This window comes from Cricetulus griseus, chromosome 4 (genome assembly GCF_003668045.3).
Source record: "Cricetulus griseus strain 17A/GY chromosome 4, alternate assembly CriGri-PICRH-1.0, whole genome shotgun sequence".
NCBI lineage: Eukaryota > Metazoa > Chordata > Mammalia > Rodentia > Cricetidae > Cricetulus > Cricetulus griseus.
In genome coordinates, this window is record NC_048597.1 from 157,415,155 (window position 1) to 157,658,947 (window position 243,793).

A 243,793-nucleotide genomic window follows, 5' to 3' on the forward strand; every position below is an offset into this window, starting at 1 on the left:
CAGGGCATCACCCCCATTCACTTTCTCTCACCCCCTCACCATGAATGAACAAGTCCCATAGAGACCCAGGTAGGGTTTCTGATCCTGCCTTTCAGAAACCATAGCCTGGATGTTTCAGGGAGGGAGGGAAAAATAAGATATCTCTCAACCAACAAAATGTAGGACAGCTAACTGACCTCATGAGACCAATAGGGTCATTGGAACAGGAGCGATCTATGTTACATCCCCAGACCTAGCCCCCTAGGGGACCTGGTGGAAAGAACAGCTTCTGTCCCAGCCCCACTCCTTTGTCACCTTAGGAAGCCAGGTCCTTGCAGACTGGGGAGGTTTTACTGAAAGAGGAGAAATGTGGTTCAGCTCATTCAATCTCCACTCCCTGTTTATCTCCAGGTGCCTCACCTGTGCTACTCACTCCTCAGAGGTGGGGACAGGTGACATATTTTCCCTCCCCTGACCCCGAAGTTCCTGTGACCACACTGAAGAGTTTCCAAATGGTTCCCAGCTCCAAGGGGTCACTCTGGACAGTCAGATGAGAGTCAAGATCCAGGCATCCTGCACACAGGGCTCTATGTGGTAGATAAGGAGATGCAGAAAGGTAGGCAGCGAACCGAGAAGCACCTCCAACCTTTGTCCCAGGTAGGGAGCCTCTCTGAGTGAATGCACTGTTAAATCAGGCAAGCCACAGGCATGTACTCACTGAGCAACCCATCACCCAACATGGTGTCAAGGTCTATGTGTCTACCTGCTTTCTGTTGCTAACAATGTAATACACAGGCTGGCTAACTCTTGAAGAAAATGAGTTTATTTGGGCTCATGAACCTAGAGGCCCAAGACAGGGTGTGGTATATAAGAAAAAGAGAGCTTGTGCAAATGTATGCATGTGTGTGTATCCCTTCATCTGCTTAAAACTCCATCCGAATTTAATCAGTGACCCTACTCACTCTGGTGATCTATTCAGGATCACCTCAGGGTCCACCTATAAATGTCACTGTCAACATCAAGTTCCCACCCTCCTGGCACTCACCATGGGAATTAAGTTTCAACACATGAACCCCAGAGAGACACTCTGACTGTACCCAAATCTCAGCAGTCTTCAAGATGAAAAGGCGAGGCTGTCTCCATCCCAGACTGTAGACATTACAGACTGGTTAGAAAACAACAGCAAGGGGCTGGAGAAACGGCTCATTGGTTAAGAACAATGGCTGCTTTTCCAAAGAGCCCAAGTTCAATTCCAGCAGCCACATGGCAGCTCACACCTGTCTGTAGCTCCAGTTCTTGGGGACCTGACACCCTCACACAGACATACATGCAGGGAATATGTACATAAAATAAAAATAAACAAATAAATAAAAATAAGACAGCAGTAAGCCTTTAGGAGAAGAGGCAAAGGTGTGGACTACAAAGTGGCCAGGCCATCAATCAGGTCGAAGATGGAAAGCCTGGAATGCATCAGCAGAACTAGTCAGAGCTTCCAGCAGAGGTGGTGCTGGGGTACAGCCTTGAGGAGCAAGCAAAGGGAGAAAGGAGGCATCAGGGAGACTGGCAGCCAGGCAAAGGCACTGGGATACAAGTCTGTATGGTGAGGAGAGCACCTGAGCAGAATGTGGCAGCTAGGGCCTGAGCGTTGGAAAGTAACGCTAAAGTGTGGGCATGATATCCTAGAGGGGAGGAATGGCATTAGGACCCTGAGCATGGACTGGAGAGGAAGGAGGATTTCACTTTGAAGAAACAGTGCCAAGCCTTTGTGAATTAAGTCAAGAGCCTGAGGCTAAAGAGAAGGGGTGGCAGTGTCACCCACAAAGATGATCTGGATGGAGAGACAGCATGGATGCTATGGCAAAGTAGAGGTGACTGGTTAGCCTGGGGCACCCACTGAGTGAGATGTCTATATAGAGCTGGGGGGTTGCTTTTGTGACCTCAGAGACTCAATTCTCTATGACAAGTTATCTTCTTGACCCAGAAAACAAAACTTATGGACCTAGTACAGAATCCCCTGTTTGCTGTTTCCAAAACCCTGTCTGTTTCCCCTGTCTGCTACAACAAAGTACCACCAACTAAGTTCCTCAAAACATCACAGACTTACTCTTTCACAGTCCACAGAGTCTGACCCAGGGTGTGGCTAGGCCTGTGCTTGCTTTCCTGAGGCTACCTGAGGAAGCATCCTTGCTTATTTGGGGAGGGCAGCAAATTTTGAGGCCCTTGAGTTACAGGAACATCACTCCAGCTTCTGCCCCTATTACCACATGGCTTTTCCCTTTTCGTCTCATCTTCTCTGTGTGTCCTTCCCTAGCACCAACTCCAGTATGATCATCTCATACTTTGGTCAGAAACGACATCACCCATGGCTAGTAGACTTCAGGAACCTTCTTGGAATACCACAATCAACCATCTTGGCCTAAACATGAGCTGTCTCCTAGCCAACTCACCCTCATAGTCAAGGGCCTCAAGTTCACAACTCCACAGCAGGGTCAGTAAGCTAGGCCTCACATCTAGCTAGGATCAAATCTTGCCAGCATCTGCATAGCCAGTCCCAGGCCATACCCCTTATTCATTCCCTAATTGTTGTCTGTGGCTTCTTTGACACTGCAATGACCCACAAAGCCTAGAATACTAGCCACTTGGACCTTTCCAGGAAAAGCTTGCAACCCCAGTTCTGGGGTGTTCTCAGCAATGACCCAGAACACCTTCTCTTAGTAGCCAAAGAAAAATGTTCATGTTTCTAAAAGGATTCTGTTGGTTCCAAGCCATCTTTAACCATCCACTGCCACCGGCCTCAAGCCTCCTAGGCTGGGGGTGGGGGGGGTGGGCTAATGAGCTAATTCGTGGAAAGCATTAACCACGCTGCATGCACATAATAACCATTCAATAAATGTTAGCTATTACTACTACTATCTCTTTCCCAGCACACTCAGTGGGGAAAATGGGTCCCCTTCCCCCACCCCACTTCTGCTCTTGCACACCTTGGCCCACAGCCAAGGGAAAACGTGACTGCCCCATTTTATAGCTGGACAGAGAAAGGTCTGATGGAACTGAGGGCAACAGCTGCACCCTCCATGCATCAGAGACAGGTCCCACCCTTCTCAGTGACCCAGAGTTCAGCATCCTTTGCTTGTACACACACTCTTCCTGCCTGAGTCCTAATGCCTGCATCCTTAGGTGGTGGGCAGCTAGAGTCTTGGGAGGCTGCAGCTCCCCAGACTCCTCCCTGCCTGTTCACCAAGGCTAGGCTAGTTGCTGCCACACAATTTGAACTAATCTCACACTTCAGGTGGAGCTTGCCTAATCAGGGGTGACAAGAAGCGGGAACTGGTGCAATCAAATTAACAATGCCATGGCCTGGCTCTTTAAGAACGGGAAACAAAGCAGGCACCAGAAGGCACCCCCTCCCAAGCTGTCCCAGGGGAAGCTTGCAGAGCTGGGCTGCCACTGAGGCTGAGCTGAGTAGCTGAGTGGAAACTGCTCCCACCTCCCAGCGTGCCAACGATGCCCCTTTGTGGTGGCTTATCTCAGACTGCCAAGCAGGTCCTGTTCTTGTCAGGGAGCTTGTTAACATGGAGGGAGACATGGGCTTTGCAGTGAGGGAGGAGAAAAGACTGGGTTTGAGGGGAAGGAGTCTCCCTCACGTCTCTGCTGCTTGTAATCCTTTTGAAAATAAAGACTCTGAGAGCCCCCAGAGAAAGAGGAGCACTTTCTCCCCTGACAGGGTGGGTGTACAGAGCTCTGCTCCAGGGCACCTGCTGTCTCTGAGAGCTGAGTCTACCTGAGGGAAAAGAGGAGGACTTCTGGAAGCCCATTTCATCCCCTTAAGATGTCCTTTTCCACGAAAGACCTGGGAGACTGCTGGAGAGATTGCAGTTGTGTTATCAGAAAGACTTGCTGAAAAAGCCAAGTTCCCCTGGTGAACACTGACTTTGTTGTCACTCTTCTAATTTTGGTGGCTTTGGGAGCTTCCTGCCTGAGGAAAGGGAAGAAACAAGTATCCAGCCCTATTGTTCATTACTTTGGCCATCTAAGGCCCACCAGGCTGAAAGTGACCTCACTCAGACCCATCAAGTCACAACCTCTAAGGGCTGGGTCTACACCATGGTGGGCTTATTGGTCTTGCTTTCTGGGATTTGTGGTTGAGACAATGTCTCATATAGCTCAGAGTCACTATACAGCTGAAGATGGCCTTCCTGCCTCCTGTGCCACTATGCCCAGTCTATATAGTGCTGGGGATTGAACCCAGTGCTTTAGCCAAGCTAGGCTCAACCAACTGAGCTACATGGCCCACATTGAGTTATTAAGCTTCGTAATAGTTCTCAAGTATCAACAGGCATGAAAACATGCTGGGCCTTCCCTACAACACCCATCTGGGAGAGCAGACTTGTCATCCTTGGTCCCCAATTTCAAGACCAATCCGTTCCCCAAGTCAGCCTTCACTGTCACAGCCCTGGCATACTAGTGTCAGGCACATATTCTGCCTGTCCCCAACCCCCCTCCCTCCTCTTCCTCTGCCCAATGTCACAGGGCTAGCAAAATGCCCTGAGCTGGACTCTGACTGCCAGTTACTGGCTGTGTGACTGACTGTAGCCTATTTGCTTCCCCACATCTCAGTTTTCTCATCTGTAAGAATTCAATATCTTCATTCCTGGTGCATAGTAAACCCTCAGTCAAGTCACACTTTCTCTCTGACCAGCACCAAAGAGCCTCACTGTCAGCCCCTCAGCCTCCAACAACTGAACCATTGTCATCAGTTTCTTCCCATTCTTCCCACAGGGCATTGGGTATTCATAGCAGACACATCCCTCCCCAGTGGCTTGAGGACTGTCAGAAACAGCAGCTGAGCTCCCATCACCAAAGAGGCGGGGGGGGGGGGGGAGCCAGAGAGCCAGATACAGAGGGAGCCTGCCTCATTGTCCCTGCTCCTGCCCCAGCCCATAAGGACTGGCCCCTGCCCTCCACCCCACATACCTCATGTACCTACTGTTTTCTGCCTTATTCTGGACTCTTCCCAAAACTCATCCAGGAGTGTGTGTGGATGCAACCAGGAGGAAGATGTCTAGCCTAACGCTAAACCAAGGGGCATGGTGAACTATCAGAGGCTTGATTTCCTCCTTTCAGATCAGCATGGTGTGACTTCGAGCAGTCACTTAACCTCTCCGAATTCCCATGCTAGTAGGGGAGATAGATCCTGATCTATCTTCCTCTGAAGCAAGGAATGAGGTGCTCATCCAAACATAATGCCATGTTTTGTAAATTCGAGGAATGGGTCCATCCTTGCTCAGGAAGTGAGACCTGGGAAAGGCAGGGAGCTGGGAAATGAGACAAAGTTCAATCCATAATGCAAAGTCTGAGGACTCAAGACCCTTCTTCCCAGCATCTGGGAGGCAGAAATGGGCAGATCTCTGGATGTTTGAGGCCAGCTTTACATATATAGTAAGTTCCAGACAAACAGAGCTACAAAATAGAGAGACCCTGTCTTCCAAAAAAAAAAAATCTACCTCTAAGCCTGAGGCTGGTGGCAAAGTGTGTGGGTGCTGAGGTGAGCGCTGTCTCGTGGTGTTTTAAGAGTCTACCGGCCTCTCAAATCAAATCAGAGTATAAATAGCAGCCAATCTGGGCAGAACCTTGGGGGCGACAGGAACCAGCCTGAGAGTAATTCCACACATGGAACCGGTAACATTGAATTCTGACAACTGTCCTGTTTCTGGAATTGATTTCCTCTCTCCTGAGCTTGCAGCCCCAGGAGGGCCATGTATCCCAGGGAGGGATGGCCACTCTCTGCAATCAGTGCCTCTCTATCCTAGACCCCTCTCTTCTCTTTGCTGCACCTGCCATTAAGACCCCATGGGACCAGGAGGAGGAGGCCCAGGATTTAGATTTATAGTCCTAACTGGAAGTGGCTGGAGCTCCATGGCCCATCAAGGCTGCTGTCACAGAGTACCACAGAAGTTCCTTTTTATAGATATGTGCCACGCTGGTGCCAACAGGGACTTCTGCACAGGAGGCTCCCCGTCAGACCAAGGAGACACACACAGGAGAACATGTCCAGTTGGGATGCCTTGCAGGAGAAGTGTTCCCATATGATAGACGTGGAGTCAGGGAAGAACCTGGAGTCCACCAGGCTGCTGTTCTGCCCCTCCCACACTTTGTCCCATGTTAGACACTTGAGTGTCACTTGACAGCACAGGCATGGAAATCTTTAAGTGGATGGGTCTGCTGCCCACCAGAAGTCTCTCAGGGTCACCTCCCACCTAAAGGGAACAGCGTGGAAGCCCCATGCTGTCACGTCCTGTGCTTAACCGTCACTGCCACTCCTGTCTGGGCCCCTAACATTGGGACCCCTCCCTCGATCCTCAGGGTCACATGCTAAGGTGGCACCAGCAAGCACATAGAGTTCACACCATTTAGTGACAACCCAATCCCATTTCTGAAAACCAGAGACCGTGTGCAAGGAGGGCAGGCAAGCAGATGGTAAGAGGCAGCCAGCCCCTGTCACCACAGCTCAGAGGGTGAATAGCCCCTGCTGGAAGCCTCGGGTTCCTGTCTGAAGAATGGGGCTAACGAGACTCATTTCCTGTGGTTGACATCTGGAGAAGTGCCTGAAAATGAAGCAATCACTTACTGCATCCAGAGCACTATAGGTACCCAGGAGGCCATGGAGCTAGTGAAGAAGCAAGTGGGATGATAGCACAGAGTCCCTCTGAGGAGGTCACTCATGAAGAGCATACAGAATATGCTGCTACATAGCAAGCTTACCACCATGGAGCACCAGAGGAGTGTGTGTGTGTGTGTGTGTGTGTGTGTGTGTGTGTGTGTGTGTGCGCGCGCGTGTGTGTGTGTATGTGTCCAGATCCATGCTCCTGTAGATGTCTTCATGTGCAGGCCATTTTTAACCTAGGAAGTCTCCTACTGGAGGATGCATTTGATAAAGCAGGAAGACTTTGTGGTCCAGCCCAAGAGGCAAAATGGGAGGAAGCCAGGCAAGGAGATCAGACAGGGCCAACATTTGCTGACCTGATGTCCTCTATGGTGGGTTTGAGGATCTTGTTGCTTCGTTAAGTTAATCAGTCTCATTTGGGAACAGGAGGGCAACCTGACCTTTAAAAGATGAGACAGAGCCCAAGGGAGAGAACAGAGATATAGTTCTCTATTATGGCTTGCTGGCTGGCAAGTAGACTGCCAGCAACGACCCAAGAGGAGCTGGAGACTCCTATATGCCAGGAGACAATGCCTCAAGTCCCTTCTCCAAACAGTGAGCTATTTTTCCAGGCTGTCTTCCCCTTTCTCCTGAGCAAAAGACTTCCCCAGAGCCCAGAGATGTGCCTCAGTTCAGTTTCACCAACCCTTCTCTCTAATGACCTCAGCGCAGGGCGCTCACTACTGCCACAGCAGCCAAGCTACTAGGAAGTTCCTCTCTGGTCAAGCAGGTATCTGGCTGCCTTTCTGCCCTTTCGGGTGGGGGGGGAGGGTCTCCTCACTGCTGTGGGTTGCAAATTCCGTTTCCAGTGTGGGTGAAGTTGGCCTCAGCCCTGCCCCACTCCCCAACCCAGTCAATTGCTCTCTGCCTAGTGAGAACTCAGAAGAAGACAGAGTTTCATGGGGAACTTGGCATCGTGGTACTCTCTCTCTCTCTCTCTCTCTCTCTCTCTCTCTCTTTCTCTCTGTCTCTCTCTATCTCTGTCTATCTCTTTCTGTCTCTCTCTCTGTCTCTCTCTCTGTGTCTCTCTCTGTCTCTCTATCTCTCTCTCTTTCTCTCTGTCTCTCTCTATCTCTCTGTCTCTCTCTCTGTCTCTCTCTATCTCTCTCTGTCTCTCTCTCTCGATCTCTCTGTCTCTCTCTCTGTCTGTCTCTCTCTTTCTCTCTGTCTCTCTCTCTCTATCTCAATCTCCCTCCTTCCCTCCCTTCCTCCCATCTGTCTTCTTTGCTCCTCTTCCTCTTCCACCTTCTTGTCCATATCCTCCTCCTTCATGGCCCTCATTATGCTGTTACTCAAGCTGTCTCAAACAATCCTCCTGCCTCAGCACCCACTATAGCTGGGGTTCAAGTCGCTGTTCGGGCATATTCAGAATAACTGATACGAAAACTGTAAGGTTAAGATAACTTTTAATAGATAAACGCCAGCCAACAGCAAGACAGAGCGTGCCAAAAGCAGCAAGGCAAGAGAGCACCCATATGCCTTGTCTGTCCCTTTAAAACCTCTCCGAGTCACCCTGACATCACCTTGACCACACCCTGACCTATAGTCCCTGTCAGGCCCACCTGTAGCCACACCTTAGGAGGCATGGTTACAGTGTCTCCCTGCAGGGACTATAGGTATACCCCACTGTGTTCAGTTTTCCCCCTCTTTTCAGGTGCACTTACGCTAGCAGAGTGGCCTTGGGCAAATCGCTTCCCTTAACAGCCTAAATTCCTCTCCTTGTACAGAGTATTATGGGTTGTAATCCTATCATTCATTTAACTCAGTCTATCTAGAGTATCTACATACATCATCAATATAAAAATGTAAGTGAGATATTTTACATTTCTCTTCTTTTTACATTTCTGAAGCCTGGTGTCTGTTTTACATTTATAGTGCCTCTCAATCAGCCCCAGCGTGTTTCATATGCTCAGCAACGCCTGTGGCTGGTGGATACAGACTTAGCGGAGCGGGTCTTTATCTGGGCACTCTGATTCTGTGGATAGTGTGCCAGGAACATTTTAGGGGAGGAATTTGGTGCACATGGGTCTAGCTAATATTTCCTTAGAGAAGGAGTAGGACATGGATGTCTGTGGGGAGGTGGAGTATAGAGCCTGGTAGGACAGGTACTGTATCAATACATAAACTCTCATTGTGTCCCCACAGCCATTCTGTGGGACACAGAGAAGTTAACTTAAATGTGTTGAAACCCTAAAAAGCTTGTAGTGACAAGATGAGAGCCAGGTCTCAGGGCTCCCAAACCATTCAAGCTCCCCTCCTCCTTGCCTTCAGTGACTTCCCTGGATCGGAAGTAAGGAGAGCTTAGGTGTATCTTGCCTGGCACTTGTTACTATAAACACATTTAGCCAACGGGAGGATAGGGAGCCAGCCCCCAATGTTGTTGCTATGCAGGGCTGAGAAGTCAAAGATCTCTGGAGACTCCACTGTCTCTGACTGCCCATATGTCTGCCTCTGGGTAGCCCTGATTGGAAAGACAAGTGCCCTGAATTGGATGCACAGGTTCTGCACTGCTCACAGGTATGCCACCTCCAGGGTGAATGGAATCCACTTGGCAAGACTCAGGTCATAGCATGAAGCTGCATTTGGATAGATGGTGTCTTTACACAGGGTGCTGTAGGCCTGCATGCAAGGCAGAGCGTAGATGAGCAAGCTTCTCAGGGTAGCTCAGAGCTGGGAAGTTTTCCCAAAGAATCTTCCTCCCCACCTCCCCACCTCCTGCCCTTCCCAGGCTTTGACCTGTGCTAAGCCCCATCCTCCTTTATACACACACACACACACACACACACACACACACACGAACAGGATCACCTCTTTCACAACTGCCTCGGGCCCTAGACCCACCCAGTGGCTCAGATTCAGGCCTTGCTAATTCCCTGTGTGTATTCCAGAAGCAGCTGGGTCTCCCCCACCCTAGCCTTCCCACCCTCCCGTAAAACATGGAGGCATCTGCAGTGCAAGGCTCGACTTGTCGATGTAAAATCTCACTCTATATTCCACCCAGGTTTATACGAGTGAATTATGCAAATCTTTGATGGAAAAATATTCCTGCGCACATCCTTGAGAGTATAAAACCTTAGTCAATAATTCATACTTGGATGTCTCTGACTGCAGGCTTTTTCTTCATTATAACTTACACCTCGTTATTTGTCTTTCGCATTTTATTGTATATTCTGGTGTAATGCCGTGCATTATAAAGTTTATCTGCTTCATTATTTGATGAGCCGGGACTGGGGAATGTACTGAGACATTGTTACAGGGGGCCTGGGGCTAGGGCTGCCTCCACCCCCACCTCAGATCCTGCACATGGAGGCCTCAGTGGGACCAGCTGGCTATGAGGTGTGACCTTAGGGAGCCTAAGGGAGCAGCTGCTGCCCGCCACCTTCTTGCACCTGTTCAGATTATCCCTTCACCCTCAGTTGGTATCTGAGGTTGCACCTCTCCAGGCCCACCCTTCCTTTCTCCAAAAGCTTCTTTGGTCATAAAATCCAGCTGTCCCTGGAGAGTTGCTTGGGGCCATCACTGTCTGGGCTAGTCATTAAAACTGGAAGAGAGGCCATGGCTGGGGAGATAACTTGGTTGGTAAAGTGCTTGCTGCACAAGCATGAGGACCCAGAACCCTTGTAAAAAGCTGAGCATGGTAGTATGCCTGTAATCCCAGCACTGGGGAAGCAGAGACAGGAGGATCACTAAGATCAACTGGCCAGACTGGCTGGTGGAATCAATGAGCTCCAGGTTCAACAACTGACATCAGTTCCTGGCCTCTGCATGGACGGGGACACACACACACACACACACACACACACACACACACACACACACACACACACACAACATGAAAATAAAACAAGGATGACAACAGTCCAGAAGGACACTGGAGGGAGCAGGGGAGCAACTGGAAAGAAGCAGACTTTGTGCCAGCAGATCAAGTTTTGAAACAAGAGAAACCAGGGTCTCTTTATGCACCATTGCAGACAAAGCAATGGTAGTCAAAGGTGAGCTCCTCTCTGACCTACAGAACCCAGTGTGAGCAGACTCCACATACTAGGTCTTAGTGAATGTTTGTGGTGAGTGTGGGTCATGCCTTCCTGTACGTCCCTAGACACACTCCTCAGATGTCTCCCATGTTCCTGTCATCCACAAATGCATCTGTCTTCCCAGTCCCTCCATCTAGGATGGAACCTGATGTGTTACAACATGTATACCCAAGGCCTGGCACGGTGCTGCGTAATATGAAAGCCCTGCGCATGGTGGTTTTAGTTTCACAGAGGGCAGGGGCCAAGACTTCAGAGACTCTGCTCACCTCCCTCCCTGTTTCTGGTCAAGATACACAAGTCCAGAGGAAGCTCTGGTGTTGGTAAGGCTCCTTGCCCAGGCGAGTGGAAGAGGCCTCTGGAGAACCATCTAGGGTCATGGCTCTGCCTTAGTGAAACCATAGGGTCAGCAGGTGGGGCAGGAACTGGAAAGCCCTAATAGCATCACTGGAAGGTCTTTTATAATGTCCCTACCCAGACCTCTTGTGGAACAAAGCCAGAGCTAAACACACCTCAGCTACTCTGACAAGCAGAGACCCCAGCCTTAGAGTATGATCCTGAACCTGAGGTTCACCAAGACCCCAGACATCTACAGAGCTGACTCAATGGGGCCATGTGTTTGAGTGTGGAAAAATCACACTTTTTTATGTTAGCCTCTAGCTGAGATCTAGTCATTCCCTGTGAACAGAAGCCACAAGCCACAGCAGTAACGGTGTGTGTGACTGTCACCCATAGAAATGCACAGATATTTTCATGTCATGTCATATTTATTGTAGATCTCTCAAAATAGCATTTGTGCTCATCACTGCTACAAAAGCATGGTAATATAAGACAGTAATTATAAGGCCTGCTGCCAGATCTTATCTCATAAAGAATAAGAGCAGAACATATTGATGTGTGATAAACAATATCCAAAGTTTGCTTGTTAGTGTTTTTAATATTTGCATAACCATATTTCAATATAACTGGGGTTTTTTTTAACTATGTTGTGCATGTAAAACCTGGTATTGCGGGCTGGAGAGATAGCTCAGTAGTTAAAGGCTAGGCTCACAACCAAAAACCTGGTATTGCTAGCAACGTCCGGGAAGTGTTGAGGGAAAGGGGGAAGGTGCCAGGCATGGTAGCAGGGATAGGCAAACAGGGTGCCCCTTCTTGGGAGGAAGCCTTCTGAAGCTGGGCAGCAAAGAGCATAGCTTGGGTGGGGGTGACATGCAGGGCAGGATTTATGGATGGTGATGGGGCATTGGGGTTTGAGACAGCCAGGCATGGATGGGACAGAGTGAGGAGCAGGGCTTCCGTCTCACAGGTGCCTCCCCAAGGCGAGTCTTGAGGTATTCACAGCCCCTTGCCTCCTCTTCCCCAGTCCCAGCCATGATCACGTCCCACCCCAACACCACCATCGCCATCAAGGGCCATTCCAAGGAGCTGAACTGCACTGCGCGGGGAGAGCGGCCCATCATCATCCGCTGGGAGAAGGGGGACACTGTCATCGACCCAGACCGAGTCATGCGGTATGCCATTGCCACCAAGGACAATGGCGATGAGGTGGTCTCCACACTAAAGGTGGGTACCCAGGCCTAGGGGCCCTCATTACATTAGGTAAATGGGGAGACTGGGAGCCCTCCCCTGTACCTCACAAAGTACCTACCATTCCCACACCTTGCTCCTCTCCACCCAGGAATTTCTACATCAGAACCTCAACCTGTCTCCCTTCTGATCCCCACAGCCAGAGTTGTGCCGGTTTCTCGGCCCCTCTTTCTTGTCTGGAACCCCTGAGTCTCCACTCTCCTTCTTGGGAATACCCCCCACCCAGAGCCTCTTTCATGACCCTTTCTCCTTGCTTGAGTTCCTCTATATGCAGATCTCAAACCTTCTGGGAAGATAAACCCTTGACAGAGGCCTTCTGAATCTCCCTCTCAGTCCCCCCAGAGTGTCCCCCTCTGAAAGACTCTCCCTGTTTCCTCCCTTTTCTGCTCCTACTGGTCATATCTCAGCTCAAGCCAGCTGACCGTGGGGACTCCGTGTTCTTCAGCTGCCATGCTATCAATTCATACGGGGAGGACCGGGGTTTGATCCAGCTCACTGTGCAAGGTACATTCTCCTGCCCACCTGACCATCCACCTTCCCTAGGGTCCAGAGGCCTACAGCCAAACTGCCTGCTATTGTCTCACCTTTGATCCCCTTTCATCACTACCCAGAACCCCCTGACCCCCCAGAGTTGGAGATCCGGGAGGTGAAGGCCCGGAGCATGAACCTGCGCTGGACTCAGAGATTTGATGGAAACAGCATCATCACTGGCTTTGATATTGAGTACAAGAATAAATCAGGTAGGTGCTGGGACAGATGGTGAGGGTTTGCCTACTATGGCCCCTTGGGGTACACAGCCTACCTGTGCCCCTCTGATGGGGCAGCACTAACCTAAGACAGACTCACCAGCCCCCTCCGGTAACTAGCCTAAGAAGCTAAGGTACAGGCTGAGACATCCTGCTGGTAGGAAGGGATCGAACCCTTGGACCAAGGTTCTCTCCAGTGTAGTCTGATTTACAGATGCTGAGTGCAGGGCTGTGGGCTGCCTATGTGAGAATGTTGTGGCTTTGCAGGATCACAAATGGGATGGTCTTGGTTTGGGATGGTGAATGTGTTAGAGATCAGTAAGACTGGGCCACTGAGTCTCTGCTCCCAAAGCCCTTCCAGAACCTTCCTCTACAGCCCCAGAGGCTCCATGCTACTCCCACATTACTGTGAAGCACTGAGGGGCAGAGAAAATACCAGGTACCCAGGAGGTGCAAAATCCAGGATGAGTCCCATGGTCAAGCAGTGGGAATGGTACAGGGGAGGAGGAAGCAAAAAGGAGCAAGAGGATAATAACCAACTCTATGGCAGGAGTCAGAAGAAAACAGACTTCTCTGGTCCTTTGTGCACCTTTGGAATCGAGTACCAAGGGCCAATCCTAGTTTCTCTAAATTACTAAAATTAAAAGGCAGGAACAGCCTGCAGAACTCAGCCTTTCTCTGCCCTTTTCTGGCCTTCTCCTACCAGCCCCCATTCACCTACTGAATTCTAGCTCAACTCTCAGGCTGTACCACCTAGATCCTGTTTATAGCACAGTACCTGGCCAGCCTTGCCTCCTGGCTGGTCAGTCCTTTTCCTCACAGTACTTGAAACACCCATCACAGGCTGTGGTGATGAAGGAGATGAGAAGGCAGACACTGGAGAGCTGCATACCCAAGATGTGGTATATCATCTCTGATACAAGCTGCTACCCAATGGAGTCCTGCCCTTGGAAACTTCCAGGCCAGCTTCAGATAGACACCCAGGGATCACACTGAATGCAAAGGAGGGGGTGCAAAGGATGATCCTCTGCCAAGGATCATCAAGAAAGGCCCCCACCAGATCCTCTGTGGATGATTCTCTAAGCTAGGTCTAGTGGACTAAGATAGAACACACTACCTGCAGAGAAAAACAGAAAGGCAGAGCCAGAAAGGCACAGCCAGGGCTTCACAGACCCCAACCATGGGCACTGCACTATGGCTGTGGGTGTGCATTGGAGCAGGGAAGGGAGGAAAGCCTCCAAGTTGAGCTTCCACTTGGTAGAACCACTATGTCTATGACTGAGCTCCCAAGAAGCTTGAACAGCCCAGCCCCACCACAAGGATGGATGCCTGCTAAAAACTGGCATCTAGTAGCAGAGCAAAGAGGTACTTGCAGACCTTCAGGTGGTTTTAGTAAAGAGACAGAAGGTCTAGCAAGCTGAGTGTGTCCACCTCACATCTAGGCCTCCCCTGAAGCTGAGGATAAGCCTCCCAGAGGCACACGTCACCTCCATGCAGTGATGCCCACTCCATCCCTCATCTGGGCTCACGTCTTGGTGGGTAGTAGGTGCCTGGGAGATCTTGTCTTCCTTCTCCTATGTTCCTCATAACTTCTACTCTGCCCTTCTTCCTGACTGCACTATTGTTGTGCCCTACTCCTCAGACAAACTTCTTTAATGTGTGGAAATCCTTCCTAGGGCACTGCTCAGTTGAGGGCCACCGAGATCATCACCCATCTGGGAGGGGAAGCAGAAGAGAGGCAGACAGGGAAAACATTATTCTTAAAACATGTCCACATCCCACATCCCTACCCCATCCTTCTGTGACCCTCTTACAGGGTATGGGATTGCATAGGCCCTCCCAGGGCAGAAGTACCATCAGTAGTAGGCTAGACATGGGAGGGAAATCTGGAGCTTAGTTGCACAGAAGCCTTCCCATGGGGCTTTGCACACTTAGAAATCCAGAGGCCTGGGAAAGTGGCCCTCAGTAGAACAAAAAGCCCACCCAAATAGACATCTGGCACATCCTGGCATTTGGGGGCAATGAGAACTTCAGCTTGTCCTTGAGACAAAGGGTGTGAGCATGGCACAGTTTCTGTGGGTGCAGAATGAAGAATGTCTAATGGGGGAAGATTGTGGAGAATTCTAGAAGCAGCTGGCATAAGGCTAGAGGGAACCCTTGACAAATATAAGTTCCCCTCCCCCTATAACTCAAACACTTTATGTGGCAGTTTAGAACCCTATAGGACTTACATGCTGAAATATATGTCAGTCAGTGGGCCACATGGACCAAGTGCCAGTCTTTCCCCTGCCCTCAGAATCATGCAAAAGCCATGTAGTAGAAAGAGAGAATGAATTAGGAAGCAGAATGTTGCCCTTGGAGTGGAAACACAAACCCGAATGCACGTACACACTCACTCACACACACACTTCCAGAATCACTAACCAATCAAATGCAATTTACTGTTAACTGTATTACATGAGAGTGGAGGACTGTATCCAAGGGAACAGAAGGATGACTCAAAGGAAGAAGGAAGTGGGCATGTGTGTGTGTGTGTGTGTGTGTGTGTGTGTGTGTGTGTGTGTGTTGTATCTAATCTCACCTCTTTTCACATGTGGAATATGGAGATGACAACTAAAACTACAGACTTGGGGTGATCAAATATCAGAACTGTGTGGCATTTAGTATTTTTGAGCAACTTTGTGCATCTCCCTTCATTTTTCTTAAAAGGTAGAGTGACTTTTGAGACAAGCTCTTTCCCTAAAGCCAGGTTGGCCTGGAACTCTCTGTATAACTCAGGCTGTCCTCAAACTTGCTATCATCCTGTCTTGGCCTCCCAAATGCTAAGATTATGAGTGTTCACCACCACACACCACAAACAGATTTCTTGCTTCTGTTTTGTTTTGTGGTGTTGGGGACTGAGTAACCTGGGGTCTCGTGGATGCTAGGTAAGCTCACAAGTGTCTCTTTGCAAAGTGGGGACAGGAATCCTTCATTCTCAGGGAAGTCATGAGGATGAAGGGAGAATGGTGACATGTGTAGAAATGCCTTGTTCCCTCTCCCTCCCTTATACCCCAGACCACACCCAAGCTGGGTCTCCACCATCTGCTCACAATGCCCTGCCCCTTGGCCAGGTTTTCTGCCATGTTGCTCATCATGCTAATTTTCCAAGGAAAATTACCAAGCCTACCCTTTCTAAGCCATCGTGTTCATGCTGTCTTTTCCCGGCCCCAGGCAGTAGAGTAATAATACATGAATGCTGAATGATAAATAGCACCGTCCACACAAATCTATCAGATGGTACTGCACACACTGAGAAATGCAGATGCCACGTTTACCTCTGTTCACCAAGCACAGAGCAGGGAGGGGCTTGTCTGTGGACAGTCTTCAAAGCCCAGAAGACTGCCTGGTGGGCCAACCAGCTTGGGTGCTGTACTGGCCCCACAGGGGAAGCTTTAGTGTGTCATACTGTAGAGACTGGAGTGCAGCTGGTACTGAGACATTGTCAGTTGCTGCTGTGACCCAGGGAGTCTCTGTGTTACTGGGGGAGTACCATGCAGGGGGTGGGCTTCAGGGCTATGATGCAAGGGGGGATCAGACCAGATCTGCATTCCCCTTGAGTCATTTTCCTCCCCTGAACCCTCTGCAGAGAAGTGGCTCCTAAAATGGTCAAAGCCCAGGCTCCTTTTAGCAAACAGCATTCAGAGCAGAAGGCACGGCCATCTCCCCAGCCACTTTCTTAGCTTTTAAGAAGAATATTTTGCATCATAAATCCTTTGATGAAGAAAGGAAGAGAGAGCCCTTAATGAAATATGTTAATCTGGGCAAGGCAGGCGCATATGAAAGGGAATATTAAAAGAGACAATATTCACCAAATCCAGTGCAATGTTCCCAGAGAGCAGAGGAGGGAACAGAAGAAAATAGGCCCCTGAGTTCAACTGTTCAGCATCAGGGGGATGGCCGTGATAAATCAATCCTGGGAACTCAGGAGACCCCTCCAGGCCTGACTCAGGTCCACTAGTTATGAAGGGAGAAAAGAGAGAGAGAGAGAGAGAGAGAGAGAGAGAGAGAGAGAGAGAGAGAGAGAGGTGTTTTAAACCAGAATCAGAAATGATGTGGAACACAAGGGCAAATCTACCTCTGAGCAACTGACGAAAGAAGAGAAGGAGATGCCATCTGGGACAGCCCCTCCCCTGCTTTCCTGTGACTAGCAACTGAGGAAGGCAGAGGAGGAAAAGGCAAAATCCAGAGGGACTCTAAATTCAAAGTCCAAAAGGGTGGGCTCTGATCTAAAAGCCAGCAACAGGTTTTGAGAATTCAATACTGCAAAGTGGGGTGAGGACCAAAGCTTTAGACATGGCTCCTGTCTTCAGGGACAGGGCACCTTCTTGGTCAATGCCCCTAGAACAGTGAGCCTCAAAAGTGAGATACTGTGGTGTGGCTATGATGAGGACTCTACATGAGGCTGGGGAGAGATGGACATGAGCTGGGGCCACAGGGTCTTAGTCCAACTGTAGAACTTCTTCACCCAGTAGCAAGGGAAAGATATTGAAGAGTTTCATGAGAGGAGGTGGCAGGATCAGATCTGCATCTTACAAGGAGCAATTGCAATGCCATAGTATAGTACATGCCCTTGAGAGAGGGTCTCAGCCATGTGTGCTGAATGAATGACAGTCATGGGGTCCAGAACAGGTAGAAGTTGGCAAGAGACTCCCAGTTGCCTGGAGAGAGGGCTAAGAGAGAAAAAGGAGAGATGACAATAGTTTAACCTGGATTAGGGATATAGGTGGAAAGATCCTGTATATGGTCAAGAGCTACCTGGGACATAAAAGCTATCAGACTTGATAGCAAAGGAGACAGAGGGGCAAGTCTGAAATAACACCTAGGAAGCCTGGGTGTGAGGAGTGTATGGTGTGAGAGGAGGGCATGGATGGAACCCAAAAGAAAGGTGCTCATTGGCGGTAGGCTAAGGAGGCTGCAGTTGCAGAAAGACAGCAAAACAGGCCCAAGAGAGAAGCAGAATTCAAGAGCTTTCTTAGAAAGCCAAGGGAGGAGCATTTCAGAAAAAAAGGGGGGAGGGGAGACTGACAAGTGAAACTCATTGGCGGGCCCAGTGGGTGATGGGATCGGTGATGTTGGAGACACAGCACTGACATCAGAGGAAGGCGCAAGGAGTCGAGACCACATATTTAAGTCATCCACTGCTGCCCCTGGCACCACACAGGTGCCTGGTAGATGTCAGTGCCTCTTTGTGGCCCCTGTTTTCAGACACATCCCACGCGGCACTTCCCTCTGCCTGCACTCATCAAAAATGAATGCACTGACTTCTGATCACTCTCCCGCTCCTGTAAACACGGGCAAACCCGATGTGATTTGTGAGCTGGCACCAGCTCCCAGGACCCCACATTCAGAGCCAGGAGCACCTGCCTCCACATGGCCAGTCTGTTCCATCCCAAATCAAAGAGGTGTCCACGGCAGGTACAGCCAGCTATTTGCAATTCTGGCTTCACCTGTCAGCTACAGAGTGACTCTCTGTGTGGCTCGGGTGTTTCTAAAGACAAGAAGAAAATAATGTGTTTCAGAGCATCCACAGCCTGCCATGTTGTTGGTTTGGCTCCAGCAACCGATGAATTAAATGCAAAACTACAGATGGGAGTTGGGCCGATGCCCTTCACAGATGCTAAGCCTGTGCAGCTGAGAGCTGTGTTTTAAAGGCATCAAGATCTCATTTGACCAGAATTGAAAGTATAGGATTCTGTTGTATTCAGGCTATGTATGTATGTATGTATGTATGTATGTGCATATGCATGTGTGTCCATGTGTGTTTTGGACTGGCAAGCTGGCTCAGTGAGTAAAGACACTGCCAACAAGCCTAATGATCTTTTGATTCCTAGAACCTACATGGTGGAGAAAACTGACTCCTGCAAGTTGACCTCTAGCCTTCATATGCACATAATGGCCTGTATGCACACACACACACACACACACACACACACACACACACACACACACACACACTTTATTTATTTATTTGCTTATTTAAATAAATGTAATAAAAGTTTTAAGTGTCTTCTTAAAAGCTTGGAGATCACTCACTTAGTAACATGCAAGCATGAGGACCAGAGTTCAAACCTCAGACACCACATAAAAATATTAGGCAACAAAAAAAAGCCACAGAGAGCCTCCTGGGGCTTGCAAGACAGCCAGTCTAACTTAGGTCCAAAGAACTCCTGTCTCAAAAATCCTATGGTGGAAAGTGATTGAGAGACACTGAGGTTGTCCTCTGGCCTCCACATGCATGCTAACTTGTGTAGGTGCACACATACACACATGCAAAAAAAATCCTCTTAAAAAACCTGCCTACAATTGTAACATCCTTTCCTGCCCTTTGAGTTAAACTGTATAGCTGTGGCTTGATCTTTTCCCCTGAGGTTTCTTTCAAGACATTGTGTGCCACAGTAGATTTCTAAGCACAGAATATTAAGAGTGAGCAGGGGTACACTTTTAAGCCCTACTATTAGCTTGCTTCCTTGGTCTTTACCATTTTTCCCAGAAGTGTTCAAAAAAGGGGGCACCTGGTCAAGCCCTCTGGGTTGAGTACAGGTCCTGGCTCAGCCATCACTGTAACTGCAGCTCCTCTCCATCTCACTCTAGAGTCCCCTAGTAGGGACACAGCAAGCATGGATGAATAGCTGAGTTCCTCTGGAGATGAATAAAGTTTGCAGTCACTGGATCCCTGGGATGCATTTAACTGGCATTTCCATGTTTTACAATTTTGCTAAACATTAGCTCTGGAATGGACTGCCAGTCTCCTTAGATGAATTGAATTGTGAACATGTTAATCCTTTTGTTGGTCCCTCTTTCTGAAGACTCTGACACCTTACATTTTTGTTGCTGGTATAGGAAAGAGGGTGGGGTTGGGCTGTGCATTCTGGCACTTGGTCTGCTCACACCCTCCCCAACCTCACACAGAACTCTCAGATCACCTCGCAGATGTACAAGGAAGGGAGATACAGAAGCAGAGAGCAGAGAGAGAGGGAAGGGTTCTCACTTCCTCTTCCCCATAGGGACATTCACCATAGGGTGAACAGGGTATCTCACAGTAGCCATGGATAAGTCATGGATTTCCAAACGATGCCATAAGAAAAGCACTGTCCATTGGACCCCAGGGTTAGCAAACAAGTGTTGGCCTTAGCGGACAATAGAAAGTGTCCTGTCTTTTCTGGCTGCAGTTTAGCTCACACACTGATAGGAACAAAGGAAAGTCTGGCTTCTCCGAAGCTGAAGCTTCTTCTAATGGCCCCTTCGTAATCCCTGTGAAGTTACTAAGGCTCTCTCTGCTGTCGGTGTGAACTGGACATCTCCAGTGTCCAAGTTAGAACTGGGATAGGCTGATACTTGAGGCTGGGGAAGGGACAGGCACCAGAATATGCAAGGCTGCGCTTTGAAATGGCCATCTCCTTTCTAGATTCCTGGGATTTTAAACAGTCCACTCGAAACATCTCCCCAACCATCAACCAGGCCAACATCGTGGACTTGCACCCGGCATCTGTGTACAGCATCCGCATGTACTCCTTCAACAAGATTGGACGCAGTGAGCCAAGCAAGGAGCTTACCATCAGCACAGAAGAGGCTGGTGAGCACCTATCCTGTCCTCTGCCTCCACTGCCCAGGGTCTTGAGACTCACAGACATCAGGAGCCTCCACCAACCCTATTCACTCCAAAAATACATTTTATGAATCATAAGAGGCCAGAGATTTTTGAGAAGGCAGGGGTTGTTTTTGTTTTATTGTTTTTGTTTTGTTTGCCTGGTGGCTTTGGGGAGCTGTCCGTGGTCCTGCCCTGCTTCCCAGGGCGCTAGCCTATATGGGAAAGAAAAGATTCACTGACTCTACAAAGCATGGAGTCTGGGTTCCCTGGGCCATTGACCTTAGTCATGGGGGCAGGGTGCACATGCCCTTGTATGTGGGTGTATGTAGGGGTCAGAGGACAGACTTCAGTGTTGTTCCTCTAGTACTATCCACCTTTTCTTTTTCAAAAGTCTCTCATTGTCGAGAAATCTACCAAGCAGACTAAGCTTGCTGGCCAGCAAGCCCCAGGGATCTGCTTCTGCCTGCCTAGTGTTGGAATTACAAGTGCATGTGCTACTCAGATTTTCTTACATGGGTTCCGGGGATGGAACTCAGGTCCTCAGAGTTGCAAACCAAACACCTGACTGGGCTATTCACCTAGCCCCAGATTTTGGTTTGGTTTGATTTGGATTGGTTTTTTGAGACAGGGTTTCTCTGTGTACCTGGCTGTCCTGGAACTCACTATGTAGATCACACTGGCCTTGAAGTCACAGAGATCCACCTGCCTCTGTCTCTCAAGTGCTGGAATTAAAGGCGTGCGCCACCACTATCTGGCCTAGACCCAGATTTTAATAAATATTTAAACACGATTTCTTTTGATGTTTTTTTTCTTATATGTGCTATTGTGAAACAAAATGATGTTGAAACATTCCTAAGACATATGTGTGCAATGTTACAAATGATCACAGAGTAATAACTGCCATGTCCCACTCTGAAGATCAGCTGCTTCTCCCTCCTCAGCAGTCCTCCAGGTTGACATGAGGACACAGGGTTGTTTCCTCTACCAGGATGTGACTCAGTGTTACTTCTTCTGTGTACCCAGCTCCTGATGGGCCCCCTATGGATGTCACCCTGCAACCGGTGACTTCACAGAGCATCCAAGTGACCTGGAAGGTAAGTGAGATCCCATCTTGCCTGGCCCTCCAGGATACACCGGTGAATCCGTCAGGCTCACTAATATCTTCTCATGATACCCATGCCTATTTTCTCACTAGGTCCAGTGGCGTTTGAAGGGTGGGAGGACAAAAAGGTAAAGGGAACATCCCTTCTCAAGCCTTGTTCCCTTTCACCCTAGCAAGAAATGAGATGAAGAACTTGACAGTGCCAATGTGGTTCTGCCCACTTATCATTCCATCCTTAAACCCAATGTGGTATAAAAGAGTAGGAATTGGGTTTGATTTTGTGCAAAGTTCTCCTACTAAAACATCAGGGTAAAATTTGAGGGTGTGTGTGTGTGTGTGTCTGTGTGTGTGTGTGTCTGTGTGTGTGTGTGTCTCTGTGTGTGTGTGTGTGTGTGTATTTCTGTGTATTTGCCTATGTGTTTGTGTGTGTATGTACTCATACACACAAATGCATGCACACTCATGTGTCAAACAACACACATGCAGAGGGCAGGGGTCAGTTCTCTTCTTCTACCACATGGGTCCTTGGGATACAATTCAGACCATCAAACTTAGCAGTAGGTACCTTCATCCACTGAGCCATCTCTCCATCCCAGGATTATTTTGGAAACACTGAAAACCACTAGCTGTCCTTCTAGGCCTTGGGAATCTTTAGAGAAAAGAGGTCAATGATCAGTGTTCACTGCAGCCAGTGCTAAGGGACTGAGAACTCAGGCAGCAGAGGCAGCTGCCACTTAAGGATGTCTTAAAGGAGACTCCACTGATGAGCCAAGAGATGAGCAGAACTAAGAGTCAGGGTGCTCCTAGGGAACTGTGTTCTCTGTCCCTCACAAGAAGAGATGAGTCAGTGTCTCCATCCATGCCTTCCCACAATTCTGCAGCATCCAGTTCCCAGGGCCCACTCCTACACAAACTCATCTGACCCTCTCCCTATGAATAATAAAATGAAACGATAAAATGACAGTACCCAGAAAGGTATTTTCACCGACATCCAGCTGAAGAAGGCAAGGATGAAGAGACTCAAGCTGATTTGCCTATAATTGCTCAGGTAAAAGACAGAGACCAAGGCATACAGATGGGACTCCCAGACCCATCTCCCCACTGCAGCATACTGAACAGAGTTCTTGACAAAGAACTTCTTTGGACCTGGCCTTGGAACTCTAGGTACATTCCAGTCTTGACAGTAGACCTTAGGGTGACTTCATTGTCATGGGCAATCAGTTTTCTAGTGTTGTGTTCTCACTCTCACTCCTAACCAGAAAATTAAAGTGTCATTCGTCCTCCATCTGGGCTCTTTAAGAGGGTCGACTTGAACATGGAAGAATGTGAGAAGGGCCTAGACATTTTTCCTACAATGGCCATGGTCACATGTGTGTGCATACACTCACACCGCAGCAGCAGCCTAGACTCTTGCCTCCCCAGAGAAATGGCAGAAGATATGGTCCCACCTGATGCCTTGTACCAGCTGCTTTCCCTTGTTGTTGTGATAAAATATCTGATATCAGCAACTAAGGATGGAAGGGTGGATTTGGGATCACTCTGTGAGGGTTCAGTTCGTCGTGGTGGGGAAGTCACAAGGGGTCACATGCATGACCAGCAAGCAGAGTGAGGCAGAGTGAGCTCAGCTCTCTGTCTCCTTTTCATTCAGTAGGGAATCCATGAATGGAGTCGCTCACATTTAGGTTGAGTCTTCACGTCTCTATTAGTCTGGTCTTAGAAACCCCTTAGACATGCCCCTTGAAAAAGCCCTCTAGATTCAGATCTGGGCTCCGGAGCTTTCTCCAGAAGCCGAAAGTAAAGCCCAGTCCCACCCCATCTTGTCAGCATCTTAGTTCTGAACTCATTTCTTGGGACTATGGAGGGTGCCCAGAGGTGGAGCCAGAGAACCATGTTAAACACCCAGGTGTTTGCTACAAAGCTCTGACCCAGAGGTCGATAAAAATTTAGAATCAAATTTATTTCTCCAAAGTCTCATAATGAAAAATAAAATTGATTAGAAAGTTAGAACTTCAGAATGAGCCAGCAAGTCAATAAATTTAGGGACTGACTTCTCGTGGGGATTTTTTTTTAACGCTGAGAACAGATTAATGAAAAATAAAAATTCACTTGAAAGATAAGTCACTCTGCTTTAAGACTCTGTGGGATGGATCACCCCTGCTTTATGATATAAATTTGCAATCAGCCCTATTGATTCCTTAATGTTTCAGGGAAATATTGTTAAGATTGATTTAAATCCCAAGTGTATACATTTGGGAGGGAGGGAGATGTGGAATGAAAGAGAGAAAGAGGGAAAGAGAAAAAAAGGTGAGTGACAGAGGGGAGGCAGTTATGTCAAGATTTGTATAAATTTGTGAAATATATACGTACATCAGGAGTACCTGAGTGTTTGCCCAGGTCTTCTGCTAGGATATGTGGCTGTGGCCTTGTGTGCAGGCATATATCATGACATAGATGGCCCTGGGTCATGTGCATAGGTGTCTGTTGTGGTATACATAGCCCAAGGTTATATGCACAGAGATAAATACCTAGACATAAATGCCCTGAGTCAAATATACATGCATATAACATGATGCAGATAGCACTAGGTGATATGTACAGAGGCAAGTCATGGCAAACATAGTCCTGGATAGGTAAAGTAGTGTGACATTGTGCAATGATGTGACTGTGTGTTTAGTAATAGCAGAGTGTATGTAGTGCACCAATGAGTGTATTGTGCTCTTGAAGATGAGTGTGTGCCTCTGGTAGGCATCTAAGTGTGTGTATGAGTATGCACAAGCCCCAGCTGCAGAGATTTGCCCACTTGCAGGCTACTGGCACAGAACTGCCCAAGTGCAGAGATGATTCAGGCAATAGCAAAAAGTCAAGTCAATTACAGGCACGCACACACCTATTTAGTGAGTTCAAAACAATTACGTTAAATTAAAAACTTAATTTTATTGAGTTAACAGTGAGCTTAAAATGCAATTCATTTAAAACATTCATTGAATTAAAAGAAACAGTGGGGCTGTTTTACGAACTTAATTGTTTTTTATCTCACTATTTTTTAGCACAATAGAAGGTGGGCTTTTAAGTTAACTTCATTGTCTTCAAAACTCTGGTTCTAACTGGTTTTATATGCACAGAGGTGACTTTCTATCTTAATTTAAAGATGGGCAGGCCCAGTCCCTAAAGAAGCCAGTTTCTATTTGTGGATCTAACTGTGTCTGGCCGTGGGTAGGTGTGGGGATTAGGATGCATATTCGGAAGGATCTGAACATGTGTTTATAGTTCTTCACATACTTGGCCGGGAGGGCAGGGGTCCTATAAGAACCTGCCATGTACCGGTGTTCATGTTTCAATGTTTTCTCTCAAGACACCTGTATATGTGCATGATTATGTATGGCAAAGTTTGTATCAGGACTCGAGCCTGGGGTTAGAACATTTTCCATGCTGGCAGAGCATTCTCTGCTCCGTTCTCCTGTCCTCTGGGATTGGTCCTTCACTCCCACCAGCATCCTCTTGACATCTCTGGCCTTCCATCTACGGGCTGCCTTTGGGTCTCCTCCCTCATCACACCTCCACCCTTGGCCACTGTGTCTGGGGACAACCCAGCCTGCTCCCAGAGGATCTGGGCCTGGTAGAAGTCAAGCATTCTTTGTTTACATTTTGTTTTTATCTTCAGGAGGATTTTTTTAGCATAAAACTTATATCTTATAGCCATGTTTAATAAGAGTGTTGCTTGGGAGGCTGGAGAGATGGCTTACAGGGTACAGTGCTTGCTGGGTTAGCATAATGACCCAGACTCAGATCCCCAAAATCAATTAGAAGCCTGATGTTCCAATGCATCTGCAACCCCAGTATTGGAGAGCAGAGACAAGCGGGTTCTGGGTTTAGTCAAAACAGCAAGTGCCAGAACAACCAGTGAGAGGCCCTATCTCAAAAGTAAGATAGAGTGATGGAGGAGGACACCTGATGGCAATCTGAGGTCTCTACATATGCACGTACACACACACACACACACACACACACACACACACACACACACACACACCACAACTTTTGTTAATTTAAAAGAGCATACAGTTCCATGCCAATTAGTGCATTCACGGAGGTGTGTAGCCATCACCTTGAACCATTTTCAATACTTGCCCATCACCTAAACTGAACTCTATGTCCCCTCATCCCATCCCCTAGAAACTTCCATTTTCTATTTCTGTGACTTCACCTAGTGCACAGCCCTCTGTAATGGGGACTTTATGGTGCCTGTCTTTCGTGACTGGCTTATTTCACCCAGTGCAATGTCTGAGCCCATCAATTCAATAACCTATGTCAGCTTTTCACTCCTTTCCTGGATGCATCATATTCCACTGTGTGGACATGTCACATCTCACTGATCCATTCTTGTGAATAATGCTGTTGTGGCCATGGATCTCAAGTAACAGAGTCCCTTCTTTCAGTCCTTTGAGTTTTATACCCAGAAGTCGGATTGTACGATCACATGAATTATATATGGTATGATTGAGAAATAGCCAGATTGCTGGCACTGTCATTGTAGTACTTGACATTCCTGCCAGCAGTGTAACAGAGTTCTGATTTTTTCACATCATTTTTATCAGTAATGTTCATCCCAGTGTGTGTGAACAGGAATCAGGAATCACAGGACACTTCCCTTCATTTAAATTCATTGTTCACGTCTCTCTCCTTCAGATCACTTTTGTCTGATGTTCCAATTCTTCTAGGCCCCTGAGCATACAAGTAATGTCCCTGTTTATTGTTGCATACATGCATACTTACACTAAGTATGTACTCAGGGTCCACTGTATGCCAGGCACCATTTTAGGTGCAGAGATCCAACAGTAAAAAGAGTCAATGCACCTCACCTTTGTGACATTAGGTTCTGTTGCGGCAGACTTTCAAACACATAGGCAAACTCTATAGACTGTCAGAAGCCATGGGAGAAAAAACAGGCCTCTGGCCAGAGGCCAGAACAACCCCCCAACAGCTAAGGGTTGTCTCATTAGAAGGGGACCACTCCTCAAGGACATGACAGAGGAGAAGGACCACAGTGGAGACAGTCATGAGCCTGGAAAGAACAGCATAAAGGGTTAAGTGAGAAGATGGGTCAGCATCTGAGTGTCATGGTCATATAGGGCCACATAGCCATGACAAGGACCTCTGGGTTCAATCCAAGTGGAATAGGAACCCAAAGGGCTAGGAGAAGACTAATAATGCATCCTTGACTTTAAGAACAAAGTCATCTCAGCGTGTCACTGTCTTCATCCTCCCTTCCCCTGGCCTACAGGCACCAAAGAAGGAGCTACAGAATGGAGTCATCCGGGGATACCAGATTGGCTACAGGGAGAACAGCCCTGGCAGCAATGGGCAGTACAGCATTGTGGAGATGAAGGCCACTGGGGACAGTGAGGTCTACACCCTGGATAACCTCAAGAAGTTTGCTCAGTATGGTGTGGTGGTTCAGGCCTTCAACCGGGCAGGCACAGGACCCTCGTCCAGTGAGATCAATGCCACCACCTTGGAAGATGGTAAGGGCAGACACAGGGTTGGAAGCATGGGGTCAGATTTCGGTTCAGACAGACCCAGGGCCTGGGTCTACATGGATCCTGTGGGCAACTTAAGCTTCATGGGTGCTCTAGTTTGCTCTCTGTGGCTGTGATAAAACGCTGACCAAAAGCAACTTGAGGGAGAAAGGGTTTATTCATCTTACACTTCAGGGACACACTGCATCACTGAGGAAAGTCAGACCAGGAACTCAAGGCAGGATCCCAGGGGCATGAACTGAAGCTGAGACCACGGCGGAGTCGGGGGGTGCTGCTTCCTGGCTGTATCTCCATGACTAACTCAGCCTACTTTCTAGTGCAGCCCAGGACCACATGCCCAGAGGTGTCATTGCTTACCGTGGGCTGGGCCCTCCCTCATCAGCCACTAATTAAGAAAATGCTCCAGGTGGATCTCTATGAGTTCGAGGCCAGCTTGGTCTCCAGAGCAAGTGCCAGGAAAGGTTCCAAAGCTACACAGAGAAACCCTGTCTCAAAAAAAAAAAAAATTCTCCAAAGACTTGATTACAGGCCAAACTGGTGAAAACAGTTTCTCAACTGAGGTTCTCCCTTTCCAGATGATTCTAGTTTGTATCAAGATGACAAAAAAATAACCAACACATTTTCCAAACCATCTCCTCTTGCCCATTGCTCTCAAGGGGCCCGGTCCACTCAACAAATACAGCATCAACCCCTGTGGCCACTCTCTATCCCTCACTTGCTGATGCTCTGCCTCTTAACCTGTCTGTAGGACATCAGTCTGTCTACCATGTCTCTCCATCCCTGTATCTCTCTCCTTTTTTCTGATCCCCTAGCCTCTGACCATTCCCCTCATTCTGGGCCCAGTTTCTCCTTTGAAAATTAAAGAAAGGGCCAGGCAAGGGTGGTGCACACCTTTAATCCCAGCACTCAGGAAGCAGAGGCAGGTGGATCTCTGTGAGTTCCAGGACAGCCTTGTCTACAAGTGAGTTCCAGGACAGCCTCCAAACATATACAGAGAAACCCTGTCTCGAACCCCCCCCCAAAAAAAGGAGAGAAAGAAAAGCCAGGCTAGAATACATCCCCGATCTGTTTTAAGGGCAGGAAAAGAGACTATGGATCTAACAGTCAAATGACAGAAGAATTTAGAGCCTGGTTCTTTAAAACTCTCTGCTGGAGGTGGCACACATCTTCAGTCCCAGCACTCGGGAGGCAGTGGCAGGCAGATCTCTGTGAGATCAAAGCCATCCTGATCTACACAGTGATTTCCAGGTCAGCTGGCAATACACAGTGAGGACCTGTCGATAGATAGATAGATAGATAGATAGATAGATAGATAGATAGATAGATAGATTAGATAGATAGATTGTAACACCCTGATAACTTGAAATGCCCTACAGTCTGATGGTAAATAAAGGGGGCCATATTCTCCAGAGTTAGGGGAGAACAGGAACATGTATCCTGTCCACACACAGGAAAGACAACAACTGGGGCCTGACCATGCATCAGGTTGAGATAGGAGATAGGGCCTGGATGCCTCCAGAGGAGGAGGCAAGCAGACACACACACACACACACACACACACACACACACACACACACACACACACACACACACCAAGAAGGCTGAATAAACAAGATGCAGAAGAGTCTTCCAAATCTCTTCCTGACACCCCAGTTGAAAGTGGGAGGGGGGCTGAGAGTGGAAACTGTCTGGATCTTGAGTCTACTTCACCCAGAGGGAGGGTGAGATGCCCTTTTGCACCATACTACAAAACCCAAGCATCCCAGCTCTGGTGAGCCAGGCCCTAAGCTTAGGTGTGCCCTCTCCTCCATCTTCCTCTCTTCAAGTTCACCCCCCACCCCGAGAGGGAGAGTCAGGCCAGGAACACTGGAGAAGCTTGTTCTTCCCACTGCTCTGAACCTTGGCTAAAGGTAGAAGCTGACTGGGGCTTTCAAATCTTTATTTCTAGGCTTCATCCCCAGAACCTTCTCACTGGTCTAGGACACAGCTGAGTTTTGGCATGTAGACCCCAGATCTGAGTAGGGAAAAGGAAAAGGAGAACCTGAAGGAGCACAGCCACTCTACCCCAGCCCCCCAAGTTTCTCCCTCACCTGAAGACACTGACCACAAGCCTGGCTGGGGTCAGGAGCACCAGGAGTTCCCACAGCACGCCCTGGAAGCCTTCAGTGTTTGTTGGACCCTAGAGCTTTGTGTAGCAGGGACTCCAGGATGATGATGATGGGGGTTGGGATGCTGCTTGTGTTTCATGGAGTACCCATGTGAGCCACAGCTGGGTCAAATTCAAAAAGCGCGACCATGACTGGCAGCAATAAAGTTCCCTACCTAGCACTATAACAGCTATGATTAATATCCAAGCCTGATCCTGAGGCTGTACTCTTTCTGTCCCACCTTCTTCCCCTGTGCTTAGGAGCAAGACTGGATACAACATGCCCCAGGAAGGTCTGCTGAACCAGCTGTCTAAACCCAGAGCCCCAGGCCAACCACCCAACCCTAAAACCCCATCCTTCATTCCTCATCTCTCAAGCAGTCCAGGCCAGGACCTCAGAGGAAGACAGCCTCCCTCCCATAGACAGGGCCCTTGGAGTTTCCACAGGGAGGGCTCAGCATGGGCTGTGGAGCCCTTTTCAAAACAAAGGAAGAGCCGGGGAAGAAAGTTTCCACGTGCATTTGCTCTGCAGTTTTTCATACTTAATTAAGGCCCTCGTTAGCCTGTCAGATCCTGATCGTTTTCTGGCAATATTAGCACTCCTCCTGGGGTATTCAAGGGCCCCTGCCTTAGCAAGAGTGTCTTTTCCATAATTGTATTACCTTCATTTTGTTCGAACGGGCGATCTGTATTAGTTTATTACACTGGGTCCCTAATTACATGGTGCTTATATTTTTACACCTAAGTAATATGAAACAATAATCACTCTCAAAGAGGATCGTTAGGATGATGTATTATCATTTAAATGCTCATAAAAATTAGAGTTGCCTCTTGTGGGGCAACGGGATCTAATTACCTTCCCTCCAGCCTCTGCCTCCTTTCTCCCATTCATGGCAGAGCAGGCTCGCTCTTTCCTTCTGTCCTGGGCTCCTCGGAAGCGAGCACAAAGTGCCCCTGAAGCTCTTAGCAGAGCTAACCCCAATGCTTTGCTCCCACTGTAAGAAAGGGTAAGCAGCATGCAGTTAACCCAAGACAGGGGATTCAGGAACCAAAGAAGTTCCTATCAGAGTCAAGGACACACAGGTCACTCAAGTTGGCCTCACACTGTGGTTTCGGGACATCCAGGTGTTTGGGCATGCTCCTAGTCAGAGATGAGACAAGGAGTAATGGGCCCAGAAGTCCTGGAGATCTCTGTGGGAACTTTCTAGTCATGTGCCAGGGGCCACTGAGATCCCCTTTCTTCTTCTCTTTCCCTTTGGCTTAGCCCCAGAATTCAGGAATCCCCAGGCCAGGCCTGGCTTCAGATCCTCTATGGTCAGTGAGCACCAAGGGAGGGGCTGGCAGCCCTCCGCTAGATACTGAGTTACAACCACCCTGGGACTTGATTGGCCTCCCAAGCCACCACACTCATCTTGTGAGCTCACTGACTGTCATGGCCTACTGAGGAGATGCTGGGACTATGCCCAAGTTCATCCCCTTCTCGGGAATCTAACAGAACCTGGACCACCTTGCCCCCAAAGAGCCAGGGTAGGGTGAGACTGGAGAGATATCTAGCTGCTTCAGACTGAAGCAGAGGAGACTTGAATGGCAGCCCAACTCCCAGACCTCTGATTCAGACAGTTCCTCTGCTTGTCTAACTCTACATCCCTATGATCAAGCAACTAGGACCCAGTATGAAACACACACATTATATTGTCACTCATACCCTAACTGACTAGCTCTTGATTCCTGCCATCCTCTGCAGTGCCCAGCCAACCCCCAGAGAATGTCCGAGCCCTGTCCATCACTTCTGATGTGGCTGTCATCTCTTGGTCGGAGCCCCCACGAAGCACCCTCAATGGTGTCCTCAAAGGCTACCGGGTCATCTTCTGGTCACTCTACGTTGATGGGGGTGAGTCTTCTGGGCTTAATGGCTGGGTCCAGGCTGACAGACTCACATTATTGGGATCTGTCCCAGGCTTTGTTAGAGTTGAACAGCTTCCAGCAGTGTGTCAAGTACAAGCACAGCCCCCTCTGCACACATATGGAGGCCACAAGGGTGTGGTGTGACAGTGAGGGTCCACTTGCATGTGTTCTTGTTAGCCTAGGACCAGAGCCAGAGGTCACACACATGGCCACCTCCCTGGTGAGGGACAGTGGGGGACAAGTAGAAGAGATGCCTAGCCACACCTAGACCATAGCATGCATAGGAGTCATCAGGCACTGGAGCACACTTGCTGCTCTGACATGTTAATAGTAGGACTTTATGGCCATATCAGGCAGGGAGCAGGTGACACACACATGTGTGTTGAGGGGTTACTTTCAGTGGAAGGAGGGGAGAGAGAGTAGCCAGGATTGGTACCTTCAGGAAGCTGTCATCACCTAGGCTTGGAGGGGTGAGAGAGGAAACAGGCTTATCCAAACCTAGAGGAGCTATCCCTTGACCAAACCCTGATGGAGCCACGTGGGCAGTAAGATGTGAGTTTTTGCAGCAGCAACCCAAGTCCTATGAGGGGAGGGGCAGAGCTCACAGTAGAGTGAGGATAGTGAGAGACAAGTAGAAGAGATGCCTTGAGGATGCCTTCTCTGCCTCAGATGCAGACAGGTCTATAGATCCCCGACAAATGTGTTACTCTCATGTCCAGTGGTGTACACAAAGGCCTTCCAGTGTCCGGGAAGTCTGTAGGATGCAGAGCTGGAGGCCTGCATCCCCAGCTGTGCACACAAAAAGCTTTCCTCACCTCAGTGAAGCCCAGGAGCCTGCAATGAGTTTGTAGCCCAGTCCCAAACATTCTGCCTCCCAGGCTCCTGCACCCTCCCTTCCGAAGGACCTGGGAGTGCAGCTCACAGCCACCTATCCAGGTCACAGCTGCCTCCCTCCCAACCTGAAATCTGCTGGAAGGACATCCCTGATCCATTTTCTCCTACCAAAGCTTAGGGCTCAACCTTCAAAAGTTTCTCATGTCCTTTTGATATGAGATCCCGGGTCACCCTGCCAGCCAAGTATGGTGGTGCATGCCTTTAATTCCTGCACTCTGGAGGCAGAGGCAGCCAGAGCTACACTGTGAGATCCTGTCTCAAAAAAAAAGTGACCCTTACACAGTGTCAGTATAATGCTCCTTCCAGAACTTGCTTGCTCTTTTCCAATGCAACATGCTTTCCTATCCAGCCCTCAGAGAAAACATTGGCCTCTTTACTCTCCAAAGACTTCTGGTCAGGCTGTTAGTCAATCTGCCCTCTTACTAGGTTTTGCTATGTGCCCCAGAGAGGTCTGCCCTGCTTCCTGTCCTCAGGCCTCTACATCCCATCTGGGCATGGTGTTATCACACTCTGGACCCTACACACTGCACTGCCACCTAGCCAGTGCTATGAGACCTTTGCCTGCACCTGGTTACCAGTGTGATGCTGAGAGCTGATCTGCAGTCACTCATCTCTACAAAGCCCGTCCACAGCATCTGTGTCTAGGCCAGTCTTGCACATAGTTGCCACAAAGGCTCAGAAGCCTTCCCCTCTCTTTTTCCTTTTTGCTTCTGTGGCCTCCTCCATGGGACCCTTGTCATAAACTATTCTTTTTAGACAGGGTCTTACTATGTAGCCCTGGCTAGTGTAGCCCAGGCTAGCCTCAAAGTCCCAGAGATCCTTCTACCTCAGCCTCCTGAAGGCTGAGATTAAAGGCATGTACCACCATACCACCTTCCCTACATACTTCTTTAGGATCTACAAGAAGTTCTTAGTGGAGACAGAATGACAGGTCCCCAGTGGACTAAGGAAGGGGGGAGTTGGAGAGCAGGAGGGTGCATACTTCAGAGAGATAAAAAGATGAATTTTTCTTTAAGAGAGAGCATCAAGTAGACGTTGGTATAAGGTCAACTGGGGTTCAAGACCAGCACATGCTTAGGCACTTAGGGAGAGACATGGCTTAGGGACAATCTGCTGCCTTGCAGAAGACCATCTAGTCCTCACCCCTATAGAATAGAAGTCTGAACCCAGGTTGGGAGGGAGGCAGGGAGCATGGCGGGGCCAGCCTCATGACTAGAGGCCTGTCTCTACAGAGTGGGGCGAGATGCAGAATGTCACCACCACGAGAGAGCGAGTGGAGCTGCGGGGTATGGAGAAATTCACCAACTACAGCGTCCAGGTGCTAGCCTACACGCAGGCTGGGGATGGTGTGCGCAGCAGTGTGCTCTATATCCAGACCAAGGAAGATGGTGAGTCCAGGACTGACCTCCCACTCTGCCCTAGGAACCAACTTCCTGGGAGCACACCCCACATACAGGCTTCTTGCTTCCAGCTCCTATCCCAGGGTCAAGACAAGAGCAGATCACCATTCTTTCTCCTGTCCCTTTGAGCCCTTGGAGGTTGGTTTGGAGGGTGTGGCTATCCTCCAAACATTCTGACCCTGGAGCTTGTTGACATGCTCTGGGACGGATGTGGGAACAGCTAAGCAACTGTCTCCTCCCTTACCACTCTGCTCTCTGAAGCACCGAGTCACCAGCCTGGCATTTCTCTTCCCAGCCCTGCCCACAAGGCATCCTTTTGAAGCATCTGCTCTCCTGCTGGACACAGCCCAGTTTCCTCTAGGCATGGATGTTGGGGTTGGTATGGGAATGGGAATGCCACCTAGCACAACAAGGGTTAAGGACTTAGTTGTCATCCCACCAAGGCCCCAGTGTGGTCCAGGCCTTGAACTCACTGGAAGAAAAGTGGGATAGGCCTCCATACAGAGCTGAGATCACTAGACCCTTCCTCCTTGAGCAGAATTCAGGTCAAACTCAAGAATATAGTGTGAGCAAATGCAGGCTGGAGGCTGAGTCAACCCTGGAAGGGATGAATAGGGAAGGGGTTAAACTTCAAACTGAGGCCCAGAACTACACAAGTCTGGGCCCAGAACTGCACAAGTCTGGGAGACCACTGAAGCAGAAGTTGGCCTGGCCCATAACTCCCTGGCACACAGCTGAGCAATTAAGAGTACATGCTCTCTTGTAGAGGTACCGTCCAGTTCCCAGCATCTACATGGCATCACAACTGTACTCCAGTTCCAGGAGATCCAATGATCTCTTCTGACTTCTGCAGGCACTGCACATACATGGTGTACATGCATACACACACAGGTAAAACATTCATATGTATAAAACAAAAAGCAAATGTAAAGTAATTATTACAAAGAAAGAAGACTAAAGTATAAACATAGAAGTTGCATTTGCTTACCAAGTACAGAACTCAGTCTGTGCTTAGTTTCAGGCTGTCTTGGTTGGACTCAGTTTTTGAACTACAAAGCATTTTGTCCACTCCTCACCTTCCCTGTGGAAACCAAAGCAAAGTCAAGCTACATACAAGACCATTTTAAAGGCCTTTTAGCTAAGGATGGAGCAGGACTAGAGCCATTCTGAGATGATAACCCTTGTTGGTTGCAGTGAAGTAACAACAGTGGGAAATCCTTAGCAAAGCTTCTCAGCTAGGGCAGCAGCTGATGGGGAGGAGGGGTGAGTTGAGAGGAGCTGTGGGCCAGGAGACTCATACCTACCTTCCCTGCTGAAGGCAACTAGAAACTACTAGTGATTTTTTTTTAATGTGTGGGTAAAGATTATCATACTGTTGACAGGAGAGTGAATTGCTGGGTCAGGACCCCAGGGAAAATCAGGACTCTGGAAGGAAGCTGGTGTGAAGCAGCTCTTTCCCTAAATGACATTTTCTGAATATTGAGACAGTGACCGAGACACTGAATAGTCCTAGAAGAATACAAACTAGAGACCAGAGCCTGCTGAGGAGTTGAAATGGGAATGATGAATCCCATTCTCCTTAAATCAAAACCTTGAAGTACAATCAACCCTTTGAGTCCAGGAGTAAACATGAGCCAAGTGCACACAGCTCAACTTTGCATTCTCTCAGGCCTATAATCTGGATTGAAGTGACCCCACATTGCTAGTGTCCAGGATGAATCTTCTCTTTGGGGAGATGGTTAGCACCTGAGGTTTCACATTATTGGTACAGTTTCACAAGTATGATGTCTGGTATACAATAAAAATTAATGGGACAGGATCAACAAATAAACAAAAGCCATCAAGAAAAGCATACAAAAGAATCATATAGTTTTCACAATTGAAATGACCAAACATGGACTTTATGATAATTATGCTTGAAAAGGCTGAAAAATTACAATGAAACTATCAAATGAAAAAAATTAAACTAATACCAAAATTAAGAACTCAGTCACTGAGTTTAAAAGTACATTAGACACAGCTAAAGAGATAAATTTTGAATTGGAAGATAAGGCAAAAGAAAATAAACAGATGAAACACAGATAGACCATGACTCCAAAGACCATAGAAAACACATAACAGTAGCAAAGTAACAACAAAAATAACTTTACGGCTGTGGGTCACCACAACATGAGGAACTGTATTGAAGGGTCACAGCACTAGGAAGGTTGAGAACCACTGGACTAGAAAGTAAAAATGAACAAGAAAGACATATGGAGAAATTATCTCTAATTAGTCACCTTTAAGCTTTAGTATGCAAACATATCAATTAGGAATCATGTTAAAATCCAGGTTCAATAAGTCAAGGGTAGAACCTGAGGTTTTCCAGTGTCTAACATGTTCCCAACTGCTAGTTGATGGACTATTCTGAGTATCAAGGGTATAGAAATGCAGAAGACATCCCAGAAGAAAAGAGAAAGAGAACTGAGCAGAAGAAAATATTCTGAAAATCTCTAAAGATGATAAACTCTATCAAGCCACAAAGTCAAGATGTTCTAACTCTGTAGATGGTAAGTAAATACACATCTAAGCACGGTATTACAAAGCAGGAGACGGAAGTAAGGAGGGAGGGAGAGAGAATGAGTGAATCTTAGAAGCAACCAGAAGGGAGGAAAATCTGGAAAGAAGAAATGATAAGATTGTCAGCCAACTTGTCAGAAATGATGGAAGCTGAAAACAAGCTTTTAAAAAAGTATTGGTTATATGTAAGAAAATCGCTATGACCTGTGATGTTTCACACAGGCTATGCCTCAAGAGTAAAATGAAATGAAGACATGTTCATTCGGACTACTGGATACAGGGCTCAACAGTTAGGAGTACTTTTGCTCTAGCAGAGGACCTGGATTTGGGTCTCGACACCCACATCATGGTTCACAATCATCGGTATCTCCGGATCCTATGCCCTCTTCTGACTTCTACAGGCAACAGGCATACACATGGTACACATACACAGGCAGGCAAAACACTCATACACATAAAATGGAAGAAAGAAATCTAAAAAAACATAACAAATTTTAAAAAAGACATCGTCATTCAAACAATGGCTGGAAGAATTTATCACCAACATACCTGCCCTAGAGAAGTATTCAAAGGTATTATCGTTTGCCCAGAAGGAAAATGATCCCAGATGGAAGCTCAGTGATGCAGCTAGGAAAACAAAGCAATTAAATGGTGAACATATGGGTCATCCTAAATTAATACTGACTGTATAAAATGATCATAATGATGATGTATATACAGAACTGAAATACTCGACAATGACATACAAATTGGAAGAGAGTCTGTGAAATCTCTGATGCCTTTTCATCGTCTGAGAAGAAAAGTGCCAACCGATTCTGAACTTGGATAATTAAAGACTCACTCAGTGGTCAGGTGTACTAACCCTGTAAACCACTTAGGAGACTGAAGGAGGAGGAACCTGAGTTTGAGGCCAGTATGGGTTAAAGAAATGAAACCTTATCTTTTAAAAAAGAAAATCATGTTGGGGTCTATTTGAATAACCACTGAAAATAATGCAATGCTATGTAATTACCTGGTTAGTAGGAAATGCAATTTTCTTCTTAAAATTTGTTTTATTTTATGTGTATGAATATTTTGCCTATGTGTATATATGTGCACCATGTACATAACTGATGCTTACAGAGGTCTGAAGAGGGCATTGGATCACCTGGAACTGGAGTTACAGATGGTTGTGAAACACCGTGCGGTGCTAGAAATTGAACCTTTGTCCTCTATAAGAGCAACAAGTGTTTGAACCATTGAGCCATCTCTTCAGTTCAAGCAGTGTAATTTTCAGAATGCTTAATTCAAAAAGAAGTCACAAAAGCAAAGAAAAAGAAAAACACAGGAAGCAAAACAAGCAGGAAGTGTTTATAAGTTTAAACACAAATATACCAGCTGTTGCATTAAAGATAAACTGAGTAAATTCCCCAATTACAAGATAAAGCCTTTCTAATAACAAAATCTAACTTCATACTGTGCAGAAGGCATCCAAAGCATAAGGGTGTATAAAAGGGGATGGAAAGATGGCTTGCTGGGTAAAATACTTGCCGAGTACCAGTGAAGACTTAAGTTTGAATCCCCACAACCCATGTAAAATAGTTCACCCACAATCCCAGAGCTCCTGCAATAAGATGGGAGGCAAACAGAGGAGAAGCCCAGAAGTTGGTGGGCCTGTTATCCTGGCATATGAGGCAGTGAAATACAGGAGAAAGATCCTGTTTCAAACAAGGTTAAGGGTGATGATGGACACCTGACCTCTCCACATGAACCGTGGCATATGTATGTGTATACTCGAGCACACAAGATAAAAAAAATACATAGATAAGTTCAAAATAAAATGATAGAGAAACAAAAATTACAGCATGCCACTTGTCTGAAACTGGAATTTTAATATTAGACCTAGGAGACAAAAGAAGAAGGGCACATGGTTACAAGACTCTATCTACTAAGCAGAGAAAACTCTGAATTTATATGGCCAAATGTAACTTCGAAACACATTCAAACAAACCAAACATGATGGCACACACTTGTAGTCCTAGCACCTGGAAGGCAGAGACAGGAGGATCATGAATTCAAGGCCAACTAATGAGAACCTTCTCAAAAAAACAGATAGATAAGTAGGTGATAAATAGATAGATAGATAGATAGATAGATAGATGAATGACAGGTAGATAGATAGACAGACAGATGAATGACAGATAGATAGATAGATAGATAGATAGATAGATAGATAGATAGATAGATAAATAGATAGTTGTCATAGATACATAGGGAAGAAGAGACTGTAGATGAATAGATGACAGGTAGACATATACATGCATGCATACATACATACATGATGGTAGATAAGTGGCAGCTAGTCAATCAAATAATAAAAACAGATGACAGAAAGACAGATGGAAAAATAGAAAAATGCACAATTGTGAATTTAACACACCTTTCTCAGGAACAGGCAGAAAATGTACAAAGACCACCTTACCCCACAGTCATCCATACACCCTTGCACCTCACAACCACAGGAGATCCTGACACAAGATACTGCAGCTCAGCAGGGTGAAGCCAAGGATGCCTCTCGGCCTCTGGGCTCCACCCTGGATGCATGCTGCTGCTGAAAAGTATCGCTTTAGTAGGTCCCAAACCACTGACGTAGGGAGAGGAAATCACCATGGCTCACAAACTGATTTGACAGAGAGAAGACAAAAAACAGTGACTCTTGCTTTTCTGCCGACCGACCCAGGAAGGAGAGCCCTCATCCAGTGGCTGATGGAAACAGAGACAGACACCCACAGATATACACTGAGCTGAAATCGGGAATTTAGTTGAAGAGAGGGAGAAATGTAGAGCGAAGGGGTCTGTACCAGGTTGGAGAAACCCACAGGAACAGTTGGCTTGAACAAGGGAGAGCACATCGACCCCAGATGCTGTCTGGGAGGCCAGTACAAGACTGATCCAGACCCCTGAACATGGATGTCAATAAGGAGGCCTCTGCACTCCAGGGAGCCTCTGGTGGTGGGTTAGTATTTTTCCCTGGCGCAAGAAGGGACTTTGAGAGCCCAACCCATGTGAAAGGTTACACTCTGGCCCTGGACACATGGGGAAGGGCCCAGGACCAGCACAGGAAGACTTAGTGGACTTTGCAGAGCCCCCGTTGAGGGCCCTACCCTGCGCTGGGAGTGGTGGGTGGATGGGGTGGGGGGTAGGTTGAGGGGAGGGAGAGGGAGAAGGGACTTACATGTGAAACAAGCTGGTTCCCTAACTAGAACTAATAAATAAATTAAAAAAAAAAAAACAGTGACTCTTGACATCTATTTCGGGTCTTCCGTGCACTACCACTGTTCTGGGTGCTTCATTTTACTTAACATTAATTCTCACCATAACCCTTTAGTGGGATTCTTATCTCCACATGGATGGCGTCACTGAGGCCGGGGGAGGGAAGGTAAAAAATTGGATAGGATACAATTGCTGACTCTAAAGGAACGTAAAAAATGGTGGGCTGGGGAAAGAACAGAGAAGTAGGAGAGAGAGAGAGAGAGAGAGAGAGAGAGAGAGAGAGAGAGAGAGAGAGAGCATAAAAAAAGAGGCAGGGCCATGTCATGCTGAGCCTATATGAACCTCTAGAGTGGATTTCTGAGTTCACTTTCCAGATAGACTTCCCTGAATACAGAAAGGACCTCACCAGTACACAAGACAATACCCTGGGCCCACAGCAAAAAGCAGTTTGCAGTCACAAACTAGAGGAACTCACAGGCCTAAAAGAGCAAGGTAACCAGTGTCAGTGGGATGGAGTCCTAAGCACAGGTCTGTCATTAGTAATGGCATTGGGGTACAAGGATTAAGGCCAAAGGGAACAGACGATTCTTCCTGTGTTCCATTTCTCTGTGGTCTACCTATGTCTCACCTGGCCAAACACTCATGAGGCTGCCCCTTTGTCAGCCTCCATCTCAGAGCCTGCCATACCACCTCATGATCAGCCTACCCTCCTGCCTGTAGGCCATGCTGGGCCCTCCTACTCTAACCTACAGCTCTGGGGTCTCCCCCAACCATAAGGAGCTCTTCCAGACTCACCCACTCTCCTCCTCCACCACTGTTTCCCAAGCCTGAGCTCTGTCTTCTCTAGACTGACCAGGTCTTCTCCCTGCTCAGTTCCAGGTCCCCCTGCTGGCATCAAAGCTGTCCCTTCATCAGCTAGCAGTGTGGTCGTGTCCTGGCTGCCCCCAACCAAGCCCAATGGGGTGATTCGCAAGTACACCATCTTCTGTTCCAGCCCCGGGTCCGGCCAGCCGGTAAGTGGTGAGGGCAGCAGGGAGCAGATCTTGTTGGGATGACACATCAGTCAGCTTTCGGGTCAAACCATGTGTGCTTTTTCTGTCTATGCTTCCCTGTGAATCATAGTCCAGAATGGACGCTGGACAAGATGGCTCACTGGGTAAAGATGTCCACTGTTAAACTTGAGGACCTGAATCTAATCAGGCCCAGGGATCCACACATTAGAAGATAACCCATTAAGCCGGGCAGTGGTGACACACCTTTAATCTCAGCACTTGGGAGGCAGAGGCAAGTGAATCTCTGTGAGTTTAAGGCCAGCCTGGTCTACAGAGCAAGTTCCAGGACAGGCTCTAAAGCTACCCAGAGAAACCCTGTCTCAAAAAACCAGAGAGAGACAGAGACACAGAGACACACAGAGAGAGAAAGAGAACCTACTTCTGCAAGTTGCTTTTTTGACACTACACACACACACACACACACACACACACACACACACACACACACACACCATGGCATGTATACACCTCTCCCAAATAAACAAATATAAATATATTTAATAAAAAGGTTTTCTTTTCAAGTCTGGGTACTAGTTATCCCAAAATGGCTGAAACCGTGCATGCTATCCATTGTGGACCAGGTATCTACCGAAAGGCTGCAAGCTTATCACAGCTTTGGAGCCCCTCCTGAATCATGTGAGCCACAGCCAAGCAGACAGAAAGAGGGGGGACACACAGCTTTGCTCTTCTGACCTGCTGACCCCAGGCACTCCTAGGGACTCTGGGAATGCATGGCCTTTCACCAGGGTCCTCTAGGTTTGGAGACACTGCTGAGGACCTGCTGCAGATGACTGCCATAGTGTGGAGCAAGGTGGGAACAGTACAGGAGGAAGGGCATCGGCAGGGACAAGAGCCTAACAGTGTACAGTGTCTTCCCTGATCCTGGGAGATGGGGGTCCCGGGCTGAGGTGCATCACAGAGGTCAGCCTTGACTTACACCTAGAGTTCAGGGGTCCCCAGAGAAGGAAGAGAGGATGGGGAAAGCATCGCATATGGCCATATCCCATAATATCCTTCCTCCCCTTCTCTTTTCTGATCCCCAGCCATCTGGACATGGAGTCCAGCTATGTGGCCTCTCTCCACCTCACCTATTCCTTGGATGGGAAGAAAACCTCTGCCCTCAGAAGCCTCAGGGTTTGGGGAAGCCTGTGAGAACACTTTGGGAACCATCAGGGAGAGAGGCTTAGGGCTGGGCAAGGGGCGGGAGGAAGCTCTAGCCTCTCTAATGGCAGGTCACCATCAGCTCCAAATCTGCACAAGCTCTGGGCCACGAATGCTGCCTGTAGCTGCTGGGTCGCTGTCACCCTTCCCCAATTCTGATTTTCTGTGGGCTTTTTGAACTACCATTCTGGAGTGGGCACCAAAGCTCTTCACCAGGGAGGCCAGGAGTCTCTTCCCAGAGAAGAAGCTCAAGGGCACTGCCACATACAACATAATTCCTGCACCACACCCATATGGTGACACTCAGAGCAGGACACAGGACATCACAGCACCTCTACAGACCCTCTCATGCTTCTCCGTTACCTTGTTTCCCTCCACTCTCCCGGCTCAATGGCTTGGATGAGCACTGCTTCTTGCAGCCCTCAGCGTAGGTCGAGACCTGCTATTTATCTGACTCCTGTGGCTCTGCCCTGCTTTGGGTCTGTGGTTTTCGTCCATGCTGTGGTATGCAGGTAGAGATTCTTCTCATTGCTTTGGCTTTAGAGTATACATGTGTGTGTATTCCCGAGTTTCTGTGTCATGCTGCCCACTGACATCCTAGGTGGAGGCTTGGAGGTGTGCTCTTCTCTTTGAGCTCATCACATGGTGCTTCTGGGCAGGCACTTTTTGTAGAGTGTGTGTCTGGGAGAGGAGTTGCTGGAACATGGCCTGCAGATGCTACCTGAGAACACTGCCCTCCTGCTGGGTCACTGTCACCCAGCAGGTACACACACACACACACACACACACACACACACACACACACACACCAGGTGGCACACTCTAGTTGCTCTAAGTTAGCACAGACCCTTGGGATTGACCAATCAATGCTTTCAGTACAGAGTATCCTCTGTCCCCTTTCTCTCCCCTCCCCTTCCCCCCCCCCATTCTCACAATACCAATCTGTTCAGCTTCCTTTTCATACCACTCCTTTGCCTTTGTTGAGTCCTCCCGGGGCCTATTTCTCCATCACCCAACTGCCTTATGGACATTAACTGTTGGCATAGCTCCTGCATTGGTCTCTAAGGCTCCAAGGACCACAGGACCAGTGTCTTTTCATCTCTGGATCCCCAGCTGTGGAGCATTTATCAAGACTGGATATCAGAGTCACTGAGACATGTTTGATGACTCAATATCAAGCAGCCTGAACACCCCAAAGCCTGACACAAGTGACATGTTCCCTTTCATGACTGATGGGAGGAAGTAGCATGTTCTGGCTGGGCCTTTATAGTCACTTCCTCTTCTGATAACAAACTCTTTCAAAGGGGCCGGTCTGTGGAGACCTCCTGACTAACTCAGGCTTAGAAGTGGCCAGTGACTGGTTGGGGTTCTCTTCCAGGCCTCAGCACAGAGCTTCTGGCCCCCATCCCTCGCCTACTACTGAGGACTCTGGGACTATGTCAGTCAGCTTTCTATTACTATGACAGATAACTGAGATAATCGACTTATAAAGAGGAGAGGCTTGTTTTGGCTCACAGCTTCGGAGGTTTCAATCACGGTCAGTTCGCTCCATGGCCTCTATGTCTGTAGTGAGGCAGCTCATCGCGGCAGGGAGTAAGTGTGTGATAGAGAAAGGGGCTGTCTTGGTTAGGGTTTCTATTGCTGTGAAGAGACACCATGACAGTGGCAACTCTCAAAAGGAAAACATTTAATTGGGTGGCTCACTTACAGTTTCAGAGGTTCATTCCATTATCATGATGACAGCAGGCAGGCAGACATGGTGCTGGAGGAATAGCTGAGAGTCCTACACTTTGCAGGCAGCAGGAAGTCAACTGACTCATTGGAGAGTATTCCAAGCATAGGAAACCTCAAAGCCCTCTTCCACAGTGACACACTTCCTCCAACAAGGCCGTACCCACTCCAACAAAGCCACACCACTAATAGTGCCACTCCCTACGAGATTATGGCAGCCAATCACATTCAAACTACCATGGGTGCTCATGGCTGGGAGGCAAAGGAGAGACATTTATCCCAGCCTATATAGCAAAACCTGTCTCAAAGACGAGAGAGAAAGAAAGGACATGCTCCCAATGACTTAACTCCCTCCAACTAGGCAACACCTCTTAAAAGTCACTCTGCACAGACAGTCCACACTCCAAATGACTGTGTTACCTACCACTCGTGTGTGTGTGTGTGTGTGTGTGTGTGTGTGTGTGTGTGTGTGTGTATAAAGAAATTCCACAAAGTTCAGAAAAAGATTTTAAAAAAACATATGTTATTGTATTCACTGCCTAAACATGAGCACTGATGGTATTTTAATAACAGCCCTCCAGTTTTTGGAAGGAGGTTTTGAGACAGGGCCTCATGGAGTCCTCGGCTGACCTCACACTCCCTATGTCACCCTGGTCTCCCTGCCCCCACCTCCCAAGTGCTAACCAGCAGGCATGCTACACAGCAGTGAGCCTAGCCTTCTAGTCTTTGATCTGCACATTAATTGGAGTTTTTTATATAATATTAAAATAAAATTTTTACATATTACATAATCATTTAAATATAAATTGGGAAGGTTCTTTTCTGTATATTTTGTGGTGGTTGTGGGATTTCTTCTTGACTTTTTAGGGGGAACGGATGACAAGATTTTATGTATCCCAGGCTCTAAAGATGATCTTAAACTTTTGATGCCACCATGTCTTTAGTCCCATCACTCAGGAGGCAGAGGCAGGTGGGTCTCTAAGTTCGAAGCCAGACTGGTCTACAGAGTGAGTTATAGAACAGCCACGACTACACAGAGAAACCCTGTCTCAAAACAAAAAACAAAAACGTTGGATCTCTCCACACCTCCCAAGTACTGGGATGGCATGCATGTGACACACAGAGAGAGAGAGAGAGAGAGAGAGAGAGAGAGAGAGAGAGAGAGAGAGAGAGAGAGAGAGAGAAATTTACACATTGCACAGTGCTAGGGATTGAACCAAGGCTTTGTGTACACTACACAAGCAGCCTACCAAACGAGCTAAGCTTTGTCTCCAGCCTATCAGATGTTCAAAAGACAGTCTTGAGTGGTCATTTTTGCATGACCACTATTTCGCAAGGCCTCCCTCCTGCCTATAAGTATTGCTCCACTTCACCCTTATAAATAATTCTTCTACGAACTTTCTTCATGAAGTATTCAGGGACATATGTTGCTCCCAGGCCACAAAGTCTCTATATTCCATGCTTACAAGTTCCTTCCCAGCAACATGAAGGCATATGCACGTGCCATGGAGCACCCAGGTTTTTTAATCTATAGTGATTTCAAAGTTTCTGTGGGGTTTGTTTTCATTTTTGCCACTTGGATTTTATTTTTAATAGTTGTCTGATTTTAAATTTTCTTTCTTTGATTACTTGTTAGGTTGTTTATTTGCAAATGCCTATTGATTGTCCTTTTATTTGAGTCACTTTCAATTCAAAGTCTATGTCCATTCTTGCTATTTGGGTTGCTTGCCCTTTTCTTAATTATTTGTAAGTGCTCTTTCCATATTAGCGACAATAACCATTTTCTATTACAAGTAGCCATCAATCCATGCCTTTTGAATTTGTTTTGATGTGTGATAATATTTTTTAGAGAATTTGAATTTATCAATCATTTCCACTTTTGACTTTTGCCTCTATGATTAGAAAGTCTTATAATTGTTTGCCTACTGTTCTTTTTTTTTTTTTTTTTTTTTGCTGTCTCGGTTTCCTTTTTTCTATAATTTCTTATCCACCAAGTCTTATTTAGGAGATATAACAGTAAGGTTTTAAAATAATTTCCAGGGATTTGTAGGGAGTCCAAATTAAAAAGAAGGTACTGGAATCTTGGTGGCATACTGATATTTCTCTGGTATGGAGGTTCAGTACCTATATTCTTAGATCAGGGGAAGCTGAGGCAGGAAGTTCATCACCAATTCGTGGCCTACTTTGACTACATCATGGCTCCAGGACTGTCTGTACTGTAGAGTGAAACCCTGTCTCTAAAAACAAAAGTGAGGGCTTGAGGAGATGGCTCTGAGTATAAAATAGTTCTTGCTGTTCACATAAGAAACATGAGTTTAATTCCCAGAACCCACCTAAAAAGCCAGCCATCATGGTGCCTACAATTCTAGCACTGAGGAGGTGAAGGCAGGCAGAATCTTGGGTTCCAGAACAAGCCACCTGAGGCTAATGGTGAAGCACAGGTTCCATTGGGAGATTCTACCGAAGAGAAGAAAACAAAACACAAGCAAACAAAAATGTGAACAGTTTCTGAGAAAAAAAGAAATAGCCAAATAGTGGCCTCTGACCTCCACACACCCACATACTCCCACACAAATGCACAAATACACAGACATGTAGGTGCACATACTCAAACACGCACAAATAAACACAAAAGATCTCCAAGGGAACGACAAACTTTCCTGCCCTGTGTAAACACAAATGTATTCTCAAGAACACACAAGCACATGCACCCACAAGCAGGAACGTACACACACACACACACACACACACACACACACACACACACACACACACACCTCTACATCCACAGAAAGTGAGCCCAGGGAACTGTATTCTGATTTTCAAATAATTGTGCACTCTTTGCCTGAGGGTGATTCACAGCCCAGAGTAGGCAAGATTGTATGATTCCTAATTTGCAAAAGAATTAAGTCTCTGAGTGAACTGGCCACATGGTTACATGTTTGGTAAGGACACCAAGCATAGAAGCCATCGCACCATCCTAGAGTCATGCACTGGCATGAACCCCACCAGTCCCCAGATACCCAAGCTTACAAGGGTTCAGAGTGTCTCTGCACTTGTTCCCAACAGGAATTGTGTTCAAGGTTAGACAGAGCATCACACCCAGCCCCCAGGAAGGCAGGAGGGATACTGCCAAGAGATCTCTGCCTGTCATGAGGGTACACATTTCCCTTCAGAGGACCTGAGTCCAAAAAAAAGAGGAGGTTTCTTTTTTCCTGTCACAAGTCATTGGGCTCCTCAGCTCTCTCACTGGCTATGGAGAATGTCCCTCGGTGACATCCATCTCTCGGCACATGTGTGCATCCACACAGCCATGTGCAAGAGAGCCTGTGTGCAAGATCTCACGACTGCAGAGATAACTAATTACTAGCTCCCTCTGGCCTCAGGGCCCCCATCTGTTCCAGGGACTGTTTCCCCTCCTTGGACTTGTGCCCTGATCTCAGAGGGGCCCTAGTGCTATCGTCTCCCCCATTCCCTGCAGCTGGTCAAAAAACATAAAATAAAATAAAATGAAAGTCAGCCCCATCCGGCCGATGCCAGGGAAGAGGCTGACAGGAGGTCTACAAACTAGCGCTTATCAAAAGCGCCTTCTCAAATTCATTTCAATATCTGAGCCTCTGGTTTCCAAGGCAACATAATCTTTTCATCAAAGCAACTGGTAAAACCACTGGGATCTGATATTGTTTTGTTGGCAACTTGTCAAAACTGTCATTTGGTTAAAAATATGTTATAGATTTATGTAACCTACAAATATATATGGTGATCTATACCACTAATAATCGTTAATAAAGTGTGCCCAGTAAAATTGCCTCTCTACCCCTTCCTGGGAAGGAAAGAGTGTAATTAGGTGGCAGGACTGGGAGGTGGCTGAGCAGGGGTCAGGCTGCGGGCTGACTGCAGCCCTAACAAGGCAAAGGCGGTCATTTGGCTTCACAGAACTCCTTCCTTTGCACGTGCTTTTCTTGGGACCCCATTCTCCTTTCTCTGACTGCCCCTCATCATTCACTCAAAATACCTATACCTGTTGGCCTGTAGCCGATGATGCTAAAGCCTATAGAACTCAGAGAGGTAAACCGGGGTTGACCCAGAAATACTGCAGGACTGGCACTATCGGCTCCCAGGGTCGAGCCCAGCACAGATGCTGGCCACTGCCGTGCTCAGACCAGGAAAAAACATGCTGCACAGAGTCCTGGCTCCAGCCCAAGGCTCCGAGGACAATGGCAGGCTGGGGGCCAAGGCCTGGCTTCTGTTTCACAGTGTGGCTTCCCACCTCCCAACAGGCTCCCAGTGAGTACGAGACGAGTCCTGAACAGCTCTTCTACAGGATTGCCCACCTGAACCGGGGACAGCAGTACCTGCTGTGGGTGGCCGCGGTCACCTCCGCAGGCAGGGGGAACAGCAGTGAGAAGGTCACCATTGAGCCTGCTGGCAAGGGTAAGAGACCTGGGCCTGGGGCAGGGGTTGGGAGAAAACTTCCAGAAGCTTGTTTGCAGAATTCTGGTTCTTCCCAAACAGGGTCTGTTTGGGAAGAACAGGTAGCACTATGACTGCAGCTTGTGAGGAGCTGGCCTCTGGTCTCCCTTCTGCATCCACCAAAGAATAGACCTCTGCTGCCCCCTGACTCTGGAAAAGTCACACAACAGGCTACAGTCAGGCCCACTCTCACAGAGGCACCTTGGCTTACGAAGCAAACTACCCCCATTTGAGAGAGTCCTCTTCATCCCCCATCCAAAGCAGAACATTGGTCTTAGTACTCAGCTCCTGGAAGAGGGGCTTCTCTGGGTATGTGGTACACTGATGCTTCCACAGGGCTTTTGGGACTCCAGAGAAAGCCTCATTATGCAACCAGAAACACTCCTTTATCCACCAGCAGGCTCTGGGCTAGAACAAGGCCTTCTCAGGGCAGGCCTCTCCCATCTCTGATCTGGACATAAGAGTGGTCTGTAGGAACTCACAGTGGAACTGTGGGCTGTTCTCGTCTTGGCCCAAGGGCAGAAGAACTAGCATCAGTGAGCTTCAAGTCTATCAGTGTCTCCGGCCCTTTCTCCTGCCACATCCCCTCCCCAGTCAACCCCAAGCTCACCTGACTCTCCAGGCCAGGGTCCCAGGACTGGCCTGCCTTGGCCGAGCCCCACTCCCTGAGATGAGAGAAGCCTCCCTGCTGGCCACAGAAGCAGAGCCAGCAAGCATCCAACTGAGGTGTGGTAAGCCAAGGACTCACACTTGCAGCCATCAGGCTCTATCAGCCTTCTATCCAGCTGTGTGGCCTGGCCATCCAAGACAGTTGAGGTGTGCTGTGCTGCTCTGTCCCTTGTAGCTCTGAGTCAGAGCTCCTTGCACAGAGCTGTCTCAGCAGCCTCACCTTCCTTCCTCCTTTTCCTCGGGATACCATCAACCCTTTCTCCAGATTTCACCTTCTTCAGAAGGGAAGGAGCTTAGAGCCTGCCATCTTCTCAGGACAAGGTCCTAGGACCTGAGCTCTTGGCAGAAGTCTGACCCCACCCCTGTAGGCATCAAATACAGTACATTCCTATACATACACAACTATCTCATGAGGTAGAACAGCTGAACACCACTACACCTCCACCACACTTATATAAAAAAAAACTCACAAAAATACATACTTACACACATGTACACGCGGCCTCTCCTACCCAACTTGCCCTTCTCCTTGTATGCCTTGCCCCTGCTACAAGACCATCAATACCTAGATGGCCCAGAATTCTGGGAGGCCTTGTCACCCTCTATCTCCTCCAAAACCAGCAGACCCCAGGTCCTGTCAGTTCTTGTCCTGTGCTCTGGCACACTGGCCTCACTTTGTCACAGGACCACCTCAACCAAAGCAGCCGGTTTATCCAAAACTCTCCCTTGACTTGCATTGAAAATGTGGGGAGCCCTGGGGAAGGCACTATGGAAATGTGAAGGGTAAAAACCAGAGAGGTCCTTATGTCCCCCTTCCTACAGCCCCAGCAAAGATCATCTCATTTGGAGGCACTGTAACAACACCCTGGATGAAGGATGTCCGGCTGCCTTGCAATTCAGTGGGAGATCCAGCCCCAGCTGTCAAGTGGACCAAGGACAGGTATGTGACAGGCCCTGGAGGAGTGGTATGGCTCCTGAGAAATGCAATGCTGTTTGGTCATCACTCTGCCTCATGGCAGTCCTACAGGGCACATGACACTATTCATATGAGTTTACCTCTCCCCACCTCTGGCCAATAACCTTCCTGGGTGGATGAAGAGACAGGGCTCACTGGAAATTCTTGAGAAGTGCTGACCAAAGGCCCAAGAACCCAAGATCCCCTGCAAGCTTCCTCCTGTCCCTCTTCCATTTTCCCCCACACTGGGGGGAGGGCCCCAGCACTAGGGAGTTTGTGCCATAACCCATGCCACCTCCCTGTCTGGCAGTGAAGACTCGGCAATCCCCGTGTCCATGGATGGACACCGGCTCATCCACACAAATGGCACACTGCTGCTTCGCGCTGTGAAGGCTGAGGACTCGGGCTATTACACCTGCACAGCCACCAACACTGGTGGCTTCGATACCATCATCGTCAACCTTCTGGTGCAAGGTGAGACTCTGCTGCAAAGCAGGTGATTTAAGTGGCGACAGGGACAGGAAGTCCATCCTGTTAAAGAGACTGAATGACCGAGAAAGCTAACGCTGGGTGTTGGGGAGGCAGAGCTTGGTGGAACCAAGGTAGAAAAGGAGAGGAGGCAGGAGGGATGGAAAGCCGTGTGGAAGGGCCAGTACCATCCCATCATCACCCTCTGTACCTCCATCGTTGCCATGCACGGGATTAACCTTTTCCACTGACAGCTGGTGGCTTTCCCTCACAGTTCCCCCGGACCAGCCCCGCCTCACTGTCTCCAAAACCTCTGCCTCTTCCATCACTCTGACCTGGATTCCAGGGGACAATGGGGGCAGCTCTATCAGAGGTAAGGAGGGGTCTGGATCAGGAGGAGGGGAAATTCCAGAGTCCCAGGGTGAGAGAAGGGCTTCACTTGTTTCTAATACTTGGTCCCATAATCCCCAGGAAAGATCTGGAGGGTGAGTCAGAACATGAGGTACCCAGGTGCATAGAGAGTCCTCCCGTCCCATCCATCTGGGAACGGAGCACATCTAAAGAGCTTTCCTCTCCAGGCCTAGGTTCCCAGTCTTTCAAAGCAGACAAACATGACATCAGTGCCTCTCAAACAAGAGTATGTGTGACTCAGCAGAGATCTTGTAAGAAGGAGCTCAGGGTTCAATAGTCTAAGGTGGGGCTAAGAGTATACTTCCAGACAGCTCTTCCCAAATGGGGTACTGCTGGTTACACTCCCTGCCCCTCATAGAACAGTCAGTGTCTTAGGCCTGCCAGCTCTCTAAACGTAATGCTAGAACTATGGAGGGACCCAGACTCACACAGCACTAGAATGGAATGTCTCGGGCTTTGCATCTCGTTTGTATATGCCCAGCCCTATGACCTCTGCTGGAGCCAAGGCTGGGTTTCTGCTGCCCTGCCCTTCTCTGCTTTGCCCACTTGAGCCAACCCCTCCTGCAGGCTTTGTGCTGCAATACTCAGTGGATAACAGCGAAGAGTGGAAGGATGTGTTCATCAGCTCCAGCGAGCGCTCCTTCAAGCTAGACAGCCTCAAGTGTGGCACATGGTACAAGGTGAAGCTGGCAGCCAAGAACAGTGTGGGCTCTGGGCGCATCAGCGAGATCATCGAAGCCAAGACCCATGGGCGGGGTGAGGCCGGGTCGGGGGTGGTGATGAAGAGCAGGGCCCAAGAGGGAGGTGGGTGGGGTGGTGAGCCCACATCAGGGGGCAGAGGACGGCTATCATGGGGAAAGAGGAGCCAAATGCTTAGGGGGCTAAAATGAGGAGACTCAACCTTGTTCCTGTCACTAGAGCATCTCGGTATACTATTATCACCAGAAGAAACGGATATGGACTAGGGGTGGGGGATGTAGCTAGCATGCCTGACCACCTAGTTCAGCCCCTAGCACCACATAAACTATAATCCCAGCACTTGGAGGTGGAAGCAAGAGAATCAGAAAATTCAAGATTATCTTTGTCTACATAGAGAGCTAGAGGCCAGTCTGGGCTGCCTAAGACCTTGTCAAATCAATTTATTGATTCATTGATTAAGATTGACTGATTGAAAGATCCTACTTCCTTACCAGGAGGGCTAGAGGGCTGGCACTCTTCCTTCTTCCCACCTCCCGCCATCACTGCTGGGACCTCACCCTAGGGTCTTTCTTCCTCTCACTTCTCCACTCCTGGGCCACCCCTGTTGCAAGTCTCAGCTGCCCCAGGAAAAGCCTTTCCAGACAGATGAAGGATCTCTTCTTTCTAGGGTTCCCTAACCTCTCTTTCCCCTTCCGGTCCCCCAGAACCCTCCTTCAGTAAAGACCAACACCTCTTCACCCACATCAACTCCACACATGCTCGGCTTAACCTGCAGGGCTGGAACAATGGGGGCTGCCCCATCACAGCCATTGTCCTGGAGTACCGGCCCAAGGGGACCTGGGCCTGGCAGGGTGTCCGGGCCAACAGCTCCACAGAGGTGTTTCTGACAGAACTTCGAGAGGCCACCTGGTATGAGCTCCGCATGAGGGCTTGCAACAGCGCTGGCTGTGGCAATGAGACCGCCCAGTTTGCCACCCTGGACTACGACGGCAGTGAGTTGGAAAGGATGGGATGGGACAGCCCCGAGGCTTCTAAAGAGATGGACAAATAGAAACAGACAGGAATAAACCCAGGGTAGAGAGCTAAGGAGAAGGACAGAGGGACCAGCCATTGGTAGCAGGTGGCTATGTGGGCACATCTACTGGTGGCCAGTCCTAACAGGCAGATCAAAGTATTTGATGACAGAGTTCCTGCCACCCATTGCTTCAGGGAGATGGTGAGGGAGAGTTAAGCCAAGATTGAACTGAGGCCCTGCCCTCTCAGGACTCTGCTAGCAGAGTGCTCTGGTCAAGATGGACAGCCTGTTTGTTCCACAGTAACAAATACCAAGAGCCTGGTGGCTCCACCCAATGAAAATTTTCTTATTCTGATAAAGTCCTGAGAGTTTATTGTCTACCACCTTTTAGCTAGACCATCTTGAATGTGGCCCCTTCCCCAAGAAAAAAAGGCACATTAGTTCTTAATTGCCTTGAAGGGGCATGTATGTGTTCATGTGTATTGGGGACCAAATCCAGGGTTTTGCTCTAGCTAAGGAAAAAAATCATCACTTCTTTTTTACAGTCTGTTGTTCCAACTAGTCATGTGACCATAAGCTAGCTGCAAGAAAGTCTGGATAATATAGACAAGAGCATGGTATTTGGTGAGCACCTAACTGGTGTCTCTACCTCACAGGGATACTACACACACACACACACACACACACACACACACACACACACACACACACACACACCAAAAACAAACAAACAAACAAACAAACATAACCAAAAAAATGCAGGCACGCATTGGAAGGCAGGAGATCAGAGACCAAGAACAACAGATCTCATCAGCAGGCTTTCCCACACATGGGACTCTGAGCTCATAGCATCCCTTGATTCTCTTCTCTGCCCCACTCAGGCACCATCCCACCCATCAAGTCTGCTCAAGGAGAAGGGGACGATGTGAAGAAGTTGTTCACCATCGGCTGCCCTGTCATCCTGGCCACCCTGGGGGTGGCCCTGCTCTTTGTTGTACGCAAGAAGAGGAAGGAGAAACGGTTGAAGAGGCTCCGAGGTGAGGGTCTTTTCTATTAGGTTTCAGGGAAAGAGGGTGGTGACTCCCAGCCACACTGGCCACCCTTCAGTGAACCACAGAACAACCTGGGCAAGAAACCAGATCCTGTGTCCCCCTAAAAGGAAGACCTACCACTCAAACCTTCTTAAGTCTCCTTAGACATATCTTTCTCCTTTTATGGCCCCAGGATTTTGTGCCTGCACCAACTAGGGCTGACATTCGTGCAGGTCCACTCTGGTAAAGCCATATTGGTTATTAACATGTGCCAATAGCTCCGTATCATTGGCAAATACCTCTCTCTAGGACTCTGTTCAATTCCTGGCCAGACAGTTTCCATGCTGTGTCAAATGTGAAAACATTTTGAATATTGTCCCTTTCAATACTTAACACCATAGTCTTGAATAAATGAATGTTGTGTTTCTTGATTGTCCCAGTACCTGGTACAGTATCTAGCACCTACTAGTTTCCTCATATGTTTGCTCAGTCCCTTGAAAAATATTTGAATATGATGCAAAGTAGATACTGTTGAAGGGTAGAGATGCAGAGGTTAAGAAGGGGCAAGCCATCCATATACTTATAGAGTTCACTATTTAATGAGAGAAGTCAGGGGACAACAGCAGCACAGAAGAGAGAATTACTAACCTATCCATGGTATTTGGAACCAGAGGGAATGGAAGAACAGATAGTTCAGTGAATATCTGGGTGAATGAGTGCTTAGATAGTTGGATAAATGATTTAATGTTTAAATGGATGGTTGATATATGGTTGGTAGATGAATAAATACAAGAATGGATAGACAAATGGTTTGATGATGGTTTGGATACGTAAATGGTTGATTGGGTTAGTGGTGGGAGAATGAGTATTTTGATGGATAACAGGTAGCGATTTGACCCATGATATAGTCATCCATATAGTTGGATAAAAGTATAGCTGGGTGGCGGGGATAATTATATAAATGGTTGAATGGGTGGTTACATAATGGTGTGGCTAGTTGGGCATATAAATGGAAAGATGGTTGAATGTTGAATGCATTGCTTTATAGATGAGTCAATAGCTGGTGTTGGTTGGTAGATGATTAAATAGTTAGATGGGGGCTGGGGATATAGATCAGTGTTTACCTGGCATGCATGCACTCTGGGGTTTGATCTTCAGCACTACAGAATCTAGGTATGATAGTATACAGCAGTAAACCTAGCACTTGGGCTGTTAGAGCAGGAGAATCAGAAATTTGAGATTATCCTCAACTACAAAGGGAGTTCAAATTTGAGGACAGCTTAGAATTCGTGAGTGTCTCAAAAAACAAAAATAGTTGGATGCATTGATAGTTGGATCAGTGGATGGGTGGATGGATAGATGGATGGATGGATGGATGGATGAATATTTTTATGGCTGGGTGAACGAACAGCTAGATGGGCAGTTAGGTACATGGATGGTTGGATGCAGGCATACCACTATCTCCATTTTGACAGGTCATTTTCAGCTTCTGGGCTCTAATACATTAGATAGACCCTTTGGCTCCCCTCTCCTCCAGTATCATCACCTAAGAGTCCCAGTGAGATTCAAGGCCCCTTTGAGATACAGTGTGGACTCTCAAATCCATTCGTGGACTTTGGGGCACAGATGCCCTAGAGCAGCAATCTCAACCTGTGAATCACAACCCCTTTGGGATCACATATCAGATATCCTGCATATCAGATATTTACATTATAATTAATAACAGTAGCAAAATTACAGTTATAAAGTAACAATGAAATAATTTTAAGGTTGGGAAGTCACCACACATGAAGAACTTTATTAAAGGCTCCCAGCATTAGGAAGGTTGAGAACTACTGGCCTAGAGGAAGAAGTAAAGTCTCTTGGCTGGTGTGAGAGTTTAGTCATCTAGGGCTTCTCACTGGCCACCTCTACCTCATCCGACACTCTCCCCTTCCCCCAAGAGATAGCTGAGGATCCTTTACTAATGTCTGTTTCTAGCATTTCATGGAATCTTCTTAAATTACAGCAGGTTCATGAAGTAGACAGAGCACCGAAGATGCCTCATCTCTTTTAGGAAGAGCTCTCTATTAGGTTGGAGCGGGGGAGTCTAAGAAAAGGGAGCCAGAGCTAAGCCAACACCAAATTGGGAGCAATGGAATCTTATCATTGCTGTCTTGTGGGTCTTTATCCTGCTACTTCCACTCCTCAGACCATAGTCATTTTAGACACTGTCCCCACTTCATCCACATGGCTCTTTTACTTCTCCTGCTCAAACTCCATTCTCAACCAGCTATCTCTCTACTGTTTTGCAGATGCAAAGAGTTTGGCAGAAATGCTGATAAGGTAGGTGTCACTTAGCTGCTTTCTCTTTGCTCCCCTCCCGCTGATACTCCCATCCCCATCCCCTTCCCCATCCCCATGCTCCCCTATATTAGAGCCACCCAAAGAGGTATCTAACATCCCTTTGGTCTGAAAAGTCCCTTACCCCAGGCTTCTTCAGCTCCTGAGACACTCACTTCCTTTCACTCTTCCACAGCAAGAACAATCGAAGCTTTGACACCCCTGTTAAAGGGCCGCCCCAGGGTCCACGGCTCCACATTGACATCCCCAGGGTTCAGCTGCTCATCGAGGACAAGGAGGGCATCAAGCAGCTGGGTAAGTGACCTGCTCTAGGTGTGCTTCTCCAGGCCACAACCCATGGAGGACAACTGCAAGCCCCATGGCCATACCCAGGTTTCTAGCTGTAACCCCATCCATTCAGCAGCTTTGGAATTCACTGCAGTTCCTCTCAAGGGCCAACTTTCTTCTCCTTCCAATGCAGAGAGCTGCTGGTCTCTCTGGATCTGGCATTCAGCATTGGGATAAAGACAAAAAAAAAAATTGGGGAGGACTTCAGGTGATTTCTTTCTCCCTCTAGGAGATGACAAGGCCACCATCCCTGTAACAGATGCAGAGTTCAGCCAAGCAGTCAACCCACAGAGCTTCTGTACTGGTGTCTCTTTGCACCATCCAGCCCTCATCCAGAGCACAGGACCCCTCATCGACATGTCAGACATCCGGCCAGGAACCAGTATGCATTAACTGCAAAGAGGCAGTCCTATGGGAGTTGGTGGGAGGAGGGTCACTCGGCATGGGGTAGAGTTGATTTTTTAAAAAGAAAGAAAGAAAAAGAGGGCTGGGGAGCTGGCTTAGTTAATAAAGAGCCTCTGCAAAAGCCTATCTCCCATATAAAAAAAAACCAGGGACACATCTGTAGTGCCAGCCCTTGGGATGCAGAAGCAAGTGCATCCCTAGAGCTCACTGCCCAGCCAGCCTAGCCAAATTGGTGAGCTCCAATTTCAGCAAGGGACCCTATCTCAAAAGACCAGGCAGGTGGATGACAATAAACATCAATCTCTGAAACACACATATGAACACATACATACACATACATTTTTAGAGCGAGAAAGAGAATGCATACAATGGAATGGGATGGAAGAGTAGACAAGACTCTGGAGTTAAGAGTCTAGAGGCTTTGCCTGCAGACATCCTAGTTATAAATGACCTTGGGTATTACTAGCCTTATCTTTATGGCTCTCAATTTCCTTACTTAGAAATTTGGAGCAAGGGTTGGGTCTTCATGCTCTCCAAGGGCTTTCTGTCACAAGCAGTGACTCCAGACACAAGGAAGGGCTACATCAAGGATGTAGGGATGACAGTTAGAAGAAACAGAACAGAGCATCCCATTCATCCCATGTATAAGGACATGCTGGGGAGGAGTGGGGGTCAGGATGCATGGCCAGCATTCCCAGGTGAACCTCTGTGACTGCTTCTGCCACTACCTTTGCTCCCCACTGCTCTTTGTGCTAAGTGCCAGCTGCCTGTGTCTGAGTGCCCTCAGTTGGAGGATGCTATGTCTTGCCTCCCTCTGTGTAGACCCAGTGTCCAGGAAGAATGTGAAATCAGCCCACAGCACTCGGAACCGGTACTCAAGCCAGTGGACCTTAACCAAGTGCCAGGCCTCCACCCCTGCCCGAACCCTCACCTCTGACTGGCGCACCGTGGGTTCCCAGCATGGTGTTACTGTCACTGAGAGTGACAGCTACAGTGCCAGTCTATCCCAAGACACAGGTGGGTCTGAGGACCTCCATCTTCAGGGTCCTGCCTACATCCCATCCATTCTCCCCCAGTTCCCCTCATTTGTTGCTCATTTTCTTTTCCCAGTTCCTTTCTAAGCAGCCTGTTGTCTAACATTCACATCACTTGCCTTCCCAGCTATCCACCGATTCCCTGTATGGTGAGGGTTCGGGCCCAGGGGACACTTGACCTTGCTTGGTCCATGATTTTATTTTGATCTTCCCAAAAAATTATTAAGAAAAAAAATGATGCACTGAACATTTGTTAAAGAAAGAGCTGATATTACAGGGGTTGGTTGGGTTTTTGTTGTCGTTGTTGTTGTTGTTGTTGCTGTTGTTTTTCCTTAGACTGAAAAATGTTCTTCATTAGCCAATGATCTCACTTATGCCTCCACTATCACTTTCCCTGGGGAGAACGGGGTCTTTAGCTGGTGCCCTCATGGCCAGGCTTTCAAATGGCTGCTTGAATTAGGGGTGGTGCCATCCCCACCCCATAGCCTGCTCCTCTCCTCCCAACTCCACCCCTTCCCTGTCTCCAGACAAAGGACGGAACAGCATGGTGTCTACTGAGAGTGCTTCTTCCACCTATGAGGAGCTGGCCCGGGCCTACGAGCATGCCAAGCTGGAGGAGCAGCTGCAGCATGCCAAGTTTGAGATCACAGAGTGCTTCATCTCGGACAGCTCCTCGGACCAGATGACCACAGGCACCAACGAAAATGCTGACAGCATGACATCCATGAGCACACCCTCAGAGCCTGGCATCTGCCGCTTCACCGCCTCTCCACCCAAGCCCCAAGACGCTGACCGGGGCAAGAACGTGGCTGTGCCCATCCCTCACCGAGCCAACAAGAGTGAGTGCTCAGCCCACATCCCCTGCTCTGGCCCCTGCTGCCCAGCACCACAAACCTATCTAGATCTTATCCTGCCAGCCTTCCCTGGTTCCCTGACAATAACGTAAGAGCAAGGACTTGAGAACAGCTCAGGACCATGTTCTCACTCAACTTCATATTTCTGTGGTTTTTAAACAAGTCACTTAACGTCTCTGATCTTAATTTTATATCTGTGTAATAACTCCTTTGCATTAAGAAAAAAATCACAGAAGCTGGAGACATGGCTCTTCAAGAGGTCCTGAGTTCAATTCCCAGCATCCACATGATGGCTCACAACCATCTGTAATGAGATCTGGTGCCCTCTTCTGGCCTGCAGGCATACATGCAGACAGAACATTTTATACCTAAATAATCCTTAAAAAAAAAAAAAAAAAAAAAATTAAGGGGCTGGAAGAGATGGTTCAGAGGTTAAGAGCACTGGCTGCTCTTCCAGAAGACCTGAGTTCAATTCCCAGCACCCACATGGCAGCTCACAACCACCTTTAATTCAAGTTCCAGTGTATATAACAATTTCATTCAGATATAGATAAAGGCAAAACACTAATGCAAATAGATAAAAATAATTTTAAAAAATTTTAAAAATCACATACGTGACTGACACATGGGAGAAGCTCGTTACGGAGTGATCATCCCCTTAATCTGGTGAGGGTAGAGAGGGACTGAATGTGTCCCCAGGCTTCTGATTCTGATATCATCTGCCTCTGTGATTCCAGGCGACTACTGCAACCTGCCACTGTACACCAAGTCAGAGGCCTTCTTCCGAAAGGCAGATGGGCGGGAGCCCTGCCCTGTGGTCCCACCCCGAGAGGCCTCCATGAGGAACCTGACTCGAGCCTACCACACCCAGGCACGGCACCTCACTCTGGACCCTGCCAGCAAGCCCTTGGGCCTCCCCCATCCAGGGGCCCCTGCTGCCACCGCCACGGCCACCTTACCTCAGAGGACTCTGGCCATGCCGGCACCCCCAGCTGGCACGGCACCCCCAGCACCTGGTCCTACCCCCAGTGAGCCTCCTGCTGCCCCTAGTGCTGCCCCTCCGGCCCCCAGCACTGAACCTCCAAGGGCCGGAGGCCCACACACCAAAATGGGGGGCTCCAGGGACTCACTACTCGAGATGAGCACCCCAGGGGTAGGGCGATCTCAGAAACAGGGGGCCGGAGCCTATTCCAAATCCTACACCCTGGTGTAGGATTGCGGACATCAAGAGAAGGGCTCCACACTGGGACCTCTGCACCTCCAGCCCTGACACACCAACGTGGCTGTTTCCTGAATTATTTATATTAAACTCACAGACAAAAGAAAAAAGAAAAAAAAAAAGACGTGAAAAGAAACCCCCAAGTCATGAACACTGTACATAGGACTCTTTTGTACAAATGAAACTATTTTCTTCTTCTCCATGAAGCCAGGGCACAAAATAAGTCAAATCCTCCACCCCATGAAATACGTGTGGAGAGATATATACATATATAGGCAGAATGGGACACAGCGACAATCTATATATCTATATATTTCTCTCACCTTCTTTTGAGTCAGAGGCACAAAGACAGCAATTTTTTTTTTTGCCCTCCTATTGACCCCCTCCCAAACTAGGTGGTTTTGACAAAGACCAAAATCCCAACTCAGAGACACTGCATGCGATTTTACTGTTCCAAGAAAACCAGGAGTTGCTTCAATTTGCAGATGCTTATGTGTTAATACCTTTTTCTATGAAAAAAGACCCAGCGCCGTGTGCAATAAAGGTTATGTTTCTACGTGGTGGCTTTTTTCCCAACTGGCAAGGGCCAGTGGGGAGGGCGGAGGGGCCTCTGTCCCAGGCCTGGGCTTTGACTCTGTGCTGGAAGCTTTTCTAAAAGACTTTCAGTTAGCCAGGGTGTATCCATTGAGTATGCCTTTTGTTCTCAGATCCATGCTGGGTTCTAAGAGGCGACCAGCTCCATGCCTTTGAGCAAGTGCCTAAACCCTTCTGAGCCAGTTTTCTTGTCTGCAGATGGAAAAGTGAGTGTAGCCCATGCAATGAGTCAGTCAGGGAATGTGTGCTGGGAAGCCTGGAGCAGGAGGTGAGAGTCCCCTGGATTCTCTTCCACAAGACCCAGAGTAGCTAGGGAAGCGTAGCTGCATGAACCACTGGTACACAATTACATGGGACATACAAAAGGGAATACATATACTACTTGGGGATCCAGTCAGTACCCAAAGCTCTGGGCTGACATAGGGCAAGGTGTGGCCACAGGGAGGAGAGATATCACTGGAGATCAGGGGGCAAAAGGGCTCAGAGACAGGGGAAACAGAGCATACCCAGTAGACTCAGACTAGCACCTTGCCTGGTTTGGAAGGAATCAGCAACTCAGATACCAGAGAGAAAGACAAGTGTCATGTAGAGGATTTGGATGTACAGCAACCGATTTCTGGTGACACGTCCATCCTGGGAGGCTGCCTGTGACCTCCCTCTACAAAGGGAGCAGCAGAGGAAGGGAAATGTCTTGAGCTAGAGGCTAGCCGCAGATGAGAACATGTACTGTTCCTGCACTGTGACCAGCCCTGGGGAGACGGGGCTATGGATCTGGAAGGAGGGTGGGTCTGAGACCTGCTGTGTCTGAAGATAACAGAGAACTGAGAAGGGACCAACAGGAGGCATAAAGAGAGGAGAGTAGTGCAGCATGCAGGCAGGTCACACCAAGCCTGGGCCACAGTGAGCCCTACTAAGATATGTGGGAAGTCCAGGAATTAATATGAACAACCTATATTAACAGGTAAGGGGAGGAGTAAAGGCTTTGAAATGAGTTCTAAGTTCATGAGAAATGTCCACTTCAACCCTTTCACCCAAACAGATGCTGGAGAACTGGTTAACAAGGCCCTTGTGCTAGCTCAGAACCTGACACCTCCATGGCTATGTGCACCATCTTCAGGTCATTTCTGGAACTGCAGAGACAATAATCAAACCTTGAAGCTCTGCCTAGAATTAACTAAGTACACACACACACACACACACACACACACACACACACACACACACACTCACACACACACACACTGCTTTCTGAACACTGGGAAACAAATACGAATCAGACCTAGCTCCAGCCAGAACACAGGCACGAATGACTAACTCTTCAGAGCCCAGAGTAGTTAGGAAATGGAGCCACCTTCCTAGGGGCTACAAAGGGGACATTGCCATCACAAGGTATGGCGTGTGGGGCAGGAGCTAAGTAGAGTGCATCCATCACATTGCCTACTAACCTGACTGCTGGCTGATTTACAGGACAGTGTCAGGATTTCCATTCGATGGACAAGAAAGCCAGGGCTCTCAGGGATTAGCAAACTCTCCCAAGTTTAGAAGATCAGGAAGAGATCACAATGAGGCTTTAGTTCTTAAGAGTCTGCTTCCTTGGCCACTGAGTCACACTACCCAGTGTCCCACTATTCAAAGTCTGAGTTCAGCTCTGCCATGAGGGTGCTGCCATTAGGAGACTCCAGCCTGTGAGTAAGCTGGACTCAAGCAAGTAAGCAGTGGATACTGAGCTGTCCAGTCAATGAGCCTTGATGCAAGCTGGATGAGATGGAGAGCACTGCACACTCCTCTCTGGAGAGACACAGTCAGTGGTAGAAGACAATGGGTCAGCCTGGGAGACTGCTGGAGGAGGCCTGGGGCCCAAGGAGGACTGTATAGGATGGGGAAGAATAAGAGAGGCAATGAAAAGCCAAACAGGAGCCGGTTAAATGCCTATGCAACTGAGCTGGCACCTTACAAAGACACACAGGTCTGGAAATTCAGACAGGCCAGTCTGGAGTGTAACTCAGTCATTAGCATTCATGCCTAGTATATGTGGAGCCGGCAGGCTCAGTCTGCAGCACAGCATAAACCAAATGCGATGGTGCATGCTGTGATCCCAGTGCTCAGGAGGTGGAGCTGGAAGTTTAAGATCACCTTTGACTTCATAGTGAGTTTGAGGCCAGCCTGGGATATGTGAGGCCCTGTCACAAATGGGAAGGTGGAGGGGGAAGTGGGGGAGGAAGAGAAAAAGGAGGAAGAAAAATGGAGAGGAAGAGGAGAAGAAAGAGGAAGAGGAGGAAGAAGAAATTGGGAGGACCAGGAGAAAGAAAGCAAAGAGAAAGAAGAAAAGGAGGAATCAGTCTTGTACAAAACCCAGACCATTCTGCTTGCTAATAATGCTGACCCAGTTAGAAGCACACCAGATCCCCCAAAGCCCTACTCTTTGTCATTCATCTTCAACAAGATGGATGAGATGGATCGATGGCCTTACATGTCTGTCCATTCTTTCCAGATAACTCCTTTGTCCCCAGCAGACAAAGCTACCTTGAGGGCCTTGATCTTCAAAATGGAGCCCAAAGACCAACAGCATCATCAACACCAGAAGCTTGCAAATAGTGTAACTCCTCAGGCCTCACCCTGCATGGAGCCACTGACTGACTCAGAAGCTGTATCTTAGCAGCATGCTGGGGTACATATACACATGGAAGTTTGGGAAGCCCCCTCTAAAAGGCTGTCAGAGTGACCACCCCTTGACTCTCTGTGTTCCCACAACCAGAGCTAGACTGGTGGGTATCAAACTTAGCTGCACAACAGATTCTCTAGAAGACCTGGCTAAAAACCACAGAAGCCAGAAATAATCTCACCAATCCAGACATGTCACTACTTGTTGGTATTAGGACAGGAATTTGTATTGTTTATTATGGTAAAAATACATACAACAACATTTTCCATTTTTAGTACTTTAAACATTCAATTGAACAGTATTAGTACATTCACTTAACTATGCAACTGTCCCTCTCCATTTCTAGAACTTTCTATAGGTTTGGCTATTTGGGGGACCTCATATGAGTACAATCATTCAATAGCTGTTATTTAATAACTAATTTATTTCGCATAGAATAATATCTCCAAGTTTTATCCATGCTGTATTTTTACTTGTTTGTTGTGACTGGTTGGTTGGTTGGTTGGTTGGTTGGTTGGTTGGTTTGTTTTTTGAGCTGGGGAATTTCTGTGTAGCACTGACTGGCTTAAACAGGCTGACCTAGAACTGTGGCAGTCCTTCTGTCTCCACCTGCCAAGTGCATGAAATTCAGGTATGCACCCACCACACTTGGCCCATGTTGCATCTTTTGTTGTTGTATTTTGCTTTTTGGCTTGAAAAAAAGTTCTCTCTATATGTAGCCCAGACTCACCTTGAAGCCTCAAGGCTCCTTGCCTTAGCCTCCCAACTGCTGAGGTGGGAGCCACTATATCTGTCTTTTGGAGAGAGGAGAGGAAAAATTCATGACAACATGACATTTTTTACATTTATTGAGTGTGTGTGTGTGTGTGTGTGTGTGTGTGTGTGTGTGTGTGTGTGTGTGTACATGTGTACCCGTGTGTGCATGCACATATGTGCCAGGTGTGCAAATGGAGGTCTCTCTACCATGTGAATCCCAAAGGTTGAATTTAGTTTTTCGGGCTTAGGGGCAGGTGGTTTTACCCACTGAGAAATCTCACCATCCCTGTTGTATCCTATATCAGAAATGTATTCCTATTTAAGGCTGCAGAGTATTCCACTGTATGTATTCACCGTGCTTCATTCATCTTTTATCTGTGGGTGCTCACACCTTCCAAGCATTATGAATAACACTGCTAGGGACATGGGTGTGTAGGTATCTGGACTCTTGAGCTTATGAACAGATGATTTTTCTGAGTTACATAACAATTGTACATTTCACTTTTTGAGAAACTGCCGAACTGTTTTCCACCCGGCATCTATATGCTGTTGTTTCATTGCTTGATTGATTGGGAGCTGTTTGTTTTAGACTGGATCTCATTTTGTAACTTAGGCTAGCCTGGACCTCATAGGTAGTCCAAACTGGCCTTCAACTCATGGTGTTTCTTCACTCAGCATTCTGAGTGCTAGGATTACAGACATGAGCCACCAACACCTGGATAAATGAGGACCATTGGTGGAATCCGTTGTGACTTGTCTTGTTCTTGTCACAGTGCTGGGCAAGTATTCTACTATGGAGACATACCTCCAGGAACATCGATATTTTAAAGATTTTTTTTAGTGTATATGAGTGTTTGCATGCATGTCTGTATGCATATCACATGCATGCTTTGTGCCCACAGAGGCCAAAAGATGGCATCAAATTTCCTGAGACTAGTTATATATGTGTGAGCTACTCTACAGGTGCTGAAACTGTGCCAGGGTCTTCTGCAAGTGCAGCAATTGATCTTAACCATTGAGTAATATTTCTAGTCCTCAACATCTGTGTTTTAACAGACAAAATGATATCCAAGGTTTTTTTTACAGGTTTTTAAATATGTGAGCATGTAAAGGTCAAAGGACAGCTTGTAGGAATTGATTATCTCTTTCCATCACATGGGTTCTGGGGATTGAACTCAGATGGTCAGGCTTGGCAGTCAGTGTCTTTACCCACTGAGCCATCTTGCCATCCCCCAATCATTTATTCAAAACCAAATACCCTGAACACTTCAAGTGATATTGAGCTGGACATCAGAAACACAAAGGCCCTGTGCTTCTCCCCCTGCCCTCAAGGGCACAAACTGACAGGAGCAGCTGGGCATGGTGGAACACACCCATAATCCTAGAACTTTGGAGAAGGCAATGGGAGACTCAGTTTAGGGTCATCTTCAACTATATAGGGAGTTCAAGGCTAGCATATGCTACATAGACCTTGACTCAAGAAAAATGAGGAAGAGGAAGAGGGGGAGGAGGAGGAGGAAGAAGAGGAGGAAGAAGAAGAAGAAGAAGAAGAAGAAGAAGAAGAAGAAGAAGAAGAAGAAGAAGAAGAAGAAGAAGAAGAAGTAGCAAAGTTGAGTGAGAGATGACTGGTCTGCACATGCTGTAGTTCCAGGCCCCTCTATTTCTAGATGGGGCCACAAGACTGTGCTGACAGGTAGAATGAGGCAGTAGTGAGACACACTGACTTCATGCCTAGCCCGTAGACATATTCCTAGTTACCCCTGCTCTCCCCGACTGGATGCCAATGCCCAAAGAAAGTTTAAGGGCCACTTAGTGAAGATGGCAAAGCCTCTGGCAGCTTGGGCACTGTCTTAGAGTTTCTATTGCTATGAAGAGACACCATGACCACAGCAACTCTTGTAAAGAAAAACATTTCACTGGAGCTGGCTTACAGGTTCATCAGTTAGGTCCATTATCATAATGGCAGGAAGCATGGCAGCACACAGGCAGACATGGTGCTGGAGGACTAACTGAGAGTTCTACAGTTCTACATCTGGATCAGCAGGCAGCAGGAAGAGAGACACTGGGCCTGTTTGAAACCTCAAAACCCAACCTCAGTGACACACTTCCTCCAGTGAGGTCACACCTACACCAATAAGGCCACAACTCCTAATAGTGTTACTCCCTGAGCCCATGGGGGCCTTTTTCATTCAACCCACCACAGGCTCCTACATATATGCTCAGGGCAGAGGCCCTTCTAACACATCAACACCAGGTGGACTTCATGTGAGCAAGAAGGAAACATTTAATGTGTTAAATTACTGGGGTGTGGGAGTTTATCTTTACAATAGCTAGTATCATCCTAATCTATGACAACGATTAGGATGAGGAACTTGAGTCTCATCCATCAGAAACGCAGGTACAGGCCTCTATCCCCTGGATAGAAGATTTTAGGCCAAGGGAAGGTTGAGCTGAGAGGAGAGCATGTGTGGCCAGTAGGACAGCAGAATGGGGGGACCAAGTAGGGTCCAGTCCTGAGGATGGACCCTATCCTCCCTCCCAGAATCCACTTCTGCTGGGCAGTGGCAGCAATGAGGGGAAGGGAACACCTGCTATGTGATGCTCTCAAGACGACCCACATTTGGTTTTAGTGTCTTACAACTAAAAGATCTCAGGATTCAAAGAGGCCTCCAAGGGCACCTAATCCAAGCCTCCATTCAAATCTTAAAGTCCTTCTGCAACCAGCAAGGGCTGACCTTCCCATGCACACCTCCTTTTATAGCATCCATGTGTCCCCCAAAGGTTGTTGTGTCAAAAACTTCACAGTCCCCAAAGCTGTGTGTTGATAGTATTTGTGTTTTTTTGAGGGAGATTAGGATTAGGTGGGGTCATGGTCATGCTGTGACTAAATAGTCTGACCAAGAGCAATGGAAGGGAGGAAAGGCTTTATTTAGTTTACACTTCCAGGTCACAGTCCATCATCGAAGGACATCAAGAAAGGAACTCAAAGCAGGAACCATGGAGGAATGCTGCTTGTTGGCCCTCTAGCTTTCTTATACCACCCAGGACCACCTGCCTAGGGCTAATCCTGCCCACAGTGAACTGAGCCCTCATTCATCAGTTAATTAGAAAGATCCTCCCCAAACATCCCACAGGCAAATCTGATCTAATCAATTCTTCAGTTGAAGCTTCTCTCTGATGACTCTTAGCTGTGTCACATGAACAAGCAAACCAGGAGAGATGGGGTCATGAGGATGGGGCACACCACGACATTAGCATCTGTATAAGACAAGAAACCTGAGCTAATATACTTCTCTGTCTCTCCATGGTGCCCTCCATCATGTTATGATACAGTATCTCAGGGTTTCTATTGCTGTGAAGAGATTCCATGACCATGGCCACTTTTACAAAGCAGCTTCCAGTTCAGAGGTTCAGTCCATTATCATCTGGCGGGACATGACATGGCGCTGGAGAGGAAGCTGCTACAAGTTGATATGCAGGCAACGGGAAGTAGATTGTCTCACTGGGCATGGCTTTAGCATACATGAGACCTCAAAGCCCGCCTCCACAGTGACACACTTCCTCCAACAAGCCCATACCTACTTCAACAAAGCCACACCTCCCAGTAGTACCATTCCCTTTGGGTTCACTTTCTCTCAAACCACCACATACAGCAAGAAGGTCTCACCAGGCTCTGAGCAGATGCTTCCGCCATGCTCTTTTAGACTTTTCAGCCTTCATAGCTATGAAGAAATAAAGGCCTACTTACAAATTACCCAGTCTTGGGCATTTTGTTATACAGAACAGGAAGCAGACTGAGTCCAGTGAAGGAGGCACAGCCACCTGTGGATGGCTCTGCCAATAAAGTCTCCCCTTATACCTGACCTATATTGTCTCCTCACAACAAGTCTCATTTCACCCTCAGGTGGCAGCATTCCACATATAGGCTGATGGTGGTTAGCCAGCCTAACAGGTGCCTAGGGAATTGTAGAGTGTATCTGTTGTCAGAAATAACTGGATCATGAGGGCTCTGACCTCATGGTTTGACCCATTAGTGGCTGATGGCAGAACTGTGGAAGGTAGAGTCTGGTCAGAGGAAGCAGGTCACTGGGGATGTGTCACTGGAAGCTGTGCCTTTGGCTAAGCTATGATCTGGGCTCAGCATCAGGCACTTGTGTGACTGCCACACTGCTCCCACCCACCCCCGGTCCCAATGCCTCTCGTGCTCTGACACCCTCCAAGAGAAAACTAGAGAAGACCCTGATCTCCCCTTGCTCCCCAAAGCCCATGGTTTTGGAGACTGGCAAGGGGGGAACCATCATCAAACCAATCCTGCTGAATCTGGTTACCGTGAGGCAGAATGGAGAGTGACCTACCTAGCCCAGAATGGATGTGTTGCAGATAAGTGTGGTAGGGCTACACTGGATCCCTGCCCAGTTCCAGGTAGCAGGAGCCTAAGCAGCAGGATCTGTGAAGGCAGAGAGCCAGCAGGGAGTTAGACACGGGCCTCAGACTGGAGACACACCTACTGACTTCTGCTGTTAACTGTGGGAAGCTGTGCAAGGCACTGAATCTCCCAGTTCCTGACTTTCTTGCAAGGGCAGTGACGATCCTAGCATTCATTGAGGCCTTAGGATTTGCTGAGTGCTCTTCTGAGGGCTCCTTGACTCCGGCAGACCTTTGCAGGACAGGTAGAGCTATAAAAGCTAGTCTCACAAGGGGAAGAGGGTGGAATGGAGCCAGTGACACATACTCCCGTATCTTTCTTTTTCTGTAGTGGGGATGAGGGTTCATTTCATGATGCATGTATGGAGGTCAGAAGACAGTTTGTCAAGTCGGTTCTCTCATTCCACCTTCACACCAGTTCCAGGGACTGAACTCAGGCCGCCAGGTTTGAACAGCAAGTACTTTTACTCTCTGAGCTCTCTTGCAGCCCCTCCCTCTAAACTAACTTACTGCTCCCTGAAAGAAGACACATGTGTCCTCAGTGGAGACACTCAAGTGTCTCCAGTGTCCTCCTCTCTGTGCCAGACAAGAGCCATGAAGCAGGCTGACCATTCCTATAGTTTAATCTAAACTGGGTCAAAGAACTGGGCAGCTCCAAACACAGCCTCAGGCACACTATCTACCCCAACCCACTTCTTGACAGACAGGTGTCCTTCAGTGGATAGGCTGGGACTCTGTGACTTCAATAGCACTGTCCCAGCTTAAGTACCCAGATGGTTCAGGCAGACCCCCATCCGACTAGAGACCAGTGCCTGGGGAAGCCACTGGAGTGTAGAGTGAATGGAAGTGAAACGGTCCATCAAGAAAGAAAGTTGCCCAACAAAGATAGTGTTGACCCTTGCCTCCAGGCCACCTTGAGCTCGGCCTTATCTCCAATCCTGTAGCCAGTGGTCCAACTGGAGCCAGTGTGGAGCCTCTTCTGTTTGTCTCACACTTGCATCAGTATCTTCTCCCCTAGACTCCCCTGGTTCTCACACAGGAACAACCTGAGGCAGAGGGTAGGAGAGCACTCACTGTTGGAGGGCACTAGGAAACTATAACATCTGGTATTAGGAATGACCCATTCCCTACCAGTAAAGGTGGGGGGGGGGTGAAGGGGGTGTCAGGAGTGGATGGAGTTCAGGAGTGGAGGGGGTCAGGAGTGGAGGGGGATCAGGAGTGGAGGGGGGTCAGGAGTGGGGGGTCAGAAGCAGCCCTCTCATGCTTGCATGTTCTCCAGAAGGAATCAGAAGCATCTGCTATTTTCACAGAGCACCACAGAGGATGTGGACAGAGTGACTTTGAAGGCTTTTGAATACTGATCTATGTGATTACAGGACCAATTCTAATTGTCATTTAAAGTTTCCTCCAGGAACAAGATAGCTCAACCAGTAAAGACACTTCTTGCCAAGCCTGACGACCTGACTTTAATCTCCAGGTACCACATGATGGGAGAGAATTAACTCCCACAATTTGTCCTCTGGCCTTCACAGACATGCAAAACAAATAAATGTAACTTTTTAAAGAATGTAAGTTTCCTCCCAAAGCCTCTGGTAGCCTCCCTAGGCTGTTTCCTCTCCTGTAAGCCAAGAACAGGCTGAATGAGGCCTCAGCTCAAAGCAACTTATGCCTATTCCTCCACATGTGTGCTCACGTGGCATTGAGATGTGGGACCTTTGGGAAATGATCAGACATGAAGACAGAGTCCTCGTGAATGGGACCAGGGCCTTAGGAGAGCAAAAGGAGCCACCTTTCACCCTCCCACTAGGAAAGCATAGCTAGAAAGCACCATATGTGAACCACAGAGGCTCTCACCAGAAACTGAATCTGCTGGAATCTTGACCTTGGATTTCCAGTCTCCAGAGCTGTGAGGATAACTTGTGCTGTTTGCAGACCTAGTTTATAGTATTTGGAAGGTGTGATGGCTATTCTTGGTTGTCAACTTGACTACATCTGGAACTAAATGGAATCCAAAACTGGAGAGCACACCTGTGAGGGATTTTTTTTTTTTTTTTTGCTTGTTTTGAAGTGGGTGGATTCACTTCTAGTCCAGACTTCTGAGGTAGGAAGACATACACCTTTGATATGGTTCTTGAGGCAGGAAGACACACCCTTAATCTGGGCCACACCTTCTGCTGGAAGGCTATATAGAGGCATGGAAGCCGGAAGCTTTTGCCCTTTGCCTGCTTGCTCTCACCTTGCTAGCATTAGGGCCTACTTCTTTGGGATTCCAGTGTCTACTGGAGACCAGCTGAGACACCCAGGTCTAATTCATGGACTTTTTGTTCACAGTCATTGTACGAATAGCAGGATCACAGCCTGTAGGTCATTCTAATAAATCCCCTTTCTATATACAGAGATTCAGTCTATAAGTTCTGCTCCTCTAGAGAACCCCAACTAACACAGAAGGCAAGGTGCAAGGATTGAACCTATCATTACACACACCCTATGCCACTAAACAGCAACCCCAACTTTTTCGTGTTTTCTACAGCAGCCCAGACTCAAACCCTTTCAGCTGGCTTTAGAAGCCCATTATTTGAGCTTCCTAGCTAGATTCTAAAGTCCATGAGAGGAAAGGAAAGGACAATTGGGTTTTTTAATTTAAAATATTTATTTATTTAGAGGCAGATTCTCACTATGTAGCTCTGGCTGGTCTTGAAGGGGCCAGCTCCCCTTTTTGGCAGCCATAACAGCTGAATATGTACTTGCCATAACCTTGCCTTGGTCACTTAGAGGTCAGATGCCTGCCTCATGACAAGGAACCAATCAGAAGTTAGCTGGTGGTGCTATGCTTTACGGCTCTGGGTGTGCTTTATGGACAAGCGCACAGCAATGACGCAGAGAGCATAGCAACCACCCTGGGAGGGCCTACGGGCCAACCAGTTGACCAATCAACACAGGGCAAACCCTCCAAGCCTGGAGGCACACCAATCCTGAACCTGTGCGTACCCCTAGACACTCCCCTTACGCTGCCCTATAAAGATCTGTACACAGCGACTTTGAACTGTGTTTGCTAGCCATCCAACATGGCAGGTAGATCAAAGACCCGAGCTAACATGGGGTTAGCTCGTTAAACTACAATAAAGCCTCATGCAATTTGCATCAAGCTTTCGCCTCCATTCTGTGATTGGGGTGGCCGAGGTCCTGGGCTAAGATTCTGGAAGCCTGAGCTTTCCGAGGGTCTTACAGTCTGATCCTCACTTTGTAAACCAGGCTGGTCTCAAACTCAAGAGATTGACCTGCCTCTGCCTCCTGGGTACTAAGGTTAAATAGGCATGCCACCATGCCTGGCCAAATACCATTCATTTTGTCGCTTTGTTTTGTTTTTGCCTATATTGGGCACTAGTCCCAGGGCGACATCCCTGCTAAACAAGTAAATTCTATGGCACCATATCCCCAGGCCCATAAATTCCCCTTTTAAACTCTAGCCCAGGAAGATTTTACTACCCCAGTTAGAACCACAAGTTGCAGGATTCCAGGTGTTCAAACCAAGCTGCCAGGGACTGTGCTGTAAGCCTGTAAGAAACAGGAGCTGTTGACACTGGGGTGGTTGTGGGCAACGAAATCTGACCTTCAGGGAACAGATGGGTCTAGTTCAAATCCTAGTTATTAACTCTGTGACTTTGACCTAGTCATTTAACCTCTTTGAGCTTAAACTTCCTCATCTCTAAAATATCAATTTCCTAAGGTTAAGATTACAAACAAGATTGTAAGAAAACCACAATACGTGAAGTGTTCAATGGCTGTCAGTGTGATGCCTTCCTCATTTCCTTCTTCCTTCCTAGGACGTGGCTAGGACTGGGCTAAGTTCTTTTGTTTCCAGTTGGTTTTCTATACAGCTTCATGAAGGAAGGTTGTGTGGTTTGTTTTCCTAGCTACTCCCATGCTACAAACCCAAAAATGTACATAGACTGTTCACCCAGAGGAGTGGGGGGGGGCACTTAACACTGCCAGCTTAAGGCTGGGTGCAGGGCACAGCTTTGTCTACATGGGAAAAGAAACCCAGTCTTTGGGGAAACAGCCCCGTGGGTCTCCAGCCTAGAGAGTGAGAAATAGGGAAGGGGTAGAGGGTAAATGTGAGCAAGAACTCCTTGGAGACTAGTGGCAAGTGTAGGGCTAAGAGTGCTCCAGGGGACAGGGATGGTGTGCAGGGTCCCCAAAAGTCTTGCTTTTGTCACCCATAAAAACAGAGCAGACCACACCTGCACCAAACTCTATACTGCTGGATAATTAAATCAGATACCCAGGGAAATAGTCCATGAACAGCCATTGTCCCCACTTCCCTATCCCCCGGGAGGAAGGACACAAATGCCTCCGAAGAGACCAACACAGACACAGGACTGGCTTGTAGAAAACAGACTTGTTTTCTAAACAGAGATTTAATAGATGCAAAAAAAAAAAAAAAAAAAAAAAAAAAACACAGGATTGTCACCAAGGTTGGTCGTATCACACAAGCTGTTCTCAAGGCACACAGAGTGGAACAAATAACAAAACAGACTTTTTTCTGTGTGTGGTTGGCTGATGACTAAAAAATATCTATAAGAGGGTTAAAATCCAGCTGGTTCTTCGTGTCTTATCCCATGGCCAAGAAATGAGCGGTAAAGCGTGAGAATGGGTTTCTGTGGGTTGCGGGGGTAAAGGCAGCCCGCAGCTTCTCAAGACAAGAAAAATGAGGGTGTTTTGTTTAAACAATTCGACAGATGCTGCAAACATCGCCTGCAGAGCCCACTGGGAGATATGGGGCTGTAGAGGCTGTGCCAGAAGCAGCAAAAGGCCAAAACAGTCCCTGCCACTCCCAAGTACTAGTCAGCCCTTCCATTGAGCTCTGGGAGGAGTTGATAGTTGGATTGGGGCAGGGGTGGCTCAGGGAGAAGAACAGATGGAAACAGGGCTCACAGATATGCGAGGGATGTTGTAGGAAGAGAAACATCAAGACAGAACAGAAGCCAACCCCGTCTTTCTAGATGGCTTTCTTTTTGGCTTCCTGGAGAGATAGGTGTTTGAGACCTGAGAGCAAGGGAGAGTTCCAGAGGGCACCTTAAGGGAGGGAAGGCTGCTCACCCTGAGGAGAGCCCAGTGCTGGCTGAGGGAAAGAGGCAGAACATCTGGGGCCTCTAACAGCTCCAGCAGCACTCAGGCAGCTGTGCCCAAACCTGAGATAGTCAAAAGAAGACATTAAAAAAGAAAAAAACACAAGAAGAAAGGAATGGATGTGATCCTTACAGGGCTGAGGTATCAGAAAGACAGCTATAGGCCCAGCACTGCCAAGTTCCAGGGCATAGCCATGCTACAGGGCTGTCTTCAACAAAGGACCACACTCTCCACCTCCACAAGAGCCCTCGGCAGGGCTTGAAGGCCAGGAATCCAACCTCCAAGGAGGCCTCCTAGGCCTCGCAAGGCAGTTGTTTTAATTGCAGGTAACCACATCCCTGAAGTCCTCCACAGCCACTTGGACGCAGAAGTTTGCACATGTTCGCATATTACTGCTCAGGACAGTCCATGGGCAAAGCGTGTGTAGTTAGTTGTTTACAGTCATGCCGTGCTTTCCACCTATCTACCCAGGGGTTCCTCCAAGTGCTGGGTGGAGCACATAGTGGAGGACATGCTTGATCAGAGGGAAATAAAGTGTGGGCGGCTCCTCAGGCACTTGGTATCAAGGAGGAGGCTGCTGCCCTGGCCCCCCACAGAGTTCAATAGTGAAACACATTCAGTCTGTTGTACTCATCCAGGCCCAGCTGCAGTAAGTTCGAAGTGGTTGTTGGTTTGGGCACCGAGGAGAAGAGCTGTCTGGCCACAAAGTGAAGGAAAACTGGATAGCTGAGCATGTCCAGGTGAGTGCTAAGAAAGGGTCAAAGGCCCAACAGAACGTTCCTCAGACATCAGAAACCTGTGGCGGAGCACAGCCAGTCAGCTGCTACAACAGGAAGGGAGAAGGGTTTGGGGACCAGTTAAAAGGATACACCTTGGGGTCATTCCTGAAATGTTCTAGCCACTTTCGGTTAGACTCGATCATGCTCTGAATGCTGACACTGTCCATCTTGGGGACTCGAGAATGGGAGTGCTGCAGGAGGCGGAGCTGCTCACTGGGGAAGAGAAGGAGAGTTGAGAGTGTTAGAAGAGGAAGAAAGCAGGCAGGATGCAGATGGTGTATGTGGCAGAGCTAAGCACCTCCTCCTCCTCTCTCTCACTGGTCCACCAGCATGCCTGTACGGCCTCCAGCAATTCAAAGGTCCTCCTCTGGTGAGGCAAGCATCAGTTCCCCAAAAGGAAGGTAGTGGCTGCCCTCCACCCTTTTTCTGGGAACCTGATGCAGAATCTACTCAGGACCTTTACATCTGTCCGTCATCAGCCAGTCTCAGCAAGAAACTTCCTTCTGTCAGCTCAGACACTTACGCAGCACCAGCTCTCAGACTGGCCCAGAGAGCAGACATGACTGCAGGGTTTACAGTTAGGGTGGGGGTGAGGAGAAGAGGATATTTGGCAGGGAATAAGATGAATAGGAATAACAGGACTAAATAATTGCCTGTCTATCTCCCCATGGGATGTCCCTCTTACTCCAGATGTTGCTCAGCAGGCACTGGAGAAGACGAGGCCATAGGAACCAGACAGAAAGCTGGCAAAGACAGGCCGGACTCCAGGGCTTGTGGGGCCACAGGAAGAGCAGAGTCTCACCCGAGGCTCATGGACAGCAGTGCACAACATCTGTACAGCTAGTCAGACACGCCCTTCCCCACAGCCACCGAACCTCAGCAGCAGGGATTTGACTGTTCACTTGCTCTGACTAAAGCCAGATGTATGTAACTCTGGACTGGTGATCAGCCTGGGCTCCTGGGGTCACCACGAGGTCTATCCCCACCTGTCCCTGGTGTCATCTGTCCAGGGAGGTACAGTGGGGCTCTGGACTGTGAGGCTTACCTTACAGACACATAGCCCAGCTTGTTCTCCAGTGGAGGAGGGCAGCCGCTGAGCAACGGGATGCCAGCTGGAACAGCAAGGAGTTCAAAGGCAGCAGTCAGTCAGCTGAGCCAGCCCCAGCCCCAGCCCAGCCCCAGCCCCAGCCCCAGCCCCAGCCCAGCCCCCCCAGCCCCAGCCCCAGCCCCAGCCCCAGCCCCAGCCTGCCACTTCCATGTTCGCTACTCACACCTCCCACATTCCCAGAAAGAACAAACAATGACAGGGAAAGTTTCCTGCTAAAGGTGAGAGACAGGTGACAGACAAGGGCTGTCCTATTTACTTTGATTCTAAAAATCTAATTTTCAATTTGGGCTGGGCAAAAAATGTTTTTTACATTTTTCCTCAAATGGTTGCCTTTATGACTGTGTTCCTCAACAAGGAACGAACTAGAGGAGGAGCCTGGGTCCCAAAGCAGAAGCCAGGGCCAAGGGGTCATAGGTAGAGTCCACATCTGGTCTGGGACTCACTCACTCACTCACTCACAGAGCCCTCTGGAGCATGTTACTAAACCTCTCTGAGCCTCAACTTATTCATCTATAAGATGGGAAAAATAATTATTACCTCAGAAAACTACAATATGGACTAAAGCGTGCGTGCGTGCGTGCGTGCGTGCATTTGTGTGTGTGTGTGTGTGTGTATGTGTGTAAATGTCACGGTGTACTGTATTAATGACAGACTTCAGGGTGACAACAATGACTTTTTTTAGATTCTGCCTAGCTCTAGCATTGATAATAGAAGCTCCACACAGTACAGGCTCGGTGTAAAACATCCCAGCACAGAGCCTCAGGCTGTAAGGCCACAGCAGGGTCTTCCTTCACCAGGGCCCCACTGACAGAATCAATGGACCAAAGACGGAGAGGGAACTAAGGGGTAGGCAAAGGAAAAGGAAAGGGTGGTTATAAGAGAGGACATAGAGCAAAAGACAGAGATAGGAAGGCTCCACCCAGAAACCAGGTGTCCATGGGAGTGGGGACCTACAAGGAAAGTACTTGTGCCACTTCTCCAGCAGAAAATCATCCACAGTTTGGGAGGAGGAAGAGACCTTGGTGCCCTGTCCTGGGTCCCAGGCCCACTGAGTGGACGTGGGTGTGACAGACGGTGAGGCTGAGGGCTTGGTCAGGAGGGAGTAGGCAGGGGAAGGGACGTTCTTGGAGGACCGAAGTGAGGAGGTGAGGAGTGGAGGCGGTGGCTGGCTGCTGAGGACCTGCGGTGGTAGCTGGGAGTTGAGGCTGCCCAGAACGTTCAGCACACCGTTTAGCTCACTGCTGATGCGATGAAGGGAACTGCTCAGGTAATGGATCTTGTTGGTATCAGCAGAACTTGGGGTCGGGGTGACTGAAAGAGGCAGATGGTGGGAAAGGATTCAGGATTGAGCTGGCACTTGTATCCTACTGCTGCAGATAACAGGCTAAGGACCTTATGGGAGGACAGATGATGGGTATGGGGCTTCTGTGTCCCAGACAAGAGGCCCAAGGACACAGACAAAAGGAAAAACCAGGTCCTTGACCCAACCACAGGCCAGAGCAGCTGAGAGTGGGTGACAGCAGGAGGCCTGGAGAGAAGAGACCGCAGGGATCCTTGGTTCTTTCATCCTTCCATGGTGCAGAGCCACCACAGAGGACGGACCTCATCCAGACACAGGCTCAACGCAGGGCTTGGAGGATGGGACTGGAATGGCCCCCGCTTTTCTCAGTCTCCACAACACTGGGCTTCATTCCACCTCACCCTCCCTGGCTCCCTTGCATGCCACCACTCACTATGAGGCAGGGGGCAGGACTCAGAACTCTCGCTGCTCAAGTCTTCCATGTCACTGAGATCAAAGGTCACCTTCTTGATGGAGGATCCTTTCAGAGTGTCCTCATCAGAGACCTGACAGGTAGAAGTGGCCATTAGCACTGTCCTTTCCCTGTGTTTTCACTCTGCCTGCCTTGTGGTGAGGACTGAGGCCTGATAAAGTAGCTCTTCTGGGGTCTAAGGTTCTATAGGCACCCCAAGAGAGGCACACCACAAGTCTGCCTAAGTTGAGAGGCTAAGCTAAGAGAACCCAACTGCCTGTGAAGCAGTCCATAGGGTCCCCCAGGACCAGAGCCACCCCATCATCCACCCCTGAAACTAGCCTTGCGGTCTCTCCATTTGAGCACCCCTGCTCCCAAGCTGAAACCTGGGTCATGGAGGAGATTTCGAGCAGTCTCAGGGAAGGAAGAGACACCCCTGATGCTACACTTGGTCACCCCTCTCCTGGAACCATGTAGGAAGAACAGGGCTAGTCCCCAGTTCTGTGACATTCATCAAGAATGCTGTGACTAAGCAGCAGAAGCTCCAAGGATACCCTGAACTGTCAGCACAGACATCAACCACTGAGATGCTTCCACAGGGCCATTGTCTCTGCTATCTCAACTAAGGCCCTGAGCGCTAGAGATCCCATTCTCCCTAATCCAGGCCTGAAGAAATCAAGGCTCCCAGGAGTAGAGGAGGGAGAGACAGAGGGGACGCAATGGGCTATGTGGCCACAGGATGACACCTCTTCCTGTAGAGAAGATTCCAGTTGGTTCAGCTTCTCTTCTTTCTTCTTCAGCAGGTCATGGCCTTTCCGCATGGCTGACTTCATCTCATCCAGGTGCCTGGTCTCCTGTGGCCGGGGAGGAAAAGGAGGAAAAATGGTGCTAGGGTCCAGTTCTGGTATTTGCTGGCTGGGTGGTTGTAAACACATCCCTAGTCCTTAGTCCGGCTGCTCATCTGAGAGAACGGCTACTTTCTCTCAGACCCTGAGAACTAACAGGACAGTGTACTACCTGAGGAACACATGTCCATAGATGCCAAGTTCTCAAGCTGTGAACCAAGTGGTTACCATCACTCTGCTAGCCATTACTATCACCCTTGCCACCAACGAAAGGAATAAACCACAGCAGTGAAAGTGCCCAGGGATAGAATAGACACACCCTGGAGAGCCCATCCTTGTGTCTACAAGCCTCTTGCTATCCGCTGCCCACAAGCTAGGCACTCAGGCCTCAGAGCATGTGTCCCTCACCAGTTCTGGCACCATCAGAATTATAAGGGTTCAGACATGATTCAAGGGAACCCCTGCTACTGAGGCCTCAACTGGAACAAAAATCTGTAACATCATGTAATGATGGCATCTCTGCCTTTTTCATTGCAAATCAGACTGTCAGAGAAGCCAGCCAGGAGAGCTACTCGACCTTACACTGAGTGTATCCAAAGATCTTCTGTCTCCAGTGCACCAGAGCAGCAGAGAAGAGCACTGGACTTGATATACTTTAGACATTGGTCTAAAATATTTCACCTAGGCCATGGCAATGGCAATACAGGTTGAATATCTCATTTCCAAACTGCTTGGCCTCAGAAATACATGAGATTTTGTAGTTTTCAGATTTGGGAATATCTGCATAGATTTACTGCCTGAATTGACGTGGGGGTTAGGGACCCTCAACCTATATACCTTCCTCATTAAAGATGAGTACTACGAAGATAAAGCAATTTACTATTGGAGAAGGTGTTTACACATGATGTATGGCCATGATGAGGCAGGTGACCCCAGGGCCCATGTGGCTCATCTCAAGAGTTCCCAGAATGCTCAGCTGAGGAAAGTTAGCACCCTCAGACCTCCCAATACAGGCTGGCAGGCTCTCCTCTAGGCTCCTAACCTCATCCAAGTTCTTGCGCACGTTTTCGAGGATCTTGGTGCCTGGGAGGTCTTCATCCACCTCCTGGGCACTAGCCAGCTCATGGCGCCAATGCTGCTGGGCAGCTTTCAGTGCTGTCTGTCGCCTCCGCATGGAACGTGTCTGGCGCACCAGGAACTCCTTCGCACTCTGGACAGCTACACCCTCAGCAGAGAGGAAGTGCCGGACACTGTGGGATAGCAGGGAGCAGGGAAGGAAAACTGAAAACTACACTGAGTTCCTGGGCTACTTCTCCAGCACATGTCCACCTGAACATACAGAAGCTGCTGGACTGGGGCTGAGATATCACTGTTAAATACCCAGAGAGTGTGGCACATGGGACCAATAGTTCACACACTTCCGATTGTGCCTGGGCCTGTACTCGGATAACTAAGCACTCCTAACAGCCTGACCTTCAACTAGAGGCCAGGAGGTGCTGACATGCTGTGTTAAAGGTCACAAATTGTAGGATATTAACTTAGTAGAGACGATTCTTTCATCCTTGGGTCATGCCTTGAACCAAGCCCCACTGGTGGTCATTGTCATCTCAGCTCTAATATAAGTACTCTCTCGTGGCCCAAGATGGGCTAGGGAAACTCACCTGTCCATGGACAGGTCCATCTCCTGCTTGCTCTGGGAGAGAGAAGAGGACACCTCTTGGGTCTCATTCTGCAAACATATAATGGAAAATGCCAGCTGAGTGCAGCAAAAGTAAACATCTCACAGGCTAGAGGAATCCTAAAGCCCTTCCTGGTGTCCTACCAAAGAAACAGCTCTGCCAGCCTCCAGGCACTCTTTACATATAGTTACCATCTGAGTGACGGAGAGGGTGGAGAGGAGGACAAGACAAGGAGGCTAGATCCTAAATAAAGCAGAGCCAAGTTCCTCTCCAAATGTCCCACCTTTCCACCTCCCACCCACAGCCCCATCACTCCCGGGCCTCAGCCCAAGCTCACTGTGCCAAGGGATTTCCTCAGGTCCTCAATGTGGAGATCTGGCTCCAAATGTGGGGATGCATTATTCTCAGCGGCCAGCTCTTTCAACATGTCTTGCTTCCTTTGTACTTCAGCTTCTAGGCTACTGTGTTGAGGAAGAGAGCAGGAGGCATGGCTGTGAGGCCGTGACACTCACTCTCACTCCCACAGGGCAGGGCTGGGGTGTGGACACCAGAACCCAGAATCGTCTCTTTCTTATAGCCTCGGCACTCCATTCCCTACAAAGTGCCACAGAAATGTGCTAGCTGCTTCTCCCTGTGGATGTCCATGATGAGATGGGTCCGAAAGCAGCAGAGGGGGCCACTGGCAGGAGCAGAGTGCTCACACTACCTCACGTGCTCTGCAGCTGGAGCAGAGTGCTCACACTACCTCACGTGCTCTACAGCTGGAGCAGAGTGCTCACACTACCTCACGTGCTCTGCAGCTGGAGCAGAGTGCTCACACTACCTCACGTGCTCTACAGCTGGAGCAGAGTGCTCACACTACCTCACGTGCTCTGCAGCTGGAGCAGAGTGATCACACTACCTCACGTGCTCTACAGCTAGAGCACAGTGATCACACTACCTCACGTGCTCTGCAGCTGGAGCAGAGTGCTCACACTACCTCACGTGCTCTGCAGCTGGAGCAGAGTGCTCACACTACCTCACGTGAGTCTGCAGCTGGAGCACAGTGATCACACTACCTCACGTGCTCTGCAGCTGGAGCAGAGTGCTCACACTACCTCACGTGAGTCTGCAGCTGGAGCACAGTGATCACACTACCTCACGTGCTCTGCAGCTGGAGCAGAGTGCTCACACTACCTCACGTGCTCTGCAGCTGGAGCAGAGTGCTCACACTACCTCACGTGAGTCTGCAGCTGGAGCACAGTGATCACACTACCTCACGTGCTCTGCAGCTGGAGCAGAGTGCTCACACTACCTCACGTGCTCTGCAGCTGGAGCAGAGTGCTCACACTACCTCACGTGCTCTGCAGCTGGAGCAGAGTGCTCACACTACCTCACGTGAGTCTGCAGCTGGAGCACAGTGATCACACTACCTCACGTGCTCTGCAGCTGGAGCAGAGTGCTCACACTACCTCACGTGAGTCTGCAGCTGGAGCACAGTGATCACACTACCTCACGTGCTTCTGCAGCCTCTGACTTTGTGCCTGCAGCAGATCCACCTGGGACTCCAGTTCCACCCGCCGGACACGCAGGTCATCGATGACCCTCCGCAGCTGCCGCTTTGACTCCATCAGGTGAGTGTGCTCTTTCTTTGCTTCTTCCAGATGCTGATGGGTGGCAGTGGCTTCCTGGGGCAGAGGAAGAGATAAGAATGTTCACAGACCCAGTAGGGAGAAGGCGAGGTGCAAGCAGCGTCAGAAGTGTGGGAGATGGAAAACCACAAAACAGGAGTTGGAAGCCAGAGCCACCGAAGCCACTGTCTCTAGGATCTGGGGTCTGTAGGTTCCTGGTCTCCTAGCAGAGCCCCCCACTGCCCGAGGCTTGCAAGTCAGGTCCACTGGGTTACATGATAATGGCCAGCACAGTCTTAGAACCCCAGGGCCCTGGACAGGACAGGAGAACAGATGGTGGGGGACAAATAAGAGAGAAAGGGTGGGCAAATAGACCTCTTTTTCCAGCGCAGCCTGCCTCTGCACATCCAGGAGCAGTTGCTTCTCTTTCCGCATGTTCTCCTCCTGAAGGGAGAAAAGCCCCAGGCTGACTGTAGACCCCAAGACTGAAGTGGAGCCTGCCCTCTGTGTTCAAACCCACTCACCAAGGCAAGATTGATCTAGCCACTGCCCTCCCTCACCTGGACATTCAGCTGAGCCAGTCTCGCCTTGACATCTTTGGTTCTGGTTGTAAGTTCCACCTCTAAATCTTGTAATTTCCTTTCCTGGAAGAAGCATGATAGAGAGAAAGCCATGGGTGTAGGCAGGGTGAAAGGCATTAGCTGAGGGAGAGGAGAAAGATCCAGAACCCAGTATGCCAAACTCCAGACTCTAAGCTGGATTCAAACTTGCTTCCTCTTTCCCTGTCCTTGCAGCCTTCTGGCATACAGCATGCCCCATCCTGCTGATTCCCAGTGGGGCCAGGAGACATGAACCTGACCACCCCAAAGTTGTAAATGGGCTGACCTCTCCTTTCCAATACTGGGTCTACTTCCAGGCTCAGAAAACAAAGATACCCTGAAGCATAGACATGGCCAGGGGGAGATCCCATTCCTGAAGGTGCCAGACTCTGCCCCACAACTCTTGGATCAGCACCCAAGACTTCCTAAGTGTCACCCCATCCCCCCCAGGACCTCACTTGATCCCGGTGCCGACGCCTTAGGTCCTCAAGCTGCTGGTCCTGCTCCTGCCTCGTGTTCTCTAACTCTCGTTCATGGGCCCTTCGCAGGCGCTCCAGCTCTCCAGTCAAGTGCCCCAGGAGGTCAGCCCGCTGCTTTCTTTCCTGCAAAGATGGTGGGGCCACTGGTGGGAACCTACAATGGGCTCCTAACACCCCCAAAAACAGTCTCCCCAAACTCCTGCTGTGTTAGGTCAGTTAGATCGATGAAGGTCACCATCAGCTCCCCAGATTTTGTCATGAGGCTGCTGTTTCTGCCCTGAAAAGATTGTCTGGATTCCAGTCACCAGAGCAGGAGCCCAAAGGTCCCCCATAGGGGCTGAGCTGTACTACAGTCACACTGCCGCCTGCCCACCATTCATCCCCCAACAGGAGCAAGCCAGCTTGAGTTGGGGTCCACTCAAGTCATGGAACATTCCCACCTCTAGGCTGAAGATGGGTAATGAGACGGTTGCTATTGCTGCCTGTCACGTTGACAGAGCCTACAGTCGTGTAAGAGCCAGGCTCTGGGCATGTCTGTGAGAGAGCTTCTAGACTGGGGTAGCTGAGGTGGGAAGACCCACCCTAAATGTGAGCAGCACCATTCCATGGGCTGAGGTCTCAGACCACCTGAAACAAAACTGGAGCCGAGTATCAGCTCTCATCTCTCTGTTCCCGACTGTGGACACAATGTGGCTGGCTGCATCGAGCTTCTGCCGCCATGCCTTCCCCACCGTAAAGAAAGTATAATTTTACACTGGGCCAAAAGAAACCCTTCCTTCCTTGAGTTGCCTTTATCAGGGAGTCTGTCACAACAACAATATAAAAAAATAACTAATACAGACAGACAATATCCAGCAATTGTTTGGCTATTGTTTCTTTCTTGTTGTCCTGAAATCCCATGCACCCTGGGGACATGGTTTTAAAGTGACTAAAACTGAAAGTTATGGAGTCAGACTGCTTGGGAAGGTAGCCTAAATTCCCCAGGTCTCAGTGCCCTGCTCTCCAAAATGAAGATGATGATGCGTACATTTTTCACGGCTACCCTGCAAACTGAATACAGGAGGATGTAAGGCACTCAGAATAGCGCCTGGTACCTAGTCAAAGCTTGGTATCCATCAGCAATTATTACCATTTAAAGAAAGTGCAGCTACTGTGAGGGAACAAGCACCCCTCATTGGGGAATGGGGGTTTCTCATGCTTCAAAAGAAAAATAGAACAATGTCCTTGTTATTGAGGGATGCCAGAGAAGTAAGTCTCTTCTAACCCTTTTCCAGATCTCACCCTCTCCCCAACTCTGCAGCCAGCTGGGAAGGACAACAGTTGGTGTGCCTATGTTTACATGTGCTGGAAAGGGAGGTGACTGAGCTACCTCAGCTTCATATTGTTCTCTGGCTTCAGCCATCACTTGCCGGTGCTCCTCCTTCATCTTGTCCATCTTCCTCTCATGTTCTCTCTCTACCTCCTGGCGCTTGTCTCGAAAAAGGCTGCTGAGCTGGAAGAGGGTAGGACAGAAGGAACACAGCTTACAGGACTGAGAGCAGACAGGCCTGACGACCTGAAGGTCTCACATATAAAGTGTCCCCAACACACACAGAGCACCCAAGCATGCGTGCATCTGAACTATTAACACTACCCCTCCCTACAAACACACAGGGGCCTAGCAGCACCACAGGTCCTGGCTTTGAGAGAGTGGAGGCCATTCCGGCTAGGCGGCCCAGCAGACCTTAGCAGAGTGACAGACCAGCACTCACCTCTTGCTCATACTCAATCACCTGATGAACCTTCTGATGAGCTCTCTGCTCTGCCCACCCAAGGCTCTCCTGTAACTGGGCCTCCTCTTTCTGCTGAGCTCCCTCTATCTTCTTCTGGAGGCTGGAGACCACCTAAGGACATGCCAGCACACACAATGGAATTAGGCCCTCAGAAGTGGAGCCACCATGCAGGGAGTCACTACCAAGGATTTGGCACCCATCCCAGCAACCTGTCGGGGAAGGAAACTCATTCCCTACTGGCCAAGTGTAGGGCTGAACTCCTGTGCCACCCAGCATGAAGGGGTCTGAGAGCCCAGGCTCTGCCCCCTCAGACCAGGCCACACTCTTCTCACCTCCCGGTGCTTGGCTTCCAGTGAGGAACAGAGCTGCTGCAGCTCAGCACTGTGTTCCTTCTCTAGGCCTGCCACTGCCTGAGAAGAAAAAGCAGAGGGTCTGTGAGAGAAGCAGGGAAGGGTGCTAGCCAGGTACTGAAGCCAGGGTTCTGGAGACCACCTTTTTCTTTGTTAATAAGGGACCAAGTAGAATCACAGGGACACTTTTGTTTTAAAATAATTCAGCCCCTAAAGTCTGCAGCTGGCAGAGGGGTAGAACAAGGCCAGTGTAGAGGGGCCTGCCAGTAAACCTCAGGTCAGTGCTTCCATCCCAACTCTGAACAAGCCCACCGGAGCACACACAAACCTACAGCTGGGAATAAGAACGGCCAGGCCAGGCCAGATGGAGGTCAAAGAAGACCCTCTGGGAACCTGATCTAGATCACTGGGTGTCTAACAACCAAAGCTCTCTCAATGGCCTGTGACTTTGGATGTAATCTGGAGGCTGATGTGACGCTAGAAGGAGAAAGCGTGACGCTAGAAGGAGAAAGCGAAAAGGAGAGAACCTGTGCAAAGGGCTAGTCTCTTATTCCAGATAAGAAGTCAGGGAAAGGAGCCACTGTAGCCGCCTACAGGGTCAGCACCTTGTGTCAAGTCCTCTGGCTCCTCAATAGCAAAAGCTCCCCAAATCCATGGGACACTGACTTATACATCTGCTTCAGAGACCAGGGCCAGCACCTGCCCTGAGTCGAGAAGGTCCACATGATGGGCTCGGGGAGTCTGCTCCCCTCCCTGCACCCCAACCTGGAGCTAGCCCCTCTGCATGCTGAGTCAAGGGGGCAGGCTTGACGTAGCTCACTCACCTCTCTCCTCTCCCCTTCCAGCTGCTCCCTCAGCTGCTGCAAAGACACCTCCTTCTCGGCCTCCTTCTCTGCCCGCAAGGTGGCCTGGGCACTCCTCTCCTCAGCCTCCAGCTGCTCCCTTAGCTGCTCCAGCACCCTCTGGCTTTTCTGTTCCAAACTGGCTCTTTCGGCCTTCTGGAGGGTCTCTGCTTCTTCTCGAAGCCTCTGCAGGGCAGCCTCTTGCTCGGCTCTGGGCAGACAGAATAGAATAGGGATAAGCCCATGCACCCAGGTCATCTCCTCAGGCCAGGCAGCTCCCTGTGTGGACTCACCTAATTTGGTTCTCAAATGCTTCAGTACTAGCCTGCACCTGGGCCCGGAGGCGGGCCAGCCGTTGGCTTTCTTCCTCTCTTATCCGAGCCTCCTCTTCTTCCTCCTCCTCCTCAGCAGCTTTCTGCAGCTGTGCCTTCAGGAGGCTGAGGGAAAAGGAAAGGTCGGCTGCTGAGAGTGACCACAGAGGTCTTTCTTGTATTCAGGACCCATGCCACTCGGCCTCCCTACAAACCACCCTCAGTATTAGAGACCAGTCAACCTGTCACCCATGCTGGTTCCTCACGGACCTAAACTCATCTAGCCTTGTCAAAGGAAGCAAATGCCAGGCTGTTTGGTCCCAAGGCTCCCTTCCACCTACAGGTTATGCTCCTAGACAAGGTATTCACTCAGGAAAGTCACAACCACCCTGAGAGCCAACCTCTAGCCCCACTGCTCCATCATTAGACTCTATCCTAACAAATGTACCGTCATCTCCAGATCTCACTACCCTTTTCTTTGCCCCCTGACTATTGCTCATGCTGGTTCTTCAGCCAAGAATTCCATTTTTCTATCTGACAAAATCACATTCCTTGCCCCACATGCAAGTTCATCAATTCACCTTTCCCCTTACAATCTGCATGAGGGGTGTTGGTGGCGCACGCCTTTAATCCCAGCACTCGGGAGGCAGAGGCAGGTGGATCTCTGTGAGTTCGAGGCCAGCCTGGTCTCCAGAGCGAGTGCCAGGATAGGCTCCAAAGAGAGAGAAACCCTGTCTCAAAAAGCCAAAAAAAAAAAAAAAATCTGCATGAGGGCCTTTCTTGGCACAAGCTGCCCTGTGCCATGCATCAAGGTACCTCATAATTACTCTGTTCTGTCAGCTTTCCTTACAAGACAGGAAATTTCTTCAGAGCAAGAATACTGCCTCTTGCCAGGCAGTAGTTGCACACATCTTTAATCCCAGTACTCAGAAGGCAGAGGCAGGTGGATCTGTGAGTTTGAGGCCATCCTGGTCTAGAGTGAGTACCAGGACATTCAGGGCTATATAGAAAGACCCTGTCTCAAAAAAAAAACTGGAAAAAAAAAAGAATCCTGCCTCCTTTTGGGGAAGGGGACAGGGTCTCCCGTAGCCTAGGCTGGCTTCAGATTCCCTATGTAGCCTTAACTCCTGATCCTCTTGCCTTCGGCTCCCAAGTGCTTGGGATTACAGGTTTATACTAGCAGACCTGGCTAATGATACTGCCTTTAAGTCTTTTATATCAAGAACAGAATATAGTAACAGACATAAAAAAATGGAGCTCAATCAGTGTGTTGGGTTTGCACAGTATCACCTGGTCCCAAACTATGAGCAAGTCTTAAATGTCCATGAGAGGCGCCTTATCTGACCTATGATATCCATCATTTCTCCCGAAGCAAATACACCTCTGCTTTTACAAACAACATCTTTTGGGGTGGGGATAACTCCTCACATAGACTTCACAAGACTAGCGGATGTGTGCAGTGCACCCAGGAAGTTCAACCCTAAGAAAAACATGATGCAGAAGACTGGAAGACAACCTCTTTGAAAAGGTCTACAGCAAATTCCAGAACCAAAACAAATATAGGATTTCCTACTTCAAGTTATTGATACCACTGCTTTCCTGTGTAATGAGAAAAAAAAATCTGAGCAAAGTACAAATCCTTCCTTTTGGACTCCCCAAAAACACTGTCATTCATATATATATATGACAAAATTTACACAGAGAACATGAATGTAGGGCTGATGGGGGAGGGAATTTAGAGCAATCCAAGCTCTCCATTTTACACCTAACAAAAGTACAAGAGCCTGTCTGTCCTCTCATTCAGCTGTGAGGAGGAAGACCCACACCCAGAAATGTCTGTGTGGAAAGAGAAACCACAGTCCCTTGAAGAACTGCTTCAAGAGAGCCAGACAGGCTCTGACCCACAGAGAAATCACTTGGTCATCACTGGCTGAAACTATTCATTTCAACCCAAAACCAAAACCAGAAATGCCATTTAGGGAGCAGCTAGCATGTTCTAGGCCCTGAGATAGTATTTCCAGCACCCTGGTCTCCACAAAAAGCTTAGAGCTCTGAGGAGCTGCCTTGGATGCAAGAGAAGCTGTATCCTAAGGTAAGCCGTTGACTGCACCCTGACCCTTAGTTGGCCCAAAAAGAGGTGACAGAGAGTGAACCCTGGTATAGAGTGCCTGTGTTGGGCTAATGAGAGGTTGAACCTGACCGCCCACTATTCAAATGTTGGTTATCTGTTTTGTTTCCTCAAAATTAAGCACAGATTAGCTATCTATGGTCTAAAAATAGTAACTTTCAATTGCTCTTGAATGTTCTGTCTAAAAGGACAAGCTTTGGCATTAAACTGTCAACGGAGCACATCCACATGTTTCTGAAGCATCTTTGCTGGCCGAGGGCCATGACATGCTGCTTGTTCCCTTCTTGGTAGCCATTCACCCTCCTCTTCTGAGCAGAAGCCTGCTTTTATTCTAGTGCAGAAAAGCTAGCTGAAGGACCACCAATCCAGACTCCCTGGTCACCAAAGCAGCCAGGCCAGAGATGTTTTTCCTGGGTACTCAATATGATACCAGCAGAAGTTTCTGAGAAAGGGTTCTAGGAGCTACTTTGGTGAGGCTGTGGGCATCCCAGATGGGTCAGCACAGAAAAAGGATGCCCCTCCCTTCCTAAACCCCTCCGCGGGAGGAAGAAGACCTGAGGGATTTCTCCTTCTGCTGGTAAAGCCGTTGCACCTCCTCCTCCTCCTCTCGCCACAGCCTCTCTTCCAGCTGCTTCTGCCTCTCTTTCTGCAACTCCAGAAGCCGCCTCTGGTCTTCCTCCAGTTCCTGGTTCACTGTCTCTTCCATGGCCTTCAGTATAGACTCTGAGAACTGCTTTTGGGGAGCTGTAGCCTCTGTGGTTTGCCTGCATGGGGGAGCGGCAGCTTACCACTACAATGTTAGTGCCCACCAAGGTCCCACAGCTACAGAACATCACACAAAAACTCTAATGGGAAGCCCCCAAATAGGTCTCACAGGGGCTGGCAGTAACACACAGTGAGCATCTGTCCTACGGGACAAGCCCCACAGACTGGATAAGGTTCAGGATCCTAGGAGGGGGGACAGCCCATAACAGCACTGGGAGGCTGTGGCCTGAGGGGTGGCTCGGGAACTGGCAGGGCAGAGAAGAATGAAGTTCTGTTCCTCATGGGTTCTCCCCTGGAACAGCTCACAATCCTGTCTCCATGTCCCCACTATAGCTCTGCCTGCTACTTAAGGCTCATTTCAGAAACAGGTCCCAGTCTGTTCTCTGCCTCCCAAACCAAGCAGAGGCCAAGGTAATGTAGAAGAACCTCAGATGAAGCCACCAAGTTCCCTGCCTTGTTACCAAAGGATCCAGGTGCTTCCCTGAGCCAAACATGGCTGAGGGGCTTTCATCAGCTCGTGGTTATGTTCATGTCTGGAAATGGTGAGAAACTCTGCACTAACTCAAGTGCACAGAGACAACAATGGCATCAGTTTACTGATTTGTCTAGAGAGTTATGAACAGTAGCATGATAAAGTATTTGACTTCCTTCAAAGCCAGGAGGCATGTACACTCCCGGGTCCCTAAGGCTCACATTCCAGTAGGTCTCAGCACAGAAATAACACACTTTTTACACAGTGCTCAGGCACTACAGACTGGCCATGGCTCAGTCCAGCAGGAGCATGTGTGCAGGACCTGAATCCAAGAACCACTTGAGAGTCAAAACAGGGGAGCCAGCCAGCCCTACTGAGAGCCCTGAAACCCCCTCCCCTCCAGCTCAGCAGTATGGCAGATGGAAGGCAGCAGGTGGGGACAGATCAGAATGACAGAAGAGAAGAGGGTGAAGAATCCCACTGCAGCCCACAGAGACTAGCGAGAAAAAGACAGAAAAGGTTAGTGACATCTCTGAAACACCGTCAAGACCTGTCCTTCCCTATTCCTAAAATCAGAACCCAGATAATAACCCTAAGCCATGCTATCAATTCTCTGCTCCCAACTCCGTCCCCTCCCTCCTTCCATATCCTGGCTTCCAGCTGATGGCAGATATAGCAACATGGCTGCTACCTCCTCTGAGAATATTGCCCTCCACAAGGGCCTCCCCTCCCAGCTCTCTGCCTCATCAACCCTCCAACTCATTTCCAACCTTGGCAGAAAGCATCTTTTTCTCCCAGCGACAGTACCTTTTAATGTCTATCTCCCTTGTGGGCTGCATATCTGTGTGTAGCCCTAGGGACAGATGCTGCAGGAAGATGGGACAGCAGAGCACACTTGCCCAGGCTATATACACCAGTGAGCCTGCCTACACACCTGACACGTAGGCAAATGAGCCTGTTTCCTGCCCCCACCCCGCCCCAGTTTAAAGACTTGGTTATCCTGAACACCTTGGTAGGTCTAAAGCATTGAATGATGCCTAAAGGAGCTAACAGGAAGCTGAGGGCTCTGGAAGAAGAGGTGGGTCTGGTTTCTAGGCCAGCCGCTCAGATATCAGCCTCTGTGAGACCCAGTTTCCAGTCATGGGAGGCAAAGGGGAGGCACCAGGGGAACCTAATCATTTCAAGTTGGCCACCAAAAGCTCAGAGATACACAGGGGTAAGCAGGGTGGGATGGCAGGGAGGAAGGGGTGGTCCCCTGGAGCATTCTGAAGTGGGGGTACTACTGCTAAGCTAGAGAGCCAGATACCCTGACTCTCTGCAGATATACTAGGGACTGAATTTGGTAGGACCTTGCATGTTAGGCAAATAAGTGCTCTACCTCTGAGCTACACAGACAGCCAGCAACTTGGATACATTTACTATTCCATAAATGCTAACAAAAGATGCAGACAATGATGCCTAGTGCCTAATCCTTCAGAATTGGCTACCAGATGCAGAACTCCTGCACCACTCTGGAAAACAACCGATTCCCATTGGAAAAGACTCAAGAAAAGCAAATCCAGCACCTCCTAAGGGTGGGACACCATGAGCCTAGAGGGTCTGGAAACCCCAGAAGGGATAGCATCACTGTGACAGGAAGAAACATGAAGTCAGGGTGCTTGCAGCCAAGGTGTCTGGAGAGGAGCTAAGCTGAGCCTCTGGCCTCCCTATAGAGGTCCTGGGACCACCTCCTGACCTCTACCTAGCTTCCTCTCTCTGAGCCCACTCAGCTCCTCTCCCCATGAACAGCACCCTGATCCATTGGGCCACAGTCTCCCAGGAGACCTGAGAAAGCCACATTCGTCACTGTAAGATAGCTCAGTGTCTAAAAAAAAAGTGGTTGCTGCATGCCCACGTGACACCAGCAGGGTTAGGGTGATGAGATGAAGACATGAGATAATGAGCTCATTGGCCTGGGCAGCTCTCAGTGAATCACCAGCAAAAGGACTGTCTGCTCAACAGCCCTGCGTCCTTTGTACCCCTCATTCACTGGGGAAGCCTGGCACAGCTACCTCAGGCCTACAGTCAAAAGTCAGGACTCTAGTGGGCAAGTCTGCTCTCTCTGTGACTCACCAACAAGCTCCCCTCCCCTCCACCCCCCTCCCCCCGCCACCTCAGATCCCATTTCCTTTCTAAAACATTCCATATTTGTTTTAAGAGAAAACTAGTGCTTGGTGGAAGAGAACATACTTCTCCTGGTTCCTGGTAATGAGCCACCAGGTTCCTCTCACCCACCCTCAGATCTGGCCAGGGTTAGTGATGGCTGGTGGAGCTCTCAGAGCTGCACAGAGAGCACCGAGGATGCATTCACCCTTCACTCCATTGCTTGCCACCACTCAAGGGGAATGGGCACTCAGGCAGTCCACACACTGGGAGACAGGACAGACACATAAAACTGGCCCTTACACCTCTGGAGAGACAGGTGAGGTGGGACTGACTGCCACCTTCTCCTCAGGCTCCTCAGCCTCTTGCTGCCCAAGGCCCAGCTCTTCGGCCTGGGAGTGCTTTTCCTCAGCCCTCTCAGGGAAAGCAGGTGGGCTCAGGACCTGCTCCCTTGCAAGCAATAAAGAAGCAACTGTGTTAGAGCTGGTAGGAAGTGAAGGGCTCAGCTTAAAGAACTGTGGTGGAGACAAGGAGGGCAGCCCCAGGGAAACTTCCCTACCTTATTCCCTAATCCCCCTCCCTCCCAGCCTCTTCTATTGTCATTTGAAGTGAAGACCAGATATTCCCACCCACATGGAAAGAGAGGGTCCTACCACCCCCCCCCCAAAAAAAAAAAACACTGCACACAGCAGGTGTTCAATGGATGCTGTTGACTGAACATTCCTACAGTTCAGCTTCCCCTGTGGCTCATTCCAACTGTTTGAATCTTAAGACCAACAGCATCTTCTTGCCAGGAGAACAGCGGCACTGGCAAATACACCCCGGGCTCTGGACCAGGCTGGGGCAGAAAGGTCCTTCCAATGTGGCTTAAGGAGGTCCAGCCCCCACCCCTGACCCCACACTGCCCTCTGGCTGGGCTTGGAACAAAACACTGCTCTAGCTCAGTTTGTGTGAGACTAGAGGTGGGCTGATGCCTGGTAAGAAAACGCTGATGAGAAAGGAGCTGAAAGGGGTCCCCTAGCAGGAATGTAGTTCCCAGAGCAATAGCAGTCTGCCCTGGCAGGAGACACACTCTTAGTCAAGACTTCCTATGGCTCCCCCGATCAGGCTGACTACCCTAATTTCAGCTGTAGAGTGACAACTATGAAGAAGCAGATCTCCACTTCCCCACCCCCACTCCCACCCAAACCCCAGTATCTGCTGCCCTGCTACTGCTACTTTGGCTGCAGTGTCTACAACAGCCCTCATCCCCATCTCCAGGCCCACTGTTCCTCACTACCACAATGACACATGGAGAGGCCACCACCCTCAGGGACCCTTCTTCCTCATCCTTACCTCTGGAGAGGGGGCAGTGGGGTGGGGCTGGCTACAGAGTCCTTCCCAGGCTCCTCCTCTGCATCCTTCCACTCGGGCTGCCCTGCCAGGGGCTGCAGAGGCCCTTCCTCAGTGGCCTGGCTGTGAAGGGTACCCTGGAGCTGCTCCCTGGACAGAAATGGAGAATGATAACCCTGGTCAGGGCAGCCAGAGGCACAGGGTCTGGCCTTCACTTGAAAAGCGAGACGGGAGCATTCAGTGCGCGGGTACAGTGTGCACCAGCCCTCCTCAGCTGCACAGGAGTCGCCGCACCCCACACCTACAGCAGCTTCAGACATGGCAGCCACACATGCAGACAAATGCCTTCCCCTCCCCCTCCTCCTCGGCTCCCTCCTGCAGGGTTACAGCTGTGCTCTAGGTCCAGCAGCTGCACACCTTCACATGTATGTCCATTCCCAGAATTCACCATCACTGAGGCCAGGGAGAGATGAAAGAATTAAGGGGAAATGGAGAAAGGAAGGCCTGGAGAGATGGCTCAGTGGTTAAAGAGCAGGTACTGCCCTTCCAAGGACCTTAATTGGATTCCCAGCACCTATGTCGGATGGCTCATATCTGCCTATAATGCCAGCTCTAGGGCATCCGACACCTCTGGCCTCTGAGGGCACTCACATTCATGAGTGAATGCATGCACATACAGAGACACACACATACACACACTTAAAAATCAAATAAAAAATTTTAATGGGTATGTGATAGGTAGGTTTTTAGTTGGGGGAGAGTGTTAGGGGAGGACGGAAGGGAGAAGGGAACTGGGATTGTCATGCAAAACAATCTTGTTTCTAATTCAAATAAAAAAATGATAAGACAAAAAAAAATTTTAATGGGCAAGGACAGGTTGGAGAGATGACTCAGTGAAAAAGAACACCTATTCTCACTCGGGTTCAATCCCCATCACCCACATGGACGCTCACAACCATCTGTAACTCGAGTTCCAGAGGATCCAACAATCTCTTTTGACCTCCTCAGGCACCAGGCACACACGTGGTGCACAGTCATACATGCAGGCAAAACATCACACACATAAAATAAATCTAAAAAATAAAAAAATAAAAAAAAAATGGAGAAGGGGATGCCACACTCAAGTGGTCAGACGGTAGCCAGTGCAGAGAGCATCATTGAACACAGCAAAGAAGGAGTGCATACAACTTTCTCAGATCCCAGAAGAGATGACTACTAACCTTCGTTTTCTTGGATGGCAGCCCTCCTCCTTTTATGGGGTGAGGCCAGAGGAGTATACACACATAGGTGGGGGGGTGGTGTCAGAGAAAGAGAATCTGCACAGCCACCTCTACCATCACAGGATCTCTCCTGCTCTCGCTCTCTCTCTCTCTCTCTCTCTCTCTCTCTCTCTCTCTCTCTCTCTCTCTCTCTCTCTCTCTCTCTCCACTGCCACCTGTACCATCACAGGAAGAACCCTGGCTCAGAACACTGAGCTTCAGTACCTAAGAGCATGGTGCTACAGACATCCAACAGGCCACTTCAGCCCTGGCTCACATCCAGATACACACAGCTTAATGCAGCTTAATCAGCCCAAACTAATAAAGAGGACAGAGCCCTGGACTCACCAAAGAGCCATGTGCAAAGTCCTGCCAAGCGACACTTCACACCCCGTCATGTTACACCACCACAGGCAGGGTTCCTCCCACCCTGCCCCCACACCACATACACACACCTTGTACTGCCATCCAGCCAGGTCACCATCTGTCTTCCAGCAATGGCAACCATAAGGACCAGGAATTCTACCCCAACCCACACCACCCTGAAGACACAGAATGCCTTGGATCCCCAAGGCAGCCTCCCATTGTACCTCTCAGAGACTTGGGAACGCTTGCTCTGTGGCTCAGCTCTGCTGGACTGGCTGTCATCTCTCTCTTCCTGGCCTAACCCCTGGGCCTGCAAGCAAGAGACCAGGGGAGAAATGCATTAGAGGGAGATACACTGCAAGGGTCTCTTATCCTGATGAGTCAAAGGCTCAGCAGGCATACTATGGCATGTCTTAAGGGGACAGGAGCCACTGAGACACAGAACATGTCTGCCGACTGTAGAATGCAGCTTCCTAAGCTCTAGCTAAGTCCCTGGCCCACATATGGAACAGGAGATAAACAAATACGCTCATTACAAACATAGATAGGAGCCAGAGGCTGGGGGAGAGCAGGGGACCTGAAAGCCTGGCCTGCTGCCTGGAGCCCATACTGCTAGCTGCAAAGAGAAGGCAACGATCTCCATGGACACCCTAAATTTACTGAGGCCTGGACCAGTGGTACAGGGGTGCTAAAATAAAATGGGCAGACAAAAGGCAGTAGGTAAGCACACCAGAAAGAAAGAATCCTGAAGCACGAGGATCTAGGTGGAACAAATGAGGCTATTGCCCCAAAATGGAGGGTGCCGTCTGACTTTGGAGGAGGGCAGCGCATCCCTTCCACTGTTCCATTCTAGGACATAAACCCCATCAGCAGACAATGAGCCCCCCTTCACCTCACAGTCTGGTATTACAGCATCTGTTTGAAAATAAACCCCCAAATCTTATTTTACATCTTGGGTAGCTAGGCAAATTTAGCAAGCTGGTTTAAAAAAAAAAAAAAAAAACAATTTCTGATGATTTCAAATATTTCCTAAAGAACTGTAGTGATGATGTCAGCCTGGGTTCATTCTTTGTTCCAGAACATCCTTTCTCAAGTGCCTCCTCCCTGAACTATGGCATAGTAAAGCTCAGCACCCAAGGCTTTGGTAAGGGTACAACGACCTACACATAAGCATAACTTCTGCCAAGGAAGGCAGGCCATAACACCAGCCTCTCCTCTCCCATCTTCTCCCTCAGCCTAAGACAGAGAGAAACAAAAAGCTCTGACAGCACCAGGCCCCACTCTAAGACTAGCCCTCCTGACAGGAGAACTGTCTGCTCTGGGACTCGGAGGTCACCGGGAGAGGTGGGGCAGGAGACAGATCACTGTCTTCCCCAGTCGGGTCCCAGTCCTCTGCCCCCTCATACACACAGTTCTCCTCTAGCAGCCCCATTTGATCTGACTCTGCCATCTGGGTAGATAAGAAAGAGCAAAACTTACACGAAAACCCAGCTCCCAAAATTACATCAAAACTAGCAACGCGGCCTGTGAGTACCTCTCAGAGCCTAAAGCAGAGGGCTCCCTGCCAGGGCTGCCACTCCTCGTTGCATCAGGCTGGGCAGAGCCTACACACCAATGATGGGCAAGCACACCCTCCCCACCCCCCATCTCACTCTCCTTTCTAGTGCTCAGCTCACCACGAATCTTCCCTGCAAACCACCAGCCATCATCCTCTTATTCCCACGTTTTCAAAGACAGAGAGAGCACACAGACCAACTGCACTTCACAAACTAAAATGTAAGTAACAAAACATGGTTCCTGCAATAAAAACTCAAAATGAGCTCAAAGCCACAAAGGACTCTGGGACCATGAGGATACAGAGGCAGACTGGAGCCGACCACAGACCACATCATTCTGTCTTCCCCCTTCTTGCTTCATGTCCTGTACTTTTGCAACAAACTGAAGCAGCATCCTGGTAGAGAAGGGATAACATGGGGAAAGCCAGACAGCAGGTCTTCAACAGGGTTTACTTCTCCCTAGAACTTTTGTCCCAGAAAAGAAAAAGGGAAGCCTGAGAAAGGATGGGTGTGATGGCACTCTTTAGAAAAGAGAGCAAAACAAGCACTTAGCAATGCTAACCCTCTGACCCAGCATTTCTCAGGACCCCAGCCTTACCTCAGCTCCCGAGTTTTGTTTTTAAGATCTAGTCCCCAGGTGGGAGCAGGAGGGTTGCAAGTCTGAGACAAGCCTGAGCAACTTAGATGGCTATTTTTTTTTAAGGGCAGGGACCAGGGTGCTGTGGTAGCTAAGTGGTAGAGAACTCACCTAGCATATACAAAGCCCTATATTCATTGTTCAACAATGGAAGAGGGGATTATTATCTTGACTGCAATGATAGTTTCAAAGAAATACATAGGGCAAAATGTATCAAACTTTTCTCTTTAAAAATGCAGTTTATTATATGTCACTTACATGTGAAACTGTATCATTTTCTTCCAGTGTTGGGGATGGAATCCAGGGTTTTACATGTGCCAGGCAGGTGCTCTATCACTAAGCTACATCTCTAGTCCTCAAGATAATTCATTCTAAGGCTCTCCCTGTTCCTAGCCTTGGGATCGATCATCAGAAAGGAAATGAGGCTACAGCCCCAGAGGACAACAAAGAAGACTGCACCTATGCTTCTGTCCATGCTGTGAAGCGGCTGCTGCTCCCTCCTGCGGCCCCACCCTCCCACAACCTGGGAACAAGAGACAGCTGCAGGCTGGGCCCTGTCAGAGGTGGGCACTGCTGGTCCATCAGTCAGATCATCTAGTACCACCCATACTCCAACACGATGGCTAAGGTACAAATTAGACCTTCCTTTGTTGGGTTAGCTGCCAGTAGGTGGTGGCTGCTAAGAACTAAACCCAAGCCGATCCCTGACCCTGCTCTATGCCAGATGGTAGCAGCCAGACGGGACTACTGGCCTCATTAGGGCTCAGGTAGTCCCTGAAATCTACCTTCTATAAAGCTCCCCAGTAAGTCAGGTAGCAGTGAGGTTTTGGAGGCACAGCCCTTGAACCCACCCTAGTGGCTTTCCTACACGCTTGTTACCAAAGGGGCCTAACAGCTTCTCGCTCCAAGCCCTTCCTGCCTAACCCTATCTGCCCTTCTCCATGCCTTTGTATCCTCAGTACTGCAAATGGGTTATCCAAAGTCTAGCAGAGACCTGGTAACTGGGTAGCCATCCAGGAAGCAACCAGCCAGACCCGAGAGGAACTTATGGGGCTCAAATGAAGTCTGAAAACATGGGCTCCCTGTATGCACCAGCACATACCATGATGGGTTCATATTAAACATCCTGTTGTTTCACCCAACTGATTCCCATCCACTCAAACCTTAAACTCTGCAGAGACCATATGCCAGAATCCCTCCTCTAGCAGCACACGAAGAAGAAAAACAACTGCCCTGACTTAAGCCCCTTTTAGGGCAGCATCTGTGTTTCAGGAACCTTTGTACCTTCCTGCGTGGAGGGAGGCCAGCTTACATCTAGCAGAGGAGACAGACAAAACACTGTGAGAGAAAAGTAAGAATCCTGGGAGCAGAGAGGGGACAAGTCACCTCCTCCAAGCCGGCACCAGAACTGGGTCTTAAAGCCTAAAGAAGAGAATACAGGGGTCAGAGGGGAAGCAACAAGGCTGGCAGAGCAGTCACAAGGCGCAGCAGGTACAGACCACTGGCAGAGCTGGAAGGGACAGGTGGACAGGTGGTCAACCCTCAGTCACTGTATGAATAAACCGACATGAGACAGGGCAGGAATGTTTCGGACGAGACTGGGTGCATTCAGGGTGGTATGGTGGTAGACAGGCAGGAATGTTTCAATGCATAGCAGCAACAAAGCAGTCACGGCCAGAAGCTCCATCAGAGGCAAGTGTCTGGAGCAAGAGAATGTCTGGAGCAAGAGAATGTCCAGAAGTCCACACTGATGAACAGGAGTCATCTAAAAGTAGCTGCCAGAGAAAGTGAGGCCCTAGCCTAGCCCACCCAGACTCACCTCCCAGTGGGCTCCACCCAAGACTGGAGAAAACATGTCACCATCCAGCAAGTGCTCTGAGATCCGGCTGCGAAATCCAAAGTCCTGGAGATGGTAGAGATGAGAAAATCAGCTCTGCCCTTGTCACGGTCAGTGCTTACCAACCTTTCAAAAAGGTGTGCAGTGTCCTAGGCACTGAGCTCAACACTGTGACATCTAATTAAGTTCTCAAAGCAGGCAAGATGATGAGGGAAACAGAGCCAAGCATTCCCTGTAGACACTAAGTGGAGAGCGTGAAGATTCACTACAAAATTCTTCTGATCTGCTGGGTGCTGGTGGCGCACGCCTTTAATCCCAGCACTCGGGAGGCAAAACTGGCAGATCTCTGTGAGTTCGAGACCAGCCTAGTCTGGTTCCAGGTCAGCCTCCAAAGCCACAGAGAAACCCTGCCTTGAAAAAAAAAAAAAAAAAAGAAAAGAAAAGAAAAGAAAAAATATATATATATATGATTTTTTTCTATATATTTAGCATTTTTCATAATAAAATTATACACAAAAATAAACCTGTAAGACTGAAATGCTTATACCCTCGTGGATGCAGCTGCAGGCTGTAGAGGACACGAAATTTGGCCAGAACAAAAACTGGTAACAAGGGGGCTGCAGATCAGATGAGCCCCAGGCCTGATTCTTCCTAAGACACATGCTATACAGCATGGCTCCTCCCAGCTGTCTCCTACTCCCCACCCATCCCATACCCAAGCAGGGCAGAAGTGCCAGCAAACCCAAACCCATGGGAGGCTTGGAAATGATGCTTGATGGGCTCCTTCCATTTCATTCCTTCCATCTTCCCATAGAGGTGGCCCCCTCTCTCTCTAGACAATGGGAATCATTAGCAGCGATTTGTCCACAGAGTCCTCCTGGAGACACGCAGCAGGTGTCCACACCAAATCCAATTCCTCATTGCCCTTTGCCTGCCACAGGACCACACCACACCCCTTCTGAGCCTAAGATCCTGCTGGGTTAAGTGAAGGATTGCTATCTGACAGTATTCTAATGGGGACAGTTCTGCCATCCCTGATGGATGGCGGGATGCCCAGAAAAGGTCTGATCCTGCTGTCTCCAGCTTCCTCTCTTCCACTCCCAGAGGGAAGAATGCTGATGGGCACAGCAGCACACAGTGGCAGCTTTGGAAGGAACAGACCACTTGTTTCCAAGAGTTCAATGAAACACAGTTATTCATCATTTTCAAGTGTTTAGTTGGCTAAATGGGTTTTTTGTTGTTTTGTTTGGGGTTTGGATGAGTTTTGTTTTGTTTTGTTTTTTTACCAATAATGGGTTTTGTTTTTGTGGGGTTTTGTTTATTTTAGGGGTTTTTTTGTTTGTTTGTTTGGTTGGTTGGTTGGTTGGTTGGTTTTTTTTCTTTGCTTACCTTTTTTAGCCTTTCTAGTTTCTGGGGGTTTGCTGGATTTTGATATTTTCCCTTCAGTTTGATTTCTGCTCCACCTAATGCAGCTGCCATCTGCTTCCAAAGCCCACAGCTCAGTGTGGGGCCAGAGCACTCAGCTATCTAACTCCTCTGCAGCCCTCCTGTCGTCTCTGTTCATCCCTGACCCTCTCCCACTAATCCCTTCCCTTATAACTGCCTCCTCTGAGCAGATGGAGGGAGACATGCAGAGGCAACAGAGGGCCAAAAGTAACCCAATTTCTCCTTTCAGACTCAGACTTGGCAAATGGACTTGAGATCCTGCAGGCTGGATGGAGGTCCAGGACACAGAAATCATGGATGACCTGGCAGTGCAGGACAAAAGCCTTAACTTTCAAATTAAATCCTGGCCAAAGCCTAGCAACCATCCTCAGCATGGCCCAGTGCCCCAAGAACACCTGGAGCCTCCTGGATATAACTGTCCTGCTAGGTTATAAGCTGCTCAGGTGGCCTCGTAGAAAAGTCACACAAAGTAAGGTCACTGACACTAGACCTCAGTTCATTCCTACAGCAAACTGATGAAGTGGGCAGTGCTACCCCTGGTTACTGAGTTTAGAAAATGGAACTAACAAGACCTAATTTTGAGGGTTAACTGTCCCACTTCCCATATGTGTGACCATTGGTAAAGTACTTCTCTGGGGGAAAGAAATGCCAAGCTCCTTCATACTGCCCTGTTGTGGCTCACTGCAACTCACCAGGTCAAGGAAAGTCTTGGGGACAGAAGCTTCAGATTCTGAGAACTGTGGCTCCTTCAAGTGTTCAATGATCTCTGACTCCTGCAGGGACACATGACAGAGAAATACCCCCCAAATGTTCAGGGGTGCCATCAATGGAATTCCCAATAGGCCACGGGGCCAACATAGGACTGAGCCCAATCCAAAAGTCTACCAATTTTGAAAACTAACAGATATAAACACCTACACAAGAATGGGGCTATGTACTTATGCTGATAGTGGACAACCACCCCCCAAATCAGACCAGCAGGATTTAAACAGGAAAGGAGAGCTTAGAATAGTAGAGACAGGAAGCCAGCATTATAAACATTTGATGCTATCTGAAAAAATAAAGTATATCTTACTGTGTGTGCATACTCATGTGCATGCAGTGTGTGTGTGTGTGTGTGTGTGCGCACGTGTCTTAGGTCAGGTGTTGCTCTTCATCATGTTCATCCACTTTGCTCTTTGCTTTGGGGGACAGAACCTTTCACTGGCCCAAAGCCCATCTGATCTGGCTAAGCTGGCTGGCCAGTGAGTTCAAGGGATCCATCTATCTCCCTCTCCCCAGAGCTGGAATTATACAATCCTCATCAGTACACCTGGCTTTTAAGATGGATTCTGGAGCTGGGCGGTGGTGGCACACGCCTTTAATCCCAGCACTCGGGAGGCAGAGGCTGGTGGATCTCTGAGTTTGAGACCAGCCTGGTCTACCAAGAGTTCTAGGACAGGCACCAAAGCTACACAGAGAAACCCTGTCTTGAAAAACCAGAAGAAGAAGAAGAAGAAGAAGAAGAAGAAGAAGAAGAAGAAGAAGAAGAAGAAGAAGAAGAAGAAGAAGAAGAAGAAGAAGAAGAAGAGCGATGGATTCTGGGGTCAAAGTCAGACCTTCATGTTGTTCAACAAGCACTTTCTGGACTAGGCCATCTTACCAGCTCTGGAAGTATCTATTCCAGGATAAAAGCTCTCTAAATGAATTTCCTCACTGGCTATATGGAGAAAGACTAAATGGTAGGAAAAGCTATCATGCCAAAGGTGCACTCTCTCTCTCTCCACACACACACACACACACACACACACACACACAGAGAGAGAGAGAGAGAGAGAGAGAGAGAGAGAGAGAGAGAGAGAGACCTACTTCTGATCACTTTGGTTATTGAAGAATCTATGAATGCAACCACTTGTATGTTTGGGGTTGGTACAATTGTCATAGAAATAGATGAGAAGAGTCATTCTGTAATCTGACCTACCTGTGTTGGTGCAGAACACTCAACTCCGGTAGTCTTTACCTCACCCCCATCCCAACACACACACACACACACACACACACACACACACACACACACACACACACACACACTTCTTTATAGGAACTCAGACTGCAGCAAACCAAGACAACATATAGGTGGGGAGAAGTAATGAGGAGAAATGAAGAGCATGAATGTCCCAGGAGGTGTCAATGGAAAAGCACATTTCTGCTCTGAATTCCCAGTGCCAGCAGGTTTGCAGTTTCATTCAGGACTTTACTTCCCGCTGAGTCTGGGCATAGTTGTCACAATTAAGGGCTCTGGCTGATGTTGACAGCTGAATGCAGCTTCTGACTCAGTAATACAGACATGGAGGCAGGAAGTTGTAAGGAGCTGGAGACAGCAGCAGCGGGTTCCAGCTGACAACTGCCTTGGGACCAAGGGAATTACCTCACTGGCGTCCGATGTGCTCTCCTCCAGGGCAGAAGCTTCCTTGGGCTCCTTGGCTACACTCTCCCTCCTGGAACCCTCCTCTCCGGCCTCCACTGCATCCTCTGCCTCCTCCTTTTTAGAGGCCTTAGCAGAATGATCATCCCCAGGGTCCAACACAGGAGCCACTTCACTCATGGAATCCTTGGGATTGTTGTTCTCATTTTCTTTCTGTGGGTCCCAGGGACTTGCCCCCTTTCCCTGGGATCCACTGCCACCAGCACCAGCCAGACTACTGTCGCCACCCTGGCTGAATAGCTTGCCAGGAGTCGGGGGCCGATCGACATCTGAGTGGAGAGAAACATCTTTCTTGTCAACTGGCTGGCTGGATCTTGGAGACTCCTGAGAAACAAAGATAATGTCAGAGAGGAGTCAAAAAGTTTAGAGACTGACACAAGATGGGAGTGGCCATTCCTTGACTCTCAGGTGGACTTTGTGAGCTCTGACCCTGTTATCCTACACAGCTCTGTGTGTGTGTGTGTGTGTGTGTGTGTGTGTGTGTGTGTGTGTGTATGCGTGCGCGCCTTATACGTCTGTCTGCCTGTGCGTGTGTGTACACTTGCATATGGAAACCAAAGGTCAATGTCAGTTGTCTTCTTCGGTTGCTCTGAGGCATGGCCTCTCACTGAATCTGGAGCTCACTAACTTGGTCAGACTAACTGGCCACCATGTTCTAGGAAGTTACCTGTCTCTTTGCTACCAGCATTGGGGTTACAAATGTATACTGCCATACCTGGATTTTAAAAAGGGTGCTAGGGACCAGAACTCGTCCTCATGCTTGCACAGCGAGCACCTTACCCACTGAGCCATCTCCCTAGCCCTCCAAACAGCCTTTTTTTTTTTTTTTTAAAGCTTTAATTACATATGTATGTGTGGGCATGCACATGTGAGTACAGATGTCTGTAGAAGCCAGAAGCATTGGATTCTACTGGGACTGGAATTATGGGCAGTTGTCAACTACCTAATATAGGCAGGCACAAGGAACCAAACTCCAGTCTTCTGCAAAAGTAGAAGTATGTTTCTTTTTTGTTTGTTTTTTGTTTTTTGGTTTTTGAGACAGGGTTTCTCTGTGTAGCTTTGGAGCCTATCCTGACACTCACTCTGTAGACCAGGCTGGCCTCGAACTCACAGAGATCCGCCTGCCTCTACCTCCCGAGTGCTGGGATTAAAGGCGTGTGCCACCAACGCCCAGCCTGAAGTATGTGTTCTTAACCACTGTGAGCTCTCTCTTCAGTTGCCCAGAAGCTTTGCAAAACACAGATTGCTGGCCCTTGACCCACATCCAGATAAACTGAATGGCAGTTTCTGGAATGGTATGGACACATTAAACTGGACTTAAAAATTAGTGCAACTCTGCCATCATCTGCCACATTCCCCAGCCCTGTCAGCTAAACTCTCAACCCTCAAGAGCCAATATTCACTCAAAACGATGACAGACACCCTGCAGGAGAAGAATAGCAAAGATCAGAACTTTTATTTTTCATTTTTCAAAGAAAGAAAGGGGGAAATACAACAAGGGTACTCCTCCCCGAGTTTCCCTACATAAGCTGATCACCAGCAACCCCAAAGACAGCATCTTCTATCCAGGATACTCAACCTAGGGTCTCTGAGAAGCAGATGTCCAGATGGGATTAGCTGGGTAAGAGATGGGGCAGAGGCAGCAAAGGAGGAAAAACCTTCAGAAAAGACACAGGTCATCACCTGTGACAGAGAAAGAGGAGCACAGGACAGTTCTGAGCACACCTGAGCCAAGCAGAGTGCTCAAGCAGGCTGCTATCAGAGAAGTTCCACATCAGGCAGGAAGGAAGGGTCCTGTTCCCAAACTCCTAGTGAGATCTGTCATACTAGAAGGAAGTAGAATCTTAACATGAACTAGGAAAAACAAAAGGGCCAGTAGCTGGCAGCTGGCAATTTTCTAAACTCTGCTTTGGCTGGGTCTCCTGAAAGGAGAGCTGAGCTGCACACTTAACACGGTGACCACACCCTGTTTTCACATACAAACTCACTCGTAAAAACCCAGGGCTGCTTCTGCTAAATTCTTCATAGAGCTGACCAAAATAGAAACAGAAAGCACTCCCTCAGAAATACAGCCAGTGATCTCTCCTGGGCTCAGACTCAGAGCCTCCTTCCAGAAAAACATCTGTATTGGCACTTAGACTGTCAGGCTGAACAACTCCTGATGAGGGATTTTTAAGATTCCCAATTCCCTACCCTGAAGATTAAAACAAGGAGCGTATTAAGTGCTATAGTTTGGGTCTAAGTGTCCTCCGAACATGCTCCCGCCATGATGGGCTGCCTCACCACAGACCTAAAAGAAGGGGCTAATCAGTCACAGCTTCACTTTCAAAACTGCTGGTAGATAGAAGCCTTTTCTTAATATGGCATAAGGTTTAGTTCACATATTTCATTATGGTAGTGGAAAGCCGAGCATCACAAGGCAAGTCAGCAGCTCGAAGGAGAAGGCCTCTACATGCTGCTGTCCTAGCGCAAGGTCTGTTGAAGCCAGTCTGGCAACTGACTGGAAGGAAGGAAGGCTCTCCTGTCCTCCTCCTTCAATATGGGGTTGCAACCTAGTCCTAAGAGGGTTACCTAGCAACAAACTGTGGACTGGGAGACAGACAGAGGAAGTATCAGACATCAGACAGCCCTTCCTGTCTTTTCTCACAGTTCATCCCCTCCTGCCTATGCTTGAACACTGCTATTTCTCTACTCTGCTATGCACACTCTCTTTAGTTTTTAGAGATGTCACATTTGACACATGCTAAGCCTGTGCTCTACTACCAAGCCACATATTCCTGACACAAACATTCCCCATTCCCTGACAAACAACCACTGGTCTTCACAGCATCACCTCTCCCAGGAAGCCTTCCTTGGTCTTTGGTCCCTGGACTCTGGGTCTCTGCCACAACAGCTATAATAGCTGTGGGCTTCTTTGTTTATTTTCCTTACTAGTTTCTGTTATATAGGATGTTCAAAGTCTTTTTGTTTTTTTGGATTTTCGAGACAGGGTTTCTCTGTGTAGCTTTGGAGCCTATCCTGGCACTCGCTCTGGAGACCAGGCTGGCCTCAAACTCACAGAGATCCGCCTGCCTCTGCCTCCCAAGTGCTGGGATTAAAAGCATGCGCCACCAACGCCCGGCTTCAAAGTCTTAACTAAGGTTGTTTTGGTTTTGGTTTTGAAGAATGCATGAATTGCTGGGCAATCCCTGCACACCAGAGGCAGAAATAGGTGGATCTCTGAGTTCAAAGCCAGCCTACTCTACAGAGAAAGTTCCAGGACAGCCAGAACTACTACACAGAGAACTCTTGGTCAGGTTGGGGCGAGGGGGGGGGGGCGCGGCACATGTTTGGGGCAGTGGTAAGAGTTGAGGCTTTCCTTCTTCCAATCCCAAATGGAGATGTAATATTTATTTGCCAAAGTCACATGTGGATTAGACTATTTCATTACAGTGCTTATGAAATGAAATGTTAACTCTTAACTATTCAAAATGATGAAAAAGCAAGTAAGCCATAAAACTCAGAGGGTGGCCAGGTATGGTGGTACACATCTTTAATCCCAGCTCTCCAGAAACAGAAGCAGGCAAATCTCTGAATTCAAGGTCAATCTGGTCCATAACAAGCTCCAACCAGTCAAACCAACACTGTGAGACACTGCCTCAAAAAATAATTATTATTATTATTAAAAATGTTTAAACTCAAAGATATCAGTGGCTGGGGATGTAGCTCAGTAGTACAACAAGTGCCTAGTATACCTGAGACTGGGCTCTGTTCCCAATACAGAGGAGGCAAAAGGAGAGAATACCAGATATAGGTAGATTCTCATCCTTTTTTCTTTCTTAAAAAAAAAAAAAAAAATAGGGTGGTGGTGATGCATGCCTTTAATCCCAGTACTTGGGAGGCAGAGGCAGGTGGATCTCTGTGAGTTCGAGACCAGCCTGGTCTACAGGACAGTTCCAGGACAGACTCCAAAGCTACAGAAAAACCCTGTCTTGAAAAAACAAACAAAAATAGCTGGGCTGGAGAGATGGCTCAGAGGTTAAGAGTACTAACTGCTCTTCCAAAGGATCCAGATTTAACTCCCAGCACATACATGATGGCTCACAACCATCTATAATAATGAGATCTGGTGCCCTCTTCTGGCATGCAGGCAGAACACTGTATATATAATAAATAAACCTTTTTTAAAAATTAGTTGTAGGTCTTATTTTTTATTTATTTTTATTATTAACAGATTTTGATTTATTCATGTGTGCATCTGTCTGTCTATCTGTGTGTCTCTGTGTGTATGACGTGTGTATGATTTGCCCATGGAAGCCAGAAGAGGACATAAGACTGACTGGAATTACAAACAGTTGTGAGCCACCTGATGTGGGTGATGGGAAGAATAGCAAGTACTCTTAACCAGTGAGCCAGCTCTCTGAGCCCCGAGATTCCCATAATTATACTGGAGAGAACACAACCTGACTACAAGATTCTTCAGCTTCATCTAGGCAACTCTCAAGCTTAAACCCTTCAAAAAATGAATTTCATTGTGGGACACAGCTCACTGGTAGAGTGTGCACCTAATAAGGCCCTAGCTTCCACCTTCAGCACCCCCCTCTTTCCCCAAAAAGGAAGATTTCCATGTGACTGGATGATCTCAATTTGCCTATCTAAACATAAAATTGATAAAATAAGGCAACCATTAGAATAAATGGCCTTAAAAATACAACAAATGACCTTGGTCTGCATCCACATCTACTGACTACATCCATAGGACAGCCAGAAATGCATGGAGAAAGCAGGGGAAATCAAACCCTGGCTGTCTATCATCTACAAAAAGATGCAGGAATCTAAGAATCTCATCTGACTCTACATTGTCCCTGTTCACTCAGCCCATCCTTGACTGTCCCCAGGCCTAGGTTCTGAAGCTCCCAGCCAGTATGCACACCCCAGACATCTCTGTACAGTCTCCTGCTCCAGGCTCTGTGGGTGCACAGCTCTGCTCTGGGCCTCTCCATGCTCAAACTCCCCAACCTCCTCCTGCCACAGTCTCAAGTCCTGCATTTCAAGGCATATTTCAAGATTTTGCCATCTGCACAAGGAGGGAGTGAAGAGGAGTGTCTGTCAGAACCAGTTCTTGAATATTTAACACTTTTCAAAAGTCATGAGGCTCCCCAGGTTGCAGTCCCACCCCCTCACCTGCCCCAGCACAAAGGCACTTGGGCTCCCATGATCCACACAGGATGGGGGTAGGGGAATCACAGGGCCTGAGGGGAGGTTATCCCGACAGCATGCCCATGCATTCATACTGTTCTGGGGAGACTCCTGCTAAGCCAACCATCGGTCAGAGTTGTTTTCCAGGTCTGGTGCCCATTCAGTTGGTCTCAGTTCTTTGCACAGCTCCCCGGGTGCAGTGAGCACTTTCCAATCACACTGACATCATCCTGTGATTTCTAAGCTGTCCCTCCCCTCCCTCCTCCTCCCCCCCCCCCTCCCTCCTCTCTTTTGATAGCTGATGGCTTTTCATCAGCACCACATGACCACATAATGCCTACTCACCACCCTCTGCCTCCCCCTCTCCCTCAGAAGACTTCTTGGTGTGGGCTCCATGAACCTTTCCCTTTAGTCTGTATTAGTCCAGCAATGGGTTTAGGTTAGAAAGCAGAAATGGGAGTAGACGCTGACAGGGATGCATTCTTGCCATCCTGCTGCCCTCTTGTGGAAGGAAGAGCAAAGTGACTGCTTAGTGACACAGGGCAGAATGAACCCAGGAAGAAGGGCTTCAGCTACAAAGGAAGCTAACTGCAAGACCTAGGTGTGTGGGGGGGGGGGGGGGGGAGACCAGGACAAAAGCCATTTCAAAGATCAGTGCCCAAGTGGAGGCAGCTTTGCCTGCCTAGAAGCCTTCACTGATCTCCACCACTAACATCTCACCCAAGGAAAAAAAAAAAAAAAACCCTAATACCTACTGAGGTTAGGACATAGGACTACAACACCCCATGTGGCAGACAACTGAAGACAGGTAAGTGAGGTGTCTAAGCAGCGCCTATTCCAGATGTTTCCCTACCTCACTGTGGTGCCAAGCAAGCTATTAAAATGTTTTAAAAGCTCCTGCTCCCCAAACCAGCAAGGGGAAAACTTCACAAGTCCATAACATGTCAAAGAAGAAAAATACCTTTCTTGGTTGACATCTGTAATCCATTAAGAAGTAATCATGATCAAGCTACAGTGGAATTTCAATCCACCAGCTGACTGCAAGGAACAAATACCTACTGTACCCAGAAATCGAGAAAGCCAAGGGAAGGAAAAAAACACCACCCAGACTGTCTGGATACCCTCCTCCATTCCATTCTCTCAGCTGTTAAACAAAAACACACCCAAGCACTTCCTGTGTCCTAGGGAGTGGGCTAGGTGCTGGGTGTAAAGACATAAATTTTGCAGCATCTACACCCTCACTGTGCTTGATCCCCTGGAAATCCCCCTCTTTCTCCAAACATACAAGCCTTCATGACCCCCCTTCTCCTAGGCACTGACATCCACCCAGGTGCAAACTGAGGACCTCCTGTGAGTCCACCAGTCAGCCAGCACTGGTTAACTAACGGTGGTTGAGAAGAAAGCAAAGTCCTCCTATAGAGAATCAAACAGACCTCTTTCCTCAGCAGACCCGCTCCACTCAGAAGGAACAGTTTCAAAGCAGACATGTATCAGATTGGAGATACAGATGGGGCAGTCGGGGAAAGTGCTACATTTGGCAGAAAGTGTTAAAGGCACAATCAAAACATAGCTGACTGTAAAGAACCAAAAGGCTGAACAGATCCTGGGATAATAAGCAAAGCTTTACTATATCAAATGGGTCCTCCCCCAAAGATAGAGTTTGATCCCCTTAAGAGATGCACCCACAGTGAGGTCTCAAGTACCATCCAGAACCTGTCAGCCAGCGTGTGGACTGAGACAGTACCCTGGCCTCCAAGCAGTGGTGAGTACCAAGAAATATGAGTCAGAAATAATAAGAGATTGGGCCAGTAAGACAGTTCATGGGTAAAGGCACTTGCTGCCAAGTTTGACAACCTGAATTTGATCCCCAGGAACCTCATGGAAGGAGAAAACTGATTCCTGAAAGTTGTCCTGCACCCTCCACATGTACTCTGTGACACACACACACACACACGCACGCACGCACGCACGCACGCACGCACGCGCGCGCGCGCGCGCACTAACAAGCAAATAAATAAGTTAAAATGGAATTTAAAAAAAAATAATAAGGGAGATGTCTCAGAGGGTAAAAGTGCTTGCTGTGCAAGCATGAGCACCCATGGAAAAGTCAGGTGTGGCCACAGGAGGATCACTGGGACATGCTGCCTGTCAGTCTAGTGCCAGGCTCAGTGAGAGACCCTATGTTGAGGGAATGATTAGGCAGTAGGTGATAGAGCAGAATACCCAATGTCCATCTCTGGCCTCCATGTGCACTTGAGCATATGATCCAGAAAATATACATGTGCAACACACACACACACACACACACACACACACACACAAAGAATAGGGATAATTAAGAAACCAACTACAATTTGTGATGGGAGCACCTTTCCTCTTCTTGCCAGGTTTATGGTCATACTAATGATATAAAAGTGATTATGTCTTTAAGGTGTAGAAGGCACTAATGACAGCATAGTATATAAGGCCTGTATGAGGCTCAGTATTTAAATGTCTTCATGATTCTAATTTGCAACTTCATGATTCATTGCTTATAACAAATATTTGAGGAAAATTTAGAGAACTATTAATTGCTTAAAAATTAATAAATCAGGGGGTGAGAAGTAAAAAAAATTTTAAAAATTAATAAATCAGACACTAGACAGAGAATATACAATGGGAGGCATTCCTATAATTTCTACATCCAGGCTCCAAAACATGCACGAAAGGTTTGCGTATGATGACACAGTGACTTGTACTGCCTGTGTGCTCTCCATGAAAAACATGCTGGAGGCAACACAGGCCAGACTTCAGAGACAGGCGAGACTTTGGAAGCATGCTTCAAAAGCTGTTCCCACCCATATGCTTTTTTCCACCCTTAAATCTTTGCTCAGGCTCTTCATTTATCTAGACTATCCCCATCTAAAATTTAGCTTCTCTTCAAAACCCAGGGCAAATGTCATCTCTTCCACTGAGTCTGCCTGGTGTCTAGGCACGAAATCTCTTCCCCATGTAGTGTACAAGGAGGGGGGCCTTATGCATACACACCTCATTATGTTCAAAGCACCTGCTGGTGCAGGCACTTCACCAAGAACTAGTCTTGTGACAGCTGAGAGAATGGATTCCCTGAACCCAAGAAATCCTGGACAGACCCATGTGGCAGAATTATTTTCAGGTGTGTGACTTTTGTTTATGCTGCATTTGTTTAACTCTGTGAGGTTGCATTACTGTGCCTGTCTAAAACACCTGATGGTCCTAATGAAGAGCTGAATGGCCAATATGGAGGCAGGAACAAGGACAGGCAGGCTGGCCAGCAGAGAAGATAAACAGAAGGAGAAAGGTGGAAGAGAGGAATAGAGAGAGAATAAGGAGAGGAGGACGTCAGGGATGGACTAGCTGACCCATCAATCAGCCAGCCAGCCAGCCAGCCAGCCAGCCAGCCAGCCAGCCACGAAGAAAGAAGGAAAGTAAGAAATACAGAAGTAAGAAAGATAAAAGTCCAGAGGAAAAAGGTAGATGGGTTAATTTAAGATAAGAAAAGCTGGCTAGAAACAAGTCAAGCTAAGGTTGAGCATTTATAAGTAAGAATAAGATTCTGTGTGTGATTTATTTGGGAGCTGGGTGGGTGGTGGACCCCCTCAAAAAGACCAAAAAGCCAAAAGAGTAAAAAACATTTCAAACAACTGACCCAAATGGACCAGTTCTTTTTCCAAATATGCTCTGCAGACTGCAAAGTTTCACAAGGAACAAAGGTAAGCTCCAGTAGAAGCATTTACCATCAGGGTCCTCAGGCACTTACCTCATATTCAAAGTGACCTCCCAGGGCACCAAGGTCCAGATGCAGGTTCTTGAGAAGTTCACCGGAGCTTCGGACACTCTGAAAGCAAAGACAACTATGAGTGTTGTCTTAGCTGGGGTTTCTGTTGCTATGTTCTTGACCAAAAGCAAAGTTGGGAGGGAAGGATTTAGTCAGTTACTGAAGGAACTCAGGAAAGGGACTAGAAGCAAGAACCAATACAGAGGCCATGGAGGAGTGCTACTTACTAGCTTGCTCTTCCTGGCTCACTAAGCCTGCATTATTTATTTATTTATTTATTTATTTGTGGTTTTCGAGACAAGGTTGCTCTGTGTCGCCCTGGCTATCCTGGCACTCGCTCTGGAGACCAGGCTGGCCTCGAACTCACAGAGATCCACCTGCCTCTGCCTCCCGAGTGCTGAGATTAAAGGCGTGTGCTACGACCCAACCATTCAACCTGTATTCATATACAGCCCAGAACCAGAGATAGCACTACCCACAACATGCTGGGCACACATTAATCACTAATTAATAAAGTGCTTCACAGACTTGCTTACAGGCCAATCTTATGGAAGCATTTTCTCAATCAGGGTTCCCTCTTTTCAGATAACTCTAGCTTGTGTCAAGTTAAAAAAAAAAAAAAGTGGTAAATCTAAATAAATTGGCCAGCCCAACATGAAGGGCATGCAGAGGAGAGTGGGGATGCCCTGGCAAGGCTTTAGAAGACTCCAGGGCAGGCCCTCCACTAAGGCCACTCTAAGTAGTCCTTTATCCAGAGAGCACAGGGCCAAGCAAGTATGTTGTGTTCTCCAGCTCAGACCTAAGAGGCATACACTGGTCAAGAAAGGAAGTTATGGGGGGGGGGAACGCTTTTATTTATTTTTAAAATGGCTGGGAGGTTAGCCAAAGATAGAACTAATCCATGTATCCACCAACAGATGAGTGCATAAACAGAACATGGTGCATATACACAACAGGCTTCAAAATGAGTGTTTACATACTCGCTGCAACATACTGAGTGAAAAGGTGCCAGACATCAAAGAAAAACACTGTGTGATTTTACTCATATAAAACATCTAGAACTGGCAAACTCATGAGCCAAAAAAAAAAAAAAAAAAAAAAAAAAAAAAAAAAATAGATTTAGAGGTTACCGGGGCTGGAAGGAAAAGGAATGATTTACTGTTTGGCGACTAGACTCTGAAAATGGACAGTAGTGATGGTAACATACATTATTGAAAAAAAAAAAAAAAATAACTAATATCCCTGAATTACTATATAGTTAAAATAAGTTTAAGTTTTACCTGTGTGTATGAGAGAAAGCTTCATGACAATTTAAATATATGTACACCCAGAGGGTTTCCAGGCCAGTAAGGGGACCTCACCATTACCTTGTTGTCACTCTCCTCCTCATCCTCCTCGTTGGTTTCTTCCCCTAAAGCCAAGAGGCTGAGAGCACGCCTGCCCTCGTGGGCAGAACCCAAGAAACCCTTTGCACAAGTAGCAGTCTTGAGTCCCTGTGGAGGCTCCAAAACACAAAGAGAACAAGAGACTTACCAAAAAGACCTTCAGAATGAGCCTGGCATGCTCCCTCAATTCATACCTAGATGGGCCCCCAATCAAGTCCCACTATGTTCATAAATCTGGAGTCTAATTCACACTGCTTACTCCCTTCCAACCCCCACTGCCCCAGCCCCACAGATGGGGAGATCAGCACAGGTGGCCTACAGCCCAGTCCACCCCCAGAAGAGTCACCAGAGTGACTCTTCTCAGACTAGCTGGAGAACTCTGAAGACACAGCTTGTGTCTCAGGGACAAGCCATGGTTCCCAGTATGACACCCAAAAGGTCCCACAGTAACAAAGTATATGCACAGCAGAAGCAAGACTCACCAGCATGGGTTCCCCAATCTGCACAGAATCTGCTGAGCTCCCCAGGCTCTGAGTGCCACGAAGAACAGAGGGTGGAGCATCCCCAAGGCCTCGTAAGGGAGCCAGGCTCCAAAGAGGGGCCTGGACTGGGGCTAAGGGGGAACCCAGGACCTGGGCAACAGAACACATCTTGTTACAAACCCCAGAAGCCACTTGGCTCTCAGGGTGTTGGAGGCAGATATAAAAATAAAGCATCTAAATCCTGCCTGTTCAAATTTAAACCGCCTCCGCTTGGAGGCTGCTGATGAAACACAACATCCAGAAATACCATGTGCCAACTGGGTGAGACTCGCAGACCAGTTTCCTGATTCTGGTAACTTGTGTGCTAGCTCACATCTGGCAGATGCTAACACTGGGGGCTCTGTTCTCCTTTTAGGAGCCACATAACAAGTGAACAGGATGGGGGAAGGGCAAAGATAAACCCCAGCTACTAGAAGTCCCCTACAGTTGATGCTTAAAACTGATGAGTCAAGAAAAAGCAGTCTCAGCTGGGCATTGGTGGCACACGCCTTTAATCCCAGCACTCGGGAGGCAGAGGCAGGTGGATCTCTGTGAGTTCGAGGCTAGCCTGGTCTCTAGAGCTACACAAAGAAACCCTGTCTTGAAAAACCAAAAAAAAAAAAAGAAAAAGAAAAAGAAAAAGAAAAAGAAAAAGAAAAAGAAAAAGAAAAGGCAGTCTCAGCATGTTACTGACAAAGATGGACATACACACCAGAAGAAAGTGTAGGCCTCCTTATAGGGCTATACACACTGAAGGCTGCTGTACATAAACAAGTGCCTCTCAGGAGATCCAAGTGAAGGCTACCTTCATGCCAGTGAGGACTGGACTGAAAATCCAGGCTGGGTCCAAATGTGGGAACCCTCAGGCTTCTCACAGTCTCCCACATCCCCGGTTCCTTCATCTGTAAGATGAAGTGGGTCCATGCTTGACCCTACGGGGTCTGCTAAGAAACTCAAATGACATGATAGACACAGGGGCCTCTGTAAAGAGGCTAGGGTTATAGTAATATTATAGAATCGATCATCTGACCTTGCTCACTGGTTAAGATGGTCGGAAGCTCTTCAGAGGATCTGAGTTCATTCAAGTCCCCATAACCTACTTCAGGCAGCTCACACACAACTGCCTGCAACTCCAGTTCTGGACAATCTCTGACATCCTCTTCTGGCTTCCACAAACACTTGCACTCACACGACCACAAACACTGACACACTCACATGCACACAGTTAAAAAAAATAAAATCAGGGGGCCGGGCATTGGTAGCACATGCCTTTAATCCCAGGACTCGGGAGGCAGAGGCAGGTGGATCTCTGTGAGTTCGAAGCCAGCCTAGTCTCCAGAGCAAGTGCCAGGATAGGCTCCAAAGCTACAAGACAAAACCTGTCTCGAAAAACAAAAAGAGAGAAAGAGAGAGAGAGAGAGAGAGAGAGACAGAGAGAGAGAGATCAGGGGCTGGAGAGGTGGCTCAGTGGTTAAGAGCACTGGCTTCTCTTCCAAAGAACTGGGTTCAGTTCTCAGCATCCACATGGCAGCTCACCACTGTCTCTAACTCCAGTTCCAACACCCTCATACAAACATACATGCAAGCAAACACCAATGCACATGGAATAAAGTGTAAAAAAAAAAAACAAAAAAACAGATCAGCATAGCATAGCATACTGAGGACACATTACAATACTCTTCAAAACTTTTCTCAAATTTACCATACATATAAAACAGGTAGTGGTGGAGCACACCTTTAGTCCCAGCACTCAGGAAGCAGAGGCAGACGTATCTCTGTGAGTTTGAGGCCAGCCTGGTCTACAGAGTGAGTTTCAGGACACTCGGGTCTACACAGAGAAACATGAGAGAGAGAGAGAGAGAGAGAGAGAGAGAGAGAGAGAGAGAGAGAGAGAGAGAGAGAGAGAGACTCCACACTAACCCCCAAGAAAGGGGGATCCAAAGGTTACAGTCACCACCCTCTTGGCCAGTCTTGCCCATGCAAGTCTCAGCAGGGCCTATCTCTGCATGGAGAGGATGCCTGAGTCTTGGCTGAGAAATGAGATAAGATACTCCTTACCCCTGCAGATGACCAATCACCTGACCTATGCAGAACATCTTTGTCAGGGAGAAGAGATTCCGATACATAAAACTGGCCAGCAATGCTGAATACTAGGCCATGCTCATTCTCACATATCACCTAAGATGGGCTCTACCATTATGCAGAGACCCCAAATGAAGGTGAGTGTGGTCAAGAATCCTGTCCAAAGTCACAGGCTTAGTGGGTCAGAGTAGGGATTGAGTTCGGGCTTCTCTCAGGGAAAGAGTATTTCATATGGTCTTATGACTATGGTAGGAAGAAGTACAGGACGCTGAGTCTGCCCCACCTGCTTATCCCTTCCACCAGTCCAAGCATATCAGCAAGCAAAAGCCTTCACTCACTGTATTTATAGAAAATTACAGACTCCTAAACATGGCTAATTTGCTAACGTGCTGGGGGCTTGAGGGAGGGAGACAGGCAATGCTGAGGCCTTTGTTCTCTTGGGCCTTTACTGAATCAGTGGTTAGCAGGGAAATTATACATCCCTGGCTCCTAGCTGATCATCATCTATAGATGGCCATTAACTCTGAGCATGGGGCTGTGCATGCCATTGTCCTTCAGAGCAGATAAACTTGATGCCATTGAGCTAATTAAAACTTTCAGGATAATCTGTGGCTTATCAGATATTTATAGTACTACACTAGTTATTAGAACTAACGGAGAACCAGTGTGTGTCGGCAATTAGGGACTAGAGGAAACGATTGGGTAAAGTCACAGTTGGGCCACAGAGGAACACCTAGGGAATTCAGATTGAGCCCTGTGGTCCATCCAACATGATTTCTGAATGAAAAATGGGGTTACTCTTGAAAGGGACAAAGTGAAAGAATGACAAGGCAAGCCCCGCCCTTTGGAAAACCCTGATAGGGGAAGTGAAGTCACAAACAGGGTCCACACAACCTGACACAGGTTAGTCATGTTATTTTTCGGGGACCTGGAGGGCAAGGAGCAGAAGCAGCTGGCTGCATGGCAGCGGCAAGCTAAGGGCTTGGTCCTTCCAGAGAGCGCTAGTGTTGAGAACTCTGGTGCTGTGTGCCTCCAAGAAGGGAAAGTGCGAAGCTTTGGGGAAGAGTATCTATTCTGAAGGCTCTTCTCCAGAACCAGCTGGTAGGAAAGACTTCCCAAATCCCAGAAAGTTCCTGGATTCTAGATAAGGGCCTGCAATAGTACCACCTTGCCCACCCTCAGAAGAAATCACTTCAAAGCATGTGAACAACCCATGAGCATGGCTACACCTAGGGAAGAGAACCCACAGATACCCCCAGCTCTAGCCTGCAGGTGATGAAGTAGGACAAACTTGACATCCAGGTCATCTCATCAGGTGGCCACTTGGGAAGTTAAGGGATCCTCAGTTACTGAAGGTGGGTCAGCATCAAGAAAACAGACCTGAGAGCTTCGGGGCAACAGCAGTTCTATCTATTCCCTCCCTGATGAGCTCAGGAGCCCCAGACCTTAGGCCCCACTTTCTAAAAAGCCTACCTGGTTGAGAAGCTGCATCTTGCTCGGCTCTGCAGCAAGCCTGGTGTCGGAACTCTGCTGGACCAGCCCCTGTCTGAGGCCACTGCTTAGCTGGCACTGCGCTGGCTGAGAGGCCTCCTGCCCGGCAGAGGCAGAGACCACTTCTGGAGAATGTTCCAGCAGCTCTGGCCCCCAAGCCAGTAACCCCGAGTCCCTCTCCTGAGGTCTGATGGCCTTGTGTTCACCCTCACTAGACATCCTGGAAGACTCAACGGCCATGCAGCAGGCCATGCTGGCGATATCTTTGCATGGCATTTCCTGCATGTTCTCAGGCAGCTCTAGGCCCTCCGGCCGCCTGGAGATCTTGACCATCTGCAGGATGTGCTGGTAGAACCTCTGATCCTCAGAGTAGTCCTCACTCTCTGACTGCTCCTCAGCAGAGCTCTGTACCTGGGACAATTGGGGCACCAGGAAAGGGCAGAAATGCACATCTCTAGGCTCTGAGCCTGACTGACCCATGACAGGAACACACCCCTGGGAGCTCTGCACATCCCAGGGGAAGTTGTTTACCTCACCTAGGACCTGTGAGCCAAGGGGCGAGGCCAGACTGCTGCCCCCTCCACTACTGCTATCTGAGTCAGCCCCGGGCACACTAGGCTTCCTGTCTTCATTGAGGAACTCTGGAGATGCAGGTGGATGGCACTTCCCTTTACTGGCAGGATCCTCTGGAGGGGGCTCGGGAACTGCTTCTGATGCCAAGGTATCAGGTGGCATCAGGGAGAGACCCTGTGGTGAATCTTCAGCTGAGGCCTCTGGAACCTTGGAAGTAGCAGGCTCCATTTCCTTGCAGCTCTCTGTGATGTCCTTGTTGACAAGCTTGGAGACCTGTCCTATCCATAGTCCTGGAGGCTCTCTCCTCCACCTCCCCCTGCCCAGGTCTCCACCTTCCCCAGGAACTCCCTGCCAGCTCAAGTCCTCTGCTGGGCTGCTCTCTAGTAAAAACAGCTTGCCTTTCCTGGCAGGCAGCGTGTGATCAGATGAACAAAGGGACAGGGAGGGTTCCTCCTCAGATGATCTCAAGGGAATGGGGCTCTGACCTTTGTCCCCTCCAGGGCCAGTGCAGCTCAGAGTGGCTATGCTGTGACTGTGCTGCTCCCCTTTCAACTGCAGGCCTTTGGAGGCTTCGGAAAGCTTAGAGTGGACAGGAGTCTGGCCCCTACATTCTAACACCTCCTGCCCATTCTGGAGAGGCTCAATCGTATGAGCACCCCCAGGACCAGGTTTCTGCTGCCTGGTCCTCAATCCCAGCTTTTCTATTTCAGGGTCTGAAAATCCCAGGTAGAACTTCTCTGTTGCTTTATGGGCTGACTCCAGACCCAGTGGGTCTCCTAACTCTGTCTTGCATTGAACCGGAGGCCTGCCTAAGATTTTCTCCACATCAGCAAAGATCTGGTGGGTCCGAGGAGCTTGGCCTTTGGAGAGTGGCTGCAGCTTGCCGGGAAGGGCACCCATGAGAGGCCATGGGGTGTCGCCCACCATGCACAGGCTCCTCCCTTTCTTAAAGGAGGCCTCACTTCTAGCCTGCACCTCTTGGTCTAGGTCCAGATCAGCAAGCCCAGGTGCTGGGAGAGGGGACAGGCCTCGGAGAAAGCAGGAAGAAGGCAGAAGTCCCTGCTCAGGCTGTGTTTCCTAGATGGGCATATAAACATGCAAAGAAAACAAGGACTGACCTTCTCATGGATTCTTGCTACCTCAGCCCAAGACCCAGAGCAGAAAACCACCCTCTTTAAGATAAAGCAGAAATAAGACAGAGAAGAAAGGCCAAAACTCCCTTAGACTAAACATATGCCCCTTTCTAGGTTCTAGCTCCCCCTATAGAGGAAAAACAACCATATTAACAGCCTATAAACCTTGCTCCATAGAGCCCTGGGAACTCTGTTCCTAGGGTGCTACCATAGTGTGAAGGCTACAATATGAGTGGCAGAAAAGAGAACCACAGCCCCTGGGAAACCAGAGTAGCCCTGTTTGTTTTGAAGCTAGCCTCTACAGAGCAGCTATATGAAGTCAGCACTTTACCTCTAGTCAAAGCCTGGAGACCACAGCCATGTGATTGGTCCCTAAGCTTCCTCTAGCACTCAGGTTCATGACTGGTTCATTTTATAAAGCCGATCAAGGACTCCCAGAAATGTCCCGAGAGTAAGAGAAGAGAGGAAGCCTGGGAAACTCAGCCGGTCCCTTCTACCACCAGCATAGGTTTGCACTGCATAAAAGACACCCAGTCTCAGAATCTTGGGGCTACCAGAAGGCCTTAAGATAATCAACTATCCTCTACAAATATACTAACCAGCCAGCTGGGAGCACACATCTCCAGAGGTGCCAGACCACCTGAGCCTAGGAAGCCCATGAGCCACAGACCTGACCACTGGACAAACTCAGGCTTGAGGTGCCTGGCCTGAGCCCTAAGAATCCCACTGAAGGATCCTTCCCTGAAACACAGAGGGGCCCTTTCTAACAAGGAGCTTCTGGGACTCAAACATACATACAGAGCCAAGTCTGTCATCCAAGCCTACCTTAAGCCAGGCTGGAGCCTGCCAGAAGCCAAAATATCATTTCAGATTATCCTGGGGGTGTCCACCTTCTGCTTTTCAAATACATGATGGTATTAGAAAATTCTACAGTTCTATTTAGAAAGCACCTGTCTTCATTATTCTGTAGGAACAAGCTTCTCACCCTCTTTCTCAGAACTGTGCATAAAGCTGGGAGGAGGCAAGGGGATACAGAGCAGCAACAGAACCTGAACGTGATGAAGGACTGAATGACTTAACAACTGTTCAAAGCCAGAACTGACACTTTAGGGAAGAAGAAAATGGGGCTGGAGATGTGGCTCACTGGTAAAACACCTGCCTAGTATGTGTGTGGCCCTAGAAATCCTCAACACTGGGGGCAGGAGGATCACAAAATCAAAAGCACAAAACAACTAGACCATGGACAGTTGAAAGAGTCTTCCCCACCATACTCCCCACAATCCTCCCTCAGTGCTCCTCACAGGGTTGAACCAAGCTGTTTCCTCAGGCTGCCAGCCCCACGCCTGCATGAAGGGGATAAAGTCTGTCCTGAAACACAGGCTCTCACTCAACTCCTCCTGAAGCTAGGATGATAACCTCCACCTCCTATGTCCCATGCTGAGCTACAAATAAATACTGGGTGTGCACGCCTTTAATCCCAGCACTTGGGAGGCAGAGGCAGAGGTAGGAGGAGCTCTGTGAGTTTGAGGCCAGCCTGGTCTGCAAAGCGAGTGCCAGGATAGGCTCCAAAGCTACACAGAGAAACCCTGTCTCGAAAAAAAAAAAAAAAAAAATACTGGGCAGAGCCCTCTGAACTCAGCACAAAAGCTACTGGAGACCACACTGAGTATGATGTGGTTTAACTGCTGCTACCCTCCGATAGCCAAGGATGCTGGCCACAAAGACCACTGATGATGTCAGTAAAGCCGATGGCATGTATGGATCAGTTACAGACTGACCTCAAAATCATGACCCTCCAGCCTCACTCAGCCTTCCAAGTACTAGGATTGCAGGCATGCATCACCAAGCTCAATTTTTCTTTTAAAACCTGAAGGCACTGACAGAAAATTCCACTGTTTCTACCTCCCTGTTTCCAGAGTGGGGAACAACACTACTCCTTCGTCAAATGAAAACACAGTCCTTGCTCTGGCTGAGCTCATACTGTCACTAACCCTGCCATGTAACATGTGCTCCCCAAGGAGACAGAAGAAATTACTTAAAGACATAACATCTGATAGAAGCTGAAAGAAAAAATCCACCAGGTAATATTAGACAATGTCCTGTCAAGAATTCACTATTGTTTTAACTCCTGGAGGGTCCCCACACCCTTTGGGCTACAGCCCTGTGTAGGAGCTGGCCTCAAGACTGACTCACCAGAGGACTCTTGGAGATCTCTTTGTCCTTCTTGTTTTTCTTTTCCTTTTTCTTTTTCTTGTCTTTCTTCTTAATGGCCCCTGGAGCCAACCACTTCTCCCGCTCTTGGATCACCAGCTTCCGATAATGTTCATCACATGGATGGTCCCAAATGGACTGCCCAGTGTCAAAGTTGAAATAGTAAAGATCACCCGTGATGTTCTGGCTAGGAGTGAGCAGAGCTCAGAGGTTAGTCCCTTCTAAGGTCCAACAAAAACAATTCTTTAAAAAAGAACAAATACTGAAATATATAAAATCACTTATAGCAATGGATAGTTTTTTCTTTCTTTCTTTCTTTTTTTTTTTTTTTTTTTTTTGGTTTTTTGAGACAGGGTTTCTCTGTGGCTTTGGAGGCTGTCCTGGAACTAGCTCTTGTAGACCAGGCTGGTCTCAAACTCATAGTGATCCATCTGCCTCTGCCTCTGCCTCCTGAGGACTGGGACTAAAGGCATGTGCCACCACTGCCTGGCTGGATAGGTTTTTTGGTTTTTTTTTTAAGATTTATTTATTTATTTATCATGTATACAGTGCACACCAGAAGAGGGAGCCAGATCACATTACAGATGGTTGTGAGCCACCATGTGGTTGCTGGGAATTGAACTCAGAACCTCTGGAAGAACAGTCAGTGCTCTTAACCCCTGAGCCATCTCTCCAGCCCCCGGATAGTTATTTCTTAAAGTGTGCTAAACATCAAGTTTGACACTGAAAAATAAACAAATAAGGAACTGAAAAATAAGTCTAGGAAATTATCCAGAACACAACATGGGAGATAAGATGGTATTTGTAAATATGAGAAATAAGCTAGACATGGAAGATAAAATATGAACATTCAATGCTGCAATAGCAGCTTTTTCTTTTCTTTCTCAAGCAACAAACTTCTGAAAGATTACTCAAGGAAAAGAGATACCTAAAAAATAAACTAATTGATTTTTTTTTTCTTAATGGGGCTGGAGAGATGGCTGAGCAACAGCACTGGCTGCTCTTCCAAAGGACCAGGTTTGATTCCCAGCACCTACCTGGTAGCTCACAATAGTTTGTAACTCTAGTTTCAAAGGATCTAACACCCTATTCTGACCTCTATATGCAATAAATAAATAAATAAATAAACTACCAAAACTCATTCACAAAGAATTAACCAGGGATGAGGATATAGCTCAGTTGGTAGAATGCTTGCCTAGAATGCAGGAAGCCTGGGGTTCAAACCCCCACACTGCATAACCATCAACATAGTGTAAAGTCATTAAACTGGGGCTGGAGAGGTAAATCAGTGATTAAGAGCACTTGCCACCCTTACAGAAGATCAGAGCTCAATTCCCAGCACCCACACAGCAGCTCATAACTGCTTGTAACTCCAGTTCCAGACTCTTAACACCCTCTTCTGACCTTCTCAGGTACCTGCATTCATGCTGTACATAGAGACAAGCGGGCACACACATATGCATGCAAATAATTTTGAATTATGTTTCTGTCTATGCACAGTATTTGAATGGGAACTTCCTGCTCTGAGACAGCAGAGGTGGCCCACCCCTCTAATCTCGGCACTCAGGTTGTGGAACTTGGAGGACCTAAAGTTCAAGGTGATCATCTCTTTCAATTTGAGGCCCGCCTAGTTTACAAAGTCAGTCATGGGCTACATGGAGGGGGCTCTGACTCAAAGGACAAAGCAAAGAACTGAACGTTCTATATCTCATGGGGGCAAGGATGAGAGAGGGTTTCATTAAGGAGTCCTGGCTAGACTAGAACCACCTATGCAGACCAGCCTGGGTTGGCCTTGAACTTACAGCAATCCTCCCACCTTTCCTTTGGCTTTTGTGTACTTATTCACATACAGCTTTCTCTTTTTAGAACTGGATTTGAAGTTAAAACTTTTCCCGCAAAGAAAATTCTAGGCCCACATGCTTGCAGTGTAAATTCTATCAAATATTTAAAGCAGAAATGACAGCAATGCTACACAAACTTGTCCACAAACCTGAAGAGGAAGAAATTCTCATTCTATGAGGACAATAACATGGTGCAAAACAAGATAAAGACATTAGGAGGAAATGGTACTATAGATCAGTTTCCCCCATGGACACAGATGCAATAACACTTCATGCAATTTTAGAAGATCAAATCCCATAAAATATAAAGAGGATCATACATCATGACCAAGTGGAGTTACCCCAGGAATATGTAATTTGGTTTAACGTTTGAAAATCGGGGTCAGACAGATGGCTCAGCTGGTGAAGGTGCTTATGGCCAATCCTTAGGACCTGAGTTCCCTTCCAGGATCCCACATCGTAGAAAGATAGGATCAACTCCCATAAGCTGTCCTCTGACACCCATACTTACAAGTGCTGTGGCATGCCCACACCCCCCCCACACACACACACATACAAATAATAAATAAATAAATGCAATTGAAATTAATTGATAAAAAATATCTGAAAATCAATCAATAAATTTGGCTATAAGACTAAAGAGAATACCACCTAATCTAATCAACAGATGTAGAAAAGCACTGGGTAAAATCCATCCATCTTTCTTTAAAGTCCCAGCAACAGCACAAACTCTCCTGACAAAGGTCATCCCCAGGAAGCCCACAGCCAGCAGCTACCAAAAGTTTTCACCCTAAGATGAGGAACAAAGCAAAGACATCCTCCAGCATTGCCTCTACTTAAAGATGCTGAAGGCTCTGGTCACCGAGGTACAAAATAGAAAGAAAAGGCAATCAGATTAGAACTGTCCTAGGAGACACAATCACTTCTGTAGAAAATCCTATGGAATCTTAAAAAAATAAATAAATAAGGCTACTAGGCCTGACATAATTGATTTTAGCAAGGTTGTACAGTGCAAGATCAATATACAGAAACCAATTTTACTTCTCTATAAAAGCAGCCAACAATTGGAAACTAAAAATACAGCACTTACAGAAGCATCAAATATGAGCTACTTAGAGGTAAATCTGATAAAGAGAGGCAACACATGTACACAAAAGCTATTAAACATTTCTTAGAGATATTAAAGGAAACCTAAATAAATGGAAACAGACCATGTTCATGGGCTGGAAGGTTCAATATCATTTAAGATGCCTATTATCCCCAAATTGATTTATGTGCAGTCAAAATCAAAACAGTAAAGTGACAGGATAATGTTCAAATTCACATGGCGATGCAAAGAACTGAGAGACTTTGAACATAGGGACAAGGAGCTGGAGAGGTGGCTCAGCATTAAGAGCCCTGGTGCTCTTGCAGAGGACCCAGGTTCAATTCCCAACATCCACATGGCAATTCACAGCCATCTGTAACTCTAGTTACAAGGGATCCAAATCCCTCTTCTAGCTTCTCAGGCACCAAGCATGCATGTGGTACACAGACATATATGCATGCAAAATGCCCGCAGACATTAAAATAATTAATAATAACACCAAAAAGAAAATAGGAACAAGGTTGGAATACCTACCCTAAAAGATTTCAAGACTCATTATACAGCCGTGTGATCAAGAGAGAACAGCACAAAACATGAGTACATCAATGGCAGACAGCAGGGAATACAGAAACTGATTTTTTTCTTAGTGTCTATGGGTATGTTTGTCTGTGCACCACATTTGTGACTGGCCCTTGGAGACCAGAGGGAACATGTAACTAGAGTTAAAGACTGTTGTGAGTCACCATGTGGGTGCTGGGAATTAAACCTGAGTCTTCTGAAAGAGCAGCCAGTGCACTTAACCACCCTGACAAATCTCTAGCCCCAGAAAGACTCTCTTATGCATGGTTAGTCTCAAAAACATCTAAATGTTCTTCAGTATAAGAGTTAATTTTTTGTTTTTTGGGTTTTTTGTTTTTGTTTTTCTGGGTTTGTTTTGTTTTTGTTTTAGAATATGGTACACCTAAAGTGGGGACATAGTTCAGTTGGCGAGTGCTTTGGTAGCATACACGAGGTTCTGTGTTCCAGACTCATTAACACATACACACATAAAATGTGTTATGTCTAATATGGGAAAGTATACACTTGAAGAAGATAAAAAGGTAATGATTAGTTAGTAAACATCAATTTGCCACAACCTAAAATCACCCAGGAATGGTCTCAATTGAGGTATTTTCTCTATCTGGTTGGGCTATAGGCATGTCTGTGGGGGACTGTCTTATTAACGGACTCAGCCCATTGTGAGTATCAGTCCCTGATTTGGGGCTGTGGATTGTGTAGAGAAGAGTACAACATGGTAAGGCATGCCTTTAATCCCAGCACTCCAGAGACAGAGGCTGGGAGTTCATGGCCAGTCTGGTGTGCACAGTGAGTTCTAGACCTGCCAGGATTACACACTGAGACCCTGTCTCAAAGCAAACAACAGCAGAGAAAATGGCCGGTTAGTGAGCCATACAGGCACAACCCTTTCTCTCTGTGCTTGACCACAGATTTGATGTGACCAGCTGCCTCAAGCTCTTGCCACTGAACTTCTCAACACGATGGACTGTGAGCTAGAACTGTAAACTAAAGTAAAACTCTCCCTCCCCTAAGCTGCTTAAGGTGTTGTATAGCAACGACAAAAATGAAATTATAATAATCAGGCAAACCAAGTGTGATGGCCCATGCCTGTCATCCCAACATTCAGAAGGCTGAGGAAGGAGGATTACAAGTTCACAGCCATCTTAGGCTACATAGTAAAACCTTGTCTTAAAAAGCCACCAGTTATAGTGGTGCACACCTGTAATCCCAGCACATGCAAGAGGATCAGGAGTTCTGGGTCATCCTTGGCTACAGTATAAGGTGAAGACCAACCTGAGACCCATGACACCTTATCTCAGAAGGAAAAAAAATGAGACACGGTAGTACATACCTGTAATCCAAGCACTCGGAGGACTGAGGCAGAAGGATCACAAGTTTAAGGCCATCCTGAGCTACATAATAAGACTGTCTCAAAAGGAAAGAAAAAAAAGAAAAAAGAAATGAGATAGACCTACACATTACACTGACAGAATAACAGTGCACACAATGTAACAGTTATGATTAAAACAATAAAACCACAAGTGGCATGTGTGTATGTGTGCTAAAAATTCTAGAAGGAATTATCAATTGACAGTAATTAGGCTTGGGAAAGAGAATGGGGTAAAAGATGACATGTACAAATAACTTTTAATGACTTATGTTATTTTAGAAAATGAAAAATAGTACATGTTCTCCCTGTAGGAAAAGAGAGTGTCAACCACACTAGCAGGTACATGAAGGCAGCTGGCACAAGGCCTTGTCCGCAGCTGGCCCTAAACCAGACAGTCCCCCACCCTCCATCAGAAAGGCACTGGGACAGAACAGAAAGCACTAGCTTTCCAACACAAGCCTGGGTTCTCAGCACCCAAATACTGCGGAAGCGCTAACAGATTTCCCAGAAGAAAGATGTGAACCTGGAGATGGTCCAAGGAGAGGCTGCTAAAAGATCAACAGAATAAGAAGCCTGCTGAGTGAGGGAAGCTGAGAAGAGTCTGTGCCTTCAGATGAGGAGAGTAAGGTGGGTAAGCACAGCATTTTGAAGTTCAGTCAACCAGTTAAACAGCTTGGGTAAGAAAGGACCAATTACCTACCACACCAAATGCACCTTCCTTCCCAGCTGAGAGAGGATACCTAGGATGCCTCAGGACTAGTTTAGAATAAAGTGGAAACCCTACTCAGGGTGAGATTTGGGAAGACAACTTGGACAGAGCTCTGCACGTGAGGTCAGAGAGGAAGTGAAGAGAGGGCAGAGCAGACACACAGCACTGAACAGTGTGGCTGTGAGTGGAGATGATGCTGCCCGTGGGAGGAGGGGGCTGGCAGCACTGGCCCTGGCTTTTTCAGCTTCCCCTCCGGGGACACTGTCGTCTTACTGTAAACCTCTGCTTCTCAGAGATAACCTGAATGAGTTCTTTCATAATCCACAGTTTTAAAGGAATTTAAAATGAACCCATGAACATGAAGCCAAGAAGAGGTTATATAAGAGATGGCTCAGTGGTGCAGTGGCTTGAAAGAAAATGGCCCCCATAGGCTCACAGGGAGTGGCACTATTAGGAGGTGTGGCCTTGCTGGAGTAGGTGTGGCCTTGCTGGAGTAGGTGTGGCCTTGCTGGAGGAGGTGTGGCATTGTTGGAGGAGGTGTGTCACTGGGGGCAGGATTTGAGGTCTCAGATGCTCAAGCCACACCCAGTGTGGCATTCTCTCCCTATATCTACATCTGCAGATCCAAACGTAGAACTCTCAGGTCCTTCTCCAGCACCATGTATGCCTGTAGCCACCATGCTTCCCACTCTGATGGTAATGGACTAAAGCTCTGAAACTGTAAGCCAACCCCGATTAAATGTTTCCCTTATAAGAGTTGCCATGGTCATAGTGTCTCTCCACAGCAATAGAAACTAACTAAGACAGAAGTTGGTACTAAGGACTGGGGTATTGCTGTGACAGGCCTGACCAACAGCCTGTGACAGGCTGTTGTTTGAAGGAATGTGAACTTTTGGACTTTGGATTAGAAAAGAGGTTGAATGCTTCAAATGGGGCTTAATGGGTCATACTAGTAGGAACATGGAAGACAGTGGTATTGAGGATGAATTGAACTGTGAGGGCCTGGCTCAAGAGGTTTCAGAGGAGAAGAATATTTGTATGTGGCCTAGAGACCATTCTTGTGATATTTCGGCTAAGAATGTGGCTGCTCCCTGCCTGGGGAGTGGAGTGGGGATGGCTAGGGGCAGGTGGGATGTTGGGGGGTGGGGAGGGAAAGGGAGAAGGGATTGACATCTGAAGCAAGCTTGTTCCTAATTTGAAATAATAAAATAAAAATAATTAATAAAAAAGAACACATTTGTAAATGCATAGGAAGTACTGAAGTTAAATTGAGAAGATATACATTATTTAAATAAACATATAACAAGCAAAAAAAAAAAGAGAAAGCATCATTTAAGGTTAGTTAGCTTTGAATGCTTCCTTTCCTTTGATCAAAAATAATGTCAAAACAACAATGAGAATGATAGTCATAATTTACCCAAGATTTTGCCCTCTATGTTCTCAGTTTCCTGAGGTCAACTATGGTATAAAAAAATGTCAAAGGGAGAATTCCATATTGTGATAAAAAGAGAAACCAGTTTCATACAAAAAAAAAAAAAAAAAAAAAAAAAAGAATGTGGCTGCTTTTTACCCCTGTTCAAAAAGAATGCCTGAGCTACACTGAAGAGTTTCTGGATTAATCGCATTAGCAGAGGAAGTCTCAAAACAGTCCAGTATTGACTCTGTTCCATGATTATTAGCATTCACTCATAGATTTATAATGAAAAGGAGCAAGCTATGAAAAGAAAAATACAAAATGTACAATTTGAGGAGTAAAGGGATACCAGGAAGTATAACCAGATTAAAGAAAAGCCTGATGCTAAGTGGAATAAAGGGAGTGGTGACCTCAGAGCAAGACCCTATCCAGCTAAGCTTTCAATTTGTGAGAAGGGATTAAAGAAAAACTTAGAACCCAACATGGTGTGGTGATGCATGCCTTTAATCCAGTACTCAGAAGGCAGAGGCTGGTGAATCCCCTAAATTCAAGGCCAGCCTGTTCTACAGAACAAGATGAAGGAAACCATCAAAAACAGAAAGTTGAAGATGTAATTAAACAAAGGACCATGTTCCAGCCCCAACAAGCAGCAGAACTTCGAAGCTTCAGCTATGCAGTTCTGAGTATAGAGTCAAGGGTAGAAGAAAGGGGTTACGGAATCTCCCTCCATGACTAAGGAAAGCTCCTGAGGCCGTGAGTGTGTCAAGGGTGTCCCTGCATGGAGGCCTAGAAAAGCCATTTCATGAAGCTTATGAAACTGAGCCTGGATTGTCTTGGAGTACACAAAATGTTGAAGATGCCAGAGCCGTGGGTTACACGCCAAGGAGAGCTGCTAAGAGGGAGTAGAGCCAGCCCAAGAGAGAGAAGTGTGTTACAGTCAACGAAGCTGAAAGGAGTTGGAGATATGCCATCAGACATGGAAATGCAGAATTTAGAGTTTGCCCAGCTAGTTTTTGGTCCTGCTTTGGTCCAGTATTTCCTCATTATGACCCTTTCCTCCCTTTTGGAAAGGTAGTGTATATCCTGTGCCATTACATGTTGAAAGTATGTGATCTGCTTTTTTTATTTTGATTTTATAAGGGATTATAGTAAAGAGATTGCATGAGGGGCTGGAGAGATGGCTCAGCAGTTGCCTGTTCTTCCAGAAGTCCTGAGCTCAATTTCCAGCAACCAAATGGTGGCTCACAACCATCTATAATGAGATCTGGTGCCCTCTTCTGGCCTGAAGGGATACATGCAGGCAGAATACTAGAGAGAAAGAGAGAGAAAGAGAGAGAGAGAGAGAGAGAGAGAGAGAGAGAGAGAGAGAGAGAGAGAGAGAGAGAGATTGTATGAACCTCAGAAAAGACTTTGTACTTTTATAGACTATGGGGACTTTTAAAGTTGGACTTAATACACTTCTGCATTATGATATGGCTACAAGCCTATGAGGACCAGGGAGTGAAAACCCTGGTGGTTTCAAAGAAAATGCCCCCCATAGGCTCACAGGGAGTGGCACTATTAGGAGGTGTGGCCTTGCTGGAGTAGGTGTGGCATTGTTGGAGGAGGTGTGTCACTGGGGGCAGGATTTGAGGTCTCAGATGCTCAGGCCACATCCAGGGTGGCATTTTCCTCCTATATCTACATCTGCAGATCCAAATGTAGAACTCTCAGCTCCTTCTCCAGCACCATGTCTGCCTGTATACTGCCATGCTTCCCACTCTGATGGTAATGGACTAAAGCTCTGAAACTGTAAGCCAACCCCGATTAAATGTTTTCCTTTGTAAGAGTTGCCATGGTCATGGCGTCTCTTCACAGCAATAGAAACCCTAACTATGACACCTGGTAGCCTTGGTACAATCTTGGAACCCATGTAAACATGAAAGGGAAGTACCAAATCCATAAAGTTAGACACAAGCACACACATATACACATATATGGTTTACACAATGATAACTTAAAGAAAAAAGAATATGCTACACAAATTCTAGGATGGCTAAGGGAGACAGAAATCTTTGGCCAAACCTGTGTGGCCTCACTACAAACCCTTTGGCCTCAGCATCTATTTTAGACATATTGAGGAGGAGATAGGCCATCACTTTTTCTGTGTAAGTGCATTCTCATATATGTACTCATATTTATGCATATGCATAAATGCCAAAGGACAAACTCAGGCATTGTTGCTCAAGAACCATCCACCTTGTTTTTGAGACAGAGTCTCTTACTGGCCCAGAGCTCATCAGGTAGACTAGACTAGCTAGCCCCAGGATGAGCCTGTTGATGCTTCCTTATGCTGAGATTACAAGCAGGTACCACTGTGCTTAGCTTTTTGCACACAAGTTCTGGGGACCAAACTCAGAACCTCATGATTGCAAAGCAAGCACTTTACAGACTGTGCTGCTGTGGAATAATCCTCTTGTACATGGTAGATTTGTCACTCGAATTGGTTTAATAAAATGCTGATTGGCCAGTAGCTACAGGCAGGACGATCAAACTAAGGATGCTGGGAAAAAGAAAGGCGGAATCAGGAGTTGCCAGCAGATGCAGGGAGAAATGAGATGAGCATACTGTACTGAGAAAAGGTGCCAAGCCACATGGTAGAGCATAGATAAGAACTATGGGTTAATTTAAATGTGAGAGTTAGCTAGTAATAAGTCTGAGCTATTGGCCAAGTATTTATAAGTAATATTAAGTCTCAGTGTTGGTTATTTGGGAAACAGCTGCTAGGACAGGAAACTTTGCCTACACAGAGCAGTCTCCCCAAATCCCACAGCTTTCACCTTTAACATTCTATCAGCGTGTAAGGACCAACAAAGACTACTCCTAAGTGCAACCAACCCAGACACCAGTGAGAGGACCGAGCCAGGGTGGCAGCTCTGTGGTCTAGAGGGACATTCTGATCCTATCCCAGGGACCCTCAAGTTAGCCTACTCAGTCCTGAAACAAGAGGCAACCTGCAGAGAAATGGCAGTCTTGCCCTGATCATTAAAATTCATCTCCAGGGCTTGGGTAAATGGCTCAGGTAAAGTGTCTGTCATAAAAACAAAGCCAAGGAGCTGGAGAGATGGCTCATTAGTTAAAATTGTGTACTGCTTTTTCAGAGGATCAGATTTCATTTCCCAGCTGCCCATCAGGCAGCTCACAACCTTTTCTATAACTCCAGCTCCAGAGGCTCCAATGCCCTCTTCTGTCCTGGTCTCTATGGGCAACTGCACTAACATGCATATACCCACACACATACACATAATGTCTTAGGGTTACTATTGCTGTGATGAAACACCAAACCAAAAGCAACTTGGGGAGGAAAGGGTTTATCTGGGTTACATATCCCAAGTCACAATCTACTGAAGAAAGCCAAGGTAGGCACTCAAACAGGGCAGGAACCTGGAGGCAGGAGCTGATGCAGAGGCATTTAGAGGATGCTGACTTCCTCCATATGGCCTACTCAACCTGCTATTAGAAATTACAACACATGGCCAGGAGGTGGTGACGTTGCCTTTAATCCCATCACTCAGGAGGCAGAGCCATGTGAATCTGTGAGTTTGAGGTCATCCTGGTCTACAGAGCAAATTACAGGACAGCCAAAGCTGTTACACAGAGAAACCCTATCTAGAAAAAAACAAAAGGAAGGAAGGAAGGAAGGAAGGAAGGAAGGAAGGAAGGAAGGAAGGAAGGAAAGGAAAAAGAAAGAAAAGAAAGAGAAAATAGAACCCAGGATCACCAGTCCCACAATGGGCTGGACCCTCTCACACAAATGCCCTACAGGCTTGCCTACAGCCCTATTTTATGAAGGCATTTTCTCCATTGAGGTCCCTTCCTCTCAGATGACTCTAGCTTGTGTCAAGTTGATATAAAATTAGCCAGCACAATTAAAAATAAATATTAAAAAAACAAATAAAAACAAAAGGGGGGGCTAGAGAGATGGCTCAGCAGTTAAGAGCTCTTGCTGCTCTTGCAGAGGACCAGAGTTTAATTCCCAACATCCATATGGTAGCTCACAACCATTTATAACTACAATTCCAAGGAATCTGATGTCCTCTTCAGGCTTCTGCAGGAACCAAGCCCATACATGGCGCACACACATATATGCAGATAAAACATTTATACACATAAGACAGGCATGGCAGTACACATCAGATGCACACACATATACATGTATAAACACACACACACACACACACACACACACACACACACACACCACTGAATTCCAGAGTCAGGTCCCTCTGTCTCTGACAGGCCAAGTTAGTGAGCTACTGCAATGACTTACCATGGTTTCCAGCCCTTGGGCAATGGAGCCTCAATACCCTCCCTTGCCAGCCACATCAGTTCTGGTTCCTTGATGGGGTCAATTCCAATCACTCTGGCAAAGTCAAGGATTTCTGCAAAATAAGGAGGAGGACCAAGGAGGAGGGTGGGAGGGTAAGAGAGAGAAGAGGAGGGAAGGCACAGAAAGAAACAAAATTGAGTCAGTTCTTTTCTGGGTTTTCCTTTACTCTCCAAGTTTTCTTCAATGGTAAAATATGGTTTCTCTAAATATAAATAATAAATGTATAGAATAAAGCTGGATGTGGCTGGACATAACCATAACCCCAGCACTTGGGAAGTAGAAGCAGGAGGAGCAAGAGTTCAAGGTCATCCTCAGCTCCAGAGACCATCTCAAAAAGCTTTAATAAACAAACATTCAGAATGGTTTCCTTGCATCACTATTTATAAATGGCATCTGAATCAAGTCATGCTACCACCAAACTCCCATAAATATAATCTGAAGCCACAGTTCACAAAAGGAAAGAGTAATGAAACCAAGACTGCACAGTGAGGAGGCCCTCAGGAAGGACCCAGGCCACAGCCGGAACCTCACAATGGGGAAGCCTCAGGAAGGACCCAGGCCACAGCCGGAACCATTCAGGACAAGGGCAGCCTTACTAGAAGATAAGCTCACAGAAGATTTACAGGAGCTGGCCTGAAGTACTTGGCCCTCAAGCCCCAAGTGAGTTCCATCAAGTACAGAAGACTGAGATCTTCAAGGACCTTCCAAACACAGATCATGAAATAGATAGTGTGTGTTGTGACAGTGGCATGTACCATGTGCCACGGCAGCAGACAGAAGGCAGTGAGTGCCTGGTTCTCTGAGGGACAGGAAGGTCCCCAGATGACAAAGTAGATAATACTCAGGTGGCCTCTTCCCCATCTAGCGAACCCCTTTTCTAAAAGAGGATTGCTTCTTACTCAATTGTGTTATATATTTCAGACTCCATTTCTACTCTCCTCTCAGAATCAGACGGTTAGGAGGGCCCTTTGCCAGAGATTTGGGGGACAGAAGAGACAAGGCACTATGCTAACAGCAATCTGATCTTTGGGGAAAAAAATAGGTGATGTGTCCACTGGAAAATGTCACTAGGGGCCACCGGAATGATAAAGTAAATACCCAGGCTTGAGTTTAGTCCAGGACAGCCAGATATCACCAATACAAGTCATCTTTGTGGAGAAATAGAGGGTGACATACCTGAGGACTAGGAAATAACACTTTTTCTAAAGGGCCAGCTGGCACTTAACTGACCAGGGAATGACTTACTGAACACCTTCACCTTTTTTAGTTCTACACAAAGGTGCCAGCACAACAGACCAGGATACTGAATATGTGGAAGGGCACTGAATCCAGCCCGGAAACAATCCGTTTCTCCCTGTAAGATTACTGCTAGTAGGTGGGACACAGACCAGACAATGCAGAAACGAGAACAGAGAGCTGAGCAGGAAGTCACAGAGACAGAGACAGAGACAGAGACGATGGTGTGGCTCGGGCTAGTGTATCAGAAGCTAGACCTTAGCAGAAGAGTTTTTATAAAAAAGAAGAAAATCCCTAGAAAAACCTTTAGGAAAACCAGGCGAGATAGCACATGCCTGTACCCCTGATGCTCCGCTCCAGAGGTGGAGGTGATGGGATCACTGCCCATCTCAGGCCAGCCTGACCTACACAGCCAGACCCTGTCTAAAAAAATAAAAATTTGCAGCCAAGCCTAATGATCAGAGTTGGATCCTGGAACCTACATGGTAGAAGGAAAGAACTGACTCTTTTTTTAAGTTGTCCTCTGACTATGCCATATGTAGCACACACACATATGATAAATAAATGTAAAAAACAAAGCAAATTTGAAGTCATTGAAGAATAGCATAAAAAAGACCCACAGACAGGAATATGACATTTACAGTTTATAAAGATGACAGTCCCCTCTGAATCAATCCAATACTCATCACCACACCCCCTGGGTACCAACAATCCTCCCATATACTGCCCTACCCAGAACTTGACAAGATAATACAAGTCATGGGGCAGTAAAACAAACTAAAAAATGGCCAAGAAAATTGGAAAAATTACAAGGGTGTTTTAGCCCTACTCAGTATTAGAATCAAATAGAGCCTCAAAAATTCAGAGTGGGACACTGACAGGTGACTAAATAGCCCAATAGGAGAAGAGACAGACCCAAATGCACATAGCAAAGGCAAGGACAGTAGGGAGAGGAGCTATCCCATTAATGGTGTAGAAACAGGAAAGAAATCAGTTCTCCTTTTGGTGGGGAAGGCTTTTCTAAATAAATACATAACTCAGAGGCAATTCACCATCAGACTGAGAGAAAACATAAAAATTGCAAAATCTAAGCTGGAGAGATGGCTCAGTGGTTAAGAACACTGGCTGTCCTTCCAGAGTACCTGGGTTCCATTGCCAGCACCCACACAATGGATCACAATTGTCTAACTCCAGCTGAAGGGGATCCAGCACCCTCTTCTGGCCTCTGTGGGCACCAGATACACTCATGGTACAGAGACATATATGCAGACAAAACATACACATAAAAATAAACAAATCTACAAAGAATTGCTTTTTTAATTCAGAGTCTGGGGCTGAGAATATAATATAGTCCCACAGTAGAGGGTGTCCTTTGTGTCTGGGTTTGCTCTCTGGTACCAGAGAATGAACAATAAAAGTACAGCTAGGTGGTGGCTCATACCTGTAATCCCAGCACTTGGGAGTCTGAACCAGGAGGACTGTTATAAACTGGATCTCAAAAACAAGAAGTGGAGTGGGGGTGCATTAAGATAGCTCAGCAAGTAAAGATGCTTGCCACCAATCCTGAAGACCCGAGTCTAACTCCTGCAATCCACACGGTGGACAAAGAATCACCCTCACAAAACTGTCCTCCAGCCTCCACGTTTACTATGATGTGCACACCATGCCACCCTCCAGTACATAAATGTTTAAAAAACGAATTAACAGCCGGGCATTGGTGGCGCGCATCTTTAACCTCAGCACTCGGGAGGCTGAGGCAGGCGAGAAGCCAGCCTGGATAGTGCCAGGATAGGCTCCAAAGCTACACAGAGAAATCCTGTCTCGAAAAACCAAAAACAAAAAAACAAAACAAAACAAAAAAAATGAATTAACAAATAAAAATAATGAATATATTCAATTTTAGAACTTTTACATGGCAATCAGCAAACACACTAGGCTGGAAGCAAATCAAAGATAAGTGGGATCCTAGACTGGGAGGCACACATTCTTACCTTTCTCTACCGTCCACGAACAGCATAACTTGTATCTAGGGCCAAAATTCTTCAGTATGTCAAAGCAAATTTCAATCCATGAGCAGCAAAGCACTTCAAGGGCTGGAGTGGCCCAGCTCTACCATTCAGCAGTGCAGAGCTACAGGAACCTCCCCAAACCTCTCTCCCAGACAGGGAAAAGGACAAGATCTGACTAACGGAGTTGGGGGGGAAGGGGATTGTTTTTTGGTTTTTGTTATGATTGCTTGAGAGAAGGTCTCACTGTGTAGCCCTGTCTGGCCTAAAACTTACTCTGTAGACCAGGCTGGCCTGGAACTCACTTTGTAGACCAGGCTGGCCTGGAACTCAGAGATCCACCTGTCTCTGCTTCCCAAGTGTTGGGATTAAAGGTTAAGGCATTCATCCCTATACTCAGCTTGGTTTGAAAGGGAAATCAATACAAAGTTTTTAAAACAGAGACTAGAACAAAGTAATATAAATAAATAATGCTACCCAGGGCTTCATGCATGCTAGGCGAGCACTCGACCAACTGAGTCATAACCTTGTTGTTTTTGAGACTATGATGCTCAGGCTGGCCTCAAACTCATTCTGTAGTCCTGGCCTTTAACTTGTAGCAATCCTCCTGCCTCAGCCCCTTAAATGCTTAAATTACAGGGAATGCAAACATGCCAGCCTTAGCTTGTTCTAAAAAATTTGGATTTACATGTCATATTTCACAATAGCCACTATACTGCAGTCTCATGATCTCGAGGGCCAGTAAACATTTTCTGTAAAGGGATGGATAGCACATACTGTAGGCTTTGAAGGACATAAATCTGTCACAATTAATTGATACTGCTATCACAGCATGATGACAACCACAGAGGATGTAAAAATAAGCATGGCTGTCTTCCAATAATTTTTTGTTTGTTTGTTTGTTTGTTTGTTTGTTTGTTTGAGACAGGGTTTCTCTGTGTAGCTTTGGAGCCTATCCTGGCACTTGCCCTGGAGACCAGGCTGTCCTCGAACTCACAAAGATCCGCCTACCTCTGTCTCCCGAGTGCTGGGATTAAAGGCGTGCGCCACCAACGCCTGGCTCCAATAATTTTTATTGACAAAAAATAGATTAGGTGCCAACTTGAGCCTTTAGGCTATAGTTTGCCAACCTCTGATCTACCACAAATATACTGAGCAGCCCTGTGCCTGGAACTAACACTGTATTGGAAGAACTAAAGCAAATCAGGGGGTTGGGCTTAGTGGTTAAGAGCACTGGCTGCTCTTCCAGAGGATCCAGGTTTAATTCCAAGCACCTATATGGTGGCTCATAACTCCAGTTTCAGGGTATCTGATGCACTCTTCCAGCTTCTGCAGGCATTGTACACATGTAATATACATATACATGGCAGGCAAATCACCCACACACATAGGTTAATTTTTTAAAATGTGTTTAAGTAAATCAAATATAATCTCCGCCCTCAAAGAACGATTACAATCTACCACAAGCCTCTTACCTTGCTCACTGGGGATGTAAGTCTCATCAGAATCTTCCTCCAGGACCAGCTGGTCACCTAAGAGGATGGGTCGTCTAGCCATGATTCAGCCTGGCAGAACTATCTAGATCCCAGAGACCCTGTCAAAAGAGAAAATCAGTGAGCTGGCCTGGAAGGAAAACGTGAGTTGGATCATAGAGCATCTGGGTCACAACAGACCCTGCAAACCAACATGGCTGAGGAGCTGGCCAGAAGACCAGCATGGCTGGGGATCCTGCCCACAGCTCCGAGCTTCACAGACTCTGTGCCTGCATAAGTTCCCTGGCTTGCCCCTGCCCAAGATTAGAGTACACACAGTGCACCACAAGAAATCTTCAGGACTGGCTCTCTAACGTGTTTACCTTGAAGACTGAAGAGATAGTTCAGTGGTTAAAAGCACTGGCTACTTTTTCAAAAGACCTGGGTTCAATTCCCCAGCACCCATGTGGTGGCTCACAACCTTCTATAACTCCAGTGCCAGGAGATCTAACACCATCTTCTGGCCTCTGCCTCCATCAGGGACATACATGGTGCACACACATAAATGCAGACAAACATTCATATACATAAAACAAAAATAAACCTTTAAGGAGCTTAACTTTGTATCCCTACCAAGCAGGAGAATACCCCAAACTGTAGTATACCTCAGCCAGAAAACCCCAGTGACACCAAAAACACAGACCCTCAGGTGTGTCAGCACACCCCAGGGCACAGAGAGGCCATTACAGTCAACGGTGCCCCCGGAGCATGCTATTCAGGGCCAGGAGCCAATGTGACTTCAGCACCTGCTCTGAGAGCACTAAGAGGACAGTTCCCACTGAAGGATGAGGAAAGCACTTTAGACAAGGACAAAAGGGCGATGCTTGCAGGTGTTTTAGGGCACGGAATCACAGCATGTATAGCAGGGACTGGACACCGAAAGTCTCATGCCCTGTACTAAGGGGACCTCACTGAGGGCTTTGGGAAGGGTGACCTTTTATTTAGGACAGGAACTCTGGTAAGACTGAAATGGCTGAATTGGAGAAACAAGAAACTGGTGTCAAGAAAGGCGCTTGAGAAGTCTTCTGTCCCAGTAAAATTTAGTGAGGGCTTAAACTAGGGCAGAAGAAGCAGAGGTGGAAAAGGGACAAAGACAGGGCTTATTAGGAGCACGGAGGAGGAAGGGAAGAGAGGAGTCCTGATGGAGGGGGCTGTGTCCTTCCAAGACACTTATGATCTGACTTTGTAAGAAGTAGGCTCTTTAAGACAAAATCAACATTAAGTGGGGTCATAAGGGTGCCCTGACAGGATTAGTGTCCTTCTAAGCAAAGGAAAAGAAATCAGTTCTCCCTCCATCAAATGAAGACAAAGCAGGATGGTAGCCACGTGCAAGACAGGGATTAGGGAGTGTCTTTATCTGTTACCTCCAACCTCCAGAACCATGAGAAAATAGACCCCTGTTGTTTAAGACACCATCTATCAATCCAGGCTGACTTTGACGGTTTACTTTGAAACCAAGGTCCAGGGATGCAGTGGCACCAAGTGCTTAGCTGACAAACTAGTGTTGTTCTCTTTGTATACTGTATATTATTTTATTTGCTTGTTGGCAGTGCTGGAGACCCTCATTTAATGCTGGGACTGTCCCTCTCTTCCTGCCCCTAGTCTTATCTCTAGCCCTGGACCCCAAGATTCTATTAACCTTCCCCACAGCAGCTCCCATTTTGAAAACTAATAAAACAGAAACAAACAGGCTGTCACAGCACTCCCCACCTGAGTCAGCCACCCCTGGTATGATGAACACAGCTGGTCCTGGCCTCTCCTGCCCACTTCTTCAGAAACTTGACTATTCCACTTGGGACAACGCACATGCCATGCCCCTCTTCCAGCAAAAAGATATTCCTCTTTTCCCCACTGCCCATTTTAAAGGTCATGACTGGCCAGGCCTGAAGTGGAATGTTCAGTAAAGGCTGAAGCTGGTAACTCTGAATTTATGCCAGACCATTAGAGACAGATCCCCGACAAGCAACACAAAATCCATCAAGAGCTGTGACTATGGCCCTCTCGGATCATGTCACTGATCTGTTCTTCAGTCCAAGAAAACCAGACTCTGCCCTGCTCATTCCCATCATGTCCCCTCTAAGGAAAAAAAAAGGGGGGGGATCCCCGGCAATACCTAAATTAGGGGAAAATACTCCCCACCTCAGAAACCAGACCACCCTCCAGACACTACACCCATGCCTCTACACTCTGAGATGGGGAGGGCCTGACCGCCACTCACTCTGAAAATTAGAACAGGGATAGACAGAAAGCAGGGCACAAATGGGGTCGCCTGAGTCGTTAATCCTCTTAATTAGAAGGAAGAGGGGAAGAGGAAAGGAAGGGGCTGAAGACTGAGAGGACTCGACGGTGAGAAACCACTTACCAGGTGAACAAGTGCTTACCAGACACAGGGCCACTCGACACGAGTGCTATATCAGCCTGAAAAATTCTGCATCCGAGAAGCGTGGCTTATCCCTACATCCCATCTGCAGAGACCAACAGCCAGAAAAACTGATGTCCTCTGAGCAAAAGAACAAGCCTCAAGTGCTGTTTAGTTTTTGTCAACTTGACAAAACTAGAGTCACCTGGGAAGAAAGAACCTCAATTGAGAAGTTGACTCCAGCTGACTGGCCTGTGGGCGTGTCTGGGAATTATCTTGATTGATGATTGATGTGGGAGGGCCCAGCCCACAGTGTTTTGGACCAGCCCTGGGCACATGGTTCTAGGTTGTATAAAAAAAGGTAGCTGAAGCCAGATGTAGTGGTGCATGACTCTATTATCAGCAATAGGGAGGCATAGGCAAGCAGAGCCTGGTCTACAGAGTGTGTTTCAGAACAGCCAGGGCTACAAAGACCAGGGCTACATAGAGAGACCCTATCTCAAATAAATAAATAAATAAATAAATAAATAAATAAATAAAATTAAAAAAGTAAACAGTAGCTGAGCCATGAAGAGTGAACCAGTAATGCAAACATTGTTCTTCCATGGTTCATGCCTCTGTTCCTGCTTGAGTTCCTCCCCTGACATCCCTTCATGATGCACTATAAGCTGTAAGACAAAATAAATCCTTTTCTTCCCAAGTGGCTTTGGTCATGGTGTTTTTCACAGCAACAGAAAGCAAACAAGGACACCTGACTATTAACAAAATTATCCATATTTAAGTACCTATAGGCCAAGAAGAAACTAGAAAATCTGAATTCATGGATTTTCTAAATTTCAGAGAACTCTTCTGCCAGAAAAACAAATAGTGTTGGCTATCCTGTACCTTTCCTGGCTTCAGAGAAATGTAGCAAGGAGAGGCCAAGCAAGAGGCAAGGGAAAGCTAGGCAGAAGAAGTGTGCACACAGAACGTATGCCTCACAGACAGCTCACGCAGGTTACTCATGAGATGGAAAAATGTCAGCTGAGCTTCTATCAAATTTCCCTCTAGGCACTAGACATGTAACGGTATTAAACAGACTCAGTCACCACTTCCCCGAGAAACTACTGTTTAGCCAGACAGTCGCAGATAAGAGTATCAGTACTAAACTAGGCATGGAGATGCAAGCGTGCCCATTATCTCAGCACAAGGAGGTGTGAACAGATTCCCGAATTCAAGGTCATCCTCAACTACAGGAGTTCAAGGACAGCCAAGGCTATTTAAGGCCCTGTCTCAAGAAAGAAAGGAAGAGAAGGAGAGAGAGGGGGAAGGAAAGAAAAGGAAAGGAGAGGAGAGGAGAGGAGAGGAGAGGAGAGGAGAGGAGAGGAGAGGAGAGGAGAGGAGATGGGGGAGGAGGCTGGCAAAATGACTCACTGGGTACTTGCCACCAAGCCTAACAGCCTGTGTTCAATCCCCAAGCCCCACATGGTGGAAGAGAAAAAAATAATACTCCAAGTTGTACACACACACACACACACACACACACACACACACACACACACACACACACGGTGGGGGGGGGTGGAGGAAGAGTATCATTTCATATGGAGTAAGATGTAAGTCGGAGGCTGATTAACGGTGCCTATGCTGAGACCTGGAGGATGAACAGATATTTACTGACAGAGACAGAAACAAGTACTAGCAATAGAAGTAGCTGCATAAGCACAAGGCCTGCAGCAGGGGAAACCACCAAGCAGAAAAGCAGCAGAGATGTTGCTGGGGAGGGGGAAGCAAAGCCATGCCAAAGATTTGGCCTTTGTCACAGAGAGAGAACTGCAAGTTTCCAGAACAGACTCAAAAAAGAGGCCAGAAGAGAAAGAAGAAAATCAAGAGTGTCTGGGGCTGCAGAGATAGCTCAGCAGCTAAAAGCACTTGGTGCCCTTCCAGAGGACCTAAGTCCCGTTCCCAGCTCACAACCACCTGCAACTCTGGTCCCAGGAATCCACCAGTCTCTATGTGACCAGCACTGAGGTTACAAGCATGAACCACCAGCCCTAGCTTTTTACAAGGGGCTGAACTCAGGTCCTCATGCTTACAGAGGAAGAACTTTACCATCTGAGTTGTCTCACCAGCCCCTCAAAGCAAGGAAACTTAAAGCAGAAGGACTGCCGTGAACAAAAGCACAGTGGCTTAGTGGTAAGGGGTAGTGACTAGGGCTAGCTATAGAGTGCTTACCCAGTATGTGCAAAACCCTGAGTTCAACCCCTACTACCAGACAACCATATATATGGGGGAGGACACAAGTGCTTGGAAGGGTCAGAATTAATTATGACAACAAAAGCCTAGACTAACTGCGTATTTCTATGTTGCAGGGACTGAACTAAGGGTGTTATGTCCATCATCTCACCCCACCCTTTCAGCTAGATAAGGGTTACTATCCCCACTTTTCAAATAAAGAGACTGCTAGAATGGAAGGCAAGGAGCAGCTACTACGGGTTTGGGAGGGCTGAAGCTGTCTGCAGGAATTTCATAAAGGAGGCTGAAGTGATGAAATTTGCAGTTAAGAAAGGTGACTGACGTCTGCCAAGGAACTAATCAGAGAGGAGCAAGAAGAGAGGCCGTTATTCTGAAAGCACAAACGAGAAATTATGAACCAAGGCTGTGGCTTCCTGAATGAAAAGAAGGGACCAATCTAGAGGGTAGGAGAACGCAGAACGCAGGTCTTATGGTCTAGGTGAAGGGAGAGAAGAGAGAAAGCAAAGAGGATTTCAGCCAGTGCGTTCTGATTTTAGGCCTTAGCCATGAAGCAACACCACAGCAGACTGCCTAGAACCAGAGACATGCCAAACATATGTGTGCTGCAGACACTAGAATAAATTCCCAACGTAGGCTGGGCTAAATGACTGGGGAAGTTCTGCACTGAGACAAGAAACACGCGACAGATTTTGATCTGGAGTCCAGGGAAGGTTGGAGACGATCCATAAGCTGGTCTGAGCTCGAGGAGGAGGTATCAGTCCAGGTAGCAAGTACTTCGCTGAGCAGCAGGTAACTAAACCTCTGAGAGCAATCCCCAGAGCTGAAGTCAAATGAGAAGCAAGCAGGGGCCTGCAGAGGGCTGAGTTAGTCACCGAGGCCAAGAAGAGTGCAGCGGTTTCAGGAGGAGATTCCTAAATCAGTGCAAAGAAAACCCAAAACCTCCCTTCTTGCTCAGCTGGTCAAAAGATGCTTAGACCTTGATTGAGCTTGGGAGTGGATTATGAGAGGAGGAGCGTGGTGGAGTGGGTAAGGGGAGAGTAGATTCAGGAGAGGTTAGAAAACCAGGCCGCGGACGCCAGAGGACTCTCCTCTCCCACCTCAGTTCCCTCGCAGCAACACCTCGAAGCGCTTCAGCTCCCTGCAAACTCCATGCCCGCCACGCCACCAAGCCGGGCTCCGAGGTCTCACCTGTCCCCACCCCGGGGTTCCCGGGACGATGGCTCGGCGCCGCCTACCCAGCACCACCCCGGCCCCCACTTCCAGGGACGCCGGGGTGTCCGGCTCCCCGCTTCCAGGGACGCCGGGGTGTTGCCCTGCATCGACCGGCAACCACTTCCGGAAAGGCACCAGCCTAGCAACTGGGAGTCCCGCCTCTACCAAGAGCCAATAGGTCGCTGACTAAGAGCCCTGGCATTGGATTGGCTGAAGGTCCAGTCAGATCACGCAGGCTTTGCCGGTTGCTTCATGGAAGTTGTAGTTCAAGATAGTGAATGAGACCAACTCCACCATCACCATCATCACCATCACCATCATCACCATCGCCATCACCATCACATCATCATCACCATCACCATCACCAAGGAGTTAAAAGAGAGACCAGAATGTAAATAAGAGAATTTCTTCCGCGGTAGGAAGGAAGCATGCATAACAGTAGTGTGAATCATCCATCATTTAAAGACTGCCATTTTGCCGGGCGTTGGTGGCGCACGCCTTTAATCCCAGCACTCGGGAGGCAGAGGCAGGCGGATCTCTGTGAGTTCGAGGCCAGCCTGGTCTCCAGAGCGAGTGCCAGGATAGGCTCCAAAGCTACATAGAGAAGCCCTGTTTCGAAAAACAAAACAAAATAAATAAATAAAAATACAGATCATCATTTTTATAAAGTGTGAGTAAAATCTGGTGAACAACAGTGATTGCCAATAGTCAACCCACTGACTAGGCCTTTAATAGAAGAACTGGAGAGATGGCTTGGTTATTTAGAAAGCTGGCTTCTTTTTCCTTCTAATGTGGGTGGGTGGGACATGCCTGGTGGCACAAGCGTATCCCTAGCACTAGGGATACAGAGGCAGGCAGATCTCTGCGATTTTGAGATCTGTACAGTGAGTTCCAAGCCCGCTGGGACTATTCAGTGAGACCCTGTCTCGGGGGGGGGGGGTGTATGGGTGTTTTATCTACATTTGTCTGCACACCTGGTGCATGCCTAGTGCTCATGGAAGCTATAAGAGGGCATTAGAGCCTCTGGAACTGAAGTTATAAGCAGTTGTGCGCCACCTGGTGGGTGCTAGGAACCAAATCTTAGTCCTCTGCAAGAACAGCAAGTGCTCTCAACAGCTGAGCCCTCTCTCCGGCCCTGCTGCTAACTTTCAAAACTAGTCCCAGGCCACTAGAGTCTAGCCCTAGTGGAAGCACTTAAGGGTGTTGTTACTATGGATCTCAAACCAGAGATCAGGGTGTGTTTCTTGTGTTTCTTGTGTTCAAATCTTTCTGCTGCCATCCAACCTACAATTCCTATATTCTCACCACAGATGAAATAATAAAATAATAATAATAATTAATAATAATAATCACATGTCCTCCTCCTGTCGCTGAGGGACTAAGATGCCAGACTTGGAAGGGATGCCAAGGCTCACCAGACCATCACCACAGACCTAACTAAACAGGGCCCATATCTTCTTATACCCAAGAACTTGGGGTATATGGCTGGAAAGATAGCTCAAGGGTTACCAACACTGCTTTTTCCAAAGGACCAGAGCTTGATTCCCAGCACCCACATGACAGCTCATAGTGCTGTAATTCCAGCTCCAAAGGATCCAGCACCCTCTTCTGGTCTCTACTGGCACCAGGCACACACGTGGTACACAGACATACCTGCAGCAAAACACTCAAACACGTAAACAAATGAAATATTTTTTAGAGAAGAAGCCCAGCATGATGGTGCACACCTTTAATCCCAGCACTCAGGAAGGAGGGTCTCTATTGAGTTCAAGGCCAACCTGGTCTACATACTCTGTTCCAGCGCTATATTTGGAGATGCTGTCTCAAAAAAATAAAGAAGAGAGAAAAAATGGAGAAGTTGGGTTGGAAAGATGGCTCAGTGTTTAAGAGCCTTTGTTGCTCTTCTAGTGGACCCATGTTAAGTTCCCAACACTCATGTCCAGGAGCTCTCAACTGCCCATAACTCCAGTTCCAAGAAGATCCCATGACTCTGGGATGGGTAAGCACTTGTACACACACACACACACACACACACACACACACACACACACACACACACACACAAACACACACAATTAAAAATAAAACATAATAAATGAAAAGAAAGAAAAGTTACATTCCAGGCCAGCTTGAGGTATGCCAAAAGCCCTCTTAACTGTTGTTCCTTATAACATTTTTCTAGGGTGGTGGTGGCACGCATCTTTAATCCCAGCACTAGGGAGGCAGAGGCAGGCAGATATATCTCTGTGAGTTGAGGCCAGCCTGGTCTACAGAGCTAGCTAGTCCCAACATAGCCAGGGCTGTTACACAAAGAAACCCTGTCTTGACAATATATTTTTAGTGCCTGTTTTAGGAATAGAAGATTTGCAGGGAGGTGGTGTTGAACTTTAATCCCAGCACTCAGGAGGCAGAGACAGATAGATCTCTATGAATTTAAGGCCAGCCTGGTCTACAGAGTAAGTTCCAGGATGGCCAGGAGAAACCCTGTCTCCGAAAAGCAAACAAAAACAACTTTTTCTCTCTCATGGAAAGAGCTAGAAAACAGTCCTCAAAAAATAAGGGATGTGGGCTGGAGAGATGGCTCAGAGGTTAAGAACACTGCTTGCTCTTCCAGAGATCCTGAGTTCAATTCCCAGCAACCACATGGTGGCTCATAGTCATCTGTAATAAGATCTGGTGCCCTCTTCTGGCCTGCAGGCATACATGCAGGCAGAACACTGTATACATAATAAATAAATAAATCTTAAAAAATAAAATAAAATAAAGGATGCTATGGATTTGTCATCATACTGGTGAGCAATTTGTGTTTTATTCAGTTTCTCCCAAGATCGGTATTCAGAAATAGAAAACATTTAAACAAATGCCATTGGGCAACAAATTGAAAAGGTAAGGCTGGAGAGATGGCTCAGAGGTTAGGAGCACTGACTGCTCTTCCAGAGGTCCTGAGTTCAATTCCCAGCAACCACATGGTGGCTCACAACCATCCGTCATGAAATCTGGTGTCCTCTTCTGGTGTGCAGATATACATGAAAGCAGAATGTTGTATACATAATAAATAAATAAAATCTTTAAGAAGGAGGAGGAGGTAAGCAGGAACCTGTGGCCAGGTTGGTGCCAGAAGGTCATGCTGTCACCAGGGCCACACCAATCTGAATGGACTACGGTTCCCACCTGGAGCCATAGTGTAGTCCAGTCCAGGGCTGCTGCTGAGGGTCATGTCTGGGTCTGAGGTCCTGCCACAGCCAGGTCTATGTTGATGTCCATGACTCCTGATACCATCCAAGGCAAGACTGATGACAGGGATCTAGGCCAATACCTGGGACCATGTTGGTGTCCAAAAGTCATGCTGCCATGGGAGGCCATGCCAATCTGAGTGGCCTGTGCTGTTATCTGGGGCCATGGTGACATCCAAGCCCAGGCTGCTACTGAGGACCATGACTGGGTCTGTGGTCCTACCACAGCTGGGTTCTATGTTGATGTCCATGGCCCATGGTACCTCCAAAAGCCCCATGGTCTGGGCTGAAACCTGTGTGGCCATGTTGGTGTCTGAAGCCTGTGTCACCACTGGGGCCCTGCCGATCTGGGTAACCTGAGCTGCCATGGTATCTTATGGTCCTGGCTACTGCCAAGGGCATGTCTGAGTCTGTGTTTCTGCTGCAGCTGGGATCTGTGATAATGTCCATGGCCCATGTTACCACAGGGGGTAATGGGAGCTATACAGTGTTGAAATCTGAGGTCCATGTTGAACTGGTCCCGTCCCTCATGGCCCTGAGATAGCTGGCTCTCACTGCATCAGGAGCGCTGGTCCCACTCACACACTTGGGAGAGATGGCCCCACCACTCACCACACACAGGTCTGGAGAGCTGACCAGGATGGCATGGACCTAGAAAATATGTCCCTGCACCCAGTGGCCCCCAGCTCAGGTATCACCGTCACCCACATCCTGGGCCTTGGGTTGGCCCACCCTAACGTCTACCCCATCTATGACCTGCTGGAGCTCGTGAAAGGACTGGCCCTACAGAACAATAACTGCAGAATCTACGTGATTCAAGGTAACAGCAGGATGTCAGAGAGGAGTTTTGGGGAGGGTCCAGTGATGATGATAATCTGCCAGAGGCCTTGAACCAGACCGATGACTCATTGCAATGAACATTTTGGGGGGGGGAGCTGATTGTGCAATATGTGTCACACTGCAGCTCTGGATGCCACTAGGATGAATGAAGAGGTGTTGCAAAGACAGAAGAGCAAGGTGGGTTTTTGTTTGATTGGTTGATTGGTTGTTTGGTGGGTTGGTTGGTGAATTGGTGAATTGGTTGGTTGGTTTTGTTTGTAATTAATTTGGGGGGACATGCTTCAGGGGTGAGGGGCAGGTATGGAAAGACTAGGATGTGAGCAGGATTGGGATACATAATGTGAAATTCCCAAAGAATCAATAAATAATTATGTTTAAAAAAAAAAGAAGGTAAGCGGGGAATTGCAAAATTAACACATCAGCTGACAAACCAGTAGTATGTTTATAGCTTCACTCACTGAAATGAGAAGCTAGATTACAGGCCTGTACTAGCAAGCCATCTTTACAACTTATTTTTTTTAAGCCAGGCTTGGTGGCACACTCCTTTAATCCCAGCACTTGGGGAGGCAGAGGCAGGCAGATCTCTGTGAGTTTGAGGCTGGCCTGGTCTACAAAAGCGAGTTCTAGAACAGCCAAGGGCTACACAGAAAAAAACCCTGTCTTAAAACTAGAAAGAAAAATTTTTCCTTATTTTTTGCATGTGATTTCAGGTGCACTCAGAGGTCAGAAGTGTTATATTCTCAGGAGCTGGAGTTACAGGCAGTTGCTTGATGTGGATGCTGGGAACAGAACTTGGAACTGGGTCCTTTTGCAAGAACAACATGCATTCTTTTTTATTTTATTTATTTTAGGCAGGGTCTCACCATATGTCCCTGGCTGGCCTAGATCTCTTTTGTAGGCAAGGCTCACTTCAAATTTAGAGATGTCTGCCTGCCTCCACATTCTGGGATTAAAGGAATGTACCACCAACTGAGGGCAACAGGCACTCCCATCACACTCATCCCCCACCCCCAGAGGGTTTCTCTGTATAATAGCCCTGGCTGTCCTGGAACTCACTCTACAGACCAGGCTGGCCTCAAACTCTCAGAGACCCACCTGCCTCTGCCTCCCGAGTGCTGGGATTAAAGGTGTGAGCATTGGCAGCTGCCACAACTCAAAGCAATCCGTACCCTTAACCAAGGGCATAGAAGGGCGGGGTTAGGGCAGGGCAGGGCAGGGCAGGGCAGGGCAGGGCAGCAACCCAGTGGGGGGGAAGGGGAGGTTCAGAGGCAGATCTGTCACCTTTTTTGGACAGTTTCATTGGTTTGTAGGGGCTCCTTGTGTATTGTAGTCATTAACCATCTGTCTCCCCATAGTGCAGCAAATGATTCCTAGTATGTGGCTTGTGTTTTGTCTTTGTAAATATCACTTTTTTTTTCTCAGTAGTGTGGTAACACTACTGACAGCTAGACTTCACTGAGTGTTCACAGTATGCCACACCCCATTTAAGTGCTTTAAACAAATTACTTCATTAAGGTTTTGCCTTTTGTTTTTCTAACACAGGCTCTCACTAAATAGCTCTTGCTGGTCTGTGACTTGTTTTGTACACAGACCAAGCTAGACCAGGCTGGCCTAGAGCAATGGAGAGCCTCCTAAATGCTGAGATTATAGGTGTGTGTCACCCTGTCCACCTTCTCTCAGTTATTACAAGGCTCATGTCACTGTTACCCTAGGTTCCAAATGAGGGACTTTGAAACAGAAAGGTGAAGTAAGAAGACTGTCTCCCAGATAATAAGTAGGAGATGAGGATGTTGCTTCTGAGTCTGCAGACAAGTCATATTTAAGGGGAAACCTGTCCAATTGGTTTTTTCCTCATAAGTTTTATTAAGGAGGCTTTTTAAAGGTTTACTTATTTATTATGTATACAGTGTTCTGCCTGCATTGCCTACATGCCAGAAGAGGTCACCAGATCTCATTATAGATATTTGTGAGCCACCATGTGGTTGCTGGGGATTAAACTCAGGATCTCTGGAAGAGCAGCCAGTGGTCTTAACCTCTGAGCCATCTCTCCAGCTGCCCTAAGGAAGCTTTCTTTAACATAAGACTGTAAAAATATTCTATATTCTAGTTCTATTTTAATATTAAGCTCTTTAGTATATTTGAAGCTTATTTTTGGACGAGATGTGAACTTGGATTCCTCTCCTTCCAAGTGGATTGCCGATTGTCCCAATGGCAGCCACTGGATAATGCATCTATTCTCCTATGATATGAATGCTATCTTTATGCACACTCCATCCCCACAAATACATTAATCTATTCATCAGTATTGTTTTCAGTGCTGGGGCTCAAAGTCAGGCCTTTGGACAAGTGCTTTGCCATTGAGCCACAGCCCCAGGCTTTTTTTTTTTTTTTTTTTTTTTTTTTTGAGATAGAATCTTGCTAAATCAGTCTTGAATTCATTTTATAGCCCATGCTGGTTTTGAACTCCAAATCTTCTTGCCTCAGTGTGCCATTTACCCAGGGACATAGGCCGCACTATATTCCCTTCTTTATATATGTAACCAAGGCTGGCCATGAACTCCGGATCCTCTTGTCTGTACCTCCCAAAGCTGAGATCAAATTTTCTCAGCTTACTGAGTTGGCAGGGCTGATGTAGACTCTGTGGGTAAGAGGGCTGACAATGCTTGGCATGATGGCTCACCTGTAATGCCAGTACTTGGGAGGCAGACGCTGGAGAGTTGCTGAATGAGACCACCCAGGGCTATAGAACGAAATCTTGGAAAGAGAGTGAGAGTAAGTGAGAATAAGACCCTCCCTTTCCCCTGATTAACTTCATAACTTTTACTGGGAGTTGAACTCAGGGCCTTTCACCTGCTATAATTATATGCCATTGACCCCTACCCCAGCCCTTAGCTACCTTATTTAAGAAGTTTCCTTTTACCAGGCGGTGGTGGCACAGCCTTTAATCCCAGCACTCAGGAGGCAGAGGCAGGCAGATCTTTGAAGTCGGGGCCAGACTGGTCTACAAAGTGAGTTCCAAAACATCCAGGACTATTACACAGAGAAACTCGGTCTTGAAAAACCAAAATAAATAAATCACTAAATGAATAAATAAGTAAATAAATAAATAGAAAACCTCTCAAGACAGGGTTTCACTGTGTAGCCCTGGGCTGTTTATTTTTATAAGAATGACTGCTAAATTTTATCAAAGGCTTTCTGAATGAAAGAAAAACAAAGTAATAAAAAGAAAGGAAAGATCCAGGTGGTGGTGGCACATGCCTTTAATCCTAGCACTCCGGAGACAGGCAGGCAGACTCCATGAGTTTGAGACCAGCCTGCTGTACAAAGTGAGTTCCAGGACTATTACACAGAGAAACCCTGTCTCAAACCCTCCCCTCCCAAAATAAAGGAAAGGAACATGACGGATCCCAGGTATGATGGAGGAGAAAGTCTATTATAGGTGTGTGGGAGACCATAACCAGAGACAGGGACATCTGGGGGAGTCCAGAGTGGGCATGACCCTGAGCCATGTGAGGGGCGGGGGAAAGGGGGGGAGGATCAGAGAGGGGAGAGAATGGAACCAGGTGCAGCAACCAGGAGGCCCAGAGGTACAAAGAAAGCAGGTAACCAAAATGGTTGGATCATATAGGGAAGAGCAGCCCAGCCATCAGGGTAGAGAGTTCAGGATAGCCACCAGCCAGGAGGGCCCTGAAGCAGGCAGAGACTGAGGGATGCAGGGAGAACCTGGCAGCCAGGTCTGCTTTGATATGTTAAATAGGCACCTCAACCATTTGTCCATGTTTGAAACCTGACACTTCCCACTTCTGATAAATAATATGATGGCATTATCACACTGTTTTCCTCCTTCAAGTTGTGGTAGCTCCGCAGCTTTTCATCTTAAGCTTTTAATCAAAAAATATGTTGCTATGTCTTGGAATGCTAATACTTGAAAACTTTCCGAAGCAATTGATCCTGATGAGATCTGATTGATGAGAAGTGATCAGTTGGGTCATGAGGATTCATGGCAAGAAACCATCAAAGGCACAAATGGAGACATGGAAGAGACAGCCTCCCCACAACTGTGGCAGGTCAACTGTTCTAGACAAAACAGGCTGCAGGTCTCCCTGTTGGAACCTGGTGAGTTGTGGCATGCTCCCATCCCTTAATCTTTCTCCTCCAGTCTCTGCTCAGAAAATACTTCCTATTTTAAATGCCACCTCATCTGTATTCCAACTTTTTGTTTGTTTTCTTTTTTGGTTTGGGTGTTTGTTTGTTTGTTTGTTTTTCGAGACAGGGTTTCTCTGTGTAATAGTTCTGGCTGTCCTGGAACTCACTCTGTAGACCAGGCTGGCCTGGAACTCACAGAGCTCCTCTTGCCTCTGCCTCTGAGGGCAGGATTAAAGGCATGTGCCACCACTGCCCCAGCTTGTTTGTTTTTTGAGGCAGGATTTCTCTATGGAGTCCTGCATGTCTTGGAACTACCTATATAGATCAAGCTGTTCTTGAATTCACAGATTCTCCTGCCACTGCTGAGATTAAAGGCAGATGCCCCACATCCATCCGGTTATACTTCAAATTCTTCATGATTGTTTGCTTTCGAGACAGGGTTTCTCTGTGTAGCTTTTGGAGCCTGTCCTGGAACTCGGACTGTAGACCAGGCTGGCCTCAAACTTACAGAGATCCACCTCCCTCTGCCTCTGCCTCTGCCTCTGCCCCTCTGCCCCTCTGCCCCTCTGCCCCTCTGCCCCTCTGCCCCTCTGCCCCTCTGCCCCTCTGCCTCTGCCTCTGCCTCCCGAGCAGCCCCGCAACCCCAAATCTTAACAGCACACTGAAAAAACAAACAAAACAAAACAAAACAAAACACAGTTTTCCCTTGTGGAATCTCTTTTGGGGTCTGTGCATCCTTTTTCTGTCCTTGTGCAAGGCAAAGTGCCTGGCATACGGAGGGTACTCAATCAATGTTGATTCAAGAAACTGAGGCAGGAGGATTCTATCAAAGTCGTGGCTAGTCTATACTGCCATGAAAGAATGAATGAATGAATAAAAAAATAAATAAATAAATAAATAATGAAAGAAGGACTAGCAGATGAGAAGTGTAATATTTGTTCCTTCTTGCCCTGCCGGCGCTATGAGAAGGCGCTCCTACCAGGATCTGCAGAGTGAACTCCATCTCGGCAGAGGGCATCGCAGACCCCTCTCAGCCCCGGAAGCTGGGCTGTCTGCCATGGGAAGACTACACTTCCCAGCGATCCCAGGGAAAAGCAAAAACCCTTTGGCTTTGACAGCCACCGCCACAAGTCTTTCCGCCTCCCCAGCCTTCCTGGGTGCTGGGAAGCGGGAGCAGGATTATGGTGGCCTGAGCAGCCGACGCGGCCGCAAGAGCCGGGAGCCCCTGTCTGTCCTCTCGCTGGGGACCCCGCCTGAAAGACCCCCAGAAAGCTGCGAGCTCAGATCGCCATGCCAGCCCCTCCCAGCCCCCCAGGGGCCAGAGCTCCCTGCTGAGGCTGGCAGTCGCCGTCCAGATGTAGCTGGGTCTCGGATTGCCACCGTTCTCTCCTCTAGTGAGCTGCAGATTTCTCCTGCCCACTCTCCACCGCCTGGACCGGGATCTGAATGAGGGGTCTGCAGGCTCTGCAGTCCTGATGCCTCCAAGGCCGCTTTCCTGAGAGAAGCCACCACCACCCAGACTTAGGGACAGGCAACAGGGACAGTCGCCAACCGGAGCCACAAGGCCCGGGCTCACCATGGCCCCGGCATTGCGCTGGCTCCTGCTATGGGTGGGCTCGGGAATGCTACCTGCCCAGGGTACACATCTTGGCATCCGGCTGCCCCTTCGCAGCGGCCCGGCAGGGCCACCCCTGGGCCTGAGGCTGCCCCGGGAGACCGACGAGGAATCCGAAGAGCCTGGCCGGAGAGGCAGCTTTGTGGAGATGGTGGACAACCTGAGGGGCAAGTCAGGCCAAGGCTACTATGTAGAGATGACTGTAGGCAGCCCCCCACAAACGGTAAGGTGGTCAGGCCTGGTAGCCTTCCTTCCTGCATGATAGAGGGGTGACAGGGTAGGGGTGAAGCAGGCTGCCCTGCTAAGATGGCTTGCTCGGTGGGTGCTGCAGGGCAGACCCCTTCCCAAGCTATTTCTTCAGGGTTGGGTAGGGAGTAGTCTTTCCCTTTCCCGCCTCCCTTCACTGATGTCCCAGTCCCAGGGCTGACTGCCCTCCTCTCACTGCCCCGTTCTTCCCCCCAGGAAAAGCACTTCAGTGGTGGCACCTGACCCTGGGGAAGGGCCAGGCACAGGGACTCTGTAACAGGTGTCAGCACCCCTTTGGGTTCTGGCCAAACTGGAGTCTCTCATATTCCATCACCCAACTCTCCCCCCTTCTCTAGTGTTCTGGGGGGAATCTAAGGCCCCCACTGTCATCTTCTGAGAACCCAAGAATCCTGGCACCATTTGGACAAATCGGCTCCTAACTCCCAGTCCAGGCTGCCACAAACCAGCAAAGTGAAAGCCAGCCCAGCTGACATCCAGGGAGCCTCCAAGTCCCAATAGACTCTGGCTTCCCCCAGTCCCTTCCTCCTCTTCTACCCCCACTCCCACTCTCTACACTCTGGCCCCTCCCCCACCAGTGCCTCAGAACATGGCCAGAAGGGAGTTGAACTGAGTCTGAGAACTGATAAGCCTAGGAAAGAAGCCAGAACTCTCCGAAATGGAGGGGAAGGCAGCCATGGAGAAAGCACTTTCCACTGCCCCCATTTTTTTCATCAATTGCCAAGGTGCCTCCAAGGTGGCTGGTGGAGGTTTCGTCCTCTGCCTGTGCTGACTGGGAGTGTGGGCTTGAGTCAGCTACCTTCCATGTAGGGTTCCTGGCTGACCTCTGAGTGCATCTGCCGCCTCTGTGCGCCAGTCTGGTACTGGTGGCAGTGTGATTCTGTATATGCTTCTGTGTGTCACCTTGAATCTGATCCTGTGTATGTCTGTGAGCTCCCTTCAGTGGCTCCAGTCTGTGCCCACAAAGCCTGTCCATGGAGGGTGTGGAAAGGTGGGAGTATGATGGGGTCTGGAACTTCCTTTAACTCAGTCAGTTGGATATGGGAAAACCACAAACCCCTATCTTGCTACCTGAGAGGAGCCAGCCTTTTTAGGTCCATGAGACTCAGGCTTGTTTTGGGGGTTCTGCGGTCCTGGTCTCCTGCACTCACCCCTCATCTTTGCTGTGTACCATTACTTCCCAGAAAGAGTATGGAATCTTGAGTATGGAAGCTAAGCCAGAGTTATAGAGCCAACAGAAGGCAACATGTCGCTGAAGGGGACATGTGGAGACCTGGGACTCCAGTGCTGAGCTGTGCAACTGCACAGATCTATGATACAACCAGCAAGGACTTTAGTGTCAAGCAGGCCAGGAATCTGGGCTCTGCCTATCACCCACAGCTTTCTTTTCCTAGCTGTGTGGCCTTAGGCAACTTATATAACCACCCATTGGCTATTGCCTTGTCTTTAAAATGTGGGAAATGAGATCTCCTTTGCAAGATAATTGTGAGGATTAAATGAAACCCTGTAGGGGGAGATGCCTAGAAGAACGCACTGGGTTGACTGACCTCCAATAAACATTACCTCCTCCTTAACTGGCTCGGCCACCTCTGCCTCTTTTGTACTATGCAATGAGGCATAAAATCTGGACCAACATGTTGAATACATTTGAACTGGGGGACCAGTTGCTGTACTTCCCTGGTCCCCTGAAATGCTGTATAGATGCTCCAGTCCAGCCCTTGGCAAATAGTAGTTGATTGGGGCTAGTCAATAACTCCCTGCTTCAGAGTAGCCAGCAGTGGGAAGCCTGAGTTGAGGCACCCTGTGGTTGCACGTGGCTCTGCCCCAGACCCTAGTCTAGCCAGCCTCTGCTCTGTGACTATTTTGTTCCTCTCCTGGCAGCCTGTGGGAAGGAAGAGCATTCTTCTTACCTGATGGGGCTATCAGAAGCATGAAATGAGAGCAGATGGCAGAGTTCTGTGAATGAGAAAATGCAGGATTTGGAGGGGTGCTTTCCATGCTTTGGGGTCTGATCTACAGAAGATACACCTTATGCACTAAAGGCTTTAAAAAGGAAGTAAAATATAAGTTCTGCCTTAAGGGCATTCATAGCCTTGAGAGGCACTGATATATGGAAGCATAAAGAATGACGTGGAAGATAGAGTTGACTCAAGGTACTTGGTGGAGTAGGTGTGTACTGAATGTGGTCCTGGAGGATGGAAAGGAATGAGGCCATTCCCAATCAGGACCTGGCACCTCTCCCACCACACCGTGATGGCATCTTGCCTGCTTCCCACTCTAGCCCACAGACTAGAGAGACCAGAGATGAATGAGAGGGTGAGTTGTGCATTAGAGCTCATACATGTTTGTTCAGGAGACAAGAGGAAGCCAAGCCAGTTGGTATTATAGGTTGATGCTGAGACCAGATCAATTTGGATAAATAAAACTGAGCCAAAATGTCAAAAAACCTTAATTGCCAAGCTATATGGTTTGGACTTCAGCTCTGAGGGGAAAATTGAAATCATTTGTAGTGGAAAATGATATAAAGCAAGCAAACAGATGTCTGAATTTTAGGAAGAATGAAATATAAAGCTACAGGAGGCAGGAAGCTCACAAGAGTTCAGGTGTAAGGTACTGTGGAGAAGATGGCATGAGGCTGTGATAAGAGGGAGAGAGAGAGGACACCAGGATGCAAGGAATGACCCAAAGTAGATGAGCAGCGCTTGTGACATGATGTGAAAGGTAAAGAAGAGGCATCAGGGGTGACTTTGTGACTCTGACATGGCATGTTGAAAGAAACAGACTATTGGTGGACGATAATAGAGGCAGGAAGGCATAGTTTGGAATGTACACATTTTGGGGATTTTGTTTTATTTTATTTATTTATTTATTTATTTATTTATTTATTTATTTATTTTTTGAGACAGGGTTTCTCTGTGGCTTTGGAGACTGTCCTGGAACTAGCTCTTGTAGACCAGGCTGGTCTCAAACTCACAGAGATCCCCCTCCCCCCCCGCCTCTGCTTCCCGAGTGCTGGGATTAAAGACGTGCACCACCAACGCCCGTCTTGTTTGATTTTTATTAAGTCTGCATATCTTGGTTTGTTTGCTTTGCTACATCTCTCCCACCTTTCTATGTAGCCATGGCTAGACACAATTAATGAGCCTTCTGCCTTAGCTCGAAGAGTGGTTGGACAAAAGTGTCTGCCGTCACACCCAGCTTCTTATTTTGCTATGTTTGTTTGCTTGTTTTTGAGACAGGGCCTCACTTTGTAGCCCTGGCCCACATGAATTTACTGTGTAGAACACGCTGGCCCCCAAAATGCTGAACTCAGAAAGACCCACCTGCCCTGGCCTCCCTAATGCTGGAATTAAGGGAGTGTGCCACCAAGCCTGGCTTATTCTGGTTTTTTTTTTGTTTGTTTGTTCTTTGTTTTCTGCAATATATATATATATATATATATATATATATATATATGCTCTACATTATCACAGCTTCCAGAAGAAGTAATAGGCTCTGAAAGTTAAGCCATTGGTCAGGTGGTGCATCAGTAAGCTGAGACCCTGCCTCACTCTTTGTTCCCCCTACTATTGTCCTGAATAGCCTAATGAGCCACCCCCCCCCCCCCCCGCCTGTGATGTCTCCCTTACAATTGCATAGTGTGCTATAGCTATTTTTGTTTCCTTCATCAAGCTTCAAGCTCTTGGGACTAGGGACGTAGCTCAGTGGTAGCACACTAGCCTAGCATGCAGGTGACCCTGTGTTCATTCCCCAGCACCACACAACTTAAAGTTCATATTCTTTTTCTTCTACATTTATTTATTAATTACTTAGTGTATGAGTGTGTGCATACCACAACCTCACAACCTGCATGTGGAGGTCAGAGGACAACTTGTAAGAGCCAGTTCTTCCCTTCCACCATGTGGATTCCAAACTGAACTCAGATAGCTTGCCAGGCTTGGCTGCAAGCACCTTCACCCACTGAGCCATTTCACAAGCCCAAAAGTTCATATTCTAATATGCACGATAATCTCCAGGTCAGACATCTGCTGAACGAATAAGTGAGCTACAAGACATTTAAATAGAGCTATTAACTGGCCTTGGTGACTCAGACCTGCCCTCCCAGCTCGTCAAGGCTGAGGCAGCAGCATCACAAGTTCAAGACTTACCTTGTGGCAGTTTGGATAAATTAACAAGACCCTGTCTTAAAAAAGAAAGAAAAATAGCCAGGCATGGTGGCGCACACCTTTAGTCCCAGCACTTGGGAGGCAGAGGCAGGTGGATCTCTGTGAGTTTAAGGTCAGCCTGGTCTCCAGAGTGAGTGCCAGTATAGGCTCCAGAGCTACAAAGAGAAACCCTGTCTCAAAAAGAAAAAAAAAGAAAAAAAGAAAAAGAAAAAAGAAAGGAAGAAAGAAAAGAGAGGGTGGGCTAGGAATATAGTTTAGTAGCATAGCACCTGCTAGCATGTGTGAGGTCCTGGGTTCAGCCCCACTATCAACTGATGTGGCTTAGGCTGGCTTCAAGCTCATTATGTAGCTAAGAATAATCTTGAACTTTTGATCCTCTTGCTTCCACCTTTCTAGTAGGATTATAAGTGTATACCAACATACCTGATTTAGAGGATGCTGGGAATCAAATCCAGGGATTCGTGCATGCTAGATAAGCACTCTGCCAATGAGTTGCAGCCCCAGTCCAAAACTGGGGTTATTGTTTAAAGAGAAGGTTTTAAACATATACAGAACTGGGGCACACTAGCACACCCAGCACTTGGGAGGTACAAGCAGGAGGGCCAGAAGTGAAAATATAGCTAGTTTCAGCTATATAGAAGGAAAAGGTTTTAATGTAGCTATAAGGGCAGTACTACTGAGAGGGACATACTTTTTTTTAATATTTATTTATTTATTTATTTATTAGTTCTAGTTAGGGAACAAGCTTGTTTCACATGTAAGTCCCTTCTCCTTCTCCCTCTCCCTCCCCTCAGAGACATACTTTTTTAAAAGGAGAGTGGGGGTTATGGAGATAAATCAGCCAGTAAAGTGCTTGAGAACTTGAGTTCAGTCCCTAGGTCCCACATTAAGAAAAGCTGTGCATGGTGGCATGTGTTTGTAATCCCAGCACTGGGAGGCAGAGCCAGGCAGATCCCTGGGACTCACTGGCCAGCCAGCTACCTTGGGCAAGTTCCAAATCAATAAGAGACCTGGTTTTTTGTTTGTTTGTTTGTTTGTTTGTTTGTTTGTTTTAAAAAAAGATGTATGGCTGATCCCTGGCCTCCAAATATATGTGTATGCACTCCTGGTTCTGCCTCCTTGGTGCTGAGATCCCAGGCATGAACCACAGCTCATTAATTTCCCCCATTTCTATCCTGCCTCATTTTTTAAAAATGAAAACACACATCTCATTGTGATAGGATAAGCATCGTTGACCTAACACAGAAGAATAATTTGTTAGGAAGGAAAGTTGGCAACAGTCAACTCAGTATGATAAATATTTATTGAGCACCTGTTGTGGAGAGCTTTGCAATTTGGTGTGAAACAGGAATATATAAACACCAGTGGCATCCAAGAACAGTGAGTCTAGGAGGTGCACAGAGAAAAATCGCTACTTCTGATAGGGTATAGGTGTGCTGCCCTGCATTATGGAAAGAGGTGGGAAGGGACGCTTCAGGAAGAGGTGTGCAAGCTGTGGTGAGAAGCTGGGAGTTGTAAGGAGATTGTGGGGCTGCGTGGAATTGGGGCCTTGTTTTAGAAGCAGCTGGCAGGCCTCATAGGACTGTGAGAGAGGGATGGTGGTATCTAATTTTGGTTTCAGGAAAACAACTTCATTGTGGAGGAGGGCTTGGATAGGGTAGTTTGTGAGACGAGCATCTGTTTGGAGACAAGGGCCTGTCGAGGGAGGTGGCAGTGAGGGGAGAAAGGAGGGAAGGTCTCAGGATGCCAGCAGTCATAGTGCAATTGAACCAGCCCTGTTCTGTCCCTGGGAGTTAAGAAGTAAGAGAAAGGGCAAGGGAAGGCCTTGGTCCCTTTTCCCTAACCTCTCAGCTTGTTTGTATAGGTGAATGGCAAAGGGGCAAGCTTTTAAAAACTGATACAGTTTACCAAGTTCCATACGTATTTATTCTCCTTCCTCTTTGGGGTCAGGGGAGCCCCGTGAGACAGTCTTACACTTGTACCCCAGGCTTTACTATAACTCACTATACCGCCCAGCCTGACCTGGAATTTGCAATAATCCTTTACCTCAGCCTCCTGGGATTGATTACAGGTGGGAGCCACTGTGCCTGGCTCCCATAGTTACTTTTCTAGTCTTATAATGAGGCATAGGTATTAGTATGCTCATTTTGATAATAAGGAAACTAGGGCTAAAAGAGATTAAGGGGGTTTAGTGAAGTTACCCAGCTAGGAGGTGGAGTTGAAGTTCATATCTTTAGTTCCAAGTACTAGCACTGACTTAATTTCCATTTTATAGTCTTGAGCACGTTGATTGACTTGGAGATGCTGGTGAACCATCCTTATGGGTGAACCCAGAACAACTGGCATGGGTATCTGGAAATTGATGGGAGCTAGGACTCAACAGGTAGACTTGGGAGTCATCACACAGAGTCAGCAAATGATCTTGTTCTTTGAGAGAATAGTGAGAAAATAGGATGATTGGGAGAGGAGTATCAGGTATAGACACAGAAAGAAAACAAGAAATTGTGGCCTTCCTGGGCTCAGCTACAGGCACTCCTCTACCCTCCCAGCTAAAGAATTAAAGATTCATTTGGGAGAGGGGAGTGTTGAGAAAGATATCCTCTGACTGAGCATTTCAAGACATTTCTAGTAAACAGCAAAGTAGAAAATTGTAGTTGAAATTCAGGAAGAGCTCTCCCAGGGAAGCCCCTACCACTTGAGTCTTTCTGCTTTAAGCATGTTCTCTCTCCCTCTCTCTCTCTCCCTCCCTCCTTCTCTCTCTCCCTCCCCCCTCTCCCTCCATTTCTCCCTCTCCCTCCTTCTCTCTCTCTCTCTCTCTCTCTCTCTCTCTCTCTCTCTCTCTCTCTCTCTCTCTCGTGACTGGGCAAAAGCCAGGCTGTTTTTCTGGTTCCAGAATGAGGTTCTCCTAGCAGGAGTTCCAGAGGGTGGAAGTCATCCACTGATATTGGTCCACTGTGTCCTGCTGGTTCTTAGGAGGGCAAGCGAGGTGGATGTTAGAGGAAGGATGCTGAGTCATTAGTCTCAAGAGCATTTTGACCCAATGAGTGGAGGTTCCTAGGCTGCTCTGTCATCCTGTGGTTGCCCTCTCCACTGTCCAGTGTAATCCCACTGTGGCCAGCATGGCTGCCTTTGCTGAGATGTCTGTCCCCTCAGGGTCAGTGACTCCCACCACTAATTCCTTTTCAGCACCTGTGGAGATTTTGCAGGCAACAGAAGAGGTGAGTCCTGCTTTCCCAGTGGGTAAGCATGACTCAAAGACCAGCAGGAGACTGAGTTTATGCCAGAGGAAGGACTCACTATCCAAGAGAATCAGGTAGCTAATAGCTGCTATGGGGAAGGGTTTTCCAGGTGAGTTCTACAGAGAAAGAAGGTACAAAAGAGGCTTCAGGAACCAGCACTTGGGTTGGGGATGTAATACTGGTAGAGGCCTTTGGTTCCATCCCCAGCACCAGAGTAAAATTTAAAAGCCATCATGTTGAGCAGGGTGGTGGTGGCACACGCCTTTAATCCCAACACTCAGAAGCAGAGGCAGTTGAATCTCTTTGAGTTTGAGGCCAGTCTGGTCTACAGAGTAGGTTCCAGGGAGACAAAGGCTGTTACACAGAGAAACTTGTCTTGGAAAAGAAAAACAAAACAAAAGCTGGCCTTTGCTGGAGTAAGCTATGCTTGTTCCCAGGTACCAGCTACTGCCTAGAGAGCAAAGAAAAGCAGAGGATGTAACTAGAGCAAGAAGTCTGTGTGTCTCAGGTTAGCTGCTTTGTTAAAGTAGAAGGGAGTTGAACAGATACGGTTGCAGGGCAGTCTGAGGCAGGAGCAAGCTGTTGGCCATAAGCCATTTTTAGCTGCTAACCTCAGGCTCCTTGTGCCCTTCCTTGTCCCTTCTCTCAGGTTTGGACATTGAAGAGATTTGATCAATCTCACTTAGCAAGGGTAACGACCAAGCAGGCCTGGAAAACCATGGCTGCACTAAGAAACACAGAGTCCCAGAGGAAATTCAGGCTATGTTCATGGGCATTGTGGGCTGCAGTTGCCATAGCCACTCAAGTGATCTGCTAAGGCCCTGAGTTTGAGAATAATACCTGTCATCTATAGGGAACCAACTGCAGGAAATGAGAACCAGTGCAGTGTAAAAAGTCAGCCAGGTATGGCTGGGCAGGCCTGTAATTCTAACACATACTTGTGGGCGGAAGCAGGAAGATTGCCATGAGCCTGAGGGCATTCTGGACTACACAGAAAGTTTCAGGCTTGCTTTTTCTACAGATAAAAGACCCTGCCTCAAAAAGATAAAGTGGTGTGAACACCTGCTGGCCCCAGGGAATTGTTAGGTAACAGTGGGTGCTCCACTCCTAGAAGCGTCTTGGGATAGGCAGGCAATGAATCAATGATTAAGTGACAATGATAGCCAGAGAAGCCAGGTGGTGCTGAGGACCTGCAGGAAGAGGAGCGTCATCTTGGCAGACCCTTGTGAGACAGGATATTTGACCATGACTTAAAGCTTGAACAGGTGTCAGGCACGCTGCAGGAGAACATGCCAAGCTAAGGAAAGGAGCCCAGGCGAGGTCATCACACTCTTCAGAAATGTCACAAGAGGTACAGTGAGGAAGGGGAGAGTGGGAAGAGAAGCTCCTTGGGAGTGACCCAGGGTTAGTCAGTAGCCCTTCAATGCCAAGGGTCCCAGGATTTCATTCAGATAGGTTGCCTAACAATGGGCAACAAACCACCAAATTACTGTGGCTTAAAATGCAAGTTATTTTTCAGGATTCTGTGGGTTGGCTTGAGGTTCTCCTGTTTGAAGCTATTCATGTGACTATTTACAGCTGGCATGTCAGCTAGAGACTGAATTGCCCCAACCTGATAGGTTTGTGGCTCCACAATGTTTTTAAGGAGGCAAAACTTGGGCTACCACACAGACTCACTGGTTAGGATACTAAGATTGTGTGCATGGGCCTCCATTAACCTCTACTTGCCTTGCTAATGTCCCACTAGCCAAGCGAAGAGTCACTGTGGAGGGAGCCTCACAAAGACTTGTACAGAATGTAACCATCTACCACACACTTCCTCTCCAGATGGGAGGGACCAGAAAGTCAAGAAGATGAAAGACCACACTTAAGGGTTAGTTAGAGCCAGTGGAGGCTGGTACTGGGTTTCTAAGATGGCCACATTGCTCACACTCCCTGCATCTGCTCCCTTCTCTTCAAAATGGAAGAAATCCCCTCTACCCCCACCCCCCATATCAGCTTTACACCAAAGGTTTGTTCTTGCTAACCAACTCTCAGCTTGGAAGTGCACACAGAAGAAAACAGATGCCTTCTTTGGAAGGAAGACTTGGGAGGTAGAACCTCTGCCCTTGAGGCTTGCAAAGGCTGCAGAGCCTGAATTGGCTGCTAGGAAAGCTTATGGGGCAAGGAAGATGTTTGTTTTATTCTTTTGCTATATTGAGGATAGAACCTGGGCCCTTGTGCATGCTAGGCAAGTGCTCTAGCCCTGAGCCAACCACTAGCCTACATTGATTATTCTTAATAATCTATTGTTATTTATAACTAAAAAATAACCCATCTGTCCAGGCTCTGGAAGGCACCTTTCATCCAGGTTCTGAGCCATCCCTGTCTGTGGGGGTCAAGCCCTATGGGACTGGAGGAACCCTGAGCCCACCTTAAATTTGCCAGCCTCACATTTACTGCATCAGCTAAGATCTATGGCTGAGCACAGCAGAGTGAGCCTGGGCAGGTGTGCCTCTCCCTGTGGGGCTTGTTAGCTCTTCCCTAGAAGCCACCTTCTCTCAGAGGCCCCCAGGAGCACATTTGTTTGTTAAGTGATTGGCACTGACCTAGTCCTGACCCCAAGCTAAATCTCCTGGGCACAGGACTCCTAGGTCTCCCTAGGCCAGGCAACAAGGTGGCCTAAACCCAGCCTCTCATGTCAAGCCAAGGGGATGGGTAAAGAAAGGAAGGCAGACCATAAAACTAAACAGCTTCTTAGTGGGACTTTCTCTCACACTGTCCAAGAAAACAAGAAAACAGTTTTTCAAGAAACACCTATTGCTTGGCAGTGGTGGCCACATCTTTAATCCCAGCATTGGGAGGCAGAAGCTGGTGGATCTCTCTGAGTTCAAGGCCAACCTGGTCTACAAGAGCAAGTTCCAGGACAGATAAGGCTACACAAAGAAATCTGTTTCAAAAACAGAGAGAGAGAGAGAGAGAGAGAGAGAGGAGAGAAGAGAGAGAGAGAGAGAGAGAGAGAGATACAGACACAGACAGACAGAGACAGAGGCAGGCAGGCAGGCAGGCAGGCAGGCAGACCTATTGCCAGGGCCAGGCACCAGGATACCCAACTAGGGCTACACTGAGGAGTTAAAGCTCTTAGACACAGGGGAGGTGAGAGGCAGAGGCAGGAAGCCCCATTTATGCTGAGGCTTAAAGATGAGGAAGAAGGACACAGAAGAGAAGATCCAGGCAGAGCTGCAGCCAGTGCCACTCCCTCTGTGGGCACATGAATGGCAGACAGGAACTGGTGTGGTGTGGTGTGGTGGGGCTTGGAGGCCTGTCTGAGGCTAAGTGTGCAGGCGGGGTGGGTTGGAAGTGCCCTGGAGTGTGCAAGCTAAACATTTTAATTTTAATAGTGAAGGGAACCTGCTGTCTTAGGAGGGAAACTCGATCACCTTTACCTTGGGATGGTTACTCAGGCCACACACAGTACAGGAGAGACAGAATGTCGAGGTCAACAGCAGACATGTCAAGATAGTTGAGATTGCGGGCTGGAGTGATGGTTCAGTGGCTTAAGAGCATATGCTGCACTTGTAGAGAGGGTTCGGTTCCAAGCACTCACATAGTGGTTCACAACCATCTGTAAGTCCAGTCTGACTTCCTTGTCCTCCTGCACACACCTGGTATACTAAAATGCACACATACTATATACATACGTATATCATTATATATCATATATACAATGTTTTATATATGATATGTAAGTTGAGATGGAGAAATCCTGTGATATCCCAGGGTAAAATAATGCTAGATGGGCCAAAGGGTGGCAGAGGAGATGGGAAGAAACAGAGACCAGAAACTCTTTGAAGGATGGTGACTGGGAGCACTAGAGACAGATATGAAGAAGGAGTTTGAAGAGCCTCAGGTTGTTGCCTTACAGAACAGATTGGATGGTGGCCACCACTTACTAATACAGGGAACACTGAAAAGGAATGGATTGAGGCCAGCTTTGGTCATTCCTGCTTGGAGATGCTTATGGGAAAGAGTACTGGAGGAAAAAGCCAAAGCTAAGCTGGGGTATGAGCCTGTGAGAGAAAAGATCTGTGAGGGAGAAAGGATCCGGGGGGGGGGGGATGGATCTGTGAGGGAGGAGCCTGAGAGGGAGAGGATATGAGAAGGAGAGGAACCGTGAGGGAGACAAGAGAGGACCTGAGAGGTGACGTGGGGGGTAATGTGAAAGAACTCTCTCGTGTTTGTCCCTGTGAAATCATTGGTAACTGTAGTAAGGGCTGTTTCATAGTGGCGGGATAGAGGCAAACCCAGTTTTAGAATGGGTTGAGAAAGAGTGGGAGGTGAAGAAAATGAAGACAGCTTGGCTGAGAGCTTAGGTTGTGAAGAGAGGGTAGCTGGAGGCGGGTGTGAGATTTGGGAGGGTTTGTGTTGTTTTTAATGAAGAGCCTCAGCATTTGTAAAGGCCAGTGGGAAGAATTCAGACATGATGGTTGAATCTGCTTAAGAGACAGGGGATTGTGTCTAGAGTAGGTGCCCAACATAGGAGCAAGGAGGGGAGTATCTTCCTCCCCAGCCCAGATTAAAACTGGGGGCCTGAGGGCAGGAGTAGCTGGGGCAGCGTCAAGCCCAGGAGGGCTAGAATAATGGATTGGGAAAGACTGGGTGGGCCCTGGGCCTGGGAGATAGGAGGTGAGGCTTCCATAGCTATTCCCCCCCTCTGTCTTGTTTGGCAATGAGAGTACTAGATGGCTCAGTTCCTCTGCCCCAGGCCTACACCAAGCTGAAAGGGAGAGGCTGCCAAAAGCTGCCCAGGGGGCTCAGTTAGAGCTGTTGAAAGACAGGCCCAGAAATCACTTCTCAGAAGCAGTGGAATTCATAGGTGGAATAGCCAGACACTGCTGCAGAGGGAGTCTCAGTGGTTTCGTCTGGTTTCCCATCTTCTTGTGGCGAGGGAGAAGCAAGAGCAATAGGAGTCCGAAGCCCTGGACTAGGACATGTGTGGGGACTGGAGTGAGGAAGGTTGTTCTTTCTTGGGCTTAGTTCTGGGTTGTCTGAGAGAGACCTTCCTCAGATGAAAAAGTAAGGCTGGGACTGGAAGACAATGAGAGGACTGGTACCTTGTGGTAGAGAAGGGAGCAGCCTGAAGAAACAGAAAAGGCCCTTTACAACAGGGTCCCTGGATAAAGGCTCCATTTTAGTGTAAAGATGTTGCCAATCTGCTAGAGCTGGCCTGTGCACACATTCCAAGTAGTCCCTCCCATGCACAGGCTACAGGGCTGTGTCGGGAGGAGACCCATTTCTGGTGCTAGGAGCTAAGCCCTAAAGTAGGGAAAGGGGTCCTCAGGAAGTGGGGGGGGGGGGCGGTGAGGCCTTTTAACCATTAACCCAGTTGGTTGAAATCTGATGTGTGGAGTCTCTCAGCTCTATTGATTTTCTCTGAAAGCACAGCCACTGTTAACTGGTGGCTGCCCAGAGACTAGGGAGAGGCACGGGAGTAGAGGTGGGAAGAAGGGAGCAACGAGGGACATGGGGACCCAGCCAAGAGTGGGAGCTGGGGAGGAGGTCTGAGATAGGGTCTGAAGGTTGGAGGAGGTCAGGAAACCAAAGCGGGCATTGGAAGCAGTCCACACAGCCACACAGGTGCTGCTTGCTGATCATTGAGTAGCTGGGAAAGGTCTTGGTAGACAGAACAAAACAAGCTCAGAGGAGCATGGTAAATTGCTCCAAATGACTAGCAGAGCTCTGTTGACTTCACTGAGAAAGGAAGTGAAGGCCCAGAGGAAAAGCTGAGGTTAGAGGAGAAGCAGAGGCTAGGGGAAAAGCTGAGGTTAGAGGAGAAACAGATTCTAGGGGAAAAGCTGAGGTTAGAGAAGCAGAGGCTAGGGAAGAAGCTGAGGTTAGAAAAGCAGAGGCTAGGGAAGAAGCTGAGGTTAGAGGAGAAGCAGAGTCTAGGGGGAAAGCTGAGGTTAGAGAAGCAGAGGCTAGGGAAGAAGCTGAGGTTAGAAAAGCAGAGGCTAGGGAAGAAGCTGAGGTTAGAGGAAAAGCAGAGGCTAGGGGGAAAGCTGAGGTTAGAGAAGCAGAGGCTAGGGAAAAGCTGAGGTTAGAGTAGAAGCAGAGGTGCTAGCTTTGGGAAGTCAGATTCCACTGACAGACTGCTGGCTTTTTCCTGAGGACAGGGCCCTTGCCTTTTCTCTGCTCCTAGGATATAGCAGACATACCAACAATAGTTTGGTGTGGCTAAGGGAGGGGTCAGGCCATCAAAGCCTTACCACACCAAGCCTGCTATGCACTCCAGACTCTATGCCGATCACCGCAGTGACTACTTTTACAAAGATAATTTATCTGTGAGTTGCCTAAATAGGAAGATGGGGAACCCTCGGACTAAAATTTGCCTCCAGATAGGATAAGGTTGAAGGGTGTTTGTGTGGTAAAGAATCAGGGCTGCTACAGCTTGGATCTAAACAGTACCCCAAAGGCTGATGGATTTTCAGCTTGGTGCTGGTAGGAGTTAGTAAGGTAACTGGAGGTACACTCTAGGAGGAGACATCAGAACTCTGGCTCCTTCCACTTCCTTTGCTTCTTGGCTGCTATGAGATGAAGAGGTTTCCTTTGTCACATGATGTACTATGTTGACACAACCCAAAGCAATGTGGCCTAGTGACCACAGACTGAAGCACCTGGACCCTGAGCTCAGCACGGTGGCATGTGGTTATAATCTCAGCAATCTGGAGGTAGAGGTAGAATACAGAGATCAAAGTCATTCTCAATTACAGAGTAAGTTCAAGAGCCAAGCTGGGTAATAGGAGACCTATCTTTCAAAAAAAAAAAAAAAAGTAAATTTTTACATCTTTTCTCTTCATTGTGTCACCATGATGGAAAGCTAAGACAAGTCATGGTGACAAGTGACTAGAGGTGAGGACAGGTGAAGTATTGGATGGTTTGCACATGTATAAACCTTATGACTGATTCTTCATAGAATGCATATGTTGGCATGATTTGCAGGCAGGGGTTCTGGCTCTGTGATATCAAAAAGTCCCCTACTGTACATTTTTGCAAGTCCAGGTGAAGGGGTCAGTGACTTCAACCAGTTTGAGTTAGAAGCTGTCTCCAAGTTGGAAAAACAATTAAACAAAACAAAACAAAACAAAAAACAAAAAAAACCCTAAACAATCCTTACCAAGGTGACCAAATAAAAGAGGCTGTCAGGAATTTTTTACTTTATTATTTAGTTAAGCCACTTCTAAAACCAGTGATGAGCATGAGTAACTAAAAGCAAATGAAGACACAGAGTTTATTTGCATTTTTCATAAGTTTTAATATTTTCTTTGGTTTTTACACTTTAAGGAGAATGTTTCAAGCCTCTTTAAAAAGAAAAAGAGTATCATTCAGTTTACTAAGAGGACTCAGGTACAAAGTGAGGAGCAGGGGACAGGATAGACAAGATGCTAAGAGAAAGAGCTGCATAGCAAGGAATGTAGACACACTTGTCCGTTCACCCTTAGCCATGGGACTCCTGGATCCCCACTCACTCTGACAATATAAGTACATATAAGCTTTAGTAACACAGACAGAGGAGAAACTGCTTTATGGGGTATGGGATCCTGTACATCAGGGTACCAATGTGTCACCCCCCCAATCTTTCCTTGCCAGTGCCAGTTCCTGGAATAGCATCTGTCAGAACCAGAGAGATGACCCAGGCTTCCTCCTGGGAAGCCAGGGAAAGGGAAGGAGTGGGTGCTGAACATGGAGTGGGTCAGCTCCAGCAGAGGCCACTTGATAGCAGAGAGAACAGAGTAGCTCAGATGACATAGGGAACACTAGCATTACACAGACAGAAGTAGAATCTCTGAGGTTCAGTAGGACCCCCAAATTCTGTTTATCTGGCCTTGGTTCCAGTGCTGTCAGCCTGGCTAGTCTATGCAAAGTTCCAGTGGGACCAGCGTGTCCAGAACCATCTGTCTGCAATGTCTTTTCTCTCCCCTTTCTCTGACAGCTCAACATCCTGGTGGACACGGGCAGTAGTAACTTTGCAGTGGGGGCTGCCCCACACCCTTTCCTGCATCGATACTACCAGAGGCAGCTGTAAGTCCTGGGGAGGGGTGGGAGTGGGGGATTTTCCAAGGAGAGAGAAGGTGCAAGAACAAGAGCCTTTCTTCTTACTAGGGAGGTGGGAAGTAAAAGGAGGCAGCTGGGGCCAGGAAAAAAGACATAGGGTGGGTTGAGGGGCAGCCAGGAAGTGCTCCCATACTGACATGGGGCAGCTTCCCACGGGAGGGAAAGGAGGGAGCAGCCCCAAGGCTCCCAGAGCAGAACAAGAAGCATTTCATTCTCTGTGTGGACAAGTAAGAGGACTAAGCTAGCAAGGCATGGCGCACACCTGTAATCCCAGTGCTCAGCAGGCAGAGGTGGTGCATCTCTGAATTTGAGGCCAGCCTAGTCTACATAGTGAGTTACAGGCCAGCCAGGGTTACACAGAGAAACCCTGTCTCAAAGAAACAAGCAAACAAAAAAGAGGGCTAAGTGTAAGCTGAACAGGTTACAGTGGTTAGTGTCTTTCACCATGTTCTCACCCAGGGGCCACTCTGAATTGTTATGCATGATTTAAGCATGTAAAGGACCTGGGCATGATGGTATATACCAGTAATCCCAGCATTTAGAGGAATGCTGAGACTGTGTAGTCTATATAGCAACTCTCAAAAAAGCCAAAAAGAAAAAAAAAAACCAAAAAACAAAAAACAAAAGTAGGGGAGCTGGGGAGAACTTACTGTGAAAACAAGAGAACTGCATTCAAGTCCCTAGCATCCACATAAAATCCAGGCATGAGCCGGGCGTCGGTGGTGCATGCCTTTAATCCCAGCACTCGGGAGGCAGAGGCAGGTGGATCTCTGTGAGTTCAAGGCCAGCTTGGTCTCCAGAGGGAGTGCCAGGATAGGCTCCAAAGCTACACAGAGAAACCCTGTCTAGAAAAACCAAAAAAAAAAAAAAAAAAAAAATCAGCCAGGCATGGCTGTGCACACCTGTAACCCAACATTGGCAGATTGAGATGGGCAGACCTGGGAGCTTTCTGGCCAGCCTCGTTGAAACAGCCAACTTCAGGCTCAGAGAAAGACCCTGTCTCAAAAACTAACATGGAGAGCAACAGAAGACACCCCTTGTTCATCTGTGCACACTCATGTGAATACACCACATAAACAAAAACTTTACTCTTGAGTTTTAAGAAGCCAAAAACTATGAAGGAAAGGATCTTTCATGGACCCCACTGAATTACCTCTTCTGGTAGCATCCTAAGTGCCACCACTGGGTTCCACTTGGTGGTGGGAGGTAGCCTAGAATGGTAAAAGGGAAGAGAGACAGTGGAGACTGATGTGGATGGCCTCTATCATCAAGGCAGAATGAGGATGTGGTGAGGGGACATCCAGTGCTTGGGACACGTCTGTGTGAAGACATGAGGAAGGTATGACCTCTACACTCTTACATCCTAACCTAGAACTTGTAGGCAAGTACAAACTGCTGTTCTGTTTCCTTTTTCCCTGAGAACACGGTTGGGGAAGGAGTGTGGGTAAGCTCAGTGAAGGACATTTCATTCCAGGTCTTCATCCAGTCCCATCACTGGCCAGCCCTGGTTAATAACATGATTAAAACACAGGTGAGGGCATCCCATAGCAATGAGTACTATTCCTCTTGCCTGCTCTGCTGAGATGCTTGTTCCAGTCTTCTCTAGAAGTTCTTACATGGCTTCCACAGTCCCTGCTGGTTGTTTCTCCATCATGCAGGTGGTACCACTGAGCCCCAAGGAAGCAAGAGAATCAATGGCTCCTTTTTTCTGGGAGCATGCTGGAACTAGGGTGGGGGAGGAGATGTTCAATAGCTGTCTTTGCAGTAGCCGCAGACACAATGCACAAAAGCCCATCTTGTTCTTCATAGGCCTGAGCTTCAGGTCCAACAATATGAACTATGGAGACAGGAGGGCAAGCCCCCAGCTAGAACTTCCCTCATCTATCTGAAGAGTTGCCTTACATTCTGTTCTGGGTGGTATGTCTAGGGTGGTTCTGCTGAGCAGATTCTAGAATGCTGTGGGGGTAAGGGGACATTCGGAACTATTTTTGATGACACATACCCATTGTTGTAGCTTTGCAGACACAGATCTCTCTTTTTACAGGTCCAGCACATATCGAGACCTCCGAAAGGGTGTGTATGTGCCCTATACCCAGGGCAAGTGGGAGGGGGAGCTGGGCACTGACCTGGTGAGCATCCCTCATGGCCCCAACGTCACTGTGCGTGCCAACATCGCTGCCATCACTGAGTCGGACAAGTTCTTCATCAATGGTTCCAACTGGGAGGGCATCCTAGGGCTGGCCTATGCTGAGATTGCCAGGGTGAGAACCACGCCTGGATCTATACACTGTTGCTTGTACATATTCACTGCATGGCATACAAGGAAGGAGCCAAGAGAGAAGGGGGAAGAATGAAATGAAAGGGTAAACATGGGACTGGAGAGATAGCCTAGTGAGTATAGTGCTTTACCTAGCAGTCAGGGGAACCTGAGCTTAATCCCCACAACCTACATTTTCAAAAACAACTGGGTGTAATAAGTGCACACTTGTAATCCCAACTCTAGGAAGGCAGAGTCAAGTAAATCCTGGGGCTTGTTGGCCATTAAATCTAGCCTACTAGACCAGTTCCTAGCTAGTGAGAGACCCTGCCTTAGAAATCAGGGTAGGATGCAGCTGGAGAGACAGCTCATCAGCTAAGAGTACTTGCTGCTCTTCCAAGGGACTCAGGTTTGATTCATAGCACCCACAGGTCAGTTCAGAACCACCTGGAATTCTAGCTCCAGGGGATTTAATGCCTTCTTCTGGCCTCTGCAGGCACCAAGCACATACATGGTACATACAGGCAGGCAAGCAAACTACCCATGCCCATAAAACAATAAATTTTAAAACAAGTTAGGACTGATGAGGTGGCTTGTTGGATTAGAACCCTTTCCACCAACCCTGAGAACCATGTGGCAGGAGAAAATTGATTCCTGCCCATTGTCCTCTCATCTTCACCCCCAGGCTGTGCTGCACATGTTAGTACACACAAAACACATGCTTTTAAAAGGTACACAGATTCTGAAGAATATCCAAGGTTGTCCTTTGGTTTCTACATGTGTGTGCATGTGTACACACACACACACACACACACACACACACACACACACACACACACACATGCACGCATGCATGCACGCACGCCATAAAGGAGGAGGAGGACCAGGACCAATTTGTTTGAAGGGCTGTAAACAAGGCACGAGGTGGGATTGTCATGGAAGCAGCTGTGATAGGTACAGGAGGCTATCCCCAAGTATGAAAGTTTGACCATGTGGGGATAGATGTTAATTCCTATGGCTTGCACTTGTCTATTTGCGTCGCAATGTCTCTTAACCCTTGCTCAGCTAGATCTCAGTACCTCAAGTAGATCTTTCCTGAGAAACATCCCCAAGTTTTGACCTTGCACTTGAGTATATACAGGCAGGAAGCTGACCTCTGTCTGTTAGGGCCCCTGCACAACGATTTACTCCTGTGTCTTTCTGCTACAGCCCGATGACTCCCTGGAGCCCTTCTTTGACTCGCTGGTGAAGCAGACCCACATTGCCAATGTCTTTTCCCTGCAGCTCTGTGGCGCTGGCTTCCCCCTCAACCAGACTGAGGCACTAGCCTCAGTGGGAGGGAGCATGGTGAGTAGGTCCTCAGAGGGGTCACATGTCCTTGCCCTTGGGCCCAGGATCAAGAAACCCCTTTATACTCCCAATCCTACTTCCCTTCTTTCCTTTTTCCGGTTGTATCTTTCTTGCTTTTCTTGAAAGGAGCCAAGTCACTCTTGGATCAGAAACACTTAGGTACATTTCAAAGGAAATAAAAATTAGACCTGTTAAGATTGTTGTTCCAGAGCTCACTACGTAGACCAAGTTGGCCTAAGTTGTAGCATCCCCCCTCCTTCCATTTTCCAAGTGCTGGGATAACAGGTTTATGCCACCAGACTCAGTTCAAGCCCATTTATTAATTAGGACAGTAACAAGTGATTCTCCAACAAGCAAAGAAAATAAAATTTATGAAAGCAGCATATAATCAATTCTTTCTGCACTTATTGTGCTAGCTTAGGTTATTTTGGTTTTGGTGACAGGGTTTCTCTGTGTAGCTTTTGAGCCTGTCCTGGAACTCACTTTGTAGACCACATTGGCCTTGAACTCACAAAGATCCACCTGCCTCTGCCTCTCAAGTGCTGGGATTACCACCACAACATGCCTGCTATCTTATGTTTAAATAACTTTCTGTCAAGGGCTATGGGATTTTAATACAAATAATACTGAAGTATCTCTTCTCCTGAACATACTTAAGACACTAAAAATTACCATGCACAGGGCATAATGGGATTAGAAAGAAAGATAGAAAGGGTGGTGTGGAAAGGATCTTGGCACCCCCAAGAAATGGCGATCTTATTTAGTTTCGGGTGACCTGCTCCCCTCCTGTGCTAGGACTAGGACACAGGAATCTGTCTCTTTTTCTCTTAGATCATTGGCGGTATTGACCACTCGCTATACACTGGCAGTCTTTGGTACACACCCATCAGACGGGAGTGGTATTATGAAGTGATCATTGTACGTGTGGAAATCAATGGTCAAGATCTGAAAATGGACTGCAAGGAGGTAATAAAACGGAAAGGGATTCAAGTGAGAGTAAGGGGGTTAGACCCATAGTGTGAGAGTCAAGACGCTGGGTGGAGAGGGTGGAGGACTGAACCAAGTCAAAAGCTTAGCCATCACATAGCAGTCCCTGAGGTGAAGGGCAGGGCCTGGCAGTAGACCATGTAGCTTACAATATAGTAATGAAAACATGGAACTAGTTCCTGTCTGGACTCTAGTCACTGTCTTTCATGGCCTCGGGCAAATCTGTGAGGTCCAAGGTAGGACCGATCTGACTCTAGCCCTGCTGTTACTAAGTGCTTTTAGGCTCCTTACTCCTGTGTGTCAGTCTCATCTATGAAGCAGAGGTAAAAACAAACTTTCTCAGACACTGTGAAGGCCCAAGTCAATGTACAAAGTGTTAGTCCCTATGCTTCACATGCTGCAAATGCCAACATTTGGAGTCTCTTTTCCTAGATTCCTTTTTTTCTCCTTTTACATTTTTTTTGGAGGGGGTGCATATGTGCCACAGCTTGTGTGTGGAGGTTAGAGGACAATTTTCAGTAACTAATCATATGGGTATCCCTGGGATTGAACTCGGGTCATATTTGGCATCCTTACCTGTTAAGATAGCTCAATAGTCTGCTTTTTTGACTTTTTGAGGTAGGGTCTCATGTAGCAGATGATGGCCTCAGACTTGCTATATAGCTAAAGATGACCTTGAACTTCTAGTCCTGTCTGACTCTCAAGTGCTTTACAGGCATACACCACCATATACCACCATGCAATACTAGGGTTCAAACCCAGGACTTCAAGCATACTGAACCAACCTTCTCTACATTATTATGTGTTAAATAAGAATAACTACATAAAAGTACTGGAAGAAGTTAAAAGACCACACAAGGCATTTTGTTTAGATTTGGAGAACACCTACCTGCACAAGGTAATGAAGTTAATACTTACCAAGTGCCTGGGATCTGCTAGGAACTACTAAGTGCTTTCAGTGTGTTGAAAATCCTTATGATAATCTTTGAGGTAGGAACTGTTATTATCTTCAATTTAGAGACAAGGAAACAGGTACACAGAGGTTAAGTAACTTTGCTCAAGGAGGTGTATAAAGCTGAATGCCAACCCTAGCAGGACACCTAGCTGTCAAGACTCATCCCTCCCAACTCTACCTCAGAAAAGCTCTTTTGACCCTATGTTCTCCTTCCCAGTACAACTATGACAAGAGCATCGTGGACAGTGGGACCACCAATCTTCGTTTGCCTAAGAAAGTGTTTGAAGCTGCAGTCAAGTCCATCAAGGCGGCCTCCTCGGTCAGTGGACTCAAGACAAAACAGTGTCAGAGTCAGTGACAGTCACATCCTCAGCAAGCACCAAAGATGTCTATACATAGATCCTTCCACTCAGAGCACTTAGAAACTGGTGTTGGTCTGTTGACTCAGCTGGTACCTTTCTTCTTCTTCTTCTTTTGTTTTTTTTTTTTTTTTTTGAGACGGGTCATGATTGTAATGTAGGTTAGCCTTGAACTTGATATCTTCATGCCTCGGTCTTCCAAATTCTGGGACCCACAGGCAATGTGAGCTGCCATGCTCAGTAGCCCTACCACAAATTTATAAACCCAGTATCCCACTTTCTTCTCCCAATCCTTGTCTATAGTTTACCTTTGCCACTGTAAAAAGCAAATAGCGGTACTGTCACTGCAATTATGAACACAAGAGGAGAGGTGGTCAGACAGGCTGATTCCTCACATCCTCTCTTGTCAACAGACGGAGAAGTTCCCCGATGGCTTTTGGCTAGGGGAGCAGCTGGTGTGCTGGCAAGCAGGCACTACCCCTTGGAACATTTTCCCAGTCATCTCACTTTACCTCATGGGTGAGGTCACCAATCAGTCCTTCCGCATCACCATTCTTCCTCAGGTATGTCCCCAAGCTGAGGCAGTGGGGTGCCAAGAAGACAAAGTGTGTGTAGTAAACAGACATGGCTTCCTACAACTTCAAAGACAAAATAAATGTCTAGAGGTAAAGGGGTCTTGGAAAATTCAACATCTCAGGGCTTGAGGAAGAGTTAAGTGCAGATGGCTAGAAGGCAGAGGAAGGTGGGAGGACAAAATAAGATGACATGATCTCACCCTGTGGCTCTTTATCCCTAGCAATACCTACGGCCGGTAGAAGATGTGGCCACATCCCAAGATGACTGTTACAAGTTCGCCATCTCACAGTCATCCACAGGCACTGTTATGGGAGCTGTCATCATGGAAGGCTTCTATGTGGTTTTTGACCGGGCCCGAAAGCGAATTGGCTTTGCTGTCAGCGCTTGCCATGGTGAGAGCACCAGTGAGGAGTGTGGGGTCAGTCTTGTCATGTTCTCCCTGTCAGCAGCTAGCATACCCAGGTCCCTTTCTGTTTGGAAAGTAGTATTCATTGCCTCTGGCTAATCAACTGTGTGAAAGCAAGGGCTGAGGCTTGCTCTGGTGAACCCTGCCTGACAGGGAAAGCACTATTGGAAACCCAAAACAGCTAGAGCTTTACAGGTACTTGGAAACCCTAGCTACAAGGGCGGCTGGCTGTCCACAGTGAGGCTGAATGCTACCACAGAAAGGTGGCAGGGCTTTGTGGTTGGATTTTCATGGTGACACTGCTAAGTGTGTAAGGAGCTGGATTTTGGTCAACTCAGAACTGTTGACTTTTTGGTATCACTTCTACTGGATGGGAAAATGGGAAAGCCTTGCAGTTCCCAGGGTTCTGGAAAGAGAAACAGACCTCCCCCAGCACTGGCCCCTTTTCCACTGCTCACTCTTTCCAGGAAGGGCTCTGCACAGCCTCACTTAGGTGGATCCCAAGGGTCCTTGTCAGGAAGCTATTTTAATTATATAACCCAAACTGCTCTATGACAATAAGAGCTACTGGTTCATCTCCACTCTTTATCCAGTGCACGATGAGTTCAGGACGGCGGCAGTGGAAGGTCCTTTTGTTACACCAGACATGGAAGACTGTGGCTACAACATTCCACAGACAGATGAGTCGACACTTATGACCATAGCCTATGTCATGGCTGCCATCTGCGCCCTCTTCATGTTGCCACTCTGCCTCATGGTATGTCAGTGGCGCTGCCTACGCTGCCTGCGCCATCAGCATGATGACTTTGCTGATGACATCTCCCTGTTGAAATAAGGAGGCCCGTGGGCAGATGACAGAGATTTCCCTGGACCACATCTGGGTGGTTCCCTTTGGTCACACACGTTGGAGACACAGATGGTACCTGTGGCCAGAGCACCTCAGGACCCTAACCAACCTGCCAAATGCTTCTGCTCTGAAAGAAAAGGGAAAGCTGACAAAGGTGGGTTACAGGGCTTGCACCTGTAGGAAACAGAAGAGGGAAGAAAGCAGCATTCTGGTGGCAGGAATACCCTTAGTCACCTCAAACCTGAGTTGGAAATTCTGCTGCTTGAAGCTTCAGCCCTGACCCTCTGCCCAGCACCCTTTAGATTCTCCAACCCAACGTATTCTTTCTGTCCTTCCAGAAGTTCTGGTGTTACAACCAGGCTACCCGGCACGTGTCCCCGTGGTACCCTGGCAGAGAAAGGGCCAATTTCATTTCCCTGCTGGCTGAAATCAGCAGAAGGAAATGCAGTTTGTCAGTTGCTTTAGTGATAGGGACTGCAGAATCAAGCCTACACTGCTTCTTGAGTTAAACAAAACCAATGTGATGCGATGTTTGTACTCCTGGGGGCAGTCAAGATAGGAGAGACAAGACAGAGACAGAGGAAGGAAAAGGCAGAAATATAATCACTTTTTAGTCCTAAATTTAAACTCATCTCCAAGATAGAAGCCCATTTGGACTAAGAGAGGTGTCTTTCCACAATGTGTCTGTGGTTGCAGCCTGAACCGAAATGAGATGGGGAAAAGGGTTTATTAGCCAAAGAGCTCTGTTTAAAGCTGTCTTCAAGGAACAGTGCCCATGAGAAAGTCCTACTGGATAGATGAATTCCTACCTTGTTAATTCCACCTGTCTCTACCTGCTTCTTCTACATGCTAGGTGGCACTGAAATGTCCCAACCCCAAGGTCCCAGGTGCCCTATGGGACAACAGTTAGAATACTACAGGGCTGGGAATTGTCTTCCCGGCATAGGTTCACTCCAACCGAGGTGCTAAAAGGAACAGACAGGAGAATTCTCCTATCTGTTTCACAAAGGCAGAATCCTGAAGATTCATTCAGCAGGTATAGGGCTGATGCCTTTGCCTCTGCCTGGATTTTGTTTTTATTTTATTTTTCTTGCCCAATGGTACAAAGTGGTAGGATCTTTATGGTGTCCTGAGTTCATTACTTTCTTGTCCTTCCAGTGGCCCCTTTATTTATTTGGCTAAGGCATCATCACACATTGGCTAGTATTAAACCACGAATGTAAGAAATAGAGGGCTTTTTGACTGTCATTGCCTTCAGTATCTAGGCTGCCTGGAGAAAGGATGGCAGCCTCAGAGCTTCCTTACCTCCTTCTCCACCTTTCCTGATTGAGCAGTTTTCTGTCCTGCTCTCTGCTGCCCCTCCCAATAGTCCATGGGTACCCAGGCTGGTTCTTGGGCTAGGTAGTGGGAGCCTCACTAATTTCTTCCCTGTCAGTTCTAACACAACAGACATGAAACCAGTGTTAGTGGGAAGAGCTGAATTTTCCTGGGACACCCGCTGCATCCTATCCCTATATACTCTATACAATGCTTTCAGGTAGGGGACCTACCAAGCACGGAATTGATGGGGGAAAGGGAATTACACACAGGGCCTCTGGAGTTGCTGGCCCTAGCCAGCTGCCCACAAGCCATAAACCAATAAAATAAGAATACTGAGTCACAGTTTTTCAGCTGGGTCCTCTTCATTACCCTTGCACTGGTGCTGCTCTGGCTGAGTGGGAACACCCCACAACCACAAAAAACTACCAGGAAGAGTGGAGACTGTCCGCTTCCAGCTCAGAACCTACAGTGTAAATAAGCTTCCAAAATCACTACCATGAAATGAAAATGCCACATTCTGCTTTATAATTCCTACCCATGTTGGGAAAAACTGGCTTTTTCCCATCTTTTTCCAGGGGGGAAAAAACACTCAACCTAGTTGTTATTTACCCTAGTAACTGGTGTTCATTTTTTTTTAAGGGGAAAATTTGCATTTATTTTTCTTTTGATGGTTAATTCCTTTGTATCATAAATCTATGAATTATGTATAAAACAAAAAATCTTGACAACAGCTTCTTGCTTGTAAAAATATGTATTATACAGCTCTATTTTTAAAGTCTCCTGAAAAATTACTGGCCTATCTCCACACTGCATGTGGGGCTTTTACCATTGAGGCCCAGTGGGCAGAGGTGATGGGGAACAAGCATGCAAAATTTGAGAGTTTTTCTGACTGTTTCTCTACAAGGAATAGAGCCACACTGACGAGGCTCTAGCTGCAGGGACCCACTTGCCAAAATGTAGCCTTCCTGGGGCTTGCTATTCGTCCCTGCTTTTTTCTCTCTACTCTTTTGGCTTCAAAGATTTTTTTGAAAAAGACAAGTAATTTTTAAAATTTTTTTTCTGAGATAGCATCTCATTATGTAGACCAGCTGGCTTCAAACTTGTAGCAACCTTCCTGCCTCTGCCTCCTGAGTGCTGGGATTATAGGTGTGTATCACCACTCCTTGACAGAAACCATATATATGTGTGTATGTATCTGTGTCTGTGTGGGGCTTTGGGGGGGATGTTGAGATAGGGTCTCGTGTAACCCAGGCTAGGCTTGGATTCCCAACCCTTCTGTATCCACCTCCCAAATACCATGATTACAGGCTTGGCCATTATGCTTGGCTAGACACAATATTCTTTATACTCACTTCCAATTTACAGTTTTCAGGGGACACTGAAAGGTACTACCCAGCCAGTGCCAGGCTGCTGCACAGCAGAAGGGACAGAGCAATTTTAAGATTCTAAAACAGAGAAAATGAATCCCCCACATGAAGAAAACAAAGGAAGTTGTCTTTCATCTTGTCACCTTTTCTGTTCCAGACAGTACCAAACTGGAGACAAGAAGACAGAAGTACTTAATTAACCAAAGAAAGTAGGTCACCTGACCTCTAAAAGGTTGAGTACTCAGGCCATTCCATTCCCCTTTTAAGATGCCAAGGTAATCCTGGGAAGTCCAGTTCCCTAAATATGCTTGTCAATCAACCTGAACAAATAAGGCAAGAGAAAAGAATTCATCCATGAGCTCATAGGCAAGGAAGAAAAAAAAAAAAAAAACAAAGAGAATTTTGTTAGCTCAGAAAGGAGAAAGTCTTTGCTATCCTAATACAAATTACTAGATTCAACAAGCATTTCCCAGTCCCAAAATGGGAAAACATCAATTGTTGGTAACATAATGTTGCCCTTTCCCCAGATTCAATTTCTTTTTCCTTGATTAACACTTGTGTAATTCTAAAAGGGAAGGTAATTAAAGCCATTTACTACAGGAGTAAAGACAAAGATTGAAAAGGACTCAAGGTTCTCAGAGCCACAGTTGTCCCAGGCATAAAAAACAGAAGTACTCAGTAAGCAGAGGTGGAAACCATCTCACTCCAGATGGGAATCTACAAAACATGGCTTGTGACTGTCAAGTCCCACCCCCTTCATCTCACTTTGTCTCCATTTTATCCTAGACAGGGAATGTGTCCCCCATAACTTTCTTGCTTCACAAACGAAAATCCAACATCCCATGATTATTCTGCAAATAATTTTGCACAGACACCTCACCCCAGTGCCTGTCTGGAGCTCACCCAAGGTCACCAAACAACTTGGTTGTGAACCAACTGCCTTAACCTTTGCGGGGGGGAGAGAATAGCTATTTTAGGAGACCAGAGGAATGGGAAGGGTGAGCACTTTGCAAGGCTGGCCTGTCAGTGCTTAGTGGAGGCCAAGCCAGTGGCAACAGGGGATCGTGGCTAGGCCCAGGGGAAAATCTGTGAATTGTGCTTTTCTATCCAGGAAATAGAGTAGACAGAAGATGGTGGGAGAAATGGGACTTGATTACGTTGTTCTTGGACTGTGGATTTTTCTGACATAAAACAGAATATCCTGTATACCTGATATCAATGTATAAATAATGAGCATTAACACAGTAAAATATTCAATGAAAAATCGAACTATCAGAGTTACATTTTTTTCCCCTCAATCAGTAACATTTTATCATTGGAATGGAGTGGCTAAAACAACACCAAGCCTTCTGGAGGCCCCTGCAAAGCAAGGCATCTGGTTGGACAGCAGGTGAGCACCAGGCTTCAATTCTGCATACATGAGCCTTACAAAAATGAACTAGAGGCCGAGCCAAACCAAGCAGGATGGCCTTAGAGCAACAGCAGCTTCCTAGATGGGTTAGACAACAGTCCTATGCAGGGATCATGATTTCAAGGCCGAGTTAAACATCATATTCCCTACAGTCTTCAACCCCAAAAAGAACTGCAAGATGAGGGGGGAACAAGGTGTATCTGCACTATATACATACTTTCATTACGAACATTTGAATACAGACTTTCTATACACACATTACCTATATAATAAAAATGTACACGGCATGAGTATATGTCACTGTATAAATATAGAGTTTTAGAAATCTTGAACCCGCGTTTCCTGTTCACATCGGTTTCTTCTCTTCTTCCTCCCCGGTCGGGTCCATCATTTAAGAGTTGGGCAAAAGGGACAAGTATCATTTGTGTTGGTCTGGGCCCAGAATTTGATACACTGGAAAGAAAGAGACACACATTTACCTCAGACTTGTCTGGGAAACCAAAGTAGAGTTATCAGAGTGCTGTTAAAGATCACAAGATCTAGCACTCAAAACTTCTCACAAGGGCCAGATGGACTAGCAGGGCTATTTCAGTGGTCTCTCTCTTCGTGTTATGTGTTGTATGCACTTGTTAGTATGAAAACATGTTAGTGCATGTGTGTATGTTTGTGGAAGCCAGGGTTAACCACAGGTGTCTTTTTCCACCATTAAAAAAATATATGTACTCCATGTATGAGCGTGTGCCTTCGGGGATTTTTCTTATTTAGAATGTAGATGCTGGGCTGAGTGCCTATCTAGCATGCAGAAAGCCCTGTGTTTGATCCACAACACCACATACATCAAATATGGAGACACACACCTACAATCTTAGGAGATAGAGGCAATAGGATCAGAAGTTCAAGATCATCCTTACCTACATAAGGAGTTAAAAGAATTTAGATGTTAATATTGTTTTTACTTCTTGGAAAAACAAAATGAACAAAACAAACTGGTTAAGAAGGAATCACCCTGCTGTTAGCAGGAGTCACTTGTGAGTCTGTCAGTGAAGATAATACACAAGCCTTCTGTTAATGGAGTTACTAATCTCATAGTCAGGGTCTACCACGCCTCTCAGCTAAAACAAAGCATACCCAAGAAAAGAGATCAGTGTTTAACTATGAATTGCTTATTAGTAATCTACAGAGAATGGAATAAAAAGCTACAACATTCTGAACTAGCATTCTGAACGTTACTGATGGTGAGTTCACAAATGACTGAAAACTTTATGGCTAAATATCAATGATGGTAATGAATTAACCTAGTAAAATATTCCAGAAAAAAATGACCTCAGCTGTCAGAAAGCAAAATACAAGAATGATAAGCAATACCTACCTCCTTGTGCAGCGCATGGGTACAAGCCATCGGGTGCAGCTCACTGGGCTGGACAAGTTTCTGACACATCAGACACAGCTTACAGGTGGGTGGAGCCTGTGGGACAAGAAAGCTGGTCACTGCCAACCTCCAGGTTATCTTGCCTGCTATGCCCATGACTCCATCCGTTAGTTCCACGGAGCAAAACTATTCCTCAGCAAAAGAAATGCAAGTCCTAACCTAGATTCTTGCCTAAAGTACTTGCAGCATGTTCCCAGGAGGGCTGCAAACAACCCTGCTGTGGAGATAATGGTTTCTTCTAGCATTCTTACCTGTAACCCACTCCCTCCTCACCCTGTGCTTCTCCACATCCCAGTGTTAAAAGAAAAGAGTCTTACATGTGAAGACCTTCCAGGGTATGAAACTTGGGCAGAAGGCAAGAACATTGGGGTACTGATTTGGGCCAGAGGAGCAGGGTACAAAGCCCGGATCCGACCAAGTGGCTGTGGGTAGAAATAATTTCAGAGTGAGGGAAGAGAGTCTGAGCAACAGAGCATGTATCAAAAAAGAAACTGGGGCCAGCAGGATGGCTCAGTGGGTAAAGGTGCTTGCACGCAAGCCTAATGACCTGAGTTCAATTCCTGGAACTCACATGATAGATGATGGACTCCCACAAGTTGTCCTCGATTCCACACATGTACCCGTGAAAACACATCTCTCTCACATATAAACACACACATATACCCAATAATAAATTTAATACAAAAATAAATTTAATACAAAAAAACACAAAAAGAAATCATTCACTTTTAACAATGAAAAGAACAAACCAGATACCCTTTGTTCTGATGCTTCTCCCAGTTTTTCTGAAGTTGGCTTCTTCCTCAACCTCTCAGTAGGTCTAAATTCTCTCCCTGTAGCTCCTCTTACCTGAGTGCTCGATGCCACCCGTTCATGCTCTGCCAGCCGTGCAGCTACCAGCTGGATTAGTTCCTCCATGGTCAGGCCCGCCATGGTGGTACGTGCTGTCTTGATTTGCTGAAGAATGTTGGTCATCTGGGCCCTGAGAAAGAACAATGTTGAGGGAAAGATCAATCTTTATGGGGAACATCCACATAACTTATTTCAAACCACAAATATTTTTCCGGGAGATACATGAACTGACCCTTAACAACACTTACTTATTGCACTGTGGGAACCGAGTCAGTAGCTTCTCCAGGATCTTCTCCAGTTTGTCTACTGGTTGGGGCCGGGGAGTTTCAGTAGAAGCCTTAATACCGCCCAAGCCTGGGGGAGGCGGGATGGAGGCAGCAGGAGGCATGTGTGGACCATGAGGGCTGACCAGAGACCCCAAGCCAGGGCTGTTTCTCCCATGTGAGCCAGGAAGAGGTGGGGATGATTGGCTGGACTGGGAAAGCGCAGGGTTCAAGATTGGAAAAGACAAAGAACGAGGATCTGCACTGGGCATAACCATAGGCATTGTGACCTGCCCAATAGAGAAGGGCATCCGAGGGGTCAGAGAGGGACTGGGCTGAAATACTTGAAGCATGAAATCTGCCTGCAAAGGGGAAGAGGTGGAGGACAAAAGAGATGGGGAGAAAAGATTAGGAACTGGGGCAAGGGATAAGGAGATGGTTCAGTTGGTAAAGTACCTGCTTGCAAGCATAATGTCCTGAGTTCATGTCCCAGAAGCCACATAACTGCCTAGAGAGGGGCATGTATCTGTAACCCTAATGCCGTGGGGACAGAGACAAGCAGATCCCTATATTGGACAGCCGGTTTTGCCAATCCCTGAGCTCTAGGTTCAGGGCGAGACCCTGTTTCAAGAAATAAGGTAGACAGGCTGGGTGTCTTTAATTCCAGCACTAAAGAGGAAAAGGCAGGCAGATCTCTGAATTTGAGGACAGCAAGGTCTACATGAGTTCCAAGCTAGCCAGGGATACACAGTAAGAGCCTGTCTCAAAAAAAAAAAAAAAAAAAAAAAAATCATAAAAGGTAGAGAGTAACCTAAAGTTAAAAGTTGATCTCTGCCCTCGTGCATGGGAACACACACACCCCACATGCACATGTGCACATGTGTATAAGCATGCACTCACACATATATAAACATACACATAAAAATTTTTTTAGGAGCCAGGAGATAGTGGGACACGCCTTTAATCCCAGCACTTGGGAGGCAGAGACAGGTGGATCTCTGTGAGTTCAGGTCCAGCCTGGTCTACAGAATGAGTTCTAGAAGAGCCAAGGCTACACAGAGAAACCCTGTCTTGAAAAACAAAAATAAACAAACTAACAAAAATATTTTAGGGGAGAAAACTGGGGCAGAAATCAATGAGCCGCTCTTATACTCCTGCACTAAACAGGGATACTCCAACATCCTCATAAAAAGAACAAGTAGGCAACTCTCTGCCTTTGCCTACAAAACACAGAAAGTGGACTCCTTAAAGTCAGCACTCTTACCTCTGAGGGGGGCGGAGGCAAAGTGGGGGTAGGGATCTGAGGAAGGCTGCTTAGCTTGGCTCCATTCCTCACTAGCTGGATGTGACTATTAAACTGGTCCTGGAACAAAAGGAAGAAAAAGGATTGTCCTTTACTGCCAGGCAGAGCAAACCTCTAGAGAAAGCACACTGCCCACTCTCAGGACACCACATGAGAAGAGCAAGCTCTGTGCAGCAATCAAAAGGCTACCAACCTACTGTCAGGAGCGTTTAAGCACAAACTGGGGCTGACTGAACCATCACTGTTAACTATACTTACCCGAACATTCTTTTTCATTATCCGAACTCCATTCAGTCTTGTCTCCCATTCCTGTTTGGAACGAACTGTCTCCAGTGTTGGAGGAGTTGACCTTTCAAGAACAAAGAATTTACAGAATTAAAAAAACAACCATCAAATTTTTTTGTTGGTGTTTCGTTTTGAGACTGGGTTTCTTTGTGTAACCATGGCTGTCCTGGAACTTGCTCTTGTAGACCAGGGTGTCCTGGAACTCACAAAGATCCTCCTGCCTCTGCCTCCCGAATGCTGGGATTACTGATTCCTGGGCAACCACAATCAATTCTTTTTTTTTTTTTTTTAAACAGTCAATCCTTAATTCACATAAAATACATACTTAGAAACAGTTTGTGGACCAAGCGTTGGTGGTGTTGGTGGCACATGACTTTAATCCCAGGACTCGGGAGGCAGAGGTAGGTGGATTTCTGTGAATTCGAGGCCAGCCTGCTCTACAGAGCGAGTGCCAGGGTAGGCTCCAAAGCTACACAGAAAAACACTGTCTTCAAAAAAAAAAAACAAGAAAAGAAAGAAAGAAAGAAAGAAAGAGTTTGTGCTAAAAAAGCATTGGTTTCATACTTGTTCCCTCAAAGTAACTAAAAGAAAGATGACAGCCCAGCACTTCTGCTCCATTTTGTGTGTTCTCCTCTTTGGGGCAACTTATGCTTGACTCTCCATAGGCATGTTACTTACCTCACTCATGTTACTTTTTATTGCTTATCTAATCTATACCCTCCCCTTTTGATGATGACGACACAAAGACAACTGTCCTAAAATTGCAGTCACTTTGATTCCAGGAAGAACAAGACTTCCAAGGAACAGCCACCCTCCAAATGAGCATAATCATCCATGAGTAGCAGTGGTTGTCTTGTGGAACTAGACCATGGGCCTCAAGTGGTGACAGCTAATAACAGGACTTCTTCAGATCACCTCACAGAACAAGAACCAAGACAAATATCAATAACACTACATCTTGAGCCAGACAGGTTAATTATTTACCTCTCCTGCCCCTTGTCCCATTTCCTCTATTTAAACCTGAAGCACTGTGCCATGTGGTGGTGTACACCTGTAACCAAACATTCTGAAGGTAGAGGCAAAAGGATCAAGTGTTCCAGGCCAGCCCAGACTACATAAAACCCCATCTTAAAACCCTAGGACTAGAAGGATGATGGCTCGGCAGTTATAGTGCTTACAGAGGAATGAAGTTTGGTTTCTAGCATCCACATTGAGCATCACACTACTGCTTATAACTCCAACTGTGGGGAATCTGATACTCCTGACACCTGTCTGTGGGTACCTGTACACATGTGCATACAAACATTCAAACATACACACATAAATATAAATAAAGTCTTTTTAAAAACCTATATAAACAGATCAACCCAAAGCTCATGTTGGTACTCCAAAGGTAGTTTTGTCATTTCTGCAACTCTTTATCTGTTCTTTCCAATGTGGCAACACTGATTACATGTTTTCTGCTCTTCACCATTACTGATTTCTTTAACTGGTATATTGGGATGAATGACTGAGCACAGTCACTAGGGCTGGGCTTTTACCCTAAACTCCAGTGACACCCTGAGACACAGTTGTTGGATAGTGATCCTTGAAAGAAGAGGTGGGAGCAAGTACTAGAGAAACCCTAGAGTCTAAGTCATCTGCTTCACAGAAATGATATCACCTTACTGTTTGAGACAGGGTATCCCATGTAGCCCTCCCTTGCCTGGAACTTTCAATCCTGCTGCCTCGGACTCTTAAGTACTGGGGTTACAATAAAGTACCACCATGCCTGGTTCATGTCATCATCTTTTAAGCCAAATATTTAAGAAAGAATCAACCACAGAGAGGGTTCTTGTCTGCTTGAAAATGCTATAGGAATCCTCCAAGTCCTGTGGCAGACAGAGGAGAAATAGCCATGGAAGAAACAAGGCTCCAAAGACATATATTATGCTTTGATATTTTAGCAGATAATATTTACCCAAACAGAAGTACAATAATAAAAAGTGCAAAGCTATAAAAGGAGGAAAGAGTGAGAAAGTGCAGAACATGGAAGAGAAATCTTGAACAGTTATGCGTACACACACACAGAGCCTGCCTTAGAGTACTATGAAGACAAATGTGAGCCAGGCCTGTTAGCCTAGGCCTTAAAGGGAGGCACCTACTTGAGGTAAGTCAGATGCAGCTCTGCTTCTTTCTCTGCTTCTTCCAGTTTCAACACCAGCAACTCCTTCCGGCTCTCCAGTGACAGGATCTAAGAAACCCATGCATGTGCACATCCATGTATATATATATGTTTGCGTGTGCATGCACGCACACACACAGGCATGCACATAGAACGGGGAGGGGAGATAGGAGAGAGAGAGAAAGCTTTATAAACACAAACTATCTGTAGTTAAAACAAATGCCTCCAGGCTTTTAGTACTCTATCAAAACTGTACAGCACCTGGGAGCACAAGGCCAAGTCTTTGAAGACATTGTCGATTCCTACCTCAGCCTTCCAGGCCCGCTCTGTCTCTTCCATAATATTCCGATTGATTTCACCATCCTGGGTCTTGAGTCTATCCAGTTCCATTTCCCACACTTCTCTGTACAGTGAGAAGCCAAGAACAAGATTAAGGAAGGAAATAAAAGTTTGCTGAGCAACACCGAAACAAAAGGAAAGCCTGACTGGTTCTGTGGGGACTGCTTGTGAAGACACTCCAGAGACAGACAAATGATGTGTAGGGTAGTCTAAACTGCAAATAGGTCCAACACGAGAAACATTCACTTTTCCACTCGCTCAAATAAAGTTACCTAGTGCAGGAAAGGAATATCTTCTAGAACCCAAACCTAGCTGGGCATGGTAGTTCATGCCTATAATCCTAGTTCTTGGAAGGCTAAGGTAGATGGATTGCTTTGAGTTCCAGGCCAACCTAGACTACCAAATAATAATAATAATAATAATAATAATAATAATAATAATAATAAATTAAATTAAAAACAAAAACGACGTTTTTGTTTGTTTGTTTTTAAATACATAACAAAATGGCTGCCTGTAGGGAGCCGTCCCTGCATTCTCCATTACAAGATGGCGCCTGCATCCGGCAGGCACCGAATGTAAACAAGATTATTGCGCAGGCGCTGGGTAATTTTCCATTCCTTGATCTCTGCCTATTCCGTGGCGTCATATGGCCCCATGAGCTGCAGCCAATCATGGGGTGACACGTCAGAGGCGGCGGTTGCCAGCCTTTATTAGGGGACGGGATTCTTGGCTCGGGGTCTCCGCTCTGGTAAGCTTATGCTCTCCTCTCAAGACGCATTAAAGCTTTACTGCAGAAGGATCCAAATGTCCTATGTGGTTCTTGCCGGGGACATCTGGTGTCGAAACCCAGGAACTTGTTAACATCACCGGCACCGCGGAGACCCCTCGGACGGGGCGGATTCAGAACTGCAGGGTGGTAAATTCGGAGAGGTATGTCTTTTCTGGACTTTGGCTTGGGATTGTTGATCTTTTTCACTGTTGTAGCAATCTTGAAGAAGTCCAGAATTACATGTCAGAAACCGAATGTAGTGAGAGATGGGGCGCGCCCAACAATAAAATATAAGGAAAAAGGACCTCCCGGGGTGTCTAATGACAAGGGAGTGAGTAATTTGTTAGATGATTCTGTAAATAAGTTTAAAGCTTTAAATCTTGATAGCTCTGATGACTCTGAAAGCTCAAGAGATAAAGTTTTAGAGGAAACAGCTCAGCTAGGTGAAAAAGAAACAAAAAAGGAGGGAGAGAAAATAGGGGATAACCGGTCACACCCCGGTAAATTTAAGAGACCTGTTAATCCAGCAGGTGTACTTCCATCAGAACCCCCATTATTTGGTACCGACTCCTTTTTACCATTAGAGGAGCGGAGAAAATTGCAGATGGCTTTCCCAGTCTTTGACAGGGGAAAAGGCCATGCATGTTATTCAACACTTCTTGGAGGCCTGGAATGCCTGGGGAAAGCCTCATATAACGTGCCCATCGCACGCTTAAGTCTTATTTAATCAAACAAAAGGAGGGAATGGGAGCATCCTTACCCTCGGTGCCAAGAGTTACAATATCCATGGCACTTTTTACCCTTAATTTTCTAAACATTGACGCTCAGGGCCATACTGCGGCCAAGCATCACACCTCAGAACCTAAAAAGCCAAAGGAAATGGTAAAAGATATCTTAACTGGTCTTTGGAGAGGCCCGGATCCTATTCTCATAAGATCCAGGGGAGCTATATGTGTTTTTCCACAGGATGAAGAGAATCCCCTGTGGATCCCGGAAAGACTCACACGAAGAGCCCCTTCGGACCCTCAAAAGTCGGAACTCCACCCTCTGCCCGGGAGTTGAGAGCCACTATTATCCAGATTAACTCCTGTCCTTGACGGAGAGATTGTATCATAGATCGCTTCAGCTGTCTCCTATTTTAAGGAATGGGTGGGGATGGGATTGTTTGGTGCAGCCGTTTGCTGCGGATTGGTGTTGCTTCTCTGGCTGGTCTGTAGGCTCAGGGCTCAAACTAAGAGCGACAAGGTGGTTATCGCCCAAGCGCTTATAGCTTTGGTACAAGGGGCTTCCACTGATATTTGGCTATCTATGCTTAAGCAATAGGCCGCCGGCCAGACAGCTCTTGCACACCCGGAGCCTAGGCTCATTGCACAGGGTAGAGTGCCTGGCTTGAGCAGCCCATGAGGGATGTCGAGCAAGGCATCGCACAGAGAGTTGCCCAGTATGCAGGCTTCTCTGGGAGGCATGTTGTCCTGCATAAGGGTTGCCTGCCCTAGTCTCCCTTTCCCAGAAAAACGACAGAGGACAGGTCGAGAGCGCTTCGGGTCAAGCTAACAGCCTGATGGCGACTCTTGTACACAGTCTTAATGTTTGATTGGGAAGGTACAACCTCTGCCTCTATCCCTCAACATATGGGTGACCTATTTGCTTGTAAAAATATGAAGCCTTATCATTAATTAATAAAAAAGGGGGAGATGTAGGGAGCCGTCCCTGCATTCTCCATTACAAGATGGCGCCTGCATCCGGCAGGCACCGAATGTAAACAAGATTATTGCGCAGGCGCTGGGTAATTTTCCATTCCTTGATCTCTGCCTATTCCGTGGCGTCATATGGCCCATGAGCTGCAGCCAATCATGGGGTGACACGTCCGAGGCGGCGGTTGCCAGCCTTTATTAGGGGACGGGATTCTTGGCTCGGGGTCTCCGCTCTGGTAAGCTTATGCTCTCCTCTCAAGACGCATTAAAGCTTTACTGCAGAAGGATCCAAATGTCCTATGTGGTTCTTGCCGGCGAGACTATCGCGTGGGACAGCTGCCTATTACGCATGTCTATCATTACTGACTGAAGAATTTCCTTGTTGCCAGATCATGGTGGTGCACACCTTTAGTCCCAGCACTTGGGAAGCAGAGGCAGGCGGATCTCTGTGAGTTTGAAGCCAGCCTGGTCTACAAAACGAGTTCCAGGACAGCCAGAGCTACACAGCAAAACCCTGTCTCAAAAGAAAAAAAAAATCCTTATTATTATTTTTTTAAATCTAGATAACTATGTGAACTTTAATCTTATTATGGGTGTGTACACACCAGTGTGTATAGATGTTTTGCCTGTATGTATGCCTGTGTGGCATGTGCATGAAGTGTCTTTGGAGGCCAGAATAGGGTGACAGATCCCCTGGGACTGGAGTAACAGAGGTACCATGTCAGTCCTCTGGAAGAGCAACCAGTGCTCTTGACTGCAGAGCCATTCTCCAGCCTCTTCTGTTAGTGATCGACCAGCAGTCAATAGGGTATAGGTTTTCTTTATTCAGATACACCAGTCAAGCACAAGCCAGCGTGTGCCCAGAGGCAGCAAGGTGGGGAGGCCAGAGTGAAGGGGTCCCCACGTGTCTGCAGCCCTTTAAGAACCTATCCTGACCTCCCCTTGACCACGCTCTGACAGGCATGGTCAAGCACACCTGTAGCCAGCCCTTACAATGTCTCCCTACACCCTTCCTTATTATTTTCAATTTCACAATTATAAATACTGCCACAGTCGCATCTCTGTGTGTGACTAATACAGGTTAATGACAAAGTGATGCAATTAGATGTGAGAGGAAGATAAGCTGGGTTAGCCTTGGGCTCTGGAACTGAGGTCACCTGGTCCATCCCAGCCTCACTACTCTGCACTGCTTGGCCAATGAGAATTTCTGTGCCTTGTTTTCCTAGAATATGTAGTAGGGAGGACACAGGAATCGACCTTCCATAGAAGCACGGTGCAGACTAAATGAGTTAGTGTATCCAAAATGCCTAAGATGGTCTCTAGCAAACAGTAAGAGCTTCATAAATGCCTATTATTATTTGGATGTTAGAACAACTTTCTTCAGAGAAACTAAAATACAAATATACTTTTTTTCTAGCCAGCCACAGTAACATATACCTTTAATCCCAGCACTTGGAAGGCAAAGATCTCTGTGAGTTTGAGGTCAGTCTGGTCTATATAGCCAGGGCTACATAATGAGAATTTGACTCAAAAATAAAACAAAACATCATCCCTCACCCCCCCCACACACACAAGTAGCTGTAGGAAGATGGCTGCCTTGGAATACAGGCGCATATGTTAAGTGCCCCATGAAACATGTATTCTCTGACAGAGGAGAGATAAGAATTAGGATCTCCGAGTCCTCAGCAAAGGCCTTTCTTGTAGAATTATGTCACACTCTATATTAAGGGCAAGAAAACAAAGCAGAACCAAAACCAATGGAGAGTTAGGTAGATATAGTCAGCTGTTATGTTCAAAGGTGTATTTCCTGAGCTGAAGACAACTTATGAAATCTTTTCTTTTACTTTTTGGTGTGCGTGCGTACTCTGACACAGTACTCACACAGTCTGGCTTTCATCAAATGTAGAGGAGACTGACCTTGTAATCCTGATCCTCCTGCCTCCATCTCCTAAGTGCTGAGAATACAGGCTCAAAACACCATGCCAGGCTTAAAATCAGTTTTTCGAAACAGTGCAACCATATACAGAATGATTAGATAAAGAAAAACATTACTGGGATGAATTCTTCAATGATTCAACATCTTTAACTGTAGTCTCAATGTGCTAAACATTTTAAAACTTTTTTTTTTTTTTTTTTTTTTTTTTGGTTTTTTGAGACAGGGTTTCTCTGTGTAGCTTTGGAACCTATCCTGGCACTCGCTCTGGAAACCAGGCTGGCCTCGAACTCACAGAGATCCTCTGCCTCCCGAGTGCTGGGATTAAAGGCGTGCGCCACCAACGCCCGGCTTGACATTTTAAAACTTAATATAACCCAGAAGCTTTTCTAGGTATGTGTGGTGAGCAAAAGGGACAAGGAAAATGTGGGCAGAACAAGCCAAATGTGCAAGGGGCAAGGGCACAAAATCCCAACAGTAAGAAACAGAGGCATTATCAGAGATGGTGCCAGAAGCCCTGGGGATAGAGCTAAACTTTCAGAGTGTAGGCCAGGATCCCCAAAACATCAAAGGCCTACTCCAAGGAGCTACAACTTTAAGCTTAAATTTGTAAGATTGAAAGAAGGGAGGGAGGGAGGGAAGGAGTAGGTGGTGGCGGCACACTCCTTTAATCCCAGCACTCAGGAGGCAGAAACAGATGAATTTCTGAGTCTGAGGCCAGTCTGGTCTACAGAGTGAGTTACAGGACTGCCATGGCTAAAAACAGAAACTGTCATGAAATCCAAAATAATGAATAAATAAAAAGAAAGGAACAGACAGATTAAAATGGCATTTATCTTTTTCATTCTTTGATGAGCTGACACTGGAGTTTTCTTGAGAATACATGACATGTGACAGTATTCTCACTCTTGTGACTAATAAATACATGCTTCTGTATTCTTCAGGTTTCAGTCATTTTCTCTTTTGGTGAAGGAGCTGTTTGGTTTTTACACTTTATTATTTTTTTTTTATATGTATGTGTCTCTGTGCACACTATGTGTGTGAGGATGTCCATGGAGGCCAGAAGAGGGCATGGGATTCCTGGGAGCTGGAGCTACAGGCAGTCAGTCATGAGCCACCCCATGTGGGAGCTGGGAATTGAACCTGGGTTCTCTGCAAGAGCAGCAAGTGCTCTTAACTGTTGAACTATCACTCCAGCCCCAGATTTTAAATTTTTGTAAAAAATACTGAATCAGGGCTGGAGAGATGGCTCAGAGATTAAGAGCACTGACTGCTCTTCCAGAGGTCCTGAGTTCGGTTCCCAGCAACTACAAGGTAGCTCACAACCATCCATTATGAGATTTGGTGCCCTCTTCTGGTGTGCAGATATACATGGAAGCTGAATGTATTATACATAATAAATAAATAAAATCTTTAAAAAAAAATACTGTATCAACACTTGGAAGATCTACAAAATGTTGAGCCAATATTTAGTAAATTATGCATTGTGCTGTAAAATCAACAATGGGATCCATTCAATGGGCCCTTCTAGTACATGTGGAGGCCAGAGGTAGACAGCAGGTGTCTTTCTCTACTCCCCTCTACGTTATTTTTTGAGACAGGGTCTCTTGACTGAACCTACATCTCTAAGATTAGCTAGGGTAGTTAGTTGGATAGCTCCAGGGATCTGCCTCTCTCTGCACCCCCAGTGTGGGATGATAATGACCATGCCAACCTTTCACATGGGTACTGGAGATCTATACTCATTCCTTGCGTTTGCACAGGAAACACTGGAGCTTATAAATTTGGCTAGACTGGCTGGCCAATGAGCTCCAGAGACCTTGTCTTACTGCCTCCCATCCCCAGTGCTGGGGTTACAGATGTGGACTGCCATCCATCCCTGGCTTTTAGTAGCTGTTGAAAATCTCAACTCATGTCCTCATGCTTGCTTGCATAGTAGATATTTTACTGACTAAACCACTTCCCCAATTCACAGACATTCTCATCTACTGAAAGCTCATTTTATTTCCACAAAATGTTCTCTAAGTGCTCTTTCTCACCCCTTTCCAGGGAATCATTTGGGGTCTATGGGGATGATTCAGCTGGTAAAGTACTTGCCTTGATAGCTCAAAGATCTGAGTTTAATCTGCAGAACCCACATAAAAGTGCTGAGGATGGTAGGAGTACACACTTGTGATCCCAACACTGGGCAGGGGAGACAGTAGAACCATGGGGCTTACTGGCCAGCCAGTCTAGCCTAATTATTGAACTCTAGGCCAACAAGAGACCCTCTCTCAAGGGAGGTGGGTGATGTTTCCGGAATGACATCTCTCTCTCTCTCTCTCTCTCTCTCTCTCTCTCTCTCTCTCTCTCTCTCTCTCTCACACACACACACACACACACACACACACACACACACACACACACGCGCGCGCGCGCGCGCACAGTGGTGGCTAATTTATGTCAATTTGACACAAGCTAGAGTTATTTGAAAGGATGTAATTTCAATTGAGTAAATGCCTTGTTGTTAGTGCCATCTCTGGGTTGGTGGTCCTGGGTTTTATAAGAAAGCAGGCTGAGCAAGCCATGGGGAGCAAGCCTGTAAGCACCTTCCTCTCCATGGCCTCTACATCAGCTCTCCTCCAGGTTCCTCCCCTGCTTGAGTTCTTGCCCTTACTGCTTTTGATGAGAAATGATATGGAACTGTGAGTGAAATAAACCCTTTCCTCTCCAAGTTGCTTTTGGTGATGGTGTTGCATCACAGCAACAGCAATGCTAAGTAATACACCCCTCCCTCCCTCAAAACATTGTTTTCCCCAATTTTAAGTTTAGCAACATCAGTTTTTTAAAGATTTTGACCTTTTGTCCTGCCCCCTGGGGAGAGCTGGCCCCCACCTCTCACCAGCCCACAGCACTGTAGTGTAGGCAGTGGTGTGGATGTGGGAGAGCTGGCTCTGGTCATCATACAGCTATCCTCAGTTAATCATCTTGGTGTGTATGCAGGCTGAGAAAGCTTCATCCACCCTTAGGGACCTGGCCACTAGGAATTGGACATACTCGAGTGAATATATGGACAACAGAAAATGGACTTCTTCTTCCCCTTCAGATGGGGAGGTCATGGGGCTGAGGTTGGGGGGAGCAGACATGGGAAGACTGTGAAATGAGTGCAATCGGGTGCTTGATGGGAGATTCCTAAATATTCAATAAGAAATCAATTTTTCAGTAAAAAGGTCCTTTTATATTAAAAAAAAAATGTTTTCCCACCAGGTGGTGATGGCTCTCACCTTTAATCCCAGCACTCAGGAGGCAGAGGCAGGAGGATCTCTGTGAGTTCGAGGGCAGTCTGGTCTACAGAATGTGTTCCAGGAGAGCTAAGGCTACACAGAGAAACCCTGTCTCCAAAAAACAAACAAGCAAACAAAAGACAAAAACAAATAAAAAAATGTTTCCCTATAAAGACTTTTCTTCCCTCTTATCTTTGCCTAAGAAGAGGACCTCAAATTCTAACCCTTTAAGTTACTGGTCTCTAGTGGGTCTTCTAGGTGTAAACACGTTACACAGACAAACTGTAGTACCAGCTGTACTACACAAGGCTGTAGTACCAGCTATTCTGGAGGCTGAAGCTGGGGGGTCTCAAGTTCAATGTTTGCCTGGGTTACAGAATTAAGTTTAAAGCCTGCCTTGTCAACAGACAACCTGTCACAAAATAACGAAAGTAGGCTGGGAATATTGCTCAATGGTATATTCACACACATACATCATAGCACGTGTGAGGAGCTTACCCTAACCCTAACTACAACCACGCCACCCAACCCCCTAACAGATTTTAATACAGCAGTTATAGCAGTTCAAAAGTTTATCAAGGTAGTTCCAGGTTCCACTTCAAAGCTAACTTTTAGCAGATCATATGAAAACCTTTAAAGAACACCCACAATTATACCTAGAAGCTGTTAAAATACCCCCTGCTCTTCTAGCTCACCTTTGTACTGCAATTTTCTCCAGACTTCAACAAAAACATTTGCAATTAATTAAATTCAGAAAAATTATGGATTTTTTTCACTAGAGATTTATAGGCATCTAAACAATGTTATTCTTCTACATAAACTGAACTGATTTACTCTTTTGTGGTAGTTTGAATGTAACTGGCTCCCATAATCTCATAGGGAGTGTCACTATTAGGAGGTGTGGCTTTGTTGGAGTGGGTATGGCCTTGTTGGAGGAAGTGTGTCACTGTGGGGTGGGCGTTGAGGTTTCCTATGCTCAGGATACCACCCAGTATCTCAGTCAGTTTCCTGTCCATTTCCTGCATTTCCTGCATGATATAGGACTCTCAGCTACCTCTCCATCACCGTGTCTGCCTGCACACCACCATGCTCCCCACCATGATGATAATGGACTGAACCTCTGAAACTGTAAGCCAGCCACCTCAATGAAATACTTTCCTTTTAAGAATTTCTGTGGTCATGGTATGTCTTCACAGCAATAATAACCCTAACTAAGAAACCTGTAAAACAATTTTTCATGAAAAAACGTGCTATTTATGTTAACACATAAGTTTTATATTATCTTAAAATAAATCAGCATGTAAATATATTTTTGCCTTAATTTCTGGCTCAGTGAATACTAATAAAATAGATACAAAAATGTTATTTACAGCCCTTGTTAATTATTAATATATAAGGGTCCAGGACATAGTGATAAGGAGGGCAGAAAGATGGCAAGTTCCAGGCTACTCTGAGCAACATATTGAGGATCTACCTCAAACAACCAACCAAAAATCTTGAATCTTCAAGATCACAAGCAATAACACTGTTAGCATTAATTACTTATGGCTGTTCAATCAGAGGGAAGAGAGGTCAGCCAGAGGTATATGAAGAGTGTAGAGTCAGCTGTGTGGTAGTGTCACACTCTGCCCACACTCAGGAGGCAGAGGCAAGTGGATCTTTGTGAGTTCGAGGCCAGCCTGATCTACAAAGTGAGTCCCAGGACAGGTCCCAAAACTATACAGAGAAACCCTGTCTTGAAAAACAAAAAACAAACAAACAAACAAGTGTGGAGTCCACAGTCAAAGGAAATTTGTCACAGGGCTTGGCAGAATCACAGACTTATTTCTGCTCTTTAAGATATCCTGTGATGAGCTGCTACATGTCCATGCCTGTACCTCATCTTCCCCGATCAGCTGTGAAAACCGTGGCAGAGCCAATGCTGCCATAGGTGGGGCACTAGCTGTTATGACCAGTAGCAACATGTGAAAGACAATGCTCGCCTCTGAATAGATTCTACGCAACTGTTTGAGAATGATCATTGTGACCCACCTCCTAATCATTCACCAGATTCTCAACAGAACTGGCTGCTGCCTTCCAGACCCTCTTCCTAATATTCTTTTGAATGTGGAGGTGCAACAGTTAAGGTCTCTCACTTTGGAAAATCAACCAGTGAGCTTGCTGCTCATTTTTGATTTAGCATCTTACATATTTACAACAGCCAAGTTTTTCTCAATGAATAAAATAATAAATAAAATGAATGTCAGCAGCCTTTAAAAACATCATAAGATTCACAATTGTGAATTTTCAAGCAATTTGGAAAATTGAGAGTTCAACCAGATTTAAGGCTCACCTTGCTCTTGTTACAATATTAGAAAGAGGACATGATCACTAGATAATTCTTTCATAAATGGTGTATAGGGTACCATTCATGGTGCCAAACAGCAAAACCACTCAAAACATTCCCACAACCTGAGGTACTGAAGAAAAAAATGACCTTCAGGATATAAAGCAAAGGAAGTAGGTTTAGAATAACATGGAAATCTTTATCATGGGGCTGTGGAGATGTTCACAGCAAAACACTTGCTATGTATGTATAACAACTTTGAGTTCCTATCCCTAGATTCCTAAAACTGGGCATGCAAAACTTCTGTGTAGTAATTGTAGAACACACAGTCAGACATACACAGACACATACACACAGGTTACAAAGTATAAATAAAAATTATGATCATACTTGGAACACAGCTAGTTAGTGTTAAGTAACTAGCTGTTACTTAACATAGTGTGACTTCTTTTTTGAGAAGAGGACGTGCCAGGGACTGAGCCCAGGATGAGATCACTTTGCTATATCCCCAGCACTTATCATTTAGAGCAGTACCGACTCTCTGAACTTCCTTATTTTGTGTAATAAAGGGTGCTGAGAATATGAAGTCACTGGAGAATTTGGATGTGTATTTCTTTCTCAAATGAAAATAAAGGCCTGGCCCCTATGCATCAATACATGTGCATACAGGATCTACGTTCAGCAGCAGCGTTTACCTTCTGCCCTTCTCACAGAGCTTCTCAATTTCTGCTTTCAGGTCCTGCTCTTTTTGCAAGAACTCCTTCTTTTCTTTCTCTATCTTCTTCTTGGTTTCTTCCCGCTTTATGGTCACATCCTGAATAGCCTTTAGTATCTCCTAAATGTCACACAATGACAGTCACACAAATAAAGAAGGAATTATTAGTTTTTGGTGTTTTAGCTTTTTGTTTGTTTGAATCTGAAAGTTTATTTTCTGTATGTGTGGTGTTAGGGGTCAAACAAGAACCTGGTATATGATAGGCAAGCACCCTATCACCAAGCTACACACCCAGCCAGCCCTGAGAAGTTTTTTGTTCTAGTTTGGTTTGGTTTTTGAGATAGGGTCTTACATAACCCAGGTTGGGCTTAAACTCAATATGTGGACAAAGCTGGCCTTGAACTCCTGATCCCCTTTCATCCACTTCCACTTATTTGGATTACAAAGGTGTATTACCTTGCTCAGTGCTTTTGGCCTTTTGAAACATGGTTTCATTCTGTATCCTAGACTGGCCTTGACTTCCTACATGGCAGACCAGGCTAGCCTCAAACTTGCTGCAATCATCTCTCTGCTTCCCAGTGGCAGATGTTGTTGATCCACTAGCCCCACCCTGATGGTTTATTTCAATGATTATAAATTCATATGCTTTCTGGAATCAAATAGAACTGAAAGAATAAATTCTATAAATTTGCTGATGTAAAAGCCAAGCCTCTAGAAGAAAATTATATGAACACAGACTTCAACTCAAAAGGATAGTTCTCAGGATCACTGAAAAATGGAATGTGGGGGCTGGAGAGAGATGGCTCAGCAGTTAAGAGCTCTGGCTATTTTCCCAGAGGACACAGGTTGGATACCCAACACCCACATACTAGCTCACAGCTGTCTGTAACCCCAGTTCCAGGGATCTGATGCCCTTTTCTGGCCTCCCGGGGCACTGAATAAAAGTGTTGCACAGACATAATAAAGGTAAAACACCCCTATACATAAATCAAGTAATTTTTAATAAAATGGAATGTGAAACTAGGAAGACCTCAATCATTAAAGCACTTGCCATATAGAAATAATGATGAGTTCAATTCCTAGGACCCATATAAAAGTCAGGCATGGTGCCGGGCATGGGTGGCACATGCCTTTAATCCCAGCACTGGGGAGGCAGAGGCAGGTGGATCTCTGTGAGTTCGTGACCAGCCTGGTCTACAAGAGCTAGCTCCAGGACAGCCTCCAAAGCCACAGAGAAACCCTGTCTCAGAGGAAAAAAGAAAAAAGTTAGGCATGGTGGCATGCCCTTGTACTCCTAGCTCTAGAAAGGAAGAAATGAGAGGATCCTGGAGCTTGCTGGACAGTCAGCCTAGTTCTAGGTCCAAATGAGAGATTCTACCTCAAAATACAAAGTAGAAAGAGCCTAAGGAATAATACCTCAAGTTTGACCTTTGTCCTACACACATGTGCACATCTCTGTGCACACTTGCATGTGTACACACGAACACACACACACACACACACACACACACACACACACACACACACACACACACACACAAATTTAGTTTTTAAAAGGAATGTAGTAGCTCGTATAGCAAAGCTCAAATAAAGACCGAACAAACATCTGTTGAGGATGTTGAGACAGGCATTCTTGCTTTAGGTGGGAATTTGGCACATCCAACACATATATATGCTCTTGATTTTTTATAGTTCTGAACTACTGAAGTGGAATTTTCTGTTTGCTTGCTATACTGGATAGTTTTATGTCAACTTGAGACAGGCTAAAGCCATCTGAGAGGAGGGAACCTAAATTAAGAAAATGTCTCCATGAAATCAGGCTGTAGGCAAGCATATAAGGCATTTTCATAAATGGTTGATGGGGAAGGGCCCAGCCTATTGTAGGTGGTGCCATCCCTGGGCTGGTAGTCCTGGGTTCTGTAAGAAAGCAGACTGATGTGGAACAAGCCAGTAAGCAGCTCCCGTCTATGGTCTCTGCATCAGCTTCTGCTTCCTTCCAGGTTCCTGCCCTGTTTGAGTTTCTATCCTGACTTCCTTTGATGATGAACAGTGATGTGGAAATGTAAGCCAAATAAACCCTTTCTTCTCTAACTTTCTTTTTGGTCATGATGTTTCATTACAACAATAGTAACCCCAACTAAGACATTTGCTGCATTACTATACAACAACAGGGACAAATACATGTATGTTTTCATACATTTATAAGAAGTCAAACAATTATCCTGTTTCACACAACTCTGTCCATAACGGTAATCAATGTGTTAAATGCTTTGTATTATGTTTTCACATTTTGTTCACTGACTTTTGGGTGGTCCTGGAAAGCCAGCTTAGGGTCCATTTTTCCATTTCTAGTGAGGCCTTTTTTTTTTTTTTTTTTTTTTTTAGGCCATTTTGTATTCATTTTGCATCTTGCTTTTTTCTGCTCAGCATAACCACACTATGTCAATAGCTGCAGACATAACTAAATCATATGGTTATTTCCAGGCTATCTAACCATTCTGTTTATCGGACTGACTGAAACTTTTTTGAAACTACTTTTCCAACCTAATCTAATGGGGAATAGGGGGGCAGGGGAATGGTAGGTGGTTGAGATAGCCCTGTAATCCAAGCTGGCTCATTATGTAGCTGAAGATGACCTTGAACTACTCATCTTTCTGCCTCTGCACCAGATAGTTGGATTATAGGAATGTGCCACTTGAATTTTTAAGCACACTGCAATAAACAATTTCTACATCCACACATTCATACACAAAAGTTTGTATCTCTAGAATGAACTCCCAATAAGACTGCTTGTTCAACTTACTTACTGTATTTCCAGTTTTAACTGATAGGTCTTCTGTAGTGGATTGAAAGAAAATGGCCCCCAAAGGTAGTAGCACTATTAGGAGGTACAGCCTTGATGGAGTAGGTGTGGTTTTGTTAGAGGAACTGTGTAACAGTGGGGACAGACTTTGAGGTCTCTTTTCTCAAGCTTCACTAATATGACACACAGTTAACTTCCTCCTGTCTAAGATGTAGGACTCTCAGTTGCTCCAGCACCACATCTGCCTGCATAACAAAATGCTGCTGGTCATGATGATAATGGACTGAACCTCTGAAACTGTAAGTGAGCCATCCCAATTAAACGTTTCCTATTTAAGAGTCATCTTGGTCATGGTGTCTCTTCATAGCAATAGAAACCCTAAGACATCTTCCTAAGTTTCCAAAACGAGCACCGAAGCCCACAACCCGCAATGAGCTCATTTTACCTCACCCTTGACAATACTGTTTTGACTACTTACCTGGATCTTTTTATTGTGTTTGAGGTTTGACATACTAATTTTTTTTTCAGTTTTTAGATGTAGATTTAACCTAAATGAAACTACATTTTTGCATAAGATAGGAGATTGTTTACTAGTCAACAATGTCAACAAAACATATTAAATAAATAACCTTTTCTCTCTGTACTGAAATAGTAGTCTGGAAAAGATGTTCTCAATGCTTCTTTTTATATTTGAATGTTTTTTGAAGATTAAAAAAAAATTATGACCAGTAATAATAATAAAGGTGGTGGTGCATGCCTTTAATCCCAGCACTTAGGAGGCAGAGGCAGGCAGAGCTCTAAGTTTGAAGCCAGCCTGATCTACAAAGTGAGTTCCAGGACAGCCAGGGCTACACAGGGAAATCTTGTTTGGAAAAACCAAAACAAAAAAATTATGTTTATGTGTGTGTGTTTGTGCACAGGTGTGATGGGAGTTGTCATTCTATATATATATGTTTCTCTTATTGGTAATGAATAAAACACAGTGGCCAATAGAGGCAGGAAGATAGGCAGGACTAGGAGACGAGGAGACTTCTAGAAAACATAGGCAGTTGGAGTCACCATGTAGCCACTGGGAGTACAGGATGCGCCAGGCATTCTCCAGTAAGCCAAGACCACATGGAAATACATAGATTAATAGAAAATGGGTTAATAATTAAGACAGAGCTAGCCAATAAGAAGCCCAAGTAACCAGCCAACAGTCTGTAACTAGTATAGTGTCCTGTGGCTCAAGGGCCACAGGATCAGCTGGGACAAGAGAAAAAGAACCTCTCGTTACATATGTGAGTACAAGTGTCCACAGAGTCCAAAAATGGGTACTGCATCCCATTTTTGATAGAAGATAGAATTATAGGCAGTTAGTTATAGGCAGTTGTGAGCTACCAGACATGGATGCTAGGAACCATACATAGGTCCTCGCAAGAACAGCAAGCACTCTTAGTGAAGTGCTTAGTGAATGGAAAACATTCCTCCAGCCCAAGTTTTGTTAAAATTTGATAAGCAAACATTTAAAGTTTGATCAGAGACTGTTACTTTACTCATGAGTTGTATGTGTGTGTATGCATAAACACACACACACACACACACACACACACACACACCTACCTTTTTTTTTGAAGGGGTGGAATTTTTTTGGACATTGTCTTACTACATATGGTCTGGAACTTGCTATATAGACCAGGCTGCCCTCAAACTCACAGATCTCCACCTGTGTCTGCCTTCAGAGTGATGAGATTAAAGGCATATGCCATCACTCATGGCCATAAATATGTAATTTTAAATCTGGTTTCTGCATATGAGAGAAGATACACATAATTATCTGAGTTGTAATTTCTTTCCCTTCCTTTCTTATTCTCTTGTGATTCTGGGAATTGAACCCAGGTTGCTGAATATGCTAGGCAAGCATTCTACAACTGAAGTACATCCCCCTCAAATGTCAATATCTGCAGACTACCTGGTGATTCTTCATTTCTTCTTCTCTCCTTTGCTGAAGCTGCTTTAATTGCACTTGAAGCTGATTCTCCACCTGCCTCTGCTTGTCCAGTACTTCTTGGTAACGCTCCTTCAACAGGGTTCTCTCTGTCATCATTTTGTCCTATTAAGAACAACAGGGGTTTCATTCCCAACTGAATCACAAGAAACACTACCAGGCTTTTTGTTTGTTTGTTTTGCTTGTTTGTTATATGTTTGCTTGAGAAAGGGTCTTATATAGCTCAGGCTAGCCTCCATCTTGTTATGTTGCTGAAAATGATCTTGAATTTCTGATTCTTCCATCTCCACTTCACTAAGAGTGCTTGCTGTTCTTGCGAGGACCTATGTATGGTTCCTAGCATCCATGTGTTGCAATTATAGGTGTGCACTATCATGCCTAGTTTATGCTGTACCAGGGACCAGGGCATCCTGCATGATGGGCAAGTACTCTTATCTACTGAACTGTATCCCCAATCTGTATCTGAGATGCGGATACACTGTCCAATACAATAGCTAGTAACTCTATGTGGCTATGTAGCTTTAAGTTAATCAAATATGATAAAAACAGTAACACCCAGGCCCTCAGGAGCCTAGACACATTTCAAAGAGTCAAAAGCTACCTGTCACTAGTAGCTATTGTACCAAATAGTACAGAGATTTAGAATGTTTGTACAACTTCAGATGTGTGCTAAAGCAGGTTGGCAACTCATGGCCATGTGGGCCAAATCCAGACTCTGTTTTCATCAATAACAGTTTTATTGGAAAGCACATGCCCACTGCCTTACAGGTTTCTTCCCACTGTAACAGCAGAATGGAATGATTTAACAAAGTTCATAGAGCCCACAGAACATAAAATATGTCCTGTATGACATGACCCTTTAAAAAAAAAAAGTTTGTCAATCTTTGCTATAGGAGAAAGAAGGTAAGAAAGTGAACATACAAAGTTGTATACCCACTTAAAAGAATCCAGGAATAGGAAGCCATGATAGCCATAAGCATTGAAGCTGACAGACCCACTAGGATATCTAGAAAAACAGGTACTCAGAGCAACTCAGCAAGCTCCCACAACAGCTGGGGATCAGAAGTCACACTCTGGCCACATGTGGTAGCTGATGCCTATCATCTCAGCACATGAGAGTCTAAGATGGGATTGCTGAGAGTTTGAGGTCAACCTGAATGAACTACAGCTTGTTTTATTTAATAAAAAATGAAATAAATATTTTAAAAAATAGGGGGGCAGGAGCTGGAGAGATTGCTCAGTGATGAATTGCTCTTCCAGAAGACCAGAGTATTGTTCCCAGCACCCATATCAGACTGCTCACATCTGTCTGTAACTCCAGCTCTAGGGGCTGACACCGTCTTCTAGTCTCCACAAATACTGTACTTGTTGTGTACACAAATGCACACAAAGACATATACACAAACAGAATTAAAAATAAAATTAAAGAGCCTGATCTACATAGCGAGTTCCAAAAAAGCAACTCTCATGTGCTGAGATGATAGGCATAAGCGCCACTTCCGGCCAGAGTGTGACTTCTAATCCCCAGGTATACATAGAGAGGCACTGTCTCAAAAACAAAGCAAAACAAAACAAAAAGAAATAAAAAATTGAAAAAATAAAGGATGCAACTTTAGTCACAAAACACCAGGGATAGATCAAAAGGTCTTTGTTTAAAAAATGTTTTTATTTTATTTATTATCATTGTGTATACAGGTGTAGGATATATGTGTGGGTATAGCACACATGTGTTATAGCATATATGTGGGAGCCAGAGGACAACTTTGTGGAGCTGGTTCTCTTTCCAGCTTTTAAAAGATTTTTTTAAGGTTTACTTATTTTAGGTGATGAATGTTTTGCTTGCAGGTATATCTGTGTACTGTGTGTATGCTTGGTGCTCAAAGAAGTCAGAAGAGGACATTAGATCTCTGAGAACTAGAATTAATGATTGTGACCCATCATGTGGGTCCTGGGAACCAAACTCAGGTTCTCTCTGATAGCAATGATTTTTATTTTTAATTTCTCGTGTGTGTGTGTGTGGGGGGGGGATATATGCATGTAAGTACAAATGCCCAAGGAGCCTAGAGATGTTGAATCCCTATGAGCCATCTAATGTGGGTGATGGAAACTAAACTTGGGTGCTTTAGAAAAGCAGTAAGTGCTTTAATTAATTGCTGAGCTATCTTTCTAGCTGCTGCTGCTTCCATTCTTATATGGGGATGGTCTCAGGTCATCAGGCTTGAATGACAAGTACTTTTACCCACTAAGCAATCTCATTAGCCTAAGGGGACAATTTTAACAGATAAACATCTCCTATCTAAAACTCTATTATTTCTTTTTTTTGGGGCGGGTGTTTGGTTTTTTTCTTGAGATATGGTCTTTGCAACTAGGCTGGTCTTGAACTCAACATACAGCCAAGGCTGGCCTTAAACTGCTGATGCTCCTACTTCAACTTCCTAAGTGTCTATCTAAAGTTTAGAGACCAATTTGTTGCCACCTTTGCTCAGTAATTATGGTTTTTTGTTTTGTTTTGGTTTTGGTTTTTTGGTTTTTTTTTTGTTTTTTTTAACAAAACTTAACAAACAACAAATAACTGCCAAAGCAAGATCCTGTGTGAAACAACAAATGTGTGTTAGAGATGTGATTCATTTGGTGAAATGCTTGACTGGCATGCACAAAGCCCGGGCTAAATCCCCAGTACTGCAGAAAACAAGGTGTGTGTGTCGCACGGATCATCCTGGCACTCAGAAGGGAAAGGCAGGAAGACAGTTTGAGGCCAGCCTCCACTAAGGAGTCAGTTCAAGGCCAGTCTAGGTAAAATAGACCTTTTCTCACACCAATCAGTCTGGTGGCACCCACCTGTAACCTCAGCACTTGGAGGTTGGGTGGGAGGATTATAGCTGCAAGGCCAGCCTGAGCTACATAGTAGGACCTCATCTAAAAAAATAACAAAACAAGAGGCTGGAGAGATGGCTCAGTGGTTAAGAGCACTGACTGTTCTTCCAGAGGTCCTGAGTTCAATTCCCAGAAACCACATGGTGGCTCACAACCATCTGTAATGAGATCTGTTGCCCTCTGCTGGCATGCAGGCAGATGACTGTATGCATAATAAATAAGTAAAATCTTAAAAAAAATAAATAAATAACAAAACAAACCACTACCAAGGGACAAAATGAAATTATATAAGTAAGCCATGCATATGATAAAGAATTGATAAAGTGACAGAAGCTTAACACTGTAACAAGATTACTAAATAATTTAAACTTAATAAAGAGTATAAAATGTAAGACTGAATGACTCAAACCCAGTATATTGGGAACTAATTATAGCATACCCAACTATTTTATTTGGCTTACAGACCCAGCTTTTTCAGGCAGCATCTCATGTATCAAGACTGGCCTCAAACTCACTACACAGCTGAGGCTGGCCTTAAACTACTAATCTTCTTGCCTCTATTTCCCAACCACATACTCAGTGAAGATCAGCTTTTAAAGAAACAAGAGGGCCAGTCTTGATGGTGTCTTTTAATGCCAGCACCTGGGAGGCTGAAGCAGGGGAATCTCTTCAAGACTAGCCAGAGTGAGACCATATGTATCGGCTGGTTTTGTGCCTCAACTTGACACAACCTAGAGTCACCAGAGGAAGAAGCCTCAGTTGAGGAAATGCCTCCATGAGATCCAGCTGTAAGGCATTTTCTCAATTAGTGGCCAATGGGAGAGGGTCCAGCCCATGGTGGGTAGTGCTAGCACTGAGCAGGTGGTCCTGGGTTCTATAAGAAAGCAGGCTGAGCAAGCCTTGAAGAGCAAGCCAGTAAGCAACACCCTCCATGGCCTCTGCATCAGCTCCTGCCTCCAGGTTCCTGCCCTATTTGAGTTCCTGTCCTGACTTTCTTCAGTAATGAACAGCAATGCTGAAGTGTAAGCCAAATAAGCCCTTCCCTCCCCAAAACTTGCTTTTTGGTCATGGGGTTTTGTTGCAGCAATAGAAACCCTAACTAAGACACCCTATCTCAAAAAAATTATTAAATAAGTAAAAATTAATTTTAAAAAACTAATAAAGAAGCCGGGCGGTGGTGGTGCACGCCTTTAATCCCAGCACTCGGGAGGCAGAGGCAGGCGGATCTCTGTGAGTTTGAGGCCAGCCTGGTCTACAAGAGCTAGCTCCAGGACAGCCTCCAAAGCCCCAAAGCCACAGGGAAACCCTGTCTCGAAAAACAAAACAAAACAAAAAACCTAATAAAGATGGAGTGTGTCACGGTAAAGTAACCAGGATAAAAGGAAGAAAAGAAGACTCCTAAAAACATGGGGACACTTCATCTGTAAAGGCTTAAGTTAAGCTTGAGAGTTAAGAATGGGCATTAAGCTACTTGTGATGACATATACTTTAACCCCAGCCCTCAGTAGGCAGAGGCAGGCAGATCTCTGAGTTCGAGACTAGCCTGGTCTACAGAGTGAGTTCCAGGACAACCAGGACTGTTTTACAGAGAAACCCTGCCTTGAAAAACCAACCAACCAACCAACCAACCAACCAACCAACCAAACAAACAAACAAACAAAAACTTCACAGCTCTTGGGAAATGAAGGCAGGAATATTAGGAGCTAAAGGGCACCCACACACACACATACACATATTGTGAATTCAAGGTCAGTCCTAAGCTATATGAGACCCCGTTTCAAACAAAACAGAAGTCACATGTGGTGGCTCACTCCAATAATTCCAGCAATCCCATGAAGTACTGCTATGAGCTCAAGGTGGACCTGACTACAGAACAAGACCCTTTGTCAAAACACACAAAGTGATGGACAGAATAGTGCAAACTTTTTTTTTTTTTCGTTTTTAAACATTTTTTGCTTGGTTGGTTTCTTTTTTAAAAAAAGATTTATTTATTTATTTATTTATTTATTTATTATGTATACAGTCTTTTGCCTGTATGTATTCATGCACACCAGAAGAGGATACCAGATCTCATTATGGATGGCTGTAAACCACCACGTGGTTGCTGGGAATTGAACTCAGGACCTCTGAAGAGCAGTCAGTGCTCTTAACCTCTGAGCCATCTCTCCAGCCCTAGTACAAACTTCTAATCCCAGTATTTAGATGGCAACACTGAAAGTCTGAGGCCACTCAGGGCTAAAACAATAATACCCTATCTCAAAAAATAAAAATAAAGGACATTTTAAATTGCATATGGGGAATAGTAAATAGAAAACAAAGTCCATTACTAAACCCAAACAAGAAATGTAGCAAGAACTGCAGAGGTCCTGTCCTTTCCTCAGAGTAGGACTGGCATAAGAAATACTGCTAAAATACTGCTAAAATGTAACTGCTAAAATGTAAGGCTTGGTGAGGCAGTGCATTCCCACTGTCAGGGACTGTATAAAGATGTGCGCTTTTCCCAACCAAGATGACAAGGCTCTATATCCTGTGTTCCAATTGCTCTATGTGACAATGACATTTTAAGTACACACTTACCAGATTCTTTTCAATATCTTGATCTGTGTTTACCTCTGAATCTGCTGTCTTGAAGTCAGTCTACAAAAAAAAAATATATATTCAAGACTTAAAGTCATTTTAACACAATTATTTTAGACCTTTCACCTAGAAACCAGCAACAAAGAACAAAGCAGCAATGTAATTCTGGTAAACAGACACTACCATTTAATACAATCTTAACTGACCCCCCAAAACAGTTTAAATCTGCCTAAGGGAAAGCCACAAATCTAAGAGAACAACTGCCTCCTACAATCTATTTCTTCCCACAACAAAGCACACCAGCACCAGAAAGCAGTAATCACTATACTTCTTGATGTAGAACAGACAATTAGCAAGGACTCCTAATGTAAGGACAGAGAAGAAAAGTATGAGTGCTAGCCAGGCAGTGGTGCCACACAACTTTAATCCCAGCATGTGGGAGGAAGAGGCAGGCAGATCTCTGTGAGTTTGAGGCCAGCCTGGTCTACTAAGAGAGTTCTAGGACAATTAGGGCTATACAGAGAAACCCTGTGTGTGTGGGGGTGGGGTGGGGGTATGAATGCCAAGGATCTACACCAATCAAGTTTTCATCCAAAGAGATTATATGGAGGTCATAATAGTTCCCATTCTTGTTCTTGGAACAGCACAATGAAGCCATTGCATAACACTGTATGCAAACAGTATGATGACTGCTAGCAAAAAAAATGGCACAGTGCAGGTCTCCAACACATAAGAAGAAATGGCTCCTTCCCTCACCTCCCCCAATTCCATTTTAGTAGCAGAAACTTGATACTTGACCTGTACAGCAATGTTCTGAGAAAGCTTCGGGGAAGAGCTATCCTGATCATCATCCTGATCCACTCTGACTCCTTCAACCCCATTTGCGGGAGGCACTACAGGTCGGAAATCCAAGCCTGCGTCCCTGCTACCTTCCTTTAGGATGGAGGCTGCTGGGGCTCTCTCTTCAGAGCAATTCCTGGAGGCAAGTTGTTTTGAGTGGCACCCTGCCTTAAGAGACCGAGTGACTGGATGGAGGCTCTCCCGGAGGCTCGTGTCCCCCTCCTCTCCTGCCGGGCTGGTCAAGTCCTTCAAATCAGACTGAGACCCACTGCCAGAAAGACAAAGGGCTGTGGCTACCAAGTTTTCTCCTAAAACCTCCAGGTGCGCTGCTGAAGTATCACTTGCTGATGAACCAGGATTCTGCTCTGGGTGTTCCAAATGGGCATTTCTGTTACTCTCCTTGTTTATCATTTGGCTACTTACACTCGGTGGAGACGAGTTCTTCTGTTTCTGGGCAGAGTCTTTAAGGCTATCAAAAAAAAAAAAAAAAAAAAAAAAAAAAACTATGTTTCTGGGATAAGGTTGTAGCTTAGTAGTATGTCACCTGACTAGCATGCCTTAGACCCTGGATTCTGCTCCTAGCACCACACAAAAAGGAAATTTCTTTCTTTACCCAACGTTTGGAAGATTAAATATAATACTTTATTTTTCAGTGCTTGGGATCAAACCCAGGGCCTTATACATGCTGGACAATGCTCAACCACTGAGCCATATCCCCAACACAGCCACTAGAACAAAAATAGATCCTATAAACCCTCTCCATCATGAGAAGAAACTAGTCTCTATCCAACAATTTCTACCCCATATACAAGTAGTCCAGCTGGAAGGCAAGAACTTGAGAAAGTCCTAGGGATGGCCTATAGTAAATACCTAAACACAAGTGACCCTGAAGATATAAAAGTAAATTTTGAGTGACAGTAACTTCTGTGAACAAGGGAAAAAAACAGTACAATGCTAATTATAGTGGGTACATGTACTAACTTGGTTACAAATAATATTTTAGTAAATATATTGATTGACTTGAAACAGGGTTTCACTGACTGGTCTTGAAGGTATCTACTTGCTTCAAGTACTGGGATTAGAGGTGTGCACCACCACACCAGACAAAACATTGTTTTTATTCCAACCTCATGTCCCAAAAAATAATTTTCTGGTCCAGCAAGATAGCTCAGTGTGTAAGTGTGCAAGCCCTGATGATCTGAATCCAGTCTCTGTAACACAAAGTGGAAGAAGAGAACACCTAAAGTTGTTCTTGAGCCCCCCTCCTCAACACAACTAAAAAATTAAATTAAAAATAATAATTGTCCTTCAAACATATCATATAGATCTTTGAACTAAGCCACTATTTGGCCAGGCAGTAGTGGTGCATCCCTTTAATCCCAGCACTTAGGAGGCTTTGTTTTTTGTTGTTGTTGTTGTTGTTGTTTTGTTTTGTTGAGACAAGTCTTACTATGTAGGCCTGCCGGCCTGGAACACATATTTAAATAGACCAGACTGGTCTTGAACTCTTAGAGACCCACCTGCCTCTGTCTCTTCAGTGTTGAGATTAAAGGTGTGCATCACACTCGGCCAATGCAGGACTTTTTCCAGAGATCCAAACACACTTACAGTGACATCCAACATTTACAGCCAGTCTTTCACTCAGAAGTGAAGTCTAGATCAAATAAGGGCTGAGGGATGCCTCATCGGTTAAGAGCATTTGCTGTTCTTCCAGAGGACCTAAGTTCAATTCCCAGCACCCACATGGCAGCTCACAACTGTGTGTAACTCCAGTTCCAAGGGATCTGACACCCTCACACAGACATACATACAAGCAAAACACCAAATGCACATAAAATAAAAATAAATTAGCTGAGAATGGTGGTGCATGTCTTTAATCCCAGTGTTCAGGAGACAGAGGCAGGATCTCTAAGTTTGAGGCCAGCATGGTCTACAGATAGGGTTCCAGGATAGCCATGGCTAAACAGAGAAACCCTATCTCAATAGTAATAAAAATAATAACTTTTTAAAACTTTATGTTAAATTCCTTTGCTGTTTTCCCTCTTCCTCTGTGCTGTGTGTAACTGTCAGCTTACCCTTTTAAGCATCCCAAGCTGGCACCGACATAGGCTTCAGGTAAAGTACTCTTCCCTCAGAAGGACTGACTGTGACACAGACATCTTTATAAACATACTCAGTAGTTTTTGAAATTTTTGTTTTGTTTTGTTTGTTTTTCAAGACAGGGTTTCTCTATGTAGTCCTGACTGTCCTGGAACTCACTCTGTAGACTGGGTTGGTCTCAAACTCAGAGATCTACCTGCCTCTACCTCCTGAGTGCTGGGATTAAAAGCATATGCCACCATAGCCTGGCTAATTTTTATCTTTTCTTTCTTTTTTTTAGTGGACCAATAAGTTTAATTAGGGTTAATACAGGAGCATGGATGAAGGGCTAATTACAGGAGGGGCAAGGCCAATGAAGAAAATGTCTTTCCCTTCCCCAAATACTCAGTGATTCTTGTTGAGAGCCAACTGTGGAATGGGGGCAGGGAACTTAATTATAAACCTGGGCAAATACAGTACCTGGATTTAAATCCAAACCATACAATTTACTAGTTGTTTGCCTCTAGACAAGTTATTTTATTTCTTTTTTTTAAGATTTTATTTATTATGCATACAACACTCTGCTTCCATGTAGATCTGCATACCAGAAGACGGCACCAGATCTCATAACGGATGGTTGTGAGCTACCATGTGGCTGCTGGGAATTGAACTCAGGTCCTCTGGAAGAAAGTGCTCTTAACCTCTGAGCCATCTCTCCAGCCCCGTTATTTTATTTCTAAAATAGAAATAGTATTGTCCACCTAACAGATCAGTCACTCAGTCCTTTGGCTGTTATGACTACTAGGAGTAAAGACATGGCTGATTTAATTTAGAAAACTAATACAAGCAGAGAGATCCAAGTTTATCGTAGGCTTATGTGACATTTCCCCTGTTACTCATTCACTAACAAGCATCTCTTACTACAGTTATATGCCATCATACCTGGCTCAAATAGCTCTTTTTAAGAAGAAATATTTATTGAGCATTCTTGAGTCAGAGTTCATGAGTTCAAACTCTGACTCAAACAGAGTTTTGTACCTTTGGGCAAGTAAGTCACTAACCTCTCCAGGTCTCAGTTTCCTCACTGTTACAGGAACATTAACACCTGTCTTCTGGGACTTACGTGAGTGTTGACTGTGTTAATGTACATACCTATTGTATTAGGTCCCAGGTTCTCTAGTCAATTTAGTTCAATATTGCACACAACAGTGTTATTACCACTCTCAAGAGAAAGGTTGGATAATCACAACCCCTGCTTGCAAGACTCTGGAGGAGAGAGCTGAGTGTGGTGGCCCACACAATTGGGAGGTAGAGACAGATTAGACTTGGCTACACAGTGAGTTTGAGGTCAGACTAAGCTACAGAAGACCCTGCCTCAAAATATAAGAACCAGTGAGATGGCTCAGTGTGTGAAGGCACCATCCTACCAAGTCTGACCTGAGCTGGATTCCCCTGAACCCACACGGTGAAAGAAGAGCACCGATTCTGGCAGATTCCCCTGATTTTCACATGAAAATCATGGTATCTACCTATGTTACACATAAACACTACATTTAAACACTTTGGAGGCAGAATCAGATGAACTCTGAGTTCAGCCAGCTCCAGGTCAGCCAGAGTTACATAGTGAGACCCTATCTCAAAAAGAAAAAAAATTTAAAAAAACAAATTGGGATGGGAGAAAAAAAGAACACTAAAATTTATTAAGAGGCATAATACAGGCTGGAGACATGGCTCAGAGGTTAAGAGCACTGACTGCTCTTCCAGAGGTCCTGAGTTCAATTTCCAGCAACCATATGGTGGTTCACAACCATCCATAATGAGATCTGGTGCCCTCTTCTGGCGTGCAGGCATACATGGAGGCAGAACGTTGCATACATAATAAAAAATAAAATCTTTAGAAAAAAAAAAAGAGGCATAATACATGCATTAAGCAGTAAGATACATTAACAAAGATATCAAGATGGATAGATACACATATAATCTGTGTTTCTGTTTAAATTTTGTACATACATATCTTCTATATAACCAAGTAACTTATAAATGAGTATGGGGGCTGACAAAATGGCTCAGCAGGTAAAGGTGCTTTCCACAAAAGTCTGGTAACCTGAGTTTAATCCCTGGAACCCATATAATAATAATAATAAGAACCCATTCCACAAAGCTGTCCTTTGGTCTCCCAATGTACACACACCTCCCCCATCCCCAGCATGCATAACACACAATAAATAATCATTTTAAAAAACATGAATATGGCCACACATAGTGGTACATCCCTTTAATCCCAGTACTAAGGAAGCAGAGGCAGGTGAATTGCTGAGTTTGAGGTGAACCTGGTCTACATAGTGAATTCCAGGCCAGCCAGGGCTGCAAAGTGAGACCTTGTCTAAAAAAAGAAAGAAAGAAAGAAGCAAGATACACAAGGATGCTAAATGAACATTTAGGCGGTATAGGACATGTCAAAGAAATATATGCATTTATGATGTGTGGATACATGTTCTAACCCAGCATGCCTGCCCAAGTGCCAGTTGCTATACCATACAAAGACTAAGAAGTCCCCACTTTTAAAAAAATTAATCTGGGGGAGGGAAAGAAAACTTATCTGCAGGAGTGTCATTAGAGTGCTGAGGGGGAAAGGCTATAGCTAGTGGGTCAGAAGCCCATCTCCAAGCCCCTTATCCCAATAAGCCTTCTCCTCATGAGTCTGCACATTACCTTAGGCCATCTGGGAGAGCGTCATCTGTCTTGGAAGCGCATAAAGTAGAGGATTCCGAAGGACTGGGGGCACTGGCCCCAACGCCAGCTACCTCAGAGGCCGCCATCTGCACTCTGGACATTCAGAAACAAAGGACACAATACAAATTACAAGCTGAAAACTGTCTTCTGCAGAATGCCCACTGTATCTGTTCCTCTAAACACCAAGAACTTAGGATCTGAAAATAAACACCCAAAAAAGAGTATTCTGCAGGAGGGCAATAAAAAAAAAAATGCCACTTCACACCTTAAGTACCAGCCAGTACCAACCCTCAGGAGCAGTCATATGTACATAAATATCTAGGAGTCTATGCAAAGCTTTTACCTTCTCTTGACAGAAGTAGTTCATTTAAAATAGATGACAATATGATATGAATTTTTCCAAATGATCCACCTTGTCTACTGCCATTTATAAAAGATGACCTTTTTGGCCCAGAATCAATGTTTAAAAATCACTTTTTGGCTGTTCCAGCCAAACATTCTCTATTAATTTAAGTGTGGGTTTTTGGGGGAGGTGTTTCCAAGAACAAGTCATACCCATACTGGACCATCTTCCCTGGGTGCCTTTTTGACCCTGTCAGTATTCCTTCCCTGTGGATGCAAATAGTCTGGTATCTGCCAAGGGCAGACTAGCGAGTTACCATTGTGGCAAAACAGGTTGCTACTTGGTTACTCCAGGAAGAAAAGGAGATGCTGAAAAACATGGTAACTCAAGTAGAGAACCCGAGAAGACGCTTTTTCATTTTTATTTTTAAGAGCGTCCTTTTTGCTGCAGAAGGGTGAGAAAAAAAAAAAAAACTAGGTGACGAAGGGAGGATTAGTTCACATTCCTGTTTTTATTTTGACAGTATCACAGGAATACCTCTGAACAGAGAAGAGGCCATAAGAGCAGATACCGAGCCAGGCTCAAACAACAGTCACAGCCCAGTGCCTCAGTTTCCTCTCATAATAAAAAAAGCTCCTGGGTGAAAATGGGCCCTGAAACGCCATTGCTGTCTCGGATGCAAACATTCTGCCTCCAAAAGGGTCGAGATCATTGCCTCCAACAGGGAGCAAGGTCTGGGTCACCGGTTCCCGGTAAAGGAAAACCTTAAGGCAAGGGTCATACGTGAAACTCCGCGGCTAGAGCCCAAAGCGAGAGGAGCGGGGGTCGCACATCTGCCTGGAGAGTCCACTACGCCCGAGGGAATCCCGCAACCCGGTGGCGGTCGCCAGCCAGGAGGCGACGCAGAAGGGGACAATGGGGGGAAGCGGCGCCGGGTGGTCGCCGCCACTCTTTGCAGCAGACGGCCGCTAGGCCGCCCGCTAGCACGGGGCAGCGACACCTCCACCCCTGCCCCTCGGTCCTCACCGGCCGCCAGCCCCCGTCCCACACCCAGGCCGGGCTCCAGCCCCGTCCCCGTCGCCCCCTCCCCGCCCCCGCCGCGCCCCCTAGTCCCGCCGCCCCGCGCCCGCGCCGCCCCGCACACACCTCCCGCGCCGCGCCCCCGGGGAGCAAAGGCGGGGAGGGGGAGGGAAGGGACGCACCTGAGCGGGCGGAGAGGGGGAGGGGCGGCCGAGCCTGGGGGAGGGTCGAGCGCCGGCCCGCGCGCGGCACCTCCCACTTCCGGCGGCGCGAGCGCAGGGGGCGAGGCCGGGGCGGCGAGAGGAGCGGCCCCGCGGAGTGCGCGCCGCCACCGACTGCGCCCTCTGGCGGCAGACACGGGCAGCGCCCGGGCAACAGGGCCACCCACCGCGGGAGAATCCTGAGACACAGCCGAGCCTGGGGGAACGAGGGCCAGAGACACTGCGATCCACCCAGTGGAGGCGGAAGCCGCTCTGAGGAGGTTACGGGGGAGCGTCAGGGCCATGGCAGTCCGAGGGAGAAGAGCCACGAGGGGTGTTTAGAGGTCGGGACCGAGATGGTCCTTTCAGGGGACGCCATGAAGTACGAGGGCCCTCTTGCGGAGGGCTCCTGTGGCGGAGGACTGGAGGACGCGGGGCGCCGAAGCCCGCACAGCCCGCATGGGCCTGTGGCGGAAGCCGGCGGCAGGCGTTGGCCGAGCGCCCTGTGCTCGGCCCGCGGCGGGTCGAGAGGTCGAAGGCCCAGCCGCTGATTGGCTGCGGCGCCAGGCGGAAGTGATGTTGCTGTCAGTGGCTCCTCCGGCTCCCGGGAAGCCGCGAGTTTCCGCAGGGAGGCAGCGGCGGAGGCTGAGGAGGAGGAGGAGGAGGAGGTGGAGGAGGAGGAGGAGGCTGCTGCGGGTGAGTTGGGGAGTAGTGGGTAGCGGGCTGGACCTCGGAAATCCGGGTGGCCCTGGACTGGCGCGATCGGCACAAGCGGAGGAGGAGCTGCGCTGAGGGCACCTTGGGACCTGGCGTGGGCGACCCGAGCGGGACGGGGGCCTCCGGCTCTTAGGTTCCGGATAGCATAGGTCCTAATGAGAGAGGGGCGTGTTGCACAGAGCAACCGAGGACGCTGGGAAGGACCACCCGTGAAACTAATATTCTGTGCTTGACATGGTTGCTTTGAGCAGGGTGAAGGAACGTGAAGGACAGTGGCTAGAGAGGAGAATCCTGAACAGGAGAGATGCCCTTCTTCTCCCTTGATAACTAAATGCTATTTTGATAGGCCTCGCAGTTGAGGGAGATGGGGTCTGCTATCGGAAGGTGCTTATGAGTTCTTGCCCGGAAGCTTGAGAATAAGTGTGGCTATGCCCTGGGCGACAGGTAAAGCTCGGTTCTCTTCCAGAAATGTGAAACCTACAGCGACTCTAAGAGCCTGCCTGGGTGAATGACTGCTTTCTAACTGGATTCTGAGTGTACTTCTATGCAGACTAGGTATCCTGGGACAATCGAAGCAAGTCAGGGTCAGGGAGGCATGTAAGAGGGAATATGTCCGGGAACTTGAGGGCATGGTGGCCCACACATGTAAGGATCATGAGTCCTCAGCTGTTTATACAAAAAAATCCAGTTAAAAAAATAAAAACAAAATCGAGGAAAAGGGATAAGTTACACTAATAGAATAATCTGGGAGAGGAGTGATTGTTGGCATAACTTCTCTACCTTTCCAAGGAATCTTTCATAAGACAGAATACCTTTTCTAGACTGTTTTGAGTTTGGCCCCATCTGAGTGTGTGTCTGGGTACTAGGACTGCTCTAGGTAGGGCTTAGTAGACTTAGTGGCTTTTAAAGAAGCTCAGGAGCCCACATGTGCCTTGTCCCTGTCCCCCACAGTTGCTCACTAATTTTAATTTGGCAGTTGTCCTTTGAGTGATTAAAGTCAGGGCAGAGTGCGTGCCCTCACTGAGAAGTCAACTTGGTGAGACAGGGACAGATCTTTAGTCCTTCTTGCTAGTCATTTCCATTCTCCCAGTTACCCACATGCATTTATGCCCAATAAGTTTTTTTTAAGGTTTACTGATTGTTATTTGATATAATTTTTTAATTTTAATTTTTTATTTTAGAAACACTCTTATTTACCTATCAATCCCCCTTTCCCTCACCCTCCCATCCTCCCATGCTCCCCACCGGTTCCCCCCAACCCACTCCCCAAGGATAGTGAGGCCCTCCACGGGGGATCATCAAAGTCTGTCATATCATTTGGGGGATGGCCTAGGTCCTCTTTCTTGTATCTGGGCTGCAATAGTATCCCTCCATAGGGAATGGGCTCCCAAAGTCCATTTGTGCCTAGGGATAAAGACTGGCTCCACTGTTAGAGGTCCCATAGACTGCCCTGGCCTCCTAACTGGCACCCACATTCACAGGGCTTGGTTAGGTCCAATGCTGGTTCCCCAGCTTTACGACTAGGGTCTCCATGCTCTCACTAGGTCAGGTCAACTGTTTCTGCAGGTTTCTCCAGCACAGTCTTGGCTCCTTTGCTCATCCATCCTCCCTTTCCAGAACTGGATTCCAGGAGTATGGCTTAGTGTTTAGCTGTGGGTGCCTGTTCCTGCTTCGATCAGCTACTGGAATAAAGCTCTAGTAATGGCAACCAGTCTCATTATAGGGGAAGGGCAATCTTAGTTGGGGTCATCCCTGTGGATCCTCTAACTTTTCCCCTGTGCCAGACCTCTCTCCAAACCTTATACTGGCTCCCTCTATCAAGGCATCTCCTTTCTTGCCCTCTGTTATTCCTCCCCTGTCTCAGTCCTCCTGTTCTCTTCTGTTCTCCTCCCCCTTCCTCTTCTTCCCCTCTCCTTTTCCACCTCCCCCCCTCCCGATTTGCTCAGGGGTTCTTATCCCCCTCCCCTTCTTCGGGGACCACCCAATAAGTTTTATTGTCAGCTTTTTACCTGATTTCCCCACCTGGGGGCTGGATTGCCAGTTTCCTGGTAACAGGAGATGCTAGCATTTAAAGTCCTGCTAAGATTTCAGAAAAGCAAATGATAAAAGAATGACATGCTAGGTCAAGAAGTGGGGTATCTGGGTTTGTTGTGTGACCTTGTTGTGACGGATCTCTTCCAGGCTATGGCTCACTTTAGGTCCTTGGAGATGATACTTAACATTGGTCACTGGTCAGTCCTAGCCTTCACTATCACTCCTGTTTTGCTGGCTTTGATGGGATACTTTTTTCACCCCCTGGTTCTTGGGACACATAGGTCTGCAGCTTGTCTTCCCAGTCAGCAGTCCTCACTGTGAAGGTGACACCTTTCCTCCAGTTTCACAAAATGAATGTGACGTGGTTACCCAGACCAGGACCTAAACTTCACAGAGAGCCCAGGTAGGAATGGGCCCCGTTGTAGGAGTCAGAAGTCAGTTGGGGAAGATTTATGTCGTCTCTAAATAAGAGAGAGGTAGAGCTGGGTGTGCTGGCACACACCTGTAATCCCAGGCAGAGGCAGGTGGATCTCTATGAGTTTGAGGCCAGCCTGGTCTACATACTGAGTTCCAGGACAGCCAGAGCTATATGATGAGATCCTGTCAAAAAAGAGGGAGGGGGGGTCCTGATACTGTCAGTTATGGGAATGATGTGTACTTTGAATACTGAGTGAGCAGCCTGAAACCCATGAGCACCTGGGTAATGCCAGGCTATTGGGGCAGCAGAGATGGTCCATTGTTCCATGGGAGATTATCCGCTGGGGTTAGACCTGGCTCATACTCCAGCTTGGGGTTAACATTTTGATTAGAGGTAAATGTAATTGGTAGGGGGATGGAGAGAGAATATGAATATCAAATGACTAATCCCTTGAAATAAGTGGGTTGTGTTTTCCAAGGGGAACACACTGACAGACCATAGTCACTCTCTGAGATTCCTGCTGTTGCTGGCTCTTCTCTGCTGATGTCCTTTCCTTTTGTCTGCAGCCTGCTGTTCTGATGCCGAAAGGGAGGCAGAAAGTCCCACACTTGGATGCCCCCCTGGGCCTGCCCATCTGCCTCTGGCTGGAATTAGCTGGGCTCCTCTTTATGGTTCCCTGGGTCATGGGTCTGTCAGAGGCAAGTGGGCTTGACAGCTTGGGTGCAGGGGGGCTAAGCTGGGCCGTACATCTGGACAGCCTAGAAGGAGAGAGGAAGGAAGAGAGTCTGATGCAACAGGCAGATGCCCTGGCCCAGGCAGCAGGGCTGGTGAATGCTGGGCGCATTGGAGAGCTGCAGGGGCACTACCTCCTCGTCCAGCCAGCTGGGCACAAGCAAGCCATGGAGGTGGAGGCCATGCGGCAGCAGGCAGAGGCTGTGTTAGCCCAGCATGAAGCTGTGCGCTGGCACTCAGAGCAGAAGCTGCTGAAGCGGGCCAAGCGCAGCATCCACTTCAATGATCCCAAGTACCCTCAGCAGTGGCACCTGGTAAGTACAGCTCAGATAGACAGGCTCGGCTCTAATGTGCTTTCAGCTGAGGCTTTCTCCTGCTGCCTAGTGCTTTGACTGAGGGGACATGTCTGTGGACTACGAATAGAGTTTGCTCTTAGCCCATACCTCCTCTGTCTGCTGTGAAGAGCAGTGCAGTGCTGAGGGTGTATGCACTCACTGTGGCTACTCTTCCTGAGCCTCTGTTTTAGCCTTGTACTTTCTAGTGTGTCCCTTTGGCTGACCTGCTTCGTCTCTCCGTGCAGCCCCTGTAAAATGGAGACTGTAGCAGTACATACCTCATAGAGTTACCATTAAAATGAGTATAAATGTGAAGCACTTAGAAAAGTGTCTTACAAGTGGTAGACCCTGTGATATATAGGCTAACTGCTAACCTTATTGTGTAATAATTACCACTTAGCCCTAGCCACCATTTCGCCCCGAGTCACCCACAAGTGATGCCAAACTTTCTTGGAGACCAAGGAATGGAGGGACAGGACTCTGTTGGTCTATGGCCTCTGTTTGGCTTTTTGGTAGAAGCCAAGGGAGGGAGTAGCATTAACTTGTCCCTTTGAGCCAACCTGTGTGTCCCTGGATTTCTCTGTCTCTCCTACAGAATAATCGGCGGAGCCCAGGCAGAGACATCAATGTGACAGGTGTGTGGGAGCGAAATGTTACTGGGCGAGGGGTGACGGTGGTGGTGGTGGACGATGGAGTGGAGCACACCATCCAGGACATTGCACCCAACTATGTGAGTGGCCTGGAATGACCCCTTGCTGCCACATTGCTCCTTCTCTTTGGTGTTACCTCCCTTTTGTTCCCTTTCCTAGAAAGTGCTGAGCCAAGCCAAACAGCCTGGGAGGGGGGCTAGTGCTGTTCTACCTTCCTTTCTCAGTTAGCTTTCCAGACTGGCAGTTAAGGCCCAGAAGGTGACTTTAGTCTATAGCAATCGCGATTCCAGGCAATACTTCCTGCTTCCTGTTGTTGCTACTCCTGCCCTGGGGAGCAGGGAGTGGCCTTATGGGCACCTATTACTTTCTCTTAAGAGGTTCTGAAAACTGGCTAAGGTGTAAGGTGTTTCTCTTAGAGAATCTGAAATCTCTTTTATCCCAGATTTCCCCCAAGCATCGGCCACAGTCCTATATAGGCAAGAGAGAGGTTTGCTAAAAGCTTTGGCCCTTCTCTGTTTTTCCCCAGTATCCTTAGCTCATGTGTCATAACCCTTGTTTACTCAAGGTGATGGACTTGCTAACTCTAACGTAGAGGTAGAAACTCCCAGTTCCTTGTTCTCTCTGACATTTAGGAACTGATCCATTCTAACCAGTAAGTGACCAATTGTTGGCTCCTCAATGTTTCAGAGCCCAGAGGGTAGCTATGACCTCAACTCTAATGACCCAGATCCTATGCCTCACCCTGATGCGGAGAATGGTAACCACCATGGGACCAGGTGTGCAGGAGAAATTGCAGCTGTGCCCAACAACAGTTTCTGTGCAGTGGGTGTGGCCTATGGGAGCCGAATAGCAGGTAACTCATGCTTCCCCTGTCCTTGGTAAGCTCCTGGGACACAATGGTCATTCTCTACCCTCTTCCCCATTTTGAAATTTCTTTCTCCCATCCTCAGTGTCTGTACCCTTGAGCAAGGAGTAAGAGCATAACAGGTTAATTAATTAATTTACTGACCTTTCAGGGCCATGGTATTTCTAATGGGCTTTTTATAGCAACAGTATTTATTTAACAGTATAACATAGGTAAAGGTGGGAATGCCCATGTTGTGGGTTGGAGGTCCCAAGCTACACCTGCTCAAGTCTCCTTTCCGTTTCTGATCATGGCTGTACTCACCAGTGACCCACATCACTGTACCAACTCCCTCGGCCTGAGTATACTCTGCTAGTGTTTTCCTATTTCCTGAAGTGCCTTCTCATCAGTTTGCCTTCCACAACTCTAATCTGTGGAGGCTGCTCTCTCAGTCCTACCTCTCCAGTCTCCATTCTCTCAAGAGAGCCTAGTCTCCAGCCAGAGGTAGTTCTATGGTTCTTTCATCTATCTCTCAGTCTTGTTAATGGGGGAAAGGATTAGCACTACCCCTGAATCCTAGTGAAAGCCTGGCTGTAAACCTCATGTTCTCCAGCAGGGGGCCTCAGCATTCTGCAAATTAGACTATAGAAGAGGCCAGAAACATTCAGGGTCTAAGCCCCTTCTGAAATTTCCATTTGTCCTTACCTTGTCACCACAATGTGTCCCTCTCCATCTTAGAGTGAGAACTTGAGCATAACTGGGAGAGCAAAGACAATGATTCCTGTTCACTTAATTCCTTTGCTGTGCTGAGCACAGCTAGGTGTTTGATGTGAAATGCCAAACTAAGGGGAAATCTTGACTTACCTCCATTCTAGCCTAGTGCTTCCCACCTCTCAGGGCCAGTAGATCTGAGTTTAAGCATGATAGTAAAAGACACCTTTGAAAGTTAGGCATGGTGGTATATACATGCCTATCCAAAATCCCAGACTTTGAGATGTAAAGGCAGGAGTATCTGGGGGTTCATCCTCTGCTACATATGTAGTAAGTTTAAGGCAAGCCTGCACTTTTTGAGACCCTGTTTTAAAAAAAAAAAAACGGAACATTTTTGTTTAAGGATCCAAACTACAAAAGAGGGGTTGGTATGTAGCTCTGTAAAGTGCTTGTCATGCAAGGCTGAGGACCTGAGTTCAATCCCTGACACCCATGTAAAAAGCTGGAATGATTGAGTGCTTTTGTAATTCCAGCACTGGGAAGACAGAGACGATGAACCCCTGGGGCTCACTGGCAAGCCAGCCTAACTTAATTGTCAAGCCCTGGGTATGAATGGGAGACCCTGTATCAAAAACAACAAGGGTTCTGAAGAATGATACCTGAGATAGACCTTTTACCTCCATACACACATATGTGTGGATATGCAACACCCCCACACATGTGTAGCCATGAAACATGCACATACAAAAGAACATATAGGAAGCCAGGTGGTGGTGGTGCATGCCTTTAATCCCAGCACTCGAGAGGCAGATACAGGCATTCTCTGTGAGTTCAAGGCCAGCCTGGTCTACAGAGTAATTTCCAGGACAGCCAAGTTACATAGAGGAACCCTGTCTCAAAAAACAAACAAACAAACAAACAAAAAGAACATATAGGGAAAAGTAAGTCGTTTACATACCTCCCTACCACCTGGCACCACACTTGGGGAATGTGCACTATTTCTAGTTTCTTGTGGGACAACCATCATTGAGGAGCTGGTATACCTTCAATGCCTAGGTATCCGGGTGCTGGATGGACCACTCACAGACAGTATGGAGGCTGTGGCATTCAACAAGCACTATCAGATCAATGACATCTACAGCTGCAGGTAAGGAGAGCTGCAGGTGAAAGGGTAAGAGCCTGGAACAGATCTTCAACAAAAGCATAGCGAAACAGGCTGCTTCTGGCCTAGCAGGACTGCGCTAATAAGGCTGTTTTCCTCATTTATCCAGATCCCTAGCCTCTGGATACTCAGTGTCAAACCCCTGTCACTCTAGTAATCAGATTGCCACAAAAAGAGTGTCCCAACATGCTCGTATTGTGTAAACTCACAAGGCTCTTAGAAAAAAGTAGGCTGAATTCTCAGTGCCACTTTCAAAACTGCACACAAAGCTTTAGACTATGGATCAAGTGGCTGTATAAGATGAATTTAGGGTGGCCCCATTCATATTGATAGAGCCTATTTATTCTTCCCCCAAACTAGTACCTTTCTTAGATTCTTTTAAGTTTAAATTATTATTATTATTGTTATTATTATTATTATTATTATTATTATTATTGGGGAGGGGTTGCATTCCATGATCAGAGGACTACTTTGTGTAGACACTTCTCCTTCTACTTTTGTATGGCTCCAGGGATCAAACTCAGTCTCTAGGCTTGCACAGCAGGCACCTTTACTGCTGAGGCATCTCATAGGCCCTGCTTACCTTAAGAACCAAGGACTTGCCAGGCATGGTAGCACACACCTTTAATCACAGCACTTAGGAGGCAGAGGCAGGCAGATCTCTGAATTTGAACCAGCCTGGTCTACATGAGTTCTAGGACAGCCAGGGCTATATAGATAGACCCTGTCTCAAGGACAACCAAGGGAAAAAAAGAACTTGAAGCAGGAGAGATGACTTAGTGGCTAAGAGCACTTAATGCTCTTGCAAAGGAACTGGTTTTGGTTTGCAGCACTCACATGGTGGCTCACAATCATCTGTCACTCCAGTTTGAGGGTATCTGACACCTAGCCTCCTCGGGCACTCTACACTTGTTATTCTTGTATATACATTCAGACAGAACACTCAGATAAAATAATTGTAATTAATAAAAAAAGACTAAAAAGCATATGCAATCTAAACATCTCTCATCAAGCCTAGTAGTAGATCTGGAGACCACAGGAATGATCGTGCCCCTATTCCACTATGTATCTCCTGCTTCCTGGGACATGAGGAGAAGGGTAGACAGGATAAAAGTCTTCCTAAGTTGGGGACATTTCCAAGTAAAAGAACTGTAGCATACACTTCCATTTTCCACTTTGGAAGAAAATGGACCTTTGACACCATGTATCTTTTAATCGTGGGGTTCCTTGGGAGATGAGAAAGCTGCAGATAAGTGAGTGACTTGGTAAAACTGGGAGACCCTAACTAGGTAGCTCCAAGTTTGTTCCACCATTCCCTTTGTGTATTTCAACAGCTGGGGTCCAGATGATGATGGGAAGACAGTGGATGGTCCTCACCAGCTCGGAAAGGTAAATGAGGTGCATGAGTACTGGGCAACTTGACATCCTCCTCATTCTGGTGGTTCTAGAAGAACCACCAGTCAAACCCTCTTCTCGCCCTACCCTCATAGTGCCCAGATTACACCATTTAGCATAGCTGTGTCATCCATCCTTTCAAGGAAGTATATGCCTTGCTTAGGGTTGGGCCAGTGGAACACTGGTTCTCAGAGAAAGGAATGGAACAGCTTCCAGCTTATTTCTCTAGGATCTCAGTCTAAGTTTCTGTTCCTCACCCTGCTCTGTTACCTGATAAGCAGAATATATCTGTCAAACACTGTTTAACTCTTAGCTTTCTCCCACCTTAATGTCTGTGTCTAAATATCCTTCCCCCTTGCCCAATGCCCTTTTTATTTTTCTTTTCTTTCTAGAAGTGGGAGAAGAGTGGCTGGTCCAATAGGTACAGGTCTGTCTATTAACTCCTTGACTAATAGCCTGACATTTTTGTTCTTCAGGCTGCCTTACAACATGGAGTGATAGCTGGTCGCCAAGGCTTTGGGAGTATCTTTGTGGTTGCCAGTGGTAACGGGGGCCAGCACAATGACAACTGCAACTATGATGGCTATGCCAACTCCATCTACACTGTCACAATAGGTAGTGGTCTGGAGACTATGAGAATGGGGTCAGCGGGTATATTTTATGTATCGCTTCACTCTGTTTATCTAAGTGTGTAACCATGATCATTTCTTGACCATCAAACAGGACTAGCCCAGCTCCTGCAGGTTCTGAGAGGTTCTCTGGGACATGTTCAACCATTCCCCAGAAATCACCCACCTGTCTCCACTACCATTAGGATGGGCTTGACTTCTACTCTTGTCTCTTTCCATGGCCACTGGCTTGAAGCTGCCTCTGGCTACCCTTTAACCTGAATTAAGGACCGTTGGCTTGTACTCCCAATCATAGAATTTGTTGTTCCATTTTTATTATTTTTTTTAAGATTTTATTTATTTATTATGTATACAACATTCTGCTTCCATGTATATCTGCACACCAGAAGAGGGCACCAGATCTCATAATGGATGGTTGTGAGCCACCATGTGGTTGCTGGGAATTGAACTCAAGACCTCTGGAAGAGCAGTCAGTGTTCTTAACCTCTGAGCCATCTCTCCAGCCCCCCCATTTTTATTATTATTTGCTTACTTTCTACCTGACTACTCCTTGGCATCAGCCTAGTAGTGAATCCCTAGATCACAAGGGAGTGTTCCCACCCTCTCCACCACTGCACACTGCCTCCTTGCTACCCCTTCCAGGGTGTGGCTTTCTCCACATGACTCTAATGTGGCTCTTAGTAGATCTTAGTAAATACTGAAAACAAGTGATTTAGGTATAGAGATTGGAGGCCATTGATTTTGCCTGAAGCCTGTGGAACAGTGGCATAGTGCAAGAATTCCCTCTGCCATTTGAGGCTACCTGCCTACATGCAGATGAGGACTGTGATTGTTCTTTCAACTCAGGTTGAACCCTTCTCTTCCTGATAAAGGCAACTCTAGAATCAGGTGCTAGCTATAGGATCCACTCATGTGAGCCTCCATCTTACTTTTTCTTGTCAGGTGCTGTGGATGAGGAGGGACGGATGCCTTTTTATGCAGAGGAGTGTGCCTCCATGCTGGCAGTTACATTCAGTGGTGGAGACAAGATGCTTCGGAGCATTGTGAGCGCTTTCTTTGGGGGATTTCTTACAAGTTTTCTCTCCGGCCTCTTATGAGCTGGTGGTGGGGTGGTTCAAGACAAGGGCTCACTCTGAAGCTGAGGCTGGCTTTGGATTCATAATATGGTTCAGATTGGCCTTGAACTTACGAACCATTTTCCTGCCTTGGCCTCTCACAAGTTGAGATTACAGGTGTGACACAGTATACCTGGTAAAACATTTTTCTTCCACCCTGTTCTTTGTGTTAGGATCTCATATAACCTAGGCTGGCCTTGAATTTACTATGTAGCTGAGAAGGCCTTGAATTTCTGATCTCTTGCATTAGTGACTTTGATCTTAAACTTTTTTTTAACTTGGTAATAGGATCCCTGTGGTAGAATTTGGGCTTTACTACCTTTTGTAGGCTGTCCATCACTGCAGTGCTGTTCAGTCCTTTTTATAAATATTGACTACCATGTTCACCTTAGGAATAAAGGCAATGCTTATCTCAGGGTTGCACAAGAGAGCAAGTTGGAACTAGCTTGTGTCTGTGTGACCCCATCCTTCCCTAGAGTTCTGATTAAAGCCAAAGCCTCAGGATGCAACAGGGGGATGAAGCTTCTGTAGCCCACACAACCCTTGAAGGACTCTAACCCAGCCTATCTAAATCAGGCCTCTGGACCAAAGTCCTAGAGCACTCTGTATGTCTCTGTTGCCTCTAACAGTGTCAAGTAAGAATAGAAGATTCCAGGCCAGAGCTGGGCAGGAGCCAGTCGTTTGTCAGCTTTTGCCAGTGGCCAGTTGGGAGGTCTCTGGGGCCATTGGGAATTAAGCAGCTTCATCTTCACACAGGGTCAAGTTCATTTCCAAAATGAAAAGTTTGTTATGCCAGTAAATGACTTCTGGTCAACACAATGTTCCAAGGCTCTATGCCAGTTGACCCCCACCCCAGGGAGAACAGAGAAGGGAGCAGACTAAAGTGAAAAGCAAGAAGCTTGCAGGCAGCCTGGGGTGCTACTAGCCTGTGTTAGGAAGAACAGGAACTTGTTATGCTCTTTACCACCTGGCAGAGCTTTGGGACTCACATCCACTCCTGCCCACCTGCGAGGGACCTCAGAAGGCTCTGTAGCAGAATCATTGTTGCTCAACATAGCCTAACTTGCCCTCTCAACTCAACTCAGTTTTTCACCCCCACCTTCCATCTGAACTATAATTTGTCTGGATTTGAAAAGTGAGTTTATTCAGCCAAGTTCCCATCTTTGGAATGCCCTTGCTTTGGCAACCTCATGTTTGTGTGACCAGGCAGCTGGATGGAGCTGTGCCTCTGAGGGTAAGGGCCAGGGGAATAGGCTTCCCACCATCTGGCTTCCCGCCCAGGGAGCTTCCCTAGATTTTCCTAGTGCTGTGTGATGTTCTTGCCATTATGGGCAAGTTCACAGACTTCACATCTGTACTCTAGACATCGCTGTGAGGCTGTTTCCTTAACAGGAAAAAATCAATCTGCTCCCTGGCACCAACCAGACTTCCTTTCTCGTTGAGACTACAACTTGGAGTGCTTTTCCTTTGAGAGTGCACAGTGTCTGGGTGAAAATTACATCTTTTGGCAGCTGCTGTAACAGCTGGAAAGGGGTGCCAGAAATACAATGGAGAAAGGCTACTCTTGGAGGAAGTTGGCGTCCTGTTATCTGACCCAGAAGAGAAGTTTGAACGAAACAAGTTCTAGCCTGTACTGGCTTTGTGTGGGGGAGCAGGTTTATCAGGGCTTGCTCAGCTAAACGTTTGATGCACTTCTGTTGATGGGACATGAAAAGAACTTGATACCAAACAGACAGATACAGTCTTTTCCCGACTTATATGTCTCATTTGAGAAATGTGAGTAGGAAAGAGGGGCTCACAGAAACCCAACCCAGACACCAACCAGAGCAGGAAAGCAGGTTGTCCTGTGGTTGGCCAGTTGGCAGATGAGCCATGTAGATACTGAAACTGCAGCAGGCTTCAAGCAAGGCTGCAGTAATCGTCTTGGGGACCATGCTGTCACCATTTACTGTCCCAGCTCCAGCTAGGGCCCAGTTGCAAGCAGCTGTGGCCAATTCTGTGCCTAGTTGGGTTATGGATAGTTAGATAGAGAATTTGGGAATGAAATGATAAAAAGGAATTAGAGGAGCAAGAATCAGGAAACTGTGTGCCCACATCCTCTCACATGCCCCGTCTCCTTTTCTTACAGCTGTGCCCCTAAAGTCACTCTGCAGTTTCCATCATCTAGACATCCCAAAAGCTGAAGGGTCTCTTATACCTGCCCTCTGTATAAGGAAAGTTATGGCTCTTGAAAGAGCAGAGCCACCTGTTTGGAGGACTGTCCTGTTCCCCTCCTCCAGTGTCTTAACACCTCCCCACTCCTTGTTCCACTTTGCAGGTGACCACTGACTGGGACCTTCAGAAGGGCACTGGCTGCACGGAAGGCCACACAGGGACCTCAGCTGCAGCTCCGCTGGCAGCTGGCATGATAGCCCTCATGCTGCAGGTGCGGCCCTGCCTCACATGGCGGGACATCCAGCACATCATTGTCTTCACAGCTACCCAGGTTAGAGTTGATAACTAGCTAACAAGTGCCCAGCCCCACCCTATTCCAGGTTTGGACTATCAGGAGACTCCAGACTCAAAATGTCTCAAATGTTGGGTGGGATACGTGAACCTTTTTTGTGGTGGGAGATGTAAAGCACTGGTGTGAGGACTCCATCAGTATTACAGAGCAGAGCTCACTCCTCCCTCTTCTGCTCAGGCTGTTTACCTAAGATGAGCTGACAGGGCACTCTCACTTGGGAGCTGGTCCTCTTGGCTCCCTTTCCAGAGGCAAGCCACTCAGGTAGTGAGATCATGGGACTTTGACCTTTGGTCTCAGCTTTTTTGATCAGATCCACTCCTCGTCACCTCATTGGGAATGTCTGAACTGGATCAGCTGGCAGGTGAGTTGAGAGAAGGGAATGCTAGAGATTAACCAGACCCTCTGCTCTTTCAGTATGAGGATCATCATGCAGACTGGCTCACCAATGAGGCTGGCTTCAGCCACAGCCATCAGCATGGTTTCGGCCTGCTCAACGCTTGGAGACTCGTCAATGCAGCCAAGGTGAATGAGATGTTAGCTAGCAGGACACCCTGCATAGGGAGACTGAGGGAAGGCTACCTGATACCTAAACATTGCCTGGCATTTTACAGGCACTTGGTCACGTTAGCCCTCATCCTGGCTGGTAGCCATCTTATCAGTGAAAAACAGAAGTTCCCCAAGCTGTTAGAGTAGCAGAGCTTGAATGGGGTCTGGGCTTTCAGTGGTTCTGGTTGTACCCTTCCATTCTAGATATGCCATTTCCTCTGATTCCTTAACTTGGTGTAGTCAGGAGCATTTGGGGTACAGAAGGAGCCTGGAGTAAAAGAGTAGAATAACACAAAAGCTAGAAGCTGGGAGGTGGTGCTGCACACCTTTAATCCCAGCACTTGGGAGGCAGAGGCAGGTGGATCTCTGTGAGTTCGGAGGCCAGCCTGGTCTACAGAGCGAGTTCCAGGACAAGCTCCAAAGCAATACAGAGAAACCCTGTCTCGGAAAAAAAAAACAAAAAACAAAAGCTTGAGAGTTAGACCTTAAAGAATCTTACTGAGGGTGTGTGTGTGTGTGTGTGTGTGTGTGTGTGTGTGTGTGTGTGTGTGTGTGTGTGTGTATATAAGAATGGAATTACAATAAGCTTTGTTTGTTAATTGCTGTCCCTTACTTTCCTTGAACAGATCTGGACGTCTGTCCCTTACTTAGCCTCCTATGTCAGCCCTGTGCTGAAAGAAAATAAGGCTGTTCCTCGGTCCCCCAATTCTCTGGAGGTGCTATGGAATGGTAAGCCTTCAGCACAAGGGGTTAATCTTAGGTCTAAGACTTGAGGCGGGTGATGGGGAAGCTATGCTAAGCTCATCCTCCCTGCCCAGTTCTCCCCCTTCCTTCAGGAGCTGAGCTGCAGCCAAACCTGTGGAGTTTTCTTTGACCATTTTAGGGCATGTTGCTGCTTCTGAGTTGGCTGGCCCCCTGGCTGCTTAACAAGACCTTTCTCCTGAGTTCCTAGTAGTAAAAAGGAGCTGTGAGCAATGGGCTAGGACAGCAGTGGATAGAGTGGGAGTGGGGCTCTGGGAACCTCAGCAGGAGGTGAAAGTAGTTCCTCTGACTTTCATGCTAATGTCTTGCAGTCCAGTGGCCTCAGCATGAAGGAGAGGAATGTGAGACTTTGGTTCCCAAGCTCCTCCAGAGAAAGCCAGATGCCATATCTTAGAGGTGGGACCAAGGGAAAAGTATAGGTGCCCTGGGCTAGGGTTGCCTACTATATCCTCTGCTCTTACCTCCATGGCTTCCCATTATAAAGTCTCTGTGTAAAGGAGTGAAAGGTATCTTCTAAGCCAGGGGATGTGTTTATATGTTGAAAACAGAGGTGGAAACCCTTCCAAGAGAAATGGGAAGCTCGATCCAGATGTTTTGCTCAGTGACCCTCTGCCTGCACTGTAATTGTTGTTTTGGTGCTTGTAAGAGAACCAGTGCCTCATAAGTGCTAAGCACATACTCAGCTACTAAGCTATACCCCAGCCTCTCTTTGTGCACATTCCCCAGCTGTTCCTACACTTACCCTCATGGGCCAATTTTTTTTCCCCTGAGAAATTTTGACAAGCAGAGTTATTTGCTACTGTTTGTGAATATTGAGATGTGTTGTGCTTCTTACTGATGTCAGAACTCTGTCCTTATTTTTCCTGTGCCCCTTGAAAATGCTCAAAGCAGAGACTTGGTGTCTAGGAGAAGGAATGACAAAAGGAGGGACCTTGGGTGGGAGGATAAGGCAGACTGTCTCTCTCCATGGAGGCTTCAATGAGAAAGGTCGAATGCCTTTCTCCCTAAGCATATCCCACTCTTGCCATTCCCTATGCATAGAAGGAGACCTAGGGCCTAGGGAACACACTTTTCCCTAAAAGGCATGCTGTCAGGAAACATACCCAAAAATGTAGTTCTGGGAAGCCCCTGGCCCTCACACACTGTCTGGGGGATTGTGGGCCATTTAACCTTTACTCCATCCAGGGCTGTTTCCTGTCACTTCTGTCAGATGAGCAAGTGAACTTGGAGGGACAGAGACCTCTCTAGCCACACATCTTTTTGGGGGAGGTGGGGGGTGGGGAGGGGGCGGGATTTGAGACAGGGTTTCTCTGTTAACCCTGACTGTCTTGGAACTGGCTCTGTAGACCAGACTGACCTCAGATTCAGAGATCCTCATGCCTCTGCTTCCCAAGTGCTAGGAATAAAAGTGTGTACCACCAAGCTAAATCTTTTTAAAAAAAAACACTAAAATAAAAGTCAAACAATAGGGGGCTGGAGAGATGGCTCAGTGGTTAAGAGCACTGGCTGCTCTTCCAGAGGTCCTGAGTTCAATTCCCAGCAACCACATAGTGGCTCACAAACATTCTTAATGAGATCTGGTGCCCTCTTCTGGCCTGCAGGCATACATGGAGGCAGAACATTATACATAATAAAATTGTTTTTGAGTCAAACAATAATAAAAAGGGGCTTAGGAGGGCTGGAGAGATGGCTTAGTGGTTAAGAGCAGTGGCTGTTCTCCAGAGGACCTGAGTTCAGTTCCCAGCACCCACATGGCAGCTCACAACTGTCTGTAACTCTAGTTCTAGGGGAGCCAACATCCTCACACAAATATATGCAAGCAAAACAGCAATGCACATAAAATTTTAAAGTTTTTTTTTTTTTTTAAAGGGGGGTTTAGGATAAAACTCTGGTAGAGCACTTAGCGTACAACAGGCCTTGGGTCCAAACCTTGAAACCACAAAAGGAAAATTCATGCTGTGCTTTTTGATAGAAAAATGCAAAGGATGATTAGGAAGGAAGAAACAGTAGTGAATATAAACAGCTTTCTCAAGAAGTCTGACTGTAAAGGAGTAATAATATGTAATACTTACAAAGCCTTAATACTTGCTAGGTGCTGTTCTGTACAGTTAAGCTATACTAACAACCCGAGGGCCAGGTCCTGTTACTAGCCTGAGTATAGAGATAAAGCAGCTAACTCAGTTTTCAATGCCAGGAAGTGACAGCTAGGATTTGAGCCCAGTGGATGGCTCTAGAGTCTGCTGCTGATGTTTTGCTTGCTTGCTTGTTTGCTGGGGTTTTTTAAATTTTTATGTGTCTGTGTGCTTTGCCTGTTTGTATATCTATGCTCCCTTGTGTGCCTGGTGCCCTCAGAGGCCAGAAGAGGGCACTATATCCCCTGGGATTGGAGTTCTAGACAATTGTTAGCCCTGTGAGTGCTGAGAATTGAACCCAGGTCTCTGGCAGAGTAGCCACTGCTTTTAACCACTGAGCCATCTCTACAGCCCCTGAGCCTGTGCTTTTGACTAGCAGACAGAGGCAAGTGAAGAATGGTAAAAGGACTTATGTGTGTTTGTTTTTTGTTGTAGTAGAAAAGACACAAGCACAGAGATCGAGCCAAGGAGATCAATAACTGAGCTGGTGTTTGACTCTTGCCAAATAGTGTATGAAAAGAACAAGAAGGCAAAGGGAACTAGAGATGTAAACTGTGAGAAGAGCTATAGGATATTAGAGAACCAGGAAATAGGAATGGAAGGGCCATTTTTAGACAGGATAGGACAAATGAGATCTATGAAAATACACTTATGCCTATGTCCACAGAGAGGCAAGGTGGATAGTAACCAATGCCTTGCAGGAGTATGGGTGCCTTCCATTTTTACTTTTGTTCATCTACTTTTCTAACATACCTCCGACCAGTTTGTATTGCTTCTATAATAAGCACACCCATAATGGCAGTTACTAAACCATGTTGAAGTCAACCATGGCCTACAGAGTGAGTGCCAAGACAGCAAGGGCTACACAGAGAAACTCTGTCTAAAAAAAAAAACAAACCAAAAAGTAAAGTCCTAGCTGGGCATTGGTGGTGCACGCCTTTAATCCCAGCACTTGGGAGGCAGAGGCAGGTGGATCTCTGTGAGTTTGAGGCCAGCCTGGTCTACAGAGTGAGTTCCAGGACAGCCTCCAAAGCTACAGAGAAACACTGTCTCGGAGAAAAAAAAAAAGCAAAAAAGTTAAGTCCTTCTCATCTTAGCTTCCCTTTCTCATACTTCTCAGCGCTTCTCTCTCTTCCTTATCTGTAAAATTGAGGTGTCACTCTTTGTCTTATGTGTTGGGAAAATATTTATTTATTTATTTATTTATTTATTTATTTATTTATTGTGTATGCAGTCTTGTGCCTGCATGCCATCAGAGGGCACCAGATCTCATTCAAGGTGGTTGTGAGCCACCATGTGGTTGCTGGGAATTGAACTCAGGACCTCTGGAAGAATAGTTAGTGCTCTTAACCACTGAGCCATCTCTCCAGCCCCAGTGTTGGGAAAAATTAATGTTAGAAAAGATCTTTAGGAAGAATTCTGTCTCACTGCAGTCTAATTTCTTAGTCTCCAGTTTGTCAGTTGAAATAATTGTAGATTTGTAGAAAGTTACAAAATAATGAGCAAGTAAATCTCATGTACCTTTCCCCAATGTTAATGTCATATAATTATTATACAGTATCAAAGCCGAGAACCTGATATGGGCGCAATCCATAGAACATGATCCGTTTCACCAGTTTTGCACGCATTCAACGTGTGTGTGTGTGTGTGTGTGTGTGTGTGTGTGTGTGTGTGTGTGTGTGTGTGTATGTGTGTGTGTGTGTGTGTGTCTGGTGTCTGTCTGTCTGTCTGTCTCTGTCTCTGTCTCTGTGTCTCTGTGATTGATCATGTTTATACCTTTGTAACCACTACCAGAGTCAGGATCTGAAATGTGCTATCCCAGGACTCCTTTGGCCATGAACCCCTTTCCCATCCCTGAGTCCTGAGAACATCTGTTTTCTATCTCTACAGATGTGTTACTTAGAGAAAGTCATAAAGTGTAATTATGCAGTATATATCCTTTTGAGATTATCTTTTTTGTTCTGCATAACTTCTTTGAAGTGCATCCACTCTAGTAACTTTATAAATTAATACTGTATTATCTTCTATATGTGAAAATTGTTTACCTCTATCTTTTTAGTGGCATTTCTCCTTTTTTTGGTGTGTGTTGGGGGGGGGGGGGCTGTTTCGAGACAGGGTTTTCTGTGTAACAGTCCTGGAACTCGCTTTGTAGACCAGGCTGGCCTCAAACTCACAGAGGTTCACCTGCCTCTGCTTCCTGAGCACTGGGATTAAAGGCATGCGCCACCACTGCCCTGCTTGCTGTTTCCCCTTCTAGAATGTGCTGTGCTAGTCTGAGTTGATTTCCTTATTTTTTGGCATGTCTCCCTGCTATGTGCCTCAACTCATCTAATATGCCCCGTATCAGTTATGCATGTCATGTATCATTTTCTATTTTCAGATAAAGGAAGGGACTATACTCACTTCTCTTTGTATTTCATACAGCTCATACCATACCTACAATGTGGGAGGTGCATAGTGGGTGGGCTTTAGATGGATGAATGATGGGGTCCTTACATCATCTTGGCCATGTTGACTCCCTAACTAGACCCTGAGCTAGATGGGAACTTGTTTGCAGCACTGTATTCCATTTGCTTGTCTACGTTGTGCCAAAGATGTTTGTATGTGGCTTCAATACATGTGTACCTTTGTATATGTTGGGATGAAATGAGGGCGTAAGTGTTTATGGGCTGGTTTCCCAGCTGCCAAGCCTGACTTCCTACAGTCAGCAGGATGGACCTGGAGATGTCGGGGCTGAAGACTCTGGAACATGTGGCAGTGACAGTCTCCATCACTCACCCACGACGTGGCAGCTTAGAACTGAAACTGTTTTGTCCCAGTGGCATGATGTCTTTGATTGGCGCGCCCCGCAGCATGGACTCGTATGTACACCTGCCCCTAGCCTGCTGACCCCTCTTCATAATAAGTGCTTTTCTTAAGAAAATGCTGACACTGTCCTAAGAAACTGTACCACTTGTCCTTAGCAACTAGAAGCCATGGGCCATGCTTTATTCAAGTATTTATAACATACTTGGCATTATATTCTGCATAGATTCCCTCTAGTTCTTTGGAAAGCTAAGAGTAATAGTGTGGGTATGGTTGTAGCACTGGAGAGGCTGATAAGACAGGAGGATCATGAGTTTGACACCAGCCTGGGCTATCTACAAAGTCCCAGTTTCAAAAGCAAACAGCTGAAGGTATGGCTCTCTTGCAGACATTTGCTTAGCTTGCTGGGCTCAATGGCTAGCAAGGCTGAAAAAGGAGCAGCATATACTGTAACCCAGCACTCAAGTTGCAAGGGTGGAAAAGAAAGAGTTCAAGAGCAGCTAGGACTTTATAGTGAGACTTGTCTAAAAGAGAAAGAAAAGAAACTTAAATCTGTGGGATTTCTCCATGTTGTCCTTTACTGGAGACAGGGACATAAGTTCCTCCTACCCCAAGATCCCAAGAACAGGGTGGCACTTAAGGACTCTTAATAGCACCTTCCCAAATGCTTATAGTTCCTTGCGTGTTTCTGGGATAAAGTTAACTGTCTGCGCCAGGCCATCCATGTGTTCTGCTTTGCTCTTTCCTAGGGATCCTAATGGCTTCAATGACTGGACCTTTTCCACTGTGCGATGCTGGGGGGAGAGAGCAAGAGGCACCTACAGACTGGCTATCAGGGATGTAGGTGAGCCCGCCTGCCTTACACTACCTTGTGCCCCTTGAGTCTCACATGCCCCACAGGCAGTGTTCCATGGGTAATAGGTAGGGTTGCTGTTGGTGAATATGGTACATGCCAAGAAGTATGTCCTGTCCTAAAAGTAGGCATTGTCCCTAAGTGCTCATTTATACTGCCTCTATATTCCTTGGAGAAGTGACTGATCAATTTTTCCTCAGGATAGCAACAAATATTCCTTGTTGAAACCACATTTCAAGCCCTTTCACATATAACCATCCTTCGGCCAGCCCTGATAGGCAGGTAAGGGCAGGACAAATTTTCACCATTTTACTTTTTAGAAAAACTGAGGTCCTTAGGCTTGAAGTGACATACATAGGATCACGGTAGCAGTGAAGGTCACAATAGCAAGAATACTGACTATCTGCAGTGTCAACATGGAGACTAGAAATGGAGCCCAGCCTTCCCAGCCTCCAGTCTTTTAGATATTTGCTGGACTGGCATCTTTTGAACCTGTAATTTGATAGAAGGACATTTTTTCCTTTGAAGGAAAATCCCAGATGAAACCCCAGAGTATGGGAGGCAAAGGCTAAACACTGCTTCCCATATGCCTTCAACCTTTTGCTCTGTCCCAAGGGTGCCCTGTGAGGTACTTCTGTAGAACTCTAGGGATCTGGGCGTCACAAGCTATGGCAGACTGTGTGGGTCTGAATCCCCTTGGGCGGCTGGGTGGGCCAGGCTCTGCTGTTCTGCATGACCAACAGTGCACAGCTCATGGCTACCTACTTACTGCCCTAGGAGATGAGCCGCTCCAGGTGGGCATCCTCCGGCAGTGGCAGCTGACCCTGTATGGCTCCATGTGGAGTCCAGTAGACATCAAGGACAGACAAAGGTAGGTATGGCTACATCCCTCAGAAAAGAGAGGGTGATGGCTCTTGAGGGGTGGGGAAGAGGTGCCACCAAGGGAGCCAGCATTCTGAACCCCACTGTGCTTCAGGCTTAGGCCAGTGACAAGAGTCATGGACTGGGAACCTGGGGTACTTCTACTCTGTCTGCTTTGGGGCTTCCTTCACTCTTCAGCTACAAGATAGAAGGCAGATTGTATAGATGCCATGTTAGTAGTGTATCCTTGTCTTTTCTTTCCTGTAGTCTGTTAGAAAGTGCTATGAGTGGAAAATATCTGCATGATGGCTTCACTCTGCCTTGCCCACCTGGGCTGAAAATTCCTGAGGAGGATGGTTACACCATTACCCCTAATACACTCAAGGTACAGAGACCAAAACTCCAGCTATAGCTGACAGGATTGTCCTGGGAGATTTTTTCCTTGGCATTACTCCAGGTGAACTTGGGAATAAGAGATTTGGAAGACATGGATCCCTAGTGTCACTCCTAGCCTTTTAGCTCCTTCCTTGAGGGACAGTACCTGTATGTGTGGAAGGCTAGAGCAATGGTTGGGTTGGGAAGGTGGTCCCCAGAAGGGAGAAACTCCCTGGGCTAGAGCTGGTCACTAAAATTGTCAGTGTTTGGCTTTTCCCTAGACCCTGGTGCTGGTGGGCTGCTTCACTGTCTTCTGGACCATTTATTACATGCTAGAAATATACTTGAGCCAGAGGAACATGGCTTCCACTCAAGGTTGCAGGAGTGGACACTGCCCCTGGCCCCAGCGGAGCCAGAACTCCAGGGAGGTGGGGACAGAGCTAGAATCAGTGCCTCTATGCAACAGCAAGGACCAGGATGGAGTGGATTCGGAGAATGGAAGCTGTACTGCCACCTCTACCTTCCTTACCCCAGAGCTGCTCAGAGAAAGGGACTGGAATCTGTCCCAGAGCAGTAAGAGTATCCTGGACTGTCCTCAGCACCAACCCCCAGACCTGCTACAGGGGAAGGATGGACAGATCTGCTGACCCTAGGACCCAGAGTCCTCCACGTGCAACAGGCTCTTTGTAAAATTGGTGATGAGGCTTCCAATCATGGATGCTCAGGAGACATCTGGAACCCAAGGCCTCTGAGGCATTCTTGGTACCCTCAGGGTGAGGGCCATCTTGAGAGCAGTGGTTGAGGATTGGTGAATATGGGCTCCTCTAGCTGAGCTTTGCTGTTAAGCCTCGGACAGGGTTCAGCACCCACACAGGCAGCCCTTGATCTCACCCCTCTGAGGTTGCTCAGTGACCTAGGCCACCAGGACCTCCACCCATTCGTGAGTTATACAGGTGCCTGTGTGCCCAGGAATGCACTCCACACAAGTGTCACTGTGCAGAGGGCCCAGAGGAGAGGCTGGCAAGAACCTGGACATGCCTACCCTGAAAGCAGCTGCCTTCATTACCCTTTGCTGTGCACCTGCTCCAAAGCCAACCTCAAGCCTGCCTGTCTCCTTCACCACCACTCTCTCTTCCTGCTGAAGGAATGGTGGTGCTCCTGGGAGAACTGGGAGGCACATGGTCCCCAGCACCCTTGATGCCTCACTGGGGACATTGGTTGGCAGGACTGCAGAGAGCTGAGACACTGATGTTGTCAAAGACAACTTGGGAGCCACTGCTGTGGCCACCCTGTCTTCTGCAAAGTGCTCAGGGAAATGGCCTTCATTCCCGAGGCCAGCCATCTGCCTGACTTTTTCTCCATTCTTGGCCTTCTCCCCTTCCCATCTTCTGAGCTGATTGTTGATCAGAATTTTTTAATGCTTAAGATTTGATTTTTACTTTTCACAGCAACATTTTGTTGAATTTTTTTCTGCACAGCTTTTCCAAAATAAAAACCAGAAGTATAAAAAGCCAAACAATTTTGTCACTTCCCACATTTCTTTCCTTCTGCCTTCCCAAAGCTATCCAGGTTGCAGGTCACTCTTGTTCCCCACAGCCCACTTCCTCCTATCCACAGGGTCTGTGGGGCCTGAAAAGTCATCTAGTCTTCAGTGGCCAGGAAGGTGCTCCCTATCCCCTTCTCAGATTTCCTGGAATAGTAACAGAAGTGACTAAAGGAATCAAACTGCCAGCCAGGCCTGAGAAAAGATGGATATATATATATATATTTTTTTTCTTTCTTCCTTTTTGAATTTCAACCCAAAAAATATTCCAGGAAAAGATGGAGAGGCTGGGCTGGGTCTCCTTCAAAGGGCATTTGCTACCAAGGACAGTGGGCTGGCCAACACCCAGGCTACCCTAGCCCACTTCTCCCTGCTTACTCCAGGATGGGAAAGACAGTAGAGGTGGGGGTGCAGCTGGGAACAGGGGCCAGGGGTGGTGGCTCTGGGGTAAGAAGCTGGGCTGAGGCTGGGGATAGGTGGGGGCTGCCCATGTGCAGTCATCTTTGCCCAGTGACAGCCTCAAAGCTGTCAGGGCTAAGAACCTTACATAGGCGAGGGTGAGGCTAAGCAGGATGCTGCAGCCAGGTATCTGGGAAAGGCAGGTTCAGGGCTGGCCTTCCCCTTCTAACTGATGATCTGCCGGGGTCGTCCATAGCCTGTCATGCCAGCCTGTGAGGCCCCTCTGTTGCTGCCCATCTGAAGGCCAATGACGTGCTTCCCCTCCTGCAGTTGACTCTCTGTGAACTCCCTCTTATGCTCCTGGGCTTTCCTAGAAGAAGAGGAACCAAGATCAGACTTCTTAGAACTTAGTGTTCTCCAACTGTTCTCTGATCCCTGTCGCGGCCTTGTTCAGCCCCACTCTTTTTCTGTTTATTTTCTCTTTCTTTCCTGAGTTTGGCTGGTCCCAAGAGGTGGGGAGCCTGCTGGAGTGCATGCTGGTAAAAGGTGGGAGTCTAGAGTAAGACCCTATTTTCCCCATCCAAGCCTTACTTGGGACTGTCCTGGCTCTGTGGCACCTGATCTTTTCCATGGCTGACCAGCCCAAGCCACCCCCCACCTCACAGAGAGTCCAAAGCTTGGGATCAGGGGCCCAATGGCCACATACTTCATAAACCAGTTGGGATCTCCACGGTAGTGTCCATCATTCTTGGTCACCGCCAAGCTGCCCAAAGCCATTAGAGTCCTCTGCACTGCTGCCATGTCTTTGCCTATGAGAAGAGTGACAAGGGAACCAACTTCAGGACCTCAGGACCATATAGGCAAGATCTGCTGCTGACTCAAAAATGGTCAAACCAGCTGGGCGTTGGTGGCTCCACCTTTAATCCCAGCACACAGGTGGATCTCTGTGAGTTCAAGACCAGCCTGGTCTACAAGAGCTAGTTCCAGGACAGTCTCCAAAGCCACAGAGAAACCCTGTCTCGAAAAACCAAAAACAACAACAACAAAAAAAAAAAAAACAAAAAATGGTCAAACCAAGAGCAAGTGTCCCCAATCAAAAGAAGCTTCAGGAGACCCTACACTAAACCCTTGTGAGTGTGGTGTGGTATATATATATTTTTTATGTGTACAGATGTAGGATCCAGCACAGACCTTTGCATGTACTAGGAAAATGCTGTGCCACCAAGCTGTCCCCCTCTCCCCCGTTATGTGCTCTTGGCATACCCTGTTCCTGCTATGCACACATCAACAGAGCTGGTTGTGGCATCTTTTGATATTCCCTCTCCCTGCCTGAGAATCTTGCTCTCCACTGGCTCTAGCTGTTTTTCCTCTGTACCTTCAAAGAGGTCAACAGTCTGGAACATGTCAGTCTTGGTGACTCCATAGTCCTCAGCTGCCTTCAGGAATTGAGCCACCTGTTCCATCTGCTTGAAGACCATGGAAGGTGGATTCTCAGGCACCTTCACTGGCTTGGATCCTTCAGGATACAGGCTATTCACCAGCTTGCTCAGAATCTGCCAGGTACAGAACACAGCTGGACAGTCAGCTCAGGGGATCTGCCCCACAGCTTGCAGGGTGGCACACACATCCCCAGAACCCCATCACAGGGTGCAACTCACCACGCCATTCTTCAGCCACACCTGGAAGCCCAGACGCCCACGATCTGGGCGGCCCACATCAGGGCCTAACTGCATTACAATCCACTCCACTAGCCGCTCCTCCAACTCCTCATCATACTTCTTCTCAATTTTGGACTGTACTTCACGGCTCATGCCATAGGATGGACCTTTGTTGGCCATGTTGAGGCAGAGCTAAAGCTGGCTGTAGAGAAGAGAGAACAAAGGGTCAGGGAATAGCTTGGCTTCATTTGGACTAAACAGGCCTTTAGTTCCATGAGGGGTTCCCAGCCAGTCTAGGCCATTGCACTACCTAGCTAGACCAGGTTTATCCACTCACAGCAAAGGCCTCTCTGAACACGATTCTCAAAAAAACAAGATACTATATATTGGGCATGCTACAGCAAGGGTCTGTCAGGTTTTTTTGTTTGTTTGTTGATGTTTTCTTTTTTTGGTATTCCAAGGGTTTCTCTGTGTAGTCCTGGCTGTTTTGGAACTTTCTTTGTAGACCAGGCTGACATCGAACTCACAGAGATCTGCCTGCCTCTGCCTCCAGAGTGCTGGGATTAAAGGTGTGTTGGCAGTCTGTCAACTTTTTATATAAAACACCAGAGAGTAAATACTTTAGACTTTGCAGGCCAAATGCCCTCTACTATTGTATGAAAACAGCCTAGATGATATATAACCAGTGTGTACCTATCAAATTTTGTTTATAAAAACAGACAACAAGCCAGGTGGTGGTGGTGCACGCCTTTAGTCCCAGCACTCGGGAGGCAGAGGCAGGCAGATCTCTATGAGTTCGAAACTAGCCTGGTCTACAGAGTTCCAGGACAGCCTCCAAAGCCACAGAGAAACCCTATCTCAAAAAACAAACAAAAAAACTGACAGCAGGCTGCATTTGGCCTCTGAACTATTTTAATAACCCCTGGCCTAGAGCCAGCCTTCCCTTTCTTTTTCTCTCTTTTCACATTGCTTTCTTTTTTCAGTACAGGGTGGAAACCAGGGCTTCATATAGGAGAGGGCGTGTGCCACCAATGTCAGGCTTGTTTCATAGTTTTGAGGCAATGTCTCACTTAGCCCAGCAGGCTGATCTTGAACTTGGGATACTCCTACTTTAGCCCTTGGAGTAACTGAAATTAAAGCCCCACATCACCCTGTCTGTCTAGCTACAGCATTCTTTGCCAAGACTAGCCAGAAAGGCACTAGAGAGGCCTTCCAGAAGCCACATTGTCCCCCAAATTAAGCCAGCAAGTATCTTTGTCTAGCTATCAGTTGTCACCAAGTCTTTACCCTCTGACCCAGAAGCTGGAAGAGCAAAGTTCATCCCCCATGCTGCAGCTGACAAAACAACCTGGTAAAGCCACCAAAGTCTAGGGGTTTTCACAAAGCAGCTGCATTCTCAAGGAGACCGAAATGAAAGAGCATTGGTGTGCCCATGTTGGCCAGCTCTGACTGTTGCAGTAGTTAGAGGAACCAGTCAGAATCCTACAGTCAGAAGACTACTGGGATATCCCAGGACCAAGAGTCTTCCAGCCAGAGCATGGGAAGCCTGCCCTGTTTGTCAGCTGCTGCCCCAAAGGCCTGTGCCTGACTGCACTCAGAGGACCCAGACATGGAGAAGGAAGGCTGCAGGGGCAGAGCAGGCAGGCAGGTCTCTGGACACACACACTCAGGGCTGAAGTCTGGCCTATCAACAGGGGACACCCTAAGTGGGATGCCTTCTGTTACAGTGTCTGAACAGCTTTCCAAGCCAACCCCTGGCTTCTGAGAGGACAGGCTGGAAGGAAAATGGTATGAACACAGACAGTCGGCCAGCCTCCCACCTCCTTTCCATGAAAGTTGAGACCCTTTCCCCATCCCCATCCTGGAGCTGTTAGAGAGCAATATCTAACTCTGGACACCTTGCTGTCCTTTGACCTAAGTTAGGAGCTCCCCGGTTGTGAAGTGGGGCTAACAGTCTACTCAGAGAGATGGAAGATGCTGTCTGTGAACTACGTCACACACTGCCTCAGCTTTACAGAGCTCTTTGAGATGGTGGGTGGTGGGGGCGCTTTAGCCAGTGAGTTTACCCAGTAGACTGATCTGCTCCAAAGCATTCTCCAAAGCATTCTCTGAACCCATCACCAAGTTTGAGAGAAAAAGAAAAACCGGAAGACCTCATAGAAGTGCCAGCCAGAGGCAACCCATTTCCCTAAGATGAAGCAGGGATGGCTTTCTGAACACTGTCTTCCACCTGGGGCTGGAGGACTTAAAGGACTGGCTTCTATTGGGAAGCTGTAAACAGCTATGTCCCTCCCATACCCACTGTGTGTCCTGTTCCTCTCCAGGAACTGCTGGAACAAACCACAAAAGAGAGCCAGGTGACTGCAGGGCTCCTTCTCCAGGCCTCCACTCAGCCTCTCTCCCATTGCCCCTTCCCAGCCAGGTACAAGCACCTGACTGTTCCCATCCGTTCCCTACCCTATTTGTATCTTCACCTGCCACCTACACAGGCTGGGCACCAGAGGGAAGCATGGGAGAAGAGTGTCCCCACATGCACTTGTGAGTCCCCAGGGAGTTCTGAACAGACAGTATAAACTGCAGGCCAAGAATAAGCCCTAGCAACAAGAGTACACACTGCAGCCCTGACATCTGTAAGTAGGTTTAGGGCTCTCAGGATTACATGTGCCCCCCCCCCACAGACATACACACACACAATTCCACCCCTGCCCTCCTTCCCTGTCTCTCCTGGTGGAAAGTCTGAAGTAGAAAGTCCCAAGAGCTCTTCTCTTATATCTCTCTCTTACCTCCCTCCCCCTCTCTTCTCTTACGTCTTTCTCTTGCCTTCCTCTCCTCTTACTCTGACTCTCTTGCTTCCCCCTCCCCGACCTGTAGTAAACTATGATTAATGCAAAAAAAAAAAAAAAAAAAAAGGCCCAAGAGGAGAAGAAGCCAATTAGGACATGAAAGCAAATAAGAATAACATATAGTGTGTGTGTGTGTGTGTGTGTGTGTGTGTAATAAATAATAAAACCCATTACTTTGTATGCTAACTAAAAAACACTAGTAAGAGGGAAAAATATCCCTTCAAGTTTTCCTCTGGGAGGCAGTGGGGAGAGGAGAAGGGTAGGAAGATAGAGGTTTGGCAGCCCACCAGGGTATTTGTAGACAGAGGCTACAGCACAGAACACCTGCAATGTGCTCACCTTAGATCCCTGTGGCCATGGTTCCTGCCAGTTCTTTCTTTCCAGCAGGCAAATTGGGAGGGTAGGCAGTAGAAAGGGGCCTCCAACTAGCAGGCACCCAGAAGAACAAGCAGAGCCAGGGATATATCCAACTACAATACCCCAACCCTCATCATCACAAAACAGCAGTAAGAGTGAGCATCTCTGCATCCCTGAAGGCACACCTAAACTCCAGGGACCCAGAAGAGCAATACTGCATAGAAGTGGCAAGATCTCACTGCCATCCTTTAAATAGCCCCAAGTGGAACCACCAAGGCCCTTTGAAAAGGCCAGAGGTCCCAGGCCTGCTCAGACATTGCCCCAAAGCTCCTCCACATGTCACCCCTCTGCGCCAGTGGACAGAGCTGCCCCTGGGAAAGCAGACTCTATCTCAGCCTCCTCTGAAGCATTTAACTTCTGTGGGGTTACAAGTGTCCGCTCAATGGTAGAGGGCATGTCTGGCAGGCATGGTACCCTGGATTTGATCCCCAACACAGCAAACAAGCAAAATCTCCAGCCTTCCACCATTCTCAGGGGTTATCTCCTGGCTCTTCCAGGCTGTGCAAGTCCTGGCGACCAGCAGCAGTGAGTCACTGCTCTCCAGGACAAGTAAACTCACCTTCTTGGACATTCTGAGATGGAGCCGGCCAGCTGCTGAAATAGGAGCCTTCCACTCACCCCAGCAATTCCCCCCCAATGACTCCCTCGCCCCCCCCCCCCCAAAGTCCCCGTGGGCATTTTAGTCAGACTTTTTGACTAGTTTAAAACAGATAAGGGACTCTGGGGACCCAATTCCACCCAGCAAGCTAAAGGACACTAGGGGAGCCCCAGCTGCCTGAGACCCCAGCCCTGTCTGATGACACACACCCCCTGCTGCTCCTTTCACTCAGGCACTTACAAGGCTTGGTCGTTCCTGGGCTTGAAGGAGAGTAGTGTCAGTGCCTGGGCTGGGGCAGACGGGCTGAGGCGCCGGCTGGGTGAGGGGTTTAAAGGGCGCCAAGGCAGTGATGTCACCTCTCAGTCGGCTCGCTAGCGCCCCTCCTGCCTAAGGAAGCCTACTGGGCTCCCCACCCCCGGCGGCCCCACTCACTCCACACAGGCTCCATATTTGGGGAAAGACACCAAGTTGGAGCAGTCTACCGGGGGCAGCCAGAGAGACATTCTCTGCATGCTTTGGAGATGCTGCGGGGCCCGGGGCGGGGCGGTGCTGAGGGTGGCGGGAAAAGCCTTTTATGGGCAGGACCCTGAAAGCCTTCCTTGCTACCCTGACATGGGTCTGCTCTTAGCTCTCTGTCCAGTGAGTTTCAGGAAAAGGTGCGCTAAAGAGTCTGGCCCCACAGAGGAATGTCCTAAGGGAATAGGGATCCCCCAAACTTGAAGGGGAGAAAGCCACCCTCTTCCAGGGCTTTAAACTCCAGTTGGTGTGGAAACTAGTTTTGACTGCAGATTGGCTGCGTGC

At 47.1% G+C, this 243,793-nt stretch overlaps 6 protein-coding genes across 25 annotated transcripts in view; 3 read left to right on the plus strand and 3 right to left on the minus strand.

The window, feature by feature from the left end:
* Positions 1–59,312, plus strand: part of Dscaml1 (DS cell adhesion molecule like 1) — a 308,468-nt gene extending 249,156 nt beyond the window's left edge. The window contains exons 10-31 of the mRNA XM_035444387.1: positions 12,077–12,276; positions 12,708–12,804; positions 12,912–13,040; positions 20,494–20,661; positions 21,700–21,770; positions 27,060–27,300; positions 31,206–31,352; positions 33,493–33,648; positions 40,345–40,484; positions 47,696–47,849; positions 49,380–49,497; positions 49,823–49,986; positions 50,255–50,353; positions 50,959–51,147; positions 51,795–52,082; positions 52,987–53,142; positions 55,431–55,461; positions 55,655–55,773; positions 56,036–56,188; positions 57,034–57,228; positions 57,773–58,084; positions 58,837–59,312. Of these exons, the coding sequence (XP_035300278.1) occupies positions 12,077–12,276; positions 12,708–12,804; positions 12,912–13,040; positions 20,494–20,661; positions 21,700–21,770; positions 27,060–27,300; positions 31,206–31,352; positions 33,493–33,648; positions 40,345–40,484; positions 47,696–47,849; positions 49,380–49,497; positions 49,823–49,986; positions 50,255–50,353; positions 50,959–51,147; positions 51,795–52,082; positions 52,987–53,142; positions 55,431–55,461; positions 55,655–55,773; positions 56,036–56,188; positions 57,034–57,228; positions 57,773–58,084; positions 58,837–59,312 (3,803 nt within the window). The remainder of the gene's footprint in view (positions 1–12,076; positions 12,277–12,707; positions 12,805–12,911; positions 13,041–20,493; positions 20,662–21,699; positions 21,771–27,059; positions 27,301–31,205; positions 31,353–33,492; positions 33,649–40,344; positions 40,485–47,695; positions 47,850–49,379; positions 49,498–49,822; positions 49,987–50,254; positions 50,354–50,958; positions 51,148–51,794; positions 52,083–52,986; positions 53,143–55,430; positions 55,462–55,654; positions 55,774–56,035; positions 56,189–57,033; positions 57,229–57,772; positions 58,085–58,836) is intronic.
* Positions 59,313–72,994: 13,682 nt separating this feature from the next.
* Cep164 (centrosomal protein 164) lies at positions 72,995–141,858 on the minus strand. 13 transcript variants are annotated; one of them, XM_035443637.1, is made up of 34 exons: positions 141,709–141,858; positions 138,308–138,490; positions 135,870–135,988; positions 131,093–131,204; positions 119,767–119,971; positions 115,850–116,278; positions 112,256–112,405; positions 111,756–111,890; positions 110,371–110,448; positions 101,358–101,738; positions 99,643–99,723; positions 97,487–97,570; positions 93,699–93,784; positions 91,853–91,999; positions 90,821–90,967; positions 87,693–87,902; positions 84,993–85,136; positions 84,682–84,910; positions 83,840–83,917; positions 83,487–83,618; positions 83,105–83,227; positions 81,715–81,858; positions 81,218–81,301; positions 81,033–81,101; positions 80,539–80,714; positions 79,385–79,508; positions 79,030–79,097; positions 78,411–78,618; positions 77,270–77,377; positions 76,506–76,617; positions 75,727–76,083; positions 74,710–74,776; positions 73,755–73,877; positions 72,995–73,632 (listed from the first exon to the last, which is right to left on the minus strand). In XM_035443637.1, the coding sequence occupies exons 3-34, from the start codon at positions 135,949–135,951 to the stop codon at positions 73,485–73,487; spliced, it is 4,821 nt and encodes a 1,606-aa protein (XP_035299528.1). In that variant the 5' UTR covers positions 135,952–135,988; positions 138,308–138,490; positions 141,709–141,858; the 3' UTR covers positions 72,995–73,484. The 13 variants fall into 13 exon arrangements, with proteins under 13 accessions (XP_035299528.1, XP_035299530.1, XP_035299529.1 ...); XM_035443639.1 differs by having other exon boundaries at positions 138,289–138,490; XM_035443638.1 differs by having other exon boundaries at positions 141,618–141,855.
* A 9,670-nt stretch (positions 141,859–151,528) lies between these two features.
* On the plus strand, positions 151,529–178,158 carry Bace1 (beta-secretase 1). Its single transcript, XM_027412039.2, has 9 exons — positions 151,529–151,789; positions 167,205–167,293; positions 169,371–169,587; positions 170,793–170,930; positions 171,765–171,899; positions 173,093–173,194; positions 173,648–173,797; positions 174,031–174,202; positions 174,810–178,158. Exons 1-9 carry the CDS (start codon positions 151,529–151,531, stop codon positions 175,049–175,051), a joined length of 1,506 nt encoding a protein of 501 aa, XP_027267840.1. The 3' UTR covers positions 175,052–178,158.
* A 275-nt stretch (positions 178,159–178,433) lies between these two features.
* On the minus strand, positions 178,434–214,409 carry Rnf214 (ring finger protein 214). Of its 6 annotated transcripts, none has more exons than XM_027412033.2 (15): positions 214,141–214,409; positions 212,369–212,482; positions 207,536–208,046; positions 206,738–206,797; positions 201,251–201,391; positions 196,477–196,616; positions 185,764–185,860; positions 185,438–185,526; positions 183,267–183,357; positions 182,970–183,068; positions 181,691–182,067; positions 181,440–181,572; positions 180,908–181,012; positions 180,531–180,626; positions 178,434–179,614 (listed from the first exon to the last, which is right to left on the minus strand). In XM_027412033.2, exons 2-15 carry the CDS (start codon positions 212,473–212,475, stop codon positions 179,549–179,551), a joined length of 2,112 nt encoding a protein of 703 aa, XP_027267834.1. In that variant the 5' UTR covers positions 212,476–212,482; positions 214,141–214,409; the 3' UTR covers positions 178,434–179,548. The 6 variants fall into 6 exon arrangements, with proteins under 6 accessions (XP_027267834.1, XP_027267838.1, XP_027267833.1 ...); XM_027412037.2 differs by lacking the exon at positions 214,141–214,409 and adding an exon at positions 213,935–214,068 and having other exon boundaries at positions 208,001–208,046; XM_027412032.2 differs by lacking the exon at positions 214,141–214,409 and adding an exon at positions 213,935–214,068.
* Positions 214,410–214,540: 131 nt separating this feature from the next.
* Pcsk7 (proprotein convertase subtilisin/kexin type 7) lies at positions 214,541–237,050 on the plus strand. Of its 3 annotated transcripts, XM_027412029.2 has the most exons (17): positions 214,541–214,648; positions 216,985–217,106; positions 217,688–218,167; positions 218,784–218,918; positions 219,526–219,691; positions 221,450–221,540; positions 222,890–222,944; positions 223,427–223,565; positions 224,522–224,622; positions 227,012–227,179; positions 227,615–227,722; positions 228,373–228,475; positions 233,345–233,501; positions 234,195–234,289; positions 235,076–235,169; positions 235,427–235,544; positions 235,816–236,181. In XM_027412029.2, the coding sequence occupies exons 3-17, from the start codon at positions 217,700–217,702 to the stop codon at positions 236,179–236,181; spliced, it is 2,364 nt and encodes a 787-aa protein (XP_027267830.1). In that variant the 5' UTR covers positions 214,541–214,648; positions 216,985–217,106; positions 217,688–217,699. The 3 variants fall into 3 exon arrangements, with proteins under 3 accessions (XP_027267830.1, XP_027267832.1, XP_027267829.1); XM_027412028.2 differs by lacking the exon at positions 214,541–214,648 and having other exon boundaries at positions 216,586–217,106; positions 235,816–237,050; XM_027412031.2 differs by lacking the exons at positions 214,541–214,648; positions 235,427–235,544 and having other exon boundaries at positions 216,584–217,106; positions 235,816–236,014.
* A 222-nt stretch (positions 237,051–237,272) lies between these two features.
* Tagln (transgelin) lies at positions 237,273–243,531 on the minus strand. The gene is made up of 5 exons (XM_027412040.2): positions 243,233–243,531; positions 239,135–239,336; positions 238,852–239,029; positions 238,183–238,285; positions 237,273–237,846 (listed from the first exon to the last, which is right to left on the minus strand). The coding sequence occupies exons 2-5, from the start codon at positions 239,312–239,314 to the stop codon at positions 237,702–237,704; spliced, it is 606 nt and encodes a 201-aa protein (XP_027267841.1). The 5' UTR covers positions 239,315–239,336; positions 243,233–243,531; the 3' UTR covers positions 237,273–237,701.
* Positions 243,532–243,793: the final 262 nt, after the last annotated feature.

Bases quoted from the DNA above. Each gene is read 5' to 3' on its own strand.
- Cep164 (XM_035443636.1), bottom strand. From the start codon at position 135,951: ATGGCTAGACGACCCATCCTCTTAGGTGACCAGCTGGTCCTGGAGGAA. The intron at 116,279-119,766 runs GTGAGTCAGTCT...CAATTGTCCCAG, and splicing joins AGATCTCCAAGAGTCCTCTG to GTACAGAGCTCTGCTGAGGA. The intron at 84,911-84,992 runs GTGAGTCCACAC...CTGTCTGCCCAG, and splicing joins GCATTTGAGAACCAAATTAG to AGCCGAGCAAGAGGCTGCCC.
- Rnf214 (XM_027412033.2), bottom strand. From the start codon at position 212,475: ATGGCGGCCTCTGAGGTAGCTGGCGTTGGGGCCAGTGCCCCCAGTCCT. The intron at 208,047-212,368 runs GTAATGTGCAGA...TTTTTTTGATAG, and splicing joins GCTCTCCCAGATGGCCTAAG to CCTTAAAGACTCTGCCCAGA. The intron at 183,358-185,437 runs GTAGGTGCCTCC...TGTTCTTGAAAG, and splicing joins CTGCATCTGACTTACCTCAA to GTCAACTCCTCCAACACTGG.
- Bace1 (XM_027412039.2), top strand. From the start codon at position 151,529: ATGGCCCCGGCATTGCGCTGGCTCCTGCTATGGGTGGGCTCGGGAATG. The intron at 170,931-171,764 runs GTGAGTAGGTCC...TTTTTCTCTTAG, and splicing joins CCTCAGTGGGAGGGAGCATG to ATCATTGGCGGTATTGACCA. The intron at 173,195-173,647 runs GTCAGTGGACTC...TCTTGTCAACAG, and splicing joins CCATCAAGGCGGCCTCCTCG to ACGGAGAAGTTCCCCGATGG.
- Tagln (XM_027412040.2), bottom strand. From the start codon at position 239,314: ATGGCCAACAAAGGTCCATCCTATGGCATGAGCCGTGAAGTACAGTCC. The intron at 239,030-239,134 runs GTGAGTTGCACC...TGTACCTGGCAG, and splicing joins TGTGGCTGAAGAATGGCGTG to ATTCTGAGCAAGCTGGTGAA. The intron at 238,286-238,851 runs GTACAGAGGAAA...CTCTTCTCATAG, and splicing joins GACTGTTGACCTCTTTGAAG to GCAAAGACATGGCAGCAGTG.
- Pcsk7 (XM_027412029.2), top strand. From the start codon at position 217,700: ATGCCGAAAGGGAGGCAGAAAGTCCCACACTTGGATGCCCCCCTGGGC. The intron at 218,919-219,525 runs GTGAGTGGCCTG...TCAATGTTTCAG, and splicing joins AGGACATTGCACCCAACTAT to AGCCCAGAGGGTAGCTATGA. The intron at 224,623-227,011 runs GTGAGCGCTTTC...TCCACTTTGCAG, and splicing joins ACAAGATGCTTCGGAGCATT to GTGACCACTGACTGGGACCT.